Source organism: Coturnix japonica, chromosome 3 (assembly GCF_054131305.1).
Source record: "Coturnix japonica strain WE chromosome 3, WE-NBRP24, whole genome shotgun sequence".
In the NCBI taxonomy this organism is placed as follows: domain Eukaryota; kingdom Metazoa; phylum Chordata; class Aves; order Galliformes; family Phasianidae; genus Coturnix; species Coturnix japonica.
This window is the reverse complement of record NC_140665.1, coordinates 65407638-65695995: the sequence shown is the minus strand read 5'-3', so window position 1 is coordinate 65695995 and position 288358 is coordinate 65407638. Positions and strand designations below refer to the sequence as shown.

The 288358-nt window shown below is 40.4% G+C and overlaps 3 protein-coding genes across 22 annotated transcripts; 1 reads left to right on the top strand and 2 right to left on the bottom strand.

The window, feature by feature from the left end:
* Positions 1-68216: 68216 nt before the first annotated feature.
* Positions 68217-111608, bottom strand: HACE1 (HECT domain and ankyrin repeat containing E3 ubiquitin protein ligase 1). 7 transcript variants are annotated; one of them, XM_015858758.2, is made up of 24 exons: positions 111411-111608; positions 108959-109013; positions 107291-107448; positions 106206-106310; positions 105050-105125; positions 104659-104790; positions 103992-104074; positions 101930-102026; positions 99527-99628; positions 97596-97702; positions 94448-94694; positions 90690-91027; positions 87562-87630; positions 86938-87025; positions 85983-86094; positions 85807-85904; positions 85557-85644; positions 84289-84438; positions 81131-81327; positions 76646-76777; positions 75800-75898; positions 75513-75583; positions 69623-69736; positions 68217-69130 (listed from the first exon to the last, which is right to left on the bottom strand). In XM_015858758.2, the coding sequence occupies exons 5-24, from the start codon at positions 105110-105112 to the stop codon at positions 69028-69030; spliced, it is 2490 nt and encodes an 829-aa protein (XP_015714244.2). In that variant the 5' UTR covers positions 105113-105125; positions 106206-106310; positions 107291-107448; positions 108959-109013; positions 111411-111608; the 3' UTR covers positions 68217-69027. The 7 variants fall into 7 exon arrangements, 5 of the variants coding, with proteins under 5 accessions (XP_015714244.2, XP_085397981.1, XP_015714242.2 ...); XM_085541855.1 differs by having other exon boundaries at positions 94544-94694; XM_015858756.3 differs by having other exon boundaries at positions 107359-107448.
* A 23066-nt stretch (positions 111609-134674) lies between these two features.
* LIN28B (lin-28 RNA binding posttranscriptional regulator B) lies at positions 134675-219676 on the top strand. Of its 7 annotated transcripts, none has more exons than XM_015858703.3 (5): positions 134675-134945; positions 142960-143008; positions 147198-147385; positions 182180-182364; positions 214553-219676. In XM_015858703.3, exons 2-5 carry the CDS (start codon positions 142975-142977, stop codon positions 214920-214922), a joined length of 777 nt encoding a protein of 258 aa, XP_015714189.1. In that variant the 5' UTR covers positions 134675-134945; positions 142960-142974; the 3' UTR covers positions 214923-219676. The 7 variants fall into 7 exon arrangements, with proteins under 7 accessions (XP_015714189.1, XP_015714191.1, XP_085399815.1 ...); XM_015858705.3 differs by having other exon boundaries at positions 134678-134945; positions 147201-147385; XM_085543689.1 differs by lacking the exon at positions 142960-143008 and having other exon boundaries at positions 134687-134945.
* Positions 219677-225217: 5541 nt separating this feature from the next.
* POPDC1 (popeye domain cAMP effector 1) lies at positions 225218-266677 on the bottom strand. Of its 8 annotated transcripts, XM_085543684.1 has the most exons (10): positions 266460-266599; positions 260288-260640; positions 259897-260007; positions 245676-245900; positions 244201-244325; positions 237953-238140; positions 236909-237017; positions 234536-234703; positions 232001-232142; positions 225218-225508 (listed from the first exon to the last, which is right to left on the bottom strand). In XM_085543684.1, the coding sequence occupies exons 2-10, from the start codon at positions 260385-260387 to the stop codon at positions 225384-225386; spliced, it is 1293 nt and encodes a 430-aa protein (XP_085399810.1). In that variant the 5' UTR covers positions 260388-260640; positions 266460-266599; the 3' UTR covers positions 225218-225383. The 8 variants fall into 8 exon arrangements, with proteins under 8 accessions (XP_085399810.1, XP_015714184.1, XP_085399809.1 ...); XM_015858698.2 differs by lacking the exons at positions 259897-260007; positions 260288-260640; positions 266460-266599 and adding exons at positions 227381-227484; positions 248631-248768; XM_085543683.1 differs by lacking the exons at positions 259897-260007; positions 260288-260640; positions 266460-266599 and adding an exon at positions 248587-248768.
* Positions 266678-288358: the final 21681 nt, after the last annotated feature.

The following is a 288358-nucleotide window of genomic DNA, read 5'->3' as shown; positions in this document are numbered from 1 at the left end:
GAGGAATACAGATTGCCAGGTTTCTCATTTGACTACAAATAATGGGAAGGAGGTTTCAAAGTGTAAAAGTTATCAGTGGTCGCACTCTTAGAAATAAAATACAAATCAGTGAGAACACCATTTCATACAGGGGAAAGAAAGAATTTCTACCTTTGACATTTGCTTTAGCTAAGAGCTGGGACAATCCCATTTTATTTGCATAGGTTTTGGCAGAAAGCACAATTTACACTTGTTTTTTCAAGGCATTCATACTGGTATATTGCAAGCTACACAGGGGCTTCCCTGTGCTTGGCCAACCAGGAAACAGAAATATTTCCTCTCAGCTTGCGATCAGTCACAAAAACTTGAGATTATTTGGAGGATTTGGTTTTGCCTGGCCACTGCAAAACATTTCCCAGCCCTGATGTGACAGTAACTAATGCTCACAGAACCTTACGCAGCTCTGCCACCCCGTGCTCAGTGGTGGCTGATTCTGTCACATGCATTCCTCACTGGGGGCTGCTACCATCTTATTTGGTGATGTCTTTGGGAATAAAGTTCTGCCACCAGACACACTTCAAACAAAGTTTTCTCTGAAACAGCTCCCTTTGCAATTGGATTGGGGGGAACACCTGATAGATAGGAGCAGAGCAGCTGCCACAAGCAGTTATGGCAGTGGCCCACCTGGGTCAGTGTTCTGACAGCAGCTGTTCCCCAGGGCAGAGGTTTCTCTCCACCATCATACATTACTTTGCTTTCAGTTACAGAGTTCGCATGTCTGAGTCAGTGAGATGTTGGGCTGCCTTAAGTGTGTCAGTCAGGATCTGTAAGCTCGTGAGGCTGCACCACACATCACAACTGCGATGTCCCCAAGGGCTGTAGCTGCAGCAATGCTTTTTCATAGCATTATTATTAGCAACCCCAGCAGACCTCAAGTAAGACAGGAATCTTATTGTCCTAACACCGTATAACGCTTTTTGAAAGGTACTCTACGCCCAGAAGCACTTATGCCATAAAGTAGTTAGATAAGCAAGGGAGAGGAGGGTGGCAGAGTTCTAGATCCTTGACCAAAAGCACTTTAGATTTAATTTAAAACAATCATAGCAAAATAAAATTCATACTCCTGATGTTTGGTACAGAGTCTGAGGCTGAGTGTTCCCAATAACTTTTCTCTCTATTCCAGAACACAAGGTAATACTTTGTCTATGATTTTTTGTATACGATACTTTCCTTAAGATCCTATTGTTGCAGTAATAAACCTCAACTTCTATCTTTAATATCTATAGATCAAACAACTTCTAATAATAACAGTGCTTTGACAGAATGAATTAGATTAGTAAGCATGGCTCATCTTTGAGTTTACTAAGGAAAATCTCAGTGAGAACTCTTCCAGATACGTCACACCAGAAAATAAAAAAAAAATAAAAATTAAAAAAAAGCCACAATTCTAATGAATTATTTTCACAGGCACAATTCAAATCCACAATTCAAAATTAGCAGACACTTCTTCCTTGACACCAGGCTGTAAAATAATGATAAATCATGGACCCAGAAAAGGAGGTATTTATCCTAATACCCTCTTTGATACAAGAATAATGCATGGAAGAAAAAATACTAAATTTCTGCCATGGTGACGAACACCAGCCTACAGAGATCGTGGAGATTTAAATATACATCAGTGAGAGTATTAAATAACATTTTATAGCATTTAGAGAGAAGGTTTGGGCTTGAGAGAAGTGGTTATAAAAGCTGGCAATGTGCATACATAAAGTTTCAATCAGAAAAAAAAGAAAGAAAACTGGAGCTAGACACAGACTATCCATTCAGCTTTTGGACGGTGATCAAAATGGGGTATTTGCCTCAGTTTGATTACAATGCACAGTGGTCAACAGCCAAAAACTGCAGACAGTACTACAGTCTTTGTTTACTATAATTACCAAGTTAGCAGGTGTACCATAACTGTAGTTATGAGTGGAAATAACTGTAGTTTTATGAGAAGAAATGTCTTCCTCGAGGGTTAAAAAATGGTGAATTGGTTCAAGTCACCTCAACAAGTAAATTGTCCTGTACTTGAACTTTTCCACAAATAACCACATACAATATCCATATATCCTCAAACTACTTTGGGATATTAAAAAAAAAATTAAAAAAAAAAATAAAATCACCCTTTGAAGGGATCTTTCTCAGCTGCTGTGAAGGGAGCTTGGATGACCAAGATTTAATACATAACTTCTAGGCAGCTTAAAAAAAGTAAAAGCAATCCTATCTTAAGGATAGCTTCGGGAGCTGTGCTTAAGCCCCTCTGCTACACCTGAAGGGCTAGGCAACACAGGGTCCATGCTTCTGCTCCTTCCCACCAGCATCCCTTCAGGCAGGTGTAACACAACAAGTAAAATGTTGCATGGCATGGGGATCTCACTTGGAAATCTGTGATTTCCTCAGAAATATTCCTGGATGTCATTTCTTTCTCATATTAATGTCATCTCATGTAGAGATGTGGTTGGACCAGGCAAGCTTACACTCACTTTAATTTCTCTGTTTCAGGCCCTGTTGCTGTGGATGAGGCAAAAACAGCTCACTGTGCTAGCCAGCCAAACAAGCACCTGCATCCTCAGGACAAGCCCAAGTACAACACAGTCACTGTACCTGCAGACCTGCAGGTGCTACATGTGCATCTCCCAGCAACTGCCCAATATAACAGAACACAGCTCTCATCAGAAGGAAATGACAATTCTTGCCATATTTTTTCAAGCTTTTTTTTTCTTTTGTATGAGTAAACCAGGCACAAATTCAGCACAGCCAAACACTGATTTACTGCCACTCTTCTCATTTTACCACCTTAATAAAACATCCAGAAAACGAGAATGGATGAATATAAAATTATTGCTGATAATAAAACAGAGTCCAAAGATGCATTTTCCCCATATTATTACTCTATGACAGTCCCAAACACTAAAACTGCTATTGAACATCACTTACTGTTTGTTTGACTCTGGTAAAGAACTATGACACTTATCCATCCACACATTTTCACCAGCTTTTCCCAGGGACAGGCAAAGTAACCTAGGGTGTACTCTCTGCCTCATCGTGGGACACTGGATTACAAATTCAGTCAATATCTGTATTTCCATATTCTATCATAATTTTTAATATTCTGAAAAGAAGGAACAGATTCTGCATACATGCACATCAAAACAAGAAACCCAACAATGAACTTACAACAACAACAAATGTGGAAAATAAATGTAACAGCACAGTGCTGACAATAATTAGAGAGGCAACACCAACTACCAAAAGGCTCCACTGACAAATCCTCTGTACTCTGTGCTGTGTATAGGCACTACTTTATGTCTTCTTGTCCCTGGCAACAAAACTACAGAGCTGTGATATTTGCTGAACAAAGTCTGTACCCTTCTGACTGCTTCCTCTCCCTCTGACTGACCTGGGTCATACTTCCCAGACATTCAGGTACTTGTGAGGTCCCACACTGATTTATCCAAACACATCTGGGGGTAGGGCAGATGCTTAAATAAGTATGCTGCACACATCTAAAGAATGCCACTGAAATGGCACTCAGCTTTCTCAGTCTTTTTAACATGAGTTATACAGTGATGAAAACAACCAAACCAGCTTAAAAATGCTGAAGATGAAATGTTTAAAAATAACAATTCCATTCACACAGGAATGCTGCAGTAGTTCCAGATTTGCCATTTGAGGAGAGAGAGCAAAATTTTCTTCCTTGTTTTGCCACAGTAAGACATTAGTGACATTTAGAACAAATGATCATTCCTGAACAAGGCAGTTATGTTACAATACAGTTTACAACATGGAGATTTATTTTAGCTTGAGGCAAAGTTAAGATTAAAGAGATGGTGCCTCTATGACTACAAAGGCTCGTAAAACACTAAGCTATTATCATGACCTTAATATAGAACTTAGGATTCAAGACATCAGTGGTTATAATAGTCTTATATTCATTTAAAATTCAGCTACAGTTTGTCACAGTCCCCTTTTAGTTTTCATCTAAACTACCCTGAACTTTAGCTGCACAAAGTATTTATTATTTCTTTATTAGCTGCAAAATTCACAAGGTCCAAAGGTGGGAAGCATCAAGTCCCTGAGAAATCCGAAAAGCAACTGCAATATTATCCAGGCTGTCCTCTTGTGCTGCCTTTTTACAGTAGAAGGTCAATTTACAGCATAATAGAAAACAGAATTACTACAATTTCAGGCTTGCCATGCAGAAATACATTTGCAGAGCACTGAAGACTGAGACAAATTTTCACACCACAACCTTGCAGTCATTAATAAAGAAGATTGTGGTCTATGTTTGTAGATGCGTGTTGCTCTTAAAAAATATCAAATCAGCTTTTCCTTGAGGATGTAGGGAGAGAAATGAGTTTGTCTGCAGGAGCTGTGGGTTCCAAGTCCGTAAAAATCATTGTGTTAGACAAGATAAACTTTTGCATCTTCTGTTTGAAGGTCACCTTCAGAATGGTAATTATCAGATTGTAATGATTTGAGTGTTCCAGACTGAACCCTCATTTCACCTTCTGCAAACATAAGGGCTGTTTTTATAGGGCAAAACTATACAGGCATAAGAAATGCTAGTCTTCTGAAAGCAGAATTGCACAAACTCTCTGTAGCACGAATATAATCAACAACAAAAGCTCTGTGAGAAACAAACTCCTACTGGTCACTGGGCAAGAGAGGCATTAATTAATATATATCTGAATTGATGGCCATAGGTGCCAAGTAAGGCTACATGATAGTCCTCACGTCATAAAGTCTGGATTTCTAGCTATAGTAACAGGAACTTTTAAGAAGGTTTCTATTTGTTGCAAAGAAATGATGAAACTATGAAAGCTACTCTCAGAATTCTAGAGACTACAGAAATACATACATATTTATACCTTTAAGCCACTACATGCAAAGTAGATGTTTTTAATAGAAATACATAGAAAGCATGTCCCACTGGCTAGGATTTCCTGGCAACACTATTCATTTTCTCTGCCATTCTTCCTCATCAGACTGCTAGCATGATGTTGTTTTGGTGTGGCTTAGTAATGTGTTCCCCCTCACAACTACTGTCTTTCCAGCATAATGCTGAGGATCTTCAACTTACAGGTAACTTCAGGGCCCAGCAGTGGAGTTCCCAATAGGAACCACAACTCACACCTCGGAGGGCAAAATGCCAATTTGCATGGTAAGGAACACCTATGAACGTTAGATTTGGACTGTATTGAATCAAAAGCTGCAAGTTTTCAAAAATAGGAGGAAATAACTCAGCTAAGTGCTTGTTCTTCAGTGGATACTTTTGCAAAATATGAGGTATGGCAGAAAGTCTTTCTTCACTCACCCCAAGCCGTAATACCTCTTTCTGGCTTTTCCTTTTCACTTATGCCACTTTTTATTCTCCTCAATCCCATCCCCACTCTATTTTCTGCAATGCATTCTTACAGACAGGAATGAATAATGGAAGCAATCAAAAGGCCATCCAAGGATCAAAAACCTTAAGCTGTTGTTTTCAAGCTTTATTTATGTTTATTAAACTTTCCTAGCTCATTTTATTATTTCTCTGCTTACCCACCCAGCTAAACACCTCTTTGGTGAATAATAAAATAATTCAAATAACAGAAAAGCAGACATCTGATCCAATTTCACTTGGCAAGCCAGAATGAATGGGAAATACCAGATAATTATGAAAAAAAAAACCAAACAATCATACAACCACAAGTATTTTGTAAATCTAAAGACCTCACCATCTGACTATTTCTATTTCCTTCTATGTGTTCCAAGCCTTCCAAAAATGGAATGATATATATGTATCAGGGCGTAAAATCTTATTATCTGCATGTTTTTCCATACCTGCCCATGTCAGCATCCACAATTGATCAAATTTATAAGTCTTGGTTTTAAAATGGCCTTTAAATAACAAAGATGGAAAGTGCCAAAAATGATATCAGCAAATATTCTTGACAAAGGAAATGGGTAAAGAGTTGCTATTCTGGTTTACATTGCCATTAATAAAAGATGAAGAGATTAATTTCAGTATCTTTTCACAGTTTATTAGTAGACTGATCACTAGGACAGTGTTAATTCATAGATGCTTCACTTCTTCATGCAAACAAAGATCAGTTTTAATAAAATGGAGTCTGCCTGATTTCCTTCAACCACCTTGCTTTATTAATAGCACATAATTTGCTACCCTGGCCTCACAGTGCTGTTGCTGATCCTTAGATACAAAAGGTGTTGTCTTAATAAGTAACATAAGAGCAAGTTTGAAGTGCTTGGGCTACTGAGAGAAAACAGGCATTTTGAAAACTGATGTCTCTGGGCTAAGGTTTGCACCTCCTGACCCAGGCCATGCTCTGTAGATCACAATTAGGCTAATGAGGTTGCACATACCGTTTGATTTCTAACACTTTTCCATTATTCATGGCAGAGAAGGGGGAATATCAGGCTGTGCAGCTCCATCCTGAGAATCCCTGAGCAGACAGGTTAACCACCTCCATTCTAAGGCATCTGGGAAAAGGGGTTCCCCTTCCCTCCCCCCCGAAGCACCACTTCCAATTGCTTTTTAGTCATTCTGTACACTGAAATTCATACAAACAGATAATCTTTGAGCGTATCAACTGCCCTCTATTCAAATTAAGTGAAAGAGACAAGCATCACTTTAGCTTCAGCTAAAACAACAGAAAACAGCTCGTGGGTTAGATCACAAGCACACCCAGATCACACCAAGCCAGCAATATATACAAGGGCAGGGGGCTCAAACAATTGCAAAACTTCACTCACAGTTGAAGCAATTCATGAATTTACCTCCACTTCATACAAAGAAAATGCAGCTGACAAAAACAGCAGCCTGCAAACCACTCCTGCAAGAAGTACCATGTCTCACCATGTGGTGACACCAATTATACAGACCCTGTGATGCTGAATGGATTGGTAGAAGGCAAAGGACAACAACAAGGCTGGACTGAAGGCAAAAGAAGTATCTTCTGCTGTTTACAACCAGGGAAACAAAACTTACAACAAAGGACATGGGATTTTCCCTGATTTATTATCTATGTTGGACCTTGGCTCCCAGGGGAGAAAACTCTCAGTCCTCTGGGGGAAAAAGATTGAAAAAATAAATAAATGTATGCCCCGGTGGCGCAAGTGGTAGGAATGCCGTGTTGCAACACCAGGGCCCGGGTGTTCGAATACCCCTGTGGCACAAGTGGTAGAAGTGCCACTCTGCAGCACAGAGGTTCGAATCCCAGGGGTTGGACTTGATGATCTCTAAGGTCCCTTCCAACCCGCATGAGATTATTCCTATTACTAAATAAAATTGTTTATACTTTCACATTTTTATCTCTTCTCCTCATTTCCAGGCACTGAGAGTTAGTAGGCAAAAGAAAGAGGTCATCTATTTCAGGAGTACTTAACCAATGTAAATCACATTACTGACTTTTTTTTATCATTTGAAAATTTCCAATACAAAATAACATGCCATTATTTCAGAAATTATGGTAAAGTTGCACTGTTATTACAACCACTGAAAGAACGGAATACACTGATGCAGTTCAGTGTCAGCTACGAAACAGAAAACTTTAAGAGTTTTTGCGTTTGAAGTTATCTCAGAAAATACATTGTGTGTCATGACAATAAATTGTTGATTAGTAGCAATTTAATAGCATTTAGTAAATAGAGGCAAGCAAAACTATTCATTACAGAATCCTCTGGATATCCAGCAATCTAAATAAGAAGAAAAAAAATTAAGTGGCAGAAAGAAGAAACTTTGTTGGCGGTTTTACCCATAAAGAACTATAAGGTCTTTAGTGACATAATCTTGGTCTTTCCTCTGGCAGCAATACCTGAAGTACATCCAAGCACACTGCAATTCCACGCATTTCTAAAATTCGAACTTTCTAGAGAACAGGCTTTAATTGACCTTTTCTATCCTATTTCAAGGTTTTATTTTGTCCTAGTAATCAGTCATACGAGTCTTATACAACAGCAATGTAAGCATGTCAAATTTCTCATTGGATATGAGTAAACAACAGCAACACTGAGTGTAGTTTTACACATGCTTCAACTTTGTAATCCTTCCATAAGACCTACTGTCACTTCATACAAACGCTTGGATTTCAGAATCAAAATCATTCCCAAGGACCTGCAAATCTGCAAGTATGTTTAGCCAAGTGATAAATCAGACCAATTAAACCATCACTGAAACTGTCCATCCTTTAAGAGAGGAGCTTTACTCAAATTAAATATATATCATACTTAAAACTAAGATTTTAATCTGCATTAGCAAGTTTTCACTAATCTGTACGTGTAGGCAGTCTTGGTAACCTGAAGGAACTACATGTAGGAAACCCCTTCAAATTCAGTTTCCTTACACACAAAATGACCCTAAGATCTTAGTTGCTGCCACTTTTTGTAGTATATAGATCTCTGTGTCTGATAACACCTCCCACTTATGTCCGTGGTTGTTTTTCCTACCTCAGTTGCTGCATCCTTTCCTTTATATTTCCAAGGACGTTTGCTTTCTTTATCTCTTTTTGTTCCACTTAGGGATGTTTTAAATCACACAGTGGCAGCTACTCTTCCCATTACTTTTAATGGTTCAGTCTTTGGTTACTCATGCAAATGTATTGCAAGCTGAAGACTACTCAGCCTAAACGACATCCCCTAATGGCCCTCTTAGGATAAAGGTGGCAGCCATCCAAATTGAGGTCTGATACGTGCCTCCACCAGTCAGCACCACCAAGGATGCAATCAGTACCACAGATAATGTTCTTTCTGGTTTACAGCCTTGATCAGCACAAGAAATACCTGCATGGTCTCAGCTCTTTGGGCAAGTTGTTAGTTTGATGCTTCTTATCACTCAGACATTAATGATTCCAACAGTTGCTGACAAAGTTTCCTACATTTGCATTAGCAGTGAAACTACCTAGGTGGACCTTTAAAGCCAGGAGTATTCAATAGGAATTGCTGTTTGGGTAGCACAGCCTTGCTTTTACTATGCAACTCAGATTACGGGCACAGAGTTCCTACTCTACCTTTCTTTTCTGCTACATTCTACAGGCCAGGAAGAGTGGTAGCAAAGCTCCCAGGGGGTGCAGAAGTGAACAAGGACAAGCATAGGTCCAGCATGCCTCAAATTTTCCTGACTGGCATCCAAAAAGTGAAAACAGCAAATGATGAAATTTTTCTTTTAGCTGTACACTGAAGGAATAAAAGTTAAAAGGCAAACGTCAAAGTCAAATGTCAAAAATTTAGTCTCCAGATCTATTTTTAACAGTACTCAAATAAAGGTACCATATACCAAAAAAATATATCACTTGACTCAGGAAGTACCCATTAGGAATCATACTGGTTGCATCCAGATCTAAAAGGCTTTTTGCTCCAAAATTAGGCCACATGCTGCTTAGATCCAGTGCTAACTGTGCTACTCAGACTGCACCTTCTTTCATTTCCTTGAGCACTATCTCGTTGCCAAACTATATGGTTTTTACTAACTGCGCAATTCCCCCATGTCCACAGAGAAGACAGGCAAAGTAACTTAATGTTTCACATTTGGGTGCTTAGCTATAATTAAAATGATTCTTGTACATGAAACCTAACTGCTAGTTATGATTTCTGCTCTATTTCTGTAGAGCATTCTGTAAAAATCCTAGCCTTTATCTCTTTTTCATTACCTTAGGTTAATTTTAGGCTGGTTTCCTTTATATAAAAGGCATTATAGTGCATTCATTGCTATACTTCCTATCATCATCACCAGACAATTAAACTTAGAGTCATTTAAATCTAACTGGGCAATTTTGTTTGAACAGGTGCTTTCATACCACCATCATGGTACAGCAGTTCTGGGTATCATAAAAATATCTTTTGAAGGTATAACTTCTTTCTTTCAAGAATAATATTCTAGTTTTATATACAAAATCAACACCACCATGCTCTTGAGTGGATATAATGGGCTCCAGTTTTCACCATAGCTTCTTATCCACTTGCAGAAATGTATAATAATGTTCCTGCCACCACTGCAAGTGCATGTACAAATATCAAATGCACACATTTAAGAAGCTGGCAATAGCAATAAAGAAGTACTTAATTCTCTATGCAGGATGATATAAACATTCAGGGCCAGACTGATTATTTTAAATTTTTGTACCTAAATTAAGGAGTACCAATACTTAACTAACAAATGAATAAAAACAGGTAATGCCACAAGAGAGGCAAGCCTTGAATAGCCAAAATTAGACAGTTGTCATTTGTGAAGATACTTATAAAACTGCCATATCTAAAGATATTGTGGAAGACTATGTTTGTACATTAAGAACTTTAGCTAAACATCTTGAAAACCTTCAGGTCAAGTTGTAAAATATCTGTGTCAGCTGAAAGACATCTTGCTTATTGAGACTTACTGAAACCGGAGACTTCAGCTGGAAATTATTTGGAAGCAGCTACTCCTGTGAGCAACTGTACCAATTTAATTGGACTTAACAATATTGAAGTTCTACTACGCATTAGTATTGATAGCATCAAAGCCTAAACAGTACACACTCTCGTTCTTAATGATGCAAAAGAAATGCCTTTATCATTAGCCATCTAAGAATTAAAAATACTGTTTAAAATGACTTGTAAGAAATTTAAAAAACAAACAAACAAACACCTTTAGGATAGTCTATCTGCAAAGCTAATTTGACTTCTAACTACTACTATCACTGGAAGCTAAAATTAATATGCTTAATATCTAGTTACAAAACTTTGATTTATGATTATAATGCTATATGATTACAAAACTTTCAAAAACCTTCAAAATAATTATTAAATTTAGACGTGGCCTTCTTGTTGGCTTGTTTATGAGAAGAAAATTTCTTAATTTCTCATCCGGATAGGGGAAAAAGCTAAATGTCTTCACTTTGACACTTTACTTACCAATAAATCCACACTTTTCTACCAAGTTCTAACACCAAGTGAGGATGGATGATGAGATCAACTGAAACTTACGAAGTTCTTTTCAGACTGCTAGTTTGTGTAGCCTCAGACCCTGTGGTTCTCTTCTGAGACTTCCCTCATCTGAAATCTTAATTTATATCTGAATAAAGGACTTTGTCTTGTCCATTTCTTTTTTATTAGTATCAGTTAGCTAAGTAGAGGTATTACCTCATCCTATAAACTCTACCTTTTTTCAACCCTTCAACCATAACAGTTATTCCATTACCACAAACCTTATCCTCTTCCAGGGTACTCCAACCCCCAGCTGTGCAGCAGGCAGAACCAGATTTTCACCTGCCTCTATCCAGTATCTCAAGATCCCCAAACTGATATGACAAGTATCATGCCATGGAGATGCCTTATTGTCTAATCCTCAGGAGCACTGACCTGTGCTCTTCCTTCAACCCACACCAGGTTCCACAATTGTATTTCAGAAAACCTGTATGCTGCTCCAGCTAAAGTAGTGAACTTGCATCCCATGCTAGCAAAGCCTTCCAAAACTTCATTTCCACAATATTTATATGTGTGGTATTCCTCTGCATAGACTGATATTTAAAAGACCAGTTTTTGACAGATAGAAGTCTGAAGTAGCTATATTCTTCCTATTTATGTGCAAAGATCCTCCATGGAGATAAAGAAATTCATTTGTTTTCCTGTAAAAAAAGTCTTCTAAGTAAGGTGTGGGAACATAATGCATACATTCAATCCTTCTCAAGTTTAATTCATCGACTCATTACTTCAAAGATTTTCTCAAGCTGCTGACACAGAAAGACAGAGAACTTTAGTTTACTACCACTTCATTTTCAAGAAGTATATTGCACAAGTAATGTTCGCATAAAACTGCTGATTTGCATGTCAGCTGTATTTCTGAATTTCCACTGAATTTCCATAAACATCCAAGTGATTTAAGTTGTCCTGATTTCACATTCCCAAGAGCAACCAACCACAAGTTACTAGGGACCCTTAACCTTGACAGCACCCACCTAATGCTTTGCCTTGTGTGACAGAAGCCTATCTATACCAGCTATATTCATGAGCATCCATCACTTGGAATATCACTGGAGGCTGGATAAACAAGACCACAGGTTCCCAGATGTAGCGACATGTTCTGTGAATGTGGACTCAGAGTTGCCCAGGTACAGGAAGTGAAATTCAGAGGAGGGAAAATACACTTAAGGAGTCTCTGCATAAATCTGCAGGCCATGCAGTTAATGATCACCTGAACCAATTCTGTGAGCCCTACTGAGGTCATAATGCATGCACTGAGATAAGATATTACATCTAAAAAATAATTACTGTGAGTAAACTGCAGTAGATAATGTATGTCACAATAACATGATAGCTTGCCTGGAGGCAAAGATGAAATGTTAATGAGTTGTAAAAGTGTCTATTTAGTGTGGGAATCAGTTACCTCATTATTAGATTTTTTTTATTTTTTTTTTTTGCTTGAGCAAGTTTAGCAATGAAATTTCTTTTCATCTTTGTCATCTACCTTTCCATCAGCTATATCGTCTGCTTTCAAGCTTCATTGTTAATCTTATTCTGAAGGCAATTTAAAAACCACTAGATCTCAGTTCTTTCCAGCCCTAGTTGCTATGGTTACATATATGCCAATATACATCAGGATGAAAGGAGGATGAACATCAGACTGTTTGCCTTTTAAAAGGGAGAGCATTATAAGCCAAAGCTAAAAGCACAGCTGAAGATCATTTCACCTGCTGTGCTTCAAATCAGTGAACACAGAGCCAGACTCCTCGCTACCCCATCTCCCGTGGACTAGTAGTGGGTAGCTTGATCATGCTGCCCACACAAAGCACCTCCACTACCTCTGCATGAGCCATCCTTCCTGGCTGGATACCTACATTTTCCAAGTGCCCGAGATGGACTTCACACCTCAGAGTAGTGGTCTGCACCATCACACCAAATACCTCAGCCTTCCTTCTCCTTTCTGCTTCCAATCACACTGCACAGTCTTCTAGTTTGTCACCTCCATTTTTGCTTTATTTTGCTTGTTATTTCCCCTCCTTTCATCACACTTCACTACATTTGGCAACTACTTGACATTCTGGTTACTGAGTCAGACAAGCTACAGTTTTCAGAAGCACACAAGACAGATCTAGCAAGCTATTGTTTTGACCCAGTGTCACCAGTGAATAGCATACAGTGCCAAAATTGGGCCAGTCAGGCTGGACATACTTTGTAGCAAGCAAGAAAACATATCTACAGGAATTTTGTGTCCATCATAAATTTCACAACAATTTGGGTCATCAGTCACCATTTGAAGATTCATACTTTCGTTAGCGTGGAGAAGTAGTAGTTGCCTCTCAGTTACACCTGTCTTGCAAGATCAAATTCTGTAGTTTTAGCTCAAGGCATTGATCTGGACACAGAGAGCTTAAGTCCCTGTGAATTTATTTCAAGTCTTCCAAGACAAAAAATAAGACTGTTTCCTTTCCTTTGCTTATCTTATAAAATTGTAGGACATTTTTCTTAAGCAAGAACAAATCAATCATAAGTAGACTCTAAATTGAGTTGTCTCCATTAAAAAAAATAATAATAAAAAGGAAGAGAAGAGAAAGAGAAGGGAAAGAGAAGGGAAAGAGAAGAGAAAGAGAAGAGAAAGAGAAGAGAAAGAGAAGAGAAAGAGAAGAGAAAGAGAAGAGAAAGAGAAGAGAAAGAGAAGAGAAAGGGAAGAGAAAGGGAAGAGAAAGGGAAGAGAAAGGGAAGAGAAAGGGAAGAGAAAGGGAAGAGAAAGGGAAGAGAAAGGGAAGAGAAAGGGAAGAGAAAGGGAAGAGAAAGGGAAGAGAAAGGGAAGAGAAAGGGAAGAGAAAGGGAAGAGAAAGGGAAGAGAAAGGGAAGAGAAAGGGAAGAGAAAGGGAAGAGAAAGGGAAGAGAAAGGGAAGAGAAAGGGAAGAGAAAGGGAAGAGAAAGGGAAGAGAAAGAGAAGAGAGAAAAAAAACCTTATTATATACCAATGCAGCCCTTTGTCCATCAAAATTATCAAAACTGCTCCCTCCTTCATACACAAAAGCCAGCTCTGTACAAGCCTCGAAGCAGCAAAACTCCACAAATTCTCCCTATGATTCAGAACCCATGACAAAAAAATGCAAGTCTTATGATCTGATCAGATCAGAACAGATGGAGAATGAAAAACGTCATCTTACTAGTAAATATAATGGCCAGGTGAATTGCAAATATGGATGTGTTACCTCTTCCTTTTCAACTTGAGTAAGGCAGTAAGTGAAACCAAAAGAAAATCCCTCTCTCTAAGGAAGCCTCTACTCAAGTTCTGTTTATGTTCTATTCCAACGCCATAAAAATTAACATTAAATTTACACTATATTAACATATTTGCACAAAGCCTGAGCAGGAAGGAGTCATTACTGATATCAAGCTGCTGATACTGTTATAATTGCTTTCTTTTATCAGCCTTATTATCAAATGATCTTGTTACAGCTAAAGAATTACCTATAATCACTTGCACAGAGAGGATTTTAAGCCTGATCAGAAAAGAATAATTAAACAGTAATTAAAATACTGCTTGAGCACTCTGTATTAGGCTTGACAGCTTGCAGGAGCAGCCTGTTAAACAATTCCCACTAAGCACATGGATAAAGCAAGGTGTGTCTGTACTGAGTGTACAGCTAGGTTCTGGAAACATGACTTTAGTCCATTTATAAAGTTTTCTCATTAGGTTTCAATTCAGGAGTAATGCCACAATGGTATTTAAAGGATATTCAATCACTCGTGACAGAAATGTTGGACTGACATCGCACAAATAGTGTTTGATTATTACCAATCTATCATGTCAGTTACCAGGAGGAAAAGATACATTTCAATTGATTTCAAAAGATCACCATGACAAATGTGTTCCAGAAAGCTGGGCAGCAAAAGATTTTGGATCCTGATTAATTTGGTAGACACAAAACTCCGTACTATGGCCTTTCTTAAGCATACAACACAACCCTCAGCACAAAATTCAAAATTTTGCATGACCAAACAGTGGGTTATTTTCTTTCCAGTCTTTTATTTGATTATTGTGTTTGTAGGCCAAAGCTCCACAGCATATCAATCTGTTCAGCTCTCCAAGGGTAACAGTTGCAACATTCATTAAAAATCTGGACTTATACTCATTTGTTACACTGTCAACATAAGTAAGAACTGAAATACCGTCTTTTAGAAAATGACTCAAAGTATTTGGGGGACTGTAAGATCCATCCAAATTACATAGGAGAAAGTAACACAATCAGGCAAGCTATGCTCCACTGGTAAGGAAATGTTACCCATCAGCAGTGCCAGGCACAATCTGCTGCTGCAGCCACCGAGGAGCACCAGGCATCTCCATCAATAAACAGACCTGTTGGTCAAAGCAGTGTTCTCCAATGAGTTATCTTTAACTTGATACACACGCTAATAGTGAAACCTGGCATGTGTTATTCTCCAGTGGGAAAAAAATAAACCACACAGCTTTTATGTATTTGTTTGCCAAGTAAGTATGGAAGAAATATTGGCCTGACAGACATAAGGGAAAAGTAAAAATAGTATGTACGGAAAAGTAAAGTAAAAATAGTACATTAAATTTCAACATTGCCTAAGCAGTGTTTATACAAAGATTACCAGCAGATCCCCACAAAGGGATCCATTACAACAACAAAGTCATGGAAGTATTTATGTATCTAGTGATTAAGATTTATCTTTGCAGGACTTCCTTTTCTCCTTTTTCCCCTAGAATTTCCACATCAGTAAGATACCCAGACATTTTTTCACAGCTTCTCCACTCAGGATACCACAGAGACACAGAATCTAAATTAAACATTAGCAGTCCCTTTAAGATGTCTTTTCAAGTGTGGAGAAGAGGGGTAAGGTGAAATTTCTACTATCCAGACTTATTGCCTCTATAGCCAGAACCACATAATTGCAAGACAGCTCTGAATATTACTAGATGTCATAAAAGAATAAGTGCAAGAAGTCATAAAAAAAAACACAAGCTCCTTCATCACCCTCCTTTCACATTAACTCTGGCAATCAACATGAGGAGAAGTGTTACCCCTTTCCCTAACGTGACTAATGGTTAACTAAGACGGCCTAGCACTGAGGGAAATATTCCAGCAATTAATGGGAGAAACATGAAATACAGTCTGCTGGCTTCTTCATAAGCTGAGGAACTTGAGAAAAGAATTAAGCTGAATGGTAATTGATGTGGGCTTAGGAAGTGAAAAAACAGGAGAATTAATCCTGTGATTCTTGTTCTCTGATGCACTGGCACAATAATAAAACAAATAAATAAATAAATAAATACTGCCGCCTCTTTTGCCTTTGCAGTTGGAAAATGAACCACAATATGAATCAGTGTGAGGCAATTTTTCACTGAAATGGCTGTACATAAAGAACACTTCGGCACTTCCATCATGTTCTCTTCTGGCAAAAGGTGAGAAGCAAAGTGCTTTTTGGGTAACTCCCAACAGATGGGCACATTACAGAGGGTTTGGGAAGCTCCTTGAATTTCAGACAACGAATTGTGTATTGTAAAACAAAGCCCATAGCTGTTGCTTTTTCACCAGGACTATAACCGCAGCTACAAAGTTTAATCATGATTTTAAAAGTTTAATCATGATCTATGAAGATACTTAAAAATTTCACCTTCTCTAGTAAGGCTGTACAATCAGTCCAAACCACAGCAGGCATTTATCCTTTATAACAGATATTTGACAAACTTATACTCGTGTTTTCAGTGACATGTCGATAAAGTGAGGGGCCACTCACAGAATGACAGGCATTATCCTAGTAAATCACAAAAAAATACATCTCTTCAGTCAGCTCCTATAGAGTGCTCTAAGCCCCTATAAAAACAGAGATGTTGCTATAATTATATCACATTTCTCATAAGAACATTAAAAAAAAAAAAAAATCTACTCTTGGATCTGAAGCCTTGTGTGACATGTTCCAGTCCATTTAGTAAACCCTCCTGACATATGGAATTCATAACCACATTGATGGCCCTAGTTAGAAGTATTCCATTATAATCTGTCGTTCAACATAACTATTACCCAAAAATGATGATCCTGCACATTCAGCTTGTGAAACACAGGCAGGCAAAGAAAAAGACAGGGAGCTGGCACCTGAAGTGGGCTTCACTGCCTCACACCATTTGCTGAAAGACGCACTTTGAAGTTAATCACATAGCTTTCACCTCAATAACCAATGTAGACCTTGAATGTTTAATTATGCTACTGGTTTTATACCTAATCAATCTTTTTCATTAAAATCCAGTGAAGCAGACAACTGAGATAATTACTGAAGAATCATCTTAATTAAAAATTTTAGCTTTTAATTAAGAGTCATTGTTTACCTCACTAGAAAACCATAAGGATTCAGGACAAGGTTGCCCTGTTCATTATGATTCCAACTTTTTTTTTTTAAGCTTTCAGAGAAGAGAATGGTACAGGTTTTTATGATTAATATATATATATATATATTTTAATATATATATAATAATATATATATATAATATATATATATATATATATATAAAATATATATATATATATTATGATTAAAGTATATATATATATAATTGTACCAAGAAAATAAAGAGCAGGCACTAGCCAGTGTCACTATTTCTTAGAGGACCCTGGTATATTTACATCCAGAATAGTTACAGAATATCTCTGCATATAAATTAAGGTTGCATCAGCCCTTGAAAATAAAACCATGTCTACACTTAGAATGAACATGACCTCCTAAATGATTTCCTTATTGCATTCTAGCTATAATAATTTTGAAGTTCCTCAACTTTTCTATCCTGCACTCAGAAACCTCTCTCCACTTTTTACTGTTGTTTTCACAAATGCCAATTTGTGAAAATCTGAGGTGCTTCAGCTTCAAAAAAAAAAAAAAAGCACAGTCAGTCATTACAGCTTAGGAATTAGAAACACATAGCAATAAAATGACATCACTGAGGATGCGCAGTTTCATCATACACATATTCAGAGCAAGGTATCAGGCACAAATGGCACAGATCCAACTATGCTTCAAACAGTAGTACTAACTGGGGAACAGTCCTAACCCTTATAGGTTGTTCTTATGTACATATTTGCAGGAATAAGGCAAAAAACAAGGATGTCTCCATATGGAAGATTTTTCCACCTGCATCTCTAGCATGCAGATTTTTAAAAGTCACGATGATGATGTCAGACCAAGTTGCTGAGTTCAGGCATTTGAAACGCAAAGCTAAACACCTCTAGCTAAAACAGTTGCCAGTAAGAACTGACCATCTGCCATAGAAAAAAAAAAAAAACTTTGTAAGGATCAGCAATAAAATAACACAACCTATTCTTTAGAAACAACTTCTTTTTTCTTTTTAGTTCATTTTATTTTTATAGAAACATCCTGAAGGGCATGGTGTAAGGTGTATTGTAACAATATAGATCTTTAGTTACTCTCCTCAGCAGACCAATATTTTGATACCAGGAGTTCACACCTTAGAATTATGGAATCATAGAATCATTAAGGCTGGAAAAGACCAATAAGGTCACTTAGTCCAATAATCAACCCATCAAAACCACATCCACTAAACTTTGAAAAGTACCGCAAAATATCCATAAAATATACATACATCACAATCAGCACAGTATTCAGTTGCATCAATAACAAAATTAATGTAACAGCATAATGCTGCCAAAGATGAATAATTGCACATTCTCCACCTCTTGTCCCTTAACTACATTACAACACCAATTATTATACTCTCCCACAACATCCAGTCCAGGAGGAACTGAGAAGATGATGTTGATAATACATAGAATTTCTTTAGCATGTTGCTCTGAAACAATAAAGGTAAAAGTAGAAAAAATAGCTGCCAGGGAATTCATATGAAACTACCTCCTGAGTGTTACTAATTTAATAATTGCCTCCATCTGTAAGAACAAAAATTGTCAATATGAAAAGGTAGCCAAAAATGATTCAGAAAGAAGTACTGAGTTATAGGTTTGTTTTAAGGGCAGTAGAGATAGTCAAACAGAAGATATTTAAAAGGAAACTATACAGAACAGTAAATAACAGCAGCTCCTCTCCGTCTTGAGACAAATAACTCAGTAGTGCTAGCCAGTGCCAACACTTCTTAGCCAGTTGTACTTGCTCTCACTTGTAGTAAAGTCTGATTGCAGGCATCCGAAGCAGCAGTTCTTGCAACACTCAATGAGTAATTTGAGTATGCAAAACTGAGTAGCAGGTAACAACCTACTGGAAAAACAAACCCCCTGGAAAGCATACCAAGGTGGAGTTTAGGGGTTTGAAGTGTAGGTAAGTGTGTATTTGTCTAGGAAGCTATCTCAGGAAAGGTGAGATGTTATGCCTAGAGATGAACTGGGTGATCTCACTGGTTTCAGGTGACCTAATCTAACACTTATACCTTCACCTTAGTGTTAAATGCTGGCTGTATAATTTCCAAGACATGAATATTTCTATTACACAATCACTGAACTGACCAAAATCTCTTCTCCAGCAAGAGCCACACCCTGTAAGCTCAAAACCAGATATCAGAGAAACAGGAGGACAGACTATACTTTACAGTAGAGAGGCAGAGAAAGACCCACACCTTAACCAGTATGTAATTCTTGCCCAATGTACCCTTCCATGTTTCAGCTCCCAAGTGACAATGGCATTTTATCACTGGGTACTTGGATTTAGAGGAAGGAGAATCAAAAGGAAGAAACATTTTAAGAAACAATTAAGTTCTCTAAATTCTTATGCAGGTTTATGACTGTTTATCCAAAACAGAATGAAGCTTTTATGCCTGGTCAAAATCTGGGAAGAAAGTTTTTCAGTACTGTGTCTGAGGAAGCTTATGCACCTCTGCCCTCAGCTGTCTTAATTCTCCAGTGTCAGCACATCTACCTCCCATGCAGTACAAGGGAACCTAAACAGCTCCATTTGGGATAGATGCTTTCCAGTTGCAGATGGTTTCTAAATTAACAAGAAGACTAGTCCTTGTCAAGCTGAGCCCCATCTACCATTGCAGGGTTGGATGTGAATCATTTTCTGGTCAAAAATATGCTCATGTAAAGACTTTATTATAGACACTAAAGGAAAACACATGCCAAACCAGTTACTTATTACAGCTGCGGGAGAGCTAACGACATGAAACAGCCACAGTTCCTCTCTACTTACTGTCCCCAAAAAGTTCAGGCCTGTCTTTTTAACTGCTTGAACTAAATCAATTTATCACTTAATTACATATCAATTTATGAAGAAAAAAGTGACTTTTGACTTGCTTGAAATCCTACTGATCAGAGGTGCTGTGGCTAAAAAGTCAGAGATTTAAATGCAAAATGTCTGCCTTCGCCATGTCTAGCTTAAGAACTGCTTAACAAAAGAAATTATCTGTGTACCTAAGAAACCAAACTTCAGAGGCTCTGAAATGCAACAATAGTGAGGAGGACCGATCTTCACAGATAAATATGAAGAAAATATGAACACTATTTATAGATCTCTAAACTGAGGGAGTCAAACAGATGGAGCCAGTCTCTATTCAGAGGTGCGTAGTGACAGGACAAGGGCTAATGGGCAAAAACTACAACATGGGAAGTTTCATGCAAATATGAGAAAAACTTTTTTGTGAGGATGACAGAACACTGGAACAGGCAGCCCTGAGAGATTGTAGAATCTCCTTCTCTGTTAGTATTCAAGACCCACCTGGCTGCTTTCCTGTGCAGCCCGCTGAAAGGAATCTGCTTTAGAAGGGGGTCAGACTTGATCTCTAGATGTCCCTTCCAACCTCTGCAGTTCTGTGATTCTGTAACTGGGAAGAGGAATCTTAATAGATTCAGGAAAGAAGCTACCAATCCTCAAAACTTACAGAAAAGCCTCAATGACGGAAAGAGAATAAAAGAAGAAAGAAGAGCTGAGTCAATATCCATACTCAAGCACAGCGTGAATCTGAATGACACCAACTGGATATGGAAGGCATCTGCTACATGTAGCAGGAAGGCACAGTGCTAAAGGAAAATGTCAGAAGTCTGATTTTAGTCTGATAGTCACAACAGAGACGAGGGGGAAAAAATGGAAAAAAGAAAAAAGAAAAAAAAAAAGAGGGAAGAAAAAAAAAATCCTTATGATTGGTGCTGAAAGCTGCAAAAATTGTCAATCTTGGTAAAATATAGTGGAATCCACATAAGCTCAAGGCAGTTGAAATTAAGAGATTTCCTGGCATGTTGGAGGGCATAGGACATCTGTTAGGACGTTTGAAAACTCAGGCTATCACTGAAGGCAATGTCAGTGGTGCATGCAGAGCAACGAGTGTCATTAACATTAAGGCCAAAGTTGGGGAGGAACTCCAGCATACGGTATAATTAAGTGTAATTGGAAAGGTGGAGGAGTCCTCAGAATGATTGCCGCAAGTAATAAAAAAACAAGCACATGCTGAGTCAATCTGAATGTGCACAGGCCCTTGAGACACACGCACAGTTAAAACAGGGAAAATTGTACCACAGCCACCCTCCCAGATGGAACTTGCAAGGATTCCACAGAGACAAGGTTCAGTGTATAGGAATAGACAGCCTACTTTCATCTGCCAGGGAAGCAGAGAGATTGTTACTTCCATTACTCTGACAGGATAATAGCACTTCTATACATTAGGAAGACAGACTAAAGCTGAAGTGCAATCTAGGCTATAGCAGCTCCTGAGAGGAGCCAACCAAAACGATTTTTGGCTAATTGTGAAGGGTAGAACATGCAGCCAAAACCTGAGACCAGGAGAGGGAAAGTAACCTTATCTGGTCCTCAAAGAAGAGAAGTGGCATGGCTTTAAAGCAGTAACCTTCACACACACACATACAAAAAAGGAGAAAGGAAACCATAGAATCCTTGTTAATACTTGTACAAAGATTAGAAGAAATCACAGCACCTCTATGAAGCCTGAAGGATGGAAGAAAGCAAATGGTAGTTAAGGAGATGGACAAGATCATCCAAAATACAAATGATAACATCCCACTCAAGTAAAAAATCTCAAGATAATTCACCGAAAGCAAGAAGATGCTTCCCATGCAGCAGCTGCAGCCTTAGCATGCCAGGAAGACATGTCAGCAGAGCCACTGGTGGCAGAGGAGCAGAGAGGTTCAGATAGACGATTATTTGTCACTATGTGTCAGAAATACTGACACTTATCTGATTGTCACACCCCTGACAGAAGCTGAAAACAAGCTCTGAGAACATCCTGGAAAAGACCATACAATTAAGGTTTCAACATGTTATCCAAAGCCATCAAGGAAATAACTAAAAGACAAAAAAGACAGAAAATCCTGTAGCAGCTCTTCACTCATCCAACATGACAATGGCATACAAAAGAGAAGGGACAGATGTTCACTTATACCTATGTCTCTGCCAAAAAAAGTGGGGAAATGCAGTGAGAAGCACAGTGCGCTGGTACCACTGATTTATTTTTAATGCGGTCAATGAGGACTGGATGTCAGGCATACAGCATCAACTTCCTTCAGCCATGAAAGATGTTTGGATTAAAACAAAAATCAGGCTGTGGGGGGGGGATGTGAACTAGTCAAAAAAAAAAAAGTTCAGAAAAATAATAAACAAACAAACAAATAAATAAATAATGACAGAGATTCCAAAGCATATTTTCTTCATAAGGAAATCCTTCCAAAGCATACTTGGAAGAAAGTCTGTAAGGAAATCTAAGGTATGGAGCTGTAAAAAAGGTAAACTAGTGGAGAAACTTTCCAGAAAAGACTTCAAAAGCAAAATATAGTCTCTTAGACCATTCTATTTATGTAAAGGAACAGAAAGGAAGGGGAAAAAAAAAGACCAGCAAGGAAGCAATGATAGTTCATGATGCACCTAATGGAGGCTTGACAGCAATTGGTACCTGATTTATATGAACATAGCTAAAACCACTACCTGCTGACACTTGATTATTACAGTCATTTTGTCAAAGTAACTCAAGTTAGAAACACATTATACAGCACTGCAATGAGTCAGACCACAATAACATTCACTGGGCATAGTATTTACAGCAAGCTAATTTGGAATAATGGCTTGCAATGCATAACCAAGGAATTCTGAAGATTTGTAAAGGACAGTATTTTGTGCACGCAACAAGCTTTTTTATTAGCTACAGTCCAATGGAACTGCTGAAAACACACATTTGAGTAACTAAGTAGATGCTACATGAAACAGATGAAGACAGAATGAAATCCTTACCTCAGTTTATTACATTACCCAGGTCAAGTTGTGGAGCTTTATCAACACTGATGTTAAAAGTGCATGAAGCATCCCATCTAAGAATAGGCATAACACCCAGCGGTGCAAGTCACTAATTATAACACAGAATGACAGACAAAATATAATGGAAATTTCACCACAGAATGTCAGGTTGCTAAAACCTTTCATTAAACATCAGTGCCATAATATCGCATTCAGACAATAAGGTGCAGTAACAAGAGGAGAAGAATACATCAGGTTCTTCTGTAGTATGGAATATTGTAGTGTATGTACAGAGAAAGTAGTATAACATAGAATACTACTTCACCTGCAGTAAATGCATCTCCTAGACAGATATCCCCAGAAAGAATCTAGTGAAGCCACCAACAGGGCTAATCAGTGACCTGTCACTCTTGCTAATGCACCTGTGCCACTTACTTAGGTTATATGCTTCTCTCTTGTGGCTGATGGATCTTCTGTTATCTGACCAGAAGTTCTCTGCAAAGTCTGTAGATATGCCCTAAAATAATTCTGCAGCCACACATATAAAAAATGGGATTAACAGAAAATTAAATATAAAATATCACAAGAGTGAGCATTAAGAACATTAAGTACATTAAGACTCAAGCACTCAGAATACCAAGATGATGTTAATTCATGCATGCCTCATTCCATCCCAGCAGGCGTAAGCACCGTGACAAATTTAAGTGTTTCTTTTCTCCCATAGCCCTTCCTTCATACTCTGAAAGATGCATGAAGAGCAACAAAACCAGGGCTGCAGAAAGGATTGGACCCAGAGGTGCTGTACAAACCATCCAACTGAGGCATTTCCTACTTTCAGTGGTTTACAATTTAAAGCTACCAAACAAACAAGAACAGAAGGTAAAACATAGGCAGAAGAAACTTCAGTGTGGTTATGGACCTTGTCAGAATATGAACTAGGACCACCACTAGTCTTTCTGAACTCCTGTTAAAAGTTTATTCTTTAGATGTGAAATCAAATAAAAAGTCAGCCACTGACCAATAACTTGGGTACACCACAGGATGCCATGAAGACATCAGTGTGGTTCAGTTTGACCTTGAGAACACCAGAATATTCACATATAAGGAATGCTTCATCCCAGGCTCACAAGCCTTGCAGACTAAGTGCTAAAGCAAACTAGACTTGCTCTGAGTAAACAGGCCCTGTTCATATATACGTGGCAGAAATGCAGATTTTATTCAAATCTTTAAAATAATGAGAACTCTTCTTTAATATCTAAGTAATCCAAAGAAGCAGAGTAGGGGATGATGCCTCCCTCTGGAGAATTATGAGCAATGGCTTATTTCCAGTACTATCACAACAGCAGCCTGAATATGCAATGAATTAAAAGTACACTGAAACAGATGATTAACAGACAGCCCATTATGGGCTCCCTAAAGTAACATTTTCTAAAATATTAATATTTAATTGTGGAGGTAGCAGCAGGCTGCAGGGTTTCCCTTCTTTCTTTTCAATGTGTTCTACTTATCTATCAGTAAAATATTACAGATAATAAGAAATCATGTACCTGCGTAAACTCTAATAGCAATAATATGGCAAAGCAGAACAGTAAAAGAAAAAAAAAAAAGAAAGGCCTCAAGCTGTGCATGGGGTCCCTGGTAATTGGAAGAGTCAATGGCTATATGATTCAAGAAAATACCTTCCCTGGAGAAGGAGACTGACTGTCCCGCATTTATACAGCAGCTAACCAACGCTAAGCAGGCTTTCCTTTGCATATTATTGGTGCCAGCCCAATGAGGCAGAAAATTGCATCGTGTCAGTTAATTTCCCAATCTTTGTTTTCATTGTATTAATCTTTTGGCTTTGCTTCACTTTATAATTTGAAGGCTCAGCAAGAAGCAAACCAAATGGAAATTCAGCTTACTTTCATGTCTAGCTGAATGTGGTCGTTGCAGTTTTGGAAAGTTTAATTCTGTGTAATCTCACCCATGAATAATAATCATCTGGTTTTGTATGCAGACATATTAGTGGTTATTAAAGACTGCCTTAAAAAGTCTTGGGATTGTGCCCAAAAGTCAGTCACCAAAACATGATTAATAGGTTACAGAAAAAGAGCAGATAGGGGTTTTCTTAAGCAGGACTGTGTGCCCTGTTGCCATACCAAAAAAAGAGAAAAGCTGCAAACTTCCTGAACTTGACTAATGATTTTAAAGTTTATTGTTCCCAGACTGGAAAGTCAGATGCTGAGGATGTTAAGATACAGTGGTTATCTTGGAAAAAGCACAGGGATTAAATGTGGAGCTCGCACTGAGAGATGTCTTTTGTAGGATAATAATAAATAAAAACCATAGATTATCTTCTTGTGCTTATAACTAGTTGAGTCATCAAAGGCTCTGTAACACTGTGTACCTCTCAGACAGAAGGGCCCCACAGAGATTTTCTCTTCTGAAGCAGGAACAGATTAGCAGCACTATCTTCCCCTCTGCTCTGCTCTGGTGAGATCTCATCTGCATCTCCAGGGTCCACACCATAAGAAAGGCAGTGGATCCAGAGAATGCCATGAGGATTATCAGAGTGCTGGAGCACCCGTCCTATGGAGATAGGCTGAATGAGGTGGGTTTCTTCAGTGTGGAGAAGAGTAGGCTCTGGGGAAACCTCATTGTGGTCTTTCAGTATATAAAGGGACTTCATGAGAAAGACAAATTACGATTTTTTGCCAGGGCCTGCAGTGACAGGGCAAGGGGAAACAGTTTTAAACTGAAAGAATGTAGATTAAGATTTAGTACAAGGAAGAAAGTTCTCACCACCAAAGTGGTTAAACATTGTAATCCAAATACACTGTGGATGCCCTATCCCTAGGGATATTCAAAGTCAGGTTCGGCAGGGCTTTGAGGAATATGTTGCACTAAAAGCTGTGGAAAAGATGATCTTTAGAGATCCCTTCCAACCCAAACCATTCTGTGATCCCATATTGAAATGCCTTGGTACACGGTGACAGGGTAAAATGAGGACTAGGACCCAAATCTGGGCCTCCAGTTCACCGTCTTCCCTCTAGGAGCATGCTTAATAGTTGTAAAAGGTCTGAAGGCTTGCTCAATTGCTCTTTGGTGCCTTGTGAGCATTCTTCTCATTTTCATTTATTGAACTATCATGAAGACACACTGTAAATTTATACAGCAAATCTGATATGTATTTCATGCTGTGGTTATATGATTCCCAGTTCATCCAAATAAGATTCATGAGCCATATCTGATGAATAATGCTATTCTAAAAATGAGATGTCTTTTTCATTATTCCATTTCTGTTTTGTACAATAAAAAAAAAGTTTTGCATTTTTTTCAACCAGAATCTCTTGTAATCATGATGAAGAGTTTAAAGGTTCCCTTACTCAGATCTCCAAGAACATGTCCTGCCAAGAAAAGTTTAGAGACACATTTGAAATGCACCTCAATCACATGAAAAGAACACATAGGAGGTACTGCATAAAAATGAAAGTAAACTAAAATAAACAAGGAAATATCCTTTTTAATTTTCATGACATGGAAAACAAAGGAATGGCATCATGAGCTAAATTCTGCACTTCTACATCGTTCCCCATTTCTCACCAAGAGACAGAAAACAACCCTTGACCTACAACTAAGTAAGCAATGGCAAACAGAAGGAGAAATGTGCTATGAAGAGCTGAAAAGAAACACTATCTGACATGAGACTTGTGAAAGCCAAATTTCATTTCAGAAGTTTAGCCAATGTATTTCATCCTTGTCAGGATGAGTATCACTGCAGAGTCACTTTCCTCTTTCTCCAGGAAGTATCCACAGAATATTTCAGGAAAGTGATTTAAATTTGTGACTCTAAACTTACTCTGCTGCTATTTGTTCCACTGATGTCCCCTGAATGAGAGGAATGTCTCCCCCACAGAGAGATGCAATTGCTTTTTGATACTAGAGCATGTTACAAGTTTCTGCAATTAAACATGTGGTAAAGTATCTGCTTATCATCAGGAAGTAGAGGAGATGTATTTGTGCCTCTTGTAAAACGTTCATCACTAATGGAGATGCATTTTGCAGTTTACAATTCTATTCTTAAGCAACAGGTTTTGAAAAAGACTTGAGTAAAGTTTGGGCAAACTTCATTGGTCAACCACACTCCAAATGCTCTAGAAGTTATTGGGCTTGAGAAAAACATCAGGAAATTCTTTATCTACTATATTACAGATGTATAATCAGACAGTCATGAGGTTCCTTGTCGCTCCTGAACCTTACGGGAAAAGATGAGCAGCAAATCAGAGCTCTGTTAGTCATACTAAATTCTAGAAATACAGTTCTCTTTCATTTGAATTAAACTAGCCTCAATTATACTCAGAGAATGTGGGGCTGTGTCAGTTTGCATGATGAACAAATCATTCTTCTCCCATTCCAGGCTCTACACTGGCTCAGTTAAAATAGACTAAAGGTACCTCAAATAGTTTCATAGACCCCAACACTCCCTGATAAAAATTGAAATACTCCATGGATTCAATTCAGTGAAGTTCTCAAAGTTCATTAGCACCAAAAATTGGATTTAATTCCACATATCCTGAATAAAACACGTTCCAGTAACAAGTGGAATTTATATCTATATATATTTATTTTTTGTATTATTCTTTTAATTTTTTACATTCTGACTTAAAAATGTCAAAAAACACAACCTGCTTCAATGAACTCTAGTTGAGGAAATAGATGGACAATTGTCTTTTATGGCACAGACTTAAAGAGTCTTCTTTCATAAAGGCTGATGTGTTTCTGAAAGTTAATTACTAGTATTTTGTGCAAACTGTCTAGGAGGGTTCATAGCCAGGAGCTGATATGAATACATTGCTGATATTTAATCACAGAACTGAGAGAGGAGAGAGCACACATCGAGACAATTATTTGTAAGTGATAGTCCTGAAGCTGGCAATTTCTGGGCTTTTTCTACATTTGACATCAATTTTCAGCGGACTTCATGCTTTCTGTAAGAACGGTTTTCTGTGTAACTTGTCCTAAAACTTGTTCTTCTTGTTATGGTGATTTGATGCAGATAGGGCACATCCTTTCTTTTGGAAAATTTGGTTGCAGAAGCAGAAAGAATATTTGGGGGCTGCATTGCTGGAGGAGGAGAAATAAAGCACATCTTTCCCTTTTCCCACTTGCAACAACTCCAGGATGAATCCATCAGTCTTCAAACATTTCTCTCCACACTTCTCATTAAACATGCATAAAATATCTCTGTTCAACTCTAGTCTATCCTATTGACAAACCTACCAGAAAGGAAGGGCTTAAAATACTCGCTTTTGTAGCACCAGAGCATGTCCAGTGTATCTCCACCAGTCTGAGCCCCACCAGCAGCAGAGGAGAGAGGCAAAGGTCTAGCAGTGCCATGTGTGGGGGATGCAAGAAGGATGTGAGATAACTCTGATATAGAAGGTTTTCTGCTATGGCTAGGCATAGATGTCAATGGGAAAAGTGCAAGAACTGAAGAACAGTGCTTCCCAAAAGCTTTTCCCAGTGACCTCACTTGACAGATTTGTATGTGTAGCAACCATGAATTCATGACCCTCACTGCAATTAACTATACAAGGAAAAAAAATTTGACATCAGAATGTTTGTGGACATCTGATGTAAAAGAATAAATGATGATGCAAAATATTAAATAAAATAAATACTCTATCAGATATCAACATGTTGTACAATGCATTAATGTCTATGACTGATTAAATGTAGATCAAAATACTACTACTACTATCTTAATAAGCAGGCTTACTGTAATTAAATAAGTACAATAGGAAAGTTGTTGACAAAAAAAATGTCTTGAGAAGACATTAATACTGTAATTATGTAGGAATTTTTCTTCTTCACTATGTCAATCATTCCTATTAACCAGACTGTATGAAAAAAATGAAAACAGATTTGGCCATCCAGTTTTCTGAGCCAAAAGAATTAGCAGAGACTTGTCTGGTTCCAGAATTAGGGGGCGTCATCTTTTTTATTTCAAGCCCAATCCCCTGAACTGTTAGCAAATCATTTAACAGTCATTTCAGTCCTAATCAGTTAACAGATGGTCTTCTTAATGCACCAAAAGTCACAGAACATTGCTAACAATCTTAACAGCTCATATCACAAAGAACAAAGAACAAAAAACAAAAATAACAACAACAAAAAAAGGTGAACTACAATGGTGCCCATGATAGCAGGACATTCATCAAATGGTAAAATCCTATTGATCCTGGAAAATGAAGAAGCAACAACACATTGCCCACATTCACAGAGAAAGTTCGAAGTTCAAAATATGTAACACTGAGAAAATATATATAAAGTTATTGTCATTTTTTATCCTTTTAGTCTCTGGAGTTTAAATTTGATCTAAAACACTCACTGACAGTATGCTTTGGCATACAAAAAAACATAAGCTGTTGCTCACCTGTCCAGAGATAGAGGTTAGAGAGAGTTGATACTAAAGACAAAATTCAGTCTCCCACAGCAGCTTTCAAAATGTTAGCAATGGAAATCACAGCTGTTTCCAGACTTTGTATCTAATGCCTCTTCTAAAGCCAAAAATCTCTTATTTTCCCACATCCACCTTCTGGATGGACCATGAGAGCTTTGATTTCGTGTCGGTCTTTTGTTTGTTTTTTAAGTTTTTGTACCTCCTGTGTGAGCACGAGAAGTAGATGTTACAACTGACAGCAATTAAAACAGTATTTTGTGGTTTCCTGTGTTTTCAGAATTCTATATGGAGACATCAGGGAAAGTATGCTTCTTCATTTGCTTTTAAATTTCCACAAACTGCAGAATATTTTCCAACTTTCCTACTGCTGTAACCCTGCCTTAAATAGTTGATGTGGTAGAATAGCTTCAAGCTTTAAAATATTGAAGAAACCTGAGGAACAGTTTTAGGTTGTTCAACACCATACCCCTGAGAACACTGTAGCCCTGCAATGTCAATAGAAATGATCTTTTGATTTGTCTGAACTTTCGATCAGGCCCTAAAAGTGTAGTTTCAGCCCCAAATAATTGGCTCAGATGAAAGGAGTTTGTGATAACTATTGCCCAAAGTACTGCACACATATGCACTTCCACAAGTCCTGGATATTAGCGCTGATACCCTGCACCACCTGGGGCTCTGGGCTTTCCCACTTCATTTCAGGAGGTCTGTCAGGTTTCACAGCACCAGTAATCTCAAAATAATAAGGGATTTCTGATGAGAAAGAGAATGAGAGATACTAAAGTTGTGGTTACAGGCAAGTGCTATCTTACTACTCCACAAATAGCCAGATTTTGGCACCTCTGTCTGGCACTGTCCGCCTCCCAGAGAGGATAGGAATTTATCTGCTTGAAAGCATCGAAGCCAGTGCCAGAACCACAAGCAGGAAGCAGGCTGTTCTGACTGCACCCGTATACCAGGGGGTGCCTTCAATCACTGTTCAAATTCCCTCTGAGATCAGACAAAAACATAAGGAGCAGCAATGGCACTACGTGAGAATCCTCAATCCAGACACACTCAGAGTGTTTCGTTCCATCTCCAGAAGGTATACATCAGCTCTTGGCAGTGTTGGAGCCCAAATGCACAGACAACACTCTCACTCTGACATATGGGGTAGACAAAGCAGGTGTTTTTAGGGAGTAGTGAGTGTGTTGGTATTGAGAAGGATTGAGAAGCAGCTCCACAGTGCCAAGCACCACAGCAGAGATCCATATCCAGCAGGAAGGGAGGAAAGGAAGAAGTTGGAGCCACATGGAGCTGTACAGAGACTGAGAGAAGTACAAGCTGAAAAGCAAAACCTCTCAGCTAGAAAGAATTTGGTAGCTGGGAATTAGGAAGGGATCTGCTCTCAGTGTTTTATGTAAAGAATTTGGACAACCATTTGGAACAAACATTTGGAGTTTGCATTTAAAGTTAAATTGGGAGAGACAGCAAATAATAAGAAACAATGCAGACAGATAAAGAAGGTCTTAGAGCAAATATTTTAAATACCAACACAGCTAATAAATGCAAATGAAGTTCAGTGCAGATAAGCACAGAATTATGAGTCTGAAAGCAAAGAATAAAAAGCAGGAACTATCTGCTTAAAGGCAATCAGCTGCACTGTAATGACCAAGAATGAGATCTGGGGAATTATTGTGAAAGAAATCCCTAAAGCTTTCAGCCCAGTGAGAAAATGATTGAAACAAACAAGATGATAGGCTTTATTAAACCACCAGAATATAATGCTCAGTTTCCACACTGTGAAGAGTAGGAATGAAGTGCACCAAAACATAAGGATTAAAACCAAAAAGAAGCTGCATTAACCTCATAGATTAAGATGGATTTTTGCCCTTGGCTTCTGTCTGGAACCTGAATTTTCTCAATTGCTCTGCTCCTTTGTTACCATAACATCCTCTTTTATTATTTCACTTCCTTTTATTATTTTTTAATCTGTCATATAAAACTTCACGAGAAACCTAGCCAAGAAAGGACAATCTCTCCTTCAAAACCACTGTAATCTATTGTTCAGGTCAGATAGATTTTTAAAACATAAATCCCAATTCTACCTTGGATGCCTGCCTAGATTAGCAGATGACCTCAGAATTATGGGCAAGATAAAAATTAAAAGCAGTATTATTGCAGAGTCTAGGATGTGGTAAGGAAGCAGCAAGCTGGACAGGGAGAGAAAGACTTGCACTAACAAAGGTCTGGTGAGGGAAAATATCACTCCAGCACATCATCTCCCACCACAGGTTCTCCAGTACAGGCCCAGCAGCTCTTGGCAGACACTCATGTCTCCCGGTACAACCTTATGGCTGGCTCTGCATCACCATCCCTCATCCTCACTGCTGACTCCTAAGTACATGGTGGAATATAAGCATGGTCACACCCTGCCAAGAGGTTAAGAGCACAGCAAACACAAAACAGCATTTTCTCAGGACTTTCACATGCCCCTGAGTGAAAGGTTTTGCTTGAGGACACCTAAAGCCAGAATAGTTTCCTTTGTAACAGTTTGTCACATCAGTTTTTAATCTCATGGAAAATTTTAGCATCCACAAAATCTTGTGCCAAGAAACTCCATGGGTCCACCCAAATAAGGCCAGTTTACGTACCTGAGGTTTTCCTGGTGATGAACAGAAGAGGAAGCAGTTTTCTTGCTCTTTCATGGTTCCATACCCTGTCTTGGTAGCGTTCAGCTTTTAGGCCTCAGCAGCACTTCAGTTTTTTCAACAGAAGTTGTTCTCAGCCAGTTGATCTTAATCATGGCTTTGACAGTAATAAACAATTGCATCAAGTATGGATTCCTGCCCTTTTCCATCATCATTTTTGTGTTCTGTCTGTTTCTGCAGGTTGCCAACACCATTTAACCTGTCCTTCACATTGCTGCTCTCCCATCCTCATTTAGTTTCAGCTTTAATAGGATATTTCCTATCCATCAAGTAGGACATTAGAAATAGCACTGACTTGTAACTAAGAATGCAGCCCTACAGATACACTTCCTTCAGCCTCAGGATCATTTCAGACTAATCTATGGTTATCCTAGTGCCTAACTTCCTGCTGTTCAACAGAAGCAGTGAATTCAAAAGCTTGAACTATTCCAAAAACTTAATTAGGCTGGACCTGAATCTGGTAAAGGAATAAGCAGAAGGACTTCAGACATTCTACTTTGATGACATTTTCAGTCTACAACTTTTCTGCTCTATTGAGCGACACACCAGCCCTTTCCTTGGGCATCATCTCCTCCAGAAACTCTGCCTAAAGAATGATTTCTTGCTGGTCCTAATGATTCTTGCTAGCCAAGACAATTCTTCTCATGCAGAAGAATAACAGAGCACAAAATGACAATGACTCAGCAGTGATGTGATCAGGGTTCAAACAGGACACAGGTGCGCCCTCCCCCCCCCATAGCCCAGAGTTATTGCAGATACCTCCTCTTGTCTTTCCTACAGATCGCTGTTTTCGGATGGATTCCCACATAATTGTACATTCCAGGAAAAATTGCCTCTCATTCCATTCTAATCCTTCTGTTTTGGTCAGTTCAGTGTACAAGAGCTCAAATTGAACATTTTCAGACTGTCACAAACGTTAAAAATCCTATTTACTACAAATGAGACTCTCACTTGCAGAAGATGCCAGGCTCCTCCAGACACAGCAGGGCTTTGGAGTTTATTAGGAGCTCTGAAAACAGCCAAGCTGAGAAGCACGGTGCTCTCAAGGTGAAGGTACTGCACTCTTCTGCAAGCACAACAAGCCCGAAACCTGTGAGGAGAACCACCTGAGCATTTCTAGAGGGTGCAGAGCCTCCATAAATAACGCCAGTGCTTTCCCTAGGCTTTTCAAACACAGTAATATAGAGCAGCTTTCTTTACCACTTTGAGTCCCTGTCCAGACAACAGAGAGGTGCCATAGTAATTCCACATCACCACCAAAACACCCCAAGTGGAACAGACCCAGAGGAGGGAAGTGATGCTGGGGACCAAGGAAGGTTTGACATCCTTAGCACTTCTTGAGCACAGCTCTGTGTTTAGGTCATTTATTTAGTGGCTTCCTCCACATGGTGAAAAAAAAGGAGAAGAGGACATGGTGAAACTTAAGCATTTGAAAAATATACCTTTACTAGCCTCTCATGGGCAGAATCAGCTGAACTCTGATGCAAAACTACTTTCTGCCAAACTGCATGAAAGCATCGTAAGATCTCATTTTATCTCCGTTCTCCAGATTTATTGCAGAGATGCCCTCTCCTACTTCCACTCCAAAAAGCATTCCCATTACAACCCGCCTCCCTTTTTCAAAGATTTTAACTCATTTCCATATGCGCATGATGCTGCAGCTTGGCATACAAAGTCCTTAGTCCAGATGTGATGTTTTTTTTAAAGAGGCAAAGATGATTTCTTCAGTTTTTGATTTACAGACACATAAAAACTATAAGATTTACACTTTAAAGAGCTAGGAAGAGTACCTGAAAAAACAGAAATGATTGAATCCAGGGGTGAAATGAACTATCCCGGATTTTAATCCTGGAATCATCTACTTGAAAGGCAAAGTATTTTTTCTCAGACCTCATTTTCCGAGCATCCTTCCTTTTTAAATATAGCAAAGACTAAATTGATCCCACCTGCAATAAAGCTGCTGGGGAGTAATAAAGTAGGAACAAATGATTTTTGCCTGTAATATGTGGTCTGATGGAACAGTTGTGGTATTTGCAGTTATGACTAGAGGAGTTGCAAAGCTTGAGCAAAAAAACAAATATCACCTGACAAAGATGTTAGCAAAACAGGATTCTAGCAAAGATGGCATTACATGCAAAAGGTAATAGCTTCTGAAAAGTAAAGAACCCCATGGGATGGTATGATGGCCAACCTCTTGGAAGTACAGCTGATAACAAAACGTCCATACACCCACACAGGCAGTTTTCTGTCTGTGAGTTCTGCCCAATATAATGTCCCAGGAGCACCAATAAAGCCAACTCAATCCATTAATGAGAAGCAAAATCCGCTTTTCTCCAGTGCTCAAGCCACTCCAAAGAGGCTGTAGGTGGTGGAATCAAGTGAAGCAAGATCCACCTCTGCTTTCTATCATTATTGCCTGCATCCATCCCCAACTGTTTAAACCACAAGACATATAAGTGGGAACAATGGAAGTTCCTTTGCATGTATTTAGCCTCTGGGTGCTTGAAGCTTAGAAAAACACCCCAAGCACCGAGCTGCTAAGGCTGCCTAACACTCAACATCATATCCTCTGACCCCCTCTTTTCTCTGCCTTTCAGCACAATACATGGATTGAAATTTTCTTTCAGCTATTCAAAAGCCAAGCCAAAAACTGGATGTTTTACTAAAGCTACATGTTGTAAAATTGCTGCCTCAGACTTTGCCTCTTGCTCGGAGGTGATCCAAACAAGAAAAACAGGACCTTCATGCTGAGACGTTCAAAAGTCAGATTACTGAGGGTATTTCAGCAGCAAATCAAAACTGGTCAAGACACTGTTTACAGACTTATTAATGGTTTCTTGTAGGTTGAGTAATAGAAGAGATAAAATAATGACTACTTCCTTGGTTTTTTGATAGATCGCTTGAAATATCTGACATATTTTAAAAGAAGACTGTAATTGAACATATTAGATGTTTCTTCACATTATTTTAGTATAGATTCTATTTCTATATAGAAAACATTTAGATTATTGAGGCTTAAAAGAAGTCTGAGAGGTGATGCAAGAACAGAGTGACATCACAGTTTTCTTTTTAAGGGGGTTTGAAAACCAGCAGTTCAGTAGCTGTTGGCTGAGATGTTTTAGTCCGAGCTTCAGGATATTCAATATGGAACCTCCTCAATCTGCTTTGCAACAAGCAAGGAACATGGGGACGGGACACAAACAAAGGTGCAACTTTTTGACGACCCATGAAAACAGAAGCTAACAGTACATTAAAAAATACAGATTTTATTTGCCTTTAGGTTCTGGTTACTTTTCTCTTTATATTTGTAAATGCCTCTTCAGGCAGTATTCTCACTACCTGCCTCCTGCAGCTGTGCAGGTTTTGATTTTCTCACTTGACAGTGACTAAAATGATCCCCCAATATTGCCTCAATGGTAGAAAATGAGACATAAGTGAAGAAAATGAAGGGCAAAGCAACATTGTTTATTTTGCAATCTTGCTTTTCAAAAAATAAAAATAAAACCCACCGAGAACAGAATAAATTCAGAAGTCAGGGAGCTCAGAATCATCTGCTGTCCTTATTCCACTGCTCAAGCTCAGCTGTGAGCAGGGGCTTTTCTTCCAGAGCATTGAATCCTGCAATAATATACAAGTCTAGACTGTTTACTTTCCCTCATAAACTGCCACCGTTGAGAATATCCAAAAATGCTCCTATATTCTCTTTCACCAAAATCAGTTCTATAAAAGCAGAGTACAAGTTTAAAGAAGGGCTCAAATACTACATCGCTATGGCTGTAAAGCACTGTCTGCATGAGGTATGCTACACTGACGTTGCCACTGAGCTGGAGAGACCTGCAATGCAGTAAATGTTTGATACAAAATGAAAGGCTAGGAAGGTATTCATTTCCCTTACATGTACTCAAAGCATTTCATATTTCAACATACTTATAAACATGCCCTTGTTTCAGGCTTTTAGAAAAAACAAGCACAGTTTACTACTAAATGACTACTATCTGCAAATGGCAATTCCAGCTAGCAGCCTGTAATTTGTCAGGGACAGATAACAGAACACTGTTATATTGCACCTGCTTAATCCAAGCTCCATTTATCTCGTGTGCATGTCAGCATAGCCCAGAGATGTAAGTGGTAACAAATCTCATGGCATATGCGTGCATGCTGTTGTCTTGTTCATCAGATTGTATTGTGTTTTTTTAAGCCTCATATACAGTGTTCTTCCAAGATTTGCTGACTATAGAATGTACCTTTGAACTCTGGGACAGCTGAAACTTAATGGAAACTTCAACTCTCATTCAGCTGTTTTGAGAGAGGTAATGAGAGAGGGAAGACATTTTTCTAAACAAATGAGTTTTCGTATTGGCAGTAGTCTACTTTATGTTTTAATGCGTCACAGCAGAACATTAAAGTGTGCTGTGAAGGCTTTTAAAAAAGAGAATATTGCCATTTGTGGTTAGTCACCATCCACAGCCCATTATTTGAAGGAAAATATTATCCACTAATGGCAGCACATAGAAAATTGCTCCCTTGATAGGAATGGTTTACAGCAAGTAGGAAACAACTTTGGAATGGAGATTGGCTAATAGCTCTACCTTGTCTTTGCAACTTTCTATATTCTTCTTTGCCTTTACTGCAAAGTTGACTCCTTAATAGGAAAAAGGCTTTATCAGGGAATAGTAGTTATTCACACAGCTTCTGTGAGTAGTGGAAATAAATCATTATAAGTTGAAAATGTTTCTTGAAGACCATGAAACGCACCCTTTTGAATTGCTCCATTAGGTATGATTATTTTATTTATTTCCAGCTTTAGCTTTCTCAGTTTGTATTTCATCTGCTTGCCCTAAGGATCTAACTTGTAATTTGTCATTTCAAAATCACCCAGCCCATTCTAAGCATAAATTATGTAAATGATAAAATTCATTTTTAGTAAATATGAGGTAAGTGCGGAGTGCCCAGACTTCTATATTAGCAGGAAAACACTACACATAATAGCATGGATCTGGCATTAAATCTGGATGCTGCACATCCCAGTCCATCAACAGAAATAGCAAAATGCAGAGGTTTAAGAAGATATTTGTCAAAGATTTAACTGTACAAATTTCTAGCATGTCACAGAAAACATATTAACATTTTTTTTCCATATTGTCTTTCATTTGACCAGTTCAAGTGATTTTTTTGAGGTATTAAGCCATTAACCAAAAATGGTTAACAAGCTATTAAATGAGATTTCTTTCTCTGTTCATATCCATTTGAGTTTATGTTCTCTATGCGGCCAGAATCCAACAGTTTTTCCCAAGGCAGACATGGGAGTCTATCGAAAGTGCTGGCCCTGGCTTGCTTTGAACTAATTCACATAATGAACTTCACAGTGTGTTGATATTTGCAGAAAGCTAAGCTACTTGTTATGTCCAGTCCTAGTCCTTCTCTTAAAGAACTTGGTGAGGCTAGTTAGCAAATCATAGGCAAAAAATACCTGGTAGCTGGTAATACTGTAAATCTCTGCCTTCTTTCTGTGGGAGTACAGTCAACCCTGGAAGCAGAGGTCATGCAAGCAGAACTCAAGGGAGCTGATGTTCAATTCTGAGCAAATAGCAAGTTTTCTGGGTGCCACAAGGGGAAAAAAAAAAAAAAAAGAAATCTTGTTATTCACCCAGTAAAATTAGCAATATGCTTAAGTCACACTCATTCCATTCATGGTCATTTAGATCATGACATTCGGTGACATTCTTCTATTTAGAAGAGAAGTTCTCAGGCTCAAGTCTGACAAATTCATGACTGTCTTCATCTGTATGCGAATAGGCATATATTCTAACAGCTGTCAGCACAGCTAACACATATACTAGCCAATAGCACAAATAATATCAGAGCTTGTCTCTTTTAGCTTGGGATAGTGGGGAAAAAAAAAGAAGAAAAAAAAAAATGCTAACTCATTTAAGCATCCTTCCTGGGCAGGTGCACATGCATGTGCAACCCTCTTCCTATACAAGCCTCCAAAGTCAGTGCTTGCAGTCAGCTGAAGGCTAAACATAAACGATCACTTCTGCAGCAGGACAAGTTAATATCCCACCAGTGTCAGGAACAGCAAGAAGCTGAGCTCTCCCAATAAATTCTCCCCACCTAGTAGGAACAGGCTGTTAGCTGTCTGCATAAGTTATCCCCACAATCTGTAAAATAAGGAGATTCTACCTGCCCACCCTTCACACCCTGAATATATTGTATCAGTAGGACATAACTCAGTTGCTGGAGATTAAAACCATAATTCAGATGCCCAACTACTTTATAGGTGAATTAAACCTGTGTTTGAATTTTGTCTGTTTAGCATTTCAGCTGAAAGGGAACGAGAAAGTTGCATAATTTATTATTTAATGTTTTCAGCAGACCTCACTAACATACTGAAAATCAAAGAGTTTGCATGAGACACATATGTAGAAAGGAGATACAAAAAGGCTGTGACTCAAGGTTTTATGACAATGCAGATGCAATAAGAAGACTTTTATAAAGCTGCTTTCTGTGTGGTAGCTCATTTAAAGACTGAAGAACATTTCACAAAGTCTTCATTAACACAAATGTGTACAGGATAAAATTTGGTCATTCAGTGACTATGGATGGAGAGCATGCCTCATGCAAGCTTCCAAACTTTGGTGCTACTTTTTTCTTACCTCTCTTCACAATATTACACTTACCCGTTTCCTTAGTAAAGATGAGTTTCTTTAGCATCTCTCACCACAGATGAAACAAAGTTATACAGTCCTTCATGCTTTTCTTTGGAACATCTTCCTATCAAGGTACCTATCCCGCTAGTTCTCATTTCCTATCAGCTAGAATTTTACTTGCACTATGTTGGCTTATGCCATAGTGGTGAGGCTGGTCTCTTTTCAGTAGTGTGTGGGGACAGGACTAGGGGTAATGGGATGAAAGTACAGCATAGGAAGTTCTGCACGAATGTGTGGAAGAACTTCTTTACAGTGAGGGTGACGGAGCACTGGAACAGGCTGCCCAGGGAGGTGGTGGAGTCTCCTTCTCTGGAGATATTTAAGACCCGCCTGGATGCCTACCTGTGTGACGTGGTGTAGGGAGCCTGCTTTGGCAGGGGGGTTGGACTCGATGATCTCTAGAGGTCCCTTCCAACCCCTACAATTCTGTGATTCTGTGATTCTGTGAAATCTTCTCATTTTTTTCTTTTTGCACAATATTTAAAATACTGAAATCAAAAAACCCAGGTACTGTCACCACCCAAAACACATACCATCATTTCAGCCTTTAAAAGTTAGGTATTAAACACCAGCATTGCAACCCAGAGTATTTCCACATACTTTTTGCAATAGTATCATTCCTTGCTGAGATGGAATTACTCTCTCATACTGCTCAGCCCTTTTAGGAAGCAGAATGAATATATGTACCTGAATATATGTACCTGCTCAATGCACTGTGCAAATACAGAATCAAGTAAATATTTGGCTTCACAATGCCATGCAACAATCCTACAATCATATAATCATAGAATGGATTGAACCAGAAAGGACCTCAAGGATCATCAGTTTCCAATACCCACAACACAGGTAGATCTAGACAGCTGCTAGATTAAGTACTAGACCAGTTTGCACAGGGTCCCATCCAACCTGGACTTAAACACCTCCAGGGACAGGACATCCACTACCTCTCTGGGGAGCCTGTTCCAGCACTTCATCTCAATAAAGAACTTTCCCCTGACATCTAATCTAAATCTCCCTTCCTTTAGTTTAAAATCGTTCCCCCTTGTCCTATCACTATCTGCTCACGAAAAAAGTTGACTTCCTTCATGTTTATAAACTCCCTTTAAATACTGGAAGGCAACAACAAGGTCTCCCCACAGACTCTCCTTAATTCAGAATACACCAATTTATACCCCAAGACCCTGAAAATGTCTTTGATTCCAGTGACAAAAGGCAGAAGCTGATATCATCACAGATGAATTATTGGTTTATTCAACATTTTCTCTATCATCGGGCATGTAACTTTACACATCAGATGTTGCCAGCAGGCTTGTAGGAGGCTAACTTGCTCACTGTCTAGAGACAACAGTAATGACAGTGACAAGCCAGCTGTTTAAGAGGAAAGAAAAGCAGCAATCCTAGCCCTGAGGGTCCCCTTCTATATAGGGGCATTAGATGTCTGGAAAGCAGCAGGGAATCAGCTATAAAATTCTGTAGACTCCAGTTCAATCGAGGGACCCTGTGGGATACCAGTGGTTTGTGACAGAACTGATTATCAGATGGGATGGGAAAAATGCACAGATAATTGATTGAAGCAACATTTATACCCATATAACCTTCCAGTTCTCTACTAATACTTAAAGGAGATGTCAAAGGAGAAATAGAGCTACCAATAATGATTACATCGCTTTTCATCCCATAAGAACTTTGGATGCTTTTCAGACTGCAAGATTGCTCATCCGCTGCCGAATTACAGCTGGCTACTAGAACCATTTTGTAGCACTATACAATAGCTATTATGAATGAAATGGAGAATAAACTTCTTCTATTGATCCGGCAGTAGGAATCTTCAATAGATAGAATGTAATTGCCTGAGCTAACACAGAGGAAGGTTGAAAAATGGTAGTAACTATGAGTATGAAAAGACCAACTAAGTTAGCAAAGTTAGCTTTGAAACAGCAAAAAAAATCTCTGGGAAAAGTTAGAAGACATGAGGAATGCTTTAGTATCACATCAGGGAGCAAGGGAAAAACAAACCTCAGCACTGCCCAATTATCCAACTCTCCTTCCCTCTCAGACATAGCATCCTTTCCAGGCAAAACCATCAGTCTCTGGTCTTGTCACATTAATAAATTGTGACTTTATATGCAAATATAATTAATTTGGCCCAAATAAATAGAATGAAAAATGAAGATATGGAAATTACCTTTCCAAAACGCAACCTCCTTTGCAATGCCTCTTAGGACCTTTTTGGGTGAGAGTTCCAACTCATTCTCTGGCTGCAAGCAAAGCCCTGGACAAATAGTAACACAGCCTGGTAACATCCAAGACTGGCATTTCACAGCATCTGTCTCATTCCAAAACGAAACAAAGGATCTGAATGTAGCTTCTGGAGACTTTCACTCTACATAATAGATATTAGATATTAGGAATAAATTATTTAGTGCCCGGACAGTGAAACAGTGGAACAGGTTGCCCAGAAAGGTTGTGGATGCCCCCTCCCTGAAAGTATTCAAGATCAGGCTGGATGGGGCTTTGAGCAACTTGGTCTAGAGGAAAGTATCCCTGCCTATAGCAGGTGGGTTGGAACTAGAAGAACTTAAAGGTCCCTTCCAACCCAAGAGTGTGGTTACTCTGTGATTCTGTGAAAGAGTCCAGCAGAGGGCCACCAAGATGCTTGGACTGGAGCACCTCTGCTGGGAGGAGAGGCTCAGAGAGCTGGGACTGCTCAGACTGGAGAAGAGGAGGCCCAGGGGGATCTCATCAATATGTACAAGTACCTGCAGGAAGGATGCAACACAGGCAGAGCCAGGCTCTTTTCAGTGGTGCCCAATAACCAGAGAAAATGTGCACAAACTGGAACACAGTAGACTCCCATTGAGCACCAGGCAGCATTGCTGTGCTGTGCAGGTGACAGAGCACTGGCACAGGCTGCCCAGAGAGACTGTGGAGTTTCCTCCCTGAGATCTTCAGAATCACCTGGATGTGGGCCTGGGCACGCTGCTTTGGGTGTTCCTGCTTGGCAGGGTTTGGGTGCATCTTATCCAGAGGTCCCTTCACACCTCATCTATTTGGTGATACCGTGATTTATCTCACTAGCCCCCTCCTTTCTCCTTGGCTTTCTGACATACCTATTTTTATGGCTCTTGGTCACAGTTTTGTAAGCTGCTCACAGGGTCAGAAAGGCAGGCTGTCTAATTGGACAGGGAGGAAAAGAAATAATATTGATATATGATACTATCATGATGCAGTTGGTGTCCACATAAAGGACTGTGCTGGCAATTGATCCAAAGTCACATCTGTAACTGGCATAATTCCATTTTTACAGCAGAGTCTGCCCTAGTAGTGTAGAAGAGCTCTGAGAAGCTGTTGTGAGAGATGAAAGAGCTAAAAAAATTTTAAACGGCACCTAAGGAATAGGCTGCAGGGGCAAGGAGGTGTGGGGTAAAAGCTCCTCAGCTCACATTTGAGGCTAAATGTTCAGCATATTGGTTTCCCAGCATCACTGAATTGGTGTAGACCTGCTTCTCTGCCCTCTTTCAAGACAGTATTTTGTTTTCTATATCTGAAATCGTTCCTGGCTCACCTTCTGAAGACCTTTCTAGCTCAATCTACAAAGCCTTTTGCAACTCACTGTTCCTCAGTGAAAAGCTATTTGGAAAGGCAATGAATCGTGAAGTGGTCTGATAAATACTTGGCAGAGGAAAGATGCTCCAGTGCTTGGGCAGCTAGGCTGGGATTCTGATGATCAAGTTGAGGGGTTTTCTTTTCCCTATCTTTTTTTCTTTCTTTTTTTTTTTTTTTTTTTCCCTCTCTGCAGCAGATTTCAAATAAACTTGGGCATGTTATTTAACCTTACTTTCCAGTTCATGTAAGTGTTGTGGGCATGACCACTGAGATAAACAGTGATAACAGGAGTTATAACTGTTTCTTCAAAAGAAAAATTGAATCTTGTTCTATTATTCTTGCTTCTAATTCTTCTTAAATACTCTGCCAATTTTATTTTTCCATTTCTTTCCCAAGATGAATTAAAACAGTCTCAACTTTCACAAGTCTTGGGAAAACCTTCTTTACCACTGCACTCCAGTTAACATCTCATGGCAAGGTTTTGTCAAGGACACTGTTGTGTTAATTTTTGCAGAGTGATGGATTGAACAATTGTTTCTACTTATTAATTTCTGATCACTTCAAAGAGCATTCGAATCTCTGGAAAATAATAATAATAAAGAAATGATGCTTGTCAGCTGTCTCCCTTTACTGCTATAGATGCTGCATTGTGCAATCAGATAGGCATGACAACTTGAAGAGGTCAGTTGTTGACAGAGCTTTCTGTGTAGCACATATAATTGCAGAAGTACTGTTTGTCTTCCTCTTGATTCATTACTATCATTATCTGTTCAATTTCAATGTCGTTTTACTTATCCCAATTTCATTTCATGATCCAGAAAGGCACTTGCTATTAGCACAGGTAAGAGGTATTTTTCATAGCACTTATCTGCTGAAAGTCACCCTGAGCAAACATACACCTGAAAGCAAACGCGCCTTCAGACAGCATTCAGCAGCCAGGCACCCATGGAGTAAAGGGCAGATCTGCAGCAGACACACGCAGTCCACAAAGCGGGGGCTAGTGCATGACACAAGTGATCTGCTTTCTTCCCAACATGGAGCAAACTCAGCATAACAGTATAACAGCGTCTTTCCTGATGTCCTGAGGTTCCTCTGTGTTCAACTATTTATGCCAGCTTCAGGAAGATTCAGACAGAGAGGCATTGTTTTGTTGATGTTTTCCTTCTCCCTCTTCTTTAGCTGTATTTTTCTATTGCACTCCCAAAATGCAGTGAAACTTGAGAATTGTCCAGATGATGTAGAAACCTGTTTGTACAGACTGTCCTACGGCAACATGTGCTTGAGACCTGTAGGATCTTTCCACTAAAACAAAAAGTCAGTGATAAATGAAATGAGCAGTACATAGATATCTTTTCACTGAGCTGGTGGAAGAGGGTCCTTTCCATGCTGATCAGACTATTCATGCAAGCTATCCTTCTGACGCACTTCAGGTAAAACACTGTGGTTTATGTGATCTAATTTAGATGTCTTGGTCTGAAACAAGATGAAGGTGTTTGTGCAGTTTTCTCTAAAGATTAGCTGCCAACAAGGGAAAAGAATGATCAGAAGCTATAATGGTTGCCCATTTTTTCTGGCATAACTGAGTCTGAAGTTAATTGAGGTTAATCAAAGTTAACTTTTGCCTGTGTTTTTGGACATATGGATGCCTCCTGAAAGCTACTTCAGGTATGAGCAGTGGTGAAGCATTACACATGCTGAATCATGTAGCATTCTTGCTCTGTGTAGGCCCCACACACATCCACCTTCAGACCTTTTAGGGAAGCAGCTCTGCATTCATGTCCTTGCCAAACAGAAAAGCCAGAAGAAGGTGACAATATCTGAACACATATGCTTGACAACAGTAAGTCAAATTAAGGCTGATCACAGATTTGGCACTCAGAGACAGCACAAAAGCAAAGAGTGCAGTAAAACTAATCAATATGTTCTTGATGATGTTAATGGGCCATCCCCTTTTTGTCCTGGGATATTTCAGCACACACATCATTAATACTGCAGATGCTAAGCCCCAGATGAGGGCAGCTTGCCCAAGTCATCTGTCATTTCATGAGTACAGCTGGGCATATTCTTGCTGCTCAGACCCTGTGTTGAAGACAAAGCACTGGAGCAAGGGTCCTGGACATTTGCTTCACTAAGGCAGCAGTCTCTAGCTTCCTTGAAAAACTCATTTACTATCTTAGAAATTAAAGCCTTGTTCATATGTATTGGAATAACGTTTGTTTTAGGTGCAGCAGCTTCACATGTGCGACATAATTCATTTGATTTCTACCACTCTGAGCTTCCAGCAACCTCCATTCTCTAGGGTGGAAATGAATCAACACATTTATGACTTCAGCTGTTGCATGGGAGAGCTGTTCACCTGAGATTTATCCACTTCTGATCACTGAAGCCCAATAACTTTGAGTATAATTATGAAGAAAAAAATGAAGCTAGAACAGCTAGTTTGTATTTTACCCAAGTTAATTAAGCATAATTAATTGTGTGTCTTTTGCTGTAATTTGGCAAGCTCTCAAAAAGGTGACTTGCTGAGACCTGATTTTTACCTCTTTACTTGTCCAGCGAAGATCACTATTCCCATGAAAGCATTCTGAGAAGTAGATTACTACCTAATAGCATCAGAGCACTTGATATCTTCTGGTTCAGATGTCAATCTTGTTATCTGTCTGTACCCTTTCAAGTAACGCAAAAGCTATTTATTTACAGACTGACACATAGTAGCTTGCTTTGTTCTGTCTCTCTCCCCGAGAAAGAGGTACTGATTACTCAGTCAGCTTTCCTTTCCATATAAATACGAAAGACTTCACATATTCAAAGCACCATAGACATTCCTCTAAGCATTGACTGCTGTTATTAGCTATTACTTTAAGCTTAAATGGTATTGAATTAAAATAATCTCTTAATGATAATCCCCTCCTCAGAGGATTTAATGGTTTTTCAATTGTGTTTTGGCAAGTGTGAGACTAGGCAAGTATGCAAGCCTGGATCTTATTGAGAGACAGTTTCAATCAATGAAGTCATCAGGTCGTTTAAATGCATCACGTTACAGCACAACAACTAACATTTAGTAGAATGTTTGCAGAATATTACAAAGTCTATAAGATATGGATTAAATGTACCTGAGACACAACCAGTTTCCTGACAAACAAGAGATGAAAGCTTTTTTTTCCAGCTTGACTTTGCTGATCTAGACTTGCTGCAAGCTGTGGAAAATACTAGCTAACCTCCAAGCAGTAATATTCCTTGCAGCGGGCAGTCCAGCAAGTCTTCAAAGAGTAATTTTCTATGTGAATGATTTATTTTTCTTTGAAGCTTGATGGATTTTGATAGTTGAAAAATAGAAGTTGTAAGGGACTCCAGTTACTAACAGCCTAACCACTGGAAGATGGTATTCACCTTCCTCTTTGTACAGTTTTCACCCCTGAATGGTCTGTAAAGTGTTGCACATTACTACTAAAAGATTTTTATGCATTTTCTGAGTTTTTGTCATTTGTAATGATTTTGTATTTCTTTTCACTTTTCTTAGGATTTTGTAATTTAAATGAATAAGCTACCTTCAGATGCCTAAGGACCAAATCAAACTGTGGTCTTAACTACCAGGAGCTGGCATTGTGTGGCCTTTGCCTATTCTGCTTGTACATGACTGTTGGGTGAAAGTGTGAGTTCTTTACTCCTATGAAGACAAAGACATTTGAATAATCTTGGAAGCAAATGAAAAGAGAAGGAAACTACTCACCCAGGTACCATGCTGTTCACATTTTTGTTCATTATTAATATAGAAATTTAGCATATTGGTGAAAAAAAACAAGCCTAAGTGGATGCTGCTGCTTATAGGGTACAGAGACATCAGTGAGGATAGAAAGCTCTGAGCTCTTCTATAGGTATAAAAATGCTATAGAATAGTTTGGGTTAGAAGGGACCTTTTCAAACATGTAGTTCCAACCCCCTGCTATAGGCAGGGATACCTCCCTCTAGACCAGGTTGCTCACGGTTCCATCCAGGCTGACCTTGAATGCTTTTCAACCTTTCTGGGCAGCCTGTTCCCTGAGTCTTACCACTTTCTACAGCAAAGAATTTCTTCCTAATATCTAATCTTAATCTACCCTCTTCCAGTTTAAATTTCCCCTCATTTCCCCTCATCCTGTAGCTAAATGCTCTTGCAAAAAGTCCCTCCCCAGCTTTAATGTTAGCCTCCTTCAGGTACAGGAATGCCACTATAAGGTTTTCCTTGGAGCCTTCTCTTCTCCAGGCTGATGAGCTCCAGCTCTCTCAGCCTGTCTTCACAGGCAAGGTGTTCCATCCCTCTGACCAATTTAATGGCTCTCCTCTGGACCCTTTCCAGCAGCTCCATGTCCCTCTTTAGTTGGAGGCCCCATAACTGGATACAGTACTCCAGGCTTTGCCAATCCTAAGCAGAGCTGAAAAGCCTGGTGTCTAACAGTCTCCCAGACCTTGTTGCTCACCTGCAGACTAGAACATGGCAAAATACCCAGCTGGACCCAAAGACACTCCAGCAATGTTCAGCTGAACATAATCTAGTGACAGAACCCCACAAGGACTCAATTGCCCAGCAGCCCAATCTAACACAGCCCTGCTGATGCTGTCTGAATAGTGGTAATTCATGAGTCTGTCCCAGACTGGAGGAAAGATTGTGTGCCTACCATTATCTTGACAGTAAGAGCAGAACAACTTTTTTATTTCAGTAAGATTTCACTTTGCTTATCTGACAAAGAAAAAGAGAAAACAAAAGAAAACAACAAAAAAAACCCACCAACTTCAGGACAGAACCTTCTCAAGTGGATTTGACAAAAAGCTCCTTACAGCTCTGCTGCCAAGGACAACCACCCTCTCTGTCTGGCACTGTCAGTGGTCCTCTGCTTGGCAGAACATCAACCCCAGCAACACAAGGCCCAGGGCTGCAGGGAGGGGAAAAACAGATTTAAACAAGTCCCATCAATACTGTCTTAGTGTGCAAAGTGCAAGAGGTCATTAGACTCAGGAACTTCCAACAATACTTTCAGTTTTTCCTTCTGAAGTCCTGCTAAACTGTGAGATTTCACATTCACTGAATGTTTTCTCTAGTCTGATCGTATAAAATATGACTGAGGGATAAACACAGACTGGGACTCTTCACCAGAATATCTGCTTTCAAACAGCATATCCAGTGGTGTTCAGAAGGCAACGCCACATGAAGTGCTCCTCCGCATTTTGCTTCAAGCTCTCAATAGCCACCCAGCATGTTTCAAAAACAAGACAGTGCATCTGTGAAAAGACAGAGACTAAAAAGTGCTGCCAGTTTAGGGTCTTGAAGTCTGGCTACTGCTGCGCCAGAGGAAGAAGGCTGCAAGCAAGGGATGTAGCACCAGCAGAAGAATGAGTTCAAACAAGCAGACGGGTGCTTTTTTCTCCAGCCCGTCACCTCAGCTTGCCCTGGGAGGGAGGGGGGAAGGTGCTGGTGCAGGAGATGAGCAATTGTTCCATCCTTCTGAAAAGACACTGCACTGAACAAAAGTTTAAAGTTCGCCTACTTTGGGGGAACTGCCACTGACCTCTCTCACTCAGCTGATAAAGGCTTGGGGGGGTGTTTTTGCTTTCAAAATCCGAGGGATTACTTCCCAGAACTAACTCCAGTCTGACAGAAATCAGCTGCTATGACAAGCCATTTCTCCTTTACTTACTAGCAACATTAGAAGTGGTTGGATTTTAACAACCACCTGAGTGAAAAGAGCTTTTGTTTATAATGTCAAAATACTCCAATCTAAGTTTCTCTTCAAAGTGATCAGCCTGAGTTCTTAAAAGAAGGAAACTCAACACGATGAAGCATTTGGTTTTTAATCATCATTAGCACAATACTTACCTGGATTGTGTTTTAACTGTCTTCTAAGCATGCCAGGGATAGGGAAGTATCAGACATAACTGATGACTGCCTGAGACTGGCTGGGAGATGAAACCAATAGAAAAAGGGGTGCCATCAAGGCATGGGTGTCACTGTCACCCCATGTCACTCCACTCCTATACACTGAGAACAGAGCTCCAGCTATCTCCCAAGGGCACAGATTAATTGCACACCACTGACAGAAAGATACATAAGCTTCTATGAACAAGTGTAGAGAATATGCTTACTGTGAGTATACCCAGATATCAAATACTGAGAGTGTTATAACCTCTAATATAATTAAAAATAAATAATAAATAATTCAGAGATAAGAGACATCAGCTTCTAAATCCAAAACCTCTTAAAGCAGTCTCCTAGGCACTGGGGAGGTATCTATGGGTATTCTTATAAAAAAACAAAGAACTATCTGAAACTCTCAGCCACTATTAAGAGGCATCAGAATTTGATGGTGTTTTCTTCTAATCAGGATTATGAGAGAGAGTTTGGGGGTTTCTAAATTCACTTGCACCATAATCTTGAGCTCTTTTTCATTTTTCTTTTCTATTTCAAGATTGGTTTTATCTTTTTATTCTGAGAAAAAACAAGCACATTCATGCTCAGAGGTTAAACACACACACAGACTCCCAAGGAATTTCAATCTTGTTTATCACAAATGCATTTTTCATTTCTGCTTTTTCTATTGCACAGCGGCAACCAGACAAGCCTTTGCTTATTCATTTGCATCCTATCCTGTCTCACTTTAAAAAAAAGATGAAAAATATAGTACCACTTAAGCACACTGTATTTATTTATTACCTGGACGTTCTTACAAGTCCCTTCTGCTTTTGGAGCTATAAAGCTTTGTGTTTTCACCATCAGTTTTCCATTCAGTTTCAAGGTCTGTTTTGCATTACACATGCTTTTCAGTTTGCCAGAAAGTGGAATTTGGAGTTAAGCTCTGGGAAATGTAAAAGGAGTCCCAAGTGGTGCTACGTACATACCTGTCTGTGCATTTACATTGCCTAAAACCAGGGCCTGGGAAAAAGCTGTGTGCACAGGAAGGTATTTGAATTAAGAACACAAAAGACAAGAGAGCTGCATTTCCAGTCAAAGCTTTTGGACTTCCTTTTGTTCAAAACAAGTATATCTCATGTCATTGCCCTAACCTGCAAGAAAAGATAGTTTAAACAACCATCTCAAGCTCTTTCTTGTGGGATGAGATTGAGATTGCATCTCCTAGAGCACTTCCGTACACTTTAAGTTGTCCCTGGGTATGTTATCAAGCCTTCCATGGTCACTATAATTGAAAATGATTGAACCATATAAGGAATTCACCTACTTGTGCAAGCCCATGCAGTAACAGCATGGCTTACTGGGTCTGTGGACAACAACTTTCTCATGAGGTCCTGCTATGGGCCAACAGCTGTGGTTGGCTTTATCAGCAGCGCTTTAAAATTAAAAAACATTTCTTCAAAAGTTGCAGAAGAACTACAGAATCCTGTGTAACCTCGGCAAACTGTAACTCTCTCTGAGTTTCATTGAATTAATTCTCCAAGAAAAACTGTTCTTCATTAATTTAAATTCAAAGCAGAATTGAAAACAAAATGAAGCAGTTTTTGGTAGACAGTGCTGGCCTTTATCAGAAACCCTCTATGATTAGCAGTCTACTGGACAAATATAAAAATCAGGGTTTCCAGATGAACTGAACTAAAAGTGGGCTACCTTTGTTTTCTAGTCACTGAAGTGCACTTGAACCTGTATTTTCCCTTTCACTCTAGAATTTGTTAAATCACAGAGCACCATTTAAATGTCAGAATAACATGCTTTCTTACTTGCTCCATTGTAGGGGGTCATTGGTAGGGGTTCATTTCTGCATTGCTAGTACCATAAATAATGGTTTTCATTTATGGCCTTATTATCTTTTATGTTTAAGTATCTCACATAGTGACATTTTGCTGAGATGCAGTAACATTATCTACATGTACTGAACCACATTTGTTAGAAAAACACTCCCTACTGACATACTCTTTAATGTGGTTCTGCTGTATGTTTTCCTTGCAAATTTTAGAACTAATTGTTTTAGAGGCATTTTCAAAGCAGAGCAACACAATTTGTCACAAGTTTTCCTTTACTTTCTCGGGCATGAATTGGAATTAGCAAGTTATATGATGTTTTACTGCTCATAGATTGAATTACATTTATCACTCTGCAAGCGGAAGCGGCACAACTGCCCTTTTACATGTGAAACATGCAATTCATTGATTTCTGGAGCTGTAACCACAGCTTTACATTTATCATATGTCACTTCTAGTTTACTTAGCAGTCCCCTGTGCAGGACAAAGTAGTTTAAAACAGTGCTATTAAAGAGAAAAAGAGAAACATTTCACATACAATTGTAACATTCATCAACTGTTCTTTACAGAGCAATGTAGCACTATTTATCAACTACCAGTTTCCAATCTCTCTAGCAATAACACTCTTATAGACTGCTCAAAGATCTAAGTGCAGAATGACAAAAAGAACAGTTCAAACATGGCCCATATAAACTTACTACTTGTGGCACAGTAAAACCTCTTTTCTACCATAGGAAGATGCAGTTTTTGATACCAGAACTTTGTGTCTGAAGGTTCAGATCAGCCTTATGACCCGAGAAGAAATTACTTTGCCATCAGAATTAAGAACTTCTCTTCTAGTTTTGGATACCTCCATCTGAGTGAACGACAGCTCACTGAAGCCCCCTATTTTGGAATCCTCTGAATCTCTTTAGCGTTTGGCTTTGTGGTGGCAGTCCCTGTTCCAAGGGACCATCTGATGATTGGATGGAGGTATTACAAACCCAAACAAACCTTGGCAATTGCCACTTGGTCTAGAGATTCGAAAAAATGAAGTGCCAAAAATCTTGCTCATAACTGAAATATTGAGATAACTATCAGAAAATATACAACAACCTTGCATTGTTCTGAAACTCTTCCACTCACCTATCTTTTTAATATGTGGCATGGAGGCTCCAGCAACTGGTTGAGCGTGCAGGGCCAGCATCTCTGTTTCCTGGTCAAATATCGCCTACACTGTTGCCCAGGAAGTCAGGAGAAGATTATCTTTCCTTCCTTCTCTACTGGAGTGTACATGACTGTATCTTTAGGAAAAATGCAAATTACAGTATAAAATAAATTAAATTTAAAAAAATAAAAAGGTGAAAACGAGTTGTGTATGTCTTCCAAATCCTGGATGGACAGTGGGAGAGAGGCTACACAAACACTCCTATGATTATGTACAAAACATCCAGTGATCTTGTCACTTCTCTCTAGATGTCAGGAAACAAAGTGTATCTTTGCAGGAAGGGCAACAAAGTGATGACTTTACCTGCCCCCAGCCCTCAAGGCAGAGTAACTGCCTGCCTGACACTGACAAATGCAGCAGTGCAGTCAAACAGTCTTTCCTGCCCCAGGATCTTCTCTTAGTTCTTTACACTAGCAAAGACATCTGTTGCCAGAAGAACAGCTTGTCTTGAGGCAGAAAGGATGTGGGGGAGAAGGTGGCAACTGTCAACGCACCTTCTTCCTCCAAGTGAAATACATTTTCAGCTTGTTGAGGGGAAAAGCAGAATTTGTTCTGTCAGATGACTGCAGGGACAAGTCACCACAACTTCAAGAATCAGCAAACTTAAAGCTCATAGAAAATATACTCTCCAAGGAACAAAAAAAAAAAAAAAAAGAAAAACAGATTGGTTTAAACAAAATGATCTCTTCTTATGACACTTAACCTTGAAGATTTTTTCTTTCTACCATGGATATTTTCATGTGGCTTACTACAAAATAGAAAAGTCACTGTCTTGTTAATCACAAAATGAAGTAGGTCTTATTTACTGCTTCTTCCGTGTGTGTGAAAATTGTGTTTTTGGTTAGCGTAAAAGATGCCTGAAATGAAAGGCAGTAAAACAAGGTCCATGCTACTTAAGAATAAACCATGTGATGATCTATTTAGTCTGTTCAGGAGAAAATTATTTTTGTATGAAAAAGGGAATAGCAATGGATAACCTCCCAGAATTTCTCCACCTTCAGCAAAACAGGCTAGTATGAAAACAAAGCATGGTCCTTCCAATGTTTCCACTCAGAACTTAGAACAGTCACTTGGGAAGGGGAAGATTCACATCTGAGCTCTAAGGCAAAGCTTCAGTTTGTCTTTCTCACATCCCGGGTTTGGAAAGGACCTCAAGAGATTATGTGGTCTGACTTTTTTAAAACAGCCTGCAAGACTATGGCCATGTTGAGTCAAGCTGTGAACAGCTCCAAGAACAGGAACACCACAATATCTCTGGACAACCTGTTCCACTGTTTGACCACCATCATGGTGGAAAAAAAATCCTTTGTTGAAACTACCGTCTATTGTCTCTCATTCTTCTGCGCCTCAGAGAGCAGCATTCAAGTAATTCATGCATTGAATTCCCTTAAACTACTCACCACAGAAGGTTATATTAAGCTGATTGGGCCCATGGCAAATCCACGCATCAGCTGGTGTGATCCGCTGTTGCTGTCGCCACTGCTGAAACATACTACTCAGTACCTCATGGTGCTCACATCCACTGTTAGGTCTCCACAAATGTTCAGCAAGCATCAGTGAACATCAGTGTTTTTTTCCATGGGGAGGAATTAAATTTCACGTCTTTGTTTCACATGCAGTTCCACGTCAGATGCCATTGTGTCAGACTGCTCCTCTGCTGCCGTCTGTCATACAGCAACAACATGTAATGGAATATTGGCAGGAAGGTTCAACCTCTACCACCACTGTTCGCTTTTGACAGAATGGGTCAACATAACAAAATGGAAGGCATTGCTTTCAGAGCTGCCCTTTCCCTTAGGTTCTTTCCAACCTTGTTATTCCATGATTCTGTAGACAGCTTCTGTAACATCAGTAGTCAAACACTATCTATAGCTTCCACATCAGGAGTCTGAAAGTAAAGCAACAAAAAGTGAGCTCATAATTTGGAGAAGGTGAAATGGGATCTAAAGAGAGTGTTCCAAGACAGGCAGTACCAGAAAAGGGAGATACAATTTGGCACTGAAGGTACTGACAAGATACTCTTTCCTCACAGTCACAATACCGAGCACTGAGTTCAACTTAACATTCTCAATAAATAATTAAAGACAAGGAAGTCTTCAGCCATGGTGTACAAGTGACTGACACTGAAAGCACAACTTGCTGAAGGAATATTTAATTTAGCAGAGTAGAATAAGCCAAGCTCTAATGGCAGCCGAAGCCAAATAAATTTAAGTTATGTGCAAGTTTTTAAAACAGTGAGGCAATAGATGACTAAAACACAGTTGGAAATAAATTTAAAAAATGGACTCTTCATCAATCCTCCTTCTTGGCAGTCTTTTTGGAAAGCACGTCTTATCAGAGGGGAAATGATTGGAACCTGAACGAACATACATTGCAATCTCCCTTGCAAAATATCAGACAAAAACACACCATAGACTTGAATGTTCATAGACTGAAATCAGCATAAAGAACACTGATTTTGTCTAAACAGCGAATGTAATCCCCAGCAAGCACCATGGCAAGTTAGATCTGCCCTAGGAGCGCCAAATTCAATGCAGCTGGTGTTTTCTGCCCCCGAAAGATTCATTTTCCTTTTACTTGCATTAATAAACTCAAAGTTCTAGGGATGCCAACATGAATGTGCCAGTAATGCAGTAGGGCAACAGCCTGCTCGTACTCCTGCAGAATGACATTTATTGCAACGATGAACTTTACAAATACTTCAAGCCAGATGGTGTCTGGTCTCAATGGCATACAGGCAAAAGAGAGCCCCTGAGGACCTCATACAAAGGAAATCTTGGCAGTTCACAAGGTAACAAGGTTTCCTGCTTTTTTCTGCCTGAATCAGACCCTTTTAAACAGCTTGCTGTCCTGACCCCACGGCTGCTTGGTTCTCACAAATAGGCTTTAAATTGCCTGCACGTAAACGCCAGTCTCTGTCCACAAACACAAGCTTCTCTCTGCATACTGCAGATATCCCCTTCTGGTTTTATGAAATGCACATATTCACGTCAGCAAGATCTACATGCTTTACCAGGCTCTTTACTGTTAATTCCCTTTTATAGCAATGAAATAGGATGCTCTTTGAGCTAGGTGAGGAAGGCACTCTTTAAGAATTTGCCCTTGCTATTAATGCATTCAAAACAACACATTTTGCATACCTCTGCAGTGCAGCATTTAAGAATGTACCTTTTCACATTACCATATTGCAGCCAACAAATACAAGCTTAGTGCAGGGAGGTAATATTTCCACAGACATTTTATCTATATATTAAAAGCTCAATTCTGTAGACTCATTTTCCTAGACCTGGCAAAAAATATATATTTAAAAGGAAGAGATTTAGAAATAAACTCTATTACAATTCAAGGAGAAATAAAAGCAAAAAGCTACAAATTCATACAGACCTCATTTCAGACCAGTTGAACTTACCAGTTGCTTCACACATTTTCCCAAGCAAATTGAAGGCCGCTGGAGGAAAAAGTATTTGCATGTAGGCACACATATCTCATGCACACACACAGGCATATGCATTATATTTATGCATGCTTATGGTGTGATTTCTCCTTTATACTCAATAAAGCATATCGGATCCTAAGAACTGCCAGTTAATTACAGACTGCCGGCTGTAACTTCAGATATATACCACATCTGCCAAATGACAGAGAGATGGATTGATCACCACAGACTTTTTACTTATTTGATGTGGATGTAATTTATATCAGGAGCAGAGCTGGAATGCCCACGCGGAGCAAAGGCCGTCCGCGGTCCCAACACGCTGACTCCCCATTCCCTCCTCTAGTTGTGTGCATCTGTAGATCTATCAACCTGTCAGGCCCAACTGCGGGGCTGCTTTCATGTGCTCCAAAGATAAACACTCCTATACTTAGGGGAGGAAATGAAAGACTTCTTTTGCTGATAAAAATATGATTTACAACAGGCGTTAGGACAGAACCATTCCAATTAAAAGCAACACTTAAGCACTTTTTGTCCTCAGTATCAGCAAAATCAGAATGTCAGTGTAATTCTGTTAGTTAATTTTTAAGTTGATTTACTAGGAATAATCCCCCTGAGCCAGTAGCTGACCTCCCAAACATTCCAGCTTCCTGTGGGATAACAAGGAGTAATGAGAAACACATTACTGTAAAGTAAGCATGGCTGGTGTGGTGTGAAGTTTGTTCCTGTGCTGTCAGATAGACAAGCCTATAGCAAGTACTCAGCAATAGCCAAATAAATGTCCAGAGACCTTTCTCAAAAGGACAAGTAAGCAACTTCAAACAGATTTCTTGGGCTAATTCACTCTGGTGTGGGCCGATAAAGCAGTATTAATCTGCTTTTAATCAAGTTTCTGCCACAAGGCTGCCCCAATCTCCCCTGCGTTATCAAGTATCTTAGTGGCAGAAGTTTATATTGCTAAACTGAATTTTCTTCTCTTTCAGTATAATAAGACGTTTTTTCCTCACTTATAACAGGGAGTGTAAAAACTAAGACACTGACAATATCATTGAATAAACAAGAGCTTAAAATTAAAGCCATTTTCTTAAGAAGCCCCGAAGTTATAGCAAAATTACAAACACTGCTCACCTAGAAACAATCAAGTACAAGATTTTTAGTGAAAGTCAGGCAATAGATGGTTAACTTTTTTATTTACCTTTTTATTGCAACTGCATTTTAAAAATAAATAAATAACCCTTGTAGTGAAAAAAAAATCTCCAGGCACTTATAAAACACTTATTGATTCTTGGTGTGTATACTTACTCTACAAGATGTCTTAACCCACAGCATCCACTATTTTTAATGGAAACAGATACTCTTTACACAAGCCTACAAAGTTAGTGGCCCTTTGTTTCATTGGAGACAAATTTACAGTAAGTAAATGTCTCTGCATTAAATTTACTAAGCTAAAGTTGAAATGAATAACCACAGGCGACAAAACAACTTAATTTTATGGCCAGTAATAGAGCTGCAGGGTGGCTGGGGGGTAGAAGGCAGTAGAATCTACTGCGGCACTGACAAATTTTACAGCCTTCACTTTTCAAGAACAATACCGCAGTCTCAGTAACGTTTAGACAGACGTGTCCTGCAGACTTCTTTGAATCTTATCTATTGCTGACCATTACCATTTCAGCAAGTGCAATAAACAGCCTCGGTCAGGTGCTCAGATCAGAGATACTGCTGCATGACTGCAGAGCAGTAAATACAAAGAACCCTTCTTATATACTGATATGTTTGGATTCCACTCCTAGTACCGCATTAGGCAGAGCGTTCAAAGCCCCATGCTTGGGCACCGCTACTCCATCCACATCAGCTTTGCAGCGAAGCCCAAAGCTAGCTGGTACCAAAAGAAGCAATCATCTTAGTTTATCAGGCTTTGGGTGAGCAAGATAGATTAAATTTCACTCGGCTGCAATCTACATTAAGGGGATAAATAAAGCACAGCTACAGGTTTATTCTCTCTCTAGAGGAAGCAGACTTTCCTCACAAAGTGACAGCCCTTTCCACAAGCCTTCCCACAAAACCTTTCTATCTTGTGGGGGGCATTACTCTTTTGGCTCAGCTGGGAAACACAATGTAAAGGCTGAATACAATCAGGAACACAGCAAGAATAGAGCAAAGAGTGCTGCAAGGGGCTGCTGCCTTGGTTTAATTTTCATCAGACTTCTCTTGAGTGCTCAGAGCCGGCTTGCATTAAGTGTTCCTGCTTTCCCTCTTGTGACAATAGCTTCAGAGAGTCCCCTCCAGCCTCTCCATGATCTTCACCTCTGCATTATCTAACATGTCACAGCCTTTAAATTACCCACGCTCACAATTAGAGCTCCGAGATCATGGTCACAGGAATGAGCAGGAATACCTGAGGCAAGCCATGGAGAGTGGGCAGGGAGGTGAAACACAGCCAGGAGCTGGCAGGCCTCAGGTCAGCACTGCAGCAGCTTTACTGCAAGTTCTGCAAACTATTAGTAATCAAAGGAGTCTGTTCCTTTCTATGCTTCTGAAGGGGCCTCAACAGTTTTATAGTCCCATTGTTTGCCCATCATTCCCTCACTGCATTAATTTTATCCTCTTCCAAGTAAAGCTGCTTTATTGCACACATTTCAGAGGTGCCTGCAACCCCATTTCCAAAGCAAGTGGATGGTGCATACTGGTTCATCCAGCAACCTGCACAAATCGTTTCTCCAGTTTATCCTGGGTATCCTTCTAAGTTGCAGGATAAATGTCTTTCCAAAACACCGGTGTTCTCACTGGAGACTGCCATAACTGAGATCCAGCAATAAAGGGGAAATATGGTCTTAGGCAACATAAACAAAACCATATGCTACTTTAAAAGTCAATATTTTAAGAACTTCTTGGAGTAGATATAAAAATATGTAGCGCAGTACAGATGTTAACTCTCATATTTCAAGGTGCACTTCTAAATGGAGAAGGATAATCTTGTTAGAGTAAAAGACTCCTTTAAGTGCCCTTATTTGGATTAACTGAACACAGAAAAGATTCCTATAAATATCTGCCCAAAACATAACACAGTATTTTGTCAGGAAATAAAAAAAGTACCTGAAACTGAAAGAAATGACAAAGCAAAGGACAACCCATCCTATACTTCGCTGCTTGGTGGGTTTGGTTTTTTTTGTTGTTTTTTTGGGGTTTTTTTGGGTTTTTTTGTGGTGGTGATTTAGGATTTTGTCTTGTTTGTTGTTATGTTTTATAGACTTGGGTCTAACATGCAAACACTAAGGGGGAAAGATCATTTTTCACCTTTTTATGCCAAGGAGCCACAGGTGCTAGCATACTTAGATTTGTTGGATCCCCTTTGTCCTACTGTAATACTTCTATAATTTAGTAAAACTCTGTCCTGTATGTATATAACCCAACACAGCAATATTATATGCTTCTTCTATTCCATTTCTTATAGCAATTTTCAAGCAAGCGACCATTTTCTTAAACAAGCAATTTCTCAGAAGTTAAAAACAAAACGTAAAGGGAAGATCAGCAAAGGTTACTTAATGGATGCCTCATTTTCCACACCAAGTTACAACAGTCTGATATACAGGATGGGCACCGTTTAGTCCTTACCTTGACAGGTTTAAGGCCTGGTATCCTGCTAAGATGGAAGTCAGAGCATTCTACCACTGGCAAAGGAGAGTTAGCAGCAAATAATTCAAGATAATTACACATAAATGCATTCCCTTTGCTTGATGATACTGATTCATTCTTTGCACAAAGTGCACAGCAAAACAAAACCAGATGTTTACCTTCCAATTTAAAATCATATGCCAGAAAAGCAACCTAAAGCTTTATAATATTTAATAGAATGGCTGACAAAATCATCCCACTTGTAAAACCAGGTGCCACTATTATCTCAGCTCTCCTGCAGTCAAAAGAAAAACATAAGCATCAACAAAAGTGGATGTAATGCAAGTAGCTCTCTAAGCTCACAGAATGGTCCTTCAAGATCATAATCTGAATTTCATGAACTGCACCGTGAGATATAGAGGTTTTACCACCTACAGAAGTGGCTCCTCCCTCCCATTAGAAAATATTTCTAATGTGTGATTTCCAATTTCTCATGATGCTCATCTGTCTGTTAACACCCAGGAAAATAAAATACCATAAAAATCTCAAATAATTAAGTTCCCTTTCTTAAGCAGGTTCAGACATACTGAAGAAGCATGGTTGTGTGGTGCAGGATCAGAGCAGACAGTTATCCTGAGGCAGAAAAAGCAATGGAAATACTTTAGATAGATTTATTCCTGGCACTCCTTTTTTAAGGGCTACTAGTAGCTGATGTTTGGCATATATCACCTCCTGGCTATGTGTCACCTTCCGAACGAGAGACCTTCAGGTGTTGCAGATTCTTTGCTGGTTTACTGCTTTCTATTGTTGCCTTCATCAAGTCGTGCTCAGAAGCCTTCCCGATGCTGTGAAGTTTGATTTGTCTGGAGGGAAGTATGGCATGAAATTTAAAGATGAGATATTCCGCAGTCATAGAAAAATAAGATATCTTCTAAAAAAGCAGCATCTGTGTGTAGAGCTGCAGGACGGCAGTCTGGATGATGAGACTGGCACATTTTTAGGATAGCAAGAAACTCCTCACCATCATTTTTTCTTGGTTTTGAGTGCTGTCTACTTTGAAAACTGACTTGATTTCTTTTAATGTATGTAACCATTCATTTTACAGAGATAGAAAAACAGCACACAGCAAAGCTGAACAAACAATACTGACTTTTACCTTTACAATGTCCAAAAATTGCTTTTGGCTTTGTATAAAACACTGACAAGACAGGCTGTTTTATTAACTGAAGCAAGGAGCGCGTACATACACAATTCACACTAACAGTAGGCTTTAAGGCAGAACGTCAATGCAATACTGAGAGAAAATATCTCAGGAGTTTGAGTGAGATCAAACCTGCCAAAATGCAGGCATTGTGCTTTATTTTCTTAAGCTCAAAAATGAATTTTTGTAGCAAATATCTATCAAACACGTTTACACAAAGCTGTTACAGGATGTTTGGCATAGGGCTGTTTATTCTGTTTTGCTTTGGTTTTAAGTGAAGAGCAGTAGGTGAACTACAATGAACTTACTAACATAAGACTCTGCTTCACATTCACTAAGTAGCAGAAAAAAATGTAGATTTTCATAAGAATAGGTTGTATTTATGAGAGCTTGTATGCATTTAAAAAGGTAGGATAAACACAATATGGACTGAGTTTGCCATGAGGTTGGTAGTTTTGTACAGAAGTTGCCAGGTGATGCTGAATGGACTTACACAGATAAACACCAAAACAAAGAAGTGTGACACCTGCTACTCTGAGAATGCCAAGACCTCTGAGAGGTCCTCGTAAAATAATACTTACTGCTCTAAAGCAACTTCATCAGAAGACAGAGAGCAACAAATAGCAACATTTATCTGAAAGTTAAGGAGTTGACATTAAACTGCAGGGATTTCAAAGCTTTATCAAAAGATCCTCTCTGTTCTGGAGATCTGCTGCTGTCTGTAAAAGCCCCAGTAACAAAGCAGTGAAGGCTTCTGAGAGGATGATTCCTCCAAGGCAAGTTAAACCACCTGACATATATGCTTATGTACAATTCCCACCAGTTCACTGGCTCTTGAACACAGCATCTTGCAGACAAGACATGGGAACTTAACACTCAGTCAAGTATGTAGGCAAGGTGAGAGCAGAGGATAGCTGCCAGATGGACTTGATGGGATGGCAAAACATGGCAAGAGTGAGGGGACTCCCAAGGACCTGGTCCTGGGAATGTCTCAAAGGAACGGTAACCAAAATTAAACCCTGAGTAAAAATACAGATACTACATCTGGATAATACCAGATGCCACTATCAGACTCATCTGTTCTTTGAGACATCACACAGATATACAAAGGGTGTCTTCCCTCAGAAGTTTATGGTCTACCTGTACTGTACATAGGCCTGTGCTATTACAAGGCATGATTTACTAAGGTTACAAGGGAGGTCAGCAGCAGAGGTAGACATCAAGCACAAGCCTCAGCAATCTCTGTATAATCTGTCTGTCCATTGAACTTTGCTGGCTGTTAAGCACAAAGATACACGACAGAGCAAAAGCCCTTAGTGAACTTGCATCAAATCAGTCAAGAATGAGTACTGGAAAAGCTTGATGCTGGAGACAAGGCAGACACAAACACAGAAACAAAATCTACAGTCCAGCAGTGTAAGACATGATCACAGGATTTTTTTTTTTCCTGTGAAAAACATTAAGGAAAAGACTTTTGTCAGGCTTTTTCCCACACAAAAATACACACAGGTATGAGCTATAATTAACTCAACACCAGTCCCTTGAACAGCTGTAATCAAAGCATTTAAGAGAACTTACAGAAAGCATAGCTTGATGTTAAAGTTTATGAAAGTTACTCACACATTTTCATCATTTCAGACCATTTCTCTGGGAACGCTATTAGAGATACAGGAATTCATTAAATTCTAGGAAAGAAACTTCGGTGAACAGCAAAGACCAAGTATGTTTGTCTGGTCCTTCTAATGCAGTTCTTAAATTACTACAAGAAGACAAAGATTTGTATTATACTAAAATAAAAACACTTCCACAGGAACACCGAACCTAAACAAAGAAAGTGACAGCTACTTGAATTCCATCTAACTGCGTTTTCAACCTTTGTATGTGTGAAAGTCTTTAAAGTTGAAAGAACCTTTGCTGCCAAGGAAAGCAACACCAGCATTCAAAGCATCTTTTTAAAAATACACACACACATGTAGATTTTTCCAAGACATAGGCAGGCAACATAAATAAGGTTCAACTTAATGTGTCTAAAAGCTAAGGACTGAAGGCACAGACACAGTGATTAAATCCCATGTGTACTGCCCACAGATTTTAAATTTAGAGTCTTTCTTAAATTAGAGACACATTTTAGCAAAGTTATGTTATGCTGTTATGTTTAATGGGAAGCATCTTGTCTTTACAGAAGGGAGTCCTTAACTCGCTTTAGCAAATGCTGCCAAGAAAATCTACCTTGAGGCACAGGGAGAAAAATTATCAAACCGAAGAGTCCATAGAAGACTGATTTTGGACTAGCACCAGATGTGATGGAGAGAATTCATCATGTCCACCAACCCTCCTATAGACCTGTCAAGACCCACTAATTTTCCAGCGCTTGTGGCAACAAACAGACAGCAGCCTTCAGACCAGGTGGGGAAGGAAAAAGTATCACAACTCAAGAAGGCTCAGGCTCTTTTTCTACCTGCTAGCTGAATGACATGCCTGTTATTGGAAACATCACTGTTATTACATGAGACACTATACACCTCTTTCCTGAAGATAATCTTCACTTTCAAAACGTGCTTCTACCACTTATTTTCTCTTCTCTCTTGCTTATGTCTTAAAAAGAGTACTGTTAATGTGTGTCACAAACCAGGGGTAAGTGCAGTAATCATCTCTAGCTTAGCTCACCAGGTCCAATCTGTCACAGAATTTACATTTCCTCTAGGGCAATCCCTTCCTGATAACACACATCTAAAAGCCATAGCGCCATAACATAGCACAGGAGTCCAAAGACTAAGCAATAGCTAAATTTCTTTATATCCAGAAGGCTAAATGAGACTTAACAAGTCTAACATAATGGTTATGCATAGATCCACTTAAATTTATGTCAGAATAAGCCGATCAGCACAGAGAAGATATCTACTAGACACCTATGAAATCTTTGCCTATGTGTTTGTATATTAGTATCGCTCATTATTTAGTTTTCTCTCTAAGCCATGTAATTCACAGATCAAGGTGCTTTTACGTACTGGACAGCCCTTGGGGTTCAGTTTCCTTTTACCACAGGTTTTAAATTTGACTAGACAGCAACAATTGCTTTTTAATCTAAGCAAACTGATCTGTCAGAGGCAATTGGTATGGTGGAGCTATCCCATGAGAATCCTAATAATCCCAATGAACCACTCAGCTCCATATGAAACTCAATAGTTGAACTCTTGGCATAGATTGTCACAAGCACTTAATGCAGCAAGTACATACAGCTGCAAACAGGTACATCTTGGCACAGATTTTTACAAGCGCAGCATGCAGGGTGGTGATCATCACTGGCAAAAATGCACAGGTAATGGTGGTAACTACCTTGAAAAAGCATGCTTTCTAGCTGAGAATTTGCACTACCAAATAGTGCTCTTGTGCTCTTTGCACCTGTTCTAGTTTCTACAAAAATAAAGAGGAAACATTATTTTCAGAGAGACCTACGCATATATTATATGTAATTAAATGGCTGTATTTTTCTATATTATTGTTTTATACTTAAAGCGTACACCTAAAGTATATACTGAATATTCATTGTTGCATATTATATAAATTACAGAAAAATAGGAACTAGTCTTAAATTCTGACAAATTATTCTACCTTAGGAAAACAGCTTCTTTCCCTCCCTCTTTGCAAGATCTGCCTCATGTTTCAAAAGTCTTTGGTGGAAACAAGAAGGTACTAAACATAGCACCACTATGCCTTCCTGATATGTTAAGACAGGGTCATTTCCTTCCCCCTACCACAGCTCATGTTTACCAGTCTATTAATTAATCAAGTGGTTTAACTCAAGCAGACTTTCTAATGCACAAGGAGAATTCCCGTACAGATAGCATCGCCTTTGATTGTTGTTTTTCCTGAGTTCTGCAAAAGGAACTCATTACTTCTTATCTGGAAAAGAAAAAAACAGAACAGTCATCAATAAGTTGCATGTTCAATTTAACACTGAATCTATTTGGCTTCCTAAAGTATCCATTCCAAAAAGATTTTCTGTAGAAAGAGCACCGCATATAACATAACCTTATATTGCAGGAGTTTATAGGAATTGACTGGTGTAAAGAGTCCCAGGCAAACAGCTGACACTGACTCAGAGTTTGAGAAGTTAACAGGTCTCTTTCCCCCGCACACATATGCTGAATAACCAAGATGTGTACCGTTGGCATCAATCATAACCCAAAACCTTATTTTAATATACATTAAAAGAGAAGTACGTAACATGGAGAAACGTCAAAGAAGTAAGGCTTGCTTTCCACTTCCTTCTGAAACTAACATCATTACTGTATCTGATCTCATCTTTCTCACTTGTTTCCCTCATCCATAGGAGAAGAACTCCTTTATTCTCTCCCCACTGAATTAAAACTATTACTCAGAATCCTACATGCAGAACTGAAAAGACAACTTGGGAAGGGAAAAACAAATGGCAGGAAGGAATGAACCCTCATCTTTGTAGATCATAAGTCCTTCCATGTAAAGATTGTCTCCATTCTGGATGCCTGAAGACTGTTTTATCACAACAGGAATAAGAAGTTAAAGAACTGTTTAATTCACTAGCTGTCTTCTTTCTCCATAAATGTACTTTTTTTCCCTCCTTTTTCAATTCACATGTTGATACAAGATTGCATTAGAAAGCGCAACATTCTGAAGCACTTCTTCAGTATCTGTTAATGTATTAATAATTGCTTGAAACACTTTATTGTAAGCTATTGTTTACAATGTCTTTAAAACAATGATTGTACGGCCTTAGAGCAAGACTTCTGATTATGGACTTTTTTGTTGTTCTAGAAAACAAACAAACAAACAAACAAACAAAAAACCCTAAATTTGGAACAATGTTGCAAAGAAAGAAATGGGAAAAACCTGACAAATGACAAATTGGTCTATTTGTTCATATTCGCTGACACATCACCAGCTGCAGTGCACTGCAAGGAATTCAGAATTATCCCAGATAATAACTAAAGATAACCAAATCAAGGCTATTGCTAAGCCAGGAAATAAGGACTCAGCAAATATATTTAAATAATATCAAGAACAATTCCCACAGAAATAGTAATAATGATAATGTTACAAAAACTGTTAAGCATTCAGCAATGGTCAAGCAATTAAACTTGTCTTGATCATTGAGGATGATGGAGGTTCTGGATGATGGAGGGCAGTAGGGGAACAAAAGCAGGACAGTGCCAGCAATAGACTTCCACTGCCGGAATACCAAGGACCTCTTGTGTTCAGGCGGCAGAACTGCAAAGAATGCTTTTGCTTGGAGTGAAAAATCAATCCACAGTGTATACAAAATGAACGATGAAAGCTTGGTTCAATTTCTGTAACTGCCTCCTGTCTAATGCCAAGGAAGTTTAACTGGAAAACTATCTATGTATTAAGACCTGGAGGAACACCTAAGGAGTACTGCTTGCTTGCCGTTGTGAGGGACAAAAAGGTTATTGATTTACTTATTCAAAAGGTTTAGAAAAGCAATCTTCTATGCCACGTACCTCCAGGCTGGATGTCACTAAACAGGGCTTCCGTTCCTCTTCAGGCTCTAGAAGGTCAACAGCAATGCTTTTATTAGGTATTATTGAGCTGTACTTGCAGAGCTGAATCAGCTCATTAGACTTCAAGAACAGTCCAACCACAATAAAACTACAGTTTGGAGTTCAGTCTTTTAAATAGAGTTTACAGTATTCCAAAGCAGATGTGGTCCCAATACAGGTTTTTTTACTGTATACACGGAAGTCTCCAGGTCTCCGGAAAATTCAGGCCAACCACTTTCTCTCTTTCATTCCATTTTCAATCTTATTGACTATAGTAATTCACATGGAACATACAGTAGTAGTCATTAAACTACATTTCACAGTTTATGGTTTTAATGGTTTTGTAACATTAGATGCATAACACATTTTCAAGCATCAAAAACTAGGCTTTGCTATCTAACATTTTATAAAGATAATAAAAGTTAATGAGCGCTCATGATCTATGATGTGACAAGACATCTGTTCTTTTCTTTCCTAGATAAAACACTCACCCCCGCCTTCTTCTGGCACAGTGGGAAAGAACAAATATAAACCAATTAATCATTCTAAACTATAAGCTATATTAAGTTGTAGTTTCTCAACAGGCTTGTCATATCCTGTTGCTAATAAGGCGCAGGTGTCCTAAAAACAGTCTTTCAAGGCAGCAATTAAATCCTGGTAAATTCATGTGGTCAGCTGTATCAGACAGCTCAGTTTAGTGCTTACAAAATAGAAAAAAAAGAAGAAAAAAAAAAAGAAACAAAATTATTAATAACAGAGACACTGGATTTATGATATAACAGCAGGAAGAGCTCTACTCCAATTTTCTACTTATTTTCATCACGTTTTCTGCATTAGGTTTATATGGCAGCAGAGGGACTGCAGGGGTGGGCTCTGTTAGCAGAGCCTGCTCCAAAGGGATCGCCGCAGCCAGAGCTGAGCCGTGAGCGACATCGGGTGTGCTCCGAGAGTGCAGATGGAAGGAAGGGATGAACCGCTGTGCAACAGCAGCTGGGAGAGGGGAGCCAGAGATAGGAGTGAACGGCCCTGCAGGCACTGAGGTTGGTGCCCACCCAGGAGTGGGCTGCCCCCACGCAGCCTGTGGGGAGGCCATGTGGGATAAGCTGGGGAAACACGGCATTGTAGGAGGGACAGACATGGAGCGAGCAGGGACAATGAGCGGCCGTCTAAGAGAGGCAGAAGGGAAGCATTGTGGATGGACCACAGCCCCCGTTGTTCCCTTACGCTGCCGCAGGGGAGACATAAGAGCATTTGGAGAAAGCAAAGTGTTTTTCGTTTTCTTTTAGTTCTCACTGCTCTAGGCTGTTAGTGATAGGCAATAAATTATATTAATATCCCTATGCTGTGTCTGCTTTGCCCATCATGGTAATTGGCGAGTTATCTCCCACGTGAAAGGAAAAACAAAGTTGTTGCATAATACACGAACAGCTGTACTTACAGTAAAACATGTGGATACAATTCCAGCTTACCTAAAGAAAGTAAATACTTCATCCCTGACAAATATCATATGTTACTCAGACGGCTTTCCTTGTGTCAGTCCACCAAGCAGAGGCAGACAAAGACATGAGCAGCACAGCCAAGGAATGAGGCACTGCCCAGCTGTGCAGAAAAGTGAAGTCCTTCTGCTGACAGATCCGAGATAACTGGAATTTAGCACTAAAACCCCACATACCTTCAAACTCCTCTAAATAATCTCCCTAAGCTTCCTAAAGGAAACCACAGAGGAACAGCATGTCTCTCTGCTGACTAAACCAACAGTCAGGGCTCTTCTGACTGAACCACCATGAGGGTTCAATGAAATGCCATGCTAGAAGAACCAGCTTCCTTTTACCAACTAAAAGCAGTACTCCCCTTAAATTGCAGTCTTTAAGATGTCAGATGGAGGTTCACAAGCCTCACAATTTAAAGCAATACTTAAGCATAGTGGTGCACAAACAGAGCTTGGGGGAAAGTTTATGTTTAAAGCTCCCCCTTAAGAACAATTACTGTGGCACCACTGAATTGGATGACCCATGGATTCCTGTCTCCCACCCCCAAGAGGCCATAAGTGTTTTAGATTAAATGAAATAAACACATTAAAAACAACCAAACCCCCAGGGAAAAAAAAAAAAAAAAAAGGGAAAAAACCCCCCACATATCATCAAGTAAGCATCCTATACAGATCAGCTGGTGAACTGTATTATAGAAGCTATACTCATATTAGCACTCAGTGTAGAAGAACGTGAGCAGATCAGTAATAAACTGTGCTGAGGACTTGAACTCTAAAATGTATCTCTTTGGAGTGTTTGCTAAGCCTGCACTCATTTACTAACTTGTTATTTCACCTCTTTGGATCAATGCTGCCCTGCATTCATAACTAATGTTTATCTGTTAGCATTTGGTACATTCATGAATGGTGTTTTTCTGTTTAGTTTCAGCTGGAAATAATCCATACCACATTCTCTGGAGTAAAAGCATGGCAAGTAGGGATGATCAGATTCATTAAAAAATAAAAACACAATCCTATCCTGAACCAAAATGCTAATGTAGACCTACAATAAAGTCTTTTAAAAACCATTATAAATATACCTATTCTATCCCCATTTATTAAAAAAACAAAACAAAACATTCAGGTGTGCATTCCTGCATATGACTTGAGGAACATACCCCAGTGCTATAGAAATTTTGACGTGAGATTCTAATTATTATAGCCTTGACAGTTAACCTCTCAGTAAGCTCAGGTTCCTTCCCTGTGCATTTGCTTACGTCTATCCACAAACTTTAATAATGCCTTCTCAGAAGCTATTTCCATGGTGATTTAAAAGTATAAACAAGATGAACAAAGTCCTAGAAAGAAAACAAATATATGAAACTATACAAACTTGTCACATTCAGATTCTGGTAAAAAATATTAAAATTTAATAATAACTTTTAAACATACATTTACGTCAAGGAAAGAGCAAAGGCATTCAAACAAACAAATGGATGTAGAACTTAAATAATATTTACAAATTCTAAACTGTAAATTGACTATAAAGTCACAAATACTTTAAATATTTAGTAGAATATAGTGTAAATTCTAATACAAATTAGATATTAATTTCATCTGATATTTTTCCTGTGATAAGTCTAATCTTTACATACTATATACATTAAAATACTAAAAAGTTATAAAACTTTATTTCTGTTACTATGCAAAGGAATGGAAAATACATCAGATCTGTCTTACTGTACAATATCCAAATTGAACTTTCCCTGGTGTTCTCTGAAAAAATAAACGGCACTTTCACATGCAACAAGGCATGAAGTACAAGCCTGTCCATTAGCAGTACGTTACCTGAATGCAAAATAAGCCAATGCCATTTGACCATCTAGCTGAAAATCAAAAATAAGACAGCAGAAAGAGATTCTAACAAACTTCCCAATTCAGACTGAAGTAATAATGAAAAACGTGTAAACCAATTTCCATACAGACCTGTCATTTAAAAAAATGAAAATACAACATACTGAGAAAAGTAAGCTGTGTGACAGTATCAATGTTCATTTGTCAACACCTAATGGAGAAAGAAACCTGATGATCCTGTATGAGTTCTGAAACTCAGCCTTGCTGCAGCATCTGAGTTGCTATTCCACTAACAGCTTCCCAAAAAACAATTTCCACCACACTGAATTTCACATCAGTAGTCAGATGAGTTTTCTGGACTTCATCATGCCATTGTGTAACCGTAGCTTCCACAGTGCAATGCCACAAGAAGCCTGTCCTTCAGGATTTCTTTACTTGGGTATTCAGGTAACTTGAGCATGTTGATACTGGAAAGGGGAAGAGGAAAAAAAACAAACCAAGAACAGAAAAAAAGAAAAGGAAAACTCATCAGAACAAGAAATGCAAGCATAAAGTTTTGTCTTCTAATTGAAAATTCCAAAGATGTCACATTCAGTAAATAAGGAGCCAACAAAGCCAGTTCTGCATTACAATCCCATTGAGCAGCATCCACATATATTGCAGAAATACTTTTTTTTTTAATCACATTAGTTAAATTTAATACATTAACTTCACTTTTAACTTCCTTTATTGATTCCACTTGATTGAAGTGGAGAAGAATGAGCAAAAAATAAAAGTAAAAATTATACAACTACCACTGAATATAAACCCACCACTTGGATAATGGCAAGAGAATACTCAAGGAACTGTCAAGGACTTCTGGCCTTCTAATGAAAGCATTCAAAATATTTTTGACTGGCATTTATAAGAAAAAGGAAAAGCTTTTATTTTTAAGGTGTTATGATGAGTATTTGACATACCATGTGCTAGATGTTGGTAAAAGGTTGGCAGTATATGGCACGGCAGCAATTGTAAAATTCTGCAGTCCACTCCCTCCCATTATATGGGCAAAGCCACCATGAGGCACTCTGGAACTGAGAATACTCACAGAAATTAGATCATCATAAAAAGAGTTAAGTAAAAAACACATTAGTAACACCACAATCTCTCTTAACTTACTAACACTTTTATCAAGGTTCTCCCTTTCTCACATCAGTATCAAAATTCTCATTGTCTAAATACTTTTAATTATAATAATTACATTTACATTTATGTGCATTATACATCAAACTCTTTGAATGATATTCAGGAGAATTCTGTTTGCAAAGCAAGTTCACTTCTCCAACCAGTCTTTATAAGATCTCAGTTTACCACATTATCATATTTATCACACCTTATTTACTTATTTTTCTTCATTTGCAGTACAAAAAGTACTGCATTATTAAACAGTTTATTCTCCAGTTGCTGCCTGTGTAAAAACTGACCCAAGTGTTTTGATACATCTTTTCATTTAGTACTTCAGATTTAATATTTCAGGTGTTAACTAATAAAACCATCATGGTGGATACATTCTCATCTGGTGATCATAGAATGGCCCGGGTTGAAAAGGACCACAATGATCATCCAGTTTCAACTACCCCGCCATATGCAGGGCTGCCAAACACCAGACCAGGCTGCCCAGAGCCACATCCAGCCTGGCCTTGAATGCCTCCAAGGACAGGGTATCCACAGCCTCCCTGAGCAACCTGTTCCAGTGTGTCACCAATAATCTATGGCAAAACAATGCACACAAAAATCACTACCATCTTCAGGAATGCACTCTCTCTTAATCATTTTATTCTTCTTTTTTTTTTTTTTTTTTTTCCAATATATTCTACAGGATTAATTAAAGTGTAAATGGATAACAGACATGAAGTTTTCAGCATCCTTCCCTGATTTTAAACTGAGACAAATAAAGTTCAGATATTTCTATCAGCTGAAGTTGGTATGCATTACAACATAAAACCTGTTGTTATTATAGTCCTCATTACATTTTCTTTTTTTAAAGTCTGGGAACTGCAACAAAATGAAAAGGACTAATGAAGTTCAATGTGAGCCAGCAATGCATTCTCACATCAAAGGACAGCAGACTCTTTGGTTGCCAAGAGGTGATCCCGCCTGTGTTCAGCCCAGGAAGGAAAGACTTGGAAGTGCTCTGTGGCAGAAGAGAGACAAGGATGTGCTGTATCAAGATGAGCAAAGTGACACAAAGGGACCAGAGAACCTGCCACACTAGGAGAGAAGCTGGGGTTGTTCAGCAAGGAGTCTCAGAAATCTGATCGGTGTGCTTAAATGTCCAAAGGGGTAAATAAATAAAGTAGAGCTTGAGAAATTGCATTTAAACCTGAGGGGTGGTTTTGTGTTGTTTTTCTCTCTCTCTCTCTCTCACTCTGAGGGTGGTCAAACATTAGAACAAGTTGCACAGAGAAGCTGTAGGGTCCTTGTAGACCAGACAAGACCATGAGCATCCAGTTCTAACTGACCCTGCTTTGAGCATGGAGTTGGATGAGGTCCCTTCCAATTTCATCTATTCTATGACTCTGTAACAAGCAAAGAAAGAATCTGATAAAATAAGAAAAACCTTCCATAAAATATAAAACAGCTGTCAGCATTCAGGGTTATAGGAAAATTCATTAAAAATAATGAAAATAAGTAAAAAAAAAAAAAAACAACTAAAAATGAGAATAAGAATGGAAAAGAAGAATGAAGTAAAGCTTCAATCAGTAAAATTACATGGTGAAAATGCAGAAAAGGGGAGGTTGCTATTGCCTGATGTTAAGGAGATAAATCAAACCTTGCAATAACATTTCTTAAATACACCATTAAGAGCTAGCTATAGCATCCAACAAGAGTATAGTATTCAACCACCTAGATTAATGGCAGCACAATTCAACACATCATTCCTAGCATTGGTGTATAAGGCAACCACCAGGAAGAGGAGTACTGATTATTTGCAGCCTACCATTTCTGATGTACAAATGCAATTGTGCTTGCAGCCACCCTTCAAAAGAGTTGTAAAGATTTTACAGCAGTACACTCTTTTGTATCATGTTTTTGGCTTGCATTTCTAATACAGTGCTGCATCCCCTACAGTGAATTTTTGTTCTGTGAGCCAGGAGAATTCTGCATTCAAATAAGCAATAAAATACAGTCCATTTTGTCAACAGCCCACTATTAGCTAACTTTTTTTTTATAATTTAACTCATTAAAATGCTTTTCATATGGTAGATTAAAATCATGGCTTTCAATGCACAAAATAAATGGCTTAAACCTCCAAGTATGTGATTTCATCTCAACAAAACACTGCCAACATTATAAAGAAAGCCTTTCAAAGATGTGTAAATAAGATCACAAGATCCTACCTCTCCTACTGAATGTGCAAATAGCCTTCAGCAAAAGCAACAATGCAATTCCGTAGCTTGGGAAACTTTAGTGCTATTGAAATGTTTAAACTTGCATCTGAATCATAATATTACTATCTATTTTCTACTAACAGATTTTGCATAATCCTACATAAAAAAAAACAGCATAGAAAGAACTCACTTTACTTATGTTTTAAGAATAATCATATCTACCATATCAAATATATTGACTTTCCCTTAAAATAGCATATAGCTTATTTTTTACTTAACAGAAACTGTAGCCTCTTACGTTAAATCAGAAGAGCAGACATCCACAGCACTATAACCTAAAAACTCTGTAGTTTTAAAAGAATACTAGTAAAGTAAACAATTATCACAGCAAGTATTCAACACTCCCAACTATTAACTACAAACCTGATCAAAAGATGCCAATAGGTAATTAACAAATAGCCAAGTACAGTAATAAACTAAATGGTTATTAAGAAAACGTTTGGGTCCCCAGTGCGAATATCTGGCACAAGAATATTTAGGCTTTTTCTTCAGTGTGCTAAGACCTCCAAAATACAGACACTGAAATGCCACATGTGACATGGAAAGTGCATCATCAAAAAGAAAACTAAAAGATGTCTCAAAATTAATATTACCGATTAATCCAATGCTATAAGCAGTGAAACTACCAAAGCCTTTACTACATGGAAGAGAAAAAGCTTTACAACTAGGGGAAGATGAAAGGTAACATTACAGAAATATTTAGAGTTGTCAGAGAAACACTGAAGATATTGGCACAAATGTAATTAATGTTATTCAACTCACAAAATTAATTTTATAGCCTTTAATTGGAAAGTAAGAATAGTACTACTTCACACACATACACACACACAAAATCAATTAAGTGAATATGCAGAAGACACTAAAGGGAAATGGAAAAAATAATGGAAATTTAGAATGCAGATTGCAAACCAGCACACACAGAATCTTAAAATAAATTCCTCGTTAAAAAATGTGAAGCATCCAGCTAGAAAAAAAAAAAAAATCTTGTTTGAAATCAGATACAACTTTAATGTAAAATTTTAATTGAAATACTGGCCTGTATTAGACATGAAACTCACAGTTTGGCATCTAAATTTTCTATGTCCATAAACTAGAGCTTTCCAGGACACTATTGGATGAGCAGTGCTCAAACATGTATTAATCAGGCTATGCAATTGTTTACTTGGTAAGAAGTATCCCCGAGAATCCAGGATATTATCCCCAATGTCTATGGAGTGGCATTCAGTATATTCATTATCATTCGCAATGTTTTAAGCAGCATTTGAAACATGACCTTACATCTTACATATCCTTATTTGCCACCTAGATTTAGAAATGAATTGGTTCATTAAAAAATGGAAGACCACCAGCTGACAGGCAGCAGATGTGCAGTAAGAATCACAGGAATCATTTGTGTAGAGGATAAAGGAAGATCAATGTGCACAGAACTAGCTTCTTAAATTGCCTGTGATCCCTAAAACCAATCAAATTCATAATAAATCAAGTGAAACTAATATAATTTAAAGACTGTTCCATTTGATGATATGTCTGTGGCTGTGAAATTTCTTCCTATAAAAGACACAGTTTAATGATCTAAATTTGTATTTTACCACCACTTAATCACAAAATTTATAAACAAAGGAAAAGGTCAACTGCTCTGCTGATCCTCAAGTATGAAGGGAACACTAAGTTAAGAAGATGGTGTAATCTATACCTACCACCAGAAAAAGAAACAAAGCAAAAAAGAACTACAAAATTCAGCCAACATATGTCACTTTGCAAACTATCTGTACACACAGACCTGGCAAGACACCCAGATCCAAGTGAAATTTACTGCTCAAACCATAAAAGGAAGTAAAATTGGCTTTCTCTGGAGAACAACTAGAATTTAGGGCAGCAATACTATATAAAGCAAACAGTCTTACATATGGTTACATTTTCACTTGATCTTGTTGTGCTGCACTAACATTAAATCCAATTGAGCTTTAGGAAGTTCTGTTTACACCAATTAAAATCAAACCTAGTTGTTTCTTATAGTAAAGCCTATATTTATTCAAACCTTACAGTGATATGCGTCCCTTCCCATAGAAATGGGGTTGGAACTAGATGATCTTTAAGGTTCCTTCCAAATCAAACCACTCTATGATTCTATCCAGTTCTCACTGGAGAAACCAACAGATACATAAACATGCAACAGGAAGGTGAATATAAAGTGTCATTAAATTCATTACCTCCTTGAAAATTACCCAAGGCAGCAAAGTAATTACACAGAAGCTTGGTACGGGGGTCACTCCTATTCAAAAACTTTATCAATGATATTGATGAGGGGACTGAGCACACCCTTGGTAAGTTTGAAGACAACAGTAAGTTGGGAGGGAGTGTTGATCTACGTGAGGGGAGAAAGGCACTATAGATGGATCTGGATAGACTGGATTGAGCGGCCAAGGTTAACTGTATGAGTTTCAGTAGGGCCAAATGTTGGGTCCTGCATTTTGGTCACAACAACCCCAGGCAATCCTACAGGCTTGGGGAGGAGTGGTTGGAAAGCTGCAGATGGACTTTGGTGTGCTGATTGACAGTCAGCTGCATATGAGCCAGCAGTGTGCCCAGGTGGCCAAGATGGCAAATGGCATCCTGGCTTCTATCACAAATGGTGTGGTGGTAGGACTAGGGAAGTCATCTTGCCCCTACATTCAGCACTGGTGTGGCCCCACTTCAAGTAATGTGTTCAGTTTTGTACACCTCCGTACAGAAACAACAACACTGAGGAGCTGGAGCAGGCCCAAAGAAGGGCAACAAGGTTTGTGAAGGGTTTGGAGAATATGCCCTACAAGTAGCAACTAAAGGAACTGGGGCTGTTTAGTCCAAGGAAAAGGAGACTGAGGGGAGATCTTACTGCTCTCTTCCAACACCTGAAAGGTAATTGCAGCAGAGCAGGGCTGGTCTCTTCTTGCTGGTGACAGGATGAAGGAAAATGACCTCAGGTTACACCATGGGAGGTCTAGGTTGGATATCAGGAAAAACTTCTTTACAGAAAGGGCTGTTAAGCACTGAAATAGGGAGGTGGTTGAATCACCATCCCTGGATGTGTTTAAAAACCTTTTGGATGTGGTGCTCAGGGTCATGATTTAGTGGGGGGTTGTTAGTTAGGGTAGTATGGTTATGTCATGGTTGGACTCGATGATCTTTAAGGACTTTTCCAACCTGAGTGATTCTATAATTCTGTGAGGCCTCCTGCAAAGTAGTCAAGTATAATAAGTGAGTACTTATCCATTCAAGCAGCAATATAGGTAACAGAAGTACTAACACACATTTTGTCTGTTTTGGTAAATGCACTGAACACCAAAATATTCACAGTAGTTTCTAGGTATAGGATCTTAAGTCTGTCGACTTATTTCAAAGTATCCAAACAAAGATTTGTTGTTACATAGTTTCTCACCTGCCAGTAACGAACTGTAACAGTAGCACTCTCTCTTCCTGAGTTAGTTCTTCCACAACATCCCAGAACCACTAAGGAAGAAATAAGTTAGTTTGCATTTTCCATCAAATACTTACAGCATTTGAAAACATAATGGTAAAACTACAAATTCTTTGTATCTTGAATTACAACAATTTTCACATCAAATACATAACTAGGTCACTTAATATGGGAACACAGTATAAATAAAAAAAAATTCTTGTGGATTAAAATGCAACAATCATTATTAATAAAAAAAATAATTTTACCTGGATTACTTGGTCTCCTCTCTCATAGCCGCTGGTATATTCTGTATTATTTAACCAATCATTCACATCAATTTCTGGCATACCAGACAACAAAAGCTCCTTCAGAAGAAGCACACAGCTTTTTGTTAGTGTGGACGGACCATTAATTTCAAGAGATTATGCTAGTTTTAAACAGTAATGCTTTTAAATAATAATAATAATAATAAAATGTTTGTTGCTCTTTTTCTGCTTAGCTTTACACTTACAGAATCTTGTGTTATTACTAAGTTTTACTACCAAAATCTATCTTGAGATCAGGCAACTGTACATGATCTGTGTAATTTAAGCACACTATCTCAAGAGATGGAAATCATGATGGAAGAGCCTAAAAATAAAAGCTCTAAGTTTTACCATAACTTGAAACAAAACTTGAGATACCTTAGTTACAGAACAACAAACTACCTTAAAAAACTTATTCCAATTTGATTCTAAAACTAAAAGAAAAGTGAATACAGTACACAGCATCTCATGATTCTTGAAGAAATTCTGTCTTCCAATTCTTTCCTCCAGAAAAAAGAAAAAAGTCCATATATATATATATATATATAATATATATATAAATATATATATATAGACAACAGTTCTCAAGGTACAGTTTATAGCATTTATCACTGTCATTTTCCTGCAATACTAAGTAGGATAAGCAAGAATACTCAAACTGAGATCCTCACTGATAGATGCAAATGAAAGGACTGATATGAAAGATATAAAATAGGTGTTCTCTGGGCTCTGCTTCTGCACCATTACATTATCGAGGAATGGTGCTGAACAAAGTCTCTGACCAAAAGTACAGGCATCTCTGCTTACCAGTTCGTATTCATCAAAAAGTTGAATCAAAGATGGTGGAATGAACATATGGAAGCCTTGTAAAAAGGCATTTATCTGAGGTTGAATGGCTCTTGTCATTCTAAGTTCAGTGACAAGCTGTACATACTCAGCCTGCAAAAAAGAAAATGACGTTAAGACATACAGAAACAAAAAAACCTACTGATCACGCACACATAAATGCAGTCCTCCAAACATTACAAATTTCACCTCCTGTTAAGGCATTAAGAGTCCCCTATGCATTTTCCACACAGTTAAGTAACACAAGATAACTCAGATGATCCTTTAGAGTTCATAGCCCTTTGTTTTATTCCATCCTTCCAGCAAAGACAACTCCCAAATGCAAGAGTTCAAATCACAGCAGCAGCCAGTCAAGATGGAGCTAGACCAAGACCACAGAAGTGAATATAACTTGTTTGTCATGCCTGCATCTAATATAGCCACCTCTGATGCGTGCTGTTGCACAGTTAAGCCAAGTGGCGTAACTCAGAAAAAAAAAGGTAACATTCTGAAGCAATATTTGCTAGTGAAAAAAGCCTGCTTGCTTTCCTTGTGCCTCTGGGAGTCTAACCCCTGCAAGCTTTGTTGTATTAATAACTTTTTTTTAACTAAAGTCTCAAAAGCCACCTCAATTTTAGAGGGAAGAAAAACAACGGTATTTATACCATAAACATGCAAACAGACAATGCAGTATTTTGCATGCTTTAGAGATTTGAGGGCTCTGTTCTGCTTTAAAAGATTCCCATTAGAAAAGGAATTCTCCAAAACTCTGCTTTTGTTGCAAACACAAAAGCTTAAGAGGCAGTTAAAGGAAGGATTTTAAGAAAGAGACAGATTTAAAAGTGCCTGCATTAAAGCTGGGCAAACACCTCTCATTTAACCTGACAAAACAATGCAAGTCTAAAAAGTATTCAAGAACAGAAAATTTGTCCTCAAGTAGAAATCTATTTCTGGATTTTTTTAAAGCATATGGTTTCAAAGTAATGCTTTTTTTTTACTTCCTAATTGTGATTTCTAGTAAGGAAATCATAAAATATATCTCCCAATTTAATCATCTCTACCATCACCTTGCTTCAAGACAACAACCTTACAAACATGCAACATAGATGTTTAAATTAAAAAAAATAAATAAATCATTAACATAACACTGAGGTTTTGACCCCGAAGAAAAACAATTAAGTAATCTGTCTCTCCCTCTCTTGAAAAAGAAAAGAAAGCCAAACAAAACAGAGTATTTTTTTTTCAAGGGCAGTTCCTTACAAGCACAGAAGTACACAGTTTAGCTACTTGCCTCACAGCTGGAAGATATTTTTAAATGCATTGCTATCATCACAATAGAGCGAGAGGATAATTAATTTGTAAAGAGCTCTGAAGACATACCTAAGCATGTCTTCAGCTGCAGAGCTGTTAACAAAAATCTGGTTGCAATCTAGTAATCTCCCTAGGTTGTTTTTACTATCAGTGGAACTGAAGACATCTCCCTCCTAATGAATTAGATGAGCAGCCAAAGGATATTAACTGCAGTAGAGAGTTCACCTCTGCAACTACTTTTATGAGCTCTGGGTAGAAATAAGAAACTTAAGCAATAACAGAATTAAAAGTAATGTTAACATTGTTCTTCTACAAGCAGAAATATTTGTTTTTAAGTCTGTTACTTGTTAGGCTGCTCAAAAAACAGGGAAGTAGAGAAAAAAAAATCACAATCTTATTTTTAAAAATCCACTAGAATTACACAGAATCACAGAATGACCCGGGTTGGAAGGGACCTCAAGGATCATGTAGTTCCAACCCCCCTGCCTAGCAGTATGATGTATAAAAATTACATTATTGCATTACAAATATATTTACATTAAACACTTCCATTATGAAAGAAAATAGTTGCTGTGCTTTAGGAAGAACAAGAAACCTTTAAACAGCCTGGAAAAGCATAGCATACTGACTACAAGAACTGGTGCATGCTGAGAGACCTGTCCCACTACATTTACGTAAAGTATGCCAGCAAAAAACGGCCAATCTGTTTTTGCCTCTGTTTATTTCATTTGCATTTTATTCCTTCTCCAGAGCCTTAAGAACACATTACAAAAACAAAAACAAACTTCATAATTTTGTACACAGTCCTACATAGCGCATAAAAGGTACAACTAACATATTCTTTATTCAGTGAGTTGCTCATCGCAAACATAATGGAGAAGTCTAGCTGGGGTAAGGGCTTGTATTGTATTTTCCTTTGAGGTAAAGCAAGCAAAGATTTCATAACCCCATGCACTAAAACAAGGATCAACATCTATTATGATGTTCAAGTTTAGGGGGCAGACACATCCTAAAGCTGTTTTAAAAATGTGTGTGTGTTTTTTTTTTATTGCCAGACAGCATGGCCAGGTCACAGACAGACAGGTCCAAAAGTCAGGGAAAGAAATATGACTAGAGATTTGGTCTACTTTTTGAAACAGCATATGGTCAAACTTTGATTCTCATTTTTCCTACAAGTAAGTCGAAATCTACAAGAACACACATAGAAAAGAATAAAGAAAACTGCATAGCAAGGAAATGGGAAAAAGCAATACTTCTCCCTCTGAGGTCTCTCCATTATCATCATAAAAGGCTGCTGAACCACTACTATAACAGAGACTTCTGTTGGAGCTATGCAGACAGCCCAATTGCAAGAATGGAACATTTACATGGTATGATCCCACAACCATTCACCTATTACACAATGGAGGTAAAAAGAGAATTTGCTCAAAGAAAACACCTTTTTACAAACAGCTATGCAGCTATTACTTCTACTCTTCAACAATGTACTTTTCTCTTTTCCTTTCTGCGTTTTTGTAAGAGGAAAATGGATGGTTTCTGTGGGCTTGTTTGGTTGGTTGGTTTGTTTGTTTGGGTTTGGGAGGGTTTGTTGGTTTGGTTTTAAAGGAATAAAGATTCACTCAATTTCATTTCAAAATACATTATCTTCAAACAGGTAATCTGCTAGTGTGCAGACACAGCAAATTCTTTTAGAAGCTGGTTTTTCCTTCTCCCAGAGGTATGACAAATACAAAGATTTTTAAGCAAAAATCTTTTGTTCCTCAGGTAAAGGCAGAAAAAAAACCCAGTATCTGTTGCAGGAAAAAAAAAGGGGGGGGGCTGTGTAAATTACAGTGCAGTCTATTCTGTTTAACCTGTAAGAGCTGTTAAAACATACAGCAAAAATCATGTCATTTTAAAGACACTGGAAAATATAACCAAACAGTACTAAACCACACTAAAAAACAGTTCTACAGGTCTCAGCAGCTTGGTACAATGACGTCAAAATCAGAAATAAACACTGGCATCTTATAGATGTACGTAGACTTTCCATTTTGCAGCCTTCGAATTAAAAAATCAATGAATAATAACAGTTTTAAAGCTACTATAACAGTTAGCTGTTTCTTCCCACCCTTCAAATAAAGGCTACACAAGCGCCAGTCCCTTCCTGACAGCGTTGAGGAAGGCTGATGAGCTGGCAGGAGTGCATATGTTCTATGCACATTCAAGCACCTTCCTCAGACTGCGCCCCGAGTCATAAGTTAATGGAACAAGGTGAGCTATTAATGACTGAGGAAATCCTCATGTGGGCAAACTTCTCATTTCAGGCTAATTGGTAACTGCCAAATACTTTTAAAATGGTCGTAAAAAAGAACGCTATTCATTTCATCATCAGATCTGCTTTATACACTGCAATCAAGACCACCTAGAAACAAGAATCAACACCTTTGCAGTCTCTGGTGGGCAGTAAGGAAATTAATCACCCACTCACTTCACAATCAGACTTGTTTTATTGTCCGTATTCTTTCATGAATGGCTGTATTGCAGGAGACAGGCAGAATCAGGCTAATAACACACACTTCAGCTATTGCAATGGCACTCTACGTTAATGAAAATGAGGATCAAGCATACAAGAATTCGGTGCCAACTGCACTAAGAAAATAGAATTTTGTGAGAGCAAATGCTGACACCAAGCGGTGATTACTATTACAACAGCTGTCTGCGTCAGCAGGGAAACCAAATGAGCATACACAAAGTAAATTAAACCTGCTGATACAACAACATAGTGAGTGAACTGCAAATGGCTGAAAAGCCTCCTGCAGCTTTTCAGGTCATACTGTATATTATTGCATGGCAATCTAAGGCTGCCTTACCTACAGTTTTACTTTTTAGCAATTGCTATTGTTCTACCCTCCTGGCATATTCAGTCATGATTTAACATTATCAATATCTGTAACTTAAAAAAAAAAAACTTCATTTTTCTTCCAGAAGTTCTGACAGAAAGAACAAAGCCGAACACTTAAAAGATACATATAATAGTACTACTTCAGTAATGCATTAAGCTAGAAAAAGAAAGGGAAAAGAGCCAGTAACTTATTATTTTGCATGCTTTCTCAGGAAAAGAGTACAATTGTTTTTTCTTATATTACCAGCACCTGAATAAATCTGTATACTCACCTTGTTTTCCTGTGTAACAAGTATACTCGCACCCCCAGGCTTTAATGGCACTTCTTCCATTGCTCCAAATACATCAGTCTCAACAGAAAATGTCAGCTCTAAACCCAGATCACTGATATCATTATCTAAAATCCACTGCAAGTTCTTTGCATACTCTGGATCAATAGATGCTACATCCTGATAATTTACAGGTATACCTAAAAAGAAAAATAAAGATAAAATAAATATGAGAAGGTAAAAAGGGTTCTAATTTTATATATAGTAGAAGATTGCCCTCTAGAGAGGAAACAGAATAATGCAGTAACAGAAGAGAGGAAAAAGGGATTCACCATTATTATACTACAGCAGAACTGTACTTAGAGCAATTTAAAAGCATTAAAGTTTCCTCTGGATGTGTTTTTTTCCCCTTCAGAGAAGCAAATGGCACACCTCTTAAGCAACAACAGTCTACACAATTTTAGATGGCTTGTGGATTTCAGTAGAAGCATCTAACAATACAAAATGTGCAAGGTTAAAGAAATGATCTAAAAAGAAAAGCTCCTTTAAAGTTTTCTATTTAACTTCTAGGAACCCAAATTCATTCTTCCCTCCCCCCCCCTCTCCTGTATAGTATCTCTTCTCCCCAGGAAAAGATTTATAGCTGGAAAAAAAAAAACAAAAACCACGAATACCTTTCTATATTTTGAAAATTCCTTCACTCTTCAGTTTTCTTTTTCATCTTTTGTTATGAGTTCTACTACTCAGTTGAAAAAAAAAAGTGATTTATAGAAATTTCGCATTTTCAAACTGAACTTCAGGTCACTCAGAAGCACTGAGATATGCACTGAGGTGCTAGAAGTTTGGCTGCCAGCCCAGTATGGAAACTGCTTATTTATTATCCTCTTCACAGACATGGCACTTGAGAACAAGTTTGAGCAAACATGTTGAGAACAAGGTGACTGAGTTTGTACAGAAAAAACTACCTCTTCACTGCACAAGAAAGCAAACCTGAGTGACTTTACAAAGACAGATAACTTAGATAACTGTCAAAATAAATACATGGAAAAGAGGAAGAGGGTATAAGTGTTAACAGCTTTACAGGAGAAAACTAATTACTGGGAAGTATGTCTTTTACTTCACATTCTTCTTGTTCGTTTTTAAGGTGACACATGAATGTTCTATTAGTAGAGGTTTTAACATGCTATGGACTGCAGGATCAGCACCCCAGACAATAAGACAATTCAGAGGTTAACAGCTTGTACAAACACATAAATGCAAAAATCTCTTTACAATATTTCACTGGAAGGTCTGAATAGTGCTAAAATGTCTTTGTAGGCTGGAGCTGAAGTTTCCTCTTCCAAACAAAAAACTGTCTCTTTTTAAAAAAATACAAAATAACTGGGTAACAGCAACAGGGAAAGTATCTTCTCTTCCCCTGCTTAAGCAGAAGACCGTTTGAGGGGGAAAAAAAATGAAGAGACCTTAGTAATTTCTAACTGTATTCTTGCCTTAGTTCTGTATCTGTAATAGAGTACACTGATAAACAAAAAGAAAAATGAAGTTTAAGAGCACAAATAAAATGTAATATAATTCAGAAATTTTAACACATCATAAACCACGTTTCAACTGTGTTATCACCAAAGCAGATCATTCCTTGCCTACCAGATATTGGGGCAGAAAGATCCCATCACAGTGTAAAAAGGTGATGAGCCCACCCGAACCTGAAAAAAAAACTGGCCTCACTTGTTCTCACAGGTTTCAGCTTTTACCATCATCAGGAAAGGCAAGTAAAATGAAAGATTCCAGTGCGAGGTGAGAAACCAGAAGTATGAAACTGGTCTCAGACTTCAATAGGATGTTTAATACTCCTTTGCTTATGACCCCCAAGAAGCTGAAGGAAACCTCTACTATGTCTGTAACCTGGAAATTTGTATTTGGCATGAACAACAGTGAACATAACCAACACCTAAACTTGAAAAAAACCTCAGGAGCACCTGCTGGTGTGCATCTCAGGTTCCTGAAGTGAGAGGAGACTCACAAAGGTGAGGGAAGTGGCATTAGAAATCTTGTTTGAATAATCCACTCCAATGCAGGAAAAACAATTACTTTGGGAAACAGAGGTATAATTTTTGCATTTTACTGTGTCCAGAAAGTAACAAGAGGCGACAAAAACCTGTGAACCTTTTGAAATTAAATGAAATGAATGTATCAAACCTCTGAGGAGTTACAGGGCGTCAGTGAAACAAGACGATAAGACCTTATTAAGAGGTACTGGTGACATCGTACTAACAGTGGCTATGCACTACTGTTTAGTTTTCAAATAGAGAGATGTCCTGTTAGAAGAGATGTGGCCAACAGCTGACAACATACTGTGCTAATTTCTCACTTCAGGAAAAATATCCTGCGGCAAGAGTAAAAAAGCAAAAGAAGATCAACACCTGATTGTTTTCAAAGCATGTGAGCAAACAGGATTAGAATGATTCCCATTTCTGAGTACAACACATGGAGATTATCCTTTAAGTGTCATTCTTCTCCTCATGTGGGAGAATCTCTTGATGAGAGGCCAATCCTTAAGTCAGCATCAAATTGCACCATACAAAGAAACATCTATTTCAGAACCCTCCTATCATGTGAAGAAACAGTTACTATGGGAGCCTAATGGGCCATTGCCTATTTGGTGCTGCTTCAGACCTCCATTACCTCTTGCCCAGCACACGGTCACACAGCATAAAGCAGATCCAAGGGAGAAAAGTAAAAGTTAACACTATTCTCACACAAAAGGATCTTGAGAAAGATAAGCAGGCTGATTGTAGAAAATCAGAATGAGATCTAAAGAATCTGAATGTCTTGCCAGGACATAAAGTAAGGAGTGGTTCTTGCAGAAAAGTAAGACTCCTTATCCATGTTCTCGAGGAAAAGTTAAACAACAAGCTATCTTACACCTCCAAAGACAACTAAGGAATAGCACGTCAGAACAAAAGACATTCTGCACAATGTGACAGTTCATAAGAGATACTCAGTATAAAACAGTAATCACTACCATATTATGCTGTATTCTGACATACACAAAATAATAGCAAGACTCTGTGCACTTTTAACACATACAGAAGTAAAAAGGAAAGAAATTACTGCTCAGACAGTTGTTACAAGTAATAAATAGGATTATAATAAAACCATACCAAGAATATGCTTGTAGAATGATCTCGTGAAGTAAATGTTCACCAGCTGTCTGTGATTGAGAGCTAATCCCAGGATCTGGCCTGCAAAGTGGAAGTAGTTCAAATGATCTGGGTTTACAGAAGAGTTGCTGTTTGGCTGGAAGGTTGTTCCTATAAAATAAGAACATAATTGGATCTTGTTATTTTATCTGTATATCTTCTCTAAGTAAAGTTCGTGTTTGTCAAACACATTAACTATTGGAAAACAAAGTCTTATTTTGCAATTCTGGAAGGCTGGGGTTTTTTTTTGTTCACGTCAGAAAGACAGAAGAAATAAACGCATTACAATGTAATGATACCATATGACTACAATGATACTGCTTAACAACTCTCCAAGGCAGCACTCTGAAATAATTATCATCAACAAAAGAGTAAGCATGATCTGCAGAACTTGGTCTTCCATTTCTACATGCACCTTTGCTCACTCTCGTGGGCCATGCTTCTATAAACTCATGAACAAGCTCACAGGAAAGAATACATTCTATTCCTTTCATCTGGATCCAGCCAGATGCACACAGCAGGTCATCCAGTCTTGGTCTTCTTGGAAGAGACCATCTCACACAGACATCCCCGAACTTGTCCTTTCAACTATCAGAAACTGATTTATGCTTCTGCTGTTGACTGATATCCTTGCCACTCCCTAAGACTTAAGCTAGAGGGCAAAATATGTATTACTGCTGCTGATATGAAATCTTTTATTGATAAAGATTTGCGGTGTATGAAGCACCTAAAAGACAAAAAGTCAAATACAAGGTAGACCAGGGAGACCAACAGATCATTTTAGCACAAAAGTAAACTGCTGGACTTTGTGGTTTTCTAAAGAGAAATGAAGGAATATCTTATCTCTACAGCTCCCTTAAAAAGAAAGGGAAACACTTTCTATACTGCTGTCAAAGCATTATGTTCCTCTAAAACCAGACAGAAATAGAATGGAATCATTAAATAGCATGGATTCATTAAGACTGACAATTCATTCTGCTCTTACAAAAGAGGAAAAAATTTAAGGAAACTTCAAATTAAAAAGTATTCACTTGAAGTTTTAAAACTATATGTTGAACAGATCCCTTCCCTACACGCAAATACAATGCTGACAGTTTCACTTTTCTGACAGTTTCACTTTTAATAAGTAACAATCTTACAATCTGTAATCGATTAAGTGAATACGAGATGATAAAAATGGTTTCACTACCCTAAAATTAGGCAACAACAAAAAAAAAGCAGAGACATACCATCAGCTGACTGGGTAAATAAGGCATAATCAGGGTTAACTATTTCACTGGATAAGATATCAAACCACTCACGCACCACACCCTGTCCCTGCATGTCAAAAGAATAAAACATATTAGTACCTAGAGCTTTTACTGCCAGTTAAGTTAGATAACTGCACATTTCTTAATGAAAGTACAGAAGTTATTTTAAATTTGGATTTCATTCTAAACAATACTTGTGAAAAACAGGAAAACATGCAATTTTACCCACCATGCCTTCTTCTCCATGAAATCGCACAGCAATCCCTTGCTTTAGTTTTGCACAATTTGCTTTAGAGACAACTTCACAGCTACTCCTAAAAATGGAATCTAAATATAAAGCATCAATTAATTTTAAGCATTAATTCATTTTATTCCGGAGACATCCAATTCCGTTTAAAATAATACCTCTGTGAACCAGAAGGATGTCATTTTCATTGACAGGTCTGTGCACCATGTCTGAGTCTGGTTGCCCCGAATGCAGATGTTCATAGAACCATTCACAACGATCTTTAAATGGCTAAAAAGCAAAAGGTAAACAACATTACATAGATGTATTCAACTAGATAATTCCTACTTCACAAGCATAGCAAGGAAACATTATTCCATCTAAACATCAGGCAGCACTTCTTTACTGTGCAGGTGATGGAGCACTGGCTTAGGTTGCCCAGGGAGGTTAAGGACTTTCCTTCAAAGGCCACATGGACACGGGTCTGGGCACCCTGCTTTGAGTGTCCCTGCTTGAGCTGGGTTTTGGACAGCTGGACCCAGAGGTTCTGTCAAATCTCAACTGTTCTGCAATTTTGTGAAAATGGTTATGCACACTACGAATTCATTTCAATATGTGCCTAGTTACTTAGTACTATCTTAATAAGCTAGGAAGTATTTTGGGATAAGGAAAGGGCAACAATGTCAAAATGAGGAAGCGTTGCATAAATCAGACTTTCATACTGAAGTTTGCCTGCTATTTTTTCCACTTAGCTGCAGTAATTTTCTCTACAGTACCTTTTTGGTCTAGAACTCACATCCCACATAAAACCATGAGGTGAGCTTAGGTTACACAAGACATCAGGATTTTACTTGGCAGTAAAATTACTTCCCACCCACAATTAATCGAACAGGAAGAAACAATGTTTCACTGAAGGAGCTCCCACTAAGTAACCATGGCAAAAATCAACTAATAATGGTGTACTGATTCTATGGTTTTTTTCTGTTTAACTTATCTTAAAGTATCTCAGATTCAGAAACACTGGAGGATACAATTCTTCTATCCTCCCCCAATGGATTTTAAAAACAAGCAAGCAAAAAAAAACAACTCTCTTTTACTCATAGAAATTGTAGCAAAACATATCTTTGTTTTTACCTGGGCCTTTATGATGTGCATAAATCTGGACATAAGTTCAGGACACTCAAGAAGGAAATGAAAGTGATCAAAAATGATTTTGGGATTCCTGAAAGAAAAATACTTTGAGTCAGAAGTCTGCTGGACAGAGATCTAATAATAATGCTTCATGACACATTAAGGCTACTTAAAGAGCCAGTGCTCTTTATTCCTATTGAGCAGTTCCAACAAACCCGTCTTTTTTGTAACATTTTCATTAATGCTTGCTTCTAAATGACTTAAGCTACACATCTGAGTAAGCATGAAAGTTGGTATTCACCTCAGAAGAATAGGCTTGGAAAAACAGAGGCAATAACCTACTGAAAAAAATGACTCTATTGCTCTTTATTCACAAAATCTCACCAAATCTTACAGAAGGTTTGTTTAGAAATGCAGAAGAATTCATTTAAGCCTGAATTCTGAATCATTAATATTCACTCTCCCAAATTTGGAAGGACTAAAGTGCGTTTGGAAAGACCAAAAGTGTGTATGCTCTGTATGTCAAAACAATAACCTCAAAACAATTCTGTGAAAAGAAAAGGCGTATGAGGTTGGACAATATCAGACAAAAAATAAATGAGGAACGGCACATTCCTCGAAGCTTACCGGTTAACGAAACACTTAAGAACATCATCGTGTTTACAAACAAATTCTATAAAACGAGGTGACGTCATCCTGTTCAAAGAAAATCATAAAATATTAATGGAATTGTTTAACAAAACAGAATTTGAATTACATACGTTATGCATTCTACTTTTTAATACAATGTTACACAAATAAAAATGGTTGGTTTTTACCCAATCATTAAACAAAACACGAAGAATATGAAGACACACACATTTCTCTGTTGAATTCTCCCAGCTTTCAATATAATGGAAACATAAAGGACTACTGTATACACCATATATGCACACTGTTCTATACAGTTCATTAGCTAAAACTCCCACCACACACTTTGTAAATTGTACTAAGTGAGGAAAATTGTTATGAAGAATTAATACTACAAACAGTGAGCTCATTTATTATGGGGGAGAAGGTGAAACTTAATAGCTTCTTAAAGAGACCAAATTATTTGCCACACAAGCATCTTGTACATTAGCATGGAATTTCATTTTTTCTCCTGCATATGTTCAGAGAACATGGGAGGAATTTAGAAGGGAGTTATGTGGGTGCAAACTTGTTTATGTCTGTGCTGTGTGCCTCTCAAGAAGAAGAGAAATACTTATTGAGTCCTTTAGTTTCCAGAAGAGCAATATTAGCAATTGAGGATGAAATCATCTTAAAACACGCAGTATCTAAGAACGGTAGTAAAAAAAAAATAGTGCTTTTAAAAAGTCAAGGACAGTAATCCTAAAAGATCTCTGATAACTTAATAGAGCTCTGAGTTATTAAGAAAATTAACTACGGCAAACAAGTTGAAAATCACAGATTTCCAGAAACAAAAGCCTAAATATAACAATGCCCTCAACATCAACTTAGATAAAAGAGCTGAACATTTTTATATAAAGCTGAACCATTTTCCTTCCCTCTCTTGTTCACTAAAATTTCACCATATCCTTTCCCTTATCCTTACACAAATCAAAAAAACATACAAAACCTTCCACGCAGAGTACGGACATTTTAAAAACACTATTTCTGGCCTGAGATATGGTCTGAGACTATTGAACAACTGTCAGTCTCCTCTTTACAGATTCTGTGGCAATTTACACATTTAAATGTAACTTACAAAAACTCTCTAAACTCTTGGGTTTTGATGCTGAAGACTTGTAACATTTTATTTCAGTATTTTGACACAGGATGGCTAGATTCAATAAGAGCATTCACAGAAGAAAAGTAATCATGGTGTGCAAATGTAAATAACCTTAATGCTTCAAAAGTTTTCAGAGCTCAAGTGCTAACTCGCTGTTTCCACTCAGTAATTCATTATCAGATGATTTTCCATTAAAGCATGAAATGCCATCTTTTATTGTATGAACATTACAAACAATGGGAAACTATGAGCTCTGTTTACCCTTCTTCATTAAACATAAAAGACACTCAAATCTGAAATTAGAGCTATTTAAATTTATTTTCTGTCTGAAAATGTCATTTGTAGGAATTTCAAATGGTATTCGAACATAGCAGCAAGTTTATTCTTTTATCATGATGATCTTTCATATGAAAGGTCTGTATAACCTCTGTTTACCTATTGACTGTGTAACTGTACACATCCCAAGTTCTCCAAGTTACCAATAAATCACTGAAACCGTTCTGACTCTCCTAGCTTCTATGATAGTATCCACAAGGTTCTTCCCCAATCCCAGAATAAAGCATGTGGAGGAACAGAACCACTGGGCAAGGTCCACAGGCAACTCAGCAGGATACAGACAGCCTCAAACTTAATTTTGTTATAGATATAAATCAAAGGGGAAAAAGGAGTACTTACTCATTCCTAAAAGTATTTCTACTCTTCATTTGGCTGTCATAAATACACTTTATTACTAGAGCATCTTAACAAGTTTTGTTGGAGATTTCAATGGAAAAGGCTTTAAAACAGTTTCTAATTCAGGGTGAAGTAAAACTAAAAGCTGAAGTACAAAGCATCTGTTGAAAGTGTTGATCCTCAGAGCATCTTCCAGAATGCCCAGAGAGGAGACACCAGACAAACGGTACTGGCTGAAAGTTTTTGATCCACTACATTTGCAGAGAAAGAAAAATCCGTCCAGTAGCAGGGAATAATCAGGAGTTATCACAGGAGTTATTACAGAATCACACAACTGCAGGGGCTGGAAAGGACCTCCAGAGATCATCAAGTTCAGCCCCCTTGCAAAGTAGGCCCCCTACAGCAGGCTGCACAGGTAGGTATCCAGGCAAGTCTTGAACATCTCCAGGGAAGGAGAATCCACAACACCCCTGGGGCAGCCTGTTCCAGTGCTCCATCACCCTCACTGCAAAGAAGTTCCTTCACATATTTGTGCGGAACTTTCTATGCTTCAGTTTAGGGCCTTGAAATCATGTAGAGGGAACCTCACTTGAAGATTTCTCAGGGTCCTGGATCAAATCTCCATACTTTCTTAGCCCTCCACTCAGAAAGGTCAAAGGATTTTTTCCTTGCAAGTTCACTTGACAGATATAAGCAAGCCTGGACAGACTAAGACCTCAGCTACAGAAGAGACACTTCATTTTAAACCAGACACTGATGGTATCTAATTTACATAAGTTATGTCATGTCTGTTCCACACAAAATAATACCTGCTAACCTGGGGCAAAATTCCAAGTGAGTGTTATTTTGAGATGAAAGGCTTCTTTGGAAAGCTTCTGCAATACAGCCAAATGAGTCTTGCCCCAGCTGTCATTTTCATATACGATCTGCATTTCTTCTGAGATCAATTATAGTTGTTGTGGGATAATCACATTAAACTTAGGGATACTTTCACACTAAGAACCAGCAGCAGAAACAGCTAATTTTCAAGAGATCAAAACTACATTTCCTGCATGTATCCCACATGATTAAAAAGAGACAGTCAATATGAAACCCACTCCAATGCAGTTACCGACAGCATTAAGTAAAATTTGCTGTGCCATTTGGTGTCATTAAAGCAGGAAAAAAATCAAATAATTGAACTAATGAAAGCATCAGGAAATATGCCCTCGACTGCCATTAATATCATTTGGTCAGCAACAACACTCTTCCAAGACAGCATATATGATTGTGAAAATGTAATAGCTTAGTTAACGAACAGTATCCTCCTTACCCCTGAGGCATCTGACAGGAACAGCACATATAAAATGCTTGAATGACAGCACTTAGCCTGTTTGCTGTCATGGAGATAACATCCTGGCAATCAGCATAAGCTTCCTGCTTCCCTGCAACTTCATATGTTTTTGAGTCCCCTGTGTCAGTGGATAGCTCTTTTCTGCTCTCTGTTCCTGTGGTAGCAAAGGAAGGCGTAGGAGTAGCATCCTGGTGATCTGGTCCTTTTTGCTTCAGCAAAATAGAAGTAATATTGGCAGAGTCCCTTTTGTTTTTCATCAGCTCTGTGGCTATAAGAACTAGCCATTCGTCTAAAGAGTGCCAAAGCAGTTCTAGTGGCTGCAATAAAATAAGCAAAAAAAAAAAAAAAAGACAAAAAAAAGAACACATTCATATTAGTTATATGATCATTAACATTAAGGCAAATAGACATCATTCACATTTAAAAGTTCTAAATCATAACTCAGAAGTCACGTTAGACATAAGGCTGAAATATTCCTAAAAATTCTCTACTTATAGCCACAGAGCACAAAGAGAAATTTTCATATAGAGTGAAAGGAGGAGACAAAACAAAGGAAAAATAACTTAAAGAAGGGTCAAACCCTGAACTGTTTAACACAGCTTAGCTTCACTGTTCTTACACAGCACAGGTCTGCACAACAGCTGCATTCAGTCAAAGACAGTACTGCACACCTCTAGTTTTAAGACTAAGCTTATCAGTGCTTTCTTAAGGTCCTCGTCAAAAAAGCTCCCCACACAAGGTGGATAGAGCAAACCCTAAACAGAGCCAAAGATTCAGATCGATACATGCATCAAGTAAATAGTGCTTTATGAACAGCATGAGACCATACAGCTCATTTTGATAGTATCCCAGATGTCTCAGACTGGGGGGTCAGTAATACCTTTACGAAATAAAAATAATATTAGTAAGATGTCACAACAATTTGTAAAGCTACGCATTTCATTTGAACGAAGTCACTCTTTGCTCACTACCAATATAACGAAAACCTGGCACACTTGCATTACTGTTACACATTTGCTCTCAGGTGCAGGCCTACAGCAGAGGATGGGAAGAGCTGAGACACTTGTGGCTTCCTCACAGACATTTCAAAAACATGAGGTCCAACTGAGCCACTCCTTAATGCTGCTCAAGTAGACATTGCACAAGTGTACATTCTATGAGTAGATGAAGATATTTTTGACTGAAGTCATCAATAATATTCCAAGAGCAAAAGTGAACATCTCACACATTCTCTTTTCCATACATTGCTTTTGAACCAACATTTGTAATCAATTACAGAATGTAAGGACTTAGCAGGTAATGAAAAGTACATTCTCATCATCTAACCCTGCCCTTAAGTATTAAGGGCTATTTTCAGCCGAGAGTATCAGAAGTCTAGATTATATGGAGCACTGTCAGTGTACCTAATAGCCATATGCTCTCAGAACAAATTAATTCCCATTAAAGCTGTGTATTAAAAACTCTTGTTGAAGTTCACTGTTAAGTAACTCAAATGCTTCCATTTTCTCCAATAAGATATTTAAGGAAAGAAAGCCAGTCTGTTCTCCATGACTGGTACTGGTATTGTTCTACATACCATATAAAACTAACTTCTTGCCCTCCCAGCAACCACAATTCTCTCTAGGTGGCCTGTGGTGAATTACATAAAGGGAAACTTAGTAAAGCAGAGATGGCTCTGTGATTTTCTTATTCTTGTCAAGAAATAACATTCCTCAGCAGCCGCAGATCAGGATATATTCACCTTTCCAATTTTACTCTATATTACAATGATAACTCTTCAAAAAAGAAATTTGTAAGACAGGTGGCAAAATTACTTCGAATTTCTGAAATGCTAAGCATCTAGATAGAGAGCTAGGAGATATGGTTTAGTGGTTTTTTATAGGTATGGTAAAGGGAGGATGGTTGGACTAAATGATCTTGTAGGTCCTTTCCAACCTTGTGATTCTATGATTCTGTGAAAGTATGTTCAAACAGTACACTAATATAAGAAAACTGTAACACAGTGTTGGGAAAAAAAAAAAAAAAAAAAAAGAAGAAGAAGAAAGAAAAAAGAAAAAAAGGAAAAAAAAAAAGAGAAAATGGAGAGGTTTTTCTCCATTTCTCATGCTGGATAAAGCATGTTTTTGCATCAGCTCTTCAAAAGTCATCATGCACAGACATACTTGCACATACAGGGAATGTGTTCAGAAGAAAGGAAAAAAAGAAGCCAGCAGCAACTGAAAATATTCCTTTACTTTTTTTGCTTTTTAATAATGAGTTTTGAAATTATCTCCAGTAGAAGAGAAAGTTCTTTCTATTTTAGTCTATGAGCCAGAGCAAAAATGTAAAGTTAAGCTACTTCCAAGAAAAAAAGAAGAAAGGTAACAGTATATGTCCAACCTTTTCACCACAAATATTTCTGTATTAACTGTGTTTAGCATCATCTGCTTGTTGTCTGATCTGGTGCATATAAACAAGCTTTCAATGAAAGCATTAAAAAATATTGTCTTCAATAAAATGATTCTTGTGATTTGGGTAAGGCTTTGCTTTTTGAAAAGGAATAAAACACGGTTAAATTCACAAAGTGCCAATTTAGTTCAATATGTTTTAATGAATAACCCTAAAGGACAAATATTATACTGCATACAGTATGATGCATTACTTTGTGCACACAGTGTTTTACATGCTCAAGCTCTAGTCTGATATTGATACAAATGAATGTGTTATTTAAGCTATTTTCCTAAAGAAAAAAGAAAGAAATGTTTGTTTTTCAAATATTCCAATGCCCTTCTTCCTTCCAAGGAAGGCATTTCCATCTTTCCAAGGAAGAAAATCAAAAATTAAGCTACATAACTAAACATAGCTGTAATTAGATTGTCATCTTTCATGAACTTATTAACATAGCTCTGTTTAAAATTTACTAGAAATAATTTGATAAACCTATCACACACACACACACAAAAAAGCAATAATTTCAAAATACCCCATTTTTAGAACACCTGGTAGAAATGTGAAGGTTAAAGAATATTCTCATCATTTAATCATTGGCTTCTAAACTTAGTGATACAAACTGTGCCATCAAGAAGATGGAAGGAGGAAGAAAAACAGAAAAGAAAAAAGACTATCTTTCAGCTGTTATTCTTTTGGTGTTCTGAATAGCTTATCAGTTGTACTCCCAATGCAGTGGCATGCAGGAAACTGAGACTGCTTTAGAGAAAGTAAAGCTACAATTTTTGACAGGATTCCTCACAAACAAGTATTTAAAAAACTTGAGAAATTAAACACCTAGAGGGCCAGAGCCTAAAGCACATTTTTGAAAGCAGCTATAAATCAAGAACCTTTCAAGGGAAGTAGTGAGCTGTACATTCTAAAGCATGTAATAATACCACTCAAGAATAATTGGGGGAGGGGGAGATCATGATCAGAATGAAAACAACGAATAGATTAGAAACTAAGAACTCCTAATTTTGAAGCAACATTAACAGAATCTCCTTTACATTGCTTAATATTACCACATTTTGAGATCACTACGTTCTAAAATAAAATATTTAAAATAAAACCAAAGTTTATGAAGACCTGTCAAGAACTAAATTTTTAATATCTAATATATAACACGTCTAAACCAAACAAGAAATAAACATAAAGAATAAGGTGAAATGTACATTAGTGTTTAAATGAATTCAGTGGAAAAAATAACTAAACAAAGGAAAAGAGTCAGGCTTAACTTAAAAAGGGATAGGGACATCAACCAAACTTACTTCCTGTTCATGAGATGTCTGATTAATGAATGCATGCTTTGTGAAATTCATCTCTTTAACGTCTATCTTCCTAACAACATCATATACTTTTCTGACCTTGAACACCTGACTTCTTGGAGTTTTATTTCCATTGTAGCCCATGTCATTTCCATTACTGGGAGAGGATGGGCCAATGCGAAAGACATGGCAAAATATCCTCACGATCCTTAAGAGACTCTTCATTTGAGCTTCATAATTACTTGACAAGCTGAGGAAAAAAAAAATGGAATATTTATGTTTCTTTTCCTAGATGAAACAAAGTAGTATATTAAGAAGTAACCAATCTAATGTTGAGATCTGACACACACAATGAAAAAAAAAAGTCCTTGTTTTTAATCCCTAATGTATTTGAAATTTTATTTCCTGCACAGGTCATGGGTAAAAAATCCAGCTTTTTACCATAAAGATCTCAATGTATGAAACAAATTGGGTTAACCAGTTGAAAGCATTTTTCATTCCAGAAAAGAATCACATATAATGGTAAAACTGTAATGATTAATCAGATATACCACCACAGCTCATCCATAACCTAACTCCTGTCCCAAGTGTCTATTAATTACCTTAGTCAGCTAAGGGGTCAGGATGATAAATGTCGCTGATTTACCCAAGGAAAACAAGTGACCTAGAAGATGCAACATAAGAGCACTGGGTTTTTACTTATTTATTTAACATATATAAGTTTTATGCCTTATTAACTGTCCAACACTGAAATCTATAAAAACTGCACCACAAACACAGTGTAGAATTGGAGACGCTCATGAGTTTGTGCACAGGCAGAATACTCTTATTCAAACTTCGTTTTGTTTTAAGTCCCAAGAGGTAAGAATTTGTCAATCCTGAGCACACACATAAAACTGCAAGAAATTAAAATTTCTTTTACTGAAATCTACACAGTTCTGAGAGCAGCCCTTTGGAAAAGGACTTGGTGGTGCTAGTGGATGAAAAGCTTGGCATGAGCCAGCATTGCATGCTTATAGCCTAGAAAGCCAGCTGTACCCTGAGCTTCATCAAAAGAGGGGTAGCCAGCAGAACAAGGGAGGTGATCGTTCCACCCCTGCTCTGCCCTAGCGTGACCTACCTGAAGTACTGCATCCAGGCCAGCGGTCCCAACATCAGTTCCCACAAGTCCCAATGTGGACTTGTAGCCCTACTCTGGACTCACTCCAACAAAGATGCTCTGAGGGCCAAAACACCTCTAATAGGAAAAAAGGTGACATTCAGCTTGGAGAATAGAAGGCTCGAGGGATACCTCATTACAGCCTTCCAGTACTTAAAGGGGACCTACTGGAAAGATGGGGAGGCACTCTTTACTGGGGAACATACCAACTAGGCAAGGGGTAATTGCTTTAAAATAAAAGAGGAAAAATTTAAATTAAGTACTTAGAAGAAACTCATAGAATAGTGAGGCACTGGGACAGAATGCGCAGAGAAGTTGTGGATGTTCCACCCTTGTAAGTGTTCAGAGCTAAGTTGGATGGGACCATGGGCAACTTGATCCAGTGGAAAATGTCCCTGCCCACAGCAGGAGGTTGGAACCATTATGATACACATGCATGTTTATAAGGAAGTATACATTTAGTTTTATCCTTGAAGTACTTGCTTTCTAAGATCAACACACTTTCAGAAGACTAACACCCTTACAGGATGCTGCACACCTCTGATGTAATTACTGATCTGCTAATTCACAGCTGGTTTCAATCAACCTAAACTCAAGAAACTAATTATACTTCTGAATAAAGCTCTTTCCTCAGTACTCTACAGGCAAACCTTTTAAAGCAACTCAAACCTTAAGAAATAAATAATAAGAAAGAACACCGAAAGAAGTGGGTCATTAAGAGCCTACAGGACACCCACGTGTATGGGAAACTGTTGATCACAGCCTGAACCTCTGATTAACCAACTGAGGCAAGCGATGAGTCAGCTGTGGGAGCACAGGTGAAGGTAATTCAGCTGTGCTACCTGAAGGGGTGGAGCTTGGCTCCATCTCTCCTTGAGCTCATTTAAGGGCTGACCACTGCTAAGGCAGGATCTCTTTCCAGAGATCACTCCTGTGTGGAATTTTACAGCAAGCCTCAACATTGGAGAGCATCTATCTTTACAGCAAGCCTCAACATCGGTGAGCTTTTATCATTAACCCTCTTTCTATTACATAACCTCTGTTTATCCATCAACTTTATAACTGTACAATTGTAACTGTACACCTGCAGTACAGGCATCTCCAGAAATACTAGCCCATGCAACAGAATGCTTCTAATTTGTCCTCCGGCTGAACTAGACAATTCACATTCAGCAACTACAGAAGCACATAGCAGCTTATATTCTGAGACACATACAAGCTGTTTGTACAGTCTGTTTCTTCAGCCATACTGAATGTTGCTCAATATAATGGAGCAATAACAGTCATAAATCAAACAGAAATGCAAAATCATCAGTTTAACTTACATTAAACACATTTGAAACTCCAACACGCTACAGATGAGGTGTTTTGCACAAACTGCCTTTAACAGATGCCACGGAAATTAGTAAAGCATACTAGGAAAACACACTTGCCTATTTTACATGCTTCTTCAACTAACTGCTATTTGCACTGCTGAGATAGCTATGCTGTTGATGCTGTTTTTGCTTTGGTGCAGTACAGGTACTTTCATACATGTATTAGTAAACATGGAAGGCAACCAGAGCCAGCAGGCATGATTTGAGTGGCTAAAAAAAAAAAAATGAAATTCTTCTTAGGCATACCAGGAAAGCATGCAGAAAGTAAAGTTGTGAGGAAAAAAGAAGAGGGACTGGGAAGTAATAATGACTGCTGGCTAAAAAGTTTCCCTTTCTAAAGATGACATAACTGTATCAAATTTACTTAAAAAAAAAGAAGTTCACTTTGCAACTCAGTCTTCCTGGTCCTAACAGCTACACAAGGAGGATACCAACTTTCTGTATTGAAATCCTTGCGAAGACAGTGATCTAAGCAGGTCCTGTTATCCAGAATTAGATATGAGATCCATTTACTCCAGTATGTGCCCAACATCAGATGGTTTAGATTATCAAATTTATTAAGTGGCAAGAACTACCTGGTAGCTTACCAACCAATTTATAATCCCCTCACACTTACCTAAGTAGTTTGTGACCATTTGTTGTAGCAACTTCAGCAAGACTTGTCAGAATTTTAAGATACTGGCTTTCACTCTGCTGAGACAAATGTTCCAGAACTTGCCGCAACTGGGTTTGTTAAAACAAAAGAGATTGCATAGAGTGTCAGACCAAAGTTTAATTTAAAATACCATTACACAGTCTAGCTTTAATTCGTAGAAACATTAATGTACATGCCTCTGTTGTTGAACATCTAACCTAACCTTAGTTAACATTTTATAAACTCCTTTGTTGTACACTTCTTTCTATCCTAGGCATTTTTTTACAGGGGAACCAACACTCCAGTGACACCATTCATCACGCATTCCTAAATCTTCTCATTTTCTTCACTTCTGTCACCCCCACTTTCAGAAAGATCAGTAATCCTTCTCACAGAACACAACAAAACTGCAGGAAAGCAAAAAGAGAAAAGGAACTTCACAAAGGCACTCTAGCCCAACACGCTGATCCCATGATAAGAGCTACTTACTGCATCTGTGATCCAATTGATTGATTGTCTAATTTGCCTTGTTCATTTTTAAACACTTATGTGTCTGGAGGCAGTTTCATCAAGTTCTTTTCTAACACTCCACTAACCTTAACTATGTGAAAGTTCTTCTCGGTGCTACAAATGTCTAAAGCAAAATATTTCTTACTGTAAAAAATTACTGGACAGACTTCTACAAACTTAAGATAGTCAGCAAGCCTCTTCCTATCCTAAACTTCTTTCTGCTACATAACTAACTTTCCATCTTTTTATAGCAGTCATTTCTCATGTTTATTATTTTCTTTAAATTCCTAGGAGTCTTCGTCTTCCTCCAAACACGGTTTCCAAAGCTGGATGCAATATTTCAACTAAGATAGCAAGAGAGAACTTGTGCAGCAGGACTGCTTTGTGTGTCTTAAAGGAAACAGAAGTTCCTTCCCTCTTCCTCACTCTCAGAAACTGAAAATATGATGCCCACACGTCAGCACAACTTGTAGCCTACAACAAACATCAGATCCTTTCCTACGAAGCTGCTCCACAGGCAGCAGCTTCCCATACTCTGTTTCAACACTGACTGTTCCTACGTGAGCACAGGAGCACAGTAGTTGTGCCTAATGAAATCCATTCTTTCACCCTGCAGCTTATCAATATTTTTTTCCAGTTTGTCAGGAACATTTAAAACATGAGTCTTGACTTCCAAATTCTTCACACCATCACTTCCAGATAATATGAACTGGTCACTGTCCAAGTCTCTGGGCAGAACAGTTTGGCCTTAGTTGTAGAAAACCATACTTAAGGTTTCATTCTTTTTCTAAAAGAAATATAGATATATAATGAAACATCTAACATATTTTCAATGGACTTCCGTTCAGATCTGACTGTGCATACACTCCATGATTGCTCAGATAAGACGCCCATTCTCCTTGCTTATCGTCTTCACTTATAATACAATACATGATAGTGTGCTTTGTCATTTGCCTTTCTGTGGAAAGTCATTTTTGTTCCATGGTTTTAATCCTTTAACATTCTCTTTTATTTGAGGTCAACTACTCCATCTCCCTATGTTTCTAAAATAAACCCTGAGAATTCTCATCTCTTTATCATTTAACTTTATAAAACTCTAAACTGTTTCAGAACTTTAAGCACTGTTTCTATAGGGACTTACATGTCCTCAACCTTTTAGTGGAGGCAATGGGATTACAGAAAACAATAAAAACTTCCAAAATCTAGTAAAGCAAGTTCAGTGAAGTGGCATCCAATTCTTTACTAAAACCATTTTTCTTTTTAATCTTACAATCTGCAAGATTGTTTGCAGTTACTTTCATGTAAACAATATATTAAAACAAAATTATCTAAGTTGGGAGAGAAGAAAAGTAACCCACACTAACAGTCCCCTGCTGGATCTACAAAACCTAATACCATATTACCATGTTTTCCCGTAGATCTTCATTCTGAGTCATTTGAATTATTGTCTGGAAAAGTCTAGGATGGTACTGTATTAAGACTTCACAAGTCTCTCCATATCCACCCTAAAAAGCAACAGTTCAAAACAGTTCTTAATTAAAAGCAGTATTCAAATTGGGCTTTATCCTAATATAGGCATTAAGACTTACTGAGCATTAAAAAGACTTAAAGAAAGACCAGCAGCAGAAATTCAGTCCTAAAATAAACTCAAAAGTCAATAACACATCAACGTTAGACATCACTGAATGTTTGGGAGAGGACATAATCAAGTTATTTAAGTATATTAGATCAAACAATTATTGTATTATTTAGAATGCAGTGGATAAGCCCTCCCTCCTGGAAAATCAAAGCTAGCTTACACTTAAGCAACGCCTCCCCAGCAATTCACCAAAGAGACTAAATACAGTACAATATTTAGCTTCTCTGCTGATCAGTGATACCAATTCACCTACATACACCCAGAATTTGATCCTTTGAAACAAATCCTTCATGAAGATTCATAAGGTACAAATCTGATTTGTTAAAGTAAAAAAAACAAATAGAAAAAAAATAGGATAAACATACAAAAAGGTTATTTAACCTCAAAATGAATGCACATGTACAATTCCACATGTGCCCCAGATCAATAGTGCTAACCAACTTAACGTTTTTCTCAAACAGTTTTGTTATTTGGAAAGAACAGAACTTTAATTTGTGGTTTGTTTCTATCAAATCTTATTCAACACATCTGCATTTTTTAAAAGGACACCTAGCAGCTGAATAGATGTCACAAACTGGAAAGATGTAATTTATTAAAAGCTGTAAGTCGAGAAGATCCTTCTCTGTACATGACAGTTCAGAATGCACTTCAGTGATAGGAGATTCATTGAACAGATTGACTAAATTGCTCCTACTGCCAAGAACTTAAGTATTAAAATTTCAATCACTCTTAATCCTCAAGAATTAATGAATGTCATCTCTTTAAAAGTAAGGTTATACCACGCTAGCAAGAAATACACAGATCCACAATCTCAGTCCTCCTAAAGCATGACTCTACTCTGAAAATCAAATCCACTATCAAAGAATAAAAATATTCATATAAAAGAAAAGAATATATTTTGTTTTCTCCTTTTTTACTCAGTATCACTAGCTTGTCTTTTCTAGAGGATCTCAAATGCAGTATTATCATCCCTACAAAACAGCAAACACCAGGTGTCAGTATTCACAACTTCAAAGAAAAAATAGAGTTTTGGAGTGGTGCTCATCCCTCTACTTCCCTAGAGATTTTAAATCTGGAAACTAAAGCAGATATTTGAAACTCTAATCATAAAAAAAGAAATAAGAATAGTACCACTAAGTACATACTGCTATACTTTCTTACAGGTTTATGGATATAAGAAGCCTCAAAATCAAGTAGACAGTGCAGTTTTACAGTAGCAGTAAGTCATTCTGCCAGAACAATGAAAATATCTACTTTCACAGAAAAGGCAGCAGTGAGACAGTAGGGTGAACGAGTACTTCTGAGTTTTCAGGCACATTCAATATACTTCATTTATTTTTGATGCCTTACACTACTTTTAGAGCTTTGGGTTACAGAAGGCAGGAGCAAAACAACCCTCACCATTTTCTAGAGGTCTCATTAGGAAAAGATCACTTTAAGATGAAACGCAATTGGATCTACTTCCTGCTCATCAGAAAGGAATCGAACACATTTCTGAGGGTCTTCCTCTCCAGTTATTTGCTGACTTCCCACTTCTTTCCCACATAAGCCTTCCCAATAGTAATCTGAATCAGATATATCTACAGTTGACTTACACATCACACTCAAATAAGAGATTTTACAGAATTCCTTAAGCCCTGAGAACAGACACAAGCTTTTAAGTACCACCATCAACATGCAATTGATTTCCTTGCACATGACATTATAACCAATATGTTAATTAAATCCAAAGTCTTTACTTTAATGAAGGTGCATAATTTTTGTTTTTGTAGGGGAAGGCTAAAAGAGAAGGTTTTGCAAGATTTTTCTTAAAAAACAGTAGAGCAGAACTGAGTAAACTGCTTAGAATTTCTCCTGTCCAAAAAGAAATGCCATAAGTAGCTGAACTTGATTAAGATTTTTCTCCGATAGCCTATAAAATAAGTTTTGCAACATTAATTATTCCAAAAATATCCCACAGGTGCTAAAGACAACAGTCATTACCATGTAAATACAGATACTTCAACTGCAGGTCTTAAGCACATAAGAAATCTTCAGGATAACTTGAGATTAACTTCATCTTATCTTCATCTTCTACATATACACATATATATATTAATATTGTTAGCAAGTGACAGTTTGTAGGAGGAAAAAAAAAAAAAGAAAAAAAGAGAATTGGTAACAATACCTGTACACAGAGATCCAGTGGAGTAATGCCATTTTTATCTGGTAAATATTTGGCTCCTCTCATCAAAAGAATTTGTGCAGTGTCTCTCTGACCATGGCTATCCAAATGAAGAAAAAGAGTTAAGACAGCAGTTATGCTTTATTAAGAGTTGAGTTTTATTACACCTGGCAAACACAGTCAACAAACTATTAGGAAGAAACTAATACCATGTAATAAGAAACTAAGAAGAAACATGAAACAGAAGATAATGCAACACTCACATGCCCCACCACTACCCTTCCAAGTCACTATAGAAGCCCAGTAGAAAATTAGATATGGCCCATTTATGCAGAGTCATCCTCATCATTCAGAAATGAACCAACCTTGCCTAGCCTGCTAAGTATCTATGAGCTGCATTTCCTGCGCTCTATAAAGTTTTCTATGCTAAATTAGTTCTTCACTCACTCCTAATAGATTTAGGGGGGAAAAAATTATTGAACTAATAAATTATTTAGTTGTGCCAATAAATAAATAAATAGATAGATAAAATTAAGTACCAGTGATTACATGCTGATTTAAAAAAAAAATAAAAAATAAAAAATAAAAAAAAAAATTAAAAAAAAAGTCCATTTCACAGAAGCACAGAATTGTAGGGGTTGGAAGGGACCTCTAGAGATCATCAAGTTCAACCCCCCTGTCAAAGCAGGCTCCCTACACAGTCACCTTCAAGAATATTTAGTGCATATACTGACAAAAAAGTGTAATACAGAAGTATCTAAGGACTATAACCAAAGAGAAAAGATGTAGCAACTAAGACTACAGATCCAAGTTTGTGACCTGAAACTTCATTGGACAACACTAGCCATCTCAACAGTCTCCAGCTGAGTTCGCCTCCCCCATGTCTTTGCAGATCAGGAAACCAATAGTTTAGACTAATGTACCAGACTTCAGCCTAACACATTCAGCTACCAGATCTCATATAGGAGCTAAGACTAACTGCCTTATAAAGCACCTCTTCACAGTAAGTTTCCACACCTTTAAAAACAGGGATATGCAAGTTGGACTTCAAGCACTCATAATCCTTCTCCAGCCATTACCAGACACTGCTGCCACATTCTATTCACCCTGTCCTCAGTGAACTTTCTCCTTGGCTGGCAGCAGCATCAGTTGGCACTTATTGACAATGAGATGTGTTTATGTTCACTGTGCACTCTGTCCGCTCTACCCTTCCAGCTGCTCCAATTGTTTATTTCTAGAAGAATATCACAACGGACTCACCATGTGTTCCCTCCCCACAGAAAAGCTCCAAGGTGAAACCAAGTTGGTTACATCTTCTAAAGCAAGTGCCAAAAGATAGCAGCTATTTATTCTCTGCTTCCCTCCTTATCAATTGACAAGAGACAGCACACACTAACTGCAAAGCTCCAGAAACAGACTCCCACAGTGTAACCCTGAGCAGGCCAGCACTCTTCCTTTTGTTTTTACTAACATTTAACCACAAGTGAACTACTTACCCTATAGCCACAGCCTAGGGATTACAGAATTTCAAACAAAATAACAGCAAAAATGGTCCAATTAAAACAAGTCGTCACTTATCATACAACTTTGAAACAAAGCTGAACAGCATACACTGTAACACCGTAACACACATTAACAAATAGTCAAAACTGCTGTAGAAAACTTGCACTTCTACGAAGTTATTAACACAGCTATTATTGCCTTTATTATTCCTATGACTCAACATGTGGGGTCTTCCCACATTAGGGAAATAAATAATTTAGATGATATCTCGAAAATGGCACAAAAGTGATCTTCCTGGCAGACCTGTATTTACAAATGTCCTGGAAAGGTTATCAGTGCTTAGCTATCCACAAGAGCTTAATACACAGAACACTGACCCAGTAAAAAGAGCTACTTAAATTATTACTATAAAACACACAGGTTTTAAATAGTCACAGGAAAGAGAAAAATATTCGTCAAAATAATCTACTTTGATGGATCTCTTCGTAAGTCATAGATTCTTGCTGTAAAATGCACAGCTATGTGTTTAATATGTCTGTTACAAAGAGGTAAGAATATATACCTGCAAGCAAAATAGAGTGGAGTTGCTCCTGACACATTGGGCCTATTTATATCTGCACCACTGTCCAGCAGACACTGTACTGTCTGTAACAGAAAAAAATACCAACATTAGAGAGACAGCAGCTTGTAGACTTGTACTCTAAGAGCACATATTCAGACCTAAAACAGGACCACACCTAAAATTACATTCACATAGATCAATATACAAAGAGTCTGTGAATTTGTTTACTCCTGATTTTAAATATATATATATATATAAATAATCCAACTCCATGCAGGTTTTATCCAGACTAAATTAAGACCATTTCAGATGTCAAAAGTTTTTAACAGCCATTAGCTGGTATAATTATGAATTATTACAAGTAACAAGGATGAAAATCTTCACATCAAAACCTGCTGTCAATAAGGCAATAATACTATAGAACATCGGAGTATACAGAGTAAGTCAGCGTATACAGAGTACGTCACATAGTCTCAGAAACAGCAACACCAGTTATCTCTATGAGAAGAGTATGGAGTCAATGTTAAGACAAACAATAGAGCTCTTAACATTCACCATCATAACATGCATGATTGGCCTGAGGTTTAAAAAAAATAACAAGCAACACCATTTATGCATTACAGGAATGAAGATTTGCATAATAAGTTACGACAGTTTAAAAACTTACTGTTTTGTGTCCATTTTGACAAGCTACATGAAGGGCTGTCTGTCCCATTGCATCTTCAACATCAACATTACTGACATGCTGCACAAGATCATGAAGCAATTCTGTTCGTCCATTGACAGCCAACCAATGAATCTAAGTACAAAACAATGATAAATTTCCTCAAGCAACGACACAAATAATTTATAAATAAAATTTTCAGTGTGACTGCATAACTGACAACATTTTAACAGGAGAAGCTTTGAATATCAAATACTTCAGTATTTCAGTTACATCTTTCATTCATAAAAGCACTGGACAAAGCAGTTTCGTCAAGTTACAAGTAAGATGGCAGAAGCTTAAGAAATCTGGATCTTCAAATTTTAAGTTCACCATAAGAATTAACAGCACTTACTGCAGTCAAGCCTTCATTATTACAAATGTTGACATCTGCACTGTATTCCAGCAGCTTGCTCATGCATTTTTTCTGGCTATAAACAAAACAATACATTAAAATTGAGCTAGGCAAAATCATCTTCTTAGGCTCCATTCACTCTAATTAACCACTAAAAAAAACAATAGCAGACAGTCTTACTTCACAAAGACTATGGTACTGAGCACCTGAGATAAATCATCATTAATAGCACTATAGATTCACATAGTAACTGTGACATGACAACAAGGGACAAAAAACAACTGTGTAGCTGAATGTTTTTGTTGGAAGCGTACAAGTAACTATCATTGTAACAGCTTCCATTCAGCATGACTTACATTCTCAAGACAAGATGCTGGAGCTAATGGAAATCCATAAAGCCAGTCATCATCTGTACACTTCAGTGAACATATTTGTACTAAACCATTTTAAATCATTATTTAATAAGACACTCATTGTAACACCACATGCATTTTTGGCAAGTACAAAAAAAAAGCCTTAATGAAAGCAGAAGTGTTTTTCCTCCTTCATGTTTTGTTGGTCTTTTTTTGCTCTCTAATATTCTGAGTGCTTTACCCACACGAGTTTATTCTCAATTCTTTTTATTTTGTACTTCTTGCACCTTTTCTCACGTTTCCCTTTCACATAAGTGTCTCATATGCACTTCTGTATTTCACGATGATGCCACTTGGCTTTTTCTTTCTTCCTTCTCCTACAGATACTCCTCCCCCAAACTAAACACACCCATCCTCACTAGAACAAACAGCTGTGATACAGTTTGGTTACTACTAACACACAGATGTTCTAGTCATGTGCTACCTAAAGCAGCCTTTCAGAAGTGTCGGTAACAATTGAAAAGAGAAAACCATCACTAGCATCAGAGTTGGAACTGCTTTATCTTTAGCACTGCAAAACTTTACCATCAAATTAACAACTACGTAACTGCAAGACACAGATTATTCAGGCTGAACTTATTTTTCCACATGGAAGGAGAAAACGATTTTTCAAAGGCCAAAATAAGATCTGACGTTTTCTCATACAGCAACCAGAAGTAACAGTTAAGGCAAGTTCTAACATCATGGCGCCTGAAGTGAATTACGTGCAACACCTTTTTAAGTTTTAAAAGCATTTTTCTTACCCATTCCTCGCAGCTAAATGGAGAGGTGTGCATCCTGAGATGTCCTGATAGTTTGGATTTGCTCCTTTTTTTAGTAATAGAACAAGGCATTCAACTGAGCCACAGCTAAGAAGAATAGGGAGAAACAGTGACAAAGATATTTACAAACCAAATTTACACTGACACAAAGACAACAGCAGTACTATGTGCAGATTGCAATTAACAAAAACTCTTAAAACGAAATAGCTTCTACACCTTTATATTTTAAATCACATACAGCTAAAAGAAAAAACAAATATGATGAGAAATGACTGACCATAACTTGAACTAATAAATAGATGTTAGGCTTGCATGTGATTTTAGTGACTCTAAAACCCAATAGTGAATCTTTAAGACTGCCAATTTATTGAAGTGTAAACCATCTATAACGTGCTTTTCCCTTCAATGATTCGTTTGTTATTTCCTCTAACCTCATCTTTCACCTATACACAGGACTGAATTTTCCATAATTCCAGTCTGATGCTTTCTTTACACTTCAGTGTCTGGAAGTTACATTTAGTAGTTTTAATATCAGAAAAAATCTAAAATATTAGGAAAATGCTAGAACTCATGCAAATGCTTCTTGGCACTTTGGTTCTAGTAGGTAAATCCTCTTTACAATTCATAATAGGGCAGCTCCTTAGCATAAACAAAGCCACCAAGAAACTCTGTAATAAGCATTTATTCTGCTTCTGAACTCTCCAGAAAGAACTGATTTGAAGGAAAAAAAAAAATACAGTATTTTTGCATTCATCCTGACCAATTTACCTATTATTACCAGTGCCCTCAATGACAAAACTACTATACAACAACCCAAAGACACTGAAGCTTAGCTGTTCAATAAGTTGTAAAAATAGCAACTTGATGACCTCTTAATGATCCAACAAATAACCAAGATAAAACAGAATCCACAGGCTCTGTAACACATTTTCTTGTGTTCATTTGACACCACATATAATAACTGTCTCTCCATAGGGAGATAGGCACATTGATTTAAAAAAAAAAAAAAAAATACAAAGAAAGTGCAAAAACAAATGTTACTGATACTACAGAGTTTTCCAGCTTACATTGATGCCTTAGATTTGTGGTATTATTTTCATTGTTAACTTCTGGACCGGACTCAAATAAGTCTTACTTTGCTGCAATATGAAGCAAACTTCTCTTCACACGTCCAAACGCATAATTCACATCAAATTTTGAATTTGATAGCAGCTCTGAGACAGACCTTCAAACAGAAATACCAGATGTTAATAAAAAACAGCTGACAATATCCCGGTATATGCCATAACTTGTACACAAGTACTCAATTTCTTAATTGATCACAACTTTTTTTCCCCGCAGCCAACTTTTGAACAAAAGTTCCAACAATATTCAAGCATATATTAACACCTACTTCCACTCTTTCACTACAGTCTTACATGTATGTAGCACAAGTGCTAAGTCATGGCCTGATACAGTGATTGAGCACCTGCTGGGAAGGCAGGGCTAACTCAGGGGAGCTCAGGCACATGCAGTGCATCTAAGTGACCCAAATGGGTGGAGCCAGCATCCACTCTCCCCTCCCCCCCCCCCCCAGACCTCACTTAAGGGTTGACAGCAAGGGGAGGGTATCTTGCTTGAGGTCCCTGCCTACCTGGGGCCTTCTGAAGGTAAGCAGCTTTTTCCCTTTATTTCTGCATCCACAGCTGCCACACTTGGGCTTATCATCACTTGCTGCTGCCTGGGACTCTGCTACCTCACTGTCATTGCTGTGCTTTCCATCACATTATAGCATTACAACATAAAAAGGAATTGTGATGACGGGCAACTGTTTCACATGTGCACTACTTGGCATTAGACCAGATGGCCAAATGATATCGTTAGAGACAGAAAACAAGTATATCACTAGCATATGTTTGAAACAACTATACAGTCTCATTTTCCTCAACTAGAATAGGATGTCTGTGCTGAGGTATCTTTCCTAAATATAAATAAAGTTCAGAAAGAAGACTAGTACAGGAGACCATTACGTGGGAAGACATACTATAATAATATGGCAAATTTAAATACAGCCCTTCAAGTTCTAGTGAACTGATAAAGATACAATATCTCAAAGTAGGTCAAACTGCAAGTGGACTGGTCATTTCAACCTCCAGTAATGAGCTAATCGCATCATGTAAAACCACTGCACACAGAATCAACAAGATATTATGTGTAACAAATGTTTATACTGATTAGATAAGCAATTTCTATTTTTAGCAGGAGGTACTACCTGCATGCCTACAGAACTCAGTGGGAGGCAGCACCACTTTGTTGGCACTGTACAGCTCACAAGTCCCAAACACAATAAGGGCAACTGAGTAAGAGAACCAGCTGCCTATGTGAGGAATCACAGAAGTGTTGGTCCCATTGTCCAGCATTCATTCTATGTTTTTTCGGAGACATCTACATAAGACTAACAGCTTTTATGTCATAAAAAATACACACTTAGAGCTACAACACCGTTACAAAACTATGTTTTCCTTACTCTAGAGCAAATTCCTTTCTGTGAATCAAGGGAATGATGCAGTTCCAGTTTAAAGCGCAAAATAAATCAGATTTCTCAGCCAGTCACAGTCAACTACTAACTTCAGCTACAGAAGAAACCTCAGTTCAGCACTAGAACTATCAAGCACGCTCCAGCAGCTGTAGCCACAGCAAACATGCTGCTTTTTATGACCTTAAAATAAAAACATGAAATGTAAATAAGCTCTCACCTGTGCTGGTCAGCCATCACCATTGGCATTAGTGTATAAACAGCAGTTTCATTATCTGTAAAGAAATTAAATGACTCCATTATCAAAAAGTAATATTTTACCTAAATTAAGTTCATCTAGCAGCAATTATTCACCTTTTAAAGTACCCACTGTTCAACAGATCACCCTAATTACATAGGTTATAGGTACCTTGAGTTACATCATAAAGATCTACCATACTCATAAAGAGGTAAAACTTCAACATAGCATTTTTCTCTTTCTGTCAATTTATTTTAACTGACAACTCTGCTACATCAAAGCATTTAAGAAATGTGCATTGAGCAAAACAAAAAAATACATCTTAAAAAGACATAAATTTCCTATATTGAAAGGTGACTTCTATAATCCTCATAGCTATGAGTTTGTGAAAGTGAAAGTTACTCCACAACCATTTATTTTAATCCCAACATGAAAAGTTGAATACAGTATACTTTATCTGCAATGTTTCATACCTCATATCTGTCTGCAATGAAAAAAGGCTGCAACACAAAGATGCAGATAGATGATAAAAGCAGACTGAAAATAGACTGATATGCAATGATAGTCTCCATCAGTATTACCACTTCACATTTGCTTCCATTTCAAGTCACAAATATTAAGGGCCTAAAAGTTGCAGCTCCAGACTATAAGACCTGGCTTTCAGACACTGAGCCTTTAGAGTAGAATCCAGATATCTGTGTTGAGCTCTTAGGTGCTCAGAAAATGCCTACTGAATAACTTTAAAAACCCTCTACTAAATCATGTCCCTGAGCACCACATCCAAATGGCTCTTAAACACATCCAGGGATGGTGACTCAACCACCTCTCTGGGCAGCCCATTCCAGTGCTTAACAACCCTTTCTGTAAAAAGGTTTTTGCTGATATCCAACCTAAACTTACACTGGTGCAACTTAAGGCCATTTCCCTTCATCCTGTCATCTGTCACCAGTGAGAAGAGATCAACCCCACTCTCACTGTAAGCACCTTTCAGATATTGGAAGAGAACAATAAGGTCTCCCCTCAACCTCCTTTTCCCCAGACTAAACAGCCCCAGGTCCTTCAGTTGCTTCATCTTCAGAAGAAGATAAACATGTAAATTCAACTTCATCAGTACAAAGAAGTTCAAACACACCATTTAATAGATTCACAGAATCAATAAGGCAGCTAAGATCACCTAGTCTAACCATCAACTCATCAACCCTTGCCCAGTAGACCATGTCCTAAGTGTCACATCTACACATTTCCTGAACACCTCTAGACCCACTCCTGCAGTACTCTTATGATGGTGTGCTCTCTCCACCCCTTCATTCTTTCCTATGGATACTGTAACCCTTACTTAAGGACAGAAAGCAGAGGAAAACCCTGTATTTTTACAGTTAAAGCTATTCATAACACACAAGAAGCCATCAAACTACATGTCATACTTGGCTGGGTGTGGTATATTCTAAGCTGATCCTGTCAGAACATGTTTGGAGCAAAGCACTAAATCCCAAACTGCTTACACAAGAGCTGCTCCTCAAGAAATGTTTGGGCAGGCCAGGTCCAGGGAGAAGACATTAGATGTACCAGTGCAAGACGGTCATCAAACAGAGGTTATCTTGGAACATAATTCACACTGTAACTAGTGACATGACTAGAGGTAACAGCCTCAAGTTGCACTAGGGGAGATTTAAGTTGGATGCTCGGAAAAACTTCCCTAATTGAATGGTGAGGCACCTTAACAGGCTGCCCAGGGAGGTGGTGGAGTCACCATCCCTGGTCATGTTCAATAAATGCTTAAATGTTGCACTGAGAGACACGGTTTAGTGGGAAATACTGGTGATTGGTGGATGGTTGGACTGGATGATCTTGGAGATCTTTTCCAACCTTGGTGATCCTGTGATATTGTCATCATCAACTGGTTGAACTCTTACTGCATTATTCCCATAAGTTGGACCTTAGATTGGCAGTACCAAATCAGTTCTCACTGCCACTGCTCGTGAGATGCAGGAAAGCCCCTCTGAAGCACCTGTCTTGCAGTGACATTATCAGTCTGAAGCCATCCATGGGGACACGGAGCCGGGAGCAGCAGAAGGCCCCACCTACCAGCTAGGAAGTCCCAGCAGAGAAAGCATGCAGAAAACCAGGCTATTCCTTCCGCACAACGCAGCAAACGAGAACCGGCAGCCTGAGTCAGGCTCAGCTGTAAAAACAACTCCCCGAAGGAAGAGCAGTGACAGCGCATGACTGACGGGGGCAAACCCCTTGGGTTTCCCGCAGCTGCTCCATGTGACACCGGAGGAAGGAAGAGGATGAAGAAAAACAAGAAGTGCCCGGAGCGAGGAAGGGAAGCCGGCTCGCGTTCCCGGTGTCCCGTGCTGAACCCGCTTAACCCGGCGGGGCCGGGTCGGGCCACCGGACCCAACGCAACCCCATGTAACCCCTCAGCTCCTACCGTCCGGCAGCTCCACAGTGCGGGCGCGGCGCAGGGACCTGGTGAGGCGGTTGAGCTGCTCCATGGCTCTCTCCATCCTCGGGGCAGCCCGCCCGACAGCCGCTTCCAGCCCTCGCACCGCTCCGCTCAGCCCATGGCCCTGACACCGGCGGCACCGAGGCTGCCCGGGCCTCCGCCGGCACCCGGCGCTGTGCGCATGCTCGGCGGTGGGGTGGCAGTGCGCATGAGTGGGGCAGCGGCCGGAACTGAGATGGGCGTGAAGGGGTAATGGAGTTTGTGGTGGTGTGATCGCAGAACGAATCACAGCATGACCCGGGTTGGAAGGGTCCTCAAGGATCATGTAGTTCCAACCCCCCTGCCTGGCAGGGCCTCCAAACATACACCTTTACTAGATCAGGTTGCCCAGGGCCCCGTCCAAGCTGGCTTAATGTGATGTGCTTGGGTTAATGTGGGTGATGCGAAACAAGTTGCTTGTGGGTGCCTGAACGTCCATGTGGAAACAGCTGCCAGCATCAGTCTGTGTTTTCATCGCTGCTTCCTGTGTTCTTGATGGATAATGTGTCGTTTTCTGAGATACTCAGCCTGTCTTTGTAGTCTGGTTTATTGGCATAATGTACTTTCCCTGTTCATGATGACCTGAAGGCAATAAATACTGAATATCCATTTATTTTTTCACAGTAAAACTGATGTATTTTGAACAAGAATCCCCAAAATCACATCACAAAAATAGTAAGTTTTCACGGAAATCTTGTGAGTTGAAACTCTGGACATGAAAACTGCATCAGTGCTGTAGGTACTGACCTGATGTTGATTCCTTCCTCTGAAGAACTTCCTAGTTCAGTTTGCCCAGATGTTTTTGCCTTTATCTGCATTTACACAATAAGATGATAAAGCTTTCTTATATGAGGTACAATAAAGCTCCAGCGATCAAGACTGTGAAAATGTGAGGCTTCCTTGTGTGTGTATGTGTTTCTAGATAGACCTAATTGCAGAACCACAATGTGTGTGAACAACTGTTACTCTTCCAGGAACTGAAGCAAGGAAACCTGCAAATATAACTTCTTAATAAATAAATTGTCTTTTGAGACCCTCACTGGCTACAGTGACCCTCATCAGGGTAGGGAAAACAATCCGCTTTCCCTGACTAGCCAAGTCCCCTCAACTTTAATTCTGCTCTTGCATTTTTTGTCACTCTTTCAGGTTTTCTTCTGAAACTCATTCTACTATATTACCAGACTGACAGAGGGCATGTTGATGGGCACTTGCAGCTTTGAAGCCTTACTCTTTTCACCATAGCAGGAGGAAGCCTAAAAGAAAAAAGCATCCCCTGAAGGTTAACATCTCCTTTGACTGTGAACTGTATGAAAACTCAAAGAAGGAAAATCCAGAGCAAACCAGATAGTAGTAACATGATCTCAGCATCAGTGATCACAATTGTCAGTATCACTTTCAGAGGCTGTCTTAAATTCTAGATCCATCCAGGTAGTTTGAAGGGTACATAAATGGCCTCAGGTGAGGCTACTTTTTAATTTTTTTTTTTTTTTTAATGAACTGCTTTAGTATACTTCATCACCTAAAAAGAAAACCCAGCTTAAACCTCTGAGTTGTTAGTGTATCCTGGGATGTAAGTACTTGCACAGTTTGCTTTTCCAGCGGTACTGCTGCTATCCAGCCTATATTGACTGTCCTGGAAAGGTAAACTAGGCACCTCCAGGTGGTAATTAATTCTATCTGCTTTAGAAATTGTCATTATGTGTGGTGTAAGCACCTTCCGGGGTTGCCTGGGTCTTTATAGAGTATGCCTACATCTCAAACTGAGAACTTTTAACTGACTAAAACTAGCTGGAAGTAGTAGAAACAGCAAAAATTTGTTACATTGTGACAAGTATAATTTATAATTCTTCCCAGTTTTATTATCTTCCTTGTTGACAAGGAATAGGATCCTTCCCAAAGTAAGACTGAGATTCCCAGCTTGCAGAAAGCCTTTGAGTCACTTGCTCCCTGAACACAATCGGCAGAGTTCCTTCCCATCAAAACCTAGATAACAGGTATGAACCTATCAGCCCACTATGCTCACATATCCAAAGATACCACATCCAAGCATAAGAGCAGTTGGAGAAATTTGTCTTTCACAGTTAATTAAATCAATTCAATTTTTCCTCCTGTGAAAGAAGGAGTGTCTCTGGATTATACAGGAAGCTGACTGCCAATGGACCTGAGCATTCCCTGGGGAGAGCACAGATGAACTATGTTTCTTTCCCAAAAGATAATAGCATCAAAGCAATAAAAACAATTAAAACTGTGGAATTTATGGCATTTATCTTGCCAAACATTTATTCAGAGATTTGGTTCTCTTTTTTCTGGATGGTTGTCAGAAAGAAAATGCAAAGCTAAATAAATATAAAAGCCTTCAGCTCTTTTGGTCTGTACTTCCTCTGCCCATTCTTCACACAGCCTTACCAAGTTATGAAATATTTAAGCTGGTTAGCCCATAGCGTAGGAGAAACAGAGAATTTGCTATTGATGCTTCTTGTTTTCAATCCCCAAATCAATCTGTGGCACAGTGACTTTGGTGTGTACTCTGCATCTCCTTTTTATCGCATCTGATTTGTCACTGGGCTCTCAGGTCCTCACAAAGAGGCTTCACCACACCATGCTAAACCCGAGAATTGAAGCATAAATAAGACCCTTCGGGTGACAAAGTATTAGAGCAAATTTAATGACAGAAGAAGCTGGCTTCACTCCCAAAGACCTGCACCAGCTATCTTATCTTCTTCATTCCTATGGTGCTGCCATAAAACATGCGTGTGAAGCAAGTCTGTGGCCACTTTCCCTGTGCTTCCCAGAGGACCACTCTTGTTGCTGGAGAGATGCTGTCAGGACTGAGGAAAGGAGCTCGATCCACTTCAGACGCAGGTGAACAATCCGTATGGACCTCTGCAAATCTCACTGCTAAAGCAGCTCCATGCCTGTATTGTAGACAAGTTCATACTGATGTATTTTAATGTAACTGACCACTTTAAATATGGCTGCAGGTAGACTTCAGGATCTAACAGCCATTTATTGTGGGGTAGGGAGGCTTCATGCATATATACATGGGCACCTGTTTTTTCAGATGCTCTTCTATCACAAAAAATCTTTATTTAGCTTTGTTGTCAATAGTATCGAGGATAAGAAAATGCAGCATTGAGCTGTTTCGCGTCTGTCTGTTAGCCTGACTGGAAATCAATTATTTCATTTGCATATCCACCTTAAAAACAATCAATTCAACCTTATTTTGTTGTCAGTGGGATTTATGGGAAATAATAATAAGCATTTTGTGCACATTTATGGCTGCTGCCAAATGAAACGTGTACTTGGCTGCATTCAGATGCGAGTTCTGAGCCTTGCTGTTTCTGTTATAGGTGGCAAAGCAATATTAACAAAGGCTGTAATAATAATAAAAAATAATAATAAAATGTTACATATCTCACAAGATATGTTATTTCTATGTTTTCCTCTTATTTTTGAGGAATATTGTCCTATGCAGGAAAAAATATATTTCATGTAATGAGATTTCTTAAACCTGTTTAATACTGAAAGCCATATTCTAAAAAATGACAGATCTTACATACATTGACTACAGTTCTTTTCATGTTACTGTGAAGGGATTTCATCCAGAAATGCAAACCTGTTCTAAGAAGGTTCGGAAAGCACTGCAGTTGCTTTGATTCTGCCAAGTGGCAGTGAGTCGGGACATCAAACAAAACCCCACTCACTTTTCTGTTTTTATTTTACCCAGTTGCTTTGTTGGATTCTTTCCTTCTGTTGTTTTTGGGTGGTTTTTTTTTCCTGCTGTACATAATACAAACTTTCCTTACTTGTTTCTCTTTCTGAGACCTTCAGCAGCACTTGCAAATACATACAGATCTTCCTTGATTTAATTCTAACTTGAACAATTAGTCTAATTACATGTGGTTAAAAAAAGATACTGTATTTTCATGACCCACATGATTTATGCTGACTCTCAGCAACATCTCTAAACGAAAGGCCCATCAGTTGCGAATTGCTCAGCATCCATTTCTGCTCTCTGTGGAGTAGTTACTTCTACTTGACTGCTACCTACATTTACATGAGGCTGAGTTGCTGAAATTTCTCAGTAATGAAGAGCCCAGAGTCAGTGATATGTTTTTAATTCTCTCTGACAATAAATCTAAACTCCTGGCCTGAAACAACTCTGCCAGCTCTGTCATATTTCTCTTTACTAATTTTTCCAAAGGATGTTTTACAGCACCTTGGCAAAAATCAGAGGTGATGGAGGATTAAAATGAACATACTTTGAACTATTCTTATAATGTCACAGTTGCTAACTTTGCAAGATCTTCACCGGGGTTTGAAAAGCCTACCACTATGTCTCATATTAAAAACAGAATTACACTAATTTGAGTAAAGCACAGAGCATTTCTGAGCAGAAAATACCAAGGTACTTAAGACATAGGTACAACCCTTTGTTCTGCTAATCCGTGTGCTCCTCTCTGTATCAGCCTGCGTGGAATCAGCTAAGAGCCCATTTAAACATCTGCCTGAGCAATACAAGTGTATAATTTTTCTGTCCTTGTCTTTCAGACTTTGGCCATACCATCCACGTGCTGCAATCTTGCTCTCTGTTTTGCCAAATGACCTGTTTTCCCTGTCCTTTACTCAGTAGTTCAGTCCCCATCTTTATTCTGTGCAGCTGCAGCTGTCTACAGATGTGATGTTTTCTTCCTCCACATAGTTATAGCTATTCTTTATACTCTCTTTTCTTAAAGAATATGCATGTTTGCAGCTCTTCAATGATAATTAATTATCTCTGTCCTCAGCAGAGGTCACAATAAGGAAACCTGCAAGGTGAACAGTGTTGAAATGGTATATTACATCCTGAACAATAACTTTACTAGTTTAAATGAATATGAAATGAATAGGTTAAATTTGCTACAAGTGTAGAGCTACCAATATACGGAGATTTTCACTGTCTATCTCTGTTTCAGCCCTTTAGTAACTGCAAAAATTGCCTTCAGGTTAGTACTGTTTTCCGTCATTCTAGAATTTATTTCATTTGAAGGATTCATTTCAGTCATCAACTGATTTCCTTCCTGGAAAATAAATTAAAACTGGGCTGATTTTAGTTACTGCATTTCAGTTCTGTCATTCAGAGAAGTTTAAAGGAGGGCAATCTCCCTTCCTTTCTCAAGCAAATAAATAAATGAACAGTATGTATTATCATGAAGAAATACTGTGTTTATCCTTATTTAACACAGGAATAACTGCAGGTACCACATCTGCTTTGCCTCTGCTACTTGCTGCTTGAGCTATACCAGTGGACTCCCATTGGGACCCAAAGGTGTTGCTGCAGAAGCTGATGATGCCTATGAATCAGCTAATAAAGTACCATTGGGAAACCAAAATGTTTTAGATAGATGTCCAAATTTCTTTCCGGCTTTGTGTCAACATATTGCCCATTTCACACAGCTCTTCACGAAAGAGAATTCTAACATTAAATTCAGTGGAGTACAGAGACGTAGCCTTATCATATTAAGTAATCCTTTCAGCGATGTTCAACAAATTGTAGCCACTGCTATACTGTTTGGACTGGAAGTAATAGCATTTCATGCTCTGAGATGGGTTCTATTCTGCAACAGACATTGGCAGTACATTCTTTACTCTTGCACCACAGCAAAAGGCACAGTGAAACCTGAGGGAACACTCCTGTGTTCCCAGTAACTTTGTTGACTGAATGTATGGCAAAAACAGGGGTAGTTCTAATACTCTTAATTCCCTAAAGACGGAGAGCATCACTGAAGAGATTTCCAGACTAAAGGCTACTCCCTCTTTTGTCCCTGTTCATTGCAGGGGAGTTGGACTAGATGTCTTTTAAAGGTCATTTCCAATTCAAATAATTCTATGATTACCCTAACCAATGCCTTTAAGTCTGTTTGGTGCACCAGAGTAAGACTGCTAAAAGTTTAAAATATCTAAAGCTGTTAAACATCCACATGTTAAAAAGGAGACATGTCAAGGTGGGCTGTGACTGCAGGAGCAGAAAGGCTTTGCTACATTGGCAACTCAAAGATATAAATCTCTGAAGGCAAAAGGAACTAAGTTTTGATAGTAGCACTACTTCTTTTCTCAGCTGCCAGCTGGGGATACTGAATAATTCTCAGAGTCGTGTAGCTAGTGTGCAGTCGGTGACAGGGAGAACACATACAACAGCTGCTTAAGCCAAGGAAGGAATTCAGCCTCTTGTGAGAAGTGTGAGCAGAAGGCTGCATACAAGAAGCAACCACAAGATGTCAGCCTTAATGAGTTACTGCTAGTTATTCTGATCGGCTTCATCCTGGTAAGTAACCAGATAGGAAATAACTGTATTTATCACGTTGGAGGCTTTGTGAAGAAAATGACTTAATAATATTCTTAGTCATACACACATTAAGGAAAAAGACCGATGAACTCCAAATAGAGTCCCTCTGCGTGGTTGTTTCTATCAGAAAGGCACTGAAGTTGTAGTGCTCCTGCTGGAGGCTCACAGGGAGGACAGAGCAGGAATTTTGTCACCCTGCAGCAACCATCAGCTGTCAGAACTGCCAGAGGTATCAAACCGGATGGAAGTCTGCCTTCATCTTATACAGTTATTTTCACTCAATATTCTTGGCCACAATCCTGTCCTGCAGTTCTGAATGTTTGTGAGATAATGAGAAAGTCTTGATTTCCAGTGCAGCTCTGGAGATGTTCAAGTGACAGCTCCATTGATCACTGTTCCTGGAATGCTCTGCAATCTGCTCCCCTCAGCTTGCTTCTTATGCTGACCGAGTAGTTCTGCTGTCCCTGGCTTTTTAAAACATTTGCTGTTCTTACTTCTAGCCACTCACACAAGCAGTGCTCTTGTGTTTGCCACCTGCAGTACACATTAGACAGATTTATCATTAGCCACTACCATTGGTCACAGCCTCCTACTGTTGTTCCTGCCGGTCTATGCTGCTCTTCTTCACTTGGCTCTGTCCTGACAGGAGAGCTGCTGGCTGCTTCTGTGCCTCTGCCCAGCTCCTCCTTTCTTCAGCCCACACAGCCTTTCAGTTGTGCTTAAAAAGTTCAAGTGATACCCAGGATCTGCAGTGGGCAGATTTCCCGGTGGGATCTCACTCATGCTTTGAAAAAAAAAAAAAAGAGAGAGAGAGAGAGAGAGAGAGAGAGAGAGAGAAAACCTCAAAGATGCTTTGATCCAGGTGTGTTTTTAGTTCCTTTGCTGCAAGATACAGAGCCCAGATGCAGCAATGCCCCCTCAGCCACCCCAGGTAGGTTGCCCAGGACACCATTAAAACACATCAACTTGAGAGCTCAGCTGAAATGCCCATAAGGCACCCCAAGGCTTGCCAGGAATTTAGACCCTGTCCCGTCCTTAAAATTTAATTCTCCTGCCATGTCATTGACTCTACAGATACTTTGTTTGATGGCTGTCAGTCTCTCTTTATATACTTATTTTTATATTTGCTTATGCTCTCCTAGGAGAGCAAGCATTGTAATATGCAATTAGACAGGGTGGCCTTGGTTCTGGGCTTTCCAGGAGTAAAGAGGTGTTGGAGAGCAGATCCAGCACCCTGCAGCTTCCCTATACTGCCCACACACTGGGGAATGACAAGCATGGAAAACATTCTGGGGTACTCATGCCTCTTCCCCATCCACCTACCACTTATTGGGAAATGTTCTAATACATCACTTTCTGTAACAATATCCTTTACTTATACTAATCCCTTACAAATCACAAAGCAAAATCATAAAAGTAAAGGATAAAAAGATGCTGTTTCTCATTTCTCTCAGCTTCTATCTTGTAATTTGTCTGGAAGCTGTCTCCTTTTCATTATAAAATCACTTCCTTTCTGCCTGCTTTCTTCTCTGAGAAGCAGCTAGACATATTGACTGCTGCTGCCGTCACCAGGGATATAGAACCATAGACTCAGGAGTTAGCACACATCGATTTAGTACTCATCAATTACTTTGTAATTGGTACCACGGAAGAAATACAAAATGTCAGCAAGACAGTGAAACAGCAGAACCTATCTAAAAATAGATCTGACATAGATACATTCTGCAGAAAACCCAATGCTTCCAACATACAAAAATCCAATTTTCAGAACAGTCAGTTTATTGTATTTATATTTTTTTCTACATTTTTAATTGCATTCTATTAGAATTTACCCTTTAAGAGACATGTTCACATCGCAAAATTGATTACCGTAGCCAACCCAGTTCTCAGACCAGAAACTCCTCGAGCGCTTGGTTTCATGGGTACCTTTACATCAGTCAGCACAATCCCAGCTCAAGTTTCACTTAAGATAGCTAATAGAGTTACTGTGTTCCACTAAGAAGCTGGATGCTTAGTCGGCTTCTGTGTTCTTCACTTGTCCCCTTGTTCTTAGTATATGATTTTCTATCTTTAACATTTTAAGACAAACTTGTAGATCGATGCTTCTTACAAGGTCAGTTTTAACCATTGACAGTGATGATGATGGATGGGATATACCTTCCCCTATTGTTAGGACACTAATTCCAAGCCCATTTCCTGCCTTGCATTCCTAAGCTCACCCAACACATTCTTTACCTTCCCACTCGACCACTTTATTTTTCCTTTAAAACATGCCTTCCCACAACCATTGCCCTCATCCTTCTCCTTTGTGTCGCTTCCTGTATCACCTCAGGCCTTCCGAACATGCATTTACAGGCAGAAAGCAAACAAATTCATGTCCTGTAAGACACATGCGCTTACAGTTTTCTGTTGCTGACTTGTTTACCTCCATGCACTATTGCACATCCCAGAGGTCAGGATGTGGCTCATTAGAGTGCTCTGAAGAGCTAGCCAGGGACCCAGGAGGATATATATTTGAAGGTATGTGCACGTTTTAACATCTCATAATGAGACCATAGAAGGATAAGATTCCTGGAATGATCCTGGCTTCAGCTTTCCAACAGCTGTGAAATGCTTTCTATCCAGAATTACTGTATTTTTTGTCCTCCTGTACCACACATAGTCCATTTTCAGCTCCTGAAGACCTGTTGTTTGGTCCTATGGTGTGGGACCATGGGAAAGGGTAGGCTGGGTGGATGTCTTGTTTAAAAGATGATTTGACACATCTAGATGGAGATGAAAGGTCACTTATTCTCTGTTACATTCTAAACATTTAATAAACCCTGAGCACTACAACATGAGCAATAATAATAATAAATTACAATCTTATTATTTCTTATTATAATGGTTTTATTTCTTATAATATCTGTTGTTACTCAGAGAGGTTTTCTGTGGGAAATATGCCACAGAATTTAACTTTATGATTGAAAACAATTTCATAGATTAGGTCAGGAAAAAACTATATGGTTGGGAAAAACAGCTGTATGGAATACCCAATCTTGTCACTCATGGTTATAGCATCATCTCATGAACTTCCTCAGAGCAAGGAGGGGCTGTGGGTCATGGGAAGGCAGGAAGGAGTGTGCAGGACAAGAAGCAGAATGTTTTGCGTTTCACTGATCTATTATTTTGTTACTCTTTTCCCTGGGTTCTTTGGGTCTATCTAGGAAAAATCCTATTGAGATGAACGATCTATACTGGGGGGAAATAAAACATAGTTTTAGGCCAGATCTACTGAAGACAAAGGATTTATAAATAGAGTAATTCACAGTATGTGAAGCCATAAGAGCAGCTGACCCAAATGTAGGGCAGGAACGCAGCAGACAGCAGCAACCATTGCAGGGAGACGCATGCTGCACAGGAGTGGAATGCATGTAATGTGCTGTCTGGAGGACAGGAACCTGCTGAACTGCCATGGGAAACATGCTGTGGCAGCACAGCACCCCCAGGACCCACAGGCTGTGGCTGGCTTCAGCTCTTTTCCCATGTTTCCCATGCAAGTTTCACAGCTGTCGCAGCCAAAATACAGAACATCAGATCACACACTCACAGTTCACTGTATACTGACACAGAAAAGTACGGAATATGACAGATCTGTGACACAGCACAGAGACTTCTTTTGTTCCTGCAACGACCTGATTTCTGACCGCTTATAAAAGCAGACAAAAGTTATTTTAATCTAAAACTTTTCATACCACACCTAAATAATTAAAAAAGCAATAAAGTCGTTCCTCAAATATATTCATTTGCAAAGGTATGTGAAGCCAGATAGACACAACAGAAAGGTGTTGTGCTATTGCTTCTGTCTGCTAAAAAGTCTTTTCAATTTAACTGGAACAGAAGTTGAATAATATTTTTTGTCAGTTTTCCATTTATAGCAAGATCATCATCATGAATTAGCAGAATATTCTTCATTGTAAGGGCACCCAGACATAAATTAATGTCTGTCTATTTACATACAAATTATGTCCTTACGTGAAAAGCGAGTTAGGGAGATATCTGTACCTATACCAGGCCAGTTTTCCACATGGATGTGTATGATAAATATTTCTGGATATGCTAATTCTGCAGAACTCATGTACTGCAATGGTTGAACATACCTAATCCTGATTATTCCTAATCTTAAATCAGAGAAAATCCTCTCCTCCCTTCTGCCATCACCTGATCTTGATTCCTGGATTACCTTATAAATACCTAATTGTTCATGAACATGAATCATCTGCTTTAAATATATACTCTGTATAAACAGAGCCTATTTTTCATTACTTCAGCCCTAGGCATTATTCCCATGCTGTTATCTCTCTAGATAACTCTAGAAAAAAAGCACTTGAAATCATTCAAATTCCGAATGCTTTTCTCCTGCTCCAAACACAGAGCACATCCGTTGAAGGAGCTCAGTGCTGCTCCCTGTGGGGAGCAGCTCACATGAGGCCTTCCTTTGTGGCACCCATATCTTCACACAACACTTGATGTGCACCCACACTAGCACAGAGCAGAGCAGGACAAGCCCCAGAGAGCTGTGCCCTCTCACCATGCTAGCAAAGCCTCTGAGGTTGTCCATGCCAATAAATAAGGCCAGCTGGGGCTGGGTGCTGGAACCGCAGGACCTGCATGGTTGAGTCACCAAAGCAATCCCAGGGAGGCTCCTGTGCAACTCCCAGTTGCCACTCTCAACAAGGAGCTTGCATGTAGCTGTCCTGGTTTGGAAGCAAGGACCAACACCATCTGTTTTGTCAACACAAGGTAATTACCTAATAAACAGCTTATCTCAGCAGGAGCTGGTAGGTGCCTTCACACCACCACCTCATGCAGTTGTATCCACCTTAAGCATCTGCACAGTGTTGGCAAGCAGGGCACAGGAGCTGCAAGATATCTCTGCCTGCGTGGAGGGATGGTTTGGTGGGTTTCACAGGAATCCACAGGCTTGTTTCATGGGACCTAGAGTCCACACTTAGACGCTGCTCATGCTGCAGGATTCATGTTTGCCCCAACCATGCCTCATACCCCAGGGACAGGAACTGTGCCCATGCCCACCAGGTTATTCAGCTGGATAGGCTTTACATTTTATCAGTAAGACCATTCTTATTTTCTATTTTCCAACATTGGAATAAGAGATAACATTGTTAATTACTGCCAGACCATTATTTGCATTATTATGTAATTACTTTCCACTAGCTGTTTCTTAATCTTTCAGTTCTTTTTAATTTGTTTTAATTAATGCAATTACAAATTACAATGTAAGCACTATTTCCATACTTGTCCCATGGCTAAAACATTTGTTCCTTAGGCATGGTTAATCAAAAATGCATCTTTCCAGTCTATAATATAATCATCTTGGTTAATAATGTTCATTAACTAGAGCTTAAACATGAAAGAAAATTCAAGTTGGGCATAGCCAAAAGAAAAATAGAGCTTTGGGCTTTTTTAAACTACTAGATAAGTTTGAGCAATAATGGCAGCACCCCGTCAAATACTGGTCTGCCACTTATCCAAGGCATGCAACATATGCATACACACTAGAGACTGTTTTAAGAGAGTAAAGCTTCCATACCTGTTAAAGGGATGTATCATCATTACGGTAGCTCAGAGCTGGATTAACTTTGGATATACAAAAATAGCTTCAGCATCTGTGTAAGGTGAGTTTTGACTTTAGAGATTAGCATTTCAGAGGAAGAAAGAATATTCTAAGAAAGCCTCTGAGTACAACTGTGTTTTAGGAATTAATAGTTCTAAATTTGAACCAAATAAACTGACAAATCAGTAATGACACTGAAAAGGCATGACTTTATGCAGCTCTGGACCCTATTTCTGATAAATTAGACTATGAAGATAGAGACAGTTAGTGAGTTACAGAAGAATGAGCACCAACATGGAAAGTTCCAGGCAGAGTTGCACAAACTATTTTATTTAATAACTATCCATATATACTTCCATAACAGACCTATACGTTGAGCAATATGAACATGTCTATCCTGTTTTATTCTATCTGTTCATCATACACATGTTTTTGGGTTTTCTTATTTTTCCTTTCTTCCTTCAAATCCTGGCAGAGTGTATGTTACTGACTATGACAAGAAAAGCACTACACCACCACAAGCTGAAGAAGGAGTTTGGGTTTTTTCCTCAGTCTCCACCTAACAGGCTAGTCAGTGAGCTTGTTCAGATCCATATTTTTAAGTACTGTCCCATCAATAAGATATAATTTGTAGGTTTTTGAAGAACTTGCAGTTATGTAAAGGAGCTCTGAAAATGAACAAGTTCATGAAAATGAACTGAGCAGCACCCACTATGCATTTGGCATGTGTTTTGTACGGTGACCTGACAGTATTTCAAAGAACAGGCTCATTTAGTGATAAGGTGGGAAATAAGATACTGATAAGGAAATCAGTAGAAGTAGCATCAAATTTCATTTAACAAAAAACATAAGAAGGAAAGGGATAAAAGATTGATTTCTTCCAAGTAGAAGAAAGGCTTTCACTTCCCTTGCCAGGTCTTGGGACAGATTTACTGGAACACTGAGACAACAGCAGCTCTGTCAGATGAAGCCCCAAGAGGGAAGAGACAATTAGCTTTACACTCAATTTGGAGGACATCAGGAATGCTGTGGGGTGGGAGAGAAGAATGGGAGAGCAGCTTCATTTCAAAGAGTCTGGTCTGTGCCCAGTCTGCTTTCTTCTGTATCAACAGAGATTGAGCAGAAGAAGCACTCATGCATGACAGCACAGGTGACAGGACTACTGGATCTGGAAAGGGAACCCAATTTGTGGTGATCAGTCCAATTGTTATTAAGATGTCAGCTCCTCTCTCAGATCAGACTCTACACTGGTCATTTGTTTAATCAAAAAAAGCATCCAGCCCTTTGTGATTCTTCTCATGTTGCTCCTCATACTTACTAGGTGCTCTGTGCAACTGTCTTGGCTACTGCAAAGCCATTTCATTAGCCTTTTTTCAAATAGGTCCCTTATGCTTGCAGAATGCCTAATGAAAATATGACAACACTTAGATTACTGGTCTGTTCTGATCTCTTTTATCTTACTGTCTCTTGATATCTTCCTGGCAATCTTTTTTTTTTTTTTTTTTTTTTTTTTTTTTTTTTTTTTTTTTTAACTAAGATTGTAAACTCTTTAGTCTTTTTCTTCCGTATTTGCAAGAACCATTACGCAAAAGGTTGTGATACTTTGATGTCAGGGAGAAAGCAAGCAAACAAGTAAAAGAAATCAATATGATTCCACATAATCGAATGCAGCATCTTTGCCTGCTCCACTCACATTTAAAGCACTAGGACCCCTTAAGTAAACAAAACTTGGAGAAGACTTGCATGTCTACAGTCTGGATTTCACAAAGAGATCCTGAAGAATGGATCCATGCAAGAGGATGCAGGCACAGTTGAGAATTTCTTCTGCTTTATAAAGAGACTCCTTCTTTTTCTCTTTTTTTACCCTAGAAATAATGAAGGGATCAACTCTTTATCTCGTCCTTTCCCCTTTTTTTTTTCTTTTTTTTTTTTTTTTTTTCTGTTTCCCCCCTCATAGTTAACAACTGATTAGTTAAACAAAAAAAAGGGGGTGAGAGGGTGGGGGGTGGGGGAGGAAGAGTCCTTTTTTTCCCCTCAGACTTCCAGCTGTGTTGGCATATCTGCTATTTAGATGTCCCCAGTTCTGGCACAGCACAATAGGATGGCTCAGCAGAGTTGTTTGAGACTTGTCTCCCCTTATTAAGTTTCTGTTTATGGTTGAATGGTGGAGGAATTTATAAGCAGAGCTGGATATACAGACATAGGAAGGGCCATAATGAGTGGTAGGAAGTGTTCTGTATCTGTTAAGGAGTTACAGAAAACACCCCACTGAGGTTTGGTTTCCATTTAATTTTCCTCTCATGATTCCACTATTAGCTGTTAAGTGGAATACACAGCTGGTCCTCAAATGAGACTATATGAATCCCAATGTTTAGTCATCTATGTAAAGAGAGCTGCATACTGCAGGAGTCTGTTCCCTGGGCTTTCTTGACTCTTCCTGGGATTGGCAGGTATTTTTTCCGAGGGGCAACGTGAGTTGAGGCTAAAAAACTTTGAGAAAAAAATGTTTCATTAATGGATGTTTTTATTCTTGTACTATAAAAATGTGAGTGGAGAGGGAATTGGGTTCTCAAGGGAAAGAGAGATTATAGTAGGCAAAAGAGATTCCCCAAACCCCATGCTCTAAGTGCAATATTGTCACTGATTCACTTAGTGATGCCGAACAGTTTATTCTTTATATCATCGTTTCTGTATCTCTAGAGTAAGGTTAATATTCCTGCAAATACCAAAAGTAACTCACTGGAAGGATGCTGAGTGACAAGCAGCAATGCTACACGTACAATTGGGAGCACACTGATCTTATCTGACTATCATCCTGAAACAGTAATCAATAAATAAAAATGAACTTCTTAAGCCATCAAAAAGTTCTACAGTCATCCAAGGACTCTTGAACCACTCTCAAGAAGCACTCCAAACAAACATTTACTTAGTGTACTGAATTTGTTCACTTAAATTAGTATTTTTATTCCTCACAATAATCCATAGATTTGGGAAATTTTCCTGTTTCAAAACTGGTATTTTTCTTCAAAAGAGGTCAGCTTTTAGCCTGAACTTAGTTTTGCTGGAGGATACACACACACTGTCTAATTTACACAGTGTTCACTCCTGTTCATGCAGGAGATCTCCAATTTGATAAGTTTGTGTTTAGTGGATTGTAGGCTTTACAACTTTTTCTAACTCTGTGTCATGTTATTTGAGGTTTTACCTCAAATCTGTTATAATCTAATATTTCAGTGTCCTAATAGGGAGCCCAAAGAGCTAGCATGTGGTGGCTTAATTGATTGGTGATGTAAGAGTTACAACAGAAGAAAAATGTATAAACATAAATATACAACTCTTTTTGTTGTTGTTGTTTTTTAATCCAAAATGTAACGAAAGCTGCAGTTACTTGTGCTTATTTTATAAGGTCAGATCTGAAATCCCCCTTCGTTTAATGCAAAAGAGAACATTTTCTTAAAAGTAAAAATCTATACATGAAGTGCTACAATGTTTTCTTACAGCACTACTTTCAGCTGATATTTTATTCAGATTTATTCACATCTCCATGATCTCTGGCAAATCTTTATCTGTTCAGTTTCTTCAGCTTTGCTGGCAACCTAAATAATCCCTAAAATTGCACCATCAAATACAATTTCTTTAACTTTCTAAGGTTTTGCTTTATAAGAAAAAAAATAATCTAATGACTAAAAATTAGGTGTTTGATGGTCATTCACTTTCCAGCTCAGTAATTATAACCATCAGCAGCAAGAACAGACAGCATGATGAGAAGTCTGAAGATACAAGTATGGAAGTAAACTGCATGGTGCCAGAAAATGGGTCTGAAGACAGGATTTTGCTCATCTACATGAACATTGAAGCAGTTCTAGGGTGCAGCTCAGGAGTTAGTGAATGAGAATCACTTCCAGACGTGTTAATAATGTAAACCTGGCTACCCTGTGCCAGCTGGCCAAGGCCCTGAGGAAAGTTCTCAGCCATGAGAAGACAAATAGCCTGTTAGTTCTGAGATACACTGGTTTCTCAGTGACAATTGGACTTACACCATGAACATAATACCTGGTGATACAATTAGATCTACATACTGCAGTATATGTTACTGTTGTATGTGAGCAGATTTACTCAGACTTTACATTTTTTTAAACTGCCGTCTGCTCTGTACTGTTTAGAAAATTTATATATATATATATATACAGTTTATATATATATATATTTTATATATATATATATATACAGTTTTCTTTTAGTTTTAATTGAAAGATGGAGAACAAGATAGCCACTCTGCTTGCCTCTTCTCCCAGAAAACAGATTTGAGCATCCAGTTTAAAGCCACAAATGAATGAAGCCATAAATGAAGCCAAAGTCTGAATTTAGCAGACAATTTCTCACTTACTTGAACCACAATCTGTGTCAAACCTCCTCTCTCCCAGCTTATTTAGCTTGCAATGAAATTGCTATTTATTTAGCTTGCAATGAAAATTATATGTTTCTACTTTTGTAACATATATCCTTAGAATCATAGAATCGCTCAGGTTGGAAAAGACCTTAAAGATCACCAAGTCTAGTCACAATCTAACCATAGTACCCTAACTCTAACAAGCCTCTGCTAAATCATATCTGAGCACCACATCCAAACAGCTTTTAAACACATCCAGGGATGGTGACTCAACCACCTTGACGTGCGGAAATCTGACTCTGAATGGCAGTACATACATACAACAGGTTAAAAAGCGATGCAAGTCAGCAATAGATTTGTAAGCATAAGAAGGATACCGCAAAGTGCTTAGCAATGTCAAATATTTGAAGTATGCACTTGTACTGGGTGACTGCCATATGACTGCAAGGTCATATGATTGATGTCCTGTATATGTATATAATAAGTTGAGTTGGTCCAGCGAAGAGCTACTAAGGCCATTAATGGATTGCAGCATCTGTCATACAGGCAGAGGCTGAGACAGCAAGAGTCATTTAGATAGGACAAGGCACTTCTTGTTGATATCCAGTGACGGGGCATAAAGAAATGGCCTCCTGTTGTGTCAGGGAAGGTTTAGAATGGATAATGGAAAGAATTTACTCATGGAAAGGGTGATCAGGTGAGGGAATGGGCTGCTCAAGGAAGTGGTGGAGTCACCACCCCTGGATGTATTTTAAGAGAGGTGTGGATGTGTTGCTCAGGGACATGGTCTATTGGTCTATATGGTCTATGGTTCATTGAAAGACTTGGTTGTGTTAGTTTGATGGCTGAATCTGATGATCATAAGATCCTTCCCAAAATAAATGGTTCCACGATTCTATAACGGGATCCTATAATGGGAGAAGAAGCAATGAGCACAGATTGAAATACAGGAAAATTCACTCAGAGAAAACATAATATCTGTCACATATTTGCAACAGAATGTTTGATGCAGAATGCTTTTCCAGTGGCCCTTCCAGCTTAATGAATGGCTCAAACCGTAGCATGAGATGATGTCCGTATGAAAAGAGTTCACACCTGAGAAAAGAACCAAGATCTACCCAAGGAAACAATGTTACGTCATCTAGAACACTGCCTCTTCCTAATTGTACTCTTGTTTCTGAAAACAGATCCTCCAGGTCAGGACCAGAAGATGTTGGTGTCTTGCAGAAACTTCCCACGTTGCAGTACTGTAAACCTGGTTACTTTCAAAGGCTTGCCAATCTGTTATCGTTTATCGATGTTATATTTGTTTATGCAAAAAAAAAAAAAATCCCCAATAACAACAAAAAAATCAACCAAGCACCTTGAAGCAAGTACAAATCCCATGTATACCAGCAAATAACTGCTGCTTTGTCCAATAATTAATTGTCTTCATCTTACTTGCATTATATCTCCTTACTGCTCAAGCTGTAGAGATTGCAGTTTTAATCTCTCTCACTAATGTTTCAACTCTTCATTTCAGGATTGTTGTTTTATGGGTTCTCTATGTTTTCATCTTCCTACAAAAGAAAGCAAGCCTGATTTTTAATAATGAACAAATGATCTCCTCTACACTAACCATAATGCATGTTTAATTAACAATGGAAGCAAAAGGTTGAGTAAACCATAGGTCACAGTATTTGAGGCTGATTCCATTAGGCGGAGCTGGTATGTTATTGTTCCCAATGCAGAAATCTAGGTCACAGGAAATTATCATTCTTCTGTTAGTACTGGGTCACCTACAACTATAATTATAGTCACAAGTGGGCACTGCTAATAAATAACATGAAAACAATAAATGAGTGGAACTGCTAATAAATAACATGAAAACAATAAATGAGTGGAGCTATGAACATACCCTTACCAAATTAATTCACATACAATTAGATTCTTTCACACTTATTTACTGGGTGATATTTTCCAGTATGAACACTCAGTCATGTGTGCAAGGATGGAAAAGTCTTCTCTCCACTGCTCTGTATCACTACAACTTTTTATCTCTTGATAATAAAAGAGGAATGGGAAACTCGGGTCCATGTGTTTTGATAAATTAAAATATAGCTAGGATTAGGAGAGGATACTCTACCACATGAAAACTGAAGCATGGTACTTGAAGAAAAACAAAAAAGAGCAGCTTTCAACTCCTTAAATATATGATGTATTGCAAAGATACAAATAAACTACCTTGGCAAAAAGGACTGTGCTTAAAGCTAGAAGGTACATGTTGACTATATACAGTACTGGGGTCTAGTATAATTTCTTTGATATTTCCATTGCCTGCAGTGAAGTTCTTTCTAGCTATGGATTTAGCTTTGCGCTTTAGTAGCCTATACGATGAAACCTAATAACTTTAGAGTATCCGTCACACGATGCCACTGCTCTGTTCCTGAGAGATAAAATGCACACGGTTGGATGTTTTTTATATATTCACAGTTCATCGCTCAGCTTTCCAGCTGCTGAGCATCAGCCCTATGTTTTCTCTTCCCCTATCTCCACCTGGCTCTGGCATAAAGTCTTCTCTTCAGTGGCCTGATCAAGCAGCCAAGCATTGCCAGTACTCACACTTGGTCCTTCCGTAACTGTAAGATTTTGGATGCTCCAGTTTCCCTACCCTCCTTTTCATCAACAACACTTAATCCCTGATTGTACAGGGAATTTGCTCACTTCTAAGACTCAGACATGCTATTTATTTTTAATGTATACACACACACACAAACACATATATATATGTTGGAAAAAGTCTTTAAATCTTCCTGTTCCCACAATGAGTTAACCCTCTGCTTCCTAGCAAAACTGTGGCCAGGAAGCACTTCTTTTTCTCTTTTCATTCCATGGTTTTTATCTCTGGCTGTTACCTGTAAAGTTTTTGCATATCTGAACAATTAAATAAGGAGGAGTTGCTAAGAGCTCTATGCCATGCCTCCTTTTTGGATTTTGGATTCTGAATTGTTTTCCAACTTAGTTCTGATATCAAGTACCAATGGGACTGTGATTACCATGACTTGTGAAGAAAGTCAGAAAAAAAACCCCTCAAAATCTACTAAAACATTTTGCTTCTATTTTCTTTGTATGTTTTTTTTCAACTACAAGGGTATGGAAAATATGAAGGGATCCTGTCCTGCTTGAAGACATTCCCCATTTCAGTGAGCTTAGGATTCAGTCAGTTCAGCCTTTAGCACCACAGTGTACTTCTGCAGTCAGTCAGTGAGTAGAATCCAATTTACTTTCATTGAAGTGGCAGTGGCAAGCCAGGAGTGAAAAGAATCTTATTTTCAAGTCTATGTTTTTGAGCACGTTAGGACTTGCTTATCAATTAAGGTTTCACTCTTAAACTTATGTTTAACTTTAAAAGCAACACAGAAAATGAGTGCGTGAAATTATATTTCTAGTTGCATATTATTGTGGTCTAATGTAGATGCAGAGAAGCTCCTTTAAGTCTTATTAATTCCTCTACCTATTTTTTTCAATATTCAATAGAATGAAGACATGCTGACCTGAATGACTGTAATTAGCTCTTGGGACTGGAGTAGCGGTAGATAAAAAAACAAAGTATATGTATAAATTAACTGTGGCTTACCACCCACAGACTCACGAAGCAGGCACTTTCTCTCTCTACGCCTCCAACTCCATGTAATCATTTCCTTTCTTCACCACTGTGTACTTTGAAAAACATTCTGATTTTTTTCTTTTTTCCTACCAGCTAACAATTCATTTTTTTGAGCCTTCAGTTCCCCAAGGAAACCAGTTCAACTTCCTTAAATCAAGTTGCTATAAGGAGCCAGACAGTTTGAGCTGATGAAAACTGCAAGCAATGTAATGCAATAAAACTCACAAAGCAGCCTCGATCATAATAAAATAGAATTTATTCCTAACACTGAGTTAACATCTTCTTATGGCTGTTATTCTTAAAGGTTATACATATTGATTTAAAAAGCATGCAAACTTAATGGCTTGCCAACTATTTGTCTGTTGCTACTGCTTTTGTTGAGTTAGAGCAAAAGCTAGATACTGATCTTCCTGATCATCATTTAATACCTTGGATAGTCAGTTTCCACAACTCCGTTTCTGCACCAACCTAAATACTGAGAATAATCTCAGCCTTCGTTCCAGCAAGGTGAGAAACAATGCCCTGAGCAAGGGCAGAAACAATCATACAGTCAAAGAAGGCAAATTAAATGTAGTCTTGCAAAGGTGGTAAATACTAGAGGTTTAGAAAAGGGCTAGAAAAGTCTAAAGAAGTCAACAGTTGAGATCTGACAGACTGCTCTCAGTGGGCTGGTAACAAAGGCTCGACTGAAACGTGATTGACTTGGCTGCAATTAAATAAATGCACAAAAAGGCATTTATGATAAAATAGTCTTCTCTGATTATCATATTGAATGTTCGAGTGTTTAGATACCTCCCTAGATTTGCAAATTGGAATGTTCTTGAAGATCTTATATTAAAATTTAAAGCTTTATAAAATACTGCTTGACTTTCGTAAGGCTATAAAATAAAGCATAACAGCATATTTTGGCACAGCTTACCCAAACTAATTTTAAAAAGAGTAAGTTTCTTTTTTTTAGCCCCATTGGGAAACTCAAATAAAGGAGGAGGAAGACAGAAGAAAAATAGACAACTTCTCTGGTACTAACATTTTCATTGGGTCGTTAAAAAAATTAGAACAATCCCAAAGGGCAAAGAAGGAGAGTGAGTAAAACTGGAAAAAAGAAAATAAAAATAAAAGAGAGCTCTGTAACTGCTCATAGTCATTCCTAGCTATGGCAGAGAGCGCAGTTTGGATCTTCTTTTCCTCTTCCTTCTGTGTATCCCCATCTCCTAACAATTTCCCATGGTTTTGTAGTCCATCCCCCCCACACACTTCCCCAGTCCCTCACAACCTAACAGAAGTAGCGCTGCTGCTTCCCACAGACACAGACAACAGCTCTTCCAGCCAACAATAACTTCTTTAACTCATACTTTGTGTGCTGTTGATTACACTACGCTGGCAAATGAACCACACAGATAATGTTCTTGGCCAGCAAGTCTCTGATTTCTAGACTTGGCTTTTTATCCCTTGTACAGTCCTCATCTCAGGAGACCCTTTCTCTTAATATATATTTTCCCTCATCCTGGCCTGGCGTTTGTCTGTCTGTCCTTTTGACTCAGACAGCTTCTTCCTTCACTATTCCAGGGAGTTAGCAGTAAGGGTCACTAAAAGGATAAAGCAGAGAAATCCCTCGTTCAGCTTCAGCACAAGGACCTGTCTGGGAAAGTGGCAGCTAAAAACATGAAAAGCTTTCTCTGAGGTTCTGTAGCTCTAGCTGGAGCATGAGGAGGGGGAGCGTGAGAACTAAGAACATTCACTTCAAAACCAAGTGTTGAAAGTAATTTGGGTATTCTATGCTATGGCCAAATCCTTGTAGATCGTAGCTGTTCAGGAAGTCCCTCAGCATTGTTATCTTTTAAATCTTCCCCCTGTAAATGACTGCAGATAAATGTAAAGAGCCTACAATGGAAGGCATGGAGAATCTAAAACCAAAGAGCTATCTTGTTGAAAATATAATTAATTGGAAAGTTTGGGGCAATTTGAGCACTACCTGACTAAAAGACTCTCGCCTACAAGAAATAACATTTCATAAAATATTGTAGGCTGAACTATGAACAATCTCAGACTGTAACTAAGCTGGCAAAAAAAAGTATGACTAATGGAGGGGCTGGAAACTTAGAGACAATATTGTCAGAACAGAAAATAGTTTGACCAAAACAACACAAAGATGGATAGACATGGAAGGATGAGAAACTGGATGCAAAACTGAGAAAGCCAAAGTCTCTCTTCAGGATAATGGAGTACACAAACACTTTGCTGTGAGCAGTGATGGGAATGGAACAGGAGCAGCCCTTCTCAGTCTAACATCTCTGGGCTTGGACCAGTCTCCAGAAGGTGACAAGAAAGGTGTTACTTGGAACCAGAAACTTTCTCCCCATATCAGTTCCTTGTTTTTAAATGTTCAACAAATAATTCCCACAAGTAGACACACCATTAAAAAAAAAGGAAAACTGCACCATTTATTGAGAATCAGGACTCTTTTTTTCTTTTAACTGAAGTGAAAAGGCTTTAGTTAATCTCACTAGGAAAATAATATATTCCATGTACATTTCCATGGGCTATCCCAGACAATATCATGTATAGCAGCCCAACACAAACGGCATATGTAATCACAGAATAATTCAGGTTGGAAAAGACCTCTAAAATCACCTATACCAACCAACCTATCCCCACCGCGCCTGCTAACCACATCCCTCAGTGCCACATCTACATGTTCCTTGAACACCTCCAGGGATGGTGACTCCACCAGCACCCTCAGCAGCCGGTGCCACTGCCTCTGAGAATAAATGGTTCCTAATTTGCAACTTAATGAAAACTAACCAGAGCTGTAACACACAGGGACTCATACACAGCATCCTCCCCCAAATATTCCTTTGCTCACACAAGACATTTTCCAGCCAAGAACATTGAGAGTGGTTTTACACCAGCTAAGGCTGTGCTCCGTGTGACACTTTCTTTATGAAAAGGAAATTAAAAGATGCGCACACTGGCCGAGCTACGACAGGATCCCAGATTGTGCTGAAAAAGTCCGCCTGGAGCCTCACAAATGAAACCTACAAAGGAAAATCCAACTATGGGAAATGACGACCAACGAAGGCAGCCCAACAACTAACGACTGCACCCCAGAATAGCAGACCTACAACCCCTCATCCCGCCCCAGGGCCGGGTCGCGGCCTCAGGCTGCTCTGTGGGGCGCGGATGCCGCCGCCCCGCCCCGCCCGCGGTTCGCGCTGCCCTCGAGCGCCCCCGCGCGCAGCCGCCGGGCTCCCGCCCGTAGGAGGGCGGCGGGCAGCGGGCAGGTGCGCGGCGGCGGCTGCGGCGTGAGACAGCGTTGTGGCCGCGTCTGCCCGCCGCCCGCCCGCTCGCCCACCCAACCGGCCGCTCCTTCTCCGCCGCGTCCTCCCGGCGGTCGGCAAGGCGAAGCCCCCCTGGCGGTGCCCGTCCGGCGGGCTCCGTGCCTGGCTCTCGCCTCCCCTCCGCGGCACGGCAGCCCCGCTCAGCCCGGCCACCATGGCGCGCGGGAGGTAAGCCAGCTCCTTCATCTCTCCTCCGCGGAGCTGCGCGGCCGCCGGCTCTCGCCCTCCCGGCGCCGCGGTACCCGGGCATAGAGCGCAGCGGCGGCCGGAGGAAAAGTTGCGCGGCGGAGCGCTCGGTGCGGGGTGGGTGTACTTCCGGGTTCACACCTTTTTATCCCTTCGCCTTCGTGCCGCCGCCGCTCGGACCGGAGCCGGCAGCTGCTTTTCGGCTCGGTGCCGGGCGGGGCGGGGTGTGGCGGAGCCGCCCGCCGGGAATCGGGAACGGCCACCGCCGACGGGGGGCGGCCGGGCCCGTTGGGGCGCTGCGGCCGCACGACGCCAGGGGGCGGCCCTGCCGAGGGATGCGGGGCGGGAGGCCGAGCGGGGAGCGGCGTGCGCCGTGCGGGGCCGGGAGTGCGGGAGGCGGAGGGGCCGCCATCTTGAATGGCTCCCACCGCAACTCGGGCGGCTGCGGGGGAAGAGTGGGGGGCGAAGGGAGGGCGGCGGGTTGGGCAGGTAGCGGTCCCGATGGGAACGAATAAAGAGACTCCGGGCCGCCCGCTCCTCCCAGTCTGCGCTCAGCGATGGCGTGGGGGCGAGGCGGCTGCTGCTCGGTCGGCGTTGACTTGCCCTGTCTGCTCTTGTTTCGGCGTGCAGCCGTGTTCGGGTACAGCGGTTGTGCTGCGGTAAATGATGCGAAGTCAGGTAAATAGTGGGATAATTGAAAACATAAGCGCCCATCTCAGCTGCAGCACGTGTAGGTGTTTTGTCCAAGGTATTACAAATGATGACACGGACGTGTTGGGAAAGAATACGATTCATTTGTGGCTATGAAGCTGAGAACTCCGGCTTCGTGTTAAATCTCTTTCTGCCCTAACGTGAGGGAATTACCCATTGTAATCTGATGAACACATTGCCCTGAGATGTGCTACGTTCGTGATATCCCTTAGCTTGTGTGTAGGTGTGAGCACATGGCGTCCAGTGCTCTGTGAGCAGCAGGGAGGGCACGGCAGTGCTGTGTGCCCGTCTCAGTACAGATGGCTCACTGCTCTCTCTCACACACACGTTCTGCTTCCCTTTTCCTATAGGCCATATGTTGGGGTTGGGTTTCTCCACCCCATAGCCTGCTTTGGCATTTCACCTCTTGCATGCAAGCACTGTGAATGCTCACGAGAACAGAAAAGACATCCTGCTGTGAGCGTAGCATTGGTTGTTAGGATAATAATTATAGTTAAGTTTGGTTGTAGTGAATTTCAATGTAATTGCGCATAATTTCAGCAACATTAGGATATAATACCAGGTGAAAATGCAGTATTGCATGTTGGGTCCATGCACCACCCAGAGGTGCAGCGGTCACTTGTTTTTAAAACATACTTCAAAAGCCAACTTGGGAGCAGGCAGAGCTGCAAAGCTTGTTTGGAAAACAACTGATAAGATGTGCGGCTAAGTCCCTGTTCTTCAGAGAGTGCTGTCCCCTTAGAACAAGGCAGTAATAATCGATAGCGAATTAAATTATTACCTTAATAATTAATACAGCAGGATTGCCTTTGTGGTAGTGAAACAAATGCTGCAGGTAACAGCCTGCAGCTGCGGCTCGGCGGCTCGGGCGGTAGTAGGACAGCGAGAGCTGGGGCCTAGGGGACGGAGGGGGCCTGGGTTCAGCTGTTGGTAGAGCCGCGTTTGTTCAGCGCCGTGGCGTCTATGAAGGGTCCCGGTGCTGCGGGCGGGCGGCGCTCGGTGGCCGCGCTGCGAGCTGCCGGCTGTCGCTGGCCGCAGTGCTGAACGCCGCACCGCCGGCAGCCCTGTTGGAGGGTACCGCCGTGTGGAGTGATGGTGCTGAGATCGATCCGCCGAGCTTTTCTTGTTAGGAAAACGATTCCTTCCTGCAGGAGAGGTTTTTGTGTAGCCAACTTATGAAGTGTAACGTTACCTACACGAAATGGAAGTGGAGCTGAAGCTGGCCATCGGGCGGGAGCGTGATGTTTGTAACCGCACGTTTGGTTTATGAGAGGACGTTCTGAAAGCTGATAGCAAAGCAGCACGTAGTGATGGGAGTGAAATAGCAGCAGCAGCACAAACAAACACGAGGGGCTTCCCTTTCTCTCTGTAAAAAGAGACATTGCGCTTAGAATGGCGTGCAACCCATAATATTATTTTATTTAATTCCCTTTATTGTGTTTAGGCATCTCAAGGGAAGGAAAAAAAATAAAAGCAAGGTTTTCTGTTGAGTTTATTTTTTTCAGCACACAGACAAGTGTTCATTCGCTGTCATTGCATGCTGGGTGTTCCCAATGCAGCTGTGTGATAAAAAGCAAACAAATCTGCCACCGTGGCTTGATGCAGAGGTGTTACAAAAAGGAAAACAAGCCGCAAGATCGCGTATGGGAGGATAGGAATTGAAAAACTACGCAGCTTTCTTAGCGTTGGGCTTCTAAAAATAGAGCCAATTGATATGCAAGGTCTTCGAATTAAAGGTCAAAGGTGACAAACCAGGACAGAGGTCACGCAGCTCATTTTCAAGCAGTCGGTTTCTGGTTTTTTCATGGTTGAACAAAAGCTTAATTATACAGAAAAGCCGGGGCTGTGATATTAACTAGTCAATTTTAACGGAGAACTCGGCGTAGTTATGCACAGTTCCCTCCTTTCCTTAATGTGGTTTAGTATTACATACGTGCTACTGCTGCTGATGCAGGTACAGGTTTGACTAGTAATAAACAGCCTTAGATGTTTAACATTTCATAATTTGTTGTCTATATTTACAATTTATGCATGAAGACCGAGAACAGAAATAGCCACTTCCAGTAATCTCAGTGAAAAAAGGCTCTATCCCTTGGATACGTGCTGTGATTTCAATGGGGTTAAGCTGCAGGTACTTGTACTTTACTTGTACTTCCCAGAAGTCCAGCTTGTGCTCTGCAGCATTTTGCATGTCAGTGGGCAATAATTACATAGACCTGGAAACTGTTCATTTAACTCCAACGTAAATGTGCTTATCATTTTGCTGTGTGTGTTGTTGTATTCTTTAATTAAGACCGAGTTCTGTTTGAAGGGATTGTTTCAGTACTTTGTTTATTAACACCACATATACATTAAATCATTTAATAAATGTTATGCGGGTGACATTGGATCACACCACGTGCAGTATTGCAACACGTGCTCACAAATTACACTGTTCAATTTTGTATCCTCCCTGGTATTTTTGTATCCCACACTGTTCAATTTTGTATCCTCCCTGGTATTTTTGTATCCCATCACACCTTTCTTGTTTTCTTGGCACCGTGTCTCCTGCACCTGTTTGATGTGTGCACTGATTTTTAAAGAGATCATGACTTTTTTGTTATGTATCACTAACACTCCTGTGTAGCTTTGAATTTATGAGCTGGCTGCACTAAAATGGATAAACAGTGGCCACTGTGATGCTGTATTTGCTTGGTTTTAAACAGTGAATCTGGAGATGTACAGTTACTGTTCCTTCCAGTTACAGTCAGAAAAATGCTGTATGCCCCCCTGTGCAATCTGTGCTTTTGGGAGGAATTAATACTGCTGCTTGAAATGAGTGAGCTGCTGTTTTCCTTGTGGAACCTCTGCTTCATTCCTTGCTGAATCTCAGTGTTCACAGCAGTATTTGCTCGCTGTGCTTTGCAATACTAATGTCAGGAAAATCTCTGTCAAAAACTATAAACATTCTCAAGTATTAACTCAGCAAACCAAGGAAAAAATGATCTCTTTTATAGGTTACTGGCATGGAGAAATAAAACAAAAATACCTGCAAGGGAAAGGATATGCCATAAGTTCAGAGTAAATTCCATAAGAACAATTATCAGCATAACATAGAGCATCTCAGAGAGGAGGTTTGAGCAAACCACAGTAAAGTTATACAAAACCAAACAAATCCAAAGTCTGTGGAATCTTTTTTTATAACACAAGTCATTGTAGCGCTGTTGTTTTCAATGGGCTGGTGTTAAGCTATTAATTAGTGAGAGCATTTTTGTACTAAGTGCAGATTATAAATTATGCAATTTACTACTTCTCGAATTGGTTAAATAATGGTTTTACATTGAGAAAAAGCACACAGAATTCCGGGTTACAACTGTGATGTTTTCACATCAAACGTGTACGATACACATTCAGTTTGGTGTAACCTTGAAGAATGGGAAAGGAAAAAATTTCCTTTAACTAAAAACTCAAGTATTTAATTTGCCTTCTTCCCTTTGTAGGTGCACACATCTTTCTTCCTTTGGCTTTGAATATCTCTCTGCAGGGCTTCATTTATATTGTTTTGTTTGCAGAGAAACGTTATTCTCTAGCTGTGAAGTTACAAGTTAATGTGGCTTCTCAGACACAAAAATAAGTGCAATATCTGAAGAATATGCTGATGTACCAATGGCTTTAGGATTGTGTCTTTTAAAGGCAGTGAGTTTTATTTTTCCATAAACTGAATTAGTTTGAAAGTAATGATGGTTTAAAAAAAAAAATCAGTCTGAAAGCAAATACCACCAGAATAAAGGTTGTCTCTTGTGATTTTGTTTGCTTAGGAGCATACAGAACCTGTAGTAAGTGAATTCGTGGCTATTGTGAAATGCCCGTGGTAACTGTAAGTGGAGACTGAAGTGCTGCCAACAAAAATGAAACAGGAAAAGCAGCAGTAGGAGAGATATTAGTTGCACTTCTCTTAATTGTGTATTTTGAAAAGTTTGTCTTTGAATCTTGTAAAACATGAGCTGTAACATATTTGTTTTTCATTGGTTTCTATTAAGTAATTACTGTTCGGCTGCTTAACCTTTGTACAACTAAGTGAAGACCGCATGAAATTACGGATTATATTGATGAAATAGTCTTAAGAACTGCAGTTATCTAATGCCTGTTTGTAAATAAAAACAATATTGTTCAGGACGTTTCTTCAGTGTGTATTATTAAAGCTCTAAGTTAGATGAATCCTCAACATTTTAATGCAAAAATGCTGTCCGTATTAATGTAACAATAGTATTTCATCTTAAAGAGAAACTTGTATCCTATTCATACTGTAACTATTCTACGTCACATCAGTTACAAAATAGGACTCGATGAATAAAAACTGGGTTTTTCTTAGCTGTTTTTTAATGAATTTAATGAAGTGTTTCAGCATTGATGCTTGGACTTCTCACATGCACTCTCTTGCTAATATTTTCAATAATTTTTTGCCTAGACTAAATTGAATTATGAGAACATCCACATATATTTTTTACCCCTGTAATTCCATAGGGATACTGACATCTGAGCATCCATCTTCAGGAGTCCTTTGTTATGCATTTCATTCTATTTTACATAACGAAACGAATACAGAAGAAGAGTTAAAACAATGAGAACACCTCAGGATCATATCCATTATTTAGAACCACACGTTCAAGAACACAGGTGAATATTCTTAAAACAAGTTGATTGCTCATGATTTCTGAAGCCAAACTACTGTGAGTGCAGTGCTTCAGCTAGCAACTGTATGCAAAAGATAACAGTCAGTTATTTTTTGATTGGTTAAAAATATAGACAATATATATATCTTATAATATTTAAAACCTCTGTATATAGAGGTTTTAAATTTTGGTGTCTGTTGTAGCATTCATCCATTTAAGCCTTCACTGCTGATGAACTCTACTAAAGAGCTCCCTGCACTTTTTCCCCTTGCTCCTCGTTTGTTACAGCATGAAGTATTGGTGAGTTTTCTCCTCCCCTCACTCCAGGTAGTGGAAAAAAATACCTGTGGCTTTACACTCTAGGAGAAATCAGTCCCCTCGCTGCCCCTGCCTGTGAAAGAAGCAGGGTTAGCCTCTGCTGTTTCATTTTTGACTTATTTGTCGAGGAAACCACATAACTTATTTAATGGGGTAACTATTTATGTCAGCTTTACTTTTATCTGAGGAAATTACATTTCTGGATCTCTCAGGCAGCAAACTTCCCCACGCTAATGGGTTTATGATGTGAAATCAAAACACTGCTTAGCAAAGAGGCTTTTTTAAACAAAACCATATATAAACTTATTGATCAGTGGTTGATAAGAATAAGAAGTTGTCAAAAAATAAACGATACAAGCTGCTAAGCGAGTTGAATTACACAATGTGCTACTTGTAAAGAGATGTGTATTGCTGTTGTTGTTCACCAGAACATCTTCATCGCTCATCAGTCATTTCAGAGCCCAGCCTTGCTTCCTTTTAAGACTGACCTCTTGTAGATTGCAGTGGGATGCAGCAAAATACATGCTCAGTTTTTCATTTAAGCTGTCTGGATTGAATGAGTTCCTAGAATGGTCAGGCTTTTCCACACTGACATCCCCGGTGGCAAGTTCTGTGCGTCTTATTGGGAAGTTATTGAAAACAACTCCTTTTATATATAACTATATAAAATTGTATCTCCTTCTTTCTCCTTAATAACATGGTGTGTTTATGTAGCATTTTCAAATACACAGTGAGTACAAAAGCTGTGGGATACTGATACTGGAAACAAGAGTAACTTGTGTTTGTGCTGTTTTCTGCCACAGTTTTTAAGAACTTTAAGCTTTAGTTTTAGTCTCTTCATAAAGTGAGGCAGACTTCACGTCAAAGCCAAGAACAGATCCTTTACTCTATGCTTGCATATTTCATTATGTCACATAAATAATGCAAGTAAATCCGAAAGACACAAAAGCCACGTAGCCACAGGTTGGCAGGACAAAGGAGCGAACACAGAGATTGGACTATGGTGTTTGAAGGTGTAAAAGCAGCAATAGGTTCAACTCAGAGCACAACTCCACACAATTCTTATGGAAAACCCAGTTATTACCAAGGAGGAGGGGCTGAATTTGCTTTCTGCTGCCATTGAACGAAAAGGAAAGACAGTGCTGCACCATTTTCCTATTCCCAGAACTGTAAGGGACACAGAATAACTGGGCATGGGGGGAAGAGGAAGCTAGAGAAATTTGATTCTCGTTTGTCTTTGATAATTTATCTTCTTCCTTTGCTCACTTCTAGTGGAATTTTCTTCACTCCCACCCAGGAAAAACAGGGGTCAGGCCACACTCTTCCATGAGGAAAAATACAAATCTTAGATTTCTCTAAAGAGAAGAGAATCAGTCTTACATCTAAACAGGAAAATATATGCCTTGGTCATGTTTTAGTTAAAGTAGATTAACCAAAAGGTAGGAGAGGGTGACAAGTGGACAGGTTTGTAGCAGGTGAGTTTGTGCATGCTCCTGCCTATTCATCTTTCTCATATTGAACAAACTGGATAGCCTGACTCACACGATTACCCAAAACCAAGGTCTTTTCCTCTATGCTTCCCACTGTCTGTGATACTTGGCTTCTACGTGCTATTTTATTGTACAGACTTAGCCAGGCCTTGCTCAACTGGGTCCAAAGTGCACTTTCCATGGAGTTTTGCTAAAGCTAAACACCTGTATTTTTGTGAATAACTGAGTTTGTTGTGTTTGGGATGTAGAATGTAGCTGTGTAACAAATTACACTGTAATTCTCTATCTGACTTAATTGAAAATATTTTTCTCAACTTGGCACTGAGTTACAGTTTTGACAAGCAAAGATACCAAACAGTCTCTTTTTTTTTTTATCACTTTTTAGTATCATGTATCATGTATGAGTGAACGCTTAATTTGTACGATTTACACATAGGGAAAACAAGAGTCACAAGCTCTTAAGTTACCTACTGCCTTTAAATATTGATAAAGGAAAAGAACAGCTTCCACTGTCCTGCAAATCTGTGTCTCTTCCTTCTGTTGCCATCAGCTGCGCAGCTTTCTTGAGTGCAGTAAAAGGGAGGAGGCTTTTAAGGATGCTTTAAAAAGAGAGACTCGGCAGGTTTTTATGCTATGTCTTGGTTATCTCCTGGTGTTTCTGATGAGCTAGGTAAGTCTCGCAGTCCGTCTGGTTACAGGTCACTTCACAGAGCCAAGTACCGGCATTTTATGGCCTTTTAATGAGCCGTTAAACTGGAGAAGAGGTAATTAAATATGGAACTCGGTACAATGTACACAGCACTGACTCCAGCTCTCTGATTCTAGGTTCCTCAGAAGACGATGAGGTCATTCAAGAAGGTCTCCTCAGGCTCAGGTCAGTCCTTTCTGTAGCATCTTATGTGGCTCACTTTGTATCTGTGACTCTGCAGTGCTGTCGTGCTTCTGTCCCACTGCCCCAGTGACTGCATCCCAGTTGGTTTACTTTCCTGCAAGAATCATTGGTTTCATCCACGAGCTTCAGAGTTCTCGCTCAATGAATACAAGTAAACATCATCCTATAGAGGAAGTTAATTTGGAGTAACACACCTTTGGGCACCTACTGTACACTTTTATGAGCCCAGATCCTCTTGAGCTACTACAAAGGCACCTCAGTCGCTAAGATCGCAACTCGGCCACCTATTTCCGTGGCGCTTTCGAAGTGCTGCGGCGGTGGGACCCTCCCCCGGGCGCCCGCCCGCCGCGGAGCATGCGCGGGGCGGGAGGTGCGGAGTTCAACGCGGAGAGGAGCTGCGCCGCTGCGGGGCGGTGGATGCGCGCTGAGTCCCGTGGGCTGGCGAGGATCGGTGCCCACCTATATACGCAGAATGGCGCTAAGGGCTGCGCCCCGGCAGCCCTTTTAGAGGCACGAAGCTGAATTGCCTCCGCGCCTCCCACCTCGGGACAGCCGGAGCGCAGCGCAGCTCGTGTAATTCGTTTCATGGTTAGAAAAGTTCGGCTGTTCGTTAAACGCGTTCCCCCGGGTGGGCGGGGAGGAGGGCAGAGCCCCGCTTCTGGGCAGGGCGGCACCAGAACAGCCCGCCGCCTCGGCAGCTCCATCGCCATCACGTCGGGTCCGACCCACGGGGATACCTGAAGGCGGCCCGGCGGGCGGCTCGGCTGCATTGATCTCCTTTAATGGGTCTTCCGGGGCTGAGCGAGACCCGGGCCCGGGGTCCCCGCCCTCGGAAGCTCTGCGCTCTATACGCTGCCGTTCCCCGGCTCTCCGGGGCAGGGGGCGCTGCCCGGAGCGGGGCAGGAGGGCGGCCCCGCCGACCCCCGCGGGGAGGGGCTTCCCCCGCTCTGGGAGGGCGGCTGGAGCCGTGGCTCCGCTTCACGTGTAACCCCGGGGTTGGTTCGGAGCGCTGCCGGGTTTGTGTCGTTGTTGCCGTCTTTGTCGATGTGGTTTGGTGTGGGTTTTTTTTTGTTGTTGCTGTTTTGTTGTTGTTTTCTCTCGAAGAAAATCGGAGTTACGACTTTAAAAGTTTTAGGAATGTGGCAAGAAAAAAAAAACTATCGCCGGTGATTACGTAGTTTCAAGTGGGCTCGCAGTGCGTTTAGGCAGACAACGATCCGCTTCCTGTAGTTGACTTTAGCCAAATTAGCATCTCTGTAGCGAAACGTAAGGACAGAAACACCTCCGTGTCTGCGGGCTGCCGCCATTCAGCTGACTTGGCCCCTACCCGCTCGATAGGCTTGTTCCCGTTTATTCCCCGTGCTGCCCGCCCCCTCCGACGGGAAAAATTAGGGCTGTTTCTCAGCGACTGAGTCCTTCGAGGGCATCACTGGGTTGTGCTCCGCTGTTCTTTCTTCATTCTTTCCTTTTTTTCTTCTCTTTTCTGTTTTCTCCCTCCCTCTCTCCCCGCAGCCCCCCGGCTGCCACAGCTCTCTCCCTCAGCACTTGAAAGGCCGATGTCCCCGCAGGAAATGAGTGAGCCGATAACATCTGACACCGCCGCCCGGTCCGGTGACCCCGACCTTAATTCCACTAAGACTGGAGGCCTGAAAATCGCAGGAAAGGCTCCTTGCACTCACACACACACACACACACCGCGTTTATTTTGCACCGTAAATACATCACAACAAATATATTTGCGGTTACTGATCCCTCGTTTTTAATTTCTTAATCGAAAAACATCGCATAATTGATTTTATTTTAAATGAAAGATACTGACCAGGGACTTCTTGGGAACCATTTGATGGGCTTGAGAAGCGTTTGTGCCTGGTCATCCCACGCGCTCCCATCCAATGGATCCTTATTGCCACACGTATGGAGTGTGTTTTGAAGAAGGGACAGAGGGAGCTCCTGGTTTGGGGTATTGCACTGCCCTGGGAGTGCTCTCTGACACTTCCAGCCCATGTTGTTAAGCGTTTTTCCCGCAGGTGACCTGAATTTCTCCTCCACGGTTGGGGTTTCACGCGCATTAACATCTCCTGTATTTATTATATATTAGAAATCGTCACGGCCATAAGATCCAACCATCTAAGATTACCGAGATTTAATATGGTAAAATAATCGCTGTCGCACGGAGGGAGGAGGCTACGAGCAGAGGGGAGGAAGCCGGCAGCCCAAGTAACCTCTGCGAAACGTCCGGCTGTGGAGGAATTCAGAGCTGCAGCCCGCGGGCAGCTCTGCCGGCCCGGCCGGGGGCACCTGGGGGTGCGGGCGGCTGATGAGAAAGGAGCGGAGCCCGACGGGTGGGCGGCGTGGAAAGGGAGCGTGACGTGGTGACACGCGGGTGGGCGGCGAGAGAAAGCGAAATCGCTGCTCGTTACCTCCATTTGTACCTTTGCTACGGAGGAGATGAGAGCGATGGGGAGCGGCGCGGTGCGCTCTCGGGGCGTTGAAGCGGCAGCGCACGGTGCGCCCACCTGCACGGGAGCTCGGGGCTGCGGCCGCCCGACGGCAGCGGGGATGTAGCGCAGCAGCGCCGTGTGTGCCCTTTGTCTGCCTTCTCTCGTTTGTTTCTTGAGTTTTTCTGGTGTTTTTTTTTTTAATTGTTGTGTTGTTTTTGTTGTGTGTGTGTGTGGTTTTTTTCCGCCTTCCTCTCCAGCAAATCCTTTGCCGTTCCCCCTTTTTCTCCCCCTCCCCACCGCGCTCCTAAGGAACAATCGCCGCCGCCCGAGGTTCGCTCTCCCACCAGCCCTGAAAACCGGGCTCCTATTTAGGAAGTCATTAATCACATCCCCTCCCCCGGAAAGAGATGGCGGAGAAACCTGTGAAGCCCGATGCCTGCCCCCATCCCCCTCGAGGATCGCTCCGAAGGGCCGAACCCGGCGCTCCTCAGGTGCCGCCCGGCCCCGCAGCCCCCTGCCCGTGTCCTCCATCCGTGTGTGCGCGTGTGGCACCGCGGGGTCCCGCTCGGCACCGCGCGAGTGAACTGCCGAAAGAGGAAAAAAAACGCTAAAAAGAACGAGAGCAAAAAAAGCCGCGTTGGAAACGCCGTGTTCATTCATAAATTATTTCGGTGTGTCAGGCGCCTAGAGAAGGCGATTGGCTGCCGCCGCTTCTCCCAACCCCTTCAGGACCCGATGCGAAATTAGTAGCGAGAAAGCATGTAATTGGCAAAGTCACGTGTGCGCGGGGGGCCAGAGACCGAGCGCCAGAGAAAGGGAAAAGGCAAAAGGGGGAAAGCACGTTGGACCATGCGAGCGAAATTGGGGCTCGTGCAGACGCAGGATGTTGGGTTAAAGCAGAAGAGCACTTCGATCCAAAGGGAAAGTTTTCATCTCACGAGTTTGGAGCAGAGGGCCCGTGGGGCAACATGGCCGAAGGTTAATTTTCTTTTTCTATTGTTTTACTCCGGTTTCGTTCTCTCGCTCCCCCCGCCCTCCTTTACCCCCCCATACCCCCCCTCCCCTCTCCGCATTCCCCTGTTAGCGGCCCGCGCACGGGGGCTGCCGCGGTCTCATTGTTCCGGACCGCCGCGGACCGCCCCCTCCCATTCAGTCCCGAGCGGCTCCCGGGGGCCATTGTCCGCCGGCTCCGTCCGCCCGGGCCCCGTCCCGGCGGCGGGATGAGAGCGCGCCCCTACACCTGTCCCGGCCGGCGCCCGGAACGCGTTCCGAGGAGCGATGGGCACACGCTGGGGAACGGCGGTGGCCGCACTACACGTGCCGTAGCCGGCGGTACGGCCCCCCCCGTCCGCCCGCGCCGCGCCAGGAGGGACTGATTGGGCCGAGAGCCGCGCTCGGGAAATGGGATCGGTCTTAAAGCAGCAATACCCAAGTAACGTCCGAGGGCCGGGATGGGGCTGCGCTGAGCGGCGGTGGGGAGAGAGGGGCCGACCCGAACCGAACCGAGGCCTCCGGTGGACGCGTTTCGGGAGCGGGCTGCCTGCTTCCTTACTCGGCAGCAAACGGGCTCCTGCCGCAGTTTGCTCTCGTCGCGTTTCGTTCGCCTTTATTTCTTTTTTCCTTCTTTCTTCCGTAGTAACTAATTTACGCGGTGGCAAAAGGTTGTTCTCAGAATTTAACTCCTCTTTGCATCTTCCTCCTTCTCTCCTCCCCTGCCCCCTCTCCCTCAGCAGGGGCGAGTAAAGGCGGCGAAGAGCCCGGGCGGCTGCCGGAGCACGAGGAGGAGGAGGAATCCCCGCTTTGGCACGGAGCCGGCCACTGCAAATGGTTCAATGTGAGGATGGGCTTTGGGTTCATCTCCATGAGCAGCCGAGAGGGAAGCCCCTTGGAGTCTCCGGTTGATGTCTTTGTGCACCAAGTAAGACCCCTTTCTGTCTTTCTCCCTTTTTGGTTGGGTGCAGCGGGGCTGTGGGCCCGTGTGTAGGAAAGCAATGTGGCCTCGGTATTTGGGAGCATGTGTAAAAAGGAAGTTGCCTTAGGTCAGTTGGATGGACAGCATGCTGCTCAGATAAATGGCTTGTTGGCTTGTGCTCTGGAGCTGGAGACACTTTTCCTTGGAAATGTTTAAAAGCAAGCTCCAGAAAGGAGAAATAAGTACCCTTTTCATTTAGGTAATGTTTGAATGCGTTTTAAAACACTTTTGATTGTAAACCACGAATTTCTTTTTTAAAAGCACGTTTGAGATCAGTCAGTGAAATTAAGCCGTCGTTACAGTGTTGTTTTGCAGTAATTCAGGCCTGAGAGTGTCCCAGTGGTGGTACACTGGCACGTGCAGTTGCTTTGGCTGAGTTTTAAATACTCCCTTCTGGAAGAAACAAAAAAAAAAAAACACAACAAAAAAAAAACCTTGCAGTGATGAAGTGAGGCCAAAAGCTCTTTGTAGGGCAGTAACGAAGAGGCCCGTGCCTACTGGTTTGTTTCTAAGCTCACCGGTATGAGCGTGTGGGTACTTATGGCAGGGTTCCTTCAGATGGAGGCTGTCTGCAAAGCTGTGACCCCAGGGGAGCGTTTTCCAGCTTCAGTGGCTTGTGGAAAAGGTGCATGCAGACCTTCCTGGGCCGTGTGTGCTCACAGCCCATGTCTGATGGTCACGGGGACCATTCAGGTTTAGCCAGGGCCATGCCGGGGAGGCAGTAAAGGCACCTTAACTTTCAGCACGGTTGTCCATTTTCTATGACGTTTGCATCGAAGGAGGGAGGATTGGTCCATGAGGGCACAGTGATTGCATTTCTCTGTTCTGTTCGGTGGCTGACTTTCACCAGGCTTTCTAAAGGAATATATTTAAGGTGACTCGAATTTGGAGGCGGTGCGGCTGTGGTGTGCTGTTGCGTTCCTTGTGGTGCTGGGGTGATTTCTGACCTCACAGTGTTATGCACTGTGCTTTAGGGCTTGGGAATCAGTATCAGCTGTTTGCACTTGGAATTATGGGCCAAGTGTGGAATTAAATACTGAATTTATTACATCATTGCAATTGTAACACTGTACTGGCATGTAGGTGCCCTCTCGCTTTGCTACTGCTATTTTTTTGTTGTTGTTTAAACTGAATTAACCATATAATTAAATAAGAGCATTCTTATTCCTGCTTCCCCCCATCTTCCCTTCTTTCTGTGTTTTTAAGTAACAGCATTGGTCTTTGCAATTCTGTGAAATTACTTTGTAGGTAAATGAAGGTGGTTTTGGTTTTAATTTTGTTTTACTCCGTGTTATTGAACAGCAGCAATATTAATAAAAAGATGAATTTGGAAACAGTGATATTCTTAGAGCTGTGGAAGTGCAGAAGAGTTGAACTGGATGAGAACGTGATGCATTCGAGTAATGCTTGGCATGGTGTGCTGCCTTACAATGTAAAGGAGCTGTAGAAAATATCAGAAAATGAAAATAAAAAAGACTAACGTGGTAAAAGTGGAGTTCTCTGTTCTGTTGTTTCCTCTCCCTGAAAGGATGCAGTTTTCTAGAGGCAGGCAGGATATATTAAAAGTATTTGTTGACACTTCAGTGCCTTACAGTTTATCAATATTCTTAGGTTGTAGTGCAAAATGCAATGAAAAATAGCTTCTTTCACTGTGTATAGGCTGTGTGCCTCAGTCCTTTTGAGTGTTCTTTAGAGATATGCCTCATGGAATTTATTAATATTCTGCAAGAGATTGCTTCCTGAACAAAGATATGTTCCTCACTCTTTTTCTTTCTGTCAAAACCTGTGCTGTGCATAAGCTCCCCATTCACATTATCTTCCTCCCATCAGTTAGGAGTAGCTTTTTTTTTTCTAGTTAAAGAGATGTAGAGAAGCAGCACGTATGTTGGTTCAGACTATGTTTTAGATAACTTGTATTGGTGTAGAGACTTCCCTGTGTTAGCTGCTGCCCGACCAATGGTGCCAGTAGCAGCCAGAGCATAAGAATGTCAATGAAAAATCAGTGAAGTTATTTTACAGTGCAGCTTTTACAGTAGAGTGGGTTGTTTGATTGGACCCTATTCTTATTAGCTCCATTCATTTGTAAAATTTTGTTCATGTGAACTGTTTCTTTCAAGGCAAAGAGGTGAGCTTATTAATCTGTCGAAACAAAACATTGCTGTTAGAAACTGCTTTGAAAACAGTTCATCAATTAAGCATGCTCGTTGTTCTGTGTGCGTTCACCCCTTCTGCAATGTTTCAAGCTACTAAAATAGTTCTACAGAATCAGTCTGAGTAGAGGAAAGAAGGGTCTACCTTACCACAAGTCATATTAAAGCTGGCTTGAAACCTGCAGCAGTGTTTTTATTGCTTTATCTTTACCTTTTCTTGGTAAGGTTATGTTCAGTTTATGAGATCTTGCTGTGAGCAAAAACTACTTGGATGTTGAGTCAAAATTCTTGTAATAGTTTAAGCTCATTATGCCCAGTTTTTTGAGCTTGCATGATTTTTCATTCTTGGATTTAAGTGCAGATTGCAGACATGTTTTTGTAGTGTCAGTGCTTCACTAATTACACAATTATATTGATAACTGCTTTTAGCGGACGAGGCTTGTGTTGAAACCCCTCTTCTTTTTCACTCAGTGAAAATTCTGTTTGTAGAACAGCTGCAGTACTGAGTTTTTGACTCTACCTTTTAAGTCCTTCCTACAGCACTAATCATTGTGATTGATTTTCTCCAAACTACCTTGAGGTGGTTGTTACCCTTCTGGTAATGAGGTACCTGGAGTTAGATGCATTATTTCGGGCAGAAACATGTCAGTGATTATATATGGGCGTCTGCGTGTTTCTGCAATGTATATAAGGCATGTCTACAAATATTTACTCTGCTGCTCCTCCCTCTCTTTTTAAAATAGTTTTATTCTGATGGTTTGTATCTTTGTCACGCGTTAAGGTCATTCAGTATCATACGAAAGTTATAAGTACTTCATTTTTGAGACCAGCCATGTCAAAGGCAGTGATGTGCCTGCTCCACTGGTTCTTTAGGAATAAAAGTAGCAGTGTCAGTCCTGTGTAACTGTAAAAGCTAAAGAATGTGCACCTCGCTGAATTGTGTTCCATGTTAACATTTGGGACTTTTGATAGGTTAAGCATGGAATGAATAATGTAGTTCACTTCTCTTTTATGGTGGGGATTCTGCACATAGTCGTGTGTGACCGGCTCTTGCTAAATTTTAGATGGTTTCTTTGCCAAGGGGTGAAACAGGCTGGAGGGGGGGAAGTGAGTGGAAACCTTTTGTTATGCGCATGCAAAAAGTCTTTGTTGCTGAGAACTAAGAAGAGTTTGAGCTTTGATAGACGAAAAATGTTTAATTGCATGTTTAAAATTGTACAAGCGACTTCAGTAAGTATAACTTGCTTGAATTCTGGCAACAGAGTGGGTGTTTTTTACGCATGTTTTGTATAGATTATGCTAGAAAAATATATTTTTCTTTAAGTATGAGCATGTATGTTAAAGATGATACTAAAGAGTAGGGTGCTGAATGTAAATAGATGGAATTCAGTATGTTTGTGAATTTCAAGGGTTATAATTTCATGTTCTGAGAAAAGTGTTTTTTCAGGATGGGGTTGGTTGATGAGTTTAGAACATGTTTTCTTGGATCTGACTATAGTCCAAATTCTTTCCATGTTGAGAGTTTGATCTAGGGTTTCTCAACTGGGACCTTAAACGTGATCCTTCTTTGGGATCCTCTTTTATGAGATGGGGAGAGGAAGGAAGGGAGGAGTGGCGTGCAGGAGTCAGTGTATTTTGTTTTCCCATTAAAAGAAGCATGGCTGGTTTGAAATTTCTCACTTTCATCTGAATTTTCTTACGGTTGCTGCAAGTTACTGTTGTTATTGCAAGATCTGATAACAATAGGAGACAGCCTTTTTTTTCTTGCCGTGAGTCTTACAATGTTCTGAACTGCACTAGTGTTTGTACATGATGAGTTTTGTTCTTGTATGTTACTGCTGCAAATGCCTTACAAAAGAGGGAAAACTACTGAGCCTGTTCAACTAAGGCTAAATGGAAATTCAGATACGCAAGCAGTGCCTAAAAACTTCTTTAATTTGGCCTAACAGTCTTTCTGGTGATTAATCAGAAGCCTCGTCTTTAAAGTCCTAATGGTTTAGCCACAGTTTAACTGCTTTTTCTAAGATAAGGTTGAACATGGCATAATGCATTTAGCACTGACTTTTTCAAATTCTGAGACACATGATTTTGTTCTTTCACAAGAATGATTTCATTTATCCAGCATATATTTTCCATTCCTGCATCATCGTGGTAGGAGCCTGCAAAAGCTACTTAGTTGTTCAGAATAACTGGAAGCTCTGGGCAAGCAAGAGGGATCAATATTACCTTGCTGCTTGTAGTTAAATGTGACATAGCAGTGCCCCCTTTGAAGTACAGAGGTCTCCATGCAGAGTCTTTTGTTCCAGTCTTGTCTCCCTTGACTTCTACTAGGGTCCAGGCAAGCCCAGTTCTAATCAAAACAAAAGTGACTAGCAGGATTTAGAGAGGGAAGCTGAGGAAGGAAGTGAATGCGGAGTAAACGTGTCTGCAGTGAGCATGTGTATCAGAGATCTGGCAGAGATGAGACCTACACTGAAGACGTGTGTGTTCAGCAGACCCACCGCACGTAGAAGCTACGATGGGAGCCAGAGCCGCAGCGTTGGTGCCTCAGCGTCTGCGTTGAAGCATACGGAGAAAGTTAAATGAGGGGGACTGTGTGTTTGTGGTGCGCTGCAGCGCAGCGTTGTTTGGGATTTATTTATTTATTTCAAATTTTGACTGCTAATTAGCACAAGTCCTGTGTTTCAAGTCCTATCTATGGATGCGTAGACAGATGGCAAAATACTTCACTGAGAGCTTGAAGTTTTGAGGCAGTTGACTGAGGAAACTTTTGGTATTGAAGTTATGGAATTGCCATCTGTGAAAATACCTTCCAGATTTCATCTATTTACATATAAAACCAACGTTATGGTGCATTTTTATCTGCAGACATATATAGTACTTAAGTGAAAAGTTCCATTAAAGGGTTTGGGGCTAGATCAGAGTTTGCTGAACAAGTTTAAACATTACGTTGTTCACAAGGAAAAATTACAAATGCTCTAAAGACAGAGGTTTGCAGTGGAACTATTTTGTCTTAGGAGAAATTTCCCTCTTTTGACAAACAAACCCTTCCAGCCCATGCTGTCCTTTTCGTCAAGACCGAGGAAACTGTGTGCAGGGGTTGGAGTGCTGGGAGGAAGAGGATATTTTTTCTGAAGCACAAACAGAAGATACCAAAGCAGATATAGGAACCTAAGCTAAAAGGAAATGGAATTGCCAAATTGGGAAGAATGTTATCCTTGCTTGTCCTGGTTTGCAATTAGATTACTGCTGTATTAAGTGCATCTAGACCTATTCTAGTTTTTGTTTTGTACACTTGACAATGTGTACTTCCATCTAAGTGTTGTTTAACTTGTTGTCCTTAGGCAACCCATTCCAGTAAAGGCTGTAATCTTTCCCTGGTTACGTCTGTGGGAGCAAAATTAGACCTATGGAGTTTCCCAGAGGTGTGTGAAAGTGAATATAAAGATTTAGTTTAAGTAAATGTTAGAAACCAAGGAACTGGAGAATAAAGACCATCTGTGGTGTTCCTCAAAAAAGGGTATACTCTGTTTACGTTTTTCATTCCCTGCATTTAAGGTTGTTTCTACTTATTTTAAAATCAGCTGAAAGCCATCATGGCTAATATAAAGTTATTGTAATCAGCTCCTGCTAAGGGACTGTTATTTTCCCCGGACAAGAAGCTTTTACTTGCTGGTTATCGCTGGTAAAATAATGAAACCTTAAATAGCTTTTGTATCAGTCATCGCCTCTCCTGGTTGTGGCCTGGGAAGTGCTTCTGATTGATTGAGTGTATTTAGTTGGAGAAATCAGTGTCCAGAATTTTTCTGATTATTCTGGATGGCCGTGACTTAAAATGAGGGTTAACATCTTGGGAGATGGTTAGAGTGAATTTCAGATCCCCCACCCCAGAGATGGCTCAGCTGCTTGCAGAGCAGCTGGGGAAACTGCTGCAAGTTTTACAGTCTGCTGTATTAAGGGAAACTGGCACTGATTCTGATTTTTCTCAACATGCAAAGCTGTAACATGCAGCAGGTCAGCAGCTGCTCTGCAAGCAGCTGAATTGTCTTTGCAGTAGCAGTGTGGTGAACAGGTGGAGGTTGAAACTCCTGCAGCCACCCTTCTTGGCGGGGGTCCTACAGCCACAGTTTTACATTTGGCGGCGCTGCTGCTTAAATAAGCTTCGGGAGCTTTTATAGCACTCTCCCTGTTGGGCTAACATAAGTGTTTGTGAAGCTGTATGGTGAGCAGGTTGGGGGAATGTTTTTCACATCTGATTCTCATCAGTTTTCATATCTGAGAAACCCCTTGATTCCCATAGTTAAGTGTAGGCAGTGCTGGCACTGCGAAACTGTGGCCAAAATGCAAACAAAAGCAGTTATGAAGTTAAGGTGAAGGTATAGAAGTATGAGTTTGAAGCTACTGCTGCAGAAAAGTGAGCGAAGCTGCGGTATCCTCTGGTGCAAAATAGCAGAATTAGTATTAACCTTCAGCAGTGGATGGAGTGACAGTAAAAGTCTTAGTGACTTCCCAAGGAAATGGGTGCTGTGGGTACTGGAATGGGATTCTGAACTCCCCTTGGAAGTGGAATATTTCAAGGATTTTCTGTGGGTTGCACTTCAGATCAGGTGGGTTTTCTGTTTGCTTTTCATTTTTACTATTGACATAGAAGCTTTGACATTGAAATGTATTGAATGCAGTTTTAAACAGCATTATTGAAAAAAAATGGGGAGTTTTCAGGTCATGACAATAACATGTGTTTCCTTCATGAAACTGAATTAAGACTATAGGGCACGTTCATAATAATTTGGGTACATCTTTTTAGCAGAGAAATAAGAGCAGTGGTGAAATTAGTTATGAATTCCTTCACGGTCTGAAAAATACTGCTTCCTAGTTAGTTATCCTGTGTGTATAACTTCGAAAGTTACAGATATCAGTAATTGGTGAAGTTGTATCTCTGAGAGTGTGAAGTATATTTTGGCTTTAGTGTCGGTACAGTGTTCAAGAAAATCACACATACTTCTTACTCCAAAGGTTAGTGTTGGAATTACATTTCAGGAAAGAAGGGCAGTGGGAGGTGTGTTCTGGGTTGGCTGGCACCATAGGCAAGTATTTTCACCTATTATATCTGAGTGACTACATGTATAGTCAGTATTTAAAGTGTAAGATTATGTGGATTCATAAGTAATATTCCATCAAATACAACATCGTACATTCTGCAGTAGGGAATATGAATGTAGCCAATAGCAGCTTTCATCTCAAAAATAATTCGTTCTCGTCCAATTAGTCATAGTAATTTAGAGGTATGCAGTATTGAAGGATTTTTTTTTTCTCTAGATTGCTTTTATTATAGTGCCACTTGAGGCTACTTTGGTACTTGTGTTGTAGAACCATAATGAATGAGAGTTACAAAGTCGTGTCCCAAAATAAACTCTGGATTGAAACTGAGGGTAAAAAAGGATAGTCCTTATGTTCTGTAGGTAGACTGTAACAAACAAGAACATGGTTGTTTTCAAGTACAGGTGTCTTAAATCTCTTTAACAGTGCACCTGTGCTGTAAGTTTTAAAGATACTTTATTTCATTTTATAACTGCATTTTTCAAGTTAGTAACCAGAATCTCAGTTGTTTTTATGAGCTATTTGTAGTAATGCTATCTTGGTAGAAATAGGGTATTTTAAAATGCTTCTTCTGACCATGTGTAATAGTTTCTCGATATTAGACTCATTTTATTAGAAATGAATAATAGATAAATATTATCTATAATTATCTATAATATTTATCTATTATTTATCTATTTATATAATATTATCTATCTATAATAATAGATAAATATAAGAAATAGATAATTTTCTTAATCTAGAATGTACCTGAAAGATGCAACCCGACTTCCTTAGAGTTTGACTAGACCACTGACTACTCCCAGTACTTGAGAGAGATTGCTACTTTGCACTGTTAAATTACCTGGTCTGAGTTGCACAGGTTGTGCATTCCGAGAGTTGGCCATCTGTTAACTGGAGTGGAATAAGATCAAAGAGTCGCTCACATTCCTGCTCACTCCAGGCTGTCTCAGATACATGTGTATGTATATGTGTAGTATTTAATACATCAGGTGAATGCAAATTCAAGAATGTTTTCAACAGCAGACAGAAACTCATCCTTAATATAATTATTACATCCCTTCTTTTGTTGGCACAATGACAGTGCTGGTGGCCCAAATTCTACTCAGCTTTCTCATGTGAAGTGGTCCCACTGACCTGTGAGACTTGCTCTATAAACTGGGTAGCAGTAGGAGTGAATTTTAAGCATATCATGCGAGTGTTCTTACTGGAAGTATTTCATTCGCATCCTTTGGTGGTTGGTGTTGTTTTGTTGAATGTGAATAAGAATGCTTTTTATGCTCTAAAGCTTGAGGGCCGTATTATAATCTGATTTGTTCCCTGTGCAGTACCTAAAATGTAAACTAGGGCCTGGTTCAGTTCTGCTTAATTAAAAGTTAAATTATATGGCTTTAATGTCATGTGTATACATGAACTCAACAGTTGTGCAACTTGCATGTAATTTTTACAATAAGCTATTTTTGGTAATGTGAATGTATAATATTTAATGTCTTGCATAGCTACGTTGACTTGACCACCACTCTGTCAGGGTACTTCAATGCAGAGTTCTTGAGCTGATCATCTTTTTAATAATCTATTGAAAAATTGCTCAGTTCCAAGCAAGGAAAGTGTGATCAAATAAATATGTGAAACACTCTGCTTTTAATAAGAGCCCTTACTATGTGTACTCATAAGTTCTGTTGAAGGGGAATTAAGTTCACTCATACAGCAAAAAAAGCACCTTGGAATCTTGTACAACTATTCAGTAATCCAGAGATATTTGAGGCCACCCGAAAATCAGAGGCTCTGGTCTTAGGACTTCTTGTAGGGCTAATAGGGTGCAGGAGGTGCTGGAAAAACGTCTGAAAAACTTTATAACTAGAGCACCTGTTCACATAAAGGATGGGAACCCTGCATGCGTTTCTCCAGCCCCCCCCCCGCCCCAAACATTCAGATCTCCTGCCTAGGCATAAGGGTGGGCACTGACTTACAGGGAAGTAGCTGAATCCCCTTTTCAGAGAGGTGGGAGTGGGCAGTTTGGGAGCATTATATAGTTCTCAAATATTTGTAAATGCATTTAGTCGAAAAGTTTCCATTTCACCACAGTATTTAATAGCTCTCCACTGTAGTAATTAAATTGTCATTTGGCTGTGCCAAATGTGTTTTGTTTGTCTGCCCTGCTGCTTTTGTGTTAGTTAAAGAAAGCATGTAACATTTTTAATAGATGTTTTACATGAATCAGAATTGCTTTTGCTTAATGATTTCACTTAGTTTTGTTACAAAACTGCTTTATGGTTAGGAAATGTAGGGTGGAAGTTAACCCTACAAGGTGGGGACTATGCCCGCATGGTTTCACAGAATCACAGAATGACCCGGGTTGGAAGGGACCTCAAGGATCATGTAGTTCCAACCCCCCTGCCTGGCAGGGCCACCAAACATACACCTTTACTAGATCAGGTTGCCCAGGGCCCCGTCCAACCTGGTCTTGAACACCTCCAAGGACGGGGCATCCACAACCTCCCTGGGCAGCCTGTTCCAGGGCCTAACCACTCTCCTAGTGAAGAACTTCCCCCTAACATCCAACCTAAATCTTCCCTCTTTTAACTTAAAACCATTTCCCCTTGTCCTGCTATTGTCAGCCCTTTCGAAGAGTTTACTCCCCTCCTGGGAGTAAGTTTCCTTCAGGTATTAAAAGGCTGCAATAAGGTCACCCCGCAACCTTCTCTCCTCTAGGCTGAACAAACCCAAGTCCCTCAGTCTGTCCTCACATATATGGTTTCTTATATACGTATATGAGAAGTTTATGTGTCTGTACCATGGACATTAATTTTAACTAATTGAGCAGCACATCCTGAGCATTGGATGTGCTTCTGGTTAAGAAACTACTGCAACACAGAAACAAAGATAAAAGTAAAATCACTTATTTGTTTTCAACTAGCTTGAGGAATTAGTGATTAAAAAAAAAAAAAGAAAAAAAAAAAAAGACAAACATTAATTGTAAGGTGATCTGGGTTAAAGGCAAATGCATGGAAAAAGAAAGAGTTCTCTTGTTTTTGAACTCTGTATGTCACTGTTGACTTTATCGACACTTTGCACACAAAAATAATTGTGGGATTTGACTGTAGGTGGTAGAGAGCAAAAGATTTGAAGAGGTACGCTGTCAAGTTGAAACTTGTATTCAAGATTTTCAGACAGAAGTATGGTACTTAGGAAGACAAAATCTGTCATCCAGTTGTGAAGATTTTTTATCTTATTTCTGTTAATTTTCGTTTCTGTTAACATTTAATGCAGCAGTAAATGCTACACATTCCCTTCTATTTGCAGGAGAAGTAGTTCTCCTGAGTTATAGACTGTTACCTGCATCAAGAAAGAAGGCTACAGATTCTCCTGGTAGCAATGCTACCTTTGCCTCAAGTTGTTGTTTTAAAGTGAAATCTAAATATGATGACCTATCACGTGGGAAAATGTTTTAAATTATTTAACTCAAAACATTCAGGTTGAAAAGGTTCCATTAAATTTGATCTATTCCTATATATTTTCATTAGTATTTAGCAAAGAACTTTATACAAAATAAAAATGCATTTTCGGGGGTTTTGTTCTATTTTTATGTCAGTCATCTTATTTTTTTTGCTATGGCAGTTTCCTTTTTAACAGAAAGCAATTGCGGTCTTATTGGAAACTGATAGCCCACTCCATCCATGTTTACATGGATTTATTGCTAACTTTCTTCACGCAGAAAAATGGTCAGCTGAGGAAGAACTATTATTGAACTGGGGATAACTGTAAATGGGCCAAGGTTAGACTGTTAAAATGGCTACAGCTGAAGTAGTGTCCTTCAAAATTTATTTGAGCGTTCACTGTTTGATAGTGTATTCAATGTTTGAAATGTTCTGATGTTCTGTGATCTATGTATTAATAGTTCTCTATAGGTGAGTCCATAATTGTTTCTGTCAGTGCTGCTCTCAAAAAAGCAATAGTTAGCTTAGTTATAATTTGTTTTCCATGTATCTGTAATTTAATATTGATTCTTTATTTAGTGGTATGAACCTCTGTTAGAAAACAAGGGAGTTAAAACAACTTTGACCACAGTAGATGTCATGAAATTCACCGATGATATATTAGAGTTTCTTGAGAAGTATTGAGGCAATAGGCATGAAATAATTTAGTTGTGTTGTAATATTTCTGGTTTTAGGACAGTGAATTTAATCTACATGGTACATTGTTAAGAACTGGCAGACCTTTGCTTAGTTTCTGCTTTGTACTCCTTTCTTCTACCTGACTTGCGTTTTAAAAGTACAGGATACTTTTGCAAAGCTTCAGAGTCCAATTGTTAGTAAAATTAAGAGGTTAAGTTAGTGGCAAAGTGGTCAAGAAGTTACTGTAAGAACACAGTTTTCTCGAGGTTTTTTTCTTTCCTGACAGTTTTGTTTGGGAGATTAGATAAATTTATTTGATCAAACTTTTCTAAGTGAGGTTGGTTGTGGTTTTTTGCATATGCCAACTATCATTTAATACAGATGTTTCTACTAGTGATTACTAGTGCTTCACAACCTTCAAAATTATCCCGGTGGCAATTAAATATTTAACAGCATATTAAGTACAGTATATTTGAATAATAGTCATTTGTAATAACTAGATTTTTGTGAATTTACCATGTTGCTGAATACTGATGTAAATTTCATGCAGCACATTAAGCTGTAAAGCACATTAAGAAAAATGGAACTACTTTTATTTACACCATACATGACTGAAAATATTCCACCGACTTCCTTTGTTCCTTTTCACTTGGTTATTTTAAGTGTAGCTTTGCAGTTCCATGGACGAGTTGAAATTCCTGGCATTTCAGGTCTGAAAGAGGATTAGCTTGAAGATATTTAACTGATAATATGTAAGAGAATAAAATATACAGGTCTGTGTCTTTTAACAAAGAAGTTAACATGTGGAAAGTTTGCTTGTATTTGATCTGCATTGAAGTTAGTTTTGAAACAAACATACATGCTAAATGTGTATGAGATATAGTAATCTTCACTTCCTTTAACAAAAAATGCTGGAAAATACTGCTTATGCAGTAAAAAGACACATTTATTAGACAAAATATTTTGTGGAAAAAGAGCTGCTGAGATTTTGAAATGATGTGTAAGTTAAAAATACTCATGAATTAACACATGGTCCCTTAAAAACAAGGCTTCTATGAATACATTTGTCTTTTACAGCATTAGTGCCTATTTCAAGAAGTATTTTTAACAATGTAGGTCAGTTTGGGTTGTGCTGCATAAAGGAGTGGCAGAGACCAATGCTTATTGTCACAACGGTCTTTAGATTTGTCAGTCCCCTTCTGGATCAGTGCATTCCAAATCCGCATAATGAGGATCCAGAAGGGGCCAAAAATAGAGATTCTGAGTCTCAGTTTTTCTGCTTGCTGTCGAGATTTGCCAGTCAGTTATTGACTGCTGTGCTGCTGTTGGTGTAGATGGATGAAAGAAAGCCTTTGGTCCTGCAAGGAATTCTGTATTTTCCTCCAGTTTTATTTGTCAGGGGCTGAGTTGCTAATATCCAAGTAGTGCAGGTTGCCTCTGATGGCGTGGAAGTGGTTCGTGTGGGGCTGCTCTGCAGTGAAGGGGCTGCAGGATAAAGGCTGCTAGCACCTCTGTTTGTTTAAAACAGGCATGAATGGAGGTGCTGCAAGAATCGTGGGTGTTTTTTGGTGGATTTTTGTTTTCTTTTTTTGTTCTGAGATCATTGCTTTGACCTGTCAACATCAGCAAACCACTACCAAACACCAGGAGCAACACGGCTGAAAATTCTGCTGTTGTCAGCTGCACCTTTGTAAAATATAGATCAATCCATCAGTTGATGGGAAGACGAAGGCAATCCAAATCTGCTTTTTCATGCCGGTAGCCAAGCAGGCAGGGAAGGCTGCTGTGTTTTTTGCTTTTAACGAGCAATACGACTCCATTACTGATGTTAACTGAAGGAATTCAGCCATATTAACCAAACGGGCGCTAGAAGCGAGCTGCATTCTGGCTCTTGTGGCCAGGCAGCCCTGCGGGTTGGATCCCCTCAGAGCCGCAGGGCTGAGCCTCCTTAAGGGCACTGAGCAGGGGGGGCACAGGGCAGGAATTCGTGCCCTCCTGGCTCAGGTTGCAGCCCTCCTGCTCCAGCCGGGGTCAGGCTGCTCACTGCCGTACGCTCCTCGGGCCATTTGTAACCGCTCCTCTGCCTGCAGCTAATGGCGCTGCTGATTGATGGAAAAAGATTCCCAGATTTTCTTTTTATTAGCCTCTTAACAACGGCCTAAATTGTTTCTTAAAAGAAAATCAGCATGTAGTGCAGAACTGGAAGCGTGGTTTAATATCTTTGAGAATCTAAATGACGAGGCGTCAGGTATGGCAGCTACAGCCTGTCATGTCCAAGGGGCTGTGCTGCTGGAATTAATGGATTAAAGCTGCTCATTCTACTCTGAGCCCTAAAACCTGAGCTGTCTGCCCACTGCCACTGGGCAGGCTCACCTTTTCCTTTCTGCAGGGCCGGCTTACAGCCAACCGCTGAGCAAATCAATGTATTCAAGTGCCAACTTGAAGACATAGCCATTAAATAGCAGCACCTTCATGACTACTTCCATTTATTTCCTATGGTTGCTGCTACTCGTACTGGTGCTTACCACCACAGTAGTGTCTCGGTATTTTAGGGTGTGTGGAAGACGTGAGCTGGGGTTGGGGCAGCCCTACCACCCCATCCCCTGTCCCCACAGCCGGCGCTTTGGCCGTGCCCAGGCCCGTGGGGCTGCCCACCAAGATGGCGGCGGCAGCATCGCCCCGTTGCTCCGTCTCTGACACGGACCCCCATTGAGCTTCACCCCAGCCCGTGGCGACTTTTTGGCAGGCGGGCCGTAAAGCGGCTAATGCCAAGTTTTATCCTCCCTGCCCCCTTCCACGGCAGAAGGGGAAGAAAACACTTCTTTTTCTTTCACTGCTGTCATCACGTGATTTCCCTTCGTCAGTCACAGGGGGTGGGGGGCGAAGGTGAACTGAAGTGCGTTCCCGTGGGTGCTGAGCCCCACGTGGCCCTCAGGCGGCTCCGTGGGGCTGTGCCGAGCTTTTTTGGGGGGTAGAAAAGATAAAAAGGTGGAAAGAAAGCCGGCTTCCCTGCCACCTAGCCGCTACCTAGTGCCGGGGAGGCCAAGCCACCCACCTAGCCCTGCCAGAGAGCAGCGATAAGCGCGTTTACGGGCAGGGGGATGGTGCCGTCCTTTTTTTCTCTCTCTCTCTTTCCTCCTCGGCCCCCCTTCACCATTCACATTGAAACCTACTTTGAAGACGCCAGCACAAGCGCCTTTTCACGAGCATATGAAACCAGAGAAGGGCTACATTCGTTGGCGGCTGTGTGGATGTTGCAGGGGAAAAGGAGAATGCTCCACGCAGTTAAATGTGGATAACGAAAAAAGTTAGAAATTCGATGGTTTTTGCAGTAAATAGGTGGATTTTTCCCTCTTTGTGATCAAACCTAACATGGCAGCCAGCAACTTGTTGTGTTGGAATATCCGTACTTTTAACAGATATTCAGAACTGTAAAACACACGTTTTATACCAAGAACCAGCCAATTTTTTTATAACTTTTAAGCTGTTTCCCCTCACGGCTTAAAAATTCTCTTCAATTTAGCTCCAAAATGTTGTAACATGACAGCACAAAGGAGGGCTTTGCTAAATATCCAGCAGAATTATCTGCTTTTGTTTGTTTTGAAGGAGAACACAGCCCCTCATGCTACAAAGTCATTCAGAAAGATTAATGATTGTAGGATTCCAATCTTGCAAACCCTTGTTCTTTGAAAGAAGAACTGTTCGTGTAAATAAAGGTTTCAAGATTAGAGCCTTAAATGCAACTTTTATAACTTAACCCCTTAAAAATGGTCTGCTTCAGGCTGGCCTTGGGCAAAATTTCACATGGATTCAGTGGGATTTTTTTGCTCTGTAGAAGGACTATAATTTCACTGGGGTTTTTGTTGTTTTTATGGAGGAAATGTTAGTCTGTTAGGTTTTTTATTTTTAAAAGTAAGGAGGTATACGTATATGTATCTATATTTCACATATCACATTTAAAATGCATACATTCACCATCAACAGTTCTGCAAAGGGATTATAGTGAAGCAGTCTTCATTAATGTGGGTCTCAGGGTGCTGGTTTTTTTCCATCTGCGTTCATGAGTTGTGTAAAACTGTTCTGCAAGTTCTCCAATTGGAGTTTGTGACACATTAGTATAATAGAAAAATCCTTTTTATGTTTTAAAATCTAAAAAAAAATTAATGTAATTTCTGGCTTTGAGTAGTGTGCAATGATTCGCTGCTCTGGGATAGAGTCTCCTGTGGAACGAGTTTGATGTAATTCCATTGATTACAGTGAAATTGTGTCATTTGCTGCTTCCTCCCCTGTCAGCTCTCTGTAATCTCATCTGCTCCCTCTGATAACATTTTTACTTGCAGGTTTTTTTTAGATACATGTGTTACCAAGGGAGTTTGTGCCCGCAGATTTCCAGGTTCCTTCTGGTTGTTTCAAAATACACTAGCACAGGGATTAAAGGCTCCTTTACTTGTATCGTTGGATTCAAATAGGTGACATGCTTTGTGAGAGCGTTTATCAAGCAGAGGTATTTCATGTTTCAGACACTGATAACTTTGCCTCGGGTTTTCTGTAGTTTTGATACATTCATGTATGGTGTGGATTTTCAGTTAAATGTAGGCTTGCTTTACAAAACTCAAGGATGTTTTACTGCATGTGTTGGATAACTGGGACATTTAGATAATGTTACCTTTAGAGTCTGCAAGTTATTTTAACCTTTGTAACTTTTTTTTTCTTTAATGCTGGTTTTGAACGTTGCTTTTACAATCCACAAAGTGGTAGAAAAGCTGTTCAGAAATCACAAATCTCTGAGAGTGCACTGTCACTCCATTTGCTGGTGCTTTAATGACATTTTGGTTGTTATGCATCCAGTCTTTCTTATTTTTTCATTTCAATTTTATCGAGCCTGAGAATTATGCTGATTATACAAGATTATTTGTAAATAAATTAAGCCTCTCCATTAATTTTGGAGGGAAAAAAATAGTGGCTGAAGATATAGTTTTAGGTTTTCGTTGTTGTTGTTGGTTTTGTTTCATTTGGGATCGGTTAGTTGCAGTTTTGGTGAGTTTCTGGTTTTTGGTTTATTGTTCAGGTTTTGGTTTGATTTTTGTTTTGATTATTTATGCATTTATTTCTCCGTCTGGACAAAACCCGTGTGTGGTTTTAACCATGCAGTTTCATTATTGCCTTAAGTCACCTCACTGTAGACTTAGGCTAGAAGAAGCAATCTCACCCCTTCCTCTTCCACATGTTCACACTTCTGTGTCAATTCTAGTGCCCTGTTCTGCTGAAGGAGGAATTAGAACCCAATGCCATTTGACCTGATAAGAGTCATTCAGTTTGCATGTTTAAATTTAATTTGTATGAGCAAGCTCCTAGCGTTTTCCTTTTGCTGTACAAAGACTTGAGCTACTTGAGGACAGCAGTGGATGGATGCGTGCAGCTTCAAAAAATGCCAGATGCTGCAGTTCCAATAGGAGGAATTAAAGTCTTGGGAGAAGAGCAGGGGTTGAGTAAGTCTGTGCCCATGGAGGGATCTTATAGAACCTCTGCCTTTCTAGTGGCGTCTTAGCAAGAGGCACTTGCAGCCCAGTCCTGCAAACAGTGGGAATGTCTATTTCTGTAATTTTTTTTTATTGGAAGTAATTGTGATTGAGTTTCCTTTTGCCATGGGCAACATCAAGGAAGTGTGCAGGAATGCCTTGTGCAGCAAGTTGCACGGTGACCTCTTAAACTGTGAGAGTAGGTTGGACTGGCTTCTGCCCATGAGATATTTGTTATGTGTTGATGGGGGCTGCATATGCATAATGTGGTCAGTTGCTGCTTATTTAAAACGAAGTCAGAAGGTTACTGTAGTTAATAGGTAGATTGCTGCTGCTGAGTGGATCCTGTAAGTGAAACTCTGTGTTAATAGCATTTGACCCTCCTTGTAAAATGATCATTCATGTGTAAAATTATATATGGGTTGAGTATGTAACTGCTCATCCCATAGGTGCAACTAGGTATTTATTTTAGAAAGAAAAATTGGCGTAAGCCTTTTAAAAAAAACAAAATCATTCAGCTACAGCATGTAATTATGAGGAAATGGTTAAACTTCTCAGTAGCATTTGGTTATGGCATAGGATATTAGTTGATTAAACTCACTTGGAACTTTCTGTTGCCAACAGTGATTTGTGTGCGTTGTACACTGATGTTAAGTACCCACTCTAGGTGGATCACAGCAGTGAACAGTTAACCTTAATGGAGGACTAAGCAAGAGAGGTACGACTGTTTCTGGCACACAGATAAGAGGGTGGGGGATGTCAGTGATGAGTCTGTTACAGCGAATTGAATTACTTGGCACATTATTCAAGCAAAGACTGAGTTAAGTGAGCAAAATAGAATTTATCTTTATTTGTACATTGTTCTTCTGGTTAGTATTGATTTCCAAATTTCAGGTAGTTAGAGGAATCAACCACAGTGACATCAGCTGTACACAATTTAGCCTGTTTTCATTTGTTGGAAGAGGACACAGTGCAAACGTGAAAAATTTAATGCAAGAAAACAGCTGTTTATAAACGTATTTTTAATAGAAGTATTAGCTGTGAAAGCCATGTTACATATATCAGTGACTATAAAATGGAATTTCTGTGTGAAAGGTATTTGTATAGCATGTGTTATTGTTCTGAATAATTCAATATCTACCTTTTCTCAGCAAAAAGAAAATATATATATATATTAGAGATATAAATCTCTAATTTTACAAAGAAGAAACTTCATAAACTATTTAGTCTCCATCAGCTTTGCAACTGTAGGTCAGCATTTTGCAATGAATTCCCAATTTCTATATCTTCATAAGCACTTCTGGAAACTTTGTGAGGTTGATCAAGGAAGGTTTTTCTTTCCTGATCATCTATTTGAAAGGAAGCCTTACCTCATTTAGAGCTGAGCAAAATGTTTGCTGCGCTGTAGGCATTTCTGCAGGCTTTCCTTCATCTTCTGAAGGTGCCCCTCCTCCATTTTGTTTTTGTTTTCCACGAGTTTTCTGGTTGTGCTCTCTCTTGACCCCACTGTGTGAGCTTGCAGCCACACAGGACACAGGCAGGATCAGAGAACACTGCTGTTGAATTAAAGAGGCTGCCAAGGTAGCAGAAAAGTGGGGGTTCTTATTTATCCTTAAAATGAATCAGTGCTTTTAAGCTAGGGCTTAATGTTTTGTACAGATTGTCAGAGTTTTAATACTGAATGATAGCAAGGTTTTTTGTGAAAGATCAGTTCATGTGTTGGTTTGGTTGGTTTGGGGGGTCTTTTTGTTTTGTAACATCTTTTGTGGTTTATTCTTGCAATCCAGTCTGTAATTCCTGTCTGAAAAGGTATCCAGGCTCTAAATCGAATGATGATTTCATTTCCAATTTTGAGTTTCCTACAGCTTTCCAACACTTAAAACACTTGAAAAACATGACACCAATTTAAATACTGATCATTCCTTTCAAATAAATGCATTTTATATTATTTGTTCCTGAGAACAAATGTCTTTCTTGTCCCTTTTGCATCTGCACCTAAATCCGTAGAGTAATGCATTCACTAAGAAGTATCTTCTTATATCCTTTACTTTTTGTGCTAAAGTGTATTTGCACCTTGCCACCTGAGATGAGCAAGCTGTTTCAAGTTGTTTTAGAGAGAGTTTCTTCAGCTGAACCGGAGAAATGTACATTCCTCTTGTCCTTGAGTCTCTGAAATCATATTCTTCTTTTGTCTGACTTTCATCTTCCCTTTGATAGGATTTTAGAACCACTGTTTGTTAACCATGTCAGCTACCTGAATGCCAGGGAATGTATTGTAAAGTTAGCATTGAATTTCCATCTTTATCAGTCATGAGTTTCCTGGTACAATGCAAGGAGGTATTCACAAGTTTTGTGAAGCGGGCATGATAGCTGTTCCTAGAATCAATCCCTTGAATGCTGTGTAGCAATTACTTATAAGTAAGCTTTTAATAGGAAATAAATAGGTTGCATTCGTTTGCTATTTTCTGTATGTGTGGGTCTGCTTTTTACAAGTCTTGGCTGTGGATTCTGTTTCTTAGTAACTGCTTGTGGATTATGTTTAAAAAGCTATGCAGATATTTCTGAGTTCCAGAGGCAAGACAGGATTGTTACTGAGCTGTGCTCACAGACACTGAGGCACAACAGAGCGCAGGATCTTGCTTAAATTAAGGCACGGATGGTTTGAATGTAGTTGCTGCAAGCAGCTGGCTGATTTCTGACAGAAAGTCTCCCTTATTTACCAAATCAATGGTACTCTGCAGGCATTATAACTGCATCTAGGATAAAGAAAACAGGAGCAAGCTGAGACAGTGGCGTCTCAGCCTCCATGCTCCGTGAAGAGTAGCTTGGTACTCCTTACCGGTTTTTCTTCTCTGCTGTATCAGGCATACCTGACAGAATAGCAGGTGCTCATCATTACTCTGATCAGGAGTCTGAGTACAGCCAAGCTGCCTGGTAGGGAGAGATGGGGAAGGACGGAAGGTCATCAGACAGATGCTAGGTGATGCTATGCCACTTTGCTTCAGAGCCAGGGAATGACCCTTGCTGGGTGCGTACGTGGCTGTCAGCAGATGTAATCAGGAGCTCGGGATAAGGGCATCTTTATTTAATTCATTTATTCCTTACCTCTCCGATTAATAATAGAAAATTGCAAGGATAGTCTGTGAATATTCTTGTTTCCTTTCCAAGAGGATTAGGTAATAGTAAATTATAAATGATATGGAGTCTTAGAGTGGGTAGGTAAACCCATGCAGAGTTTAGTTTGTACTTGTTTAAGGATAGCTTTGCAATAGGTTTACTCCATGTGAGTGGGATAGAGGCATTTTGGAAGGTAGCGCCCTGTTGCTTTTTGTCAGCTCTGTGGTTTTCTGCTGGCTTGAACCACAGGTGAAACTGACCTGAGCTGCATATTGCTTGGTATGATTGAGTGAAGTATTTGTGCAATGTGGGAGGTAACAGCAGTTCACTAAGTACACATGCAAATGCCATGTGTGGATGCACTGACTCATGTTAATGTAATTATCTCATTGTAATTGAGTTAAGTACAATTGATTTAACAGTAGTGAAGATGAGCCCACAGTTACAGTCTAAAATGTGAGTTAATATTTGATCTTTAAGTTTTCTGATACCTGCAGGTGGTTGGAGACTTCCTTTGTAATATAGTAAATGAAAAACATGTTTATTTTTATCAGATATCAATTGTATATAATTGGTATATTAATACAAACTTTTATTCTCTAGTGAAGTGTGTTTTTACTTTGAAAATCTCTTGTCTGGAGAAGTCTGTGCTTCTCTTCATAATTATTGACAGAAGGATTTTGTTTGAAATTCCAGGTTTTCTGTGAACTGTTCAGCCCTTTCCTTTTGAATTCTTAACGTAGTTTATGACTATTTTAATGAGACAGCCCACAAAGAAAAGCATTGTAAAGTTATCTTTATTTATTAAACTTGATCTGTTCTTTAAAGGTTCAGGTGACTGGTACTCAGCAGTTATGATGTGACATTAGAGTTTAGCCTGTTTAGGAGAGTTGCAGCATAAAGAACAATCCTTGGTCTTTCTGCACTGGCCCAGGCTCTCTCACAAGACAGTCAGGCAAGTTATACCTGTTTAAAAGTGTTATCTGTAGAATTAATTCTGTACAGCGTAGCTACTTAAACTGATGATGACTCAGATGAATGCGGGAGTTGGGTACACAGTGCAGGGGAAGGAATTGCATCAGGAGCTGGGGAGAGCAAAATGGAGTGACTCCCTTTTCCTGAGAACATAATTATTTAATTTTAAAAATGACTTTAATGAGTTTACATGAGTAATTGTAATATTTTACTGTCAGTGTGGGAATAGTTTCTGAAGCTAGGTTGCCTGTATATATCTGCAGAGAGAATCCATATCCCTATCACTGTCCGTACGTAATCCTAGAAATTTAGTAGGATATTGTAGCCAAGAATGCCAAGTATTCTTGTTTCATGAACAACTAGTTTGTAATTTTTACTTCTATACTTAAAAGCCAAAATATCATATTTAACCAAAAAGCTTTGTGGGAATGGAGCAAAAGCCAGTAGCATCCAAGTGTTACAAGCAGTTTTGAGTAGAACCTGTTACAGTATAAAAGGTAACTAGGATATGCTATAAATCTAAACACATTATTAATTGTATTTCAATTTCTTTATTAGAAATTCTTGTCAAGCTCTGAAGTTGAAGCGTGTTAAAGAAGAGGAAAAATGTGCCTGATAATTAGAATACAACTAAGTCAAAAGCTTTCCAAGATTTGGGGGCAGGCTGTATCGGGAACTGTGCAGTGTTACCATCTGAGGCAGAAAAAGCACATGAAACAGATGTAGCAAATGTTCATATACGTGCCGGGTTTTTTAATACAGTGGTAGATAAGAGTTTTTCAGATCTCAGAGGAGCATCACTGATGGCTGCCTCTCTAGTAGTAATAGTGTCAACTCTGAGATGTGATGAATTGATCTGCTTTTGGCTCAGCAGGAGTTTGGAGAGCTACTGGAGTGCATAGTTAGTACCATGCCCTTTTTACCAGGCAACAAATGGCTGCTGCTTGTTTTGACTCTTGAGTGTGATAGACCTTCATTCTTTATGGTGTCATGCTAGGAGCAATGGTAGAACCACAAAGATGGGATGAGTGAGAGAAAGAGATCTGTGATTTAAGTGTCTCTGAGTCCATTTGCAGTACATATTTTCCTTGATAGCAAATTCAAGGAACGTTTTCAGATGCTCATTTTCCATCTGTACCCTCTCAGAAATAGTGCAGGGGGATTGTTAGTTTTTAAAAGCTACACCTAAGGGACAGCAGCATCCCACAAATCTAAATCAGCATAAATACGTGGAAGAAGGAGGCAGCAAATCACAAGGAAAGCTGTGAACTCTGTAAAGTAGCTTTGCCTGCCCATGCAGTGTTTGTGGAACTGAGTCTTCCAGTTCTGGTAAATCAGGGTATCTGGAGATGTTTGTCAAAGGACAGATCTTAACAAATACTGTGGTACACTTCTAACAACACAAATCTGTCCTCATTTTTACTGTCTAAGCAAGCCTTTCGGTCAGTTTAGATCATGTTAATTAAGGCTGAAAATAACACCACTTGGCAGTGCATGGGTATCTGTTTGGTAGTTTATTGTTCAGCTCTTCTAAATCCACAGTTGAACTGAAAACATGAATGTTTTAGTCATACTCGTTCTTGCCTATTCAGCTGTTCTAGTTTCAGTGGCTTACAGGAGAGGGAAGCATGGGGTGTGGAGAGTCATGCATCCTGCAGCCCTGTGTCTGTGGCCATGGTGCCTCTTTGTGCGTTTTGGTGTTCTAACTGTCTGCCAGGAGCTCTTCTCAGAAGACTCTTCTAAGTTCCTCATTGTTAGCTTCAGGGACTTGCTTCTATGGGGGAGGGATGGGAAAATCAGACTGGTTAATCAAGCTAATTTGTGTTAAACTTAAAAATCCTAACTTTCTGTTATTGTCTTAAAATTTGTTATCTCAAAAGTATCACAACAGTCATTTGTGCACCTGATTAATCTGAAGGCATTTCTTAGATGAAATATTCCTGTTTCCACTAAACAAAGCCAGCCATAAGAAGTCCCACAAGGTATATGAGCTGCAGAAATTTCAGCAGTGACTAGCCATGAATGTGAGCTTATGCTTTCCTTTTTTTTCTTGACAGCTTCTCCTATGACTTTATGGTCATTTCTAAGTGGTCTGGGGGATACAGAAATACTATGTAGCTGTAAAGAGGAAAGCTGTTATGTTAGTTTGTTCTTAAGAGCCATGGTGTGGCCACTGTCCAGCTGCTGTGCTGCAGGACCAGCTGTTTGTGCATGGTGAGCAGCTCAAGTAGTCTCATGTCTGCACCTCCATAGATGTGGTGTTCACTAACTCTAAAATCAGCATTGTAAAAGTGTGGTTGTCTTCTCCATCTTGCATTACTGTGATTGGTTTCTGAGATTAGTGTAGTTTTTCAGGGATGTGGCCATTAGTAGTGTATTTTTTGATTGTTCAAATTGCTGAAAAGATTTATTGGGTTACATTTGTGAACAGAAATACTAAGATTGTACCACAGAACATTTTCTTAGTGTCTGTATGATTAGACATATGTGTCGTGTAATAATAGGTGGAACTTTTTTTTTTCCAGGGGACATCTTAAGCAAGCTTGGGTATCAATAACTTATTTGTCCTGTGGGCAGTGAAATCCTCATCTGCTCATCTATACCTTTAATCCTGCCTGTGCATTCTAAGAGAAAGCAAGATTCTTTGTTATTTGCGTTCCCCTCTGGCTAAAGCAGATCTGCTCCCCAGCTCATCCCTGTGCATCAGCATGCAAGCAGGGCTGTCAGGCCTCCTCTCTTGGCAAGAACAGGATGTGCAATCCAAGCCTGTATTTCCTTTGTTTTGTTGTATGGAGCCCAGATGACAACTGGTAGATCCCAATTCTCCCCTTCCATATCCGTGGCAATCTTGTGAGTCACATGGAGACAATCTTTGACTAAATAAGCAGAATCTCACTTTAAAAAGTGAGTGTGGAAATAAACGGAGTCTGCTCTGTTCTCGTCACAAGTACTTACATCTATCTTCACTAATTCTGCGTTGCAGTGCTTTCAGGGGTCTAATTAAAGAGCAGCAATAACAGCATTGCAGGTGGGACTGTCACTTGAGTGCATAACAGTCTACTCGCTACTACTCAAGGCTGTTAAAAATAATTTTGGGAAGTGTTGTGGTATTTTTGGATGCCCATATGACAGTGGTAACAGATCTTCCCTTTGTTGACTCTTAAGCGTTTATCGTGTTCCTACTGGAGGTTTTCAGGTTATTTCATGTAAGTTTCATCTACCATCTTCCAGAACCTCACTTAGGTGAAAGCTGAGTCATTCCCATACATAGCTTTTTTTGTTTTTTTTTCTGGGTAAGTTTTACTTCACTGCATATCCACAGCTATTTGTTGCTAGAACTGAAAGTCAGAAACTGCATAAATGGATGCTGACCTGTTCAGATGAATGTGTTGCTAGAGTTCATGTAACCGCAGTTTAAATAATTGCCGAACTGCCTTCCTTCTCCTGTGCCTCTTCTGGTTCTGTTAGCTTCCTCCCCAGGTATGCTGTCTTTGGAAACTGCTGGTGAGGGTGTATTTTAAGCCTTTAACCATTTCTTTTTTTTAGCCAAGGTTCTTTTGATGGGGTGAGAGCTGCCTTAGGACTGTACACAGTAGAGTGGGCAAGTGTTTGGAGCTGGTGGTGTCAGTAATGGCAGGTCTGTGAGCACATGCACAGCTGTGTGCTTTGCCTTTCTCTCCCTGTCCCTGGGCATGCTGCACATCTTGCTGCAAAGCTATTATCAAATGATGGAGGCAGACCATAAGTTTGTGTTTGGAAGAATTTCTGTTGTGGAATATTTGCCTTGTAATTAAATCAGAATTAATCACCTGCCTACACTTCATAAGGCCATGCATCTTTGATGTATAGCAAACTCAAAAAAGCAAACAAATTCTGAGTTAAGAGGCTAATGATTCTGGGTCTCCTCTTCCCCATAAGTATTTATGAGAGTTGTGTTAACAGATTGCAAGAGTTGTTGTCCTTAAGGAATTCCTTTGGATCATTGTGCTGCTGCTGGTCTGACCCTCTTTCAGGAGGCTTTGGGAAAGATGCATTTATGTTTGTTGGCTTAGTGTGGTACAGCTGGGGCGTAAATGACAGATTCAGTATTGGAGTCTTAAGTAGTATTTAAACAGTTTTGCATTATGTAATCTGAGCAGAAGCCAGCATTACTGTTAATTGATTAATGCAACATATGCATGACGCCCCAATTTCACAATTACTTCCACACAAAATATTATTCAATAGTGATACTATTTTAAAAGCCAAAATTTTTAAGTGTTTAGATTACTTTCATAGTACCTCTGGTAATAAAGGTTATCCTTGGCAGTAAAAATCTTGTCGTCTTCAATATAGGACTCTTCAGTTTCTTCCATTTGCTTTGGAGAGGTTTTACTTTAAAAGCTGTTTTCCCATTTCTATAACAGCAGATTCAGAGATGCTTCACTGAAACCTGGGAAGTGTTCCTTGCTAAGAAACTAACAAAAACCAAACCGGTTATGCTTTGGAAACCAAATGTCTTCCTCCAGCTTCCATCAGTTTTTAAAATGCAACTATTTAGAGAACTATTTCACAGTGAGGTTATAAATATGCTACAGAGTAATAAGTTCAAGTTAATTTTCCGATTATCAACATTATCTCCTTCCATTGCTGTGTATTTCTAAGTGTAATTTAACTTGAAATCACCCCCTCATTTCCTGTTAGGTCTGGACCATTAGACATTTATTACTGGTTTTCATGTCTCTCTAGTACCCTAACTGATGTGCTGAGATGATCTTCCACTCTCTGTTATCCAAAGAAAGTGATAAAGGTTTGAAGTATAAAATGACCTGATGCTCGTTCTTCAAAGACAACTGTTGTTTTATTCAGGTATTGATTAGGTCCTTAGAATGGGTATTCATAGTCCTGACAAAACAGATGGGATGCTGTAGGAAGTACCTGATTTTAAAAATGGAAAGATCAGAAAGTGCACAATTTGCTCTACAGGGACAGTTAAGGAAGATTAACCATAACACAAACCAACTGGAGGAAAAAATGCCCTTAGAAATACTAGACAACTTGAATCCCAAGTCAGTGTAAACACATGTAAACAGTATAAACACCACTGTTCAATTGTACTTTGATAGTGCAGTATTATGTTGTGAAATTAATTTTAAGCAAAATTAAAAGTTCAACCTTTTTATCACCTCTCTGCTTAATGAGCACTTAACTTTCCAGCCCCACAAGTTTTGTTATTTCCGTGTGCGTTAAGTCTTGGTGGTGAGTTTGGCTTTCTGTAAATAAGTATTCTACTTTCTTTTCACTTATATATTGACATTTTAATAGAATTGGATTAAAAAATAGCAAATGTAGATTCTGAGCTCCAAACGATTTAAGAATATCTGCTTATTTCCTGCTGATAAGCCATGCTGGTATGATTTGTGCAGGACCTTGTGCAGTGTGAGTCCTCAGCAGGTGTCAAGGACATCTGTACTATAAAAGGAAGAAAAATATTTGCCCAAAAACTTGAAAACAATTTGAGAGAGGTTCCTTTTTACAAGATAATGGATTTTTATCTCTGGATTACTTAGGGCATAGTGACTCTCGGTTGGCTGAAGTATCATCTGTGCTCACTTACTCCCTCACTCCCTTTCTCACAATATCTTTCAGGCAGCTTTTTTCATTCTGAAGAATTAGAAGAGGTTGTTCAAGTATGGAAGGGTTTTACACTAATGCAGCTGATGGTGGCTTTCAGAAAGCATCCTCCTTGTTGAGGATATAGATTTTCTGAGGTGAGGACCCAAGAGGTTGGTGTCATCAGTCTCTCAGGCTGTACTGTTCAGCTTAGGGTCTGGTGGTACTGCTGTGAGGATATGTAAATGACTAATGAATCTTTGGGAATTAGGTCACTTCTTCCTCCTGTGGACAGGATATGACAGGTTGGTAATTTGGGCTCCAGTCCACAGATAGCTGGGACCAGCCAGGGTAAGGGAAGATGAAGGAAAAAGGGAGAGGTGGTAGCAGAGGGCCTTAGTTGCTCCTGTGCTTTCACAGCCTAGGAAGAGAGACAAATTTGTTTATCAGCTTTGAGAACTCTGTAACAGTTGGCTATTGACAATCCAGGGATGGGTTTGAGCTTGAACCTCCAGCCAGGCTGTTGCCCCAGCTCACTCCTTGTAAGCTTCAACCTTTGTCTTATGGCAGACCCCAGTCCTTCCATTCCTTTATGCCTTGCCTCGTGACCAATTCAAGTTCCCGAGATCCAGCAGGTTCGAGCCACACTCCTCTTGTTCAGCTCCATCCTTTCCCACTTCTCCAGTCCTACACAACTTACTGTTCCCAGGAAAGATCCATTCTGTCCATGGTTGTGTTTGGCTTGTAACTGGTTTAACCTACCAGCATCGCCCCTGTATCATCTCCCCACAATCTGCTGTTGTTCCTTAGTAGCTGGTAGTTAGCTGTTACACCACATTTCAGAAAGAGACAAATGATATAATTCTGGTATGTTTTGCCATGAGAATGTGGTGAGCTGAACTGTCTCTGTACTAACATATTAAGTCATTTGTAAAATATGTCAGCCTGTGGCTACTGTAATTGCCAATCTTGAAACACAGTGTTTTCTCTGTGAAGCTAGGACACGAAAAAGCATCTAAACCTCTTCACTTTTTCCTGGTATTATTTTTCAGCACTGGTTGAAATGCAATTTAAAGGCTAAGGACAGCTTCGCAGAGATCGAAGTTAAGGGTTTACAGTGTGAAAATATGGCTCTTTTCCAAGATACTTCTGCACAGGAAAAGAGAAAGGTGCATGTTAAAAGATCCTGTAACACTTGAATTAGCACAGCACAGTCTGGGTCTATATTATTTATTTCTTTTTTAATTATATGCTATATGCAGTCTCATGAGATTATAGGAGGAATTTGGCAAGGAAATGCTTTATATGGCTTCATATATGGTATAGGGATTTCCATTGCCATGCTAGGAGGTGAGTAGAAAAGCACAGGAGCAAAGGCTGTAGATGGAGTAGGGCAGACAGGGAAAATGAAGGTGCTGCAGTTGCTTCTGAAAATATGGTTAATGACACCAAAAATGTGTAGTAAATCTGAAGGAAGTTGTGGTTTAGTTTTAGGTGAAGCAACTGTACCATTGACTTAGTGCTTTCTACTGGAGAAATTCTCAGTGTGTGGAAAATGCAGCAAAGTATGTGGGTTGTAAATTGCGCCTTCCTGTGCTCTTGCAGTTCCATCTATGATTATGGGACTCTGTTGAAATTGGCTGATTTCTACATCCTTTAGGGGACAACTGTGTTCACACTGTATTTGGTGTATTTTTAACAAGAATGAATCATAGCCATATTGTGTTCTGTCTCTCACCATTAAACTCATGGGAGAGGTGCCAAAATGGAGAAAGCTCTGTTAGATTCACCAGGCAGATTTTGGTCCATTTGTATCCCCTGTGGAAAAAATGAGAGAACCAGACTTAGTGGCACTTACGGATTTTCTGGTGTTCCACATGTTTTTTGTTTGTGTTTTTGTTCCTGTTTGAAGAGTCTTGGTACAGTCCCCTACTCCAGAAGAAGCAGCCCAGGACTTATTGTGGCACATCCATTCTTCTGGTAATGTGAAAAAAGCTTCAATAACTGCTTGTCTTGACCTCTGCCTGGGTAGTTTGGGTTTCAACAGAAAAAAGGCTTAAAAAATACTCTGCCCAGAACTTCCCTCTAATGAAAATTAAGAGGATAATCTGCCTGAGCGATGATATTCATTTGTTCCTAATTGTTGTAGAAACACCCTCTGAGTTTCTTCAGAATTGCCCTGCATCAGGCAAGGGTACCTGTAACAGAAGAAAGGTAGCTTCTGCTGCGTGAAGTGACTGCTCAGGTCAGCATTGAGTTAGTGTCAAAGGTCTGAAGGGAACAACCCCATCCTGGGGAGATTCATACAGCTCCATAAGATTGTATTTCCAGGCAGCAGTGAAGGCAGTGGGATGTGTTCAACCACTGGGAGACAATGAGGAAAAAAGTCCTCAGTGGTAGACTTTAGAGGGTATTAAAGCCCCCTAGGATTATTGGTGTGGTTTCAGCATATCAAAGAGGCAACATAAGTGACATAGTGATGAGATGCAATCAGAAGAAATAGTGTGGTCTCTCCTTACCTGCCCTGGCTGCACTCACACACACAGAAGCTTCTGTAGGGGTGTGCTGGTGGCTTTTTGATTCTGGAGACCTGACTCATGAAGCACAGCAAAAAGCCTTACACAACCAAGAATAGATGAACGGTTTTCTTCCTGGGTCAGTAGTGTGAGACTGAGGTTGAGGAAGAGGAACTGTCTGAACCGTGTCCTAAAGCTGTTGTCTTGTTGCTGGCATGACTGGTGAGAAATCAGGTAAACTAAGAAACGAGAAGAGAGGCCAGCATCATATTCATGTTAACAGAGGAGGAAAATTGGGTAAATGAGGATGGTACACGTTGTAACACAAATGATCTGAGCAAAGGAAAGGCAATAACTAGTAGTAGAAGACTAGTCATATGGGTGCTGTGCTGTAACAGAAAATTGTACTTACTGTGGAGGGAGATCAGGGAGAAGCAAATGAGGCATTTGTTATCCAGATTCTTTGCAGGAATATACAAAACTAGGACCGCTGGTGCTGAATATGAATGCAGTAGAGTACGTTTGATCAGATCACGTTGAGAAGTGATCATGGCCAACCTGCTGTAGACTTCTAGTTAAGGATTTATATACAGAGAGTGTAGTAATAATATTACAAGAGAGAAATACTAGTTGAATAGCATCATTAAAGTTAGACTATTTTTTAGGTCAGGCTGTTATTTAAGTTCAAATTATAATTGTATGGTTATTATAATGATGATATATTTCTGGACATGATAATCTCTAATTTTCTTCCCAGAACTGTAATTCAGAATAGAAGTAATATTATTTGCAAAGAATTGATGACATTGTAGAAAAATTGATTGTTTAAAAAAATGAAGACAAAGCATGGACTCAGTTAATTTGGTTTAAATGGGGAGATAAAAAGTCAGTAGCCTATTGTTTTTTTTAAGGCTTAATTTTGTTGAATGAACCAGTCTGTGGACTTGAGCAAACTGACACACTGGAGGCTCAAATGGAGAAGAGGTTCAACTTGAACACCAAGTAATGAAAAATGAAGAGAAAGGTGGGAAATTACTTGTCTCTTTATAACCAAGGACCATCTCCTAGCAGGGCTGTTGGTAGTGAAATGATAATGTGAAAGGAAGGAAGAGCAGATAAGCTAAGAAAGAAATGCAAGACAGAAACAAATTCCAAGTAAATAAGGATGTGAAACTGTGGTGTGCTAGCTGCACTGCTGTACCTGCCTCGGTACCAGTTCTTTCTCTGTTGTAAAGTTACATTAAGTTGTTTCCCCTGCCTCGTAAATGTCATCTGAGTGTTGTATACGTGGCTTTTCACTGGCGAACACCTGAAGCGTAAGTCTTTGAGCAATGCAAGGAGATCTTAATAGCTTTATTTTTAAAGTAAACTTAGAAATATTTTTTGTAATCAAACTGTGAATTCAGTACTGTCACTAGTAATGTGGCTTTTTTTGGTGGTTTTTTTGTGATGGTGGTTTTTGGGTTTTTGGTTGCTTGATGTTTTGGTGGTGGTGGTGTTTGTTTTTTTTTTTTAAACGTTAAATACTAAGTAGCACGTTCTAATTTCAGTAGCTGCAGTGTCCACTGTATGCACGCTGGAGCTCATTGAACCATTCTGTGAACAGATTTAGCTCACTGGAAAAACAGAAATCTATCCCCATTTCCTCTTCCTCTTACTCCTCCCCCTCACCTTTTTCTTTTTTTTTTTTTTCCTTTTTTTTTTTTTTAACTGAGTTTGTTTCCTGTCAGATTAGTGGGTTAAATTGGCTTATGGGGAGGACTGAGAAGTGCCAGATTTGGTGCAAGATAAGCCTCTAGGAGCAGGAAAAGACCTTTAAGGTCAGCAGGAGCAGGGAGCGGGAGGGAAGAGTGGCAAGAGGTTAGGTTGTAGCATGGATGCACGGCCCTCAGGTTCAGTGTAAATGCAGAGCGACTTGCTGCTCTTTGAGAAGCTATTGTTTAACACAGTGGATTTTATTTTGTTTGTTTTAGCATTCTGTCTGCAAAAATACACTATCTTTACAAACATCGTAAAATAAAGTTTGGTGGACTCTTGCAGCAGCCCTTTAGCCTGGCCAGGCTTCAGGATGCTATCCCTTGTATCTGGATTTAATTGTAGGTAATTTCAGAGGGAAAACCATTTTCTTACTTTGTGAAACCTAGCATACTGGTGGCATCTGGTCATTGTACAGAGCAATCAATCAATCACTAGATAAAAAGAGGCAGAAATGAGAGATACAGAAAATAAATGATCTGAGCAGAATTGCCACCAAGTAACTCCCTCCCCCCTAAGAATTTAATGCCTGCCCCAGCACTTGTTTACAGCCCAAGCAAGAAATGGCTGCGAAGTGCTGAGGAGGCACATGCTGGGAACTTGTTCTCCTGACCCCCTGGACAGATTAATAAAAGTAATGCACACTAAATATCAGAAATCAGACCCCTGTAACAAGCCCGAATTCCAAACTTCCTTTCTTTTGTAGAGCTGAGAAAGTGTTGCAAGCATTCCCTGACACTGTCAAAGAAGTGATATCTTTCACTGGGGCAGTCTTGCTAATGCAATTTATATTTGTTGTATTTTGGGATTTGTTTCAGGAACTTGTGATTTTTGGATTTTTCACTGTTGTGGGGTTTTTTGTTTTTTTTTTTTTGTAGTTATTGCTGTTGTGAAGTTCACAGCTTTTGGGGCCAAGTTGCTCCTTGTAAGGAGATGTGTGAGATGTTATGTTGTGAGCTGAAATATCAGGAAATAATTGGATGTGTTTAAAATTAAATGGCACTGTCAAAAAAAAAAAAAAGCACCCAAAAACTCCAAACTGTCTGATAGCACTGTATTGGCTTCTGGTAAAAATAACAGCAAAGTCTGTGACAGTTGAAAGACAGTAAGAGGTAAAAGCATGGTGCTTTTAAGTTTCCCTTCCTTCATTGGCAGAGTGCCCATACAGCCCATTCAGCGCTCTAGGAATGGTTCACTGACTTGAAATTCTGACTGCTTGTAATTGTGGGAGTAGTTATTTGTTTAAGTAATGTGAGGAAAATACTGAGCTAGGACTCGTGATGTTCAATTACTGACTTACAGACATTTTTTTGTCCAGCTCTTAGTAGAGTTGAGGAGGATTCTTAACTTAAGTGTTTAAAACATTTTATTTTTTATTTCTTTATTCTTTTCTGGTTTCCAAATGCCAAATTTTTGAGTTGTTACTGCACCCACAGAGAATCTGTCTGTGAGCAGGCTGACAGTGTTGCACATGTTCACACAGTAAGTCAAAGTACACCAAATCTATCTGAGGCATTGATAAGCTGTTGAGGTGCATTATAGAGGATGCTGTGCAAGTCATTTGGACTGTGGGTTGTTGTTTTTTTTTTAACCTTTGCCACTGTAAGAAGTGCTTGAGGAAAAAAGCATTCAAAAACCTGCTTAATACATGATTTATGAAAGCATGGTAGTTGTATCATAACTTCAGCTTGTAAAGATACTTTAAAAAACCTTCTTCTTGGTATGCTTTATTTGGAAGTGAAAATTCTGTTGTTAGAAGCAAAATGACCAAAACATTGAAACATTTTAGGTTACTGATAATGTCTTGTCTTAGGTTGCACTTTAAGTAAGTACTTTTTTCTTTTGAAGTAGAATATATGGCATTACGTGCATATCAGGTATCAGCCTCTTGGTGTTTATTTTATAAACTGAGACTTGGAAAGGAAAAAGCCTTGCTGTGGACTTAACTGTATCTTCATTAGGTTGTAATTATAGAAAAAGAGAGTAGTGTACATGCCATATTCTGTATTACAGAAAAATCAAGGCTTCTGTTTAATCTGCTTGAGGTTCCCTTTGTGATAAGCAGACGACTCTTGTAATAACGGCCTGATTTTGAAACAGTTAACAATATGTATTATTTGGGGACAAAATACCTGCCCTTTTACCAAGATTTCCCTCATGGTTGTTGAAAAGGTCTGGGTGGGTCTACCGATGGATTAATGACAAAATCTGTTGTTTCAAGTGGTAGTATAATCTTCTGGACACGTTCTGAATTTTGGTGTGTCTTCACTGTGTCAGATTCCTTTACTGCTGTGCAGACATTTCAGAATGGAGGGCTTGCCTGAAATAATGCTGGATGGTTTACTGGTTTATATAGAACTACTGTCTTCCCTGTCAAGTATTTGTCTTAACACTTAACAACACCTAAAACTTTTTTTGGAAGAGCCACATGTGCTAGAGCTGTGCAACTGGATAAACAAAAATAGGCAGAAATTAGCCTTTCTCTAACCAGTGAAGTTGTGTTGGGGCTTGCTGGGGCTTGCTTCTCGCTGCTGGGAAAATGAAGTAACTGAATCTCTCTGTCAGACTAATGTCAGAATTTTCTTGTTGCATTGTGAATGGTTGCCACTGGGTGGACTTGGCTGGCCCAGTAATTGAGCTTTTTGAAGCAAATGTGTGTGTTCTTTGGCATGGTTTCATTACAAAATAATTTGGGATATTTCTTTTAATTTTCAATTTAGTCTGTTGATGTCGCTGATGAAGATGCTAAAGAGTATCAGTCCCAGCACTGACTGCCTGTGGGACACCATTCATTGCTGGTCTCCTTACAGACACTGAGCCATTGACCACCACTCTCTGGACTCAGTCCTATAGCCAATAAATTTTGGTGGTAGATAGACAGTTGGACTAGATGATCCTCGAAGTCTTTTCCAATCTCAATAATTCTATGATTCTGTTATGTCAACACATTCTCTAGTTGGACATGGGGGCAGTGGATGTGACTTAGGCAAATGTCACTTGGTTCTTTTTGACGTGTAGTTGAGTGGGATACTACCTGTGTTGAAGATTCCCTCTTTAATTGCATGACACAGCCAAGTGAGTGCTGAAGAGCTGGTAAGTATCAACTGATAAATTGCTTTCTTTTCTGTGAAGAGTTCATGAGCAAAAGAGGAAAACAAGTTTTATAGTCCGTGTATAAAAAATACAAGAATGCATTTGGAAATGGACAGAGATTTTGTAAAATACTCTGTACTTCCAATTGATCTCACTCATTAAATGTATATCTTCTAGAATAAATGGTTAGTAGAAGCAGTCTGTTGTAGTTTTATTTTTCCCAAAAAATATTATCAAAATTAACTTGACCGTCATTTTATTTAAGAGTTAAATTCATCATTTTGGTCCTGGGTTGTAAATTAACTATTGTATGTAATTTATAGGAATCAATATAAAAATTTTTGTTACATTAAAATCAGTGGTGAGCTTCTGCTGATTTCAGTTCCTCCAAGATAGTTGCTACTATGTAATATTAGACAACATACTAGTATTTATTTCACTTGTGTTAATAATGTCCTCTTCTGTGAATGAAAACACAGATCTGTACTTTCCATTTCATTTTAAAAGATTTCTCACTTACAGCTGTCCTAGAATTTTAAGGTTGCAGCGCTTCTCTGCCTTCTTAGATCAATAATATTCAGCTATTTCAGTTTTGTTCATGAAGGAAAAAAAAAAACAATACTTGTTCAGTGTTTTCAGTGTTTCCAGGATTAAAGTTTGTAGTATCATCTGATAGTCCATGCAGAAGAAGCTGTTACTCAACTTGTGTATTTGTGTGCTTGTGCTGTAGACAATAATTTGTCCTGTTGATTATGAATGTAAATATTGCTTTTAAGACAATGGTAACCAAGAGTGTTTTTCCTATTTGCAGAGCAAACTTTACATGGAAGGATTTAGAAGCCTGAAAGAAGGAGAACCAGTGGAATTTACTTATAAGAAATCTTCCAAAGGCCTTGAATCAATACGGGTAACAGGCCCTGGTGGGAGCCCCTGTTTAGGAAGTGAAAGACGACCCAAAGGGAAGACAGTACAAAAAAGAAAACCAAAGGGAGATAGGTAATTACCTGACTTTGTTATTCTACCCTTCTTTTTTTCTCTTCATTTGCAAGTTTTTCTTGAAGTTATGTGTTCAGCGTTTTAAATGTGTGAAAAGAAGCTCTTCTATGTAAATGTGCTTTTATATGTAATGAAGTAATTTGATTAAAGCTATTAAGCTGTACCTGTGCAACTACATAAATCACTCACTTGATTGGTTTTTCTTGAGAAGGCTTTATTGAATTAGAGGAAGTCTGCAGAGGAACGTAGTACTGTTTTGAAAATACTGCAGATTGAGTATGAAGACAGGTTGGTCTCTGAATACAGGCAAAGCAATGTCGTGTTTTGTTGAGAACTGTGCATGCCAAAGAGACTGTTGTGTGCAGTGACATTTTAAACTGTGCATCAGTAGTTCTGTACAGAAGGGTTGAAAGTAATATTAGTGAGGTATGTGTTATTTGGTTAATTATATTTTTACTTGGTGAAAAGCGTATCTAAAGTTTCTGAAAGTAATAATGGTTGGTGATCTGAAGTAATATTGTAATAGTATTTTACTGGTTAATGTTTAATCTCCAGAGATACACTTATGCAAGTGCAGCAGTCTGACTTCTGTTGTTTTACTTTACTCTCTGCATCTGATGGCATGACAGAGTTCTGGAATCCTCTTCACTATGGTGCTACCTGCACTTTTATTTCCTAAGGACAGCCTTTCCTCCTGGAAGCACTTGTATTTTATGTGACTCTCACCTCTACCTGAATCTCCTTTTTCCTCATGACAATGTCAAGACCAGTAAGTCATAGCTGAGGTGAAGGGAAGAGTATAGCTTGTGAATATAAAGCCCATTCAGAGCATCCCAACAGCCAAGTTTTCCCTGCACTGTATGATTTACAACATGACAAATAAGTGGCTCTCTTCCACTGCAAATTCTGGAACTAAAAATAGCTTGGGAAAGATGTGGTCACCTGGAAAGGAAGCATTGCCCAACCTCTAGAAAATAGGGATCAGAATATTTGCTGGATGTAAACGAACTCTGCTTGTCCTCACTCTATGTTCAAAAGGCTTCATCTTTTCCTTTTCTTTTTTTCCTTGTTCTCTTCACTCTCATTCCTTTTTTTTTTTTTTTTTTTTTCCTCATTTCATTTTTATTTTTTGTTTCCCCCCCCCTTTTTTTTTTCTTTTAATTAAGGGCTGGAGTCAACATGATAATTGTCCCTCTTTCACTTTCTTTGTGAAATCTAAGGACCATGAACAAAATCTATCGCTGCTGTAACAGATCAGAGTCCATAACCACAACAAGGGCAGACTTTGTAAGCAGGACAAAGCTTCCTATTTGGTCGATCGCCATACCTGACCTCCCAGTGTTGTGTTTCATGCAGCGGCTGTGACAAATCTTATTTATTTGTTTATTTGTTTATTTATTTATTTAAGGTACGCTTCCAATATTCATAGCATCATCATCATTGTTTATGTTTTGTAATCTGGCAACAAACAAAAGCTACAGTCATTATGCTTTTGCTCTGCTTGTTGCACATCTGTGTATGAAGAAAGATGATCCTTTCTTCAAAAACCTCAAAGTCTAAATTGACAGGTCATAAAGAGACCGGGAAAAATAACATGTATTTAAGGAGAAAGGGATTTGTACAGATGTAAATATCTGTAGTGTACAGGGTAGTCAGTGTAGAGGAAGTGATACTTTTAGCATGTAACTCATCGTAGGAAAGCATCTAAAATATATGGGATGAGCCTTGTCTTGTTGTTGTCATGGACTTCAGAACAATCCTAGCTCCAGTTCTTTGCAAGTCTCTAAAGAAAAGTAAAATGAAAAGGTAAGGTGAAAAAAGCCATGTTGCTGAGGTGACCAGATGTTGCTGGTTTGTAGATTTTTGTGGTATTTCCTCAATAGACTTGGTCTCAGTAATTTGCTGAATTGTTGCGGTGGGGACATTGCTCTGATAATAATTCCCCCTCAACATTACTGTTGGCCACATTAAGTTTATAACAAGGTGAAGGAAAGGTGTGTAATTGCTCACAGTTGTACAGGCCACTTTGGCATATTTGTCAACCAGCATGCTAACACAGACTAGTATGGGGAAGAGAAAGTCTTTTGTGGTCTGCATGAAATGAAACTGGCCATAGGCAGCTGGCAGGCTTTAGGTTCCCAGACCTTACTTTTAAGCTTTTGTAATATCCATGTGCTTTATATGTTTTGTGGTTGTTGTTTTTTTTGTTTGCTTGTTTGTTTGCTTCAAAATATTAAGAGTAATTTGGACTAGGATGGAGACAGCTGAATGATGCTCTGCTGGGATTTAAGTCTGGTAGGTTCTGGGTTAGAGCTGCCCTACTACAGTGTAAATGTGAAGGGACAGCTCTTGGCACTTGACTACTTTAGACACCCAGGGACTGAACAGGCTGCACAACAGGATGCAGCTCCTTTCCTAGGAGCCCTTACCAGTTGCTGACCACGTGTTTTGTTTGGCATCAGTAGTGATATGACTCAGAAGTACTTTTGTGCTGCTCTCTAAGAATGACCACCAGGAGCTGATGGGAAAAAGATAAGCACTCTCGGTTTTTGTCTTAATCATCTCCATAACTTGTAGACGAGTCCATGAAATCTTGATTTAGGGTAGAATAAATAAAATCAGAACTTAGCCAGCTGTCTTAAGGAGATGAAGTCTGCTAGAAGTTAAATGCTGCCACTGAAATGACTGTACATGCTGAATTTTGTTCTAGGCATGTGGCTAGTGAGATCGCCATGTATCTGTAGCTCAACTGGTCAAATTGCAAGGAACACTGCAGCTTGGATGTAACACTGCAGAAACCTTTTCCAATGCTGCTAATGAGAGACAACTAAAAAAAGGAGTGGTTTTTGTGTTAAGATGTATTAAGTGGTATGTTTTAGGAATTCTCAGACTTGACAGAAAGCATAATTTCCAAATGTTTCTAAGTTGCCAGCTGAAATACAGCCACTTGAGGGAGAGGGCTGTATCAAATAATAAAATACTTCCCTACTGAACAGCTGCTTAATATTAATTTGTGTCTGAGTCAGAAAATGAAGTCTTAAAGGCATTCTGCAGATAGCCCAAAGTTAGATTGTAATAAGAAGATGGCAAGTCTTTCACACATACTGCATCTTTAAGAGCTTATAATCTTGAACAAATGGCTCTTAGAGGAGATAACACTGTTGTGTACTATTGAGAGCATCTGGGTAAAGTTAGTAGTACAAGGAGAGCTAGTGTAGGAAACAAAAGTTATGAGATACAGTCATTTCAGATTATATCAAATTCCATCTTCACTGGTTAAACCATCCTCAAGTGTTTAATTCTCATAAGCTTTTGATGGCACAAGCTGAGCAGGTTTCTGTGATGTATATTGAATAATTGGGGCAGTAACAAACAGTGAAGGAGAACACTGAGCCAATAGGAAGTGGGAGAAGATCATAGAAGCTATACTTAAAAGATGGTGGGGACAAGGAGGCTGGGGAGAGCCCCTCAGAAAGGGCCACTTCCACTCCTGTTTGTCTTACCCCTCTGCCAGCCCCAACGAGCAGCTGTCTCCTGGGGACCCACTTCAGACCATGCCATAGCATCAAAGGGCACCAGGGCAAAGGAAGTGAGAGAGAGCAGCTGCACAGAGGATGGATGAAAACCTCAGAGCTTTTCCCTTCAACACAAAATTGTGTCAGCATCTAACTGTCAAAGCGCTTAACTTCACTGCTCTTCTCCTAGGCAGACAGTGTGTATACTTCTGCTCTTTTCTAAAGAGGAAACTGGCAGAGAAGTCATGCAGTTTTGTGCACATTTCTTAAAAATGCAGCCTTGCAAAAGGACATTACCTGAGGATGGCGTGTTTAAAATGGGAGCATCTCCTTTTCCCTGGTTGTCTTTTGATTAGTTTTAGATGATAAGAATTTTTTTCTTTCCAGTTCTCATTTTTTTTGCTGTTTTTCAAGTGTAGAGTATTTTGTTCACTGTTTGCTTTTTCCAAGCATCCCAGGGATTACAGTGCATGTGCGGATTGTGAATACCACCACGCTTTTTGTTCTTTTTCGTGAAAACTATCATGTGCGATGAGGTCCCTGTGGCTTAGCACACTGTTTCCAACCAAAGCAAGTACCTAAGAAGGGACTGTAGGAAATACGAAAGATTTGCTTTCCATCTCTTGCGTTTAGAGGTTTAGGCATCTCTTCAGTATCAACACCTAATCTGCACAGGTTGGATAGAAGGTGCTTTAAGTGCCTGAGAAGAGCTGGACACATCTTATTTGCTTAAGTGAAATTTGAGATTATTTGTACAGAAACACATAGTTAAGAATTCAGACTTCCTTAGATAACAGGTGATAAACCAAACCTAAATATCTTTTCTTAAATGATCTTATTTTTCATACTTTCTAGCTATGCCATAGTAAGCCACCAGAGTAATACAAACTACAGGAGTAATTCAGCAGCACAATTCTGCTAGCTTTAAAACAAACAAAAAACATTAAAACCCACAACCAAACCTAAGAACTTTGCACTACTGCGCATACTTCCAAACACTTAAATTTTTGCTGGACTATGATCATTAGGGAAAAATGTACTCGGGGAATTCTGTACTTTCTTCTGTGTGTAGGCTAACCACTTTTTGGAAGGTGTAACAACAGTCCTGTTGTTTTTGGGTTTTTTTTTTTGCAGGATTGGGGTAAAATCAGAGGGCTTAATTAAGAGAGTTAAAAATAGGAAACTTAAAAATAGCTGTCACTTGGTGTTTTGGAATGGAGGCTTGAAAGCTGGCTTGGAGATGGATCTCTAGGGCAGGGGGTTAATCTTCCCTCGTCTTTGTGCAGAGCCATCCAAGTCTAAGTTACAAGCCTCTGAGAAGTGTTACTGCATATATTCATTAGACAGCCCTTGTTAAAATCTCTAAATCATCCATCTGTGTTTAAGTGAGCTGAGCAGCCACAGACTGGCTGCATACCAAATACACAGGCATGCTTCCAGGACTCAGCATGTCCAGTATGATGAGAATGGAATCATACATCCAAAACTAGGTATTTTCTTCAAAAGATGAAAAGAAGATAGCTTAAGATCATGCATACAAAACAACTGCCACTAACTGGAGTGTATAGCAACCAGCATCTGTGGACAGTATGTTGTTTGGCATGATTTTATCTTCAGACTGGGGTGTTACACGTGAACTTCATTCTTCTGGAAGTGCCGGCTGTAGGCTTTGGAAGAACAAGTATCCAGAGCAAGAGCACGAGCTGAAAAGCCCTTCCCTTTCAGGAGACAACAAGCTTTGGCTTGTCTAGCTTCTGCCCCCAGGTCTAGCATGCAGCAGTGGGAATTGCTTCCTCAAAAGATGATGACTTTCTCTTCCTGCCTACTTCCGTTTCTCAAGCAGTTGCAAGCCAGGATGCAGAGCCAAAAGATGAATTATTGAGATGTTGGGCTAAGCATAGGAATGTTATAGTTGTGCAGAATAATATATGCATTATTAGAATAAACGTTTCTGTTTTTCAGAAGACTCTTAGAAAATCACATTCCAAATTTCATTTTTAGAGAACATGATTTAATTTACAAAGCCAAGCACCCACTAGATACAGGCTACAAAGCTTTATTTGGTCCCTAACAAGCTGCAGCTCTTCCAGATGAAGATCAGTTAGTTATTTTGGGGTACCAGGCACAGTGCTGTAGTATGCTGCATGGCAGTGCAGGCATTTCCTCATTCATTGAAAAGGCTGCTTTTTGTTTCATATGTTTTTAACTATCAAATCCACCAGAAGGCAGCTTAAAAGCAAGGGCTGTGTTTTTCAGATCCCGTGCTACTCGTAAACTCCCCTGGCCTTGCTGTGCTTCAGCCTAATTGCTCAGGTGAAGGCAGGAATTGGACTTTGCAGTTGGGCACGGGAATCAACAAAACACAGTAAAATACGTACTTCCTTTCAATCATACGTACCTTCTGGTAGGGCTGCTCGTGTGTTTCAAGTGAATGTAAATTTGTGTGCTGAGGGAAGAGCTGGAAACCTGGTGGCAGGTTTGACCGATTTTCACCAAGTGGTTTCTAAGGTTGATTTTCTTCTTTAGGAGCTTGCAGTAAGAACAAGAGTAGAGACCGGATAAAGTTGTCTGTGATATCTGTTTGTATGAGTTCACAGTTGAGAAGAAATCGGCCCCAAATTTTCCATAATGTTTGTAATAAATACAAATTTGTTGTTAAAGTAAGTAGATAAAATTCTGAGGAAGTACAAGGAACAGATGAAGCGAGTAGGCTGGTGTCAATTTTATACAGACTCATGTAGAGTAAAGCTATCCCTGCACAGCAGATGGGTTGCTGAAGTATATATGCTGTTTTCAGAATGCAGAATATTTTTCTTTAATTGGATGTCTTCTTGGGCCTTGTGTTTTCAGAGTATCTTGCCACTTCTCATCAAGGGATGAGCTGTCTCTCATTTACAGTAAAACACCAGCATATATTTAAGCCTTTGCTGTGGTGTTCTCTTATTTCTGATCATCAAACTGGAATCTTAGCTTTGGGCCTGGATGAGCAGATTGTTACAGAGTATCATGGACATTTAAGCTTTTTCACATGCCAGGCTGCAAAAATCTGCTTTGAGAATGAAGTTCTGGAGCTGTAACCCATAGAAGAAAGGGGGTAACAGTTTCATCTGCTCCAGCTTAATTTGCTGCTGTTACGATCATCTGCTGAGATCTGTTGCAGTTGGAGGAGTTTATCATGGTATTCCATTCACCTCTTAGGAGCTTAATTCTTCCAGTAGCACTTGCTTGTTTTTATGTTAGTTGGAGGTATGTGCTTTATATTTGAGTAGATCTTGAGACTGGGTAAGTTAATTTATATAACTATTGGTCAAAACAAATGTTTTTGTTTTACGTACTGTGTATATTTTGAACAACTTTAAAACTGAACAACTTTAAAAAAAAAAAATGAAAGCAGCACCATTTCTTTCAATAGGACTGTTGAGATCTCTCAATTGGAAAACACTGATTTCATGAGAGCTCATTTTGCACAGAAAATAGTGCAAAATATCACTAATTCAGAAGGAAAGAAATGAAAACTTCACAAAACATAATGCATGCTTTTCTAGTCCTGTAGTAATGATTCACCATATCTGAAGGAATTTGGAAACGAGAAAGAAGAGTTACACATTTGGGAATTTTGCATAACTTGAGAGATGATGGTATAGAATAGATGTAAGTTTCAGTAAATACAAAGCATCATTTCAATTTCTAAGAATCTTGCTAATAGAACTGGTGTTTTCTTCCATTAATTTAAATTTCTTGCTGTTTATTTCCTTACTACTAAATTAATTACTTCTTTCAGGTAGAAAAAGAAATAATCAAAAATGTGTATACATTTTCAGGGGCCAGTTCAATAAGTGCTTGAAAGGAATAGGGAAGAGGACATTGTTTGAAAAAGATTTCCCTGGTTGTGGAAATTTCTTTCCATTGTGATGTGGACCCAACCTACAGATTGTGCTGATTTTTTTCTTGTGTGTTGCTCTATGTAACTATCAGCCAACTGAGGACAGAACTGCTTGCAGCAGGGCAAACAGTCCTTCAAAAAAGGTACAGTCTGCTATATTGCACTAAAAAAATGAAGCCCCAAATCCATTTTATTTCAGAAAAACAAGTTGCATTTCCTTGCTTTTTTTGGTGTGTTGCACTCCAGCATCACATAGGAAATGTACTGAAGGATCATAATAACTATGCAAACATAAAGGAAGATTATAATAGCGATTCCAGATGATGGAGAAAGAAGTGCTATCTTAAGTAAACTGCCAGGGACTTGAAAGTTGGACAACACTGAACTATAGCCTAGCTGCTAAGTGAGGTATTCCCAGAACATTGCCTTTGATTTACCTCTGTTGGTAAATCTGAAGCTCTTCCAAAGAAATAAAAGTTCTGGAGCCCTTTAATACAGTAATATAATTCCAAATTGCTGCAGCTGTTTCTTTTATTAGCTGTGGCTTCATGTTTCTGTCCTTGACACTTAAAGATCAAACCTGCTTAAATATGAATCATTTATAAACGTGCATTTACTTCAATATCTTATTTTGTCAAGAAGCTCAGCAGTTCATTATGTAAGAGGAATGTGTCACGGAGGTAGTCATCTCTGTAGTGGCGCAGTCACATTGCAGTTATTCCCTCTGTGGCCCCCTCACCTCTGTGAGCATGCCTACAGTGTGCTGGAGTTCTTCTCAAACAGGCAATAAGACATATGCTGTGTCCTGAAGAAAACATGTGGTTTTAAAGACATGTTTACATGAGGAAAGGTAGTTTTATTTAGGTGAAAAAAAATAAAAATAAAAACGAGGTCTTCCATCCAGAAGTAGCAGAACAGAATGGGAATTTGCAGTTGCTTCTTCTGATTATAGGAAGCTTGTCAGAGAAGAAACAGGAGCTCAGAAGGGTCCTTCAAGCTGGATGACTTGGACAAGATGATGCTGCAAAGTCAATGAATAGGGGGGAGATTAGGAAGGAGTAGGGACATTTAAATGTAAACAGACTTGATGTAGATCAGGGATGATAGGGAAGAGTTTGAGGAGGAGTGAACTAACTCGGACTCTTGGCAGAGAGGGACATACCAATGAAGACTGTGGCATATGAGAAATACAGATTTTCCCAGCCTCCAGGTTGTCATCCAAAAAGTTGATAGGGAGATCGTCAGGAAGTGTAGGGAGATCAGAACTGAATCAGTTTCCTCCCTTTGGAAAGATAGGTACGCTAAGTCAACAGCTAACCTGTAAGGGGCTGAAGCTGAGGTGGGAACAAAGCATCTGCTTTACAATTCTGTGGTGACTCAGGTGATTCCATTATTTCTCTTCTTGCTGATCTGAAATGAAACTGACCAGCCTTCGTTTGATGCAGGCCTGGATACTGTTTGCCTTCAGGGCTGTTAGCGCTTGTGGTTGGCTTGTGTCAGCATTTTGTCCACCAGAAACCCCATGTCCTTCTGCTTTCACTGAGTTCTCCCAGTCTGAACTCAAGTCTAAACTGTGACCAAGTTGCACAACCTTGTACTTAAACCTGATTAGAGTCAGTTGGGTCCACTTTTCAAGCCTGTCCAGGTCCCTCTGCTTGGTGTCCCTTCTGTAGTGTCATACGCATCACTCAGCTTGATGTTTTCTCCAAACTTGGTAAGAGTGCACTCTCACTGTCTAGGTTGTTATAGATGGGCGCCAGTCCCAAGACAGATCCCTGAAGGAAATTCCTTCCATCGTAGTTCGTAATTCTTGTTTTCTAGTCTCTGTGCTGGCATTATTTCTCTTCTTTGCATATGCTTGAGCAACTCAGTATCCTTCTCATAGGGGTGTGAGGTGCAGCCTATGCTTTCAAGGGGAGATTGCTTCTCTAGTCCTGCTGGCAACTTTCCTGAGCTTGTGTTTCTGGATCAGGATGTTATGACCCAAATTCAGTATACAATTATTTCTTGCTCTTCGAATACTGAATTTGTAGGTAAAGAGTAGAAATGAGCCTGAGTGCCCTTCTGACTACCTGCTAGGTTGCTGCTTGCTTTTCTTTGAAAGCGTACTGAAGCACCGTAGGAAAACGGTGACGGGACTGATTTTATGTATACGTAGGAGAACAAAGGTGGCAATAGCAGAGCTGGAGAAACAGCAAGTCAAGGCTGGCAGTATTGATGAAGTAGATGGAGCTGGGTTTGCTCAGTAACAGACCCAGGAAATGGTTAAGGAGGAAGGAGTTGTGAAGGGTCACTGTGAAATATGGGAGTGAGCTTAACAATTTCTTGTCTTTGATCTCCATTCATTTATAATCTTATAGGTATTGAGTCTCGTGGCACTATATCTTTTACAATGAATAGTTGAAAGTAAAATAAAAATCCTTTAAATTGCAGCAGTCTAGTGCTGAATGGCTTTCTTTAGCCTAGAAGTTTCTTGGAGTTCTAGTCTTCTAGCCATAGGACAGCTTAAATGTTAGACATTTAATTTACTTCAGACAGCTCTGAAAACAATAGCAAACCACAGACTGCTCTGTTGCAACAGCCTTTGCATCAAAGTTTAACCAGAATGCTTTGATTTCTCAATGATAAATGGATATCTTCTGACCAATGCAGAAAACTGAAATGGCTGAACGGTTCAAATTCAGCTTCAGATTTGCTAGTGTTGAAAATTGATGCCTCTACATTTTTGTCATGCTAAACTAATAATACAAAACAAAGAGAATAGCGTGTGGGTCAGTGTGTCTGTGCAGTGGGATTAGTTGTTCCGTAAAATTAGGCAGTTTTGTTTCTTCTGTTAATAGAAGGCAGTAGTTGGCAGTAGGATTAGAAATTGTGAATATCTCATATGTAAAAAAGAGTCTTATTTATTTACCTTTTGAAAGGTTTATTCGTGTTATGTTTCCTCAAGTTATTCGTAGCAAAAAAAACCCTTTCTTTCTAATGAGTATTTCAAAAATCTTTGGTTTCTTATTGTATGGGTTCTTCTTTCCAAGTTTTGGACATCAATATCAGTTGGGAGAATCATGGTTATCAGCTCACACAATTGCTATTGGGAATATGTGCCTGCTTCTTCTCCTCATAATTAGTTAAAATGCGCTGAGCTCTTGGATTTTTTTTAAGGGAAGAAGGAATCCACAAAATGTTTTAATTAACTTTTTGCTAAATAGCACCATGGAATTATATTAAATATGAGATTATTAATCACTTCAGTTCTAGGATTTTTGTTGTACAAACTACAGATTTTTTTACTTTGGTCTCAGAAATGAATTGTTCTTGCTATCGTCTTTCTAACTCACCAGAACCTCACAAAGTTATTGTTTTCCCTTGCAATCTATACATTTCATTTATGCTTAGAACAGAAATGTGTGGCATGTTGTTTCTTTGGGTGTTTTTTGTTTTTTTTTTAATAAGAGTTCTACTTCCATTGTCCAAACAAGCAGCAAGGAATCGGTTGTATGGCTGATTACAGCAAGAAATTGAGGGAGCAGTCTCACTGATAATCAGTGAATTTATATAAATTGGTGCTGTTTAATTTTCTCAGTTAGTTGTGCTTTACCTTCATTCTTTAAAGAAAACAAGTTGTGTTTAAAAATGCCTGTTTTATAAAAATATTACTTTATGTTCTAAAGATAATAGATATTTAAAACATACCTCGTAGATTTCCATAGGTTAAGGATGCAGGCTCTCAATTCTCTCCAGTCTAGAGCTTTTCTTTTTTATCTTTGAAGTCTGGTCATTATCCTGTGTTGGTGCCATTGTTTTTATTTTAGTATCCTACAGAAATTAATTTATAGTGTATTGCATCCAGACTTTTTTTTTTTCTATTTTTTTTCTTATTTTTTAAGAATAGTTGTGAATGTAACATATCAACAAGTTTATTTTTATATGGTTTGTGGAGCTGGATTTTGGAATTTGCTTTTTTAGTGGTTCCTTTGTGGAAGAGAAATCTTTCAGGCATGAATTGATAGTCCAGATCTTTTGAGGTCTGTCTGTGCTAACCTATGACCTCTGTTCTTACAAGGTCAACATCTGAGGGCAGGAGATTAAGGCAGTTAAAAGATTGGAATGGGAACTGGAATGGAAAAATTAGCCAGCACATTTTGGGTGGAAAACATCAAAGTCATCAAACAATTTGCTTATTTTAAACTCAGTTTAAGGGTAACAAGCTAATTGTACTATGTTTGTTGATGCAAGCAATTTATATTATTTGAGGAGATTAACTGAAGAATTTTTTTATTGGAGAAACGTAATGTCTGCTCAGTATAAATGTGCTAAGTATTTTGTATAGTAAATGCCTTTGACTAACATTTCTGTGTTTAATAATTGAAGATCTGATCCTACAGTCCTTGTACTTAATTAGCTGTATTTCTTACAAGCTGCAGTATAAGTGTTGGAAATCAGAATCTTACTTGTGATCTGCTGAAGGCCCCTCATGGCTATGGCAGAATACAGGTGCTGTCTGTACATGAGAAAAAGTTATGACTGGTGCTTAAAAACATTCGCTATCATCTCTTTTTGTCCTAGCTTTTCAAATGTGAATTCCTTTTCAATGCAAACTTGTCACCAAGGAATGTTCTTTCATAGATTATAAATGGATTTAAAGAAAATGGTCTGTTTGTTCTCGTCTGTCATAGTTCAAAATTCATTAGTTTGTTTTAAAAGAATGAGGACTTAATCTTTCATTTGTACAATCAGTTTCAAAGATGATACTGTCTTGACAAAGGCAATTTTCCATGTTTAAAAATTAGGTGAGTTCAGGCATATATGTATACACACACAATCACATTTTTGTCTTGCCTGTTTGAAGTGCGTATAGAAGGGGTTTAAGTATCTCATGCAAAGAAGGACTATGTGTTTTGTTCTGCAGTCCCACCTAACAGAAAATAAGTTATGGATCTTAGAGCTCGTATTTTGACTAATAGATTCTGTGTGGATTCTGGTGCTACTCCTATAGCTACATTTGCTAGTTAAATTAAAGCAACTATAAAATACAGCTAAAATAAGGAGATAGGCACAATCCGCAACTCAGTCTTTAATCTTCACATATTATCATTGTCCTTTTGATAGAAAATAATAGGATGTACATGAGATTTAAGCATCTTCTCAATCTTACCGCTTTCCAAACAGTTCACATGAAGGCTGAAACTGTCCTTTTGCATTTTTTAGCTCTGACATGCACCTGAGGGGAATGGAGAAAAAATGATGACCATAATTTTTTCTGTCTTACATGGAGGAAAAAGGGAAAGCAGGAGGAACTGCAGTAGGCTGCAGCAGGCCGCAGACCATCCCCACGGATGCAGCCACCTTTGGCTTCCTTCCTGCCATCTCACAGGGCTGCTGGAGAAGCCTCACCAGACCCTAAGGCTGCCACAGCCACTGTGCCCTATGGTCCTTGGAGAACCAGAGGCATGGGGAAACGGAGTGTTTCACTGGGCAGGAGCAATCCTGAGGGCTGCTTAATCTCAGAGTCTGCTCCCTGTTTGAATTCTGAGGGTGAAATGAGGTTGCTTTTTATCAGCCATTTTGTGATGCTTGCCAGACCTCTCTGTGGTTAGATAAGTAGGCAGGATGGGCAGGTGCTGAGCTAATGCTGTTTTAGAGAGTGACTTCAGTTACTCACTTATGGGAAGGTGTAATAAGCGCAGTGAAATACACATTTTTTTAATCTGGGAGACCCACTTTCCAGGATTTTTGTTGGAAATGTGTGTCCTCTAATAGTGATTTAAACATCCTGGCTATGAGCTTGCTTTCCTTAGTTTTTTGGGTTTTTTGTTTGTTTTGATGCCCTTAAGAAATAATTTATAGATAACCAAGATTCCTGTAAATGGAAGAGGTTTTGCATCCCTTAATTTCTACCTCAGAGTACCGAGAGCTGCCTCCAGGTTTGGTAGGCTGTAGCTTGCAGGGCAGAGCAGATAGTTTGCTGAGTTAGAGGGAAAGGGAATTCAAAGCAATTCTTGCATGACTTAGAAACTATATTTGACTTTTTATGATGAAACTCTGCTTCATTTTTGCTTTTCTGTGTGAAAAACAGGTAGACAGTATTCCTTGGTTTCTTTGCAGTCTCCTTTCACAACAAAAAATTGCTGCTTAGCTAGAGAAGACTCATCAGAATTGCTGCAGATAGCATTTTGAGGCTTATGTGCTTATGAAGGTTGAAATTTCTGCCAGCACAGCTGCTCTGATAGATTTCTGCCTGCAGACTCACTGTGCTCTTGGAATCAGCGTCTCCAAATGGACTCTAATTTGCCTCAGCTGAGTCATTTCCTTGCCACGAACTGCCATGAAGAGACAATTTCTTCTGCTTTGCTTTCTAGGGTTTGGCCTGTACTGCCCCCATTCTTTTCAAAATAAGAACTCATTAGAAAACACCTTTTGTAATAATATGGTTAAGTTCAGGGGGTTTCAGAAGTCTGAATTATCAGTGGTTGTCTTAGTTGAAGTGGCTTTTGGTTTTTGTGTTTCTCCTCCCTTTGTAGCTTCTAATTTGAATGAAAAGCCAACAAAGAATCATGTTCCTTTTCTCTGTAAGTGGTAGATGTAATTGTCCTCCAGCTGCCAGGTGAACTCGAATGTCTGAGATACTTCAGTATGGTGATGGCTATCCATAAAATCTTCACAAGTACATCTTAGTGTATACAAATGGTTACATCCTTTTTACTTAATGACCCCCCATTTCTTGCTTAATTATTATGTAAAACATGAATTAATATGAATCAAGATTGAAAGCTTTTGAATTTGGCAGAATAATAGCCCTCGGTGTAAGGTTTAGATGCATTTTATAGAAGTTTTGTACATTTATGTTGTATATGTATATTGCACTCTTATTGTATGTGCATATATTAGATCTATAAAAGGTTGCTTTAGCTGAAAGATGACTTAATCAGATCAATTCAGAATGAGAGATGCACATTGATGACCTCATCAGTTCAAAAAGGTAGGTTTTATACTTGCAAGGTAAAGCTGACGCAAACAGATCAATGTTATTTTCTTATGCTGGCAGTCATATTCCCTTTCTACTCCAAACTTTCACCAAGTGAACCAGGTAGTTGTGTAATAAAGTGATTCTGTGGAACATGGTGAATCCCAGCTGTGTAACCTGGCTTACTTTTCCGCAGTCATTATTAGCTAGGATCATGTATAACTGGCTGCATAAGGTGCTTTGTGCATTGCATTTGTAGGACATGTTCTAACCAGACAGCAGTCCTTTAATCTGTTTCAAATTGTGCGCTCTGCTCTCCCAATTCTCTCTGTTGGTGCTTTATTGTACATAATTTCTGTATTGCGGGATACGGTGTTAGGCAGAATGCAGCTATACCCAGCATATCGGTTTTACTTTACTCTGTTAGACCAGGCAGCAGCAGAAGCAGCAATGTAATGACATTACATCTTGCCTGTGTAAGGTCAGTTGAGGCTTTTCACAAACCTGCAAACGTTTTGTGAACTACAGATTATGATCTATACTGTATGTGAAAAAGTCTATGAAATAAAAAGTGCTATTAGTCTGGGAATTACTCATGATGCTGTATACACAGCAATCACTGTACTGGAAACATCCATCTGCTATAATGAGATGCTGTGTTGGGAAGGGGATACTGCCATGTTCCCTTTCAGTGGTAGCAGGTGGTAAATTTGCTTAAGCTTGCAGATTTTGTTACACTGTAGAAGACTGCAGTTTGTGGCATAGAAATCCATTTTCAATTAACTTGAAATTGTGGGGTTTTTTTTTTTCTCCTTTTTTAAAGCAGATTCTCACGTAGTTAAAAAAGATTCCACAGGGACTGTTTATGTATAAAGACTTAAATCTGTATCTTAAAAAATAAAAAGAAAAGCCACAACACTGTGTTACTAAAGAATAGTTTAAGTTTGTTTACAAATGGTTGTTTCCTTGAAGAATCTAACTATGACCTCTGCAATGAGTCATATGCATTAGTAATGTAAAAACTAAATGTGATGATGAGGAGCAGAATCAGGATGGAAGTGAAGGTATGAGGTGCTAAGAAGTAAGAAATGAGGTAAACGATATAGCTGAATAAGTCATTTGTGGAGTTGGGGCTGGTGGGACTGAAGAATAGAGGTAAACAGTGCTCAGCACTTCATAGCAGGTAGTGAAAGCAAGGCTGGCATGCGGGGAGTGAGGGGCTGGTTCTCCTTGGTGTGTATGGAATGTTGGAAGACAGAGGCTGCGTGGTGTGTGTGCTGCTGTGTGGGATTTGGGTGTCTCCAAGGACTGCTCTGTGACAAATGCTGCTGCCATATGCACATGAGGGCTGAGACTGCTGGCATGGCCCAGCAGTATGGCAGGGAGGACTCTCCTGAGGATGCTGTAATATACACAGCCCTGGAGACCTGTTGGCAGAGTCTGCCAAAGACTTAATTTTGCTTGTCCTGCAAGCTCTGTCTGTAGTGGAAGAGATGCAGACCTGCAGCCTAGCCGGGCTGACATTCCCCTACAGCTAGATGGCTGCGTGCCCCTCAGCAGATGGGCAAGCTGCAGAGGTAGCCCTGGCCCTGACCTCAGGCCATCGTCACTCAGGGATGAGTCAGACAGATTTCTTCAGAACTGGACAGTAACTTAAAATTTCTTGTGTCGGTAACTTCATACATGATGGAGCTCTTAAGTGTGCATTAAAAGTGCACAGTTAGGTTATTGTCAGTGGAATCATTGAGCATCCTAAGGTAACTTTTTCCTTTGTATGTGCTTGTAAATGCTTAATTATGGTTAATTATCAAAATTATAACCATTCCAGCAGCCAGTTCTGTATATCGTGTCTATGTCAATTACTACACAGCCATGTCTTAGGATTCTTCCTCTTCACATGCTCTGATCCTCCGGGAACACAAAGTTAATTTTAAATGAAGTTGAACCCAGGCTTGCCAAAGCTATCTCCAGTGTTTTCCCCTAAACTCTTCAGTTGTTGCTACTTTCATGTCCCCATTGTGTATCATATGCTGAAGAAACATTGGTTTCCCAAATCACAGGGAGATAGAGAACAGATGAGACCTTGCAACAGCAGCTCAGCACCTGGTTCATTTGTCTGTAGGCCTGTGAACAGCTCAGCATGAAACATGTAATACTCCCTGCTTGAAGGCTTCCCCGCAGCACAGAAGTGGCTGTGCTCAGGTATCCTGGTGATGGATTGCATCAGGAGCACAAAACCCCAAAGGGAGCTGGGTTTGGCCCAGCCAGAGAGCTGAAGGCACTAACAGGCACTGGGGACTGTTCTAGACAAGGCTTGTGCTATTCAAAATGTCCATGTACGACCACCAGCAAAACGTGTATGTAAGATCCCATTGCACATCAATTCCATGCAAGAACAATGTGCTGTGTTGTTAGAAGAGCTGCATCTTTTGCTTTTCCTGATCAGAGAAAGAAAACAGTGGGAAACACAAATCCTACCTACTTTAGATGCTTTGATGCTGCCTCACTGTTAACTCATCCAATAAACTGTAGTGTGAGGTTAGAAGTGAGGCTCTCATAAGTATGCTGTTTATTTAGGTTTGATAGGGAAGTTTGCACCTGGCCAGGAATTCTTCAGACATCCCTTCTGCTTAGAGGAGAGTGTTTCAGTACCGCAGTGACCAGGTTTAATTCATTGCTAACTTCTAGTTTGGAGGTTACCTATGAATGAGCAAAGCACATGTGATGGTTATTTCTCAGCTCCCTTCCTTCCTTTAGCAGTCGCTCCTCAAAACTTGCAAAATCTGAGCAGCAGGCTTTCAGGAGTGCAGTGGATCATGTTATTACAGCTCTTTCTTCCCTACTGGCTTCCTCTAAACAATCTGTTTATTGTTTTTTTTCTGTCTCTGTTGCATTAATTTGAAGTGCTGTGAATGATCTGAAAACAATAGGAGATGCCTATTAAAAGTAGTATTTCTAGTTGTAGTGTTCTGGTACTTCACATCAATGGTAATATTTTAAGTGTAGTATGGTTTCAGGCTTAAATGTAATAAAATGGTAACCAGTCTTAAATAGGATAGAGCTGATTAAAAATGAATTCTCACACCATAGCAGAAATTGTATTCCCGTCCTTTACTTTTTCTATGCATCGATGATAGAGTATTTCTTTTTAATGTAGTGGGGAGTTCATGTTTCAGGTTTCTTGGTGACCATTCTTCAAAGGAAATTTTTTCACTGAGTGGAACAGTAGGATTATACAAATGGGGACTTAAAGCTAGTAGTACTGCAATGCTGAAAAGTGTTCTGAAGTATCAGTAACATATACTTTGGGAAGCCCAGTATACAACCCATTAAACATGTTCTCTGGGCTTCCAAAAAAGAATAGTGAATATTCCCCAATGTTTCCAAACATGCTTATTTTCCAAGTCTTTTCCAGGAACGAGTGAATTTTCAACATCAATCAATGGATGTGTGCTAGAAGTATTCTGTTTGGCTATCAAAAATAAGCTGTTGTAGTACATAACAGAAAATTACCAGGTAAAATAAGCTTTATTACCATGTGAACTCCAAAATGCTGGATTACAGGCTCCCCCAGAAGGCATTTATCCTACTTTTGGGGGAAGCATCTGTAGGAAAGAAGCTGATCTTCCTGACCATGTCCGGAGCAGCCTGGGGGAAAGAAAAGAAATTATCAGGTCACAGGTTGCCTTCCCTAGTTTGTGCTACAGCAGGCTCTGTTCGCACTGCTGAGCTTCATGTCCCTCCTGGCTGCTATTGCCAAAGGCACACAGACCAGCTGGGAACAGCAGGAGTATAACAGATATCTGTGAGTCGTGTGCCTGCTGCACCATATGAGGCAGTGACCTGTGGATTTGGTGAGGGGATTTCCTTCCTCACGCTGCCAGCGTAGTGCAAAAGCAAGTAAGTTCAAAGAGATTAGAGAATTTTCTCCATAGTATTGACCGTGGCTTCTCAGCCCCTTCAATAATCTGATCAAGAAGACTCTGTTTAGTTTCTGTGACAACAGATAAGTGTTTGCAGCATCCCTCTAATATCAGTCATGACTGCATTGTCTTCATGAGCTGCTATATCCAAGTATACTTCCAGATGAAAGCAAACTGCCTGAGCCCTGCTGCTCAGTGCTGCAATTCAGACATGCCTGGCTTGCAGTATGCTGTTTCTGTGGTGCAGTTTGCTTTTCTGATGGCAGGCCTATTGGAGAGGAAGGGCTTTGCACTTTTCTCATCCTGTCCCATCAGCACACAACACACCAGCAGTAAACAGGGAGAAATTCCTTCCCCCTGTCCTCCATTGATCATGTTCCATCAGTGCCAGTGAAACCTGCTAGAAGGCCAGGTGTAGTCTTCTGGGTTATTTTACTACCTTCATTACATACATTGCAATGTCACTGACATTGTACAAATAGATCTTTGCGTGTAACAATTGCAACTTTTGCCCTTATTTCTCAGATTGTGGAGTCTTTTTGTGGGCTATCTTTACTCAGAACTCTTCTTATCTCCATTCTTCTCTCAAAGAGATAAGGAAATTTGACCACGTTTTCAGAAGGTGATGATGAATAACAAAAATTATGCAAGCACAGTTTGCCTGGATTGGGTAAGAAAGAAATTACATTGTGACTGTTGATGAAGTCAGTGATTATTACTGGTGGATCTAAAGCCGCATGGAAGGAAGAAGCCGAGAGTTTTCAAAGAGTATACAGGGAAGTGAAGCCAAGGTAACATATGATATGCTGCATTAGGACACAGGACTTGGTTCCACTCAAGGACTGATAGATCAGGATTTTAAGGAGGGCAGGGGGAGAGTGGGGGAGTAGAATGGACCTGCTGCTGCTGCTAACAACCATTAAAAAATACAAAGCCAGCTGCTCTCGGAGCAGAGCTTGATCCTTTCAGTGCCTTTAACAGCACAGTATATATTCAGAGGAGGGGAATTCATGAGGCCCTATGGACCTACACCATGGCATTACACAAAAATGCAAGCCTGAACAATGGGTGGCCTCAGAGGTTCCATCTGGCTTGCCATTAACAAGGTTAAAGTAAAGTGGGCTGCTGTGTCTGTGCCGCACACAATTTACACTTCAGATGCTTTAACTTCGGAGCCGGACTGGAGGGAGTGCAGTTCTGACTGCACATGGCAAGGGCTTGTCACATGTCTGGCAGACGTATTTGGCATTGATGCTCTTTCAAAGATACAACAATATTATTTAGATAATTTGTACGTGCTCTTTTCAAAGTGAAGGCCAGCTCTTTTGACTAAGTCATTAAAGATATAAATATATATTCAGTCAACAAATGGGAATTGCAGTCGAATCTTATTTACTCAAGATATTTTAAGAATAGAGGAAATGCTGCAACTGGTATTTCTAGCACAACTTAAAACCGCAATCCACTTTTAATCTAAAAGGGATATGGATACGTACAAAGAAATGTATTCTGTTGTAAAGCATTGAATTGTCAGGGCTACCAAAATACTTAGCTGGTAGCATTAAATACGGCAAAAAATATTCTTTTTAAAAACTTAAGTGTTTGCACTTGAATAGGTTTTAATAATGCCAATCACGACTGAAAACACTAGTAAATTTAACAACTTATCAGTTGAAAAAATGAATACGCTACCCTCACTATAGTATTACAATTCTGAAAAGTCACAATCTTGTGACTTTACAAGACAATACAAGGGTAGGGGTCTTTTCAGTGCTGTAGGAAAGGCAGAGATTGTGGCTGCTGTGGGTAGGTATCCTTTGCATTTTATTCTTGATTCATTTTTTCATTCAAATTGCATTGAGTTATCTTAAAACAATATAGAACCCTTAGACTGCCTACATACGTGTGTATTTGACTTTAAAAAATCCTATAATTGACCAGTGAAAAAACAGTAATTGTTTATAAGATATTGCACCTGTCATATTTTAATATCTTGCAGTGGTTCCTTGTATTATTCTGTTGATATCCAATAATAGTGATATTTTTAATTTTATGTTAGCTTTATTCATGAAGTAAATTGTATTTTTGTAGACAGGCAGTGGTATATCAAGAAGTATGGACATGGCTGGGAGAATATATATTGATAGCTGGTTTTTTTGGACGGACAGTTTCTGTGCTGTGACCACTAGGAAGTCCCAGGTGCCAGATGCAGTTTCATACTGCAGTCTCTCTGGCTGCAGGGCTTGAGGGGATGATGAGAATCTCAGTGCTGGTCTGTTCCTTCCCACCTCCTGCCTGGGTTTATCACACCCAGTGCAATGCCTTTTTGCTTCAGAGCTGGAGGTGTGAGATGAACCGAACTAAACAAATACTGCAAAACTGAAAAGCAAGTAGGTGAATTATCTGAAAACGTCTGCTGTGAATGAAATGCAGAGCAGCTGAGCTGGGCCAATGGTAACTGCTTACAGTGCTAGATGGCTTGCAATACTCAACCATGATCTCTGGCAGATCCGTGCACCCTGCTGGCATGGCGTGCTGCTGCTGGCTTGTTTCACAGCACGGAGTGTGAAACCAGAAGGGCACCCCAGGAGCAGTCACTGATGCTGCCAAGACAGCAGTGGTGACACCTGCTCTGTGTAAAGCTGTGCACAAACTGGGAGGAAAGCTACACAAAGTAGTTTTAGAAGGCATTCTGGTTCAGGCTTTTCCACCATGAAGGAAGTGTGTGCCTACCTTGTCTGATTCTTCTTTAGTGCTTCCTGTCAACACAGACTGAAAAAGATGTGTGAAGAGTTTTTTCTGCACTTTATTTCATTAATCCTGTTTTTCCATTTAGTGTTTTTGGGTTGTGGGCATAAGAGGAACAGATTTTCACAACTTGCTTATGACTTTTCATCCCTGGTGGTTGGACAGCATTAGGAGAGCTGTAACATGGAAGACAACTTCCAAATCAGATATGTATTATATAGAATGTGCTTGTCTTTTATTCTAGTTCAGTGAATTCCAATTGATTTGTGACCTGTTCAGCCATAAGGTGCTGTACGGTTGTACAATGATTATTTTCCTAGTTTACCGTATGTAATCCAGAGGGGCACACTCATATCCTCAATGCTATGAGGAACCTGATTGCCTCAGAGGTCTGTAAGCTTTAGACATTTGAATGCCTGTAAACATCTGACCCCATATCCTTTGGAAGCCTTATTATCAGCATCTTTTTTTCAGCTCCAGTTCCCAAAAGGTTCCTTCTATATTTTCTCTTACTGACATCATTTACTTAAATCTCCATCAGCAGTTTCAAAGCCTGGGAAAGATAAGACTTCCCCTGCAGGAAGTTTGGGGTCTGTGCTTGTGGTTGAGAGCCATGGGTAAGAGCTGCAGTTTACCTCCAGTTTGTAGTTAGTTGGAATTAAGTATTTGCAGGTTTGTTGGACGTTTAGAAGTTTTGTAAGGAGGAAAGTGAAAGGGATTTGTCTTGACTTAGGAACATGGCTTTCTGGCCTTTCAGTTTTACAAGAGGGAGGCTTGCACCAGCACAAGGTGCAGGGATATACTGAGACTGAGGAAGGGTAGGCGGGGATGAAGGATCTGAGCCGTGCAGGCTGATGAGTACAGTTGTAAAGCATACAGCAGCTCATTAATTTGTTATTGCAAGGAGCTGGTTTGTGGCTACGTGTGTGCTGAGGAGGGACTGAGGAAGGGCTGGCACAAGCTGGAGGGGCTGACTGGGGGCTGCAGCTCTGGCCTGGACTGCCTGTATTTTGCTTCTTCCTCCAGCTAGCAATGGATATTTATCCAGAGTGGCAAAAAATAGGTCTAATTCTTTGTTCAGATGCAGTATATTTGGATCTTGTGGAAGGATACTTGCAGTTTTTCCTATGGAAGATACTTAACCACAGGAAGAAACTGGGTATTTAGTTACCGTTTCCAATAAGGGTTAATAAAATCCTATGGATTCCTATGAGTTTTGACATTATGCATTCCATTCATAGCCACTGCAATGCGTTCCTGTCACCTTTCTGTGTCTTCTAACATGCGCTCAGAACCCAGGATTAAAGGTGAGCAGACAGGCTGACAGCATTAATGGGTCATCCTCTAAAATGGAAGAACTGTGAACTGTCCCCCCCACAGAAATTCAGTATCTTGCTGGCCTGTGCATACTTTGCATAAATGAATGCAGGAACATGTTTATGTGCCTTCTTTGGTCCGAAAGTCAGATTGATCTCAAGCAACTTCAGAGCTTGCATTAAAAATATGTTGGCCTTTCTGCCTTTGCGTGCTTGCAGTCTTAACATTTCAATTTTCCTGCCCTGCACAGTCAGTGCTGCTGGATAACTATAAAAAGTTGTTTGGTTTAAAGTATAGATGAAATGTTAAGGCACAGACACAGTACTGGCATTAATCACTCTTCTGCTTTGTGACTGCCTTGTACGTTGTAAATTCGGGGCTTCTGTAATTGAAGCTGTGACTCGGGTATGAATTGCTGATCAGAACTACAGATAGCTGGTTATGCTGTGCTTGGCAAGCATATCCATCTCATCTTTCTTACTATTTTTCTTTGGCCAGTGCATGTGGTGTCCGAGTAGTAATCTGCCATCTGCACTGATCATAACTCGGGTGTTCTTATCTGAATTGTTCTTTATTTTCAAACATTCTGTTTAAGTCTAGGGTTCCAATTTTATATAAATCTCTTGAATCGGATTTCATTGGTCACGGCAGGAAAACTGATGCTTGGCCTGTAAATGTCCTTTTTTTTGAAACAGTTAGTTTGTTCTTTCTTAGCTTGGATGGCTGAGTATGAATGGCCAGAAGAGTCGAACAAGTCACTCCTTTGCCTTGACCGTAGTTCTTTGTTTTTGCTGTTCTAAATTCTTTGTTGCATCATACATTCAGGTGTCACATCTACAGCAAAGACAGATTCACAGGTGAAACTGAGGTGCTTCCTCCTCATGTAACACGCAGGGGAAGAACCTGCACCACTGCAGTATGACTTAAGTATTCATACACAGTGAGAAATTCTCTGCTCAGTTACACTATTAAAGTTAGCCAAGAACAAGCCCGCAGAAGTTAGCCAAACTGCTCTGCATTTACACTTGTGTGACTGACAGCAGAATTAAGACCATTAAGATGATCTGTTTCTGGATGATACAGTCTTTTTGGTAAGTTTTCTTCACCTCACTGTTAGCGTTTACTGAAGTGACACCACTTAACGTGCCTAATCTTGACCGAGAGGGATAAAGTAGTACAGTTTACCAGGTATTGCAAAATGCATTCAGTTATGGTTGATTATTTGTAACAATAGACAGAATTAACAGATTTCAGAGAAAGAAATACTGAACTCAAACTCATGCTATCCTGAGGCTAAATCAAGAAAAATTAAACGCCCCATTTTGAATTAACAGTGTTGTTTTTATGTGCGCAAATGTGTGTTTTGTTGTTGATTTTTTTTTTTAAATGTACGTAATTATGGAATTAACAAAGATTATGATAAAGTAGATTGGGATAGAAAAACACTGAATTAATTTACTTCTAATTCGCAATACCTGCCTCAGGTAGGAATTAAGAGCTTTTACATTTGAGGCTTAATCCTTTTGCTGCTGAAATCCTCTCTTCATGCTTTGCTTTTGCCTCTACATTTTGATGTGAAAAGCATTGAGTTAAAATCTTGAGATGATGTAAATCTCTTTGAAACATTACACAAGATGCTGAGCACAACCGTTCTTTAGTAATGTCACTTTATGGAGCTTGTCCATTTTAGGCATGTTAGGTGCAAGTTTGGAAAAGTGAACTAGGAACTGGCTACTTTCTTCTTTATTGGGTAGATCATTGTGATAAGGAATTCCTTTGGCACTAAAATGTGGCTATAGAGCTACTGAATAATCTAATCTTCCCTGCAGATATTGAACATCTGAACTTGCAGGCACAGTTTCAAGGAGAACCATCCGCCATGTTTGCTGACCTTTTGTTACACAGCTGGAAAGGGAATCCCTACATGTATTTTGTGTGACACGAGTTATTCTATCAATTCCATGAGCTCTGGAATCAACCCCCATAGGGATTACTGACTTGGCCTCATAGTAGCAAATGTGACAGGAACTGTCCTTTGTTTCTGAAGAATGAAGACGTGAGGTGCTGGTCACGTTCTGCAGTCCTTAACACTCGTAAAGCCTATGCTCATGCACGTCATCTGATTCGTGATAGGACAGATTTCTTGAGAATCCACCTCAGGATTGAGATTTCAGTCAGTCCCTGCTTTTGTTGTTTGATATTTGTGAAACTTTGTGTGTGATACTGATTTATAAGGGATACTTGAAGTTATGTGACCCTCAGACTGAAAGGAGAATTCATTATGAAACTTGTATTTGCTGTTAATATTAATGACAGAATAAGGAACAACAGGGAAATGGCAATTTTTTGCTAACAGTTTCCTGTAGCATTCTGCCCTTTTATTAGGCCTGTGTGCTAAGCTGTTGTGTGGGTATGGCCATGCTGCAGCTGGATCTGTGCAGAGGCAGATCAGGGCAGACATGCTGCATAGCTCAGGAGCAGCACCTCGCTGACCCAGGCAGAGCAGAGCCAGCTTTGTGCACTATTACCTGTGTTACTGAACCAGGGTTCTGTATTGTGGGCACTGAGAAGCAGCTTCAAACCAGCTCAGGTCTACCCAGTGCTGCAAATGGGTAATGCTGGCAAATATGCTTCTGAAATGTGGGCACACACTGCAGGGTTCCTGTGGTGAATCTTTGTGGCAGCCTTTCCACCAGTGTGGACTATGGAAAATACCTATTATTTTTTAATGTACTGGGTAGATAACTGTTTTGATTTAAAATCCATTTTTCTTGTTCCCACAAAGAGGAAGGCTTACAAATATTCAGAATATTTTGTGTGTGGTTTCATAATGAGAAAAGATGAGGCTTATTTGAAATCACAGCGTAGCAGTTCATGTTGGAAATGCGTGATATGTGTTTAAACTGTCGAACCATCACTGATCTTATATCTACGCTATCTAGGTGGGTTGGAGCTATTAAAATACGCATCCATTCCACACTGTATTGATACTTCTGGAGCAAAACCATCTCTGGTGTTACGCAGAAAACAAAAAAAGACCTTATTTTGTACCTTGCTATTTCAGGAGTTCCTGACTCTCAGTGTAAAGAAAACCCTTTTATTGTAAGGGATGAAAAGAACATCCAAAGCATTCCTCCTCCAGGATGCATTTCATATGGATTTTTTACTTGGCTTATGCAAAAAATAATTTTCCTTCATGCCTCTGAAGGGGGCAGAGTGGATAGCACAGATAAGGTTTCATGGAAAGCAAGAAAGAAAGGAAATGATATTGTGGAGGTTATTTTTTAAGAGCTGATGTCTGTGTAGTTCTTTGTGCTTTGTGAGCCACCTTCCATTTCATCCTTCTTGGTTTTCAAGGAAAATAAACGTGTAAAAGACATCTTGCAGTAAAATTATATTAGCAGATGATAAACAAATTCCTTTCTTCTCAGTGAAGCTGCCCGATGCCCCAAAAGGCCTGGTTTATCAGACAAATGCACTGAGTTTTTGTCAGCGTCTTTGTCGAGGGGTGAGGGGGATGGGAAGCCCACACAACAAAAGACCACAACCTATTGATATGGCTTTTGGATGCAAGGGGGGGGGGGGGGGGGGGAATAGATTGATTTAGAGCTAACCACGGAAAACTATTCGATCTGATGAGTTTACGATTGAGCATTTTTGTTTATTTATTTGCAATGAGAATATGTATGCGCTGTCAATATTCTACCCCGTGTTATTGGAAGTTTTGCAAAGGGTGGGTTTGTGTCAGCTGGGAGAGATGAAAGATGAAATAAGGCAACCTTCAGGAAAAAAAAAGAGGAATCTTGTTTTCTTCAATTAAATTGAGTGGCTTCGATCTGATACATTACAATGTGTTGTAGGATTAGTCAGAGGAATAGATGAATACTTCTATTTTTATTTCATCTTTATTTCTTTTGAAGAATCACCTTGGTATTAAAAGGCTACGGCTTTTAATCTCAAATAGATAGAAAGGCATGGTACATTTTCAGACTGAGTTTTGCTGAAGAGTAGCAGCCTGCAGTTAACTTCCCAGCATGTCACCTCTGCACTGGGCAGCACGTAGGCACAGGATCAAGACAAATCTCAATGTGGCCCCCACATACCACGTTCTGGGTTGATACCATACAATTTTCCAGTATACCTGACAGAAAATAATTACAGCTTTGAGATCCAAATGATTGTTGATCATTTCTCATGGATTAAAAAATGAGGTTGTTGGTGAAGTTTTCTGCCTTAGCATTCACTCTGCTTTCTGCACGTACTATAAATGCTCTGATGGAAAAGTAAGATGCTCCATTCTCTATTTAACAAGATAATTTTGTGTGGCCTTAAATGATACAAAATACAGTTTTTGAATGCTAATGCCTTATTAGAACACTCTCAGAGTTGCTTGTATTCCCACTGCATTCTAAAACAGCTTACAAATTGCAACTTAAAGAGCAAAATAAGCAGAAGAACTGAAGGAAGAACTGAAAAACCCGTATTTTTGTTGTGTGAGAAGTGCTCCAGAAATTACCCTCTGGCCCTGAGCAGGCAGTGCATGAATGTGCAGGGCATTTTGTGTACGTCACGCTGAATGCGTTTATCTTGAATTAAAGTCACAATCAGCGGCTCCCAGGCTGTTTGGGAACCGCTCTCAGTCCCACAGAGGTGTGACCCAGCAGTGTCCCTCTGCATTGCCTGTCACCACCAGGTCTGTGGAGCCCATGGAGAGTAAAACACCTCCATTTTGTCTGAGATTTTGTGTTTCTGTCACATCAGTTATAGCTGAAGTTCCCTTCACAGCAAAAGGAGGAGGCTGAAGCAGTCTGCAATGAAATGTTCTTTCTTCAGGTAGCTGTGAAAGTAATGGAAAAAAGGACAGCATATCTAGCTAGGTATGGCTCTAAGCATTCCCTTGTCATGATTTGATCTGCTTTAACTGCTTTGCTGGTGTTCAGCACATTGTGAAAACATCATCCTTGCGTATGCTATTATGAAACCTAGCTGTTTTTCAAATCATTTGAACTGCTGGATGAAGCATTGTTTACCAGGGGGCAGCTTTTGTTGTCTGTTAGCATTCCAAAAGGAAAAACAAAAAGGGGAGCTGGTGTTGGGAATATCACGGTGAATTATTTCAGACACTCTGTACTCTTTCTCCTTTCTTCCCTTCGCCAGCTCCATCAGATATGAAAACCACCACCCCCAAAAATAGTCACTAGGGCAACCCTAATGCTTTTTTCCTGAACAGATAATAGAGTGGAGCCACACAAATGATCCTCTTCTTGTCGTATATATTGGATTATCATCCAAATCATATTATGTGAAGCAGAATGAAGAAGCAAGCGGTTGCGCTTACCCTCCTTGTTGCTTAGCTCAGCTGAGCTGCTGTTGTGGGAAACATGTTTGTTTGATGGCTGTCTTGTCATACCGAAGGTGAGAGGGTTAGAGAATGCTTCCTAACTATGAGGGGACTTGTGGGGCAAGGCAAAATAGCTGAAAGCTATTTTATTTTGTTTGCATTTGGTTGTGGTTTGGACTATTTGTCATGAATTTGTGGTCATCAGCTTTTTGGTATTAACACAGTAGGTTATGTTGGATTCCATAGGCTTTCTGCTTGTTCATCGGTTTCTTCTAATATGTGTAGTTCTGTGTAATCACAAATCCATAGTAAAGGAGAATTTACAAGTGTTTTTAACCTTGTTATGTGTTCTTTCTTTATTAGTAGAAATTAATGCTACTGGTTTTTGGAGAATACTAAATACAGTGCTAGATAAGTTCCTCGGGGTATTCCTTCATTAGTATCTTTATCCTTTTAATATCACTAGCAAGTCCTGTTTCCCTTTCCTGCCAGTGCTGCATTGAAGGAAGGGTTCCCCTTCAGGATAATTGCCATCTCTTTCTTTATGTTGTTGCATTATTCCAAGCCTAAAGGTAGCAGTGAATCATGGGAGAGGATGTTCCTTTTTTAGTCAGTCTTTCTGGCCGTTGCATTTTTGTAAGGGTTATTCCTACTGTAGTAGCTCTTCGAAGGGCTTTTTGTGGTTTATTTATCTTATGTTGTAATGAGTACAGGAAGCTTTATACTGTGTCTAACTTACATTATTTCCATGGTGTTTCTGAAGAAGAGTTTACTACAGTTGCACTTAACGTAGAGTTTTTGAAAACACAATTGAGTGAGAACGTGCTGATTTTCTTAGCATGAGCCAGCTCGCATGTTGTTCTACATCTTTACAGGTAGAGCATTATGGATATATAAATCTCTGTGCAAATATTGTACATTATCAGTTTTCATTACGTTCTGATGCGGGTTTATACAGCAGGGACAAGCAAATGGCTGAAGCCTTTTGGACAAAAGGGTTAATACCATACCCTAATGTGCGTGGATGCTGCCACGTGGTGTCATTTGTGAGCTCCTGAGATGGCTGGCCGTTTCCTTTGGGCGTAAATCCCTTGAGATGGAAGGCTTCAGAGCATGGGGTGTGATCTCTTCTCTTGGTAGGAGTGATTGACAAGGAATGAATACATAGTTAAAAGAAGGGAATGAATACCACCCCCCTGTTTAAGTCCAGGCACACCCAGGCTGGCACATATGTATTCTGATGCGACACTACAGCCAGATGCTTGTGTTGGTTAGTCACGAAAAGCATTCCTGAAAAGGCAAATCATAGTTTAATTACAGCAGTTGCTGGCATCGTTTTATTTTACAGTAACATTTTACAAGGGATTTGAATAAAAACAGAGAACTGCAATATTTTGCAAGTAAGACGTATTGATAAAAATACATGCAAAAGGTGACTGAGGCCTCTTGAGTGGAATCAGGGGCCCTGACAGCAGATTCTTGGTCAATTGGTGAGGTGAAATGGTTCACTGAATTGGATAACACAGTGCATACCATAGTGACTGATTAAATTGATTTGTCCATGGCTACCGCCTCCTCTGCTACTGAAGCCCTTTAACCTATTTTCAAACTTCTTTTTTTGACGATTCTTAATAAATGTGATGTTAGAGAAGGAAGCCCACACAAATGCATTTTGCAGCCGTAAAATTCTGTATTTCATAATCAAGGTAAAATGCACATTTTCCTGAATGCATACTCACATGTGATACTGTATTACACTGTACTTAGATTAAAAAAACCCTAGGAATTAGTTCACTGCTAGAAGCAAATGCACGAGACATTAATAAATACTATTCCTTAATATAACCCACATTATAATAAATACCACATTTGTGAAGTCGTAGGTGTATTTACGTGGGGCAGAGAAAGTAAAATACTGAAGAGGTTTTGTTGTTGCTGTTCTTGTGTTTTTCCAATTGCAAGTCTTACTGTCTTATCATTTTAACCAGGGGATGTTTAGGAAACTTGTCAGGGAAATATAGTTGAATGCCTGTTAAGACTGAATGCTGCTGTTAAGCAAGGCCATCAATTTAAAAATACCTACAGTGATAAGGGGAAAAATAAAGGCTTAATGGTTCTGTCTTAAACCAGGACATTCATATTTTACAATGTGTTTAGTATTTCCTTGCTAGGGAGATCTCCTTGGTTGAAGGGAGGCTTTATGTTTCATCTAGCCATGGGTTATTTCATAGTACATACAGGCAGACTGATGCTGGCATAGCCTTCAAATGCCTCTGAAAATCACATAATTCTGTGCACTTACGGTGAAGAAGTGAAACCATTTCTCCTCAGATTTTCCATTAGTCTCTTAAAATAAAGATCGGGTTAGCATCTTGCTAATAGTGAAAAAGAAATATCAATAGAGAGGCTCTTGGGACTGTTTCTTTTGTAGCCTTTTTATCAATTACACAGGTTTTATCAATAACATTTTTATGTAGGCAACGTATATTCTGTAAGTGAGGCACCAGCTGTTCATACAGCTTTGCATGGGTGAAAACCTCTTGGATTTGTGTAGACTAACAGTGATCACCAAATGGAAGCTCAAATAGATCAGTGCTTTGGGTTCTGTCCAGGAATCTGAACATCTTAATGTGGGCTTGAGCAAAAGCACGTTGCATGATTGTGTACCTGTAGTTGTTTGAACATAGAGTCTTCTTGAATCCTTCATGCTTGAATCAAGAATTAGTATCAGTGCTATTTTTTTAACTGGTTCTTGCAGTTAAGGGAAAGAAAAAATAATTTTTTTTTTAATTATTTGGTTAATTCTCTTCAGCAGAATGCTAGATGATAATAGATTTAATCCATATGCATTCAGTGCAAGTATTTGTAATACAAAGAAATAGAAACCATAGTCAACAGTCAAAGTAAGAAGCTCAGTGGTGAACATGACCAGCATAATTTCATCAGGTAATTATTTCCCTGTATCAGCTGTCAGATTAATATAACTCAAGGGTTCACATTCCTGGTGCATGTTATAAAGAGGGAGTTTTCAGCAGAGAATTGTTGGAGGTTTCTTGATAATAAGATTAATAGAAGTGTTTACATTTGGGTCATTTTTAAGACGTGGTGTTGCCCCTGTGGCTTGGAAGAGGTGCTCTTACATTTGGGTCATTTTTAAGACGTGGTGTTGCCCCTGTGGCTTGGAAGAGGTGCTCTGCCGTGTGTCCGCCTCTGGCAGCTGTTCTTTTGAAGATGACACCCCAGGTCACCAGCACTTGCAGCGCGGTTTGGGAATTCCAAGAGAAAACAAACAAACCCTGTTTTATGACTCTTGCTGGGGCTCTATTTATTTTGATTTGAATTCAAACCATAAAAGCCATTACCAGCCCTCTGAAACATAAGCATCGTAAAAGCTCGGTCCCCACCCTCCCCTTGGTGTGCCTTAACTGAGGCAGGGTTTCAGTCATGATCTTTTATGTGACCAAAGAGTTTTTGGGCACAGAGAATCAGAGAAAATGCAGCACATCCTGGGAGACACCGTATATTCTGAGGCAGCTCCTTAGGAAAGGCCAAATGTCTCCTCTGTGCTTGTTTCTCTTTGTGGCCGCAACCCAGCAACTCGTGAACTGAAACCTTGCTCTGAGTGAAGAGCTGGGTCCTGGTGGCTGCCCCCCTCCTTTCCACCCTGCTCCGAAATGTCTGTCTTGTTGGAAATACGAAGCACTAGCTCGCAGGAATTTAATGCTATAAATACTTGGGTAAGCAGAGCTGTTTGCTGCAGGGATGCGTGAATATTTGGTGCCCTCTAGTGGGGCTGGAGCTGTGGCTGAAACCCCACCACCTCTTCTTTGGGGAGAGCCAGCAAGGAGGGCTGGCGTGGGATTTTTGCTTGTTTATTTGATTCTGTATTCAGGATTTTAGTGTCTTGGCATTGTATTCATGAAATTCTCAGTGTGCAGCAGGGTTTCCTAATGTAATTGTACAGTGCCAGTGGCTTTTTTGACAGCGAGACCCTTGCAGTGTTGTCCTCACGCTGCAGGGGCTCATCTTAACCACCGACAGCAATGAGGCATCTAAAAACTTTCATCAAAGTATGATTAGGCCCCTGCTTGCACTTGCCAACAGATTTAGCCCCTGTCAGCCAGTAGAAAGGTCCCGCAAGTCAGGATCTATTCAAGGCTGGGCCTTTCTTTCAAGGAGTACCAAGGTTTTTCATAGCAAGATACTGACTGATAAAGACAATTTTAACAGAATCCACTTTGCAGCAAGTTTTTGGTTTGTTGTTTTTGTTGTTGTTTGTTTGGTTGTTTTTTTACCAGCATGACAAAGGGGCACGTTCCAAGTGTGTTATTTAAAATCAGAACTCAAATATATCTCAGCCTGTGGCAGTGGGATGTCAGTGCAGATGCTCCTACTGCTTCACCAGCACTCCGACAAGGTGCACCCTGAGTTTACGATGCATAAGAAGTCTTAACAATTTCATGCTGCATTTTATAACCGGCTCTCTCTTTTCATTTCTAGATGCTACAACTGTGGTGGCCTTGATCACCACGCTAAAGAATGTAGTCTACCTCCACAGCCAAAGAAGTGCCATTACTGTCAGAGCATCATGCACATGGTGGCTAACTGCCCCCATAAAACTGTTCCGCAACAGCCCACTAGTTCTCAGGGAAGACATGAAGCTGAACCTCAGCCTTCCACTTCTGCTTTCCTGAGAGAAGGGGGAGGAACCTATGGCTATTCGTCTCCATCATATTCTCAGGAGGGGAGGTCGGAGATCTCAGAGCGTTCAGGCAGGTCACCACAAGAAGCTTCTTCAAGTAAGTTATCGGCATCACCCGAAGAACCAAGCAGAAAGGGGCCTTCTGTTCAGAAAAGGAAAAAGACTTAAAGCATTTTCCATAACTTTCCATTTTCTTTATCCTCTTGGGATGTCTACCTCATGCAAGTACAGGGGAAATAATTTCATTATCAGTAGCTGATGTGGAATTTTAACTACTGTGGAGGAACTGTGATTATTTTTTTTTTTTCTTTAATAGACAAATCACTCCAAGCAAAATCCATTTGAGCAGGGTGCATTGCATTTTACCTTCTGTATGTGTGTGTGAGTGTGCACGTGTGTGTATGTATATGTATCTATGAGTATGGTTTTTTTTTCATCAGGACACTCTTCAGCTCCCACAATACGTTACTGTGAAGCAATAGACACAGTACCCGTAAATGTTCCTGAACTCATTCCCAGAATCTGTTTTCAATCACGTTCAAAAAACAAATAAGAAAACCCAGGAAACCTCCCAAAACGAAACAAACCAATTCTGAAAAACCACTCTCAGAACTAAGACAAAGACTGTTACTTTCTTGTGAACCAAAGGATATGTTCATATTTTATAGCTGCCATATGGTACTAAAGATACTAAGACATCCCCCCAACCACCAATTTGAGTTACTTTCTTTGTAATCTCCACAAAACATTATTTTCTCCCTTCCCACCCCTCCACCGCCATGCCTCACAAGGGCAGTGGCACAACTTAACATGGCTCTCGTTGCCACCATCCTTTGTTCGTAAGGAGTTTAAAGCTCCAGAAAAGACAATGAATGTGTAGTTTCTGTGCTGGTTTCTCAAAATGTTTTGTTAAAGTAATATGAGTGTAACTGTAATTTAGATGACTGTTGTGTAGGGGAGACTGTGTAAGTTGTTAAAGAACAAACTTCTTTGAGTGGTATCGGGATACCGTTCTGTTGAACCTTTTGTATTCTCTGAACATTTAGGGGACCTTCGTGGCAGTAGTAGCAGCAGCAGCAGCAGCAACTTCTCTTGGTCCCAAGTAGCGCCCCACAATTTGAAGGGACTTCCCCCTTATTTACTGTTGGGAGAATTGTGTAGGGATTGTTGTTGTTGTTGTTTGTCTTGTTTTTAAAGAAAACGAAATGCAAAACTACTAAGATCCTGGGATAAATAGTTTCTTAAGATGAAAGGTAGTTGGGTACTCATAGTTGCTCAGCCAGCCTCTCTTGCTGATGATACGGCATGTGTACGTTAAAGAAGGACAGGTGCCTGCTGCGTATAAGCCTTAATGAAAAGGCACCTGCAGACTTGCCAGAAGCCACGGACATCACCTGCTTCTTGTGAACGGGAGACTGATGCTGACCAGCCATGGTCTGGTGTGTGCTGGGACCACACACTTCTGTGTTACAGAGGAGGAAGATTGGTGGTCTCAGAGTGAGACTCCCTGGGCTGCAGCCCTTGCTGGGGGTTAATAGAGTTGGAGCCTGTCAAAACTTCAAGTCACTTTCCATTTGTAACTTCTACATTACCAAGTCATACGTACGATAACATACTTTGACAAATCCCTTTGCAGATGTGAGTTAATTAGAGAAACGTATGTAATCCTTAGCATCGGCAATAAACACAGGCTGTTAAAGCTTGAAAGAGTCAGGTAGGTTTAAGCTAAGATAATCAAACTGAAGAAACAGCCCGCACGGGAGGCTGCAGTGAGCCCAAGTCCCAGCTGTGGTAACTCGTGCAGCTGATGGTTACGGCAGGCTCACTGTGCGACCCTTCCCTTCCCACTTGTCCTGCTGGATGAGACTTGTACTGTTGCTGCTGCTGCTGCTTCAGTAAACAGGCAGTAAGCAAAAGCCTCAGCAAAGGGCACAATTATTGTGTGTGAATTCCTTGCCAGTGTTTGCGAGAATCTCAATGGTTTGTACTGAAGTTCTCAGTGTGCTAATGCAAAGCTTACCTTTGACGATATTGAATGTGATGTATCTATAGAGAACTTCCTTGCCTTACGTGAGGATAGTAAACCTATTTAAATTATGTAGACAAATCAAAGTGACGTTGCTTAACCTTCTAGCCGGTGTGAAAACCCAGGTTAAACAGCAAAGATGCAAAACTTAGGTCACTTTGAACGTTTAAACCAAAGTTCCTTATAGAAATAGGCAATTGTGGATTTGAGAACTGGTCATTCCCTGTTTATATGTAAGAAGTTCAGAGCTGAGATGAGGAAATATTTTCAGTGCGCAGATTTTTATCGGTGCTGTTTGAAATCACTGTGTGCACCAAAGTCAGACTGAACTGCAAAGAGCACATACCAAACCCTATCTTATTGTTGAAAGCTTAAGGTTTTATTTTTATATATTAGAATGTTATCACTATTACATAACATACTCAGGACAAAGAACTTTGCTCAGGGAATATACCATGTAATGTTGTTTTTACTTTACAGAATAGTCTACCGACTTGCTCAGAACAAACCAAATAGACTTAGCCCTTTTTATCTCTCTATAAGTATTATGTACTGATGTTAGTAACTACCTCTGAGTTGACATAGACCTACATTTCTGATAATCAGATTTCAGCGTTTTGTATTATAAGTTCCTGTGAAATGAAAAAGTGGCGTTCTGTATTGGTCGCTTATGTGAGCATACATGTCTTTACATTCACAGGGTCTCAGCTTTCAGAGAAGCTGGGCAGCCACAGCTCCCACTGACTTCCAGTTCGAGTTATGGCTCTTGGCTTGTCTAGCAGGGGAGGGGTGGGGGGTGGAGGGGTAAAAAAAGAAGAAAACCCACAAAAACATCAAGCCCACTTTGTTTACATAGGTGACAATAAAATGATGATTCTGTTTACAGCAAAAGGCTACCTCATATTTACTGCATAAACACACCTTTGTGCTGCTCTGGCCTTAAAGGTGGCTGTTGATCTATGGTACATGCTTTTTAATCTGTACTGAATATGTAACTGATGTTCCACCGCTATAATATTATGGCAAATACCTGTTTAAGATGAAGCGACCATTTGAAATGATGAGAAGTTTCCAGCCCTTTCTTTGGAAGTTTTTGTTTTTCTGTCTAAAGGATGATGGGCACTGTTCACAAAAAAGAGAATATATCGTCTCCCAAGCAGACAAAAGTAAACAAGCCTGAGTTAAACATAGCAGTGCAAGCTATGGCAGGTAACTACTTACTTAGCACTGGGCTGCTGTAGGAATAAAATAAATAAAATTTAATTACACTCCTTCAATAGGCTGCTCCAAATAAGCAAAAAACACTTCACGGGAACAGGCAAGGACTTGAATTTAGGATTCTTCCTTCAAATCTAAGGATGTAATTAATATTCTACAGCATTGGCTCAGCCTTGATTTTTCCCCTATTCACCAGCCTGTCCTTGCAGAATGCCTCACAATAAAACTCATTTCAGTCGAAGGAATTCAGGTACCAGCTCAGAGAGATGTATATTTCTTCAGACAATACTGGAGATGAGGTTAAAACCAAAATGAAATCTCTCCCTTCCATCGCCCTCACTCCAGAATACTCAATTGGATTTAACCATAAGGGGCATTGTGAGATACTTTACCTTCTCCCCTGAGGAGAGTTAATGGAATCTATTTTACAAACTACAGAAATTAAGCCATGAAGAACATTTTGGAGGGAGAGCCAAAAAACTTTCTGCTGTAGCTGATGGTAAATCTGGCATTCTGGTACCATCTGCAGTATTTTGCTTTTAGGTAGCTCGCAGGGAGTGCCAAAGAACACAGCTGACTCCTACTTTTTTCCCTTTGTAGGCCACCTTTTTCAGCCCAGCTTTATTCCGCACCAGTGTTATCCTGGAGTTCCTGCTTAGTCATACCTAGTTTTGTGAATAGAGCCCCATAAAAAGTGTTTATAGATCTTGTAACATTCTTTGTAAGAAGAATTATAAAAGAATGTGGGAAATCTCATTGAGTCTTAAATTTAATTTAATTAATTTATCTGTAAGAAATGTTTATCATAAAAATATATATGTATTCCCCTGTGCTAGATATAAAAGTAATTGGGAAGATGTGTACATGTGCAGGTGCACTGATTTTAATTTTCTAGAAGTCTTAATGAGATTTGAGTATTGTTTTAGAAACAAGCAGAGCCTCGTTAAATGCGTCAATCTGATTTTGCTTAGTTTATCAACAGCCTCTTCTTTAGGATACGTTGGTTGTGTTATCCCGTTACAACCGTTGACTAATAGCAAGAGGTTGATTTATGAACACACCCTTCTTTCTAATGCTACAACAGAGCTTTGATAGTGTTTTTATAAGAATGTTGAAGAGCACCAAGGTATTTGCTACCATTGTCATTGAACCAAATGGAAGAGCAACCAGCTTTACACATAGGATAATGGTTTTGACTACCTCTTGGATTACTAAGTTAAGCAACAACTGGCTGACAACCATCACCAGACTGGCTTAAACTAGTATGTGTTGCTTGTGGTAATAATAACAATAACCATACTAGAGACCAAAGTGAACACTGATTTCTATATGTCTTTAATACTGTGTCTTATCTAGTGTTTTTAAATTATCTTCTGTAGTATAGATTACCTCATTGTCCATTTTGACTTGTATGTTGTTTACAAGGTGAAATAAAGGAGACAAAAAATCACTTGAATTCTATGTTCTAAGAAGAAGACAGTGAGCTGACGTTTTGAAGATCATTTCACCTGTTTACTGTCTTGAGGGACTAAAGCACTGATTGCCTTTCTACATATCGTGTATTTTATATTCTCATTTCATGCCTAATGTCTTTTTTTTTTCCTCCTGTCAGTCATGGATATTGTGAGGTTTAAAAGAATTACTTGATTAAAAATAAAACATATAACGTTGGCATTTACACGAGTCCTTTGAGATTCTCTTTATTTGCATGATTAAAAAAACACTGGGGTCAATGCTCACTTAATTTTCGTAGAATCACAAGGTTGGAAAGGACCCACAAGATCATCCAGTCCAACCATCCTCCCATTACTGTTGCTACCAGAAACCTCTAAACCATATCTCATAGCTGCTTATCCAGATGTCAATTTTAGGATATAACAAATCAGCTTTCTGCAGGATAATATATATATTATATGGGGGATTTGTGGAGGGATGGTAAAACAGTGAAATAAGTTATTATTGCCTACCTGGCTCACACTAGCAGCACTGCAGAAACTGCACCCCAAACCACATTCAACTCGTGAAATTAAACTGCAAGATTATAGCTTTGGGTTCTTATTCCCTGTGAGAATGCAGCGGCCATTAAAGTTATCAGACATCTGGGTTGTTCCCGAAGATGAAAAGCTTTCGGTATTTAAGCCTTATTCTGTCTTTATTACTTCTTTCATAGTCTGCATGCTCACGAATATCTATTGTATGCTAATTTGAAGTAATTTTAGGTGTTGCTTTTCAGAAATGAAAGCGCTGTCATCTGCCATTACTTGGAAATGTCATCTCAAAATTACACAAGGTGTCTTAGCGAATTCTATAGCAGTAGCTCATCATTTTGTATTAATAAATGGGAGGACCTGAATACGTTATCTGCATAGTGGTTGTGCGTCAGTACAAGTCTCTACCAATAGAGGTGATTGGCAGCAAAGTGTTACAATCTCTGAAATACAAAGCAGAAAAGATTTTTTTTCCCCTGTTCGTGCAAACGTGTCAGTACCAAGGGTTACCTGTGCCTGGTGGTATCTGCTGTCACAGTGCTATTGACCCCAAGTCAACCAGTCAAACTCTTGCTCTCACTGTGTCCTACAAGTGTTGCCCACTGCAAATTGCACCATAGCTGCCATTGAGCCCCACACACATTTTCAGGTTGCTGAAGCTCAGTTAACATGCAGCTGGTCAATTTTTTCTCCCTGGCTGTTATTTCACCCCAGGCACTATTTGCTGTGCAGCACTTAGCCTAGATATGCTGGGCTGAAGCGATCAAACAGTTTGTAAACAAATGAAAGTGAACTTGTGGCATGACTCCCATTTTACCAGCCAAAATAAGGTGAATGAGGTAAAAAAGTAACAAGTACTGACCTTTGGATGCAGCTTTAGATGCTAAAGACCTCATTTCGTTTTTACTCTCCTCCTCTGGAGTCCTTCAACTTTGATGTTCTGTCCAGCTCTGGCATTAAGAACAGTCTCCTTCCATTGGCCACAGTATAGCTCAAAGGCTTTCCTTTGCTGTACACGTGTCACACATGTCACACCGTCCTTGGAGCGCACCCTGCAGCTGCTCCCAGGAACCTTTCATGTGGTCAGTTTTTACTTTGCACCTTTGGTGTATGCGTTAATTCCATGTCATGAGTGCACACACTGCCTTGTCCAGCACCAGCCTATCCAGATGGGTCCAGCGCTCTGGTCTGAGTCTGGTTAAGCCCCCATCAAGTCCATACAGAAAGGATTTAGGTCCCTGTGAGCTTTTATAAGATGGCTTGCCTAAATTAGTTCCTCTGTTTGAGATGAAAGGATGAAGGAGGTTCATCTTTGTTCTCCCGCTGTCATGACCCCATCCCATCCCTGTCGCTATTCTCCAGTTCTCAGCAAGGCCCCAGCACCAGGTCATGGGTCACAGTGATGGGCAAACTGCTGCCTTAGAGAAACCTGAAATGGCTCCAGTGCTTCCAGAAAGGTAATGGAGTCAGTTGGTGCCACTGAAGTTAATTCATAGCAGCCATCAGAAAAAAAACACCTCCCGTATACACAAATAGACATCAAGTAACCAAAAATGGCATCTATGGATCTGGGGGCATGTAGGGCCCCCAGGGCACATACGGCTTTCCGATGGAAAGCAGAAATAAATAAAAGAGGGGGAAAAAATGGCACTTTCCCCTCACATATTCCTCATATCTGGGCTCATCTGCTGCCAGTGCCTCTGGTCCTCTAGTAACAGCCTGGAAGATGCCATCTTTTTCTTTCCATAGCAGAAGCCACAGCTGGGCTTGAATATTAGTTATGTTAATATAGACAGCATTGGGTCAACAGAAATGGTGAGGAAAACAGAAGGAGTATAATGGAGTAATTAAGGGGGATGGTTTTCAAAACTGATGTTTAGTTTAGAGCTGGAGAGTGCCAGATGACAGCGGAAATTCTCCAGGAACATTTCCCTCTTTGGAAAAGAGAAATTGTTTTCCCCCTCACTTCAAAAGCCCCTCATAGATTTCCTGTACCGTTTACATCACCGTCTTTTTTCAGCTCGGCTCTGTTGGGGATTTCCATTCACTTTCGCAGTCAGTCAGCACTTTTCGGTGCTCCTAATGCACTGTGATGAATGCAATGCAGGAGGAGAGCGGTGCTCAGACCTCCTGCTCCAAGACACTCAGAGCTCAGCCATCGTTCCTGCCAGGATGTGAATGAGGAGAATGAGAAACACGAGGAGAGATGGAGGTGGTAAGCAGTGTTGTACCTGTGGTACACCCAGACTCATGTGCATCTTTAATGGGAACAACCATACAGCAAAGTTATTGCAGGGATAAGTATAGATCGACCCATTATTGATGTGATTCTGTTTTTGTAGTTCCTCCCTTTCCCAACAAGGCTTACAGTCGTAATTACACCCCAGTTACTCACCCCGGTGATAACTGTCCCTACTACCAGCTTGTTTCAAAGAAGGAAAGAGGGAAGGGAGCAGGACAGAGACAGCCCACCAGACACCCCATCTGCCTGTATATGAGCTTCAGGTAGAGCTCCCAGAAGAGCAACTCAATTTTCCAGTCCTCACAACCAGGCCTTTTGTTTTAGACAAAATTTTTTCATTGCAGTTTCTCCTCCTGACACTTACAAAAGTGAAACACCAACACAGTACTAAGTCTGGCTACGTATCTAAAGACAGGATTATGTGTCTCTCATCTTGCTCCCAGCTGTGCTTTCTCCTCGGGACCTTTCTCGTTACTATTAGAATCAAAGAGGAAATCTCCCAGGCCCTCCATGCCACTGGCAGTTGCTTTTAGAGCCACAGAGGTACATTTCATACACATCATGGTCCCAGAAAAGCACCAGAATGTGATAGTAGTTCAAGGAATAGACAGGCCCTGGTGGTCTCTCAACAATGTAGTGGATCTGAGCTGCAGCTATGCAGGTCAAGTTGGTAACCAGCGGCCTAATAGGATGAGCAGCCTGTGCTCTGAAACTACACCGTGTGCGTGTAGCAACAAGTTAATAATTGATGCAATAGCACGCGCATGGATGTATTTTGAGGGGCATTGCTTTTGATCTGTTCTTTGCTACAAAGGATGATCGGGAATTGCTGTCCCAAAAGCACTTTGCACAGGAAACCAGGATGTTGCCATAACGGATATTAATCCCCGAGGAGAAAGTGAAGGAAGAACTTAAGCACAGCAAATTGCAATGGCCAGGCAGCGTTTATCAGAGGCACCCGATTGCTGAAGGAGGCCCAGGAGATCGTAACCCAACTTACGTCCATCCCTGCGCAAAGCTCTAATTTCTGCTCGAGTTACAGCGTAGGAGTCTTAAAGAGCTTCCTGACAAACAAAACAGGTGTTCTCAGCAAACACGGTCATGGTGCAAACACAGTCTGTAACTTAGATTTGTAACAGACGTATTTTATGTTCATTATGTGCTAAGTTCTTTTGCACCTAAAACTCACCTAATCCTTAAGCTTGCTGAAAATGCCTTATCCTCCCCATAGCCATAATGACTGTCAACTGAAAAGCACTTTGCTCTGTTAAACAGCCCAACATGAGCCCATCCACTTCTGCTGCTTCATGAAGGGGTCTGCAGGGCTCTCCTGAAGAGAAGCGTGCAGAACATTTGCCAATCAATACCCAACAATTCTGCGACTTTTGCTATAGTATCTCCTCTCTCTAATGACTCTCCTATCATCATGCTCTCAGGAAGCTTAAATGTCAGGACTAATTAATAGAGACGGTTTGTCTTCTCTTATTAATCCCTTAAGTACTGAGAACCCATTCCCCTTTAATCAAGAGCAGCTGGGACCAACACTGCACAAGAGACGGAAAAGCGTTTTACTCGGAGGTACTTCCCGTGACTGCATTTCTGAAACAAGCACTAAAGGAACAGTCGCTGTTTTTCCAGTAACTCTAAAATGTGTCACTATGATTTCACTTCCCAAAACTCCAACAAAATAATCCCTCAACCTATATCAAGCCCAAAGGAAACCCACCAGGGGCCGGAGCTGGGACCTACAGAACTGTGGTCTTGTAGTGAGGGGCTGGATCATTGAGTCCAAGCCCTCTGCCAAAGCAAGCACCCTACCACAGGTGGCACAGGTTGGTAGGCCTCTAAACATGGCTTGAATATCCCCATAGAAGGAGACACCACAGCCTCTCTGAGCAGCCTGCTCCAGTGCTCCATCACCCTTAGTGCGAAGGCGTTTTCTTCCCCCCAAGGCATCCTGGCTAGCAAAACAAAGTATCTGCTCCTATAATTCACAACTGCTGCATAGGAAAAGCTATAGCCAACGTAACAGGATATAACAATTTAGAAGCATACGTTGTTTTATGTTTGATTTCCCAGACACACCTTGGAAGAAGCCAGTGATGGGTTTGCAACCTGTTCTCCTCCACCCATGCACACCAACACTCCTTCTTTAAACCTGAATTATTACAGGATGCTTCTACCTACCTTCCGCAGCAGTGATGGAGAGTGCCTCATTAAGTATAGAAAAGCAGCCTGCAGCCTGTTTTAACCTCTGTTGTCTCGGAAACAGCCCTATTTGAAACAACAGGTAAATAGACTTTGCACGTTGTATACGGCAAGTAAACATTTGCTATTCATTTTACCCATTCACCCAGAATGTTTAAATTTCCAGCCACATATTTTTATGCAGTAAAACACATTGCTTCCTCTAGTATAAGGCAGTTCTTTCTCATTATTTGCAGTGTAATACCCTGTGGGCACAGTGCAGTCTGGGCTCTGGCTGCCGGCAGCTCACGGGGCTGAGGTGGGAGGCAGGACCTGCACAGCACTCCACAAGTCCTGCTCAGGAGCTGCAGTTTCTCCTGGCACTGAATAATGTACGGTAAGGGGGGGGGGAAAGGCCAACCAAAGCTTCAACCAAAGCTTCAGTACTAATACACTTACCTACAAAAGTAGTTCAGGTTTGAGGCAACATTACATTTCTGGGTAACACACATGATTTAGTGGGCATTGTGGTGATGGGTTGAACTGTTGGACTAGACGACCTTAGCAGTCTTTTCCCACCTTAATGATTCTATACATATAAATAATTGGACAAAAATAATTAAAAAGTCATTATTATCAAGCTGTCGGGTTAGGAAATACCAGAATTAGTAGCAAATACCTACCACTGTACACAAGATAGTAGATACTATTTCATAGGAGACTTACAATAATGATATTACCGAAAAGAAACTACAACACCATAACGTCCATATCCAGAGAACAGAAACAAAAGCCGCACAAGTTTGTTTGCTTCTTTATTTAGAAGTAAAAGCGTGACATTTCTGTCTAGGAGCCACTAACATATGGTGTGGTATTTTCAAAGACAGACAGACTTTCTTAGCTTCCATATTCCTTCCTCTCACCCTGGAGCTCTGCACAAGCTCTTACACATCAGCTGATACATTTGTTCAAGGCAGCCGTTGCAGCTCAAGCTTTTCAGCCGACGGTGCTTCGAAGACATCGTCTTCAACGCTTTCTTCTATTGGCTTCATCTTTGCTGAAGTTCTCAGGTAGGGTGATGTCCGGCCTGGGCCTGCCACAGCGTCAAAGAAATTAGCAATTAATTTAATAACGCATACCAGCTTTTCATACCCATCTGTGACACAGAGTACAGACTCTGATGATCCTTTTCTAGTTCCCACATCCCATATAACTGAAGGTTTCTTTGTTATTTGGCCACAGGCATGAAGAAACCATAGGTGTGGGACAGCCAAGCTGACATGCACCAGGAACATCTTCAGGGCTCAGATCTCACAACCACTATAGACTTCAGTGCAAATCCTGATTGCATGAGATACACACCTCGCTGTCCTTGAGAACCATTTTCTCACTGTTAGACTTGATTCAGGCTAGTTTGTTTAGTAATGGGGATCAGTATATCAGTTTAAGAACCAATATACTTGGTTAGCAAAAGGAATCAATGAGTGCTAGTTCTCACCTGCATATGATTTACACATGGAAATTAAAGTACTAATAGCTATCACACAGTCATTGAGGGTTGCTCTCACTACATAAAAAAGGGCACACACAGCACAGTGCTCTGCTGAGGAGGCCAATGAGGAAGGACGTATTTCTGTAGAGCATTTCACACAAAGAACAAAACACTTTGCCACAGGCAAGACCAGCAAGTGTTACGGTATCGCATTTTTAAGTTACATTCCCACAAATGCTGTTTAGCTTTCTACAACTTTTATGTTAAAAATGTGTTAGTATTTTATTCTAGCACTCAAAATGCTATTTTATTGGCATGATAAAGGGTTACTCACACAGGCTTAAGAACTGGAATTGTTAATCACTCCCTTCTATACAGATGGGCTTCTGCAGCCCAAACACGTGATGAGCAAGTCAGTTAGTTATCCAAATCTACGGTTCAGCTGTAACACTGACTTTGTTGGGAGACCAACAGATCACACTCAAAGGTGAAAGGATGCCTGAAAATGCTGGATTACAGCTTCAGCTTCTATTGTTTTAGATTTAGTTTAGCTTACTGCAATTTTTAGAATGGTTTTGTTTCCAAGTGCTCACTTCTCTTCCGAAATCAGAAGGAAGAAGCTGTAACTGCTAAGCAGGGTTCTGATATCAGCTCTAATGCTCTTGTTTGATTCAACACCATGTCCTTATTTTCCACAACCATGAAACCCTGCCTGTTCATGCCTCCATCCAGTGCCAAACAGAAGTTGGAGACTGAACCAGACCTCAAATGCAGGCCTTCCATAAACGCTGCTACTGAACTCTCCTGAGGTACTGAAGTCAAACACCCATTAAAATGGTATTTTCCTGAGGGAACTGGGCTTGCTTAGCTTGGGGAAGAGAAAGATCTGGTGAGACCTCATTGTGGCCTTCCAACATTTGAAAGGAACGTACAACAGGAGGGGGTACAACTGTTTATAAGGGTGAACAGTGATAGGACAAGGGGAAATGGCTTTAAACTGAGATGGGAGGTTTAGGTTAGAGATTAGGAGGAAGTTTTTCCACACAAAGGGTGGTGACGCACTGGAACAGGTTGCCCAAGGGGGTTGTGGATGCCCCATCCCTGCAGGCATTCAAGGCCAGGCTGGATGTGGCTCTGGGCAGCCTGGTCTGGTGGTTGGTGACCCTGCACATAGCAGGGGGTTGAAAGTGGATGGTCACTGTGGTCCTTTTCAACCCAGGTCATTCTAAGAAAATACTCTAACTGTATCCTTACTAAGTATTACCAAGCAATAGGTTTTCTCAACAGAACCCAGTACTGAAATGTTTTTGAAGGACTGAAAGCCAGCTGTACTTCTGATCGAGTTTAACTACTTCTACTTACCTCATACACTGGAAGAAGAGATAAATCAATTTCATTTACTAACAAGTCACATACAGATGGATCACGTATGCCAAGCCCATGTACCATAATACACAAATTTTACTTTAATACCTTTTGGAGGACGCTTGCTGAGTTAATGTGATGTTATCAACAGAAAGCATCATGCTGCAAATGACTCACTCCGTAAGCACTACAGAACTCGTGTTGGTTATTTCCTTAATATAAAAGCAAACAGTTAGTTGGGTTTCTCAATTAATTAAATTCAAAACATAGTTTCGTTAGTAATTGTAGTTTGTGGCCAGATACTTAGAATTTTTCCACTGTTCCACTGCTAAGCACTTTGAAAATAGCCTTACATCAGTTTCTTTATGAAATGAGTCAAAGCTGGCAATCTTCAGAACAGCTAAAAAGCATAATTCATGTTAAGATTACACAAAATCCCCTGAATCCCCTGTGGTGCAAGTGGTAAAAGTGCCGCTCTGCTACACAGAGGCTCGAATCCCGGGGGGTTGGACTTGATGATCTCTAAGGTCCCTTCCAACCCGCACAAAACTATGAAACTATGAAACTATGAAAATAAATGTTCACATTTTAAAGAGCATGGAAATTAAGAGAATAAGACCTATTTTAGTTGTAGTAGTCAGACATCGTATCTGTAATGAGAAGCTTCTGTCCACACACTGATCATCCAGGAATGACAAGACAGAAATTGTGCAGAACTTCTGTACACTCATTTGTTGCTGCTTCTCCCAAAAGAAATACAGCTGTCATTTCCATATTGCTCCTCACTGAATATTCTGCTTGGGTTTTTTCGTTTGGTTGTTCTTAAGAAATTAGTGCACAACTGCAAGAGAATTCAGGGAACACAGCACTGGGGCTGTATGCCTCCGTATGCACCTCATACTGAGAATTAAAAAGCACACACGAAAAAAGACCGACTACACTGTGAAGAAGCCCTGAAGGTTTTTGAAAGTTGAACAGTGGGAAGGTAAACGGCAGCTTTTTGCTTCAGCTTTTCCTGCTATCTGAGAAAAAGTAAGTACATAGTAGCTATAAAACAAAGTCAGTACAGATCTTCAGACAGAGCTCACCTTGGTAGCAAACGCATCATTGGGCAACAGCATTACACGAGAGAAAAAACAAACTAACAAGTTATTGTGGCAAAAAGAAAGACTAAAGCGTTATGATTTAGTCAGACAAAACAATCTTTTATCAACTGCAGGAGTCAAAATTCCATATTGATCAAAACGCAAAGAAAAAGAACTGATAGTATTTCCTGAGGTGTACTTTATACTGCACTATGGGTAACCCCCCCTGCCTCCCCAGATGTAAGAGAAACGCACTCCAGAGTCTGCTGTCACACCTCTTGTTGCCAGTGGTGTGGTGGCAGTGCCGCAGCCAAATGTTGTTTTCAGAACATATAAGAAATTTCCATCTCTCTCTTGAGGAAAGCACACACCACACACCAGAAAAAATACGGTACACAAACCAGGAAACACACAACAGAAGAGTTTTTATCAAGTACTTGCTAAGAACGGATGCATCTCAGGAATTAATGTAATTACATCTGGAAATGCCAAGCGTTTAGATTGCTTTGTCCTGAAGCTGAAGTACTGGTGTAAGTGTTCTGCTTCTAGGTCTGAAAGAGAATTTGAAATCCAGCTAATTGTACAAATACACATTCACAATTTCTTTCAGGCTTCTGAGAGTGCCAGTTTGTTTAAGTGCCTTCTATGCAAAGGACCGGCTTCAGTGCACAGAGCTTTGCCTTGAAACAGGTGAAAAGCCAACTGAGAGCTTATAGGTAAAGATCAGAGAACAGACCAACACAGGAGACTTCACAGCAGGTATCTGCTGCCTGATCAAGAAGAGCAAGTAGATGGAAGCCTTCTTCAGATGGCTGGATGATGTCTCACAGTTGAAGGCCTGGGGTACTTGGGAGCTCTGACTACCCATGTCTGGTGGCAGGAGGGCCAAGCACAAGTAGGAGGTTTCTGGAGACAGTAGTAGACAGTTTTCTTGCAGGAGTGATCGATGAGCCGACTAGGGGAGGTGCTCTGCTGGACCTGTCACTGGCGAACAAGGAAGAACTCATCAGGGAGGTGAAGGCTGACAGTAACCTTGGTTGCATCTTCCAGAAGCTAGTGGATTTTAAGGTACTAAGAGAGACACGTGCAAGACAAACAGGAGAACTACAGCCCTAGACTGGAGGGCAGTGAACTGCATCTTAGTCAGGGATCTACTTGGCTGATACAATAGGGCCTGCAGGGACCCAACAACAGCTGGCTGGTCCTCAAGAACACCCACCTCAAAACACAAGGACAGTTCATTTCCAAGTGCAGAAAGTCGAGCAAGCGTGGCAGAGGGCTGTGGCTGAGGAACAGGAAAGTTCTGACAGAGCTCAGACATACATACAAGTGAGAGCAAGAATGAGCTCAGGAAGAATACAGAAACACAGCCCACACATGCAGGGATGGAACTGGGAAAGCCAAAGCTCAGCTGGACTTGGATCTAGTGAAAGACAAGAAGAAGAGCTCCTCCAAACACACTGGCAACAAAAGGAAGACCAGAAAGATTCCATAGCCTATATTCCTGGAAGCTGTGTCCAAACATATGAAGGGCAAGAACGCTGTTGGGAGATCACAGGATAGTGAACAGCAGTACAAAATCCAGCTGGCAGCTGGTTACCAGCAGCGTCCCTCACAGCTCAGTACCAAGGCACATAAACTTCAGCGTATCTTTATTAATTATTGGGATGATGGGACAGAGAGTACTCTTGCCAATTCATTCATGACAGCCTCATAAAGAGAGAAACCATATCCCAGAGGATAGAGCTGCCAGTCAGATGGGGGCTTTCAGAGGATGGACAAATGACATGAGCTTCAGAGTCAAATTCCTGCACCTGAGACACTACAAGGTAAATTACACCGTGGGCACTGACTGTAAAGCAGCTTTTTGGAAACAGACCTGGGGGTCTCAGTGGACACCAAACTGAAACTAAGTCAGCAGTGTGCCTCTGCAGTGAAGATCATTCATAAATTGTGCTGTATTAGCAAAAGCATGGCCAGCGTGTCAAAGAAAATGGTTATTCTCCTGGATCTGGAGTGCTGAGTCCAGTTTTGAGCTCTCCTGTACAAGAAAAACATGGACATACTGGAAAGAGTGCAGTGAAGATAACCAAGGTGGTCAGGCTGGAGCACATGGCATACACAGAGGCTGTGAGAACTGGGTGTGCTCAGCCTTACGAACAAAGGACTTGCAGAGAATCTTACTGTCGTCTCCATCTACCTAACAGAACAGTGAAAAGAAGACAGTCAGATTCTTCTCAGAGTCATGCATTAAAGAACAAGGGACAACAACCATAAGCTGCTAAGTAAAGGAAATGTTTTTCACCACGAGGTGGGAAAGTACTGGAATGGGTTGCTCAGGGAAGGTGTACAATGTTCAACCTCAAAAATATCTTAAGCTTGACCAAATACGGCCATAGGCAACCTGCTAGAGCTGACCTCACTTTGAGCACGGTGCTGGACTTGATCCAGAGGTCCCTTCCAACTCAACTGTACTGTGATTCTAAATGTTCTTTCAGGAAGCTGAGGAGAAACGAAGAAAATAACACTGGAGTTTTCACCAGCCCTTAACAACTATAGAGCAGCTGTCAACCTAGACATTCTAGCAGGGTGAAACACTAGCAGAGCTTTTGCTTCCATTTCTCTGGGAATGCAGACTAAATGTAAGGAGTGAAAACAGAAAGGCTCTCCAAGCCTGCAGGAGCTCTTGGGTGAGAGCTGTGAGGAACGCAATGGAACAATTACATGGTAAAGTACTTTTTTTTCCCCATTAACTTCAGCAGAGTTTAGCTACAATATATAGCTGCCAGCAATTCTTTTCCTCATACATCTAAATTCTAACTTGCCAAGAAAAAATATTCCCTGAATCAATGTAAATAGTACTATGTGACCTTTCATAATTGCTAAACAGCTTAAGGCAAATGAGACAATTGAGCATCTTCTGTTATGTTGTTGTTGCTGTTTTCAATAGCAGTTTTCTGAGCTCAGACTATTGTTGAGGTTTCGATTTGGGAAAATTAAAACAAACAGGAACAAAAGTTTGGAAAGAATTGTTTAAAAGGATTCCCTAAAGGAATAAATTCCAAGACTGGAAGCAAAACGTCAGACACTGCTTCCCTCACTCTGTCTGTCCTGTACTGATTCCATTACACGAAGCACAAGGAAGTAGAGCCTGACAGCACATCTGGAGATTTTCCAGGTGGCCTCAAAATTAGTTGTGCACCATCTCCTTCCAGACCCTGCCAACACAACCTGCCTCAGAGGAACTGCAGAGCACCCAGTCAATGAGGGTAAGTGTTTTGCAATTTCTACAAGCACCAATCACAGACCAAAGGAGATACTACTGTAACAGGCACTGTGCAGTCACATTGTTTCTCTCCATTGCTATAAACAATCCATATTATACCTATACATTCAGTTATACTACGAACAATTACAATACACATTGCTTTTTCCACTGTTTACATGAAGTAGCTTCAGTTAGCATACTAAGCTTGTGCATTTACAGATTCCCTTCCGTTAATTCCCTACACTTGGTTGGTTTACAGCATCATCTCATAAGCTACATTCTACTTCCACTAAAGACAACGTAAGTTCTACAACCATCTTTAGCGATCAACCAAGCTGCGTTCAAAACTGGTATGAACTATTTTTGAGCACTCACGAAGAGAAGATGAAGAGGAAGTCCCACGAAGAAACATCTGCAAGCCATCCTCACTGTCACTGGTACTGGCCATACTGTTCCTCATCTGCATCACAGAGAGCTGTGAGCAAAGACTTGGCTGTCGATCAATCTTTTTTGAGGCCTAAAAGATATACATATGTATATATTAAAAGGGATCAAGTAAATTAAAAATTAAAACAGAAAACAGCTATTTCTTCTGTAGTTGGCAGTTTGGTCTCAGCTGTGTCTTTGAATCAAGAAGCAGCAAAAGATTCTATGCAGTGTAAACTGATTTGATGCAGACACAAGACACCAGTAATATACTGGAATTAGAACATCAACAGCCATGAATTATTCACTTTTAATTCTTCTTTGTACCAACTTTTCAGGTATTTCCCTACAGACAAATTTCTTTTTATTGCTTGGCAGTTCATCACTCAGGTATATTCTGCAATCATGCTGAGCTTTTATGACATTTTATCTTATTAACCGGCTCTTGATTGTGATAAAAACAAATAAAATGCATTGTGTGACTATGCAAAGATTTTCCATCTACTTGAGTACTCTTTCTGAGATGTCCTGCGTCACATTCATATGAAACAATACATTGTATTTCATTAGGTAGTATAAAGAATAAGAAAGATAAGCATACCTGGAAGGTACAATGTGCATGACAAATGCATCATACATAACTCAATTCTACTGAGCTTCAACAGTCAAGAATTAAGCCCAGGGGGGTTGTGGAGTCTCCTTCTCTGGAGATATTCAAGACCTGCCTGGACGCCTACCTGTGCAACCTGGTGTAGGGAACCTGCTTTGGCAGGGAAGTTGGACTCGATGATCTCTAGAGGTCCCTTTCAACCCCTACAATTCTGTGATTCTGTGATTTCATGTAGAATGATTGTTTCCTGAAGTCTTAGTGATGCAACAGTTAAAACAGTCTTTCATGTGACTACTTTCACTAAAATTAAAGAGTTGCTGCAAACTGAAGTTAAAGTGAAAATAGCATTTAATGAAGAAATACACATAAGACTGTGAAGCCAAATATCTGTATTTGGTGTTAGCTATTCTAAATGACTTGTGAATGAAATATATATTCAGTGTATAAATAACTCAAAACTACTCTTAGCTGGAATAAAGTTAAAAGGAACTTCTCTGTTCAAACTGACACACCTGCATGTTATGAAGCCATATTTGAACCCCATAGGGATAAACACAGACAGTGTAAACGAAGAATGTAAAAGTCCCTTTCAGCCCTGATCCCACCCAGCCCAACAGGTTGGGAATCCATTTGATTTTCCAGGCTCTGCAGATACAACTGAACACCAATCAAAAGAAGCATTTTGAGTAGTGAAGACTGCCATGTGACGACAGCAATACCTGCACTTGCAGCGCAACACAAGGATTTAATATTTGGAAGGTATGATAAGGATCTTTCACTTCAAATCATCAAATTAAAATATTACACTGAGTATTCCATGTGGTATTATTTATCAATAAATACTATTGCTGCAGTTCTGTCATGCCAGAATGCAACTCATAGTGCACAAAGGAAGCATGATGCTACATGCCTGTTCCAGATGCCATACTCCAGAAATGATTTACTGTCTACACAAGTGTTTTTGTTTTTTAATACAGTACATCTCTCTCCTGTTTTCTTGCCATCTTCTCACCATCCCCCCTCCAAAACGAGTTAGCCCCATATTTTATAAGGTGTACTTTATAGATGGTACTTTCCTGCTAAAGCACTTATCTTCTTGCATTAGTAAGACTTACATCCTCAATGATCAATGAAAACAAGGATCTGAAATAGTTTTGAGGGTTTAATTGTAAGACAGGGTAGCCCTCAGTTTCACTGATCAGTGTAATCCTGTATGTCCTTAACCAGAAGGCAGAACAAGCAGTGCTTTAACACTCCCTTATTTTTCTCTTTCTAGAGCCTACTGAGAATTGAGAAAAATTTCAGTGTCTAATTAATCACAAATACATTACAAAATATATCAGCAGGCTTTGTATATAAAGTAGCAGTGGCAGCCACTCCTTTTGGATCTTTTCCCAGTAAATTCATAACTTTGCAGAAATAACTGCTTAACATACATTTGTATGTGGGCAATCTGATAAGGATTTTTGCTTTGGGTAAGTGCAAATTAAGTCAGTAAATACAGAATGTGGAAACACTGTATTGTAAATATTCCAAGCTTTTTGTAAACGATGGTGAAAGTTCTTCAAATAAATTATGCATGAGAATCCTACAGCCACTACATAAGTAATAAAAAAAACCCACTATCAGCAGCCAAGTGGCATCCCTGACAAACACTGAAAAGCCCTGTAACTAAGGAAGGAGACAAAAGGAAAGTAAGATAATCAATATATCCACAACTACAAACAGGCCACTTACCATGACACCTAAAACACATTTCCGCTATGTTCAAAGAAGAATGAGTTAGTCAGAGTCCTTAGCAAAGGTATTTTAAAGTTGAAGCAACGATGCATTTACTTGTGTGTAAGTTCCAAAATGAAACTGCAGTTGCTTACCTTGTCATTTAAGGTTGGGTCATTCAGCGAATAGAGTTTATTTGTAATATCTTTACCAATAAGATACTTAAAGATCTCATAAAGAAATGGCTCAGTTTCCAGAAAGTATGTCAGTCTTTCCCTGGACCAGCAAAGGAACTTGCAATTATCATCTGCAATAATGGTGACCTGAGAAAACACACACAGAATTAGCCCTTTTCTTTTGCTTGCAAATAAGTGCTACCATCTTATTTGCACCTCTAGTTAAAATAAATTTAAAGCCAAATAACTTTTTGGTATCCCTTAGAAAATTGTATTTACCAATTTAAATCTTCTCAGATGGTTATCACCATCAGTTTTTATCTGATAAACAGACCACTTTGTTTTTCAAGAAATCTGGTGGGAGATAAAACAAAGAGGAAATCCCCCAGAAGTTCCAAAACAGCAAACATTTATGTTAGAATAGATAAACATATAGTCAGTCCTGTGCTGATGACACATCCCAACAGGCCTGCATACTACCTGGTTTTACCTCATATGACTGCGACCAAGTAGGAAGAACTGGTACAAGCCAAAGGTTTCCATGGAAGAGTTTAAAAAACAGATGCAGTAAAAAGCAAAACCAAAACATCATGCCTTTTTCTCTTCCACCTCAGGCCTCTGCATCTCACAAGCACTACCTCCTTGCATTTGGACCAGGGACTCATTGGTTTAAGCAAGGACAATTCCGCTGCAACCAAATGAGGAAGGCATTAGCACCTACAAATTCCTGGTCAGACTTGTCCAGCTGTGCCAGCGGAGGGCAGTGGCAGACAGAAATCAGCTCTGGGATGTTGCAACAGCATGCTTTGCAAAAGGAATTAAGAAGAATTTATGAAGACAAAGTGTCCTATCAGAAACTACCTTTATCTAACATACACATATATACATATATAAACACACACACATATACATAAAGCCTAAGATAAAATGGAAAACTGCCACATATACTTGGGTTTTAACTTCACAGTCTATGACAGAGGAATATGAACTTGGGAAGAACTTGGAGGCATCACCAGCAGATGGAGTCCCTAGGACGAAATATCCATCCTGTGTTGATGGTGCTGCCAAGAACGTTTGTGTGTCACAGCAAACTGCAAGCAAACCTCACAAGTGAAGGATGCACAAAGCACCAAGTCTGCAATAATTTTTCAGGCAGGCACAACTAGGAGCTCAAGTCTTTTCCCTTCAGCAGAACTGATTCATATCTGGTAATTTATGGGAGAAATAGATGGTACCAAGAGGGGTACAGCACTGCCAGACACCTTGCTGCCATGAAATGAATATGTCCTGACAACCATCTCCCTTTGGCGCTAAGCCTAGTGCTTGACTGGAACGTGTTACATCAATCACTGATTTTAGATGCTGCCCTACTCTTCCTCCCTCTTCCTCTGTTACAATATCAGCAGGGTCATATCCAGCCCAGCCACAGGCAGTCAATTCTACACACACAGTTGAAGAATAGCAAGAGGTAAACAGTGATTTCATTCTATGTAAAAATAAAAACAACCTCTTATCTTTATCAGAAGCTATTCTATAATATGTTCATTAACGTTCTAGTATAATTAGAATGCTAGAGATATATACCCTTATTGTTCTACCACTAAGCTACATATTCTTGTTGTTCCCCTAGGAATATTTTAATTCAAACAGCTCTTTCAATTCACGCTGTTTTAACAACTTTCAAATGATTAGTTCCTGCACTTTTTTTTAATCTTTGATTTTAGTAATAAATTTAGTAACTACATTATAATGTAATTGATTTTCCAATTCTGTTTTTGAACTAGCGACGAGACTGCTCATGTCATCATTGTCCTTGGAGGTGTTCAAGACCAGGTTGGACGGGGCCCTGGGCAACCTGATCTAGTAAAGGTGTATGTTTGGTGGCCCTGCCAGGCAGGGGGGTTGGAACTACATGATCCTTGAGGTCCCTTCCAACCCGGGTCATTCTGTGATCACTCACCTCAGCAAAACTCTCACCTATAAATTAGTTGTCTCAAATAATCTTCCAGCACAAAACATGCTTGCAAACAGTAAAATGAAAGACAGTAACAGGAAAAGACAGACTGCTCAGTAAACACCATAATAATACTGTTTTGCAGCATTTCATTTTAAAAGTAACTCTTGGCATGGTCTGGCATCAGACACCAGTATTAGAAAGCAAAATTACTCAAACCAAATAGTTCAGTATTCCCTAAAATTATATTTGGGGTTTGTTGTTGTCGCCAAGTTTGTTTATTTGTTTTCCTTGACTTTTTGTGTGTTGCGTTTGGGTTTTGCCTCCTGTAGGTTATTAGTACTTTCTTTTAATCGTCCCATTAGTTCACATCTGGCGACATTTAAGCCAAAACGTACCTGGAATTTTTCACCCCGGTTCATCTGAGTCGATCGAAATTCAGGTGAATCTATAAAGGCACAGGGGTAAATATTATGCAGAAAATGTCCTCGATAAGAAACCTTCATTCTGGAAATAAAAAAGTATGAAACATCATTTCAAAACCAATGGAGGATGACTTATTTTATCTAAATTTGAATACGATTACTGACAATGGTAATGCAGAAGGCAACAGACAGTATAACATGTACAAATATGTACATCTTCTGGGGTTGGAATCAACCTACTTTCTGCCTGAAACTCCACCAAATCCAAATGTAAGTTTAACAGCCAATTCTGGATGCCTGATGTGGTGTGCAGCCCCAAAACACAACTGTCAGAACGGAAAAAGGTCTGGTGTGTGATGCTCTAGATCCCAATCAGAATCAGGCTTCCTTCAGATAATTAGCTTCAGGAATGAGCTACTAATGATGAAACCTGATGTCAGCACTCCCATTAACAGAGACTGCTTAGAATTCTGGGCATAACTTAACGAGAACCTCAAGATCGCAGCCTGGATGTGGCAATTTATTTTACCCTTTCTCATTTGGGTCTGCCAGCTATATCTGGGGCAATGCACCTTCCCCTTTCTGTCTGCATGTATAAGTGCAATGAACCAATTTTAACAGGCCTCTTGGTTTAAAGCCTAATGGATGGTTATTTTCTCCTTCCCTCATGCACAATATATTTTAACCTTAAAACCTGAGAATGCACTGAGGAAAAGTCTCAGACACCTAAAACCAGAACAAACTTCTTGTTTGTTCTGGAAGACTGTGTTATAAGAACGTAATAACCATTAAAATCAATACGGCTGCACACACACAAAGGCAGAATGTATTTGCACTAAGAAACATTACAGTCATTTTAAAAGAGTACCAAAAATAGCACACTGATGTGTACTACATGGCGGCAGACCATAACATGCAACAAACAGTATCGTTAAAAAAAAACTTAACTCAAATATCCACCAACTTTCTCATGAATTCAACTACCATGAAACACATAAGAAGCTTTATAGCACTTACTTCCCCTTCAGCAGGATGCTTAGCCTGTCATCAACTGATGTTTTATCCTCTGCAGCGTAAGCTTGACCTGTCTTCAAAGTCTGAATGTTGCAGAATTGCCCAGTTAATCTCTGGAATAGCTCTGGAGGCACATGGAGTGGTTCAAACATTCTCTTGTACAGGCTGCTGAGCTCCTTCTCTATCTTGATCTAGAATGCAAACACCAAAGATATTAATACAAAGAGACAGTCTAGCCAAGAAAGGCTAATATTGCATGCATGCTTTAGCTGCTAGATCTGAGTAACATCTTTGTATTCCTTATGTTTAGACAAGAAAAGAACTGGTAAATGTGACAATCTATCCACAGTGCTGCCTATCTGACAGGGTGACCAAAACCTTAGCTAGACTAGCAACTCCAGCAAGTTGGTGCTTTAGGAATAACCATTTCATATAAAAAGTATGGTAAATCAGGTGCATGGAATCTTTTGAGACTTCGTCTGATCTAGCAGTGCATAGAACTTACACCAGAATTACACATATAATGAGATTGCCTACACTTTCCACACCATGCCCACGACTCATTTTGGTCATCTCTTGGGCTTTCCTGGGAATCTTTTATCCCTTGGCTTCCATCTTGGCTTACCTGCAGCAGAAAAGAAGAACTACAAGTCCTAAAAAACAAACCCATCATTACAACACACGTGTGTTGAGGGAAAAAAATACTACTGCCAGCTGAACATCCCTCATCTATGAGCCCACTCAAATTCACGCAGCAGCGGTGAGGGAAAGGAAGCTGGCTGAAATACCAAGCCTGGAGATCCTTCCTGGATGAAAGCAGCAGGGAATAGGACAGAGCCCTGGCCTTCCCTAAAGCAGAGGCTGCTTGAACAAACAAATTAGAAAGAAGCACCAGATTATGAATAGATAAATAGAACAACAACAACAAAAAAGGAAAACCAAGAGAAAAAAAAAAAGGAGAAAATAAGTTAGCACTTCAACAAATGAGAATATTCCATATTTACACATCTTCTAATTAAAAATAATAATAATTAAAAAATTATTATTATTCTTATTTCCATATTAAAAATAGGGAAGAATAAAGTAATACAGAAGGCCAGGAGTCAATTTTCAGCTCATGGTAGCAGAGCAGACTGAAAAATTTCTAGAGTAGGATGCAGTCCAAAAAGGACCAAGATTGTTCCTGGACTCACAATGAATTCTAACTCTGAAGTACATATAATTTCTCCCCCAGAAAACTATTTCAGGGCAAAAAAAAAATTAGTCTTAAGCCCTAAGAGATTTATATTTCACGTTAAAAACTCTCCCTGTTCTGGTGGAATTACATATGAGTGCTGAACAGTAAATCAAAATTCATGACACTTAACCTTTATTTACATTTAGAACAAATTGAGTTGAAGGAGAAGCTTTACAGATTTATGGAACCATATTTGAAGTATATCACTCATTGCCTCAGCTACTGGATGCCACTCATCCCTCATACAGGCAACTGAACTCCACAGCAATTGCTTTGGAACTGACAAACACGTAGGCAAAGACGGTGGGTTAATCCTACATAAATAGTATACAGCTACTTACTATATTTCTACACAGGAAGAGATAAAGCTGCTTAGGTGACCTCAACATTAATGCTTCATGACATCTCAGAATGGTCTTTGTAGCCTTCATTTTTCCACAAAAGCTTAATAAAATAATATCCCTAACCTGCAGTCTCCTACCCAAAAAATAGCGCACAGTGAAATAATGGTTATAACCCACTGAGGTTTCTTAAGCAGCCTTACTGCCAAACAGACACCAACACCTATTTTCAAAGGCTTAACTCCTGCAAGAACTTCTGAGAACTTTCTTTCCATTATACCTGGCAAAACTTACCATTAACCTTAAGAACACTTACCACCCTCAACTATATTAAAATACTCAGGTTTTGTTCATTTACTTTTTTGATCTGTCCATACACATGCTTCAAACGGGACTTACTGCCTCCTCAAAACACTTCATCAGATTTATTTCATCACTTTGTCAGTATTTTGTTACATGAATTCTCTTTTCCTACAATACCACCAGAATATACATGCCACAGAAATGCTGCCAGGACCGTGAAAAAGAAGGCTGGAATATAACTGTTCAGGCAGCGTTAGCAGTAAAGCCGAAGAATCATAGATTGTCTCAGGTTGGAAGGGACTTCTTGAGATCATCCCATCTAAGTCTCTACTCAAGCAGGGCCACCTAGAGCAACACCACCCAGTACATTGAGCAAACAACTTTTGAATACTGTCAACAATGGAGATTCTACCACCTCTCTGGGCAACCTGGACAAATGTTCTATGACCTGCACAGTAGAAACTGGTTCCTGATGTTCAGATATTAACTCCTGTGTTTTATTTTGTGCCTATTGGCTCTTGCCCTTGTACCAGGCACCACTGAACACCGTCCGGCTCTGTCCTCACTACACCTTCTTCAGTATTTGTATGCATTGATTAGATTTCTGAGCTTTCTCTCCTCCAGGCTGAGTAGTCACAGCTCTCCCAGCCTCTCCTCATAGGCTGCAGCCCCCTCCTCCTCATGGCTGCTGGACTCCTTCCATTATGCCCATGTCTCTCATGCTGGTGACTGCCCTGAACTGCTTGACTTCAAAGTATGTTCCACATACACATGACATCAGGCAACTTGTTTTCCCCACAGTCTTGACTCCCTCATTTTTAACATGCACATCAATTTAATTTGTACCTTTGTCTATCCATCACCACTGCAACTCAAGAGAGACAAATTCCTTCCTCAGATAAATACAAGCAGCTCCCAGGATTCCTGAATCCAAAACAATACATGAGAGGATTTGGCACTGGAATGCTAATCATTCCCTTAACTGAGTACACAATTCCAATTTCACAATCTTCCTCTAACGTTTAACACTTATAAGAGGAAGAAGGTACAACTACTTTCCTAGAGATTGATCAAGTTGAGCAGTGTATACACACTTCAGATGGTCTTGCTTATAACAGACTATTCACTCTTTGTGTGCACCGTTGACTGCTTCTCCAGTTATGCTCATGGGTCATGCTCCAAATGAGCCATACGAGGAGGTGTAATGTTTTGTTCAGCAGTGGTTGAAATATTCTGGGATCTTGCCAAAGCTCCAAGTCAGAGCTCTGTACAGACACTGAATAGAATCCTTCAGCTTCCACTCAGACTAAAAAAGTCAAATCTGCAAAGCTCCAAGGAATCAAACCCACAGAAATAATCTTCTAGTCAGAAAAGAAACTCGCTGCATTTTGCATGCTCCATTTAATAAAATAAATATTTAACAACTGGAAATATTAATTATTCATTTTGTAATATCGCTAGCGTGTAATTATTCTTCCATTCTTTTCTTTCCTTAAAAATGTAATTTGTGAGGATGACTAAATAAAATTGATTCTGAGACGGGCAATAAAACAGAAGCAGAAAGACAAAATTCACTCCAAATCAGTTTCTAATAACTTCATTTCTTTCTTCTTAGGCATTTTCCAGCTTTCTGTAGAAAAACACTTAAAATCTGCCTTCTGTTTACTATCACAACAAACAGAATATGTCAAACAGCTAGAAAGATGTGTGACTATCACACACCACTTCAAGTAATCCTGTTGCTCATAGCTTGTAACAAAGTGACTCATACATTATTTGGGATGCTACCCCGTTTCCATGTAATTTCCACCATTGTTTAAATTCATGTGATTTACTAAGAATGCAGAGTTCCATTTTCAGAGATACTGACAAACCGCAGCACCACACCTGCAGTGGTGGTGGGAATACAGAATTCCTGAGAATAAGACCACAGAACCCAGTACTGTTTAGGTACGCATTAAGTTATTTGACTTCTTCCTTATACTGCTACAAAACAGTAGGGAAATACAATCAAACTATTACTACATAAACACAGGTCAGTAATTAGCAATAGCTGTACAGACTTATTCTCAAGCCAAAGGAGAGGCATGACAATACCACACCTCCCAACAGCTATTAGGTAGGTAGGCTGAATTATACTGGACAACTACCTTAAGTTGGATGTGTAACTCATAGATAGAGCGTAACAAGGTGACTCCAACTCTCATTCCTCTTTTGTAAAGTAAACCTATTGTCTCAGAAGTAGGAACCACAAGTAATTACTTGTACTCTTTGAAAGTGCTCTTAATTGTTAGACTCAAGTATGATATGCTTCATTTAAGAGGCCATTCATTCCTGAAATGAACTATGCAGTATTTCAGTATCAGTACGTGAGAGAAACTACCTAAGAAAACAGTTGATGCCTACGTAGATCACCTTCCTATTACAAGTGTTTGATATTCCTCCTACATGCTAACATTTCTGTTTCCTGCACACTTCTGTCTTTAGAAAGTGGTTCAATACTGAATAAGATTGAAGGAACTAAAGATTTACTAAAGGCACAGGTGGTAATGGTTTCAAGATTTTAATTTGTTCTCTATCCAAGATTATAGAGAATGTCAAGAGGCTGTCATTCATTCTTAAAGTTAACCGTATTGACATTTGTTTTAAGACGACTCTTCCGGTAGTAATGTCATTCTCAGTAGGAGTGTTTACAAAGGCTTCACACAGAATACGATTCCAGCAATATCCCTAGTTTCATTCCCTAGATCTGGTCTTGACCAGATGTACCTCTAGATGTACCTGCCCATATGGGAAAGGAAGGGGTGACCGCTCACCTAGGCAAAGTAGAGGGGGAAGAGAATCTTCCTCAACCTGCTGGCCACACTCTTTCAATTCATCTTAGGATATTGCTGTCCCCTCTAGTCACAAGAGCACACTGCTGGCTCAATCTGTCAACCCGTTGTCCATTGGGACACTCAGGTCCTTCTCTACAGAGCTGCTTTCCAGCAGTTCACCCATCCTTTCCACTCCCTAACCTGTACTGATGCATGCAGTTATTCCTCCCCAGGTACACGACTCTGGGTTTGCCTTTGCTGAATCTGTTTCCAACTCTCACCAATGCTTTGATGTGTGAATAGATTATTTACAGCAGTTTTATTGTACCAACTGTTAAACACTTCTGGAAAGCATTTGATTTTAAGTAAAAACAAGGTTATTCTGCTCAAAACCTGACAACCTGACACCACATATTCCTGTAATCTTTATGTTACAAATCCATATGACTTCGACTTTGCAGACCACAGAATGTAATACCAACACTTTGAACACTTAGCACTTCATTAAAATTTGAGTGGTATGTAATAGCAGATATTATATTACAAGTTATCTAGTTTTGACAAGCATATACCAGCAGAAGGTTGGGTTGCTTGTCATTTTGCAGTGACAGAATGCAACTCTGGATGAATAATGAAAACAAAACACCTTTCTCTTGGATACACGTTTAGCTGAAGGCAGGGTAAAGTATCCTCTGGTTTTGGTATGTATTTCAAACATATAATTATGGTGCATTTGAAGGAAGGAATCTTAATGCACCCTTTCAAAGGAAACAAAGGGAGTTGCAAAATTCTCAGCTATAACTTTCAAAACTCAATGAATAAACAAGCTAAAAGAATGCATAAGATGAGGAAAGGGCAAAAAAAAGATTCTGTTTTGCTGTTTACTTTCCTTTAAAAAAAATAGCAGAACCTCATTTATCTTTTATTCACATTTTAAAAGAATGTGACAGTGAAAACATACAGACTAGCACATTTGCGTGCAGAGTGATGAATATGAAGGTCACTCATAAATATTGAAGTAAGAGTCTATTTGGACACTTCTAATTTAACAGTCTCCTTTCTCACCACAGAGGCTGTTTAAGACTTAAAAGAGAAAAATAACCAGATGATAGGAAAGCTGTGTCCCTCCCAAACTCATTTGCTTAAGCAATTACTGTTCCAGAATGCTCGATTTTAAATATCTTAGTAGGACTTCATTTCAGGAGAAATAATAGAAATAGATGGAAACACAGGGAAACCAGAAGTTTCTGGTCTCTCAGCTAAGAAGCTAAGTAGCTTTTTCCTTACTATCAGAAGAAAAAAGGCAAAAACAGCCAATAGTAACTTATGAAGTCAAATCACTTTCCAAGAATAAGGATTTCAGGAAAATAATTATGTACTGAATCAGACTAAGAGCATTCTGATGGCTTGGACCCTTACTGAAGTTGTTCTTTGACTTAGCTCAGAACAACTCCCATGGAACTCAAGCAATAGGTTTGTCCAGCAAATATGGTCAAAACTTTCTTTTTCTTACTTCTTACTAGACTGTTTGTGCAATTTAGCTGATGTACATACCGGCCTTCTTTTATACACTAGGTATATGAAGTGTAAAAGATTGACCACCAAAAACACAGAATTCCAGATCATGATGTCCAAGGCACAACGATACAGCGTAGCCCAAATGATGAACAATGCACATCCTGTAAAAATTAAGAAAAGGAAATTAACTTTCACAGGCTAATAAACACATTCTCTTATAAAATCACCAAGGGATTGTCATCCGAGTACAAATATACCCCAAAATGTTACTAGTTTGGCCCTGTGGATCAGCACATGCAAAGGTAGCATGAGTAATGACTACAGTGCCACCAACAGGCACTGGGACTGCAGTCCTGCTATACAAGGCTACAGTACCAGAGCAACAAGAATTCAGGAAGGGACTGGGGACAGCAGAAAAGTGCAGCCCATGATGGCCTGTTACTAAAAATCACACTGAAAAAGCAGCTTACAAAACTTGATTAGTGCATTAATTAGACAAACAACAACCTAGAAACAAATGTTCATTATCCACATCAGAGACATTCATGTCTAACTAGGGAGCTGTACTCGCACAAAAAACTCCTGAAGTTGTGCACAGATATTTCTGAAAATGAAAGGGAGGCATCATTGCTGTATTTTGACAAAGTCACGGCAGGAACTAGAATCCTCTGGTGTAACATCAAAAAGAAATTTTCAAATGCTTATTCTTTTTCAGTTACTTTGTTTTGAATAACGACAATTGTTTTACAAGGTAAAGCATGCTTAATGATCAGGGATGTTATTTTTAGCCTACCAAGACAGTACTTAACAGACGATAGGTTATACATCAGTGAGTCCCATGCAGATAAATGTGAAATAACCAGCCAAATTCAGCCATGTCCAATAGAGATGGATGTAGACAGATATATTTTCCCTAATATTCATGCAGAAGAAAAGACATGCAATTAAATTTCCTTTTCCTGTTTTTCCCTGAAGGTAATGCTGAACATGAACTCAATATTCTGTATGGGTGTCTGGCCAGGCAGCACGTACATATAGATCAGAAAAATCAACATGTAATGGCTCTTTATTAGCTGCTAAATTAGACTAGGAAGAAATGAGGACACTAAGCCTGGAAGAGCAATACTGTGGAGCAGCAGAGGACAAACATCCATTGGGACTAGATATTCCACTGCCCACAGAGTAAATTTGCTTTCAGGTGCCACCTCATCTTAACAAATTTTTATTCTTTATCTGTTCAAAATGCAAGATCTGTGGTCCAAAGCTCTCCAAAGAAAACCTCACTTGTTGTACATTTACTAAGCCAGAGCACCAACCAATGTATTTACTTGAAGCCTAAAAGGTAAGGTCTGTAAGATATAAGGATTTCACTGTAATTTGGAATTCAATTAATTTTAAGCAGCTAGAGAAGTTTAAAGTAAATGCAGTACACTTGTTTTTAAGTCAACATCTGTGTAGCTTTGAAGTTGTAAACTGCATCTCTGTGAAACTGTAAGATAAATGTCACCTACCTACAGTGAGCAAACCTCGCAGAAAAATCATATGAAGGTTCAGAGTCGTCGGAATAACCAGGCCAGCTGCAAAACAAATATTTGCCACGTGGAAAACAAGGTGATGGATCTCCTTCCAGTTTTCACATGCAGTCTCATTGAAAGGCACAGAGGTGGCATTTTTTAAGTCTGGAATAACGCCTAGAGGAGTGAGCGGGCTGACTGCTGTAGTGTCCATCATGAATCCTGCAAAGAGAAGACAAAAAGGAACAAAACAAAATAACAAATACACATTAAACTGAAACATTAAAGGAAAAGCACTTTTGAAGGGCAAGCAAGACCTACATAGTTCAGTAACACTTCACTCTCTCTTTTTCACCTAAGTGTTAAGCTTCAAGAATGGTCTACTTCAAATTTTGGAAGGCATGTATAAACAACATTGTCTGAACACTAGCTGCTTTAACTCACATTGCTCAGTGAAACATGCAGGGTATTCTTCCATGTCGTACATAAATAAGTATCACCTTTTGGGTCTCCCATTTACTGAATGGCTCCAAGATCACAGGCAAAGTCAATAGAGTCCTTCTTCTAACTTAGGACTGGTGAGTCCTAAGGGAGGAATAATGCTCTCCTTCAGGATCATCTGGGATCTCCTAAGCTACACATTATTTAGCATTCATTAACCAAAGAATGCAAAAAACAAACAAATACAAAACCACCAGCAACCCATCAAGTTACTTCTGAGAACCATAAATTAATGTTATGGTTTCTCAGCCCACTGATGAGCTATCAAACCAAAAGGGGAGATGCCCAGGCTCCAGGCTGGTGAGTTACAATAAAGTTCTTCAGGGAAACCACTTGGTCTGTCTATAAGAAACCTTGCAAGAGTCTGCAGAACTCCAGAAGAAAATGAGAGAGTTATAAAAACCATGACTCCTAAACTAAAAATATAGGCTTCTTTTTTTCTTTGCACTGTGCACCTCTTCAACACTTAACACTGCTTCAGCGCCATCCATCCATTCTCTTACTTCCCCAGTCAACTTGTGTGCAAGACTTCACCAAGTCAGGCAATGTCTGAAAATAAAGAGTCCCTCAGCCCCCTTTTAAGTCAGTGAGCAGAAAGACACCAGGAAGGAAAATTCAACCATCTCATAGCTGTTATCGCTGTCAGTTGCCCAGAGTGTGTCACAGATAAGGCAAGCTGCAGAACACACAGAGACATTTAGCAGGATCAAACACTGCAAGGACATGGTGTACAGTGTCCCTGCATTGCAATGATTTTCAAGGAAAATTATATATGTTATTACAAAACAAAGCCAACAACCAACCAACCAAACAAACAAAAACATAGTTCCTTTATTTCTGTTCTTAAGAGCTCATTCTCTCCCCTTGATTCCTGCATCACTCACTCACAAAGGCATGAACAAGCTTTGCACTGAGTTGCTACCAATCATCAGGATGTAACATTTTGCAGTGCATACAAGAGAACAGAGGATGCCCTGCTCTCCTAAGGCTTGCTGGAACACCTCACTCATTTAAGACTCATGGCCCACAGCAGTCATTCTGCTCTTGCCAACCACAAGTTCCAGTGTGATGATCCAGGGTGGGTATTGGGAAGAGGTTCTTCACCAGAGGGTGGTCAGATACCGGCACAGGCTGCTCAGGGAAATGGTCATGGTCTCAACCTGCCAGAGCCCAATGAGCATCTGGACAATGCTCTCAGTCATACACTCTGATTTTTGGACAATCCTGCATAGAGCCAGCAGTTGGACTCAGGGGTTTCTTGTAGGTCCCTTCCTACTTGGGATATCCTATGACTCCACAACCCAGCAGCCATAAAGCAGAACAAGAGAAGGGTTTCTCTAGCATGCACTGACCAAGCCACTGGACATCCTTGTCAGCAGAGCATCCACAGTTGTAACAAGGGGATGTTCAGAGCTTGTGAGCATCCACACCACCTATTTAGCTGCCTAAATTACAACTTAGGAAGCTAGATTTAGACACGTCTATCTTTTATAAGCTATAACACTTTGAAGTCCTCATACTCATATTCAGTTCTTTAGTCTTCACCTCCAGCGCTGCCATGTTTCAGCGTGAGCTTAACACGGTACAAACTCAGTGGCACTGCAATACTAAATCTACCAGAAATTAGCACAGCCAACAGGAAAGCCTAACCAGCTTTTCTTGTGTGCATGACACTTGTAAAGAGATGCAGTAATACATTCTGAGAACGCAACTGAACACCCCAGCTGGGTTTGTCGTTGTATTTTCCTGTGCTCAGAACATCTTTATACACAGATAAACTTTGAAATCCATTCCTAAAGGTCCCCAAAACTTCAGGCACCTTCAAAAAGGGATTTGGAGAAACTACTCAGGGGGTTTGACGAGGTGATATGGGACACACGGAGCAGCCAGCTCTCACCGCGCACTCCCTAGAGGCCACTCTTTCGAAGCACCATCTTCCTTTTCACAGCGAAATAAGTGCGAATGGGAAAGCGGTGTTAAGAAACGCTTCATTTCGATATGCTCTCTAGGGCAAGTTCACTTCGGTTAAACGTCGGCAACTACCGAAACTACTCTTCCTCCGCACCTTAAGCCCGACAAACTTCGCCGTATTTTCACTGTGCGCAGCGAACAAGGACACACACCTGCGAGGAGCACAGCACCTCCCGCGGGCTCACAGCAGCGACAGCCCGATACCAGCCCCGCACCGCCCGCAAAGGCACGGCACGGCCCCAAGCCGCAGCTGCCGCTTGTAGCCCCGCTTTTTTTCCCAACGCCTCCAAGCTTTGTTTTAGCCCCAAATCCCGCGTGTACCAAGACGAATAACGAAGCGAGGAAGCCGCTCTTTGGGCCGCTTTTAAGATAAACGAGACACCACGCAGCCCGCCATACCCACCCCGGGGCAGGCGCCGCGAGTCACCCCGCCAACACCGCTTCGTCCCGAGCCCCGTTCCGCCGCCCCCAGCCCCTCACCTGTCCCCGTGAGCCCTGCCGGGCGCCCTCGGCAAAGTTTCCCGGACGAATGGACGGCACGGACCCCTACTCCTCGCACAGCCGGCAGCCCCCGCCCGGCCCCACGTCCAGCCGCGGCCCCCCGCCGCCGCTGTGACTAAAATAGGCAGCAGCCGCCGGCGGGCTGCGGGAGGCGCCAGCCCGGGGCCGGCAGCGAGCGGCCGTAGCGCGCAGGCGCCTCCCGTCCGCCCCGGGGGGCTGCGGGGCTGCACGGCCCGGCCCGGGGCTCCCCTCGGGGGACGCGGTGCTTTGATGCGTGATGTCCGCGGGACGAAGGGACAGGGCTGCCCGTGGGGCAAGCTCTGAGCTCAGGCAGCGCGCCTGGCTTTTGGGTGGTTAAAATTAGAAGCACTGGATTCTCCCCTAAAGAAGCGGCAAGCGAAGTTTCCCCTACATGGTGAACTAAGGAGTCAACAATGGCCTTTGTTAAACCTCGCCTCGACTTGGCACCTGCCTGGGCTGCTGTGTCACCCGCAGGGTGTTCCAGGAACGCCAGCAGCACCAGCCCTGCAGCCCCCACAGGCCACAGGTGCTGTGCTTACCTCTGGCGTGCTGAGACCCCTCACACTCCCACATGGTGCTCCCAAACTGCTGGCGTGCAACACCCTGCTGTGGGAACACACTCACAGCATGTGGCAGCCTGGGAGCACGGCTGTTAGTCACAGAATCACAGAATTGTAGGGGTTGGAAGGGACCTCTAGAGACCATCGAGTCCAACCCCCCTGCCAAAGCAGGCTCCCTACACCACGTCACACAGGAAGGTGTCCAGGCGGGTCTTGAATATCTCCAGAGAAGGAGACTCCACCACCTCCCTGGGCAGCCTGTTCCAGTGCTCCGTCACCCTCACCATAAAGAAGTTCTTCCGCACGTTCATGCATCATGAAATGTATAGGACTTCTCTGGGGCTGTGCTTCTTTTAAGTTGTAAGGAGCTGGGTTCACCTCCTGTCGATGCCAATGCAGCACAACTTCACTGAATCCCGCAAACATAAATTAACCTGACAGAAGCCAGACGTGAAAACTGTTTGCTCTACGTTTATTTATGAAGGGGCTGACTCCACACAGCCAGATCAATGTTAGAAAACTGTGGTGATGCATGTTGTTCGCAGAGGTGTTTGTCAGTGCAGATTTTCTCTCCATCGTGTTTCTGTTTTCTCTAAGCCTTAGTAGTTCCTGTAATTTCATCACTTGGTTATATTCCACACTCATGGCCCACCACAGAAAATGTCACCAAGGCCACAGGTCACCTCATTTTGCCCCTCAGAATCACAGAATCATTATAGTTGGAAAGAACTACTAAAGATCATTTAGCCCATACATCAGCCCATCCCCACCATGCCCACTGACCATCTCAGTGCCGCATCTACCCTTTCCTTGAACACCTCCAGGGACAGTGACTCCACCACCCCCATGGGCAGCCTGTACCACTGCCTCACCACTCCATCTGAGAAGAAATCCTTCCAAATGTCTCCACTGCTGTGCTCTGTGCTCCTCACAGCCTAACTCTTGATACTGGGGCCCTGCTTAGCACTGAGGGGCTGTGCTGAGCAGCTGCCACATAGCTCCTCATCACACTGCAAGCGCTCTTCCTCTTCCCAGTGGGCGCCACTGATTCCATGGCCTTTTTTAGGCAAAGTTTTCACTGAAGAGGGAACAACAGCTTTGCGTACCTCTCTGTTGTACCCTGGGTCCCAGATGTGCCAGGCTGATGAGGCTATTTTGAGACAATGGCAAGTTGTATGAAATGCTTCCATTTATAGCTTCAGGAAGTTTCCTCAGCATCTGTAAGCCAAAAGATGCCTTCTCTTGAGCAGGCTTTTAAATCACAACATCACAGACTGGCTGAGGCTGGTGGGCTCTCTGTGTTCATCCAGCCCAACCCCTGCTCCATCAGGGACACCCACAGCAGGGTGTCCAGGCCCATTTCCAGGCAGCTTCTGAAGATCTCAGTGAGGAGACCCTATAACCTATGGGCAGCCTCTGCCGGTGCTCCATCACCTGCGTGGCACAGAAGTTTCTGCCTGGTGTTCAGAGGGATTTCTGTAGATACATACATAGGCTGCTCACAAGCGTGATTTCTGTGCCCACAGAGCCTGCTGTGCTGTCTACATCACGTGATGGCCAAAGAAAAAAATAAATAGGGGCCTGCTGTAAATCCCCCCCCTGACATGTCACAAGGCTGGGTCACCGCACACCTGTTGCCACAGCCTGTCAAGGGCAGTGTGGGAAGCCCAGCCCAAAGGGATCTGCTCATTTCTGAAGATAGAGGGATGAGGGGGGCAGTGCTGGTATATATTTTATTATTATTATTATTATTATTGGCAAGCGTTTACAATTTTATTTCAGTGCAAAATAAATAAATATAAATAAATAATAGAACTAGATGAGAAATGCTTTACATGTCCAGAAAGGCAGACAGAACTCCAGAAAAATAAAAGTGATGATAAAAATAAATTAAATAGTTGTGGAAGGAGGAAAAAAAAAGAGGAATTGGGGGGAGGCAGGAGATAAGCCCACGGCATTACTTAAACAAGTGACAGGAAAAGCATGTAGGATTTGAGAGTGAAAACACCGTACCACTCTGCGGGGGAAGAAAAGGTAAATAGATGAGCTCAGAAGAACTGGGGGTGGGCACGAGGCAGCTTTAAGTTAGATTTCTCTCTGCAAAACAGAAAGCAACACAAAGAGAGGAGGACAAAGGTAGAAACAAAATCAATAATCCACTGAAGGAAAAGATCACTCATACCTGGGAAGAAAATAAGCTGAAAGAAATGCTAGGAACAACAACATATCAAGAGCAAAAAGCAAAGCAGGAACGCACAAGTTCCAAATGCACAGAACAGGTTGCTGTAGCCCAAATGTCATGCAGGAATTTTTGATGCATTTGCTCAGAGTAATCCTAAACCTGGAGACTGTAAACACCCAATTATTTGACTGCGTGAGCTGCTTCCTCGGCCATGACAGTACAGTCGGAACAGAGCAGCTGCAGAGGAGGGGCTGCCCCACATCAACTGAGCTCCTCTGCTGCACTGGTGTGTGAATCCAGAAGCTAGACCTCAGTCCTGCAGCTTATAAACAGATGAGGAAACGTGTGCCCATCTGACACTGCTGCAGCTTGCTGCTGACTGAGCAATCTTTGAAAGCAAAGGCAAACACAGAGTTACCTACACTCCTCTGATTTCAATGAATAAATAAGACCGTTCTTCTGAGTAATGTTTATTGTACTTCCTTGTTCTGTAAAGAAAAAGCAACAAACCAACCTCTGTCGTATAGGGTTAAAAACATACTGCAGCAGATATTTATGAGATTATTGCTTTTGCATGTAATATTGGCTTAAGTACACATGCTGCTGTATAAGGCAGTTTCAGAACTAAAACAGCAATGACTGTGGTAATGAGAAAAGTAGGAATACTTTGTAAAACCAAAAAGCTGTATAAAACTGTTCTATACTGCAGGTCTGATTTCAGAACATCAGTAAGTAGTTTCCTCCCTCTAGTAACTACTCATTAATTCTTTAAAATATGGACATACGTACTGAAAGAACACAGTGTGCTTTGCAAAGACTACAGAGACCCAGTGAACATCAGAGCACGGAGATGTACGGCTGTCAGGAAGTGCTCCCATTCACTTTGCATGGGAGAGCTGCTTACAGAGTCATCTGGGAGAGCCCTGCCTTTCTGCCAACAAAAACTGGACACTTCTGCCTAATATTCAAAATATTCTTTCATCACAGAACACGCTCCCTTCTCAATGGTGGGCATCTGGATGTGTCTTTTCAGAGCACTGACTTGCTGCACTGCTTACAGCAGGAAGATGGAGGATGCCATGGTGCTGCCCACTTCTATGCAGTCATGCACTTGGCACTTAGAGCACTGAGCCATGAAGTGGGATTTCAGGCTTCAGCATCTTGCTCAGCCTAAGCGACCTTTATGCTTTTCTCCTGAATCACCACCTCATCCCCCAGGCTTTAGACAAGTTTGGGTGAGAGATACTAGTGGATACAATGAAAACTAAAGAGATTCATTACTAAATTAGTTACTTACCTCCATTATTTTATTGCGCTTGTTTATTTATATGACACCAGTGCCTGCATTCTCAGTCATCAGCAGTACACTTACCTGTAAAGCCCTGCTGATCTGGGAAAATACTGATATCCCAACAATACACCAAGGATCCCTTTATTTAGGAGCTCTGGTGGATGGGACAATGCAGCTGCTATAAAGTCCTTCTGCTCACAGGAGGTTTAGGGAACACCTCGCCTTCTCCCCAGTTGATGGCAATGTCTATCAGCATTTGTGGCTCGTAGAACTAGGACTTGAGTGAAAACCCTCTGCTGCAGAGCCACCTGCAAAGCTCTTCCCTCAGTGGAGGGTTTGCCAGCTGTCATGGTAGATAAAAAAAAAATAAATAAATAAAGGTAAAAATATTTAATCCATTAACGTGAATTCAGCAAATAGATGTTCATTTCCTTTTGTCTATTCAAAGTTTGCTATTATCTAATTAGCTTATGGATTCTTTTAATTTTTAACAAATGTTTTGCAAGACCTGTTTATGTAAGTACTGCGTTGTATTTTAATTTTCCATATATATGGAGTCAAAATATGTATTATATTCATCATTTGCAATCATTGAATAGTCAACACTTTTTTATTTTATATTTTTTGCCGGAGATATTTCATGGACATATTATTTAATTATTGCAAGCTTATGCCTTTTTACAGGTCTGATGCGTCGACTTCACGCAAGCTTGCATCCAGCTTTCCCAGCTTTATCCTAGCAGAGATCATACACAGGAGCATAGTTTAAAATAATTATTTGCATTACTGAGTTTCCTTTGATCACTCTACCATGTCTGCAAGGCAATTAATTCTTGACAATTTAGAACTAGGCGGGCCCTCTTCAGCCTTCAGTCCAGCTTCTGCTATCACAGGCAATCACATCAAGAATTATTTTTCACTAGGCACGTTCAATTTACTTTGCATAGCATATTAGTTATAAAGGTACTCAGAGATACATTCTTTTCTGGCTTTGTGTTTTGTTGAGTGTTGCCTGCTGGAATAAAGGTATCCTTCGGAATCCGTTCCCTGCGCTTACGCTATTGCTTGTTAAGCAAGTAGTACCCAATGAACGGCAGGGTCAGCCTCAGGGTCAGTCTCACGGTTCTTTAAGGCATTTGTCAGGCCTGCACTCTGCCAAAGGACTGCGGCCAACCAGCCATCAGGGCCCCCAGATAGGGAAGACCTGCTTTGAATCTCATACTAACAACCAACAAGCCCTCTCTTGGTCAGGGCCTCTATAAAGATGAGTGGAACACTTTTTCTTCACAATTTTGGCACTTCGGACTGTCCTCAGTTATGTATTTCTTTGGCATGTGCAATAAGAAGAAATTGGAACCCTTCTGCAGGCTGGAAGGGTGATTCCAGCATGATGTTCAAAATCCTAAACATTCTGGACTGTGAACAGATGCAGATGAATAAGCAAACAACCACGTGCACCAGATTCGGCTGATTTACCTGTAAACACATACGAATGTAGATTTGGCCCTGCAGAAGATTATGGAACTTGCAAAACATAAAACGTGAGTATACAGAAGTCTGCTGAGCAAGAAGAGGATTCATGATAGCATCCTCAGTTCACAAAGTAGCATTAAGGGAATTATCCTTTCACTTAAACTTAAATTAAGGAGCTCGATCCCCTCCCTGAAGCTATTCCTGAGTAATAACCCAGGCACAACCAGGCAATGCTCAATGCAGAGCTTCATCATGCTCCAAATGTTCACTAGCCTATAAATTACGAGTGGGCTCATACAACATCACAAAAAATTGTATTCTTTCACTGGCATCAGTATGAGCACTTCTTTACTTAAGGTAAATAACACAGATCTACCAAAATATAATCTTATGAATCACATAGCGAAGAGTATTCTACAGTACAATTTAGGAGTACTGTCAGGATTCAAAAAACAGGGGAGGCGAAAGCTTGGTGTCTCACTTACAGTCCTTTCTTGTGTGTATGTATTTTATTGTAGATATATGCCCTGAATTCTACAGTCAAAATGTTCTGCTAGTCATGACTCAAACAGATGCTAAAAAACAGGAAATGATTTTTAGAAGGTGACTCAAAGCCCCAAAAGCATCGTACCAAAAGCCAAACAAGAACATTTATTCAGATATTTAGATATTGACTCAGCCACATCCTAGTAGAGATTACTGACAGTAACCAGTCCAACCAAAGCATCACAAATGGCTGCGGTTGGAAAGATGACTGACACTACAGCACACGCTAGTCACAAAGAAGAGAAAAATACTCAAGTATGTAAAGGAGCACCTGTATCTGCAGAACAGGTCTCTCTCTAAGCAGTATGCTATAGCTTAAACAGAAGCAGAAATGGCTGGACATGACTCTTTGGTCTTATTTTAAAGATGATCGGTCATGCTTGCCCTATTTAAGGCATGTTTTCTATTAGATATGTTTGGGACAATTCTATATATTCAAGAATACTGAGAAGAGTGGCCACTTAATGAGCAGTGTCCAACCAGAGCGTACAGCCATGCCCCTAATGTGTTCCCAGGCTCTGGCACTTGGTGCCTTGGTTGTTTCCTGAGGCAGCCTTCAACAGCTGTTGGTGAATCCTCCTCTCACATTTTAACAATTCCAAAGAAATTACAGCGGTTTCACAGTGTAACAAACACAGAATACATAATGCAGATGGTTGTTAGCAAGGTTTAGGGATTACTGCATCACATGCTCTGCTATTTATGCCTGCCAGATTTCTCTCCCTGAGGAAGGGACCTAAAGCTAAAAGGAGAATGTGGACAGCATTGTAACACACTGAAGGCCATACAAACACGTGCTGTTTCAGACCCTTTCTAACAGATCTGTTGTACACACACTGCCCAATTACCTTTCAAGCACAAGGTTGCAGCACTGTCCTAAGCCCTCCAGCCCTCAGGATCTGAACTCAAACATGTACCTGCACACACACAAATAAATACAGGGTAGTTGTCCTACCAAACAGCACAGCAGTTTTTGATTTTAAATATTAAAAAAGTGATCTACCTTGAGATCTATCAAGCAGCAATACAGTCTCATGAAATAGTAATGCTTCTTATTTTTGGATTAGTGGCGTGCATCAAGCATAGCAGCAGGAAGGTGAGCTAGAAAAGACATTCAAACTCTTCTCCCCAAAGGCAGAGTGACCTCACGGTTCAGAACTCACTTTCTCCCACTCAAGCCTGATCTGATGCTCCCCTTGTTTTACTAAAACACCATAGATTTAGGAAGAGAATACATTTTAAATCAAGGATTTCATAGGCACAGAGAAGCGACTCCGGAAGCTAAGCAAGAATGCTTCAGCTCAAAATTGTTCTTGCTGCTGCAGTAGTTTCTTAGTTTCTTCCTGACAAATCTGGCCGAAAAGGACACTGTAAAACAAACTCCCATGGTTTGACAATTGACTGATTAACAGTATTTATTGTACATGTCATGAATGGCACTTACACCCTGGAAGTCCAGGTCCTTTAGGATTACATTCTATTAGAAACACTGCACAATCATTTCCCTAGTAGATATTTGCAGCAATTAACTGCTTTACTTTTCCAATGCCAGTAATTACATTGATGCTTGTTTTCACATAATGCCCTTTTAGGACAGCCTGAGAGAAAGCCATCACCCATGGGACAAGGTTTCTTGTTTTATTTTGTTTGTTAGAAGAATTTGAGCACTTCAAACTCTTTCAGTTCTTCACAAAGAAGAACAATACAATCCCTAGCTTTTTCTGTAACATTCTTCCTTAATTGGAACAAGGCTCACACGGCAACAATTCAGTGTTATAAACAGGTTGCTGTGTTTTGAAGACAGCTCGGTTGTTTGCATTAACGCAGAACCGTGTATTTCATTACGGCAAGTAATTTAAAGTATAATCACAAACACCGCAGTTAGAGTTGGTTGGTTTTGTGTTGTTGCTTTTTGGTTTTGTTGTTGTTGTTGTTTTAAGAAACACTACACAGAGGCTGCCACAATTACAATAAAACTCCAGCCTTTTATCATTTGTTTTCCTCCTGATGTAAGAAGACGAACAGAAGAATCAACAGAAACAAAACATATTGCACGAGTAGTCAAAACGCACAAGCCAACCAGCTGGCTCTACTGGAAGAATTCAAGCTACCCCAGCTAAAGTAAGTGGCACTTCAGTCAAATTTGGCGTTACCGAGTCTCACTCCACTTCATCTCTATGCTCAGATGTTTCCCCTATCAGCTCTGGGAACGGTCAGGGTGTACATCCCCATGCTACTGCTTCCTGGGGGAGCTGCAATTGGGAACACCTGGCCGTGGCCGCCCCGAGGATCTCCTCTGCAGGCGGCGTGGGGGTGGCACTGGGGGCGTCTCAGGAAGCGAAGTGTGGTAGAAGTTGGGCAAGCGGATGTCATACCTAAAGCCCTTCCCCACGTGCACCCTGTCATTCAGGGCATACAGTTTTTCGGCGATGTCGCTCCCGATTAAAATTGAGAACAGGCGTGAGATGAAACGGTGCTTAGCAAACAGCAAGTACAGCTTCTTTCTCCTCCAGGCCACATACCGACAATCTGTCTCTGCTGTAAGCGTTACCTAGAGAACAGAGAATTAAAATCAGCTAATTATTATGTCTTTGTATCTGCTGCAGCTAAAGCCACTTAATTTGTGCGAGGCTGCAAAAGGCAAAAGAGAGCGTTGACAGGGAGGGGATACCCAAGGCTGTACCTGGCAATGGTGAGCAGGATGAGCACACCTGTGCTGTGCATGGCAGCTGAAGCAGGACGTGCAGCCCTGCTTTGCCCTCGGCAGCCCACACTGGCAAAGCAGCTCTGAAAAGCTGTCTACAAGGGCCACTTGCCCTTGTGAGGCATGACCAGCTTATCGCCCTGCTGCCAGCCAACTGACAGCAGTGCAGGGGCTCACAGGTGACAGCCTGGAAAGACACCATGTCCCCCGTGCCACACAGTACTGCAGGCAGCATGCTCCGAATTTCACCTCCAGTGTGTAAAGCATCTTCTCTCCACATCCCGTAGATGTGGTTTCTCAGGTATTTTAGCTATTTTAGCACAGCCAACAAATACAAACAAGAATTCACCCTCTTGGATCAGCTTTTAGGAAACACTCGTTTGTGCTAACAGGATGCAAACAGAAAACACAGACACAAACAGCACGACCAGTCCAATGGACATCCCTCCCCAAGACAACAGAATGCCAGGTGTTTGATTTCACAAACATCCCCCACAAGTAAATGAAGTTATTTCTAAACCAAGTAGTGCTTGAATAGTTTGCTCTGGTACTCAAAAAATCCCTCCACTTTTACCTGGAAAATTCCCTCTTCTGTGGGTCTCAGTGAATCCCATTCAGGAGAATCCAGAAATTGAAGAGGGAAAATATAATGCAGAAACTCCCCATCAACTGTCACTCTGATCCTACCAAGATAAGATATGTTAATTTGTTAGTACAAGGTGTACAGCAGCAACAACTGCAATAAGGTGTTACTTCTTTTAAGTGAAGAGTTTAATTATACCTTTGATAGCATGGAAAAACAACCACTGGATGACTCTGCGATTAATTGCACTACACTTTTTGAACCCAGTTGGATCAGACTAGTTGAAAGAGAATACTAGACAAATGTGCAGCCGTAATTCCAGGCCATACTCAGCTCACACACTATTCTCTCTGGGGCAGCTCTATGCAGCAACATGCAAGCTTGCTCATGAAATGCACATGTGTGCTGGCAAGGGGAAAGACCCACACAGCACTGGTTGTCTCCTTCCCTTGGAAGCTATAAGGATATGCTTTAGGTACTGCAAACACAAAGTTCACAGGGAATAAAGTGGCAAAGACAGAGTGTGAGGAAGGAGGTCCCCATGCCATGCACTGTGGTGGGCTCTCCTTGTCCTGGACACAAATTACATTGCCACAAGACTGTGTCTGGAGGCAGGACAAAGAATGGAGGTATGGTGCCTGTCTGAATGCTATGTGCCCTTGTGCAGGTGCCAAAGAAAATGTTTCTTTGAATATTTTTCTTTCTAAAACTCCTATGTAAGTTTAAAGGCCATAAGCAGGAAATGTCTGCTTGAAACTCAAAGCAAGCTGCTAGTGTCCCCATTTCACATCTGTTTCACACTTACAGAAGCACAAGCAGCAGTCCTACACTGCCTGAAGGTGCACAGCAGGAACTCCCTGCATGGCTACAGTATGGCTGGGCATATAGCAGGATGGGCATCTCTCTCTCAGTATGACTATGCCCAAGAGCACCCTAAACTCGGTACTTTCTAGATATCTACAAAGAATGCTCCAAAACTGGGTTTCTGTAAGGCTAACTACTTAAGATCCATATTGTTCATTGCTGGTAGTACCAAATGAGCTTCAAGCAGCTCACAGATTCCATCTGCCCATGGAGCAGGCTACCAAAGTGCACCTACAAAGTGTCCCATCAAACTCAGATCAAGGCTATCATTCTTTGTGTATCCCATATACCATTGTGGTGTCCCAGGGCCACTCTGTATATAGTACATAAGCATTTCCCTTCAGGATAGCACCAGCAAGGTTGTTAAAAAGGGTGTCTGTAGGCAGGGACTTCAAGCAGCTGGATTTATTGTCTAACAAAAGGCCAAAGCATACAGTAACTGTAGGGTCAGTTTTGTGAGTTCTGGATAGGGCTTAACTACATCTCGCTGCAATGGAAGCATACTATGAGACCTTATTCTCTCCCTTATTATCTCCCTTCTTTCAAATACAATCTATAGCAAAGTCAATATACTCTATTGGACCATTTACCTCTGTATATTCTGTTTCTTAACTACATTTTAGTCTTGCTTCAGATGATAATGGTACAGAAAAATAAGAAAGATGCTGTGTTCATCAGCTAAGCAATAGATGGCAAAACACAGCCTAAGACTGAGGCACATGCTTGTTCCCTCTATGTGCCTAACCTGTTAAGTGCTGTGATACAGCGCTCAGGAAAAGGAGGATTTTAAATCCTTTTCTTTAGGCTATTACAGATTTTGTGCTTAGTGTTTCTACATTAGTGTTGTCCCAGACAAGTGTATTTAGCCTATTAATATTTATATAACGTGCATTAATATTTAATCTGCAGTACTGGAAAATGAACAAACAATACACAAATGAGGCAATTTTTTGCTTTCATTTTCAAGAAAGGGAGGGGGAAGACACTTGCAGTAAGCAAGTCTGATTAAACTGATACAAACCTGCCCGATACAAGCAAAGACAGCTTGTCAATAGGTGTTTTGCCTTGCATAGCATAACAGTGCTCCTTCTCCAGGGTAACCACTTCTGCATCACAGCACATGACAATCTTCCTGTAGACAGTTAAGGAAATTCCTAGAGGCTGGAAGAGAGCGCTGTAGAGTTCCTGGAATTCTTTGTCAAAGGAAACACTCCGAACTTGGTAGGTAACATAAATGAATTGTACAAAGCATATAGCGAACAGTATAAAATTCCAGGAGAATATATCAGCAGCACAGACATCCAGCCAAGCCCAAACAGAAGAGCAGAGGAAGCCTAATCCAAGCAAACTGAAGACATAGAGAAGCCCAAAGAATCCACTTCCACCCATGAAGCCAACAACAAAGAGAATACTAGCTAGGTGGTAGATAGATCCCTCTGCCTCTTGCTTCCAGGTGACACACGTAGGATGTGCATATATCAAGCTTTCCCAAAAACTTGCATTTTCGCCCATGGCTGGACTAATATTTTTGATTCAGCTGAATTTATGAAACTGTTATTGATGTGATACAGCCAGTGAAGTCCTTCTCTTTCCCATTCTTGCAAACTGCTCAATGATCACATAACATCAGGGTCTCTTTTGGTAGTAAAGTTGCATTTAGGATCTCCAGAAAGTAGGAAGCTGATGTTCTCAGAAGGCAATGCTGTTTCTCATCAGTTCACACGTTGTCTTGACTTTGGCCATGTCATCTGTAGTTTTATCTGATCTGGACAAGTGAAGAAAAGATGAATTACTTATAAAGTGATTTGCATCAATTAAACACGATCAAAGCTTTTATTGTCTAAAACCACAGACTGCATTGCAACCATCCAATTTCCCTTACATCCCTGTGATTCCAGGATCAAACCTCAATACTCATCCTGTCGAAGATTGTGGTTTTGTACACACAAAGCATGCAGGAGCTATCCAATTGCCACCGAGTTCATGTAAACCCATCCATAACACCCACAACATCCCGTGACAAGTCTTTCCACAGCCTAACTGCTGAGAAAGTGGTTGTGTTTGCTGGTCCTTTCACCTGAGAGTCTCATCTAATGCCTTTCCTTGTTTGAGAAGTAAAAAAAAGAGATGATTAACTTTTGTCCCTTGCTCACTTCCTCCATGTCACTCTGGGTTTCTGTCAAACCACTTTCCTTTCTCCTCTTTGCCTTTCTGTTACCATTCATGAGTTCAACAAAGCTGCTTTGTCCCTGGAGACAACAAACTACATCCCAGAACATCACAGGATTTTTTAGTGTAGGATTTAGCACTAAAGAATGGGAGTTCATAACTGTACTGGCCTCAAAGCAGTTATCTCGGCATGGAAGAGCACTCAGAATTGTAGGTAGCACATCTGTGATCAAGGGGTGAGATTTCTGAGCCACTAGAAAGTAAAATGGGTGCAGGATAAACAGACACAGCCCTGACCTTTTGTTCTGAATCCTTTCCGCATTTTCGCTGTCCTGTCAGAGTCACAGCTGAGGGGTTTGTTATTTTTTTAAATACAATCACTGGTAACATTGATCACTGTTAATACTCTTCTATCGCCAACATTTTGTACCGACCAATTCTCATAGAAACACCAATTTCTACACAACATTCAGTGTTCTGAATGGGATCGTGACCGAGATGTTACAAGGGAACTTTATACATAACACAAATAAAACGCCATGGATCTGTACTCCTTTCCATTTCTAACATCTCTGTTCACATGAAAATCGCATGACGTTGCAATAATTTCACAAAACTTATGTACACTTTCCAAACCACTTACAGCATCCATAGGCTGCCCTCACTACATCACAGAGCATTGCTGTGTAACATCTGTTTGCGACAAGATAGGTCAAAGCAAATCTGAAAGGACAATGTATCAGTAGAAGACAGACAGATGGCCATCATACGCAAAGCCAAAGACCCCACTCCAAAAACACCCTGTATTTCTAACTACTTTTGGAATGGAACATAAATACCTTTCAAAACCACTGTATGCAAGATTCCCATTTGTTTATATTTTGCACAATAACATCTGCTGCTGTAGAGATCTCCTTTCCTTCAGAGAGGAGGAGAGGAAGTATGACATGGGGCAAGCATTCACACAGAAGTTGGCCTCACTAGCATGGCACCCTCCTGAACAGCCTTATAGAATCACAGGATCACATAATGGTTTGGGCTGGGTTGGGAGGGAACTTAAAGGCCATCTAGTTCCATCCCTGTGCCACGGGCAGAGTTACCACCACCCAGCTCAGCTGCCCAGAGCCTCATCCAACCTGGTCTTGAGCACCTCAGGAATGGGGAACCCACAGCTTCTCTGGGCAGCTGTGCCAGTGCCTCACCACTCTCTGAGTAAAATATTTCCTCCTAATATCTAACAAAAATCTTCCCTCTTCACGTTTAAAGCCATTGCCCTTGGTCCTATCACTGCACTCCCCAACACAGAGTCCCCCTCCAGCTTTCCTGAAGCCTCTCTTTAAGTACTGGAATGCCACTGGAAGGCCTCCCCAGAGCCTTCTCTTCTCCATCCTGAAGAACCTCAGCTCTTTCAGCCTGTCAGCAGTGCTTTGATCATCTTTGTAGCCTACTCTGGACCTGCTCCAATAGCTCCACAACTTCATTGTGCTAGAGGGAGAAGTTAGAGAAGCGCATCTTCCCCAAGTACATGTCCAATCCTATCTACTCTTTCCCTTACTAAGGAAAAGAAATTGTACCTCATGCACACATGCATCCCCAAGCCTTGCTGACAAGCCCCCACCATGTATCTATCAGGTTCAGAACAACACAGACTCAATGGCTGCAGGCTGCTGGAGTCATAAATGTCCCAGAAAGATCTCCTAGTCCAGAAAGAAAGCATACCCCGTGTGCACAGGTGGGATTAGATTATGATAGAGATATGATTTAGCAGAGAGTTGTTAGAGTTAGGGTACTATGATTAGGCTGTGGTTGGACTTGATGATCTTCAAGGTCTTTTCCAACCTGGGTAATTCTATGATTACCAAACCACTTTGGGGAATTTCACCTCACTGCAAGACTTTCTTTCTGAAGCATAGAGAAAAAAATAAGCCTGGACTGGAGATGCAAGAGACATTCAGCAGCACAGACTTACAACAACCCACAGCTTTTCTGAAAGAGCTACGCTATCATCAGACAGTGATAAAATTAATAGGTTTGCTGCAGCTTCAGGCATTAAGGGGGATATCTCAAGTATATTCTGTGATAAAAATGCTAGCCAGCAACTGAGAACTTCAGATGAGCAGAACATTAAAACAGACAAAACAGAATGAATTTGTGTTATTTGCATGCACATTGTAAGACATCCCCAAATGGGCATTTTCCCCACTAGCTGCAGCACTCCCACAGAGAATAACCAGTTACATCAATTGTAATTTACTTAAGAATGGTGTACTTCGCCCCATTTTTGCCACTGATGACTGAAAGTCAATTATGAGAAATATTAATTACTATGTTTGAATCACAGTGATTTCTGAACACTCCCCTCCCCTCAAAAATAAAACCAGCCTTGAAGGCACAAGCATTTCTCTCTTTGGTCTTTTTAAGTCAAAAGTAAAGCTGTCCAGATGGAATACTTTATTCCTTAGCTGGTTACTGCTCATATCCAGGCAGGTAGCCCTCAGGACTTCACACTACAGCTGCCACCCCCCATGCTGAGCTTGCAGTCAGCCCGCTGATCAACACTACTACAGCTTTGGCACCACAGGGAAGATGCTCCAGTGCCCATGCTTGTATATTTAGAGTGAGATTATGCTGCATTTAGCTACTTTGTCCCACTGGTTTAGCTATCTATGTGCATGCTGGCCTGGCAGTCACTGCTCCAGGCATACAGAGGGGAGCCAGGGATCCCAAAGCTGGGGTCCCACAGCCTCTGCATCCAAAGAGTGAGTCCCAAGAACCCCACCTGGGCTAGGATACCTCATCCTGTCTGGCCATCCTATAGGCATAAGAAGAGAAGTTGTTCTTTAATTTTACTAAGCACTTTCTGTAACACAATGCAATCATGTTTTGTTCAGCAGGTCTATTAATGAATTCCTTTCTTCCATTTCCATTAGGTTTTTGGAAACTACTACCGATACGCATTTCTCCTAATGGCTGTTTAAGTAGTACACATTCCCCAAGCTCCCTTCCTTCAGCAGTTGCTCCCTTATGGTTAGGCACCCAAAGGAACTGAGATGGCCAAACCCTGAATGGCAGTGCACTGTCTAACTCATACAGTACACCCCCCAAATCAGCTGCATAGGGCTCATCCAACCTGGCCTTGAACACATCCAGGGATGGGGCACCAAAGCTTCTCTGGGCAGCATCACCAGCACCTCACTACCCTCAGAGTAAATAATTTCCTCCTAACATCTTGCATGAATTTCCTCTTCTTTAGTTTAAAACCATTCCCCTTTGTCCTATTACTATCAGATTGTGTAAAATGTTGGTCTTTCTTCGGTTTCTAATCTCCCTTTAAACACTGGAAGACCGCAGTGAGGTCTCCCCAGAGCCTTCTCTTCTCCAGGCTGAACTCTGAGGAATAAGCACAAGGCAGGCATTGCACTCTGCTCTGCTTATCCTCCCTTAATCAAAACTGTCACCAGAAAGTGCCCTTCAGTCACCTTTCCCAGTCCCAGAGCCCAGGGGCTGGCATGGCTCAGGCCAACACCCCACCAGCAGTCTGGGCCTGGCCTCGCCAGAGCAAGGGCAGGAGCCTCTGAGCAGGGTTTCAGTTCATTCAGCTGCAGCTGGGAAGTCCAGGTTCTGCTTACAATCTGCTCAAATCCCTTCTAATCTTTTTTAAGAAGTGGAAAAAAGCTGGGAATGGGGGGCTGAGTGAGAAGGAAAAGCCTCATCATCACAGAATACTTTAAGATTCATTAGCAGCAGTGCATACAGCTGCTATTATTTAGTCTTTAAATATTTAAAGACCAGCCTACTATACACAGCTTACAGTACTTGGACGACTGCTCATTTATCACTGTAAAGCACACAACACGATCCTCCGTGGCTGCAGAGCCAGTGCTGGAGATGCTATCTGAGGTTCCTCTAGGCAGTGGCTGACATGAAAAGAAAAATGACAGACTTTTCCTCCAATTTGAATCAGAACTGAGGAAAAGTATGTGGTATTCGTGCCAAGTATTCCCCACAGCACTACCTCCATCCATGCCAAATATTCCCCACAGTAATCCATTCCCCCCCACACACACACAACTTAGAGCAAAGTGCAGCTGTGCCTTTGGACTGAACGCCTCCCCTGGATCCGGCCACACCACAGGATAACAGGACACAAACCTCACCTCCCAACAGACATAAGTACTGGGTTCGGTGCTACACCTGGACATGGAACTAGATGGGGCAGGGCAGTGCCATCAGCTGTGAACACAGATATGCAGCATGCTGAGTCACAGAGCGCTGCACGTAAAGCAGAGGGAGCACTAAGCAGTGAGGCTGCCCCAATGGGGCTGATGTTGTTATTCATTTAGCCTTAATGGAGGGCTCGGGGTTAGAAGCACCCCTCTGTTGGGACAGTGTCACACAGCCCAGCAGCACAGCACAGCTGCAGGCACTGAGCTCGGGTTCAACACCACCTCCTCTGTTTCCCACCTGCTCTGAGTGTCACAGAGTAACACCACAGCAGCAGGGACACAGACCCCTTCCAGGCACCGGGACGCTGACCACAGCTCGCTTCTTTAACACTAAATGGTAAAAGAAAACCTCATCTCTGAAGAGGCCCCACATGCAGTGATGAAACGCAGTTTGGCCAACAAGTCTACCCTTGAATCCTTCCCTAACTTTGTTCTCAACTTTCATCACAAACCATTTCCTTGCCACAAAATTCACCTGCTCCACATTTCCTTCTGTTTTAACACCCATCCTCCCTATTTCTTGCTATTCTGCAGGCGAGGCGTTTCCTTCAAAGCACCCAGGTGAAATTCTCAGCCCCTTCACTACCCGGCACGGTGTGAAGGCTGAACTTTGTGTGAAGCCTAATCGGGCTGCGGGCAGTGAGGTCGTGTTATACCTGCAGCCACGCACTGTCAGTGCCATCACCGAGGGAGGGGATAGAGCCCGGCTCTGCTGGGAGCAGATTTCATCGCTGAACACCGTACCATCACCCGGTGCTCTGTGATTCAATGCTGCCAACAGCCCGCTGGGCAAAGCGCTTGCCCGGCAACTGACTGAACACAACACTCTGGAAATACGTTTGGAAAAAAAAATCTATGCGAGCTTCGGAAGAAGAAGTGCTTTCTACCACTTGTAGCTGTTTCTTCGCAAGGAAACAACCACGCGTACATAAACAGACCTTAATTTCAGTGTTCGCCTGTTCTTCCATAAGCTGGCGGTGGGAAAGAGGCAGCTGCCATCAGCGAGGTACGGGCGAGCCGGAGGGCTCCGTGCCCCGCTCGGGGGGCATCGTAGGGGCAGCTCCGTGCGCGGCCGGCGGGGCAGCGCGCACCGGGAGCACGTCGGGGAGAGAAGCGCACTTGGCCGCCGCACCGCGACACCTCGCCCCGTCCCTCCCCCCGCCCCCAGGCACAGCACAGCACCGCTTACCTGTCCCCGTGCCCCCTGCCGGGCGCCCTCGGCAAAGTTTCCCGGCTGGATGGACGGCGCGGGTCGGACGGGACGGGGCGGTGCGGGCGCTCCGCTCCTCGCGGCTCCCGGAGCCGGCAGCCCCCGCCCGGCCCCACGTCCGGCCGCGGCCCCCCGCCGCCGCTGTGACTAAAATAGGCAGCAGCCGCCGGCGGGCTGCGGGAGGCGCCAGCCCGGGGCCGGCAGCGAGCGGCCGTAGCGCGCAGGCGCCTCCCGCCCGCCCCGGGGGGCTGCGGGGCTGCACGGCCCGGCCCGGGGCTCCCCTCGGGGCTCTGGGTGGTGCTGTTCACCTGCAGCGTCTCTCTTGGGAATGTACTGGGGACATCTGTGCCCTCAGCGCTGTATGCAACACTCAAGCGTTACATTCCGAATGAGAACACAGTTAAAGCCATTGGTACTGTGTCAATACGTGTGCTAGCCATAAATTTGTGCTGGTGATCACTTTATGTCTAGAGGAGATAGAGTTCGGTCAGTAGACTGAAGGAGACGGACCTACCAGCTATTAATAAACAGAAAATCACAGTGCATTTATTACGTGTGCAGCTCCCAGCATAGCATCTCAATATCTCAATATCAATAATATCTCAATATCAATAATATCTCAATAACCAGAACATGAGTAATATGTGTCTTTTAAACTAGAAACTGGCTGACTTCACGCACTTGCCAATGGCCAACTCTTGGTGTCCTGCACCAGGTGGATGTTCATTGCACAGCACAAGACATGGACATGGACCACAAGAGTATAGGCTCTGAGCAGCCTGCTGTGCTCTCACAGAAGGCTCAGGGCCCTTGTAATCACCTCACTGTCTTAGAGAGAAGGGGTTCTTCAATTGGGAATCTGGGCTCTTTCCAGAGAAGGCACGTGAAATTTTGGAGCACTTAATTCTCCTAAAACTTGAGAAAACAGCCAGAATGCTTTAACCCAGCACTATCACAGGTTACTCATATACAAAGCTTCATTACCTGATTGCAGTACTTGTTTTTATGTCTATTACTTTTGAGAGAGAAGAGTCTTTTTATCAGTCTTCTCAAGTACGTGTTAAGATCCTTTTAGCTAATTAAGCATTTAGAGAGTTTTACTGTGTCACTCCAAGTAATTACCCTTCAGACACATTCTACATTCTATTACAACTACATCTACAACTTATCTGGCTTCAGCAGTATCATCAGAGAGATTTGGGAACATCAAGTTGGATATCAGGGAGAGGTTCTTCACCAGAGAGAAGTCAGGCACTGGAGTGGGCTCCTCAGGGAAGTGCTCATGGCCCCAAGCTGCCAGAGCTCAAGAAGCATCTGAACAACAGTCTCAAATACAGAGCTTGAATATTGCATGGTCCTGTGTGGAGCCAGGGGCTGGACTTGATGATCCTTACGGATCCCTACCAACTTGTGATATTCGATGGTTCTATGAGATTAGTTCACTGGCAAACTTGAGGCAATGCTGATTCATGGCTTTTTTCTTCCTCTTCTTGCTTAGGGAGAAGCGAAAGCGCACAACCACTTCTCATTCACATTCATCCCAAGTTGCCTTAGGTATCAATTTGACCATTATGTTTACACCTCATTGGGACAATAGCAAATGGGATGGAAAAATATCAAATAAAAGAAGGGTGGCTGAAATTTTATGTTGGATCTATTTTTCTGTCAACATCACATTATTCTAACAAATCAGTGTTGGATCATTTAAGATGGGTTCCCCCTAAGTTTCATCATAACAGAAGCAAAGAATGCTTTGACAGCACATCTTCAGGATACTTTCAGAGTTGTGCTGAGTTGCAAACAACAGTCATCACAATTCTCCATGTCATTCATATAGGTCACCGAGGAACAGTTCTGCTATAATAGTTCTTTTAATTCAATAAGCTCTGCATCAAATATTCTCTAGCACTGTGAGACCGAGGTGCTTGAAGGTTGGCTTTCATCTTTGGAAGACAGGCCGGGCTGAGAGACCAGAGTGCAACAGCCACAAAATGGCTGAGCCTGCATGCGCTGAGGGGAGCCAAGTGCTGCTGGCACCCTTCACATCAGCCACCGGGGTGGTCAGACTGCTCCCTGATGTTTGTAAAATGACCTGTGGTATTTGTATAGAAGGACTGCTTTTAAAAGGTCACATAACATAATAATTGCAGAACTAAATTATAACTGGTATCATTCTTTGCAGCAGCATGACAAGATGTAAAGGTCACACTCGCCTGTGGCAAAGCTCAGCAATGCAGTGTCAGAGCTGAAGGGCTGCTGGAGAGAGATGTCGTGGCCCTGGTTCTGGGAAGAGACCTGGCTATGGCCAGCACTCTGCTGGGACAGTCCAACTGAGGAGCCAATGAAGGAGCAGCCAGAAGTGCAGGACTGCTCCTGCAGATAGAACAGTATCTGAGCATCTGAGCCCTACGTCCAGCCATGGAGCTGCACAGTTCCAGCTGGGTGAGAACAGCTCTCTCACGCATGCTGTTAGATTGATGAAGTACCTTAGATGCACCTACCTCTGGCCATGATCCATCCTACAAGAAGTCTGACACCTCCATAAAACAGGCAGATTGCTTTGCTGCAGGCTGTCAGCCGGCCTGTCCTCAAATGCCACTCATAGCTGCCACTGCCTTAAGGCAGGTCACAGAGCAGGGACCCAGGAGTGCCCAGTGCTGGCACCCACCTGCCCTGGCCATGCAGCTGAGTGAACCCAGGCAGAGAGAGGAGAGAGCTCAATGTGTTGTGCTGCCCTGAAAGCAGCTCCATCCATTTCCTCAGCACCTGCTTGAGGAGGGACTGACTTACAACATCAGATAGCTCCATTATCTCTGGAGTGAAGCAGTGGTGTTTCTTACCTCATGCTGAAGTTATCAATAACTATGTTTATGGGGGAGATTTAAAAAAATGCTTAATAAATCTCTACTGCATATTTTTCTTTCACTGCATTGTCCTTGGTCAATAAAAATAACTTATGGAGCGGGGGGATATGGCAGTATGTGACAAGATGAATTATCTCTTTAGGAAGTGATGGACTTTTTCTCTGTGGATGTAATATTGTACTTTCCAGGTAGACACAAGAGGGCAATATGTAGGAGCTCCTAGTCATTTCAGAATGAGAATTTAATTCTTAATGTACTTTGGAAAGGTTTTAGCAGACTTCTGTATAGCTGGATTCTCCTACAGAGCCCTTCAGCCCTTCCTTCCTTTGTTTGCTGGTACAGCTGAAAAAGAAACAGCATCGCATTCGGGCACTAAACCAGTTTTATTACTGCCTTTTACAAGCAAGATGTCAACCAAGTCATGTCATAACAAAATATAATCCTGTCGTTCATATATTCAGCTCGCAGAACTGAGCTAAATTCAAATTGGAAACATTTTTCAAAATGTCATTCAATTAGCAGCATCCCCCACCAGGTACTGGTAAAATAGCTGTAATTTAGGCAAAAGGCTTTTTTTTTTTTCTCTTTTACATATCAGCAAATAACATGCTAAACAGCACATTTAGGTCTTTGTCTTTTGTCTCTTCAAGGCTTTGAGATAATAGAATTAGAAGTGAGCATCCTCAGCTGCAGTCAAGGTGGAGGGCCTCTTCTGAACCCAGGTTTTCATAACCAAGAGCACGAGGAATACAGTTTCCTCACCTAATGACTTTAAACTCTCAAAGTGGATGACTGCAGAGAAGGGGACTTCTGGGAACTGGCTTTTCCCACCCTGAGCTCTTTTCAGACAGTGGCATCTAAAAGAGGTGGAAGAAGCACCTCGCATGGGATTTAGCTGTAACAACATAGGAGTCCGGTTTGTGACTGCTGCGAGTGTCCATTGATTTCTTTCTTGGCTTTAGATTTGTAGAGCGACCTCTGTTTCCCATCAGCCATGTCAGAAGCAGCAAGAAGGCCAGAGCCTGCTTCACTCATCCTCAAAGGTTTGAGGACTGAAGGAATATGTAGTAACCAGAGAGGGTCCAAGATTTCTTTGGACCAAAAAGAAGGGTGCCAAAATCATGTGGGTTGAAATCCCAGTGCTTAAGGCATTCACATGGGAGAGCTTGGAAGAGCTGCATTTTCAGTCTTGTTCTCCATGCTTTTTCCACATTGCAGCTAACTGCATTTTAATGTCAAATACTGGAACGATTCTGGAAGTTAGAGCTATAACTGCACCGTGTGCCATAAACACTCCATTATGGAGTCTCTGCTTCACTCAGATACACCCTGTGATGCTTAGTATATCCACGTGTTCAAATGCTGGCAAATGTAGCCTGGTGTTTGTATAGCAAAAGGAGATCTTGATTTGGATTATTCCCAGCTTCTTAAATGGGTGCTCTCCCCACAAGGGTGGTATAAGTGGGGAAGGATGTGGTTGAGACAAGGCTCTGTGGACAAGGTGCAGAGCTGCAGGTCAGTCAATCACTAAAGTAAGATGTCCCCTCTGGAGTGAGAATATAAGGTAAAAAATAAGGACTCTGAATCTAAATGCTCTTCAAAACATTATGTAACGAGGAAAGACATCAACTGTAAAACATTTAAAGGGTATATTATTGTTAGGCAAAGAAAGCAGATGCTTTTCATCATTAATGTTTAAAGATTTCAGGCAAGGAGATGAATTCTGATATCAGTATTTGATATTCTCTCTTGCTGAAGTTCTGAGTTGTCATCGACCTCCTTCTAGATGTTGTCAGAAAAATAAAGGAAACCTGTAATTTCTAGCCTAAGCTTTCACATTGAATATCTTAGTAGTTACACATTTGTTTGTTTTTCCCAATAGTTCTTAGTTTCACACTCCTTATTTTTAACTCTGTGTACTCTCACCATTCAGTTTGCTTTTTCACCACTTTCCAGCTCTCTGTATCTCTTCTCAGAAGCCTTTTGTTTCAGTTTGTACCAGTCAAGCCATTTTCAAAAGCACTGTTATTAAGGATAGATAAAGATTTTTAAATACACTGTGATTTTTACTTAGAGGGATCCAGATGATGCACATACTGGGCAATGCAAGAATTCTGACCTGCTGGGATGTCCATGTTGTTGTTGAAACAAGTCTGTACTGACACAAAGCAACACCAGTTTCACTGTAGAGCCACCCTGCTCCACAGCGAACTGGTTTCAACCACTGTAGCATTAATTCTCTGTGTTAGGAAGGTGTTTCTACAAACAAATGCCTACAAACTATGGATAACGTGTTGGCATGCCCCAGCCAAGGTAAGCCCTTGTGGGCAGACTTGCCATAAAGCCTCACAGAGTTTAAAAACTACCATTCAAATATTTGTCAGAAAGGCCTCCTTATCAACCCAGATCTGAAAGTCAATACAAGAAGGACTTCACTCTTGTAAATATGGGTTCCCGATATAACTGCCACAATCACTTCTCTTGCATTTGGCTCCAGGCACTAAGCTTTGCAAAAAAGCCGCAGATAGCGAGAATGCAGTTATATTTAATTCAAAGGTATAAAAATAGGAAATGGATTCTTTTGAATGTTCACTTTATTATGTTGCTAATGAATTATAAAATGTATATCATCAAAATAAATATTCTTGAAATCGCTTCCTAATGAATCACTTAGACAATGTGCCTATTCAGTTGTGTCAATGATTAATTATATTCTTGCCTCCTTCCTGGAATACAAATGCTTTTATTAAAGCAATCCAAAGACAGTAAGACAACAGACTCATTCTTATGGTCATTCATTTGGTTGTGGATTGATGGAGTATTCCTTTCAGCGTTTTCAGAGTGTATCTGAACAGCTGCAAGTAGTGATGACATAAATGAAAGTTCATGTCAACTTAAGCAGAACGAGATGGAAGACATTCTATTCATCCAGCTTGAGCTTATCGGTGCACAGTCATTAAATATGAATATTATCTCAAGAACCATAATAGATGCAGAACAAGCCGTGCCAGCTACAGGAATCATCAGATAGGAAACTTTTTACAACATTCTGATGTGCAGAGGTGAATTATTCTGGAATATTAAACATTTCATTAGTTCTCAGCTTCGTGGTATGGCTTTAAAAGTTGCCAGCCTCACAGAAAAATATATCGTTATTACTAAACGCAACACTTCCAAATCGGCATTGATGAAATTCAGAGACTGCCGCTGTTAAATAGCCTCAGAAGTCTTTGTATAGGTGTCATCATTTCTGTGAGTCTGAAAAGTCATTGCTTATTTGCATAATGGCATTCACATCATTGTTGAAAGCTTAGGATTGACTTAATGAAAGTGGCAACGAGCAAAGAAAAATGCTTTTGCGCTGAATTTGAATAAGTAAATCCCGAATTTAAGTATTCTTTTCTATTTTCCTAGCACAAGGCATACAGAAAATGTTGACTACGGTCTGTCCTTGGCACCAATGGGCTTCACGTTCGTGAAGACAGTTAATGGTGTTGGCTCAGGTACCCAAATGTTCAGGTGTCAGTAAGCAGATTACTTTAATCTACTAATCAACACGTGCATTTACATGGAAAGAAAGAAGCACTGGAAAATTAGGTTAGTATCATTTGCATAATGTGAAACAACCTATTTACAGTGATGGAAAACAAAGAGGAGTAGAAGTAGGTAGGAATCTACCACACGTGGCTGTCAGAAACATTGCCTTCCAGGTGTGTGGTTTTGCTAAAAGCAATGAAATGCAAAGTAAAGACCAAAATGCAATTAATCCATTATGAAGAACATCCAGGCATAGAAGATCCATCCTTTGTACACTCTGTATTAAAGATATTTGATTCGAGGGTAAGGTTAGTTAAAAGAAATACTCAGAAAAATCTTGAACATAAGCTGTGTTGAAACAAAGTGGATGGTAGGACTGGATGATCTTGTGGGTCTTTTCTAACCCTGGTGATTCTGTGATCCTGTGTGAAAGGGGACAGTAAGTTTTTAAAAGCTGAATATTTTCTAAATGTTCAGAGAGACAGAGAAAAGACAGCGGGTGCCAGAACCAAAGTTAACTGAATTTGACAGAGGCCTTTTTCTTTAAAGTGCAACATTTATGTGTGGGGAAAACAGCACTAAAAAAAAAGACCAAAAGCAATAGAACAGGAAACAGAACGCAGTTTATTTCACATGTTAATATGCCTCTTTCTGGGCTCCTACCTGCCTTTGTTTTTGCATATGTAGCTCACTGGATTTAATCAGTGGCCATTCGGGTGGGCTGAGTCTAAGCCCACTATGTAAACCTCCCATTGAGTCTGGAGGAGTTTGGGAGTATCTCCATAAGAGGAATGAAGTAGGGTGGGTCCAGCTGTGGAAAAACCTCACGTGTGGCAAAGAAGCATTTCCCAGCTATAGTACTGGGCCTGTCTTGCTGGTCCGTGAGGTCCTGTAGCCTTGTCAGCCAGCACAGGGCAGCCCCCTTGATCCCTGTCAGAGACTAGGCAGGGCCTGGCATGGTTGGATCTGGGATTAGCTCCCTGGGCCATTGTGAGAGCTGCTTGGACACCACCTGTGGAATTCAGTTCCCCCTGGTATTGCTAAGGAGCCTCTGGCAAGCCAGGCTGGCAAGCCTGATATGGTAATGGTGGGCAGCCCACTGAAACGTGAATTCACCCAGGCTAAAGACCAGGCCGACCAAGCGCAACAGCCAGCAAAGAGCAATTACTCAGTTAATGAGCTCCACTGTGATGTGAAAGCATGTTCTTATGCCAAGGAAATCAGCAGGATGGTGCAAATGCAACAGAAAATGAAAGATTTGCAAGCATCAATACTTCAGGGCTTGGAGGGCTCATTTCCCCAGGCAGAATGTGTAATGCTGTTCTCACTGGACTGCATGTACACGAGGTGCCTTTCCTGTGTGCTGCTATACAAATATATTTTGGCAGACAAGCACTGAGGGAGATAAAATCAATACAGGAAAGGAGAGTGGCATTCCTTGTACACATACTCATACAGGGCACACATGCATGAGCACAGATAAGTAAATGGGTAACAATCGGAATTCAATTTGGAGACTTCAGAAACAACTCATTCTTTCTGGGAAGTGTCATCCACCTTAACATGTTCCTTTATCTTCTTCCTTAATAAGGATATTGTCTTTCAATTGAGTTTACTTTCCCACTTACTTAATGACTTTGGGAAGGCATTGCAGTTACTCCTTTCATAATCTGTTTTCAGAGAGATTTTTTGCCTGCATTCGTTTATGGCATCCAAGAACACTTTTATCTTCTGTCCTTTCTGCCATTACCTTTACGATTTGCAGCCAAACACATTCAACCAAAAGAGTAACACAGAGAAATCTAAGTGCAGACAGGCTAAAATCCCACACCGGGATTGCTCTGGGGATTAAGTTGTTCAGAAGCATTTAAGGAAACGGCAATTGAAATGTACTCTAGAAGACCAGAAATTTGGGAAGGTCATTCTACTTCTAATTGTAGACTGCCTGCTGTAATGCCAATAGGCTGTTACACGTTTGCATCACAGCACACAAATAGGAACATTTGCTACTGGAAATGGTGCTGCTTTTGCATTAATTACACCCAAAGAATATTTTGTCTGTCTGAACACAGATAACTGCTCAGGTACCACAGTGATGATCTGCAAATAGAAATGAAAGCGGGGTAAATAAGTAACATCATAAGCTGTTTTTTCCCCTCTGTTTCTATAGGAAGGAGTAGATTACTCTCGGAAGTAAACATGTGGGCAGATGTATACCAAGCTAAATTACAACTAGTTAAATCACAGCCATCTGAGCATGGCAATTTACAGTGTAAGGGTAATTCTATGCAAGAGTCATGGAGTGGACATAGCTCTGGTGTGTGCAAGGATGGCTCAGCCCTAAAGTGTGTGTGTATGCTGGAAACCATAATCAGATCCTTTAGAGAAGCAATGTGGAAACTATGGGGTTAATATTTTGCATTTGGTTATTATTTGCACTGGACACAAAACATTACACAGGAAAAAAAAAAAAAAGAAAAGAAAAAAGAAAAAAAAGAGAGGAAATATCATTTAACATACATCATTGAACATATTACTTTTTACCATATGGACTGTGGAGTGAAGGAACAACAGAGAAAAAAAAAACCCAAAAGTGTTATGTCTGCGGAACACCAAAGTATTTCCCAATCTGCTGATCAGCTCTCATGCTCATGATTAAGAAATGCTTTCGCACTGGCTGAGAGTCTGCAGTACGCCAAGCAGCACAAGATTCAGCTTGAAGAGTGTGAGAATCTCATCCTACTGCAAATTGCTGGGAAAAGAAGGGGGAAGGGGGAAAAACCAACACAAAAAGAAAGCCCCAAAACCCAAACTTAAACATTAGACAGGGCTCAGAGAGCTGCCAGTTATTACAAGGCTTATAAATAGGATACTTTGTCATTTAAATTAAGATTTTCGAGATCTCAGTTTATAGCTCATGTCAGCATTTAAAATGAAGATCAATAAGTTGTTGAAAGGCTTCACAAACAATTTAGTCTTAGTCCTTATCCTAATGTGCAGTCCAAGAAATGAAATGCTGATCTTTACAAGTCCAGCAATTTCTCCTGTGCTTTTTGTAAAAGAATTCCATTCTGAATATGAATCACTTCTGTTGCTTGGAAGTATCTTTTCTGACACTGGAAAAAAAAGTGTGATGCTGTCCGTGTATTTTCTGGACTAAAGAAAATGAGCTGTATGAGCCTGAGGAAGCTTCAGAAAATGCTGAGGTCTGTGAGTGGTGCTGGAGCTCGCTGGCTCTGGGCGTTTGGTGGCCCACAGCCCAATAAAGGGCTCATTCTCCTCATGCCGTACCCCATAATGCCTCCTTTTGTCAGGTCAGGTTCAAATGAAGAAGGATTCAGAAAATAAGGGGATTGTCTACCAAGCTTTGTTAGTTTTGATCCTCATCTTTTACACTGAGGCAAGTATCTACATCCTGATGTATTTCAAATCCCTTCCTGTACCAATGGAAAACAAGCCAGGAGAGCTCTCTACCTGGTTGCCCAACCTGCTGAATACTGCTGCCTTCTTGGCTTTGGCAGGTTCCTCTGGAGCTGGGTTTGAGGTTACGTGTCATGTGAAAAATATTCATTGTGTTGATGCTGGATTCCCTACATTGTCTGTCTTCTGGGGAAGTCTCCCTGCTAGGAGTGCCGGCAGTTCCTTTTGCTAGGAATAACTGCCATAGTTTTTATAGGTGAATATCACCTTCTCAGACCTTTGGTTCTTTGAAAATGTCAACTACAATTAAATAAGATAAAACTCCTGTGCCGCCTACTTGAGTTTCCAAAAGGCTTTCAGCAAGGTTCATCACCAAGGCTTTTAAGGGAGCAAAGCAACCACGTGGCAAGAGGGAAGGTTCTTGCACGGGTAAATAATTTATGAAAAGAAAAGAACCAGGGGGTGGGAGAAAATGGTCATTCTTTGTGGTGAAGAGAGACTGTAAGAGGAATCCTGCAAGACAATCTGCCCTGTGAGGTTTGCTGCTGACACAATATTAGCTGTCATTTATCCTGGATAGTAAAGATGATGGTGCAGAGCAGAAGAAAGAGCTTACTAGATTGAGTGGGCAATAAAACAGCAGATGAAATTTGATGTAGATAAATTTGAAGGTTAGGGGAAAAACAATTCTAATTTCACATATAAAAGATGGGCTGATTGCTTCCTTCAGCAGCAAAAGCTGTGGGTTATGATAGATAGCTGGATGAGATCTATTCATGCTTGCTGTCAGCACACAGCTTAAGAAGCAGACCAATTATTAACAATTGTCAGCAAAGTAAGAGAGAAGAAACTGGACACCATCATGCCAACATGTAAGCCCATGACTTGCTCACCCCTGCAATACTGCTGCAGATTTGATCTTTCTTTCTCTGGAGGTGTAGGTTGGCTGCAAAAGCTTCTGAACAGGGCAACAAGGGTGATCAACACACAGAACTGCTTCTGTATGAGAATGAGAGAGAAAAGGCAAGACATCTGAGCAGAGGGGCCTTGCAGAAACTTATGACATTGGGAGAGGCACTGAAAGAAGAGGTCAGTGCTACTCTCCTTTCACTGCTTGACTGTAGTATAATGCTATTAACAGCATTAGCATCTTTAATAAACATGGGACTCCACTGGCCAAAAAAATCCCACATTAAATATGGGACTGGATAGGCCTAGTGGCTGTGCAAACATCCCAGCCCTTCTTTGTCACTCCTACCCAGCTCACCTCACAGCGCTATGCCTCCTTTACAAATGATCAAATGGAACACAGTTGTTTGTAAAAATACTGAGCATCATTTCAAGCTGCATGAGAAAACAGATGACACTGTGATTTGGAGTAAAGCCATGCTTTCACTTAGCCCTAAAAGCCACATAAGGCTAACCAGGAGCTGGTTACACTAAGTGCTGGGCTGTGCTTAGCACCATGTTTTCATGGCACCTGCTCACCCCACACACTTCCTTGGTGAAGACCAGCTCCGGTCAGATCAATCCACTGCTGTTCATGGTGGGTGTGGGATTTTAGAAAGCATCCCCAGGGTGCAGACAGCACTGCCAAATTGTTTTCCATCCTCCCTTCATTTTCTTGTGGAAGGGTGCAAATATAACTCTTTGTCCTCAGCAGTTACCTTGCATCTGTTGCGCTTCCTCATCTGTTGTTCCTATTCCACATGCCCAAGAATCTCATGCGCTGTCCTTGGCATGGTATCAGGCAAGATGCCTGATGAGGAACTACGAGATATGGTTTAGTGGCTTGTGGTAGCAATGGTAGTGGGAGGACAGTTGGACTAAATGATCTTGTAGGTCCTTTCCAACCTTGTGATTCTATGATTCTATGATATTGTTGAGAGGATTATTGGCTTCTGGGCTGTGGCAAGCAGGAGGAGATGAAGTCTTCAGGCAAAAGATCTTGTTTCCTTGAAACCACATAAAATGAAATGAAATCAGGGAAGAAATTATAAGGAAAAAAAAGGGGGGGGAGGAATATGAGTTATAATCAGAACTGCTTATAATTAGCTGGCTGTTTTGTTTCTGTCCCTGGTAGGCTGCAGGCAGCTGCCGTCCTCCAGTTTGTTTATCTGTAATTCCACCTTTTTCTTTTTTTTCCCTTCTCACTTTTGCCCTTCTATTTCTGAAGGAAACTGCACCGAAAACACTCTGGAGAAGTGTAAATCACTGCGGCTTGCTCGAGTTTGATGAAGTTAGGAGAATTTATATGGGCGCGGGGTTTTTCATCTTCAGCTGTCACGGGGTTCATCCCGCTCTGTTTGCTGCGATACTTCAGGCTACAGAACCGTGCGCTGAAACAGTATCGCGCAGCTTATTTAGATGCTTAAGAATTGTCTGTTTGTTATAGCCCACACATTTCCCCAGAGAATTTATTAGGTTTAAAGATTTTGAGGGGGGAAAAAAAAACACCCATATTTTCTTAGGCTGTGGCACTTTGATTAATTTTGATGTGACATGAAAGTCATTGTGCGTCTTCCACAGAACCCACTCCAGCGTTATGTGAGTGGAAGAGTTGGAGGCAGGTAATGTATGAGTTGTCTGAGAGTAACTGCACTGCTCTGGCAAAATGTTCTCACAGCCGGCATCGCAGCCTTTAAGACATCATTTCTGAGGCGTGCAAAGTACAACATCACTTTTTTCCTTTCAGTCTAATGGAATCTCATTGGGAATTATGAAGGACGATTTTTCTTTCTTTTCCAAGTTTTAGAGGACTGCTAAGAAAATGGAAATTTTTGCTTTCAATGTAGTACAATGGCCAATGCTTTACTATTCATGACAATAACACTACAATGGGACAAATGTGCCAAAGTCATTGTCAACAGAGCTGTTAACATTTCTTCTGCTGCTGGCAAACTATAAGATACTTTCCATTTCCTGCTGTGGCTGTGTCCATGAGACTTGGTGTAGCACCATGGTAAGTAAGCAGGAATGAGCTAAAAACGGTGAAGCCTGTGTTGGCTGGGAGCCTTTGAGGTGATCTGCCAGGAGCACTGACAGCTTTGTCCCAAGGTCTGTTTAAGCAGCCCAGTATGCTCATGGCTTCCATTAGGGTTAATGGGAAATGCTGTGTCATGAGAAGTGTCGGGAGAGCTACAATGGGGCAGAAACTTGCAACCAAATACAAATTTAGGAAGACTGAAACTAAACTGCTGGAAATTCAGAAGAGGACACGCGGGGATGTCTCTTGATCCAGCAAAACTGTCACTGCAGCAAAAATAATAAGCAAGAGGTCACTGATTGTGAATGAAGGCTGAGAAATGTTCCCCCAAGTGCTGCTCTGAGATACCGGCATGAATGTCATGGGCAGCACTGATTAATGACACTGTGCACCAGCTCCTGTTGGAGGCTTCTGTCATGTCAGCAGCAGCATGATAGGAAAGCTTGGAGGAACAGAAGCAGAACTGCTTGTTGGGGAAGCTTTACCAAAGTAAAGGTGGAAACACCCCAAACCTCTCACACATGCTTTAGAAAAAGCTTGGAATTGTTCTGACAATGTGGGATTGTTCAGTGCATGAACAATTGAGGAGGGCAACAATAGGAGCAAACAGGACCACATTTTTACCATCACCGAGTGATGTGTTTGTGACAGACTCAGTGAATTGCTGGAAAGGAATCCCAGAAAATGTTGGCAAAGCCATTTCATTCTGAAACTGCCTCCCTTTGGGGACAGATGTGCTTAATTCTTTCTTTTTTTGGTGGATGAATGATGCATTTTCAACTCAAACTTAAATTTAGGACATGCATTTCAGCGCAGAAGAGAAACAGCATGATGAAGAAACTTAACCCATTGCTTTGGAATTTGGCCAGAAACCTGAAAAGCACTTTTTGCAAAAGACTAGCAGGGAAAGAAACTGGAAGTTAAAAGCACAGACCAAGACTGCCTAAGGGCATCAGTGTTAGTGTCTCTAGTGCAGTCAGCTGTGTTAGAGAAAAAAAATAATGTGAAGAAATCAGGTTAGTTAGGCATCAATTGTCAGATGAGCCTACCGCAAAGTGCAAGTAGAGCAAAAGGTGTGTGGGTGTTTAAAGGCATTCCCAGAGATAAGAGCTGGCATCAGAAGCTTAGTTCTGTCTTGTTCAGTAAACAAAGAGCTCAGGAAATTTCTTGATAGATCTCCTCCCCAGGGCACAGACCCTCCATCAGCCCCATTGGCGTTTGTATTTTTGGGTCTGATCTGGAAGTTCATTGCCTGAAGAGGAAGACAGGTATGTATTGGACGAGGACTGAAAACGTGGGGCAAGAGAACAGTGGTTCCCTAAAACAGTGGTTTTAGTCCCAGACTTCATCTCATTTAGATCTGTGTGGATTTGCTTACCTGAAATGAGAACAAGGAAATGTAAAACCAGGCAAACATATTCTCTGTGCCACCATAAAGGATGAAATAATGAGAACTGGAGGACCTTCATAAGGGAAAGACAAATTATCCATCCATGCATCCAAAACAATGGCTGTGATGAGCTGCTGTGGGGGCAAAAGCACTGCTGGAGTGGGAGCCTGGCAGCCTGGGAGGAGAGTCCTGCAAAGTGCTTCAGTTGGCAGCTCTGAGGAATGAGAGCAAGATTTACTAGAGCCAGGGCAGCTTAGAAACTGTTTATGTAGAAGACAGCCTCTAGAGTTAGCAGAAGACAGTGAAGGTGCAGCAACAGCAGGGAAGAAAACCAGAGGGCTGAATGAGAAGCATAATACTGGCACCAAAGATTCCCAGTACATGAAAGCCAGTCATTCACTGAGAATGGGAGCGTTGCCTGACATCCTCACTGCATCCCAGAAATACAATTTGAGTGAGGCACAGTCCTTTGGAGGGCCACGTCTGTGGGAGCCATATGTCACCCAGTGGGTACAGCCAGTCTTTGGAAATTGGCTCAAGGGATTTCTGCCTTTCTAATGAGCGATCGGGAACAGAGCAGAGAGAAAATTAAGCAAAGCCCCAAGGAAAGGTCTCTGCGTGTGTGTGTGCGAGCCTGCAGCGTGTTTGTGCCATACGTTTCATAGTAGCTGAAATATATATGCTGAAGCTCCAGATAATTCAAGGAACAGACAAGGTTAAAACAGCAAGGAGTGTGAAAAATGAAAAATGAGCACTCACAGCTTGAATTAGAAAACAGGAGAGCACCTTGTGGAGTGCAGGGCAGGTAAGGAAATCAGTATTCCTGCAGTGCAGACTAAATAGAATGGGAGAACGGGGAGGGTGAGGCTGCTGTTAGATATAGGCTCAGAGTCAACAGCGGTATTTAAGAACCTGAAACTGGAGTCAGGCAGGCTTAAAGTATTTAAGTTTGGAGCTGCCATTCAGAAACCCATCAGTTCACTGCTCCCTCTCAGCAATGACTCCCGGTCAGGCCAAGAGGCTCCCTTGGTATCTGCAGGCCATGCCCTGTTCTGTGATAGAGCAGTGGCAGAGGCTGTGAGGTCTCCTGCCTGAGATCTTCAGAAGCCTCCTGGATGTGGGCCTGGAACCCTGCTGTGGGTGTCCCTGATGGAGCAGGGGTTGGGATGGGCCCAGAGGTCCCACCAGCCTCAGCAAGTCTGTGATGCCGTGTCTTTCTGCAAAACAGAACAGCAGTACTGCTCATGTAAAGGAGCTGGCAGACCTTCCTGTCCTCAAGAAGTGCTCAGCAAGGTCTGGAGAGGTCAGGGCTCCCTGCATGGAGGTAGGAACTGTTCCTGAAGGCCCGCTCACTCGCCAACCAATGCACTCCCAGCTCCCTGGGAAGCTGGCTTCCAGGCTGGCATTGCATTCCAACAAGGTTTGTGCTGGAGACAAGAAGGACATGATCCCCCAGATATCTTGCACAGCTTTCTAGGGCTTGAACATGTGAGTGATTAGGTTCTCTAGACATCTGTTGCCATTCTGAATGGTGGCAAAGAAACTCACAACCAGATGAGTGCACTAATAAACTCAGGGGGAGGGGGGGAAAATGCTTGAAACATAGGGATGTTTATACTTAAAGGAAGAGAGAAGTTGTCCCTGGAATTTGGCAACATTCATGTCCACTGCTAAGGAAGGGCAGGAAGTCCAAGAAACCTCATGTTCTGAACACAGCTCCCAGTGTCCTGCTGAAGATGAGACCTGTGTTAAGCACTGGCATTGCTCTGGCACAGGGCATCAAATACCCCCCAAAAGCAGCTCTCCTTCCAGCCTTCCTCCCAGAAATCCTCCTCGCAGGCCACCCTGGAGCTCTGCATTTGGGAGGCTGCTCAGATCCTGCCCAGGGCTTCACCCATACAATCGCACCGTGCTCCTGTGGGGCAGGGAGACCACGGCCCTGTGAGACCTCTGAATTAAAGCAGCAGCCAAGCAAAAACAGTTACCACCCAACTTCTGCCTTGGGGCTCGTGTCAGCTGGAAGAATATCACATGTGGGGACACATGAGAGGAAGCAGAAAATATTGTGGGTTTTTTTTTTTGCCAGGATGATTTATCACCAGCTGTTTGAATCTGACCAGATGCCTGCAGTGCTGAAAGCATTGAAAGGATGAAGGATTTATTTACTTAGAGAGCTATGAAACTTTTCATGATGGGGCACATCGGGTAAAGGCAGGCCCAAGGCAGGAGCTAAAAGACACAACCTTAACATACATGGTTGATCTGACTGAACAGATCCCCTCCTGTCTCCTTTGTGGACTCCTCAGCTGGACCTAATGCTCCCCTGCTCACATCTCTCCAGTGTTTCCTGACACCACAGGAGACTGAGATCCCTAAATCCTTTAGGTCAGCATGTGGTGGAGGCTCAGCAGGAGACTGCTGTGCCTTTCCAGCCACATAGAGAGGGCCAGGTCTCCCAATCAAAACCTGACTTCCACTGCTGAAGGAGGCTGCCCTCTGGCACCTTGGCCTGCAGCAGCCCACTAACATGTTTGCATCCAGGCCCACGGAGCGGGGTTAAATAGCTGAATAGTCAATCGATTCAGTCTATCGCACCCCCTAAGTCCTTTATCCTCAGTTTCCAGCTTCATAGTTCACTGACTGCAGCTAAGCACCACAGCATGATTGTTGGTGTGGGAGCTTGGGATGAGCTACAGGCAACGCACCCCAAAGCCAGCCTCTGACTGCTTGGAGGACAGCTCTTCCTTCAGCTCTTCAAGTACAGGCTCTGTAGGTCTGTGCCTCTGACAAGAAAGATATACAGTTCCTATCCTGCTATCCTCTGAGATATGCCATGTCTAGACTTGGCTAGTGATTGCTCCCCATGTTTTGGAGAGGTCCTGCTACAGTATTATCTTGCACCTATATGCGGTGTACAGGTACAGCCTCTCTGAGGGACTAGTCAGGCTATAACACCCCTCCACTGTTGATATTCTGATGGCTACTCCCTTGAAATAAGCCTAATTAGATAAGTACAGCAGGAATCAACACATGTTGGTGTTAAATCTACTCACAGAAAGCATCTGCTATAGCATACCTTTCCAGGTGACATCATCCTTCCTCTGACCCAGCAGTACTGGCACCACTTGGCAAGACTGGCTGCCTAATTCTTACCAAAGGGAACCAGCATAAAGACCAACAAGTGCTGCTCAAAACCTCTAATGAAATGGTCTTGACAGGATTTCTAATTTATTAGCTAGAAGCAATTTTATACTTCCGATACACTTCCTCCTCCATCTACTTCCTCTGGCAAGTTAAAGGCTTTGGAAGGCTCCAACAAGCAGAAAGGATGGGCAACTGGCCCACAGCAGCAAACTGTTTAATGGCTGGGTGGTTGTGAGTGTGACTGTCATCTGTGAGAGGAGGATGTTTTCCAGTTTGTGCTTGGCAGTCAAAGCAAGCTAGTGCTGGAGGATAACTGCATTGCAAATATGGGGAATTTCGAGAATGACTTCTTTTGCTTCCAGTCTTTGAGGGCTGGGTGCTATCGCAGAGATAAGATTGGGATCTGTACTTTCTCAAATCTCAGGAGGTCTGAACATCTCTAATCACAGAAAGTCATGCATTTAATTCCACAATATAGCTGGAAGTGTGTTTGCAATTTATGACAGAGGCTTCCCAAGCTCTGCAATTTGCAGGCAGTAATCATAAAGGTTTATTTCACTTTTCTGGCAGTAATGTGAAGTCTTCCTAATATCCAAGCCTACCTTGTGAAATGTGAAGATGAAAGGTAAACCATAGCTTGGGTCACTGTAAGCAGTCATAGGTCTACAGTTTTATGTCAGTTGTATATTCATGATGAACACACCTTTCATGCTGAGGAGCTTTAAACTAAAATCAGAAAACAACGTCAGTGCAAAACAGCACAACATTAACAATAAACATGAGTGCTTAACAGTTTTGCCACGTTACTGAAATAGACACCTGCACATATGTACAGCTCAAGGCATGTTTTACCACAGAAGAACTTCCTCTGAAATACAATACTTTCAGAAAACATCATATTCTGTTGAGAAATAACACTGTTTCATTTGCAATAATCATCTCACTATGTATTTTCTACTCCTGTCACCACTCTAAAAGATTCTGAATAGTGAAATGCCCCAACTCTTTACTCAACTTCTTTCCCAAGAAGGAAACAACAGCCCACATTGCAGCAGTGCTTCATCATTTGCTGCTCCAATGACATACTTGTTGTGCACAACAGGAGATAGCCTGAAAGCATTAAGCAGCACAGAAATAAGTGCCTTCACCAGCTAAGCAATCTCATCCAAACTCCTCAAGATCTGCATTAACTGGCATATAACTAATGAATAACTTCCTTTGTTATTTAGTATGCTCGGAGTTAACACAAAGTTACTGCTAATGTTTTAACTCTTGCTCCTATTTTGATTCTTTTGAAGTCCCGCAGGAGAAGAGAATATATGTGGTAGCATCACTAAAGTGCAATGTAATTTAACATTTAATATACTGAGGAAATGTTAGAGGTGAAGTACGGTTCTTTACAGGGAAAGAAAAGTAACGTGAAAATGATGGTGTTGAGAACTAAACAGAATTTCTGCCTATGAGCTCAGGTGCCTCTGCTGAATTAAGGTATTTCGTGTTGTTCAATTTATGGCTGGGTCTGTATGGCGTGTGATCTTACCTCATTTCCTAAACCCAGGGAATTCCACCATTTCTGGGGGGATGTTTATTTTGGAAGTTGGAAAATAAGCATCCATCTAATACACTGAAAGGGTCGAGACAATATGGATACTACAAAATTAAGCTCTTCCGCTTTTCATCTGATTATTTCTGCTATATCTTTACAGTAACGTTAAGATGAAAATTACAGACAACATTTTTGGCCTAACAGTGCACTGCTTATGTTACAGACAGATGTCTAGGTTAATGCTTTAGCTAGCACTATCAGATGGCTAACATGTATGCCAGCTAAAACACACTGTAAGGACATCTTCCTTTTTGCACGCAGGAGGCCAATACATGCTGAAAGTAGAACACACACACCAACATTTGTCTTCTGAGCAGCACACACCAGGCCAGAAATATCACATTCGCAGACATTGATCCATTGACTCCAGCTCTCACGTTGCATTTGTTATGGAAGCTAGAAATCTTTACTGAAAACCGCTATTAATTGATTAACCTTCACTATTCAGACCTCCAAAATTAAATTGACCCCGCTATGGTTAAGGATGCAGCAAGATTGTTCCTTGCCTCTGTTACTCCCTGCTGTAAATATAGAGGGGGATCTACAGAGCAGAGTTGCTGACATGCTATTGCTCAGCTTTGGGTTTAAGAGTTGAATTTTCCATTAGTTTTCTTCTGAAAAATTGGGGGGAAACTGCCAAATCACAGCCCTTCCAGTCCAGAACTTCATATTACTTCTGCAGATGCCAGCAGCCGGTCTAGCTTCCACTCAGGGATCTCTCTGCCATGAATACGTGGAAGGTGTGATTGTTTAGAAACAGTATGTGATTATTCAAGAGCAATGTCTGAGAACACAACTTGGTTGTCTTCAGAGATGAGAGAACTGGAAGGCTACCTTGCCTCCCCTTTCTTCGATAGTAAGGGGGAAAAGAGGCTGCAGGACTGCTTTTTATTTTCCTGGCACACAATAATAGCAGGGCAGAAATAATTAAAAGAACATATGGAGAACTAAAAAAAGTTGCCAAACCTGGCTCTTCAGACTGCATGAACTATCCAAATCCTGAGAGGTCTGCACAAAGAGGCAATTGCACAAAAGCTGTCTAACTAAAGACTTTCAGAGTAGAAGAGCTGGCAGAAAATTGGGTGCTTGTTTATTAGCTTGGCTTCCAAGCGCCTCCCTCAGCCCTCCCCCCTGGATCCTACTCAGCTTGGAAAACCCCTTTCACAGGAGAGGCTGACAGGAAGAGTCTATATGCAGATCTTCAGGCAGCCCTGAGGGGCTGCCTTTGGCTAAAATTAAACGACCTGGCATCACCTTTCAAACATAGATGTCTGAAAGCTGTTGCTTGCTGTATCGAATCCAAAGAGTTGCTGCTCATGTTTCTGCCTTCCTACAGACAGATGGCCAAGAAAACTCACGTCAAGAAAATCCTGGTGAAACAGGAGAAGTTCTGGGTGTGGGAACAGGTGTTTCCAAATTCTGCCTTAACCATGCCTTACTCTTACATACCCACAGCCAACTGCCCTCCTTCTTCCCTTAGATGCTGGTGGTTATACTGGTGGGGATGTTTCAGCATCCATCTACACTCAGGTTTTGTTGTTTTTTTCTCAGCTACCAAAAATTAAATCAACTCCAATGTGAAGGAAATTAATTTGTTCTTTCTATGAAGGATATGAAGGCTCAAAACTTTTAAAATACTTCCAACACTTTTCACATGTATAAACTCTGATGCAAATCTATTCTCATGGAGGCAAAGACAACTAAGATATCTTTACATTAGCTGTGAAGAATATTGGAAGGGAGTACTGTGTGAAAAGTCCATTTATTTCCACTTTGAAACAGATTTTAGCTTACACAACATAAGACGCTTATAGGAATTGAGTGAAATTTGCTTCATGCTCTGGAAATAAAAGGCACAGAACACAGGGCCTCTCCATGAAATAGCATTACCACTGTTATCCCTGAAAGCAGATTAACTGAAATTTCTTTATGGCTTTCTACACCAGGAGTTGCTTGGTTCCAAGTCTACTTAATCAAAACCTTACAGGTTTAGATTCCAGTGTATAACATGAGTATTACTCGCCTGGAATTAATATGGATTCCATTTGGGGCCATCATCCTTTCCGTACTAGAAGGAGCAGCGCAGTCAACAGGACAGCTCTGCATGATCACTTTTTTGAAACCTGAATCTTGTAGTTGGAATTCCTACTTAAGATCAATTAAAATATCAGAATTAAGACCTTACTATTGAAACAAACTGACTTTCTAATAGAGATAGCAGCTTTTTACAGTGGGAATCCTGAACATTTTATTTTGTGACTGGTAGCTCCGCCTTCAATACTCTTGATTGCCACTCAAAAAGAAATGTTTGTTTCCAAACTCCTCAACTTACCTACTGGTTAAAACAGAAAAACAAACAAACAAACAAACAAACAACTGTGTTTGAGCAGCTACAGAACAAGGTAAGACAAAGACCAAAAAGATGATTGAGGTGGCTGTGCTCAAGGATTTGAGATTCAACACACTGATATAATTCATCTCAGTTTCACAGTTATCCTGCTTTCTACAAACCCTATCAAGCGAAGATCTTGATCATAGAAAAACCTCTGCCCTGTTGATATCATGACATTCAAGAAGAGCCTAGCTGCTCTGGGGTGTTACTTTCAAAGATGGCACTGTACTTGTGCATCACAGAAGCACAGGGGTTGGAAGAGACCACTGCATATCATGTAGTTGAACTGAGGAGCCCAGAACTGAACTCAATACTCCAGGCGAGGCTTCACCAGGGCAAAGCAGGAGAGGATCACTTCCCTTGACCTGCTGGCCATGCTCCCAATGCACCCCAGGATCCCATTGGCCTTCTTGGCTGTAAGGGCACACTGTTGGCTCATGGTCAGCCTATTGTCCATTAGGACCTCCAGTTTCTTCTCTTCATAGCTCCTTTCCAGCAGGTCAGCCCCTAACCTGTTCTGATACGTGTGGCTATTCCTT

What these genes read in the sequence shown, in the direction of transcription:
- POPDC1 (XM_085543684.1), bottom strand. Translation starts at nt 260,387, where the DNA reads ATGGGCGAAAATGCAAGTTTTTGGGAAAGCTTGATATATGCACATCCT. An exon ending in AGCATCCTGCTGAAGGGGAA is followed by an intron (nt 237,018 to 237,952) that starts GTAAGTGCTATA and finishes TTTTATTTCCAG; the next exon opens with AATGAAGGTTTCTTATCGAG. An exon ending in TTCCTCTTCATCTTCTCTTC is followed by an intron (nt 225,509 to 232,000) that starts GTGAGTGCTCAA and finishes ACGCTGTGGCAG; the next exon opens with GCCCAGGCCGGACATCACCC.
- LIN28B (XM_015858703.3), top strand. Translation starts at nt 142,975, where the DNA reads ATGAGGTCATTCAAGAAGGTCTCCTCAGGCTCAG. An exon ending in GAAGGTCTCCTCAGGCTCAG is followed by an intron (nt 143,009 to 147,197) that starts GTCAGTCCTTTC and finishes CCTCTCCCTCAG; the next exon opens with CAGGGGCGAGTAAAGGCGGC. An exon ending in AGAAAACCAAAGGGAGATAG is followed by an intron (nt 182,365 to 214,552) that starts GTAATTACCTGA and finishes TTTCATTTCTAG; the next exon opens with ATGCTACAACTGTGGTGGCC.
- HACE1 (XM_015858756.3), bottom strand. Translation starts at nt 111,486, where the DNA reads ATGGAGAGAGCCATGGAGCAGCTCAACCGCCTCACCAGGTCCCTGCGC. An exon ending in ATAATGAAGGCTTGACTGCA is followed by an intron (nt 104,791 to 105,049) that starts GTAAGTGCTGTT and finishes TTTTGTACTTAG; the next exon opens with ATTCATTGGTTGGCTGTCAA. An exon ending in TCCTGTCAGATGCCTCAGGG is followed by an intron (nt 87,631 to 90,689) that starts GTAAGGAGGATA and finishes TTCTTTGAACAG; the next exon opens with GATGACGTCACCTCGTTTTA.